The sequence below is a fragment of the Trachurus japonicus genome, chromosome 4 (genome assembly GCF_045865225.1).
Source record: "Trachurus japonicus isolate A0001 chromosome 4, Traja_1.0".
Taxonomy (NCBI): Eukaryota; Metazoa; Chordata; class Actinopteri; order Carangiformes; family Carangidae; genus Trachurus; species Trachurus japonicus.
This window is the reverse complement of record NC_140910.1, coordinates 12,126,452-12,414,809: the sequence shown is the minus strand read 5'-3', so window position 1 is coordinate 12,414,809 and position 288,358 is coordinate 12,126,452. Positions and strand designations below refer to the sequence as shown.

Genomic DNA, 288,358 nt, shown 5'->3' with positions numbered 1-288,358 from the left:
AAAGCATTGCAGACTCATTTTATTTTAGATATTAAAAATATTATGACGTGTTGCGTGTACCAACGTCGATGACGAGTGAGGTCAGAGGTCAGGTGGCCATGGTGACCAATTTAGCGCGAAATACGGCTCTGTACAAAAAACAAAGGAAAACGTCGGAGCGACCGCCGGAAAACAACAAGAAGGAGAAGAAAGAGAAGAAGGAGAAGGTCTGAGCGGCGGCGCAGCGAAGAGAAAGGCTGTTCAACCGACCCACCCTAAACTCAGCCTGAGTAGGATGATTAGTTTAGCAGTAGCCTACTGTTATACTTTATTTCCAACCTGTTTCCCCACATTGCGAAAATTGAGGAGGCTTGCAGAAGGAATTGACTTGAACTCTCGCAACAGAGTGGGAACTCCTCTGGGACTTGAAGGTGAAGGAGAAGGAATGCTCTGGAGGACAAAGGACAGATGGAAGACCTACAAATTAGGTACATTTTCTCATGTTGTTGTACACACAGGAGCGGTAATAGTAGTATTCATGTTTCCATTGTGTTGTAGTTGTACCATTGTGTAGGCCTATTTATGATGAATCAAAATCATAACTGTAATGGTGGAGATCATGGGACAAATAGTCTTGATTATGCTATTCAGTAAAAACACGTGATTATTTTGTTGCTGCAAGCAGGGGAAAGTATTATTTTGATCATATTGTTAATCATGTAGGTGTTGACAGTGTCCTTCACGTTGTGATAATAGGCTGTAGACTGTCAGTGTAAATCCTGTACTAGCTACAGGTGTTTCCAAAAGATAGTAGCTTTCACTGAGAGCCCATAATAATTCAAAACCTTGAGTTGTAGAGTGTGAGGAGACTTGCTGGGAGATGGGTTAGGGTTTTGTGCCCAACATCCTCCTGCATTCTTAATCCCGGCCTTGATGGAGATGTGCAGAAGCTGTGGGAGTGTGTGTTGTATAACTGGAACAGAAGAATGAATATGTCAGGTTGTTGACACAGGATCAGTATGAAGTATATCTCTTTAGGAGTCTGCTTTTACTGTTTTAAAGAGCTGAGCTAAAGAAGGGTTGCGCTCATTGCAGACAGCTCTGATATATAGTGGGTAAGGTTTACTTTAGCACTTCATTATGCCCACTCTCTTTCTTTTAAGTAGCTCTGGCTGTGCAGTTCTGGTGAGAGCAATAATGAGTCAGATGTACTTGTGACTGTAGCTACCTATTAAAGGGATAGTTCACCCTAGAATGATATTTCGCTCATTATCTACTCACCCTCATGTTGACTAAGGGCTGGAAGAAGTTTCAGATTCCTCCGTGGCTTCTCTGAGTTACAGGGGGTCTCGGCATAGCAGTGCATGTCCATATAACGGTTGCAAAGGGACACCGGAGCTCTTCGTAAAAAAACACACACAAAAAAACATCCAAATACCTCCATGATGCTCGTATGTAATGTCCGTCTTGTGCTGAAGCCCCAAATTGCGTAATTGTCCCGAAAAAAATTAAATAAGTCTATATTTTAAGCTTGTTTGTAGCGGAAGCTTCTCGAAGCTCCTCTTCCTGGTCCGTCCAAATCTCGCGTGATTCGCAGTAACCGCACTGACGCATGCTGACGCCGGCGCGAATCACGCGAGATTTGGACGGACCAGGAAGAGGAGCTTCGAGAAGCTTCCGCTACAAACAAGCTTAAAATATAGACTTATTTAATTTTTTTCGGGACAATTACGCAATTTGGGGCTTCAGCACAAGACGGACATTACATACGAGCATCATGGAGGTATTTGGATGTTTTTTTGTGTGTGTTTTTTTACGAAGAGCTCCGGTGTCCCTTTGCAACCGTTATATGGACATGCACTGCTATGCCGAGACCCCCTGTAACTCAGAGAAGCCACGGAGGAATCTGAAACTTCTTCCAGCCCTTAGTCAACATGAGGGTGAGTAGATAATGAGCGAAATATCATTCTAGGGTGAACTATCCCTTTAACAACATCCTTATACTTTGGACATACACATTTGTAGCACAGACCCAGTCTGACCTGGGAGGGGAGAGCACCGTTCTTTCACTTTCCCCCTCCATGATTCTCTCACCAGTCAAGGGAACAAATAGTTAAACCTCAGACTGCGAGCCAGTTTGTCTAACTTAAAGGTACATTGTGTAGGAATTACTCCCATCTAGCATTGCGGTTGTATATCGCAAGCAACTCAATCGTATTTTTCATGCTGCATTCACATGAAATTGGGCAGACAGCAGACGGACGACAGCCGCTGCACGTAACGGCATAAACAATAAGCCTCTATGTAAACAAGTGGTCCGCCAGCATGAGGCAAAACAATACACGTGACAATATGTTGTCATCGTGATGTCGTATTGTTTCAAAGGGGAGTGCGAGGTCTCAGCACACCTGAAGATACAGGTGCGTAGGAGGAGGGCATAACCCAAAATAGAAAATCAGAAGAAGCTCCCGCACACTGTCTGGCTCTTACAGTTTTATTCAGGCAATGTTTCGGTCAGTCAGTGACCTTCATCAGGCATATGGAAAACATCTCAACAATGGTATATGTATATATATTCCCGGTGGGCACAACTGGCCAATCAGGGGACTGGGGGGCTCAACCCCTGATGAGCATCACCTGTCGGAGGGTGACAACATTCAATTAACATACAAACGCATCATAAAGTATTACATGATATGAGAAAAAAAATGTATAAAGAAATTTTTAAGGAGAAATTGTCTCAAGTCATATATATTATAAGTATATAAATAGGGGCAACTATGCTAATTATTAAAAAATTCTATTTATTTGTTTTCTAGTATATCAACAACAGTTCTAGAGTAGAGGCTACGGTATCAAACGTAAATAGCCAGCATTCTATACTAAAAAGGAGGGGGGGGTATCCAGAGCTGAAGCAAAGGAGCGTATTTTTAAAAAAGTATCTCCAGCGGCCCCTGGATGCACCAACAGAGGCAGGAGGAAAGACTGCAAAAAAGACGCTCCCTACAGATGCTCTTCTGCCACAGTGAATACTACAATCAGGACAGACCAAAACCAACATTTACAGCATTATGTTCAGCAACAATTCATCATTAAGTCCCTTTGGTGACAATGTCTGTAAAGCAAAAATCCAGAACGCTTCCCCTCTTTTTAAAAGCAAGTTGTGGTCTCCACCCCTAGGTGGCAACATAGCCTGTTCAATTCCACAGAAGTGGAGGGAGGCCACGTCATGTCTCATTTTGTTAAAGTGGACTGCAACTGGATAGTCCTCATCGGTGTATCGCACTCTTGTGTTCGCTGATTCGCTATTTGAGTTTCCGAGAGGTCTTGTCATAGGCGAAGCCGCCCTTGTTTGTCTATAAAAGAGGACAAAACATAAAAGATCGTTTGGTTCATGCAAATTTTGTTAAAAAAAAGCATAACCAACTACAACAAACCACTCCCAAATGGAAACTATAGATGTGGGAATTGCGCACAATGCAACAACACCTGTAAATCTGCCTACTTCTGTCATCCTCTCACTGGAAAAAAGTTTCCTATCAAGTCCATCATCACCTGTGCGTCCACTCATGTAGTTTATATGATTCGCTGTCCGTGTGGCCTCGCCTATGTAGGCAAGACCTCTTGAAACTCAAACAGCGAATCAGCGCTCCATTCCTCCTCACTGCATTACCGCGGTGACTTTTCACAGCCACCTCAACCTGAGCCGACAGCTCCGGTGTCTCCGCTGAGTTTCCGTGGTTTCCTGCCACTGAACGTAAAAACATGGCGACACGACATGGCAGCTTACCCGCTCGATACGTATATGAATGATATGAACGGCAAATTCAGAGCTAACCGGGACACTTAAGTTTGTTGATGGGGGTGATTACTGATTAATGAAAAACAGACTTTTAAACGAAATAATCGATTTTCGTGAATAGATAACAGGAGAAGTTACACAATGTACCTTTAAAATGGAAATGTAACTTGATTTAGACTCAACATTTATTCGTGGGTGTTTGATTGGGAATGGAAATAGCCTAAGTGCTGCTATAATTCAAGATACTGATTGGTACATGTTTAGTTGAGCTCATAAAAAGTCTTCATGGAAAAAAGGTTAAGCTATTGGGCACTTAGTTTTGAAATACCAGTAACCATCCAAACATAAAGCCTTCAATCATAAAACCTGCGAGATCAAGGTCAGAAAAGATCATCTCCATGGCTGAGAGAGCCATGATGGACCTTTGGGCTGCACAGATGCCTATCCATTCACCCCAAGTTCCCACTCAAAACGCTTACCGGCAACTTGATTGAACAATGAAAAAACCCTCTCCTTTTTATCTAGAGAGGACAGTCATTATTCACACAGCCACAAGAGGATACTTGTCAGGGTAATGTAAACACGGGCTGCTCTACTCTGTTTGAACAACAAAGCTGTTTATGCAACGGACTAGGGGACTGTTTTTACAGTTTTTGAAAGATAATTCTGCGTGACTATGTCTTTGTTTTGTTTGACATTTCAGAAAACAGTTCAATCATTCCTAGTCCCTGCTGAATTCCCCCGACTCCTCATCCAACTCTTTAGCAGCTCACTCTGTCGTAACTGAAATGCTGTAGACTAGGGGTCAATGTGATGATCACCAGCAGCTGTTCGAGTTGAGCATCGCAGCTCGCTTGAGTTATATCAGCTGTGAATGCAAAATTATATGTCTACATGCATTTTGATTTTACTGCAGTCAAGGCTTCATAAAACTCACTTTGAATTCAGAATCACTTTTAAAATGTCAGAATTAGAGTATACCAGCATTAGCCTGGCACTGGAGGGTGGTTTATTCTCACCCCATATTAATGTAACCATGCCTCCAGTTAGTCCATCTCATCATGCTCCATGTTAAAGGACAATTCCAGGCGAATTCAACTCAGGGGTGTATTTTCATATCATTTTAGGTCTAAAAGAATGAATCTGAAGATTTTCAGTTTAATCGCTCCTGTTTTGCGGTAGTTGCGTCTGTCCCCGCATCGCCACGGCAGCAATGAATGGGAGTGGATGTAAGTTCAGCTGTTTAGGCTGTTTCCAGCCCTCAAAGCCGCAATTTTTTTCCACAGACAGCATCAGATGGCTACTCAAACATGCACCGAGAAGTTTATTTACTTCAAGCAAGCCGACATGTTTGTAAAACTAGATCTAATTCAAAGTCTCCCGGAGTCTCGCGCGAGCCCGAAGTTGCAGTGCTGGTGTATTCAGGCGCAGTAGGAGCTACCGCTTGTGTCATAAACACAGGAATATCAACTCTTTACTTGCTTGAAGTGTACATTTTTTTCCACAGACAGCGTCAGATGGCTACTCAAAGATGCGCCGAGAAGTTTTTTTTACTTGAAGCAAGTAAAGAGTTGATATTCCTGTGTTTATGACACAAACGGTAGCTTTTCCCACTGCACCTGAACACACCGAGCACGGCAACTGGGTCTCGCGCGAGACTCCGGGAGACTTTGAATTAGATCTAGTTTTACAAACATGTCGGCTTGCTTGAAGTAAATAAACTTCTCGGTGCATGTTTGAGTCTCCATCTGATGCTGTCTGTGGAAAAAAATTGCGGCTTTGAGGGCTGGAAACAGCCTAAACAGCGGAACTTACATCCACTCCCATTCATTGCTGCCGTGGCGATGCGCGGACAGACGCAACTACCGCAAAACAGGAGCGATTAAACTGAAAATCTTCAGATTCATTCTTTTAGACCTAAAATGATATGAGAATACACCCCTGAGTTGAATTCGCCTGGAATTGTCCTTTAATTATATCTGAACTATATTGACTAAGCCTGTTTTGGCCTGGATGACCATAAAGTTTTCTTTTTTCGTGTACTGTGTTTAATTATCTGGCAGATATGTATTGAACCATGCCTATGCATCCTGGAAATTTATTATATTGAAAGATAAGCTGTTTGCTTGGAGCAATTCCCGAGGTGGTTTTCTTGAATGTGTATTTAGGCGTCATCCAGGCAGTCACACCAAGAAGCTTTCCTTTCAGAGATAGGTCGCCGTAATCTTTCATGCTCCAGTATTGTTGATCTTAAATCTCAAATAGAGAGGGACCTTATCTCTCTTTTCTTCCCCTTTCTTATTTCTCACTCCCTGTATAAAGTCCCTGTCAGTAAGCTCTGTGGCCGATGTGTGTAAATGTGAACTCATCTGGATTTTTGACTGAACAGGTTAACATGTTGTGCAAATTTGTTTGGCCGAAAAGTCTTCTCAGCTTTAGAGTCAGAAGGCCTCCTGGGATTTGCTGTGCAGATGAGGTCATAGAAGGTGTGTATCACATTTATCTGTGTGTGTAAACAAGAAACTAAATGAGATTTCCAAGGTCCCGAGTGAACTTTATACCACTGGGCACCTCCATCCAGATTATGGGAACCAGGGCAGTTTACTTTGATAAAAATACAAAAACAGACAAACAAACATTAGCAGACTTTCATTACAACACCCACATTTCCCAACACCATCAGTCCAATGGCATTTAGACTATTTCACCCACCATCAGTGATGATGTCCATGGAAATAATACATTACACACATTTAACCAGAAAATATTATTTGTGTTTTGACATGATGTAGTTGAACTGTGGAGATGTCCAGGTGTGCAATCTCTGGTTGAATGAATGAATGATTGTTTGTAAAGCCATCTTTTTAGAAGGTGTGACACCAGCTAACATGAGATGCCTATCAACATCAGTTGGCTCTATAGAGGAGGTGTCATTAAGTAATAGCAGACACTGAGCATGGTAGGGATAGCTACTGGTAATATTAGTTATTCCAGACATTTTTAAATCTGTCAACCTACTGAATCTGGTAAGGAGCAAAGGTTCGTATGTGGCCTTGGTAATTAGGGATGCACATGATTAACCGTTTAACCGTTAACCGATAACAAGAACTTTGACCGATTAATACTTGTTGTCAACTCATGGGGGCGTGTCGACACGTGCAGAGTTCACGTGCCTTCAGTGATATTTCCCAGCAAAAAGTTATACAGGACACATACAGGAGTATGTGCAGCAGCAGCCCCAGTGAAGGAAGATCAGACAATAAATGTAGCCTACATGGACATAGAAAAAAAGAGGACGTCGCTACTCTCCAGCCTGTTCACCTGCAGCTCTCCTGCAGCTCCACAGAGGAGCTGTCAGAGAAGCTCTGCTGTTCCTTCAGCCTGGTGTTTGGCTGCACTTTATAAAAACATTCTTCATTGGACAATCTAACCTCCATATGAGCGCGATCAGCTGAGACAGAGCGCACTGATCAGCTGTCGCGGCGCACGTGTTTATTTAACGGCAAAAAAAAAAAAAAAATTGGAGCGATACATTTTTATTTTATTTTTTGGCCGTGCGCCGCAAGTGTCTTAATCTTATCGGTTAACGGTTAATAATCGGTTAACGAGCGCCGGTTATCGGTCAGAAAAAAAATTCAAAATGTGCATCCCTATTGGTAATGTATTATAGAAGTTAGAGAGACAATACTGCAAATATCTGTTACAATATTATTTGTTTGAACAGATCAACACATCTGTGTGTAAATTTGTAATCTGTAAATATAAATCCAGAAACACACAAATATATCTTAATATAGAAATCAAATGTAAAATTGATGTGCAAATAAACAAATTCCACAAATAATTCTATTTTTAGTTTATACTTTCAGTTCATCTACAGATAAATGAAAAGCATTTGTATGTAACCTACAAACAATTTTCCACGGGTCTTGTAACACTTGTATTGATCTGCCATTCTTAGAAAGCATGTGATGCCCTGATGATAACCAAATTTCTGCTTTCCAAAATAAAAACATTCAGTCTGTTATTGCACCACATTAACAGTTGTTAGATTTGACAAGTGACAGCACCATTGTTAAGGGGTTTCTTTGTATGCCTTTTGGTGTTATGGGACTGGCTTATGGACTTTGCTTGTAAAACTGATCTTTGTCCCCTTGATGTCATATATAATAGACTGCAGATTTATTCTAACATGCTCTTTGTTATACACAAGTGCACAATGTCAGACTAAGATGGATCCCTCCAGATGTAAGATGTCACTTTCCCAAGAGCTAGAATGGTGTTGGCATGGGGGAAAGTTGGGGGAATAGTTAGTACAAAGTTGTAATTCTGTACAATACCAGCCATGATAAATTAGGTGAGAGAGGACAAACTGACGACTGCTTTTAAAGATAAGTAGAATGTGGTAGTGAATGATGTTTTCTTTTATCCCACTGTTTTTGTTTGTGGGCATAAGGTTTGTGAATGCAAATAAGCTTTAAAAGGCAATACCAATTTGAAAAAGAGCCCAAAAACTAAAATTGAGTCATGACCCAGTTCTGGCAGAACACCCTTTTTTCTCTTTTAGACAGAGACATCGGCAGAGAGGCTTTATTGAAAATGCAGCAATGTTATCTATTCTCTCATTTACTCATATGCAAATTGTTTATACATCTTCTTGTATCTCACTCAAACAGCTACATCCTTTGTTGCCAAAGCACACATTTGCAAATTTTAATTAAGAAACAGAAGTCATGGGTGTTGATTTCATTATTTTGAGTATTAGGCTGTAAACGTATCAAGATGTGTAACCCAGCTTGGGGCAAGCCCCATGGCGGCTTATTGGAGTGTTGGGGGTTAACCATTCACACAGAACTGAAAGCTGCTGACATGCCGACTTTAAGCCACCTTTTGTAGATATTGAAAGCGGCTTTGGTGTTATATTATGCTGTGTCAGTTGACAGTAAACCAGCCACACCCATCACATTTTGCTGATCTGAATTTTTACAGGTCCCCATGTTGGTATCCACTCCTCGTATTGATACGAGCTGTTGTGTCCCATTTTACCTGTTTTAGTCCCAGTATTTTTCTTTGTACCCTGGAGGGTCTTAATTTCCAAGTTAATTGCCATTGAGGGATTATTTGCAATGTTGTCTGCGTGTTGTATGAAGTTGGTGTGTAGTCCATGCTGTTGTGCGTCATTACTTCTGGGAGATTACCCAAGATTATAGCTGGACAGCCAAGGAAAAAAATGCATTTCCATTTCAATTTGCAGTATCTGCATAAACCCATAACATGAGTAATTCCAGACTGGGAGATATTCAAGGAACAAGGACAAATTAATCTGGTGCAGGGTCTTGCCTCACTGCAATTACACTTTCTCTGTAGCCAGCCACACAAACTGAATAAACAGTACCCTGCCTACACAAGGTTCCTCAGTGTCTCTTAATATAATAATATATAATATATAATATAACCTAATGAAACAATTAGTGTTTGTTTGACTAATGATTCATCAAAACAAGCATGTAGCACAGTAACTAGTATATGTTTTGTTATTATGCGTAGGATACCACTGCTGTGAACTATGAAAATTTAGGGCACAGTCACAAACATAACAGCACTATCAAGTAAGCAATATGTCTGTGATAGTTGGATGTTAACCCGAGGCCGTGCAATGTGACAACAAAGCTTATTCTTTTTTTTTTGGGGGGGGGGGGGGCTTTTTCGCCTTTATTTGATAGCACAGTGAGATAGACAGGAAAGGGGGAGGCAGAGAGAGGGGGAATTACATGCAGGAAAGGTCTGCCCGGGTCTGCATTTTAAGTCAATTTTATTTTAGTGGTAAAGGAAAAAAGTGTGGAATGGAAAACTTGTGGACTGTGGGTGAATGGCTACTTTATTGGCAATCATTCCCAGTTAAGTTAGTGGAAAGTGACTAAAGCAGCTTAGCTCTGGTGAAGGTCTGCACTTAAAGTCCATTGTTTCATCTAAACTCAAGTGTATGAACGCTTCTCTGACTGCCATGAAGATTATTTTGTGCAACACTGTTATGTCTAAAATATCAAGTTTAAGGAAAATTGCTTCTTTTATGGCCTATATTCGATGCCTGATAAAAAAATCATTTGAAACATTGATTAATACCAAGTAGATAAGGAAAAAAACAGATGGAATCACCACAAAGCAGAGTACCAATGTTATCACTCTGCTGCCATGAGAATAAATTGATTTCTGTGTCAGCCAGTCAGATATCTGAACAAGGTGGAACATTATGCCCCGTGGCATTTTCTCTCTTCTTCACTTGGCCACTATATTGAAAACTGTGGCTGGAAAAAATTACTGATTATTATCTGCCTGCCAATAGACATTTTACTGTCCCTTTTTCTAATGGCAGCAAAATCAATTAATATACAGATATATTATGCAAACATGGAGACTACACTATTGAGCCAGCCTGATCCTTTATTTAGTAGAGTGTTGCTGTTGATAAATGCAGGACAACTGCCATTTGCTCCTCTGTTCATCAATGCACTCAGAGTTGTTACTGTATGGTTCATTGTTTTTGGAGAAAAGGAAAGCAATCAGTTGAGAGCAGACTGAATAATCATGTAACTGTAGCAACAGTTTGCCTGCTTGTTCGTTGGATGTAACTGCATTTTATGTTGTAACAACCTAATTAATACATACATTTACACATAAGTGTTGATCTTTTTAAAGGTGTACAGAAACGGCCGTTTGTCCCGTTTGTCGCGCCGAGTTGTCCCGAGCTGCAACACGAGTTTACCCGAGTAAGGAAAATGAATTTGATTGGTCGTTATCGAGCAGGCGGGATATTCAAAGTTTGGGGCGAGCCCGAGCTCCGTGTGTGTGTGCGTGTCTCAGACGTTTGAATGACGGATTACGGATCCAATATCAGTGGCTAGTGAATCGTGTGCAGGCTGACGTATAATCCGTGCGCCTGCATTATCCAATACGAAAAAAAAAAAACTACACTAAAATACACACTTTCATCACGGATTTACTCAAAAATAGAATTTTGCACAAAGTTTGGGCTACATCGTCTGATAGATGAGTTATTACACTAATTTTATGACCCAGAGTGGGCTCAAATTCAATTTTCTTTTCTGTACACCTTTAATGTCTCTCATTAAAAAATATTTACTACAAGCAATAATGTTGCATTAATGTGAAGCATTAATGCTAGTTTAGTTAATGAGAAAATTTAATTAAAGTAGGATCCGAGTTTAGAAGACAAGGAGCAGGGCTTGATGGACATGAATAAAAAATTAAATGGCTTCTGCCAATATTATTTTATGTTGGACATGAGGGAGGAGGATATTAAAAATTGCTTTATTTAGCTTTATTCTGGAGAAAAGGTATTTGCTAAGTCATGCCTCATACTCCTTGCCTTAGTCGTCATCCTATTTCTGACAATATCCAAGCATTTTATTTTAAATATTTTTTATTTAAATTCTAAAATCAACATCCGTTTTCGGTAACACTTTACTTGAAGGTACCATCATAAAGGGCCTTTCACACCGAACACGGCAGGCGGCGGAAGGCGGCAGCAAACCCATTCATTGTGTACGTGCTACCGCGGCGCACCGGCGAACGGCTCTGCGCCGAGCTGAGCGGCACGCGAGGTGGGCGCATGCCGCGGCGGCGCGCTGCGCCCGAATTAAAAAATGTTTAATCCGGGCGCAGCGCGCTGTGACGACATCTCGGCGCGTCCAATAGGAGAGGATGTAGTGGAGTCTGAAAAAAAATCAGCCGCTTGCAGAGAGAAAACAAACGACCAGACGTTCAGTTAAAGTGACGGGATGCATGAAGCGAGTTGTCATCCTCCTGAGGATCAGACCAACTCTCTCTAACAGGCTGTTAAACTGCTCCCTGCTCAGCCTGACGCTAAAGTTCACCTGGAAGTGGTCGTTTTGCAGCTCCTGGCGAACATATCTTTGCATATACCCCCCCCCAAATCCTGTCTTGTTTGTTCGGTTGCTCAGCAACTCGCGCCATATGTGTACGCGCTGCCGCCCTGCTCTGCGCCTGTCTGCGCTGTACCTCGCGGTGGGCGCAGCGCATACCGCGTTCGGTGTGAAAGGCCCTTAAGAGTGACATGACACTGTCATAAGTGTCATGTCACAGTCATAAACGTGTCATAAACATTATGTCAATGTCACACGTTCACACCAGGGTTTCCGTTGTCCGGTAATTACCGGACTTTGGCCGGTAAAAACTGCCGAAGTCCGGAATTTTCTAACCCCGCCGGTCAAAATGTCCGGTGAAAATATTCCCTCCGAGTCCGAGCACAATTTGAATTTTATTTTAAAAAACAAACAAAAACGAAATTGGAGATTTCAGCGACATCTACCCTGAGTGGAGAGAGGCTTCACTCTGCAGATTCGCATCAAAACAGCACAGTGAAGTCGCCTGGCGGAGAGCAAGCTGCGCGGAGACACTGCACACATTAGATTTTAAAACAGCTGCAGCACATTTCACACATGCGAAAATGCGTAAAAAGTAAAAGAAAAAAAGAGAACTTGTCAAGGGATTTTTTTTTCAGTTTATTTGTTGAGTTTTTATTGCAAAGCAGCGGACTTTTTATTATTATTAGCCCATGTCAAGCGCACGAGCACCCACTGACCAGGTTGAGCACCAACTGGGGTCACGCCACCAGATGCGCATTTCTCCGTGCCGCCTCGGCCCCTCAGCTGTGTGTCTGTGGGTAGGATATGTGTAGCCCGTATGTGTGTGTAGCCTGTTTGAATGTGTGTATCAATCTCTCGCGCGCTCTGTGATGAATAAACACAAATCGCGGCAGAGCGCGTGCCTGGCACAGAGGCGCGCGCTCTGGCGCATCTGACACAATCGGTTAACGGGACAGAAAGGAAACTGCTCCGCTCCGCGACTATTTCGCGTCCGACGTCTATGTTAAGCACACGTTCTTATTGATATTGTAGGGTCCAACCCGACGTACAACAACATAACACAAACTTATCTGACAGCTCTCACATCCTCCTCTGCTCCTCCTCACTCACTCACCGACACACAGACACACACACACAGCTGTCTTCCTCACATTCACCCCGGCCCCTCAGCTTCTCATCCAACCTGCCTGGCCCGTACCGTAGGCCTACACATTCACAGTCAGTCAGATATCACGGAACTTAAACACCATAACAACAACATTACTACGGGGTTGCTACAATATTTTCAGTTGTGCAGTCGGCTATTATTTATTAATAATGACCGGAATTTCAAACATTTGTCCGGTAAATTGAAAACCTGCCGGTCACGTTGTCCGGTGACATTTTTTTCTAGCGGAAACGCTGGTTCACACCGCAGTTACAAGTGACCTGAATCTGATTTTTTCGCTCATATGTGATCCATATCTGATCCATATCTGATTTGCTTTTGACAGTGTGAACAGCACAAGTCGCATTGAATCTGACTTTTTCAAATCAGATTCAGGCCACTTTTAAATGTGGTAGTGAATCGGATACGTATCAGATTTTTTTGAATGCGACCGCAATCTGAACAGCCAGGTCGCATTTAATGTGACTTTGACGTCATTCTGACCCGCGCTGCACTGTTTTGTAAATGAATGACGAATAAAGTTGATTGAAAAACAAAAAAAGTGCCACAGGCGCTTGTTGGGAGAGTCAGGGGATGAGACTCACACTTATCAATGACCGATTTGATACGGGATTACCTCAAATAATAGCCGGTATTCATTTGTTTACACAAACAAATAAAGGCCGGCCCTAAATACAAGCCGGGTCAAAAAAAACCAAACTCTGTCGCCTGGAAAAAACTGACAACATATGATCAGAAACTCTTTCAACTTTGTGGACTGTCTGCATGTGAAGACTGACTGGAGTAAAGCTTACCTCATCCTCTGCTTCAGAGAGGGACAAGTTGCACTGTTGGACCTGGGTCTCTGCTCCGTCTCCGGTCCCGAACGGGCTCCGGACACGGAGCAAAGGGCGGGGGGGGGGGGTGAATCGCTACAGCACAACGGTGACAGAGACCCATGCAGGTCCGACAGTGCAGCGAGGACAGTAGGAAGAGGAAGATGAACTAATGAACGATGAGCTTGGTCGCTAATGTGTAAAAATAGACTGGGGGATTTAGAAATAAAGGCCGTTGGCCGTAGCGTCACACTGAGCTGTCAGATGATGAGCCAGGCAGGCAGGCTGCATATCACATCAAAAGTCGGTGAGTTTAAATTCAGACTCTTTTTTTTTTTTTTTAAGCGTAATGCTGTGGGTATAGGGGGGCTGATGGAGTGCGGGACGGGGGGTGGGTTCGAATCACACGTGATCTTTTTTTTTTTTTTAGCATTAAAGGGATAGTTCACCCTAGAATGATATTTCGCTCATTATCTACTCACCCTCATGTTGACTAAGGGCTGGAAGAAGTTTCAGATTCCTCCGTGGCTTCTCTGAGTTACAGGGGGTCTCGGCATAGCAGTGCATGTCCATATAACGGTTGCAAAGGGACACCGGAGCTCTTCGTAAAAAAACACACACAAAAAAACATCCAAATACCTCCATGCTGCTCGTATGTAATGTCCGTCTTGTGCTGAAGCCCCAAATTGCGTAATTGTCCCGAAAAAAATTAAATAAGTCTATATTTTAAGCTTGTTTGTAGCGGAAGCTTCTCGAAGCTCCTCTTCCTGGTCCGTCCAAATCTCGCGTGATTTGCGCCGGCGTCAGCATGCGTCAGTGCGGTTACTGCGAATCACGCGAGATTTGGACGGACCAGGAAGAGGAGCTTCGAGATTCCGCAGTCCTTAGTCAACATGAGGGTGAGTAGATAATGAGCGAAATATCATTCTAGGGTGAACTATCCCTTTAAGCCATAAAGTCCTACAATACCGTTTGCCGTTGCCATGGTTGCTTCCGTAAACACCGTTGTGGCGTGATGTCATCAATGATCAACTGTGCATGCGGGTCACTTCAGGAGCTTGAGCTGTTCACACAGCAATCCATAGACAGGCAACATTTAAAGGCGTAATGTGAACAGCCAAACAAAAAATCGGATTGGAGCAATAAATCGGAATTGAGCATTAAGACCTGCGGTCTGAACGTAGTGTCATTCGTTTTTGTAATGACAAGTTGACATTATTTCGGTTGTCTTGATTATGACACCTTGATATTAATCAAGGTGACATAACCAGAAGTCGTCTTTGTCATGACAACTTGACATTAAATTTGTTTGGGATGTCCTTATTATGACAACTTGACATTACTCAAAGTGACATTACCAGAAAAGGGCCTTGTCATGACAACTTGACATTAATGAAATATTTTCTGTTTAGTTGACATAATGATTATTAATTAGATGTGCAAGGTTACGGAACAAATCTAGCACTTGGTCATTGTTGTTTTTTTTGTTTTTTTTTAAACATATCTTTATTACTTTTTCAATTTATACAGGAAAGGCTTTGTACAAAAGCATAAAAGTGCCTTATACTACACAGAACATGGTGAACAGACAAACAAACAACCACAACAACAACAAAAACCCACACTGTGAAAGAAAGAATAAATAAATAATAATGATAATAATTACCAAAAATAAAAAAACAGGAGACCCTGTAAGAATATATTCACATAAGATAAATGTAAAGTACAGACATGTAAGAGAGAAAACTTAAAAAAATTAATAAATAAATAAAATAAAAATAAAAAAAGGGGGGGGAAAAAAAGAAAAGAAAAGGGGGAGAACCAAAACAAAGCAAAATCATATAACAACATTAAAGGTCAAATTTGTTCATGAGTTAAAGGGATACGTAAGCAGATATTCAGGTATTACAGCATTACTATGGTGTTTGGTTGATTTCACAACTTAAGTGTGGCTCCCTCTAGGGATGTCCGACCAGATAAGTCCATAAAGGCCCTTCTGTAGAGTCTGCGCACTCTCCATACCGATATAGTCTAAAAATGGATTCCAAGTCTTGTAAAATAACAGAGGTTTGTCCTTAAGCCAGTAGGTCATTGCTTCCAGGGGAATAAGTTCCCTTATACTCTGCAGCCACTGTGAAAGCTTAGGAGGTTTGTCAGAGATCCACTGAAGTAGGATACATCGTCTGGCACCAAACAGAAGAACATCAAGCAGTCTCAGCATACAAGAATTAAGGTTCAGTGCAGGATGTAAACCAAGGATACAAGACAGTGGGGTTAGGTCCAGGTCTTTACCAAATATGTCAGAAATTTCTTTACAGACCTTTCTCCAGAAATTTTTAATAAAAGGGCAGTCAAAGAAGCAATGGTAGTATGATCCCTCTGAGATCTTGCATTTATTACAGTATTTGGAGAGTGTGGGATTAAATTTGTTCCTTAGCACTGGTGTAATCTGGAGCCTGTGGGTGATTTTGAATTGAAATTCCTTAACTTTGTTAGTGGACAAACAGCCGAGAGAGCTCAACCACACATCACCCCACTCATCATCTGAGATTGATACCCCCAGATCAGCCTCCCAGAGCAATTTAAGATGACCCGTGCTCTCAACTGGGGGAAACAGAGCACTATATAACCTGGTTATCAGTTTTCGAGGCTCAGGGTCTTGTAGTATCTCTTCTATAGAAGAGCGAGAGAACCCACCAGGACATAACCTTGTTTTTGAGGAGATAAAACTACGGACCTGCAGGTATCTAAATAAATGTCTGGAGGGAAGGTCATATTGTTCGATTAGCTGGTTAAAGGATTTGACCGTGCCATCAGCTACCAAGTCTCCTATAGTACAAATACCCTTTTCAGACCATAAATGAAATGCATTGTCTTCAAGGCCAGGAGGAAACTCTGGGTTAAAATGAATGGGGGTGGAAAGAGAGAGACAATCCTCCTGAGACCCTATTTTATTGAAAATTCTCCAAACCTTTAATGTATTTTGGAGGAGGTAATTCCCCCTTACTTTGTTCGACACCCATTTTTTAGAGACATATAAAATATTACGAAGAGGAATTGGATCAAGAGGGGCAGCCTCAATGCTAAGCCAAGTGGATCGGGGATCATTTCTAAACCATAGACTGTAAAAAGAATGGACGTAGCGTCCGTGACGTCACCCACTGGTTTTGGGGAAACGTTTTTGTGACTCAAATATGGCGGCCTGAACAGCGCCATGTTGGATTGGCCGGCCGAGAACCCGCCCACTGGCCTCGAAGCAGCGGTCCACGGAGCTGCTCGGACCTGTCACTCAACGTTTCCGCGCCCTAATTGGCCAGAGTTTTAACCTAATAACAGTAAAACGGTAGAGTTAAAAAAAAATTCACCCCCCTCAGAGTGTGTGCGGGGGTAGAAACTATCGATTGAGACGAAAAAACGTTCTGACACCAGGCTTTTAACATGTTTACTGAGGATGTAAAGTCGGCGATTTTAACATGGGGGTCTATGGGGAATGCTCCCTTCTGACACCAGCCCCCAGAGGAATCCGAGGGGATTGCAGTTTTTTGAACGCGGAAGTGAGCTTCACTTCTCAGACCGTCAACTGCCCCCTTGTTCTAAACCATTCCCAGAGATAGCGGCCGAGGCAAGCTAGTTGATAATATTTAATATTCGGCAAGGATAACCCTCCTTCTCCTAGGCGAAGTTGTAGCTTTTGTAATTTCAGTCTGGCACGTTTGTTCCTCCACAAAAAGGAAGATAAAGAACTATTCAGGATAGAGAGTGACTTTCTAGTCAGAAGAACTGGGACCATTTGGAACACGTAAAGCAGACGAGGAAGTATGTTCATCTTAAAAAGGTTTACCCTGCCTATAAGAGATAATGGGAGACTGGTCCAGCGTGCCAGATCCTCTTTAATTTTACGGATTAAAGGTACAAAATTGGCTTTATAAAGACCAGAGAGGGAGGGGGTTATATGAATACCAAGATAAGTAAACCCAGAAGGTGACCATCGAAAAGGTGCTGCACTAGAGGAGGACCAGGGGGTGTCGAGGGTTAGGGGCATAGCCTCTGACTTTGAATAATTAATCTTGTAGCCCGAAAACTGGCCGAAGGTTCCAATAATTTCAACAATTCTGACAATAGAAATCTCAGGGTTACTTAGAAAGAGCAGCACGTCATCTGCATAAAGGGAGATGGTGTGTTTCTGGGGACCTATGTTAATACCAGCCACCTGAGGATCGCTCCTGATCGCCTCTGCCAAGGGCTCAATGGCGAGCGCAAACAGAAGAGGAGAGATTGGGCAGCCCTGGCGTGTGCCACGCGCAACTGAAAACGTGGGAGATTTCCAACCATTTGAAATGACGGAAGCACGAGGGGAATCATATAAGAGAGAAATCCATTTAATGAAGCTATCTCCTAAATTAAATTTAGAGAGGACATTCAGTAAATATGACCATTCGACTCTGTCGAAAGCCTTCTCGGCATCGAGAGAGACTACGACAGCTTTAGCTTTCAAATTTGTGCCAAATTGAATAATATTCAGCAGTCTCCTGATGTTATTGCAGGAATTACGTCCTTGAATAAAACCGGTCTGGTCCATCGAGATAAGGTCTGGAAGGACATGCTCTAATCTTCTAGCTAAAATTTTTGCGATAAGTTTTCTATCAACATCAAGCAAAGCAATTGGTCTGTATGAGGAGCAATCCTCTGATGGTCTGCCCTTCTTCAGGATCAGCGAAATGTTGGTATCCATCATTGTATTCGGAAGGTGGCCAGAATTAAACGAATGGGATAACATTTTAAGCAGAGGGTCGACTAGCAGGTTCTGAAAAGATTTAAAAAACTCAGGAGTCAGGCCATCAGGGCCCGGGGCTTTGTTATTTTGTAGTTCATTAATAGCAGCAATGACTTCTTCTCGTGAGATGGGGCTGTTTAACAGATCTTTCTGGGTCTGAGAAGCCTGAGGTAGAGTGATGGCTGACAGAAAATTTTGCATCAGGGCCTCAGACTGAGGCTCAGTTTCAGATTTATATAAAGATTCATAAAACCCTTGAAAGCAACTATTAATATCCTTACCATAATGGACTATTTTACCTGTCTCATCTTTTATTGCAGAAATAGCTTGTGAGTTAGATCTGGTCTTAACTAAGTTTGCCAAGTATTTACCAGACTTATTCCCAAACTCATACATTCTGTGTTTAGAAAAAAACAGGGATTTCTGAGCCTCTGCTGACATAAGTGTATCCAGAGCTGCTGTTGTGGTATCAATTTGAGATCTCAAGTCAATGGAAGGGTTGATATCAAATTCTCTCTGGAGCTTCTCTAATTGTTGTTCCAAATTCTGCCGTTCTGCCTCCTTATTGCGCTTGAGATGGGCAGAAAAAGATATTGTAATGCCCCTAGAAACAGCTTTAGAAGTCTCCCAAAGCACATTAGGAGAGACATCGGGGGTATCGTTCTCAGCCAAAAAGAGCTTGAACTGCTCAGTAAAGTATTTTATAAAATCTGGGTTTTTAAGCAGGAAGTTTTTAAAACGCCACTGAGGTGGTGGACGCTGCTCTTTACTAGACATAACCAGAAACAATGGGGCGTGATCTGAAATAACAATATTACCCATTGAGCATGAGAGCACTTTTGAGAGAGCATGGCTGGGAGTGAAAAAATAATCAATCCTCGAGGAGGATTTGTGTACCTTAGAATAGAATGAATATTGTTTGTCTGTAGGGTGGAGTGCCCTCCAGGTGTCAATGAGATTTAAATCTTTACAGCAACCTAGAAGTGACTGACTAGAACTAACATTAGATCTCGAGCCAATATGGGATTTATCTAGGCGGGGGTTGAGACAGCAATTAAAATCACCCGCAATTACAGAGGATGCAACAATCCAATCAGAAAACAGGGAAAATGCTTTGGTGTAGAAGTCAGGAGGACATATTGGTGGAGCATAGACATTTAAATAAGAAACAGTGTCACCATATAGAGACCCCGAGATCATTACATAACGTCCAAGTTTATCACTCTTGACCTTCACTTCAGTAAGAGGCAAGGCTTTATGGATCAGAATTGCAACCCCTCTGCTCCTAGATGTAAAGGAGGAATAAAATATCTGGCCAACCCAATCTCTCTTTAATCTCTGGTGTTCCTCATTACTCAGGTGGGTCTCTTGGATGAAAGCTATTTGTACCTTTTCCCTCTTTAAAAAGTTAAGAACTTTCTTCTGTTTAACAGGGCTTTGCATCCCGTGTATGTTCCATGAGCAAAGTTTAATTGTTGAGCTATCAACCATAATCGAGCAAGTTTTGAATAGCTGAAAGCATGCCTGAGATATCAAGAAACAAAAAGACAAGGGAAAAAAAACACATGTGTGGGAGATAAAAACCATATAAAAATAGTAATAAAACCCGCCCCGCCCCCCCAGTACTTCCCCAAACGAAGCACCAGAATCCTAAACTACTGTGCATCTAAACTGTGCACTAGACCAGTACTCCAGGTGTATATATGCATTAGCAAAACTACCATCAGAGGAGAAATTTCACACATGAAATTAAACTGTAATAATAATATTAACAGATTAGAGAAACAATATCCCAACCAGCCACCTTGGTGGCACCTCAAACATCTTGGGAAAACAAGTTTCAAGCATCTTAAATTGTCGAGTCAGGCTTAATGAAAGAAAAAAAAGGGAGGGAGAGAGAAAAAGAAAAAAAAAAGTAGGCTGTTTTGTAACAGCCGCCACAGTCCCGAACATCATATGGCATAGTAAATAGTTTGTGGAGCCAGATCAAGCCATTATCAAACAGTTCAATTCACATAGTCTGTGACTCACCCTGAAATAGGACACTGTGGCGTTAAGAACTCAGTCCCAAACGATAAGTCCATAGATTTCTGCCTGGTCGACCGTGTGCATAAACCCTGAGTGTAGAGATGAGACCCGAAGAAAACTTAACCATTCGGGGCAGGAGATGCAGGACCCGTCCGCGGTGGCCGGGTTGGAGCAATCTTTTCCTCGTAGTATTTTTCGGCGGTCCCTGGGGTGTTGAATATGTGCTTCTCATTGTTGAACGTGAGCTGCAGCCGTGCGGGAAACAGGAGGCCATATCTGACCTCGGCAGCTCGGAGCTTCTGCTTGATGCTGGTGAATGCAGCTCTCTGCTTAGCGACGTCCACGGTGAAATCCGGGAAGATGCGCACCTGATGTCCGCGGAACATCAGCGGGGCTCTCTCCCTCGCAAGCCGGAGGATCCGTTGTTTAACCTGAAAGTGATGGACTTTAACAATTATCGGGCGCGAGGGAGCTCCTGGTTGGGGCTTGGGAGCCAGCGAGCGGTGGGCTATATCTAGCAATGGGAAGGCTCCGGAGTTGTCGATGCCCAGCAGCTCAGCAAAAAAGTCTGACATGAATGAAGTTGCCTGAGGCCCCTCGGTGTTTTCGGGGATTCCCAAAACCCTCAAATTGAAGCGTCTGCTTCTGGACTCCAAGTCTTCAGTTTTGGACACAAGCACCGTGTTGCTTTTGCTCAGCGCCTCACATTTCGCCTCGAGCTCGGCGACCCTGCCGTCAATATCTTGAAGTGAAGATTCAACATCTGTGAGACGAGAGGCGTATGAATCAATTGTGGACTGAAGATTACCAATGGAGTTGCGGGATTCGTTCCGGAAGGATTCGATCAGCCTGACCACGGAGGAGAGGGAAGGCTCATCGTCCAACGAGTCGTCGTCGTCGTCATCATGTGCTCGCGGGTTAGCAACAGCGTTAGCAATAGCATCAGTCGTATTCCGCGTCTGGCGGCCTCTCTCGGCCCGTTCCTGACGAGAACTGCCTTTCCCTGTCATCTTGCGGATCTTATTGACAGAAATTTGGCCGTGTAGGAGAGCAAAAGAGTAGTTTGCCAAGTTATTTTAACAAAATGTGCAGGAGCTGGTCAGGACGCGTCTACTCCCTATCCATGCTCCACAGCGCCGCCTGGTCATTGTTGTTTGACAGGATGTGGACAGGATACCCAAAACTGACTGTCATGACACCATTATGACAGTGTAATGAAGAAATCCTCTGACCTCAAGTAAAGTGGTAGCATTTGTATTTGTTATTAACATATCATGAAGGATAAACTGACTGTCATGACACAATTATGACAATGTAATAATTTTTTCACATCACGTAAAACAGAGATCAAACATTTTTGAAAGCTTGAAATTATAAAAACAATTATACTGACAATAAATAAAAAACAAATATATAATAACAGTGTCTAAAAACCATAAAAAAACCATAAATAAATAATTCAATTTCCAGGTGGAATTTTGCCTTGACCTCAGCTGCAGCGCTGCAGTTGTAGCCGGGACGGTCTGCAGGCCCCGGCTACACTGGTTGTGTTCTGACCCAGGGGTGGGTTCACACTCAGGTTTATTCCTGTATGATGGCGACATAAAACAAAATGGATGTGAGTGAATCTTCTCCTACCACAAAATAAATAAAATACATTTAGCAAGTAGACTAGTACATGGAGGACGCACTACCACATGCACACCACACACACACTCACTCACGCACACACACATACACACACATACAGGGAGAAATCGCGGCAAAATAACTTTCTCTCTCCTGCTCAAAACGGTTCTTAACATTCTTTCGATAAATTCGCATTAAAACTCATCAAATATAACTTTTTCGTCCCGGAGCCTACTACATTACCTCAACCTCTGTGTGTGTGTGTGTGTGTGTGTGTGTGTGTGTGTGTGTGTGTGTGTGTGTGTGTGTGTGTGTGTGTGTGTGTGTGTGTGTGTGTGTGTGTGTGTGTGTGTGTGTGTGTGTGTGTGTGTGTGTGTGTGTGTGTGTGTGTGTGTGTGTGTGTGTGTGTGTGTGTGTGTGGTAGTGCGTCCTCCATGCACTAGTCTACTTGCTCAATGTATTTCATTTATTTTGTGATAGGACTTTTATGGAGAAGATTCACTCACATCCATTTTGTTTTATGTCGCCATCATACAGGAATAAACCTGAGTGTGAACCCACCCCTGGGTCAGAACACAACCAGTGTAGCCGGGGCCTAGTGCAGACCATCCCGGCTACAACTGCAGCGCTGCAGCTGAGGTCAATCATGATGCATGCATGACTTTGGTGGAATGTCATGTCTTGACATAAAATTCCACCTGGAAATTGAATTATTTATTTATGTTTTTTGTATGGTTTTTAGACACTGTTATTATATATTTGTTTTTTATTTATTGTCAGTATAATTGTTTTTATAATTTCAAGCTTTCAAAAATGTTGATCTCTGTTTTACGTGATGTGAAAAAATTATTACATTGTCATAATTGTGTCATGACAGTCAGTTTATCCTTCATGATATGTTAATAACAAATACAAATGCTACCACTTTACTTGAGGTCAGAGAATTTCTTCATTACACTGTCATAATGTCATGACAGTCAGTTTTGGGTATCCTGTCCACATCCTGTCAAACAACAATGACCAAGTGCTAGATTTGTTCTGTAACCTTGCACATCTAATTAATAATCATTATGTCAACTAAACAGAAAATATTTCATTAATGTCAAGTTGTCATGACAAGGCCCTTTTCTGGTAATGTCACTTTGAGTAATGTCAAGTTGTCATAATAAGGACATCCCAAACAAATTTAATGTCAAGTTGTCATGACAAAGACGACTTCTGGTTATGTCACCTTGATTAATATCAAGGTGTCATAATCAAGACAACCGAAATAATGTCAACTTGAAGTTGTCATTACAAAAACGAATGACACTTAATGACAACAGTCATAAATGTTTAATGACATTGACATAATGTTTATGACACGTTTATGACTGTGACATGACACTGTTATGACAGTGTCATGCCACTCTTATGACGGTACCTTCAAGTAAAGTGTTACCCAGTTTTCTTTTGAAGTGAATGTCTAACTGGGCTTTTTTTTTTTTTAAGTATATTTTTTGGGCTTTTTGCCTTTTATTTGATAGCACAGTGAGATAGACAGGAAAGGGGGAGGCAGAGAGAGGGGGAATGACATGCAGGAAATGTCTGCCCGACGCGGGATTCGAACTGGGGACGCCTGCGTTGAGGACTGTAGCCTCTACATGGGGCGGCCGCTTTAACCACTGTGCCACGCACCGCCCCTAATATTTCCTCATCTGTTGGTAACAATGGGCCTCATTCACCAATATCTTCTTAAGAACCTTCTTAGATTCCTTAAAGCAGAACTATGCAGGTCGGCCGGAAATAGCTCGCTCCTTCGTTGGTTTCTCTTTTTTTCCCTCTCCGGAGCTCCCCCACAGTTCTGGGAGGCACATGTCACTGTCGTAAAAAAAAAAAAAAAAAAAAAAACTCGCCGCTGCCACCTCCTCCACCCCCCCTACACGTGCTTGTGTTTACTGCTGTTTGCTAAGCCCTGCTAACACTGAGCTAACGCTAACACGGAGCTAACGCTAATACAGCCACACACAGGCACAAAGACACAGACATACACACACAGGAATAAAGGTTCCAAAACGCGAAGGTGTGTGTGTGTGTGTCATGATGTTTTACATTATCTTATAAAAGACCCATGGTGTGTGTATCTGTGTTAGCATTAGCTCCCCGTTAGCCACAAGCTGAACTTCATCAGTAAACATTTCATGTTTCCATGGTTTCCTCCGACTTTCCGAACTCAAACCAATCACGATTCGTGACATGCATGACGTCATATGCGTTCTTATCTCGTACTGCCGTAAGGCAGTTTCTCGCGATAGTTCTATCCATTGACGAGATTTGTAACACCGAGACGGACGACTGATCTTGCAAGTGCGGTTTTCAGCCAGTGGGGGGGTGAGCGCATTGGCCTAGACCCCATTCACTTCATAACAGGTCACTCAACCATCACAGTGACTCTGAGCCACAATAATTACAGCCCAAATCCTGCATAGTTCTGCTTTAAGAAAACCCTACGTCAGATTCATCAACGCGTTCTTAAGCCTCAGAATTGTTCGCAGCTGTGTTCCTACTTGATGAATGCCATCTCCTCGTAAGTTGAGGGCGTGTGCCAGGTGAGTCTAATTAACATAGGATTAGCATAGGTAACGGCCCCATCAATGCCCGTAAAAGGGCATGAGACTGCAGGGCCGTGTGCACAGAACCCACAGGCACTGAGCAGAGAAGGTGAAGTGAGAAAGAAAGTTGAAATGCTCAAATGAAAATCTGGGAGGGAGCACCAGACTCCAAACGTAAAAAGAACTTTAGTAGTGAAGTGGCGCTACTGCGGCAGGAATGAAACAAAGAAACAAACAAAAAGCTTATATTTAGTTTATATTTTTATATTTATATTTAGGCTATATTTAGTAGCGTCAGCAGTGGATGCAGCTCTTTGGTTGTTATCAGAGAGACCACACTCTCATGCGTGCCATCATAAATATCATCATATTATCACATATGAAAAAAAAAAACAGTTGTGTGTAGCGTGAACACTTACAGTAAGTGCACTGTTGCAGCCCGCAATTAGGAAAAATAAATCATATCGGCAGCTGCCCCCCCCCTCAAAAAAACAAAAACTGATATGAATTAAGTGTCTATAATGTTTTATAAGAGACTGCAATGATTTGTCAATTATTATTATTAATATATATGATTATTAAAAACATCAGAAAAGAAAAAAAAAATTCTTATTCAAATCATATAATATCATACAACTGCAGAACAAAAGAAAACGCTATAATCGGTTATTTTTGCAGAAGTCTCAGCACTTAAAAGTGCGTAAGTATACTCCTGACTGTTCGTAGATTTTGTTCTTAGTTAAAGCTCCAGTTGGTAAGTTGACGAAAGTGAAAGTAAACTCCGCGACTTTGTCGGAAATTTCAAGACAATACTCCATCAGGTCCCTTTATGAACCTCTGCCAAAGAGTTTATAAACCGTCTTTGCCTCTGCCAAGCGCCCCACACACACACAGACACACACAAAGTAGCCATAAACGCACCCACAGAAGATGTACCGTATCCATAGCACGACGTGTAGGAGCGGCGATTGGCTGCTCCTCCTGCTCCCTCTACCTGACTGGTGGAGAATCGTCGGGCGCGGTGGATTTTGGCAAATACGATTACAGGCTGTAGGTGGAGCCAGAGGAGTTGGATTTTGTCCTAAATTACTCATTTAATGTCTGACCATCAGAATATAGTGACAGTTCCAGCAAATATGACTGAATAATTGTTACCAACTGAAGCTTTAAGAACAAATTCTGGATAAGAAAACATTCATGAATGCCACAATCTTCGTAAAAACTTCCTAAGTAGGACTTAAGAACAAATTTGTTCTTAAGAACGGTTCGTGAATGAGGCCCATTGTCTTTGACCTTTGAGGTTGCTATCGCACTACACTTGATAGAAGTGAGGCCTCTCATACAGGCAGTGTTTTGGGAAAAATGCACTATTCCTCTTTAGTCAAATAGTCCAGCTAATACTGTATAACATCATGATATATTTCTAGTCCAACTCCCTTTCACTGGATTTTAAGAGCAGATCATTTCCGTACTATTTGAAACGTCTCACTAGAAAATATCACGTTGTCAGTCCTCAAAGATTGGCTTATTGCAAGACTCGCCATTGTGCCTTGGTGTTCAACAATCACCATGGCAACAATCCACTGTGCAGGCAATAGAGATAACAGTGTCTTTATTGACAATACTCTGAATAGACTATAGGCTGAGGGGAAGTGAGTACACAACAACATGTAGCAAGGTAACAAGTGTTGAAAGCTCAGATTCCCTGCATGTTACAATCTGGTGGTCTATAAGGATGAAAACATGCTTTATGCAACAAAAGCAGTGATCTTTCCCTGCATCTAACCCCAGTAAAGATCATTATTAGCTATGTAATATAGGCCTACAGTTATTATTAGGGCTGTCAAAGGATTAAAAAAACTAGAAACAGCATTTCCTAACGGAACATGCGTGTGAATGCTGAAACCCAATGCTGAACCATGCTGAATTAGCAGAATAAATTGACAAAGACATGCGGAATGGCATACAAGAAACATGTCCATGGAAGGAATTGAACCCACAACTCCATGAGTGGTAACCTAACACACTAACCATACGGCCACAGAGGACCTGAGTTACAATGAGCTTTATACTATGAGGAATCAAAGACTGTCCAATGACAGCTGAATAATTGGAATCAAAACTCAAGCAATGATGTGAAATGCTTGAGGCAGGAATCGAACCTATGACCTTATGATCATAAAGCCTTCACTCTGCCACTCGGCTACAGAGAGCACACTGCTTTCAAGACTGTTGTCATTCATTGTAATGTGATGATGTGCTGCAAACTGGTATGAGTAATCAAGCAGATAACAAACACCTGTAACCAATTGAAGGCGGTGGAGGAGAGCAGAATTCAACATAACATAACAAGAGTTCTTCCCTTGGATTCGAACCAGTGACCTTGGGGTTGGTAAACGGCCACCCTACCCCCTACACTACAGTGGTATTGTGCAAAAGAGGTTGAGACTTTGATGAATGTGAGATTTTTCAATGATGCTTAAAAAAAAAGTAAGGAAAGTGCAGAAATTAGCCACACCAAGCAAGAAGAGGACTTTTTTGTGACCTGTGACTATTTTTTGGTGAATTAAAATGAATTAAAAAGCACTTAACAGCAAGTTACAAAGCTGAGCTCCTTCTCCTGCTGCAGAGCAGAGAGCTCCCTGGCTGCATTTAAAAAATATTTTAAATTATTATCAAAGAATGGAAGAATGAAGAATGGAATGGAATTGTTTGTTTGTGTATGCGTGCATGTGTGACTGTGTGTGAGTGTCTGTGTGTGTCTGTGTGTGAGTGTGATACCTGTGTTTGTGCGTGGACATCCTCTGTCAGTCTGGTTTATCATGTGTGTGTGTGGGGCTGTGTTTAAAAACATCTTAACGAGCGGCCAGGCTGCACCTGCACTTGTTCTATTTATAGACTTTGATAACGAGCTGGCCGCTACAGCTGGACCAACTGCACACAGAGCAGAGCAGAGCAGAGAGATTTGAGCTCTGAGCAGCTTCCGAAAACAGCCCAGAAAAAGAGAACCGTAACTCTTATCAGAATGTGGCCATGTGACTACTGGGGCAAGGAGACCTTCCTGAGCACATTGATGTGCATTAAATGTTTGTAGGGCAAAAACTTTTCTCAGGGTCGCAAGGTAGAAAAGGGGGGCATTTCTGCTTTTCTAAAAAAATCAGCTCCTACTTTTCTATTGAAGTGGATGAGCCACTGGAGCGGGTCTAGCTGGACAATTAGGCTCATAGAGACAATTCTGTAAGTGTGTCTGCTGTTTTGAGCACATCAGATGAGACACGACAAATCCTGAATGTTTTTTCGATCCCTCTCACTCTAACGATGATGTCACTCACTCTGACCCAACCCCATACACACTCATTGAAAAGTGTGAAATTTGTCAGAAATCCTCATGTGCTTTTAAAGGATTTATCTCAAAAACGGTACAAGCTATGAAAAAGTTGTAAATACAGGATGAATACATTAGAAGTTTGTCTACAGCTCAGGATTTGAATGAAGTCTCTAGCTGAAAGTATGTGGACGCTTTAAAGGCTGAAAGAAGTAAGAAGATTTGAAGAGTTTCAAGACTGTTCCAATGCATTCTCTATGGGGAAAAAAAAATCAGAAATAGTTGAATATTGCAAAAAGTATGAATAGTTGAAAAGAGAAAAGACATAGCACACCTGTCCCGAAAAGGCTGAACATTTTGATATTTGAATTGTTGAAATAGCACAAAGTATGAAGGACTAGTTACATGACGAAGAAAGGCAGAAAATGGCCGAACCGAATAACAATAGTGTGAATGCTGGAAGCATTCACACTATTGTTATTGTTATTCATGAACTCAATTGCAATACTACGCTGTGATTAATCGCGATTAAGTTACTAAATATTATACATACTACTACTTGTATTTTCCTTTATTTCTTATATAGTATTTAGTAACATTGCGGAGTTTTTCGGCCTTAAAATAATGTTTCCAGACTCATTGCAATGGTAGAAAAATGGTTAATAGGATGAATGGTGCTGCCACTGCAGCCTGAGCCGGGTCGCGTCGGCTGAAACTGCACTATGTAACTTCCCTGCACGGGTACGAATCACCCCCTCCTCCCCTCTGCGTCGAGGGAGAGACGTGGTGGGTAAAAGCGAAACTTACGGTCGTCGTCGTCGTCACCACCGCTCCCCCCTCCACCCACCACACAGTCTCCTTGCAAACATGTGGGAAATACTGTTGTTTATTAATGGGAATAAACACTGGATGCGCTGGCTGATAAGTTTTGTTTTCGTTAAGTTTCGTTTTTCCCCCCAGACGATAGCGCTTCTCAACCAGATGGTGGAAGCACTGAGCTGAAACTCTGCAATGTTGCTTTAAGGATGCAATTTATGTATTGTAAATTGCATCTTTAAATGTATTATTGTATTATTTTTGAAAAAATATAGCTTTTAATAAGCATTCTCCAATCTTCAACATGCGTCAACAATGCGTTAACTTTTACAGCTCTACTCATTTGTTTGTGTTTGGATGCACTTTACCGGTACTTGCTCTTGAAACTGAGCTTTCAGAGTGACGACAAAATAACCATTTACTTCAATTCCATGTGACTTGGCCTCCATATGATATGAGAGAGACTTGGTCAGATTTGGATATTCCACTCCAGCGATTTTACTGGCCACATTTGGACGGTTGGCTTCTGCTATTGGCACCTGTGTTGTGCTCCCCATTTTGGTTTTCTGATATACTTCTTATCAAAGCTCTGCAGTATGCCGCAGCACAAGCCATCAGAGGTGTTGTTGCTAGGGAAAGATGTGGGATGAAGTTTGTTTCCTGAACAAAACAAAACAAAATCCCTTACTGCCTTTACTTTTTTACAATATGCTAGCATGTAGCCTAGTTACAGACATCTGCTAATAAATCACCTGTGTGTTGGAATATCCTAAACCAATCGTGTCTACTATAAATTATGCATATACACATCTAATAATATTCAACAGCAAGTTCATTTTCTAGGAAACATAACTGCAACTGGATGATGAGTTATTTATTTTCTACCAAAAATATCTTCTAGTACAATAAGGAATCCCACACCAACCAGAACATGTACACAAAGATGATTCTGTAAATATCTGCTCGTACTGACAATGGCATTATAAAACATTTTATGGTTATTCTTAGGGGGTGGGATTACCGTACTTGGTTCACAGTGTCACATACAACCTGTGTCTTAGCAATTAACCAAATGACACTTGGTACACCTGCCACCCACTCCAACACCACCTGACTCTGTTTTATTTGATTAATCTTCATTGATTAAAAAAAAAAAGTCTAATAATCCATGTGGGATTACATCCCATTGACTAGTTAAGTAGCTTCCATTTAGCAAGATGGAAGGAAGCGGGAGGGTAAAGAAGCAAGACTGAAGGAGGTGGATAACTGAGTGGTGAACATGGCGGTGTAATTGGCTGGTAGGCAGGGACAGGAGAGCAGGCTGGAAGATGGTTTCGGTTTTAGTAGCATTCTAGCGAGCGGCTAGGTACCAAATGTGGGGGCTCTGGGCTGCTAAAACGTTTTGACTAAATCTGATGTTTGTTTCAAATGTATGTTTGTTTCTATAAAACAAATTATTGAACAAACATTACTATTTCTGTGTGCACGTTTTTGTAATTAGTCATGATTATCGTAGTTGACAGCTAAATTAACAGCAGCAGCAAACTAACATCAGGACGTCAGCTGTCAAAACCCTCCTGTGGTCGGACACGACATTAAACTACTCCAGTTAGCTCAGTCATGTTGGAACTAGGATATCCGCTGGAAAAAATATTTTTTTCATGGGCCGTTTATTGAGTTATTGTTTATTGACACTGCTAACGGCTAACAGCTAATGGTTAGCCCAGCTAATCTAAAATGTTTGTTCAACAATTCGTTTTAGACTTTATAAACATCAGAGTAGTCCCAACGGTGATATAGTGACGTGAAAATGTGACATAAAGCTAAAACCTCGTCCGTATTGTTCTCATTAAAATTAGGTGATGATTATAAATAAAGTCATCACGGCCAATGTCTATCAACCAGTCTATGCTATCAACAATACAGTAACGGTGGAATGGAGTGTCATGGCGACACCCAGCGTCATTCTCCGGAAAGTGGTGGATACATCTACCAGTTGCAACTATACAGACAGTGCAACTGCAGGTATAAATGAATGTATGGGAAACACTCCCTGGATGTTCAAAGGTGAGAGAAGAGAGTCTTTGCGCCGGTGAAAGTCCACTACCAGCTCTTTTTGTTTTTCCAGCATTAATCCGGAGGCGGTTCTGCTGGCACCAGGCCACAGAGTTCTGGTTCAGCTCTCGGTACTCCTTTTCGTCTCCATTGTTGATGAGACCGACAATGGCTGAGTTGTCCAAGAACTGCATAAGGTCATGAATGCATTTCTTGCTGCCCTTTCAATTTGGTAGTATTTCCAGTTGCACCTGTCCTGTGCTCAGGGACGGACTGGCCGTAGGCCAATATGGGCAAATGCCACGACCGAGGCAGCCGTGTGAAGATGCAGCTGTGCTGATGTGACCGCAAAAAAACAAAAACAAAAGTCGGTCGGGGTCAGCTGTTTTACAGCAATAACATCAATAACAGCAGTAATACAAGTGAGGTATAGCTCACCTAGTAGAGCAGCTCTCACTGTAAGCAAGGATTTTATTTCAGTCTGGGATCGAATCCCAATGTGCAGTTTTAGTGAACAATGCATTTTCTCTTCTCATCATCATTATGATCACTGATATAGCCTATATGTGCGTATATATATATATGTGTGTGTGTGTGTTTGTGTAATGTGTGGCCTCTGTCAAAAATGCCCGGGCCTCTTCTTGGTGCCAGTTCGCCACTGCCTGTGCTTATTCATCACTTGGAGGCTATGTGGCCGTTATGCAGCCGTCCCCGTGAAGGATGGTCAGACAACAAACACACACACGTCTGCATGTGCGTGTGAAGGATGGTGCGCTAAAAAAAAGAAAAAAAAAGACGGCACAGCAAAAAACAAACAAACAAAAAACATAATCATTCTCTTAGGATGCCGCGTTGCCGATCGGCATAAGCCTGGTCACATTTATTTCTGTTAACAGTTATTAATCGGATAACGACTTTCTGTTATCAGTTAAAAAAAAATATGAAGAATGTGCATCCTTAACGGCGACGGGTGCGTCCTCTCCAGCATCTGATAAATGTTTTCCACTGACCAAATATCAAGGAGGCAGCGTGTCTATCTGTGCTCCATGTTGACCCACGGCTCATTGTTGATCATTTCCACATTTTCTGACAACAACAGAAGCCTGTTGAATCCAAAAAGGCGCTTGGATTTTGCATTTGGTTCGGGAAAGGTTCGGTTTGCATTCACACCGTACGCAAATCGCACCAGGGTTCGTTTGGGACTCTGGTGCAGACCAAACAAGTGAACCGAGTCTGGTAGTTCGTATTCACACCTCCCCCAAAAGGTCAGCACCAGAGGAAATGTCCGTTTCAAGCAGACCAAACCAGCCTGGTGTGAATGAATCTAACCCTAGTGGTTGGGTGAAAATTGTAGCCTGTAGGTTCAATTTTCACCCAACCACTAGCCGGCCAGCTGAATGCTGCACCCTTGACAGGCTAAATAGTATTTCTACAAGAGACTTAACGAGGGCTGTAGATTTCTATGAATAGCAAATAACATCCAATACAAGGCTGTACTTGCATAAAAATTGCAATTTTGTCATGCCTGGCACTCCGCAAAATGATATCAGACTGTCACATTCACAGGCGTCTTCCTTGCCAGTGTTTCCATTCAGATAATAGAAGCTGCTAACACGAGGGATGAATTACATTCCTTATTTTTGCTGGTCATCATGCTCTCTCATTCCTTTCTCTAATGATTCCATTATGCATATTACCCCTTTGCATTTAGCAAAAATAGTCATTCTCAAAGTGCAGGAAATACAGGGTTGTGAGAAATGATCATGTAGGGTGCCTTTCCAGGTTTGACCCATTGGAAATGTACAAACTGCTTTTGATAAATGGTAATATCTTTGATCCCTGGACACCATGACAGCCGTTGATTAGGTCTCTCTACTAAAAGTGTATCAGTCAAACATGGCAGCACTCTGATGTTGTCAGTTTAAGCAGGCTTTAATTAACACCCTCTCTCAGAATCACAGCAAGTGTTCACCACACAGCCAGCTATGGGAAGAGGTTAAAATGTTTCCTCTGTGGGTGATATGTTAGAGGCTATGGAAATGGCTATGAAAATGGACATATGTTATTTCTCAACAGAGATGAAAGCAAGGACTTTAGACTCCACTATAATCATATATTTTTTTTATTTATTCTGCTGATTCCTAGAGGCGGTTACCATGGTACAAAAAAAGCCAGTTATTAGTTCTTGACTTCTAGTCATAAGAATGTATTTGTATTTGATGTACACAAAGACATCAGTTTGTATTGTGCAGAGATATCAAGATGGATGATAAAGACTTTTGTGTGTTTTCATCCAATGCAATTGTGTGTTTTGTTAATCTTATGATAAAGACACATACCGGACTTGAGACTGGAATAGTTTACTATGTGTGTAATTAATATAGAGTATGTAAAAAGTTTCTTTTTTGGGGGGAATTTGATTCGAAAAATTAGATAACTTTTCCACAAAATTGTAATAACATGAGATTCACCTGTAGAGTGGTATCATATAGTGCAACTGAGATAAAGCTCCTTATTATTCAAAGGTTTACATGGTTAAACATTGAACCGAAATTGGGACCTGAGAGAATATTCAGAATTCACATGGAATTTACTGTAAAGCAAATTACTGAATGGCTAAAGATTAATGGATAAAATAGTGACTGTTTACTTTTAACATAAAGAAAAAATGCCAATTAGTCACATCCCTAGTGCTTGTTTTGTTCCTTCAGTGGAGAAGTAATACATCTCTTCAGTCCGATAATACGCTCATTATACCACAGCTAAGGGGTGTTCTCTCTCGGCCCGACGCAAACAGAGGGACGAGAAACCCCTGTGGTATAATGAGCGTTTATCAAGGACTGAAGATGTATTGTTTTTTATATAGCAATTACCAATAATGGCAATATGAAAGAGGAATACGTCATCAATTTTAGTTTATTATCTAATAAACTAGCCCCGCTGTGTAAAAAAAAAAGAAGAAAAAAGTCCCACCTCTCTGGATGATGCATGTCGTCTTTTCCTCTGCTTTTTTTCAAGAAAAAGTCAATGCTCAATCCACTCATCCATTGTTGACCCTTGTTCAACCAATTTAGTCTATTTGTTTATTTATTTTATTTTATTTAAAAAGGACAATGTACATAATGTCAACTTTTTTTTTTTAAGAAGGGAAAAAAAAGCCCAACATAAATGTACTGGAGTTAGCAAATAGCTAATTTTCACCCGCTGTCCTCTGGCAGTTTACATGGAAAAGATTTCATCACAATGACACAAAACACAGATAAGCAGAGACAAACATAAAAGCAGACACAATATTGACAGATGACAGAATGTAGGTGCCATGTGGTGTTTTTTGTGTGTCACATCCTGTGAGGAGTCAGGTGGTACGTCAGTAGTAAAATCAGCTGTTCTTCACCTGTTGATGAATGAATTAACTGAGAGGGTGAGGGGGGAAAGCCCTACTTTGCTGACCTCTGAAGTACACTGTTTTTGGATGTTTTTTAAGTTTTGTGAGGTTGTTTCTTTGTTTTTTTAGCCTTAATAAATTTGATTCGGCATTCCTCTGGAGCTTAGTTTTTATTATTCAGAAGCGTGTCCGGCAAGTTATGTGTTTCCCTCACTTAGCCTCTCGGTGACCACTATTGTTCCATCCATAGTCCTCTAACAAGTACCATGCCTTTCAGAAGCTGAACGCCATCCAACACATTAGACAGGATAATTGAATCTTTAAACATTACACACAGAACAAATTAGCTTTCTGTTTGTTTGTGCTTTATTGTGTTGAAGTTTGAGTGATTTCCCTCATCAGTCATGCAGCCCTCCTCCCCCCACCCACCTACCCGCTCTTTCCTGCTGAATCTTTTTCTTTTTCCCTTTCTTTCTCACAACTTTTTATGCTGCTTCAATCTTCTGAAATCTAATTTGCATAGAAAAGTAATTTCCCGCAGTCCAGGTCGGAGGGTGGAGGGGGCTCTGTCATGGTTTGTTATGTTGCTCTAACAGTGAATGCTATCAGAAGAACCATGCTGAGATCTTGGATGTTTACACTCACAAACTCATTGGGTAGTTTAATTCAAAGCACTTCCACTGGATCGGAACAGAGTTTACTTTCTCTAACAGAATACAAAACAGTTTTTAATTACACTTGGTCAGACCTTTTTTGTTTGTATTATTAAGCACACAAAAACAGCCCATACAACTTTCTGAATAGTCCTGTTTTGATATAGATGTTTAGACTAAGATTTACTGAAACTGCTGGTCTTTAATTCATCAGTTGAATGAATAGCCAAAAATGACCTGGTTCTTGTCTCTCCAATTTTCTTCTTATTCTTTTTTTTTTATGTTGGCTTAGGTCAGACAAAGTACTGTAACCACTTTTGCCCCTCGGGGACAAATAAAGTGTTTTGAATTGAATTGAATCGAACATGTGTAACTTGTATAATTATTAAACTTTTTGCTGACATTTTATGATCAAGTGATTGTAATTGAGACCAAGATCAATAAGTTCATTGAAATCAACATTTACTGGTTTGTTGCTCTTGCATATACATGAGATATTATAATCATGTAGAGAGCAGTGCTAAGTGAAACACTGTCAGTAACTGACACATTTCCTATCTCAGTCTCAGTCCAGATCATTATAAAATCATTTTCCCTCTCAATGACTTTGTTTAATCGCTCCATCAAGTCAGAGTGGAATTTCCCTCGTTATGAGGCAACATGTTAGTTCTCCCTGACTGAGTTGACTTATTGTGCTCACTAAACATTGATTAGCTTTTTTTTTTATCTATATTTTTCCTAATTTCAATGGTCTTATTAATTTTCAATAGTGAGCAGTGGTCTCTATTCTATTTAACTTTTTATTTGACACTCATATCTGCCATTTATCTGCTTGGTAACGTAAGACAAATATTCCCAAGCCTGCTGAGCTGACAAACGGATCATCGCTGCAGTACGGCTGTTATTAAGAGAGAGATGGACAGATATTGCTGGATTTCATGAGGATCACAATATCAAATATAAATTTTATTCACCCCAGGAAAATGTCTGACCTATACTGCAAGGCCTTTAGTCTCTGGAGGCATCTGACTTGTGAATTGTTCTTCATTTGTGAAGCCACATGAAAAACCTTATGGAGCTAAAAAGCAGTATAAGGGCAAAGGCAAGAAAGCTCAGTATTATCTCAATATAAATCAACCAGCAGCAGCAGCAGCAACAACCCACTTGCCTTTCTGTTTCAAAGATCAGAGCTACATGATGATGCCGCTGCTGCATGTGCATGATAAGAGGGAGAATGTGCTAATTCTATTAATAATTAAAATTCTAGAGTCTGGCGATGAGCAATAAATCTGAACCGTGTAATATGCAACAATAAAAAAACAAACAACCTGTATGCTTCCTTAAATCATTACCACAATCATCTGTTTTATCTCAGGGCTTACAGAAGCAGTGATATTCTTTATTATTTTGTCATTGTGTAAATATAAATGTATACATATATGTTGAGAGTGGCAAGAACATGCTGTATGTTTATTATATCTAACCTGTAATCTGTCAACCAGTGGCTGTTAATCTCAGTGTACAAAATTCAGATTGAGTGTGAGTCAGCTAAATACCGGTAGGTCAACATCTTTGAAACATGTTGGCACCAAATAACATGCTTTTCTGAAGGACTGAAAATAACCTTCAAACGTTCAGTATTTTAGCTTTCTCTCAACATGCCAAGAGAGAGCTGAAGCGCTGTACTTGTACACACACGGTATGCTTGTTTGTTTGTCCCTTTATACATGCACCCAGTATCAAAGTCAGGTTTTAGCAACTGAACCTTCACATCTTATACACTTTGCATCAGAGTCCTGCACGGGTCCAATTTTGGAAACCCGCGCCCGACCCACCCGTGGGTTTTTAAGTCCGTGTCCTGACCCGTCACCCGTGATTATTTCTGACTTCAACCCGGATCCGACCCGCGCGTCAATATTAAGACCCGCTGCCCGTGAGATCGCCGTCATCACCGGCGATAACGGGGGTATCCGTACTCTTTAGAAAAAAGAAAAAAAAAAGAGAGAGAGGGGAAAAAAAGCCGTACTCTTTCGCGGCTATTTCCGGAACGGAGAATGACAGCGACGTAATTCTTTTTTTAATGAAAGCAGGACACTTCAGCCTTTACATTGATCCCATCGGTGTGTTTGTAGCTTACCCAGAAGCTGAGCAGTGAAGCCATGACAGGCTAAACTCCAACGGGAAAGCTGTGAGCGGTCACACGTGCGGCCAAATATTGTTTATTTACATCAAGATGCTGCTCTGTTGTTGCCGCTACGCTGGTTCGTGCAGCTGTGCCTGAGTTTTTCTCTGTAGACCTACACACATTTACCCGCGTACCCACTCGCGTTCATTTGAGTTCCGCCCGTGCCCGACCCGAATTTTCACAAGACAGTTGATCCACCCGTTGAACACCGTTTTTGCGGGGTACCCGTCGGATACCCGCAGGGATCCGACCCGATGCAGGACTCTGCTTTGCATTACATCCAGTATTTGTCAACCACACTATAAAAAGTCAGTTATTTTATTTGATCAATAAACTAACATAATTTGACTTGATAGGAGCGACACCTTGATAGGATCTACACCTAATTACACTTACTGCACATCATTAAAATACTCAGGTAGCCGTGCTGCTGCTGACCTCTTGAATGTCGTCTCTGTGGTCTTAGTCTGGCCTGACAGAAGTGCGTTGCAATTAGCCTCTGATTGGTTGGAACAAGCCACCCGGCGGAAGTCCCGCCTCCGTGCTGCAGCTTTCACAGTCCGCCTGGTAAAGGGAAACATTAACAAACCACCACAGGAACCGAACCATGGATCTATTATACATCCGTGTCTTGAACTGAACAGAAGAAGAAATATCTGTCAGCGGTTCCCAACCGCCGTTAAACCGAACAAAAGAATAAATATCTGTCAACGGTTGCCGACCGTCGTTACACCCGGTTACACCGCGGTCCCAAATCCAGTTTCCAACCGGCAATATTTTGCAAGCGCACCGTTACTACGGTGCCGACCACAACGATTGTGACTGGTTGAAAGAATTCCAATCTAATCGCAGAATCATAGGTGGACCAGCCAGACCCTAACCCTCTCTGGAGGAGGGTCTGGCGAGCGAGACTACTTTGGTCTTAAAGTGTGTCTAAGACTGTTAAAGCAGAAGTAAGCGGAATATTTGTGTTAATATAAGTCTTAAATAGTTATATCTTCCGACGGCAATCACTTACATAGAGTGTTTGGTCTGAAACACGGGTCTGTCAGTCACTCTGCTCTGCTGTAAGCCGAGGAGAAAACTTCTTGTATACTTCCTTGTATCGTACAAGCTTTATCCAATGAGGAGAGAGAACGGCATGAAGGGCTGTGTGTGCAGCCAAGGGATGCGCGTCAATGTGGTGACGTAGGGACGAGGACCAATAGATCCATGACGAGGGCGGGGGCTGCTAAATCCATCGGCTGACAAGACGACCGCATCGCTTACTTCTGCTTTAACTGTAGTTTCACAGATTATTTTATTTTATTTTATGCTTTTATCAAATGAGATGTAATTCCAGACCCTGGTGGATTTGAGTTCTTGAAATAGATAAGAGCCCCGAGGAATATGACGGTGGTGCAGTTACTTAACAAAAGTTTTTAATTATGTAGCATCAGCTTGTCATTTTCACTTGTAGGTGAAGCCACCCTGTCATTATATCTCTGAGAGGTAGCTGTGACCCGTGGTGCATCATCATCGACTGGCGATGATGGTGCCAGATGACGATGATGTTTATAATGGTGATGGTAGTTATCATCAGCAGCATTATCAGCAGCAGGAACAGCACATCAGTTAATTGTGATCCATTGTTCTCATATTGAAGACTTTGAGCCGCAAGAAGATTTAATGACCATCTCACTAAGCGTAAAAAACTTTGCTCTTAAAAAGCTGCTCCATCTTTTAAATAATGAGACCAAGAGTGTACCATAATGTGCTGGGAAACTTTGCTGATTTTAAGCATAATGTTTATCTTGTTCATCCAACTTAGTTTAAAGTGTTAAGATGTTAGCAAGTACAACTGAGGCTGAGAGTGCCATCAGCTTTGCATGTTTGGTCATATACCAAAGGACTAATTAAAATGTTGACCTGAAGGTGGCACTGGAGGAAAAGTCAGTGGATTACTGAACCTGTTGCAATTCATTCTCAGGAGGGACATGGAGGTAACAAATTAAATGTCTGTCTTGTGTATTCAACAGAACAGACATTTGACTCAAACCCAGAAATGTCATTGTGATTATGGTGCCTGGGGAAAAATCAGGAGATCAAAAATGTCATTAGGATTCATCCTCTGGGGTCCACAAACGACAATATGAAATTTCATGGGAACCCAACAAGTGTTTGTTTAGCCTAAATATTTCAGGCCAAGACAAAGTGCTCTGGACAGATTAAATATATAAATCTAAGTATCTCTTCACCATAAGCACTTTCACCATCTGTTGATGATTATTTACTGTGACAAACGAGATGACAGAAGGTGGCAAAAAATGAACTATAGTTGTTTCATACCTGTCAACCATCCCTCCAACCATACAGGATTGGTTTGCACTCACTCCACCTGCCTCCCCAGCTTGGCCTGGTGTGTGTGATAGCTAATAATGGCCCCAGACATGGATGACAGGATCTGTCCCTTTTTGTCTTGGTCTATCTAATGCTTTCTTTGTCTTGACCTGGGCTTCATTACATGGCAAGAGAGAACAGATAAAGCTTGAAACACTGGCTGGTATTTTAGCCAATGTATTGTTCCGCTCAAGGCTGGGCAAGATCATCATCAGCAGGGAAAGGTCAGGAAGACTGTCGTAGCCAGTGAGGTTGACTTACTGCCCAAAGCTGTTGCAAGTGACCACAGACTCTTCATGAAATCAAAGCAGGTCACTGGAATTTTGCAAATACATCTGATCTGATAAAAAAAATGAAGCGTCAACCCATTTTATCTTTAAGCAGTAGCAGGGTTCTTACGGATCCTTAAAAAGTCTTAAAAGGCATTGAATTCATTAATCTAAAGACAAAGCTTTAATTGGCATTAAAATGTCTTAAATCAATAATTCAAAGGTCTTAAAAATGTTAACGTCTATTTCGGGTTTCATGATTATAATTAGGCTCAAATCTCAAAATAATTGATAACATTCTGACATAAGCCGTTTTCCCACTAAAATTAGCGAGTCGACACAGGTTTTTTAAACGCGGGTCGACCCACTAACAATCGGCTTTTGGCCCCTTTCCCATTGACCAAAATGAGCCGAGTCTGACCCCCTGCTGAGGGATCAGACAGAGCATAAACCAGTCGCCCCGATCTCATCCGCGGTGCAAGAGACACACACAGTGTCATGCCACAGCCGCCCGCCGCGGAGCGTCCGTCCGCCAAGGCAGACGAGGCGTCTGGCCGACCTGTGGAGCACCAGGACCACGGAGGACAACGAGTCTGCCGCGGCCATATGACAGACGTCCGCGGCACAACACGTCAGTTAAACAGACTGTCGTTTCTTTTCTTTTCTTTTTTTCAATCATTTTTGGTCAGTGTTGTTTGATCTTTTGATCCCAGTCTTGAATGAGAGCGGAGCTTTGTTTTGGTACGTGATATGAGACGCGACCGGCGCGATGACGTGGTGTCACGTAACGCTCAGCGTCATCACGTACATTAGCGGGTTGACCCGGGTCTGGCGTTACCACTGCAAGCCGTTCGGAGCCGAGCCGATTAAAGGCGATTTTAACCCGCGTCGCTTGCCGAGTCGTTTGACCCGCGTCGACACGGCTTGGTGCACCTTTCCCACTGCCACCAAAAGCCGATTGTTAGCGGGTTTAAACGGGTTTTTTAACCAGTGGGAAAGGGGTAATAGAGAAGTTAGTGGCGGCCGTCACCGCTAAATTTCCCACCGCCACCAGCTCCCAAGTCAGTGGGGTTTTTTTTCCCGGACTTTTTATGCATTTATTTTTAAAGGACAGCTGGAAAGAGACACAATCCAACCCAGGGTCGCTGTAGCGGGCGTGCTCTACCAAGTGAGATACACAGTGCTCATGGCTCAGCGTATTTTATCGGAGCTTCTTCGATCGATGCGTCATTAATTCCACCGCTGCTTTGGAGTCGGGGCAGACACACATGTTATGATGGAAACGCCATAATTCGAACTAAAATCCCCTGATTCGAACTAAAATATGCTTGCTAGAGCCAGGTTTTGGTAGATTTGAAAGGGATGGAAACAGTTATGTTCAAATTAAGTGTGACGTAGCGCACTTTCACCCCAACTGCTCCCGTGTTTGCAGTTCACTCCCAAAGCAACAACATCAGCATGTAATTGATTGTGATACACAGCAAAATAAAAGCCCCCACACCTTTAGAATAATGTTTTCTTTTCTTTTATATGTTAAAGGCCCCATATTATACTCTTTTTAATCAATTTCACTCAGCTGTCAGACGTCCAACTAAACTGTATTTGAAATGTATTGCCCCAAACTGATCCGTGGTCCTGAATGTCAGCTGTCTAAAAATCGCTCGAATGAGCTCTGCTGAGAACAAGCTGTTTCTGTGCCTGCACCTTTAAATGTTAATGAGCTCCGTCTGTCACAGCCTTGCCTGCCCCTCTCAGCCAATCAGAGGCCTAGTAAGGCGGGTCTTGGCGTGGCCATAGACACAGACGGCAAGCAAGGAAACGTCACTTCCGGTTAGGGCTGTGGGGGAAAACAAACCGTTTTCCCCATACACACTCATGCAAAAAGGCGGTATTTTAAACCTTTGTCAAACGCTTGTCCGCTGTCATTTCTTGGTTTGAATCACTTGTATATGCTGTCAAAGGGCTATATATTAAAAAACTTATCATGATCGGGTCGATTGTTGTCCGTATATTTTTGAAAAAAATAAAAGTTGTCCTCCCTCTTTATGGCTTGCAACCATTGTGTTCTCCTTTCTGGATCCGTCACACGGTTTGGCAAGATATAAAAGCTCAGGTTGTGATTTTTAAATTTATTTGCGGTGCAAAATGGTACACAACAACTCTTCGGCATTGTCTCTCCGAGTGTCTACAGCCGGCGACCAAGGGAACACCCACCTAGACTCAACGCTGTGGGGGAAGACCAACTGTGAAAGATCCACTTTTTAAAAAATATACGGACAACAATCGACCCGATCATGATAAGTTTTTTAATATATAGCCCTTTGACAGCATATACAAGTGATTCAAACCAAGAAATGACAGCGGACAAGCGTTTGACAAAGGTTTAAAATACCGCCTTTTTGCATGTGTGTGTATGGGGAAAACGGTTTGTTTTCCCCCACAGCCCTAACCGGAAGTGACGTTTCCTTGCTTGCCGTCTGTGTCTATAGTAGGAAAGATTCTGCCTCAGGGACAGGATGTGGCTAACGGTAGCATGGGCTAATGTTTATGGGTGGATGTATCACTATAGTGATTGATATAACAGAGTGGCGACAGCTCTTGACGTCGCCGCCAGTGCGGTCTCGTGGTTCATGTAGCTCCCAAAAGTCCCAAACTAGGCTTGAAACAACGTTCAAAACACACACAGCCAGTATCACAACTAAGCATAAAGTCCGCTTAGCTTAATGCTAACGTATAATGTGAAACCTCATAGACGGGCTAACAGAAGTTAGCATCGGCTGTCGCCGTTTCGCGGCAAACGAACAGCCATATAAGCTGCTAAAAACTTATTTTAATTCTGGCTTTAGCATTGTTAACACGTCACAGTTTTAATATTTTTTCATGCAAGAAAGTTTAATCCAGAGTCTGTGGTCAGTTTGCTCCGATGTCTGTCCTGGGAGAAGTGCAGAGTCTGTGTGAGCCCCGACCGGGGACCGTGGCACAGCGGCTGTCACAGCAGCAGCAGCCGCTCTACTGAGCTGATCTGCCGGCACGGAAAACGAGCCAAGTAACGTATCCGCATGCTTTTAGAGGTTTACCGCTGGCTGGTTCAATTCTTTTTAGGAGATTAATGTTGGTCTCATTGATGAAATTTAACAACTGTGGCAGGTTTGTTTGAATGAAAAGTGAGGAGGAGCTGGGCTATGTACTGAAATCACCACATTTACGTAAATAAAGGGGAGGGGGGCGACAGCGGAAAAGCGACCAGACTTGCATAGTTTGTTCATTTTAAAACATTTATTGATTGAAATGTGGTGATATCTGATGACTTTGGCGCTCGTGTGTGCAGCCAACAACAGAGCAACTGCTTCTTCCAGGTCGTACATTCGCCATTGTTTAACCAGAGCTATGTTAACAAGTGGGGAAAAAATTGGCAGGGTTTAGAAAATTTCTTCAGGTGTGGCAAACCTTCACCTGGGGCGGTGCCACCAACCTAGGGGGTGGCGTCGAGTTTGTCGGTGACGTGACGTCACCGACAGACTATCTTCAACTGGCCTGTATAATACACATTTTCTAAAGACAGAGAAAGCAAAAAAGGGAGAGGATGAACTTTTTTCATACCAGGGGGGGTTGTAGACAGGCCGGGGATGCATATTATTGATAGAAAACCGCTCTAAAGTGCATTTTGCATAATATGGGACCTTTCAAACAATGTAAAGCAGGGTTTCCATTACCAGTTACCATTACTTTGCACCCCTTTCCACTACACAGTTACAGCTCGACTCTGATCAGGTGCTTTTCCATCACAGCTGAGTTCACTACATAGTTCCTCCTCAGCAGGGCTGTAGACAGGTTTTTTAATTGGTGAGGAGGTCCGGGGGGTGGGGGTATGCGAACATGGAAAATGTTCACATTATTGACAAAAAACTATGCAGCACTTTGGACCCCTCTAGCTAGTAGTTATGACCCACAATTATATAAAGTAGGCTGAGACTTTTTATTCTCATAATTATAGACCCATTAGATATGAAAGGAGAAATGTCCTGTGGTTTTCAGCCTTTTGATTATATTTAGCCTACCAATTACAGCTGAGAACATCAGGTATTGTTCGCTCTCCATATAAAGTGCTCTGAAAAAGTATTTGCTCCCTTCCAGATTTCTTACTTTCTTGCAGATTTGTCACACTTAAATGTTCATTTTATTCTATTAAAAAAAATGACCCACAATTATATAAAGTAGACTTGGACTTTTTATTCTTATAATTAATACCAATTAGGTATGAAAGAAAGCTACCACATGCTTGACCTTTAGGACAAATGGTCTGTGGTTTGGGGGGTTGCATTTGTGTTTATTGTGAAGCCGGTCTTAAATTTAATTTCAAGTGGCATTAAAAACATCTTAAAAAGTCTTAAATTTAACTTGGCTTAAGCTGTAGGAACCCTGAGTAGGCTATATTGGCTTGGTTCGTCAGTTCATCACTGAAATTTCTCAACAACTATTTCATGGATTAGCATGAAATTTGGTACAGATATTTATGATCCACTGAATATATCAATTTGGTATCAAGTGTTGGACTTCTGGCACTCTGTCTGCCCCCTCAATGAGAACGACTGAAATGAAATTAGGTAAAAACAATTAATTCTGTAGACCAGTGATTCCCAACCAGGGGTACCCATACCCCTAGTGGTTACGCAAACACATCGCAGGGGGTACGTGGAAACATTCATTCATTTATTTCCAAGATAAATAAAATTGATCTTCATTTCATAATCACTTGTGTTACATTATGACCACTTTTATAGAATCAACACATATGAGTGAGGGGTACTCATGGCAAGGCAAAAAGGCTCAAGACAAAAAAAGGTTGTGAACCACTGCTGTAGATGAACATTGTTCTTCCCCTGACTCTTCACCTAATAGTGCCGTCATCTCGTCAAAGTTTTAGTCTGTCCAATACCTCCATTATTGCTTTCTCAAAATGAAAGGTTATAATATGCCTCTTTGTTATACCTTGCCACTGATGGGCCAGAGGTGACTGGTCTGTCTGCTGACTTAAGTAGAAAAAAAGTTGAGTCAACTTTGGCATTGCTTTTTACTGCTGGAGACAGTTGTTGGCAAATAAAGAAATCAATTTTGATGGTAAAATTGCAGCTTTTTTGTGATTTGTGAGTATACAGCTGTTATGCTTAGGCTATATAATAAGGCGAGATAGCATTAACATGTTAGTGTTGTCATAGTGATCATATAGGCATTATGGATGTAGTTAGCATGCAGAGTTTAACATTTAGCTCAAAGAAGGCTCTAGTCTCTTGACTTGTTTTATGGTATACCACCGCTGTAAACTTAATTTTCTGTTTTATTTTTCCAGACTCTTTCATGCATGCGTTATTTTTGCATGTTTTTGTCTGCCACATTGATTTTCATTCGGAACCTAAGACGTTGTGGTGTATATAATGTAACCTCCAGTATTTCCTTATCTATTTTCAGGATGCTCGCTGAACAACACCATAATCTACAGGGATTTCAGGTTCACAGAGCAGTTACTTGACATTGACTTATTTCCCCTGGTTGACAATGAAAAGAGTCAGGATTCTTGAGGCTTATTCTGTCTGGTGCCTGCAGCATATAAGCATAATGCAGGGCACAAAGCCTCGAAGACATTGAGTTATTCCGACAAGCAAAGAGTTAGACAAGTGCAGAGACAAGAGAAGAATTTACTGACAAGTATCAGCAGGATTAAAGAATTCTGCAACAAATATATCCTTAGTCACATTTAGCAAAGACCAATGTGTCACAAGTTAACCGCATCACAAGCTTTTTATGTGGGCAGCAGCAAATGAGTAACCAAAATTTAAAAATGGTAAGTGTCCTCTCGAATAGATGACAGCCAATATCACAGACAATGCATGTGGGGTGAAGAAGCCTCAGGCAGAAAATCTGGCAGAGTGTGAATCATGACATGTAATAAGCAAGTAGTGAGTGTCTCCCTCAACCTCTGGAGAACATATTCAGAGGTTATTCAATACTTAATTCGCAAGGGAAAACAGCAGGAGCATGAATGAGGCCAAAGGGCAGGACCCTGCATTCCTAAACACCTTTGGATCCCCATCCTCAGTGCAAGGAGGCCCTTGCAACTTCCAGATATTCTAGGGGGAAATCTGAAGATTTAAGATTGAGGAGGGTGAAGTTAGCCTCGTAAACCAGCCGCTCCTTGAAATGCAATTCATTTCATTTCTGAGGGAGAGTCTGGCCTCATCCCCGTTGTAAGCGTTTGGCCTGAAACCCTCAGAAGACCGAGCCAATCAGCGTCGCCGCTGTGATTGACACAGCACGTTGGCCAATCAGGGACCGACTGGTGCAAAGCCCCGTCACTACACCAACTTGCTGATTGGCTGAATGGGGTTGTCTGTCAACGCTACTACGCCCGCCCAGCTCCTGCCCACCCCAAACGCTTACAGGGGGAATGAGGCCAGACTCTCCCGAGAAATGAAATGAATTTCCGCGAGAGGCTGGTTTACGAGGCTAGGGTGAAGTAGCAGACTGATTGAAAACCCCATAGGTTCAGTTAACACAAGGGTTAATATTGACGTAACCAGGGGTGCCCAAGAATCAGCAGTTACCGTAGAAAATCAATGACATAAAGGTTACCATGCTGGTGTCCAAGACAACCTTGGGATGGGCAAAGGTAGAGCTTGTAGCCAGTGACCTTAACCGTGAAGGTTGGTCGCCCTTATTTTTGCAGTCAGGCAGGTAGTAAAAAACAAATAAATAGGCACAACATGTAAGAAAGCACAATAAACAATCAAGCAAGGGATGACTGGAAACAGCACAGTTTATATGAAGTATAAGGATAAGTATAACTAATAAAGTAGTATTAAAAGGAGAAACAATGACAAAACCTGGCTGGACCAGCCTGGACTCAAACTTTGGCGACAGGGGCAAAGCGCCCAAAACATGCATAGCATGGGCACAGACTCAATTTCTCACAATACTGAGTCTCACCTCCACTGTGTTTCCGTTCCTTCAGTCTCCCTGGACCAATGCAGGAACCTGGAAAGAGAGTGAGAGTGAATGATTTTGTCGTTCTGCCAAGATAATAATAACTTCTTGCTAAGGGGAGTGCATTCAATTCAGTAATGGACCTCTAAAGATATAGTTGTTAACAAATGAATATGAGCAGAAAAATAAACACAAGTTCTTTCAAAAACGTCAAAATTTTCCCTTATGAAGAAAATATATCTGGGCAATAAAATAAACTTCCCGGGAGATAAAACATGCTGCTTTGAATGATAAATTATAAATGACAAGTAAATCATGGCTTGGTGAGTTTGTCAAAAGGAGATAAGTGTTTCATCTCAATAATAAGATTCCCACTTTAAAATGCTCATGACGTAAATGCCCATGAGTAGTAGATTCAATTGAAAGAGTGTATTCATTTTAAACCAACAGATAAGGGAACTGTATTACAATAATTGAGAGACAAGACGCCACAAAGAAACAGCAAATGATTAAAGAGAAATGAGGGAAGTCTAAAGTAAAAGTTTCTTTAATAAATTGTGGGTGTGGTTTCATTTGTTTAGGCGACTTTGTGCTCTATTATAGGAGCTGTAATGCTCAACTGCAGCCCTGTATTTTCATTCTTGCACTCCATGACAAGGCTCCAGACTTACCTTTTCACTGGTTGCACTGGGACGACCTTTTTCCAGTATGGCTCTGAGGCTTCCTCTTCTTTAATTAGGATAAACAAAAATGTAATATTAAAGCAGTAGATTTAATTCAAGACTACGTATGTTGCTCATATACTCTTAGTTTTACTGGGAGATTTTAAAAATACTTGTGTGATATATAATGATTATATTTAAAGACAGCTGAATTTGATACAGAACAAGTTGTCTGCAATAAACGAGCTACTTTGTTCACACTACGACAACCACTTAGCATCGCCACGGGTAGTGAGGGAGCAAAGTGTCTCTGTCTGTCCCTGTCTGCACTCACTTGCACTCTAATGAATGAACAGTAGACTGCCTGAGCCAGTGAAGAAAAACAAACAAACTAAACTACAACACAGCACATGAAGGGCACCAAAACAGCCTAATGATGCCTTTCACTCTTCAAAATAGTTGCATCGGCAACCCTTCTGATCACAGTTTGAAGCTGTGCACAAGGATAATTTTGCATATTTCACAGTTCAAAAAATACAATTTCATTTATCTGATTCTGCTTGTTCTGTAAACCCTCTGGCTGAAACAGGAGATTTTAGCCCCAGGCCCTGAAACCTTAAAACCCAGGTGTTTTTGATATGGCCGAGGGGCGGCTCCCAGTGCTTGTGAGCCAAGCTTCATCCTCTTATCCTCTCATCCTCGTTTGGAGGCACTGAAGGCAAACTGTAAAACTACGGTACAAGGTAAAATACCACAATTCATTAGAAATGTCAAATTCTTTAAAACATGTCAAGCCTGAATCTGATCTGAAATTTGAGAATGAATAGCACAAACCTCTGCAGCAACAAAGCTAGCCCGCTTGTTGTGTGTGACACAGTGGTGAATTTAGTCTTTCAAACACAATCTTTATATAAGTATTGTCAGTTGGTTATTTACAGGAATATATTAAATACCTACAATATTTCAGAGGACCGTTTAAAGAAGTGTGATGTGATGAGCTCATATGATCTTTTCACAAAAGTTGGAAACTGGATTTTCAGTGGCTTTTGTCTCACAAGGTTTACTTGTAATTACATTTACCTTATTATGGTGTGTATGTATGTGTTTTGTGTGTGTGTGTGGTTTGAGAATAAAATGAGAAAAAGATCAACCACTCCCCTTTAACTAATGAGGAGCCTGAATCTGCTACAGATATAATGCCCCTACCTCCCAGGTCTTTCATGAGCTGCCCAGTTTGTTGCCTTACATGTAGATAATCAGTTTAGCTGTATGGAGTCTCTCTCACCTCAGGAGCCTTTGATGAAAACAACGTGGCATTAACACGCTATGTGTTTCACCCACTTCTAAATAATCCCACCCGAGTTTGTGCACATGTATCACTAATGAGGGGCAATTACATATTCTGCAGCTGCAACTGTCATTAGGATCATTAGACCTTAAAGAAAGGTCAACACCAAGGGTGTTGTGCAACCTTCTACTACTACTTCCTGTCCCAGGGGGAACTTAGATGAGTATTGATCAAGCAGCCTTACATGAATGGTGGGTAAGTACATATTGATAAGTCTATTAGCTCACTCTCAAAACTCAATGTAGAGCAGTACACCTCTCTGTATTAGATTGTAACTCTCATAAGCTATGAAGAGAGAGAAATGAGAAAAAATATTGCTTTAAGATTTTTATGGGCCTTTTAGCTGTTATCTCATGAGCTCAGATGTGACTGCATTCTGAGCGTGTGAAAGACAATCACCCAGTACTTTGAATTACAGCCAAAGCATAGCGTAAAGTAAGAGATAAACCTGACAGTGCTGTAATATAGTTTGAGCTCAAAGTCTCTCTGCTGTCTTGACATCTGTGAGTCAACCAGCCCTCTATGTCCTGCCCTACAGGTATGTCTTCCCCCTTTATTGCGAGACTGTCTTTGCTGTAATTCCTCTTAGAGTAGGTGTTGAATTTTATTGTTTTAGTCGACTTCATGACACACCAATCTAAATCTACTCTTGCTCGGGCTACTTTTCTGCCTCAGGCTGTTAGTCAGTAAACCTTTTTGGTATGACACAAACAAACACTTCTTTCTACATGACATGCAGCTGTATTATATTGACTTTTACATGCTAAATTGTCACCCATTTAGCTGTAAGCAAGGAGGCCATCTAATTGTTACTGGAGCAAGGCTAACCTTTGGCAGAAATGATGCATGCACTGGGGCTATAAATCTCAGTCATGCAGCTATTGGTAAAAAAAAAAAAGTGGTCCTCCACAGCTGAGAGTGAAAGCAATGGAACAAGCATATTAAAACTAAACCCCTGGTTTAACAACCAGTGATGGAAAATCACTGGTGTTGTCAGGCTTTCTCATTTAAAAAATCTCCACATATCATAGAGAAACTTGTCTCTCAGACTTTACATCAGACTGAATGAAATAAAACCAACTGGCGGTGCTCTCTATACTTTTCGGAAAGGTGCAACATAATTAAAGAAAACTATATGTTTACTGGGGATTTTGGTCATTAATTTCTTTTGCACAATATTGCATTAATGTATGTCCCTGAGGTTTAAACTAACACAAGATTATACAAATCACTAATTCTGGTCTTTTCTAAAAATAATTCTGTTCCCAGCATGTCCAGATTAACCCACTAGGGGCCCTTGAGTCTGTGTGTATTGTGAATGCAGCAGCTTGCCTTCAAGTACAGTGCTCACAGCAGACTAACCATGGCAGCTAAATTGTTTTTTTTCCCTAGTACCACGTAAACCAAGCAAAGCATTTTAGCTGGAAAATATAAACTGTGTGCCAGTTAGTTTATGGCATATGATGTAAAATCATTTATAAATATGAAACATATCAATGATTTAAATGGTTAATGTCTTATAGGTTTTGACACACAGCCAGTATATTTGCAACGGTTAGTTTATAATACAGGACCGTTATCATTTCAGAAGTGGGCTGTGTTCCCAGACAGATTATCAGTTTTTTCAAATTAAATTGAATTACTGCAAACCATTGGTGACGGTGAGTCTAGGGCTTTTTTGGCTCACTTTGCTCAGTCAAGCCTTTGGATTTTTGAGGTGTATGAACTTTCCTGGTGTATTTTAAAGGTTACTTACCTTGTGCCCATTGATGCCCCACTGTATGCCTTTGATGTATGCCTTTTATTAGCAGTTTTTGTATCACCTGTGCTGGCAACTAGTTTGTAGTCCTGCCCTCCTTAGAGCTTCCAGGTTGTCTTTGTATTACCCATGAGTCAAACTTTCAAGCAATCCAGTTTCCTGTGGATTGGTTTGTATGACCTCTCGCCAGTTCTGGACTCTCGTCTCTCTTTTTTTTTTTCAGCAGCGACTGATTTCCTGTGTACAGTATGACCACTGGCTTTCAAATAAAAACTCTTTTTGAGCTTTTACTTGATCTCCTCTGTGATCCCTGCTCTCGAGTCTCTGGGTTGAAACCAAACCCTGCAAGGTGAGAGTAGGACACACCCTGGCCTGGACAGGTTGCTTCTCTATCACAGAGATAAACAAGCTCTGACGCTCACATTCACACCTACAGCCAATTTCCGGTGGTCAGTTAACCTAATGTGCATGTCATTATTTTTGAGGAGGAAGTGTGATTACCTGCAGGCACAGGGAGAACATGCAAACAAAACCCAGGCTCTTCATGGTACTGGGTGACGGTGCTTGCCACTGCACTAATGATATTATAACAATTATAGTATGACTATCCCATTGGTTACTTTATGTAAAGGTGATATTAACCAGGTGCTTTATGCTACTGATTTTTAAGAGCATGTCTAACCAAATAAACAGCACCCCACCAAGCTAACCTACAGTATTCTCAGTTACTTGTTCTGAAGTCAGTCCCTGTCATTGGGATTTTGCACTAGTGTGAAAATCAAGTTGTAATTTCATCCTAGCTCATCAGAGAACAAAGAAAAGCATTTCCACTGTCTGATTAGAATTCTTGTTAACAGCACTTTTGTCTGTAACAAAATATTACTCATCATAGATTATTTGTGCAGTGTAGAGGAGGCACAGCCCAAACACTGAATCACAAAATTAAACCCCATTCATAAAAGAACAGAGGCGTGAGTGAGTAAGTGCTATGTATCTAAGTCCTTCTTCCAGTATGGGATTGTTCAACAGCAGCATTAGTGCCTATTCAGTCTCAGCTGCCAAGTTCATCTTCCTATGTATATATGTGCTATTTATTCTAATTTGGCCTTGAGTGGTTGTTGCAAATAGGTGAAATTCAGGGTTTTTAATTGAATTTTTACTTCATTTACATAGTCCACTCCATACATTTCCATTGAAACACCAAATCAATAAATGTCCTTCAGAAAGATCAGAATTACAGCCATGACAGAATACAGAGGCAATATATTCACAGCAGATCACAGTACCACATCAGTTTCACATGGTTATATGCTCCTGTAACACACACAACTTGAACAGCTGGTATAAATGGACTGTCCTGTTGTCGAGAAATACTTAACTTTCATGAATGAATGGCCTGATTTCAAGTTGCCGCAAAGACATGGGAATCTGCAAATTTAATGCAAGATCTAAATGATTAACCATGTTGTTCATTGAGAAACATCATGTACATGACGTGCGTGCAGTGTGTGTGTGTACTGTCAGCGAGAGGAATAGGAAGAGAAATAGTGAGTGTATATTTTCCTGTCAGCGTGTAGACACGACAGTATATGTGGGCAGTTAATTTTAGTGGGAGCAGTGCAGTGCATATGGCACATTGCATTTGAATCCCCTCAACTCATCATAAGGTTTCATAAGGACAGCATTGATCCCCCCGACTCTACACACATTATACTGAACCCTTTGATAAATTACTTCATGTTGCCTTATCTTAAAAAAAGGACGGAAATTGTATTTAACTTCTCCTACCCTCTGCTTATAGGGATTGTAGCCATTGTCACAATTTGAGGCATGAATCTTTTGATCATTTTATCATTTTTAATCCTTTATAAGTTGTTGTGCAGCACCTCTGTCTGTCTTAATATAGTAGTGGGGTTTTCATTTATTTTGCTCTTTTATTGTCTTTCAGATGGAAGATATCTATATTCAATACACTGTTTACCCACATTTTAAAATTGTTCAGGTTTAATTTTCTTAGATATATTTTGCTTCTACTATATTAAGCAATATACACAACTGCACCACAAACACAGTGATTAGCCAGCACACTGGGAAATCTATTTCTCATTCTCTCACTCTGTGTTTCTCTTTCATCTTGATTGTGATCTACGCTTGTGTTTTTACCCAAAGTAAATCCCTCAGCCAGGAGACTTTCATCAGTGAGGTGCTCAAGCACTGTCAATAGTGTCGGTAGCTTTCAGCCTGCGTGAGTGATGCCCATGATGTGGCAAATGTTAATTGAGGTTTACAATTAGATTGAACTGAGCTGGTGTCAGGCGCGTCTTAGAGCTGCTACTGTTTAAATCTCATTCATGACTGACATCTATACATATTCATGACTGTTTACTAGAGAGCGATACTTGCCTGTCAGAGGCAGAGAGAGGCAGAGAGACACAGAGAGACGGACAGCAACAGCTGCTGTGTAACAAGTAAAAACATTTACGGCAGAGCGAATCGCGGAGCGCACAGTGAAAGTGGGGCACATCCCACTGGGTAGTCCATCATGAGAACGTTGTTTTCAGAAGCCATGGAGATACTCGAATCTCTGTGTTCATGCTGGAGATGAAGGCATCCTGATGACACACAGCACATCAGTAGTGTTAACAAGCAGCTTTCACTTTTTTTACTTAGTGTGTCAGCCACTGTAAGGAGGCTCTTCTCTCAGACGTCCATCTGGACCAGCACCAGACCAGGCGGGGCCTCGGCCACTTTGGCCTTGCGATGCAGCAGATGAGTGAGGCTCCTGAAGGACGGAGTGGCGTGGAGGAGAAGTTCTTTGAGTCCTGCCCGAAACTCCCTGCGCACCAGGCAGTAGAGCACGGGGTTGAGGCAGCTGTTGGTGTGCGCCAGACACACAGTCAGTGGGAAGGCGTAAGCCTGTACGTTGTAGAAAGCCTTGCTAAAGGGCACAAGGTCAAACTTTATGAGCACTCCCCACAGAGTCAGCGCCTGATTGGGAAGCCAGCACAGAAAGAAGGACAGAACCACGATAACAATGGATTTGGTGACTTTGGAGCGACGATTTTGCCGGCCCTGCTCAATCTCTGGCCCTGCTACACCCGCTATACGTCTGGTGAGGATCAAGCGCAGAAGCAGTAGATAGCAGACAGTGATTATGATCAGAGGAATGAGGAAACCCAGCAGAACCTTCTGGAGCTGGTATAGACCCAAGAGAAGCTGTGGATCCAAACTGCCCGAGTCTGGAAAGCGCACCAGGCACAGCTCCTCATCTGACACCTGTGCGCTGGTGGAGTAGATGGCGTGGGGCAAGGTGGCCAGCAGGGAGACGGCCCAGATGCCCAGGCTGGTCCACTTTGCTCTGGCGGCCGCCGCCCGCCGGCTGTGCATCTTCAGCGCAGAGGATATGGAGTAATAGCGTGCCACACTCATAGCGGTGAGGAAGAACACACTTGCATACATGTTCATTGTGGTAACAGAACTGATGATTTTGCACATCACACGGCCAAAGGGCCAGCGGAAGTCCAGGGCTGTGTCCACTGCCCAGAAAGGTAAAGTGAGAACAAACTGGAGGTCTGTGATGGCCAGACCCATCACAAAGCAGTTGATGGACGACTGCTTCTGCCTGTAACGTGAGTGCAGCAGGTAGAGAGCCAGAGAGTTACCCACCAGCCCGAGCGCACAAACTATGGAGTAGACGCACGCTATCATCACACGCACCACCAGACTGGAGCTGTCTCCTTGAAATTCCATGATAGATTCCCTGGTGAGGAGCTGCAGCCAGCAGTGCAGCGACAGGTTGCTGCTGGGACCTCCGCTACAGTTTCCATGGTTGTTGTCCTCCTGGAGGATTTGCTGCTCACATGGCTCTGGAGCCAGTGTCTGAACTCCAGTCTCATTCAGCTGCATGGCTGGACTCTCTTGCTCACATATCACCTTGGACAGAGTTGGACAGCTGTGTGTTAGGGAAAAAGAGAGGAAAGAGTTTGAGATAATGTCATGGTGAGCATCCCTCGCCTCAGCGCTGACAGATGTTGTCTTCCACCACGGTTATCCTCCCCTGCTCTCCTCAAGACTACTCACACGTTTGGCGCGCACGTCCGCTTATAGGTTCCACGTGAACGCGCGCAGCTCAGTCGCGCGGTCGACGCCGCTCTCCTCCCCGGCAGGATGATTGGACCAGAGCGAGGGCACGCGCTGATATCCGCAGCCACATCAAAGTGTCCCTGCAGGTCCGACAGGGGTGAAGCTTAATGCATTCTGACAGGACACACACACCTTCTAAATAATCAGGTTTGCGCCGGATTGAAAAAAAAGACGAGTTTCCGAGGACACGGAGACAATGGTGCGCTAAAATATTCATAAATGTGGGGGTCGGGTGGTGTGGTGGGTCGTTTGTGCTAAACTCCGACTGTACATTTAAGAAAGTCAGTATTTGATCTTGTCAACATCAGATCAGCAGAAGAAGGCTCGAGGACACAACATCAAAACACAGTGAACCTCGTTGGTGGTTGTTTGCCATGGCAGTCTGACTTTACAATAAATGTCAATATGTGTGTGTGATATCTGCAGCCACATCTGCTGTGATATGAACATAATTACATATAGTTCATTTGCAAAATCAGATACCTCCGTTAAAATATTTGAACATTTTTAATTATTATTTACACCAGGCGATATCAGTCAAACCAAACTTGAGTGGCTTTGACCAAGCAGAGACGTGCAAAAACAGATGTAACTCAAAAAAAATAAAGCTTTATTGAAAACAACACTGTAAAGAATAATTCAAAAGCATCAGCTCATTTTTTTCAAAATGGCATTTATCTGCTTTTGCAAACTCTCTCTCTCTCTCTCTCTCTCTCTCTCTCTCTCTCTCTCTCTCTCTCTCTCTCTCTCTCTCTCTCTCTCTCTATATATATATATATATATATATATATATATATATATATATATATATATATATATATATATATATTCTTTTTTTTTTGTTTGTTTGTTTTTAAATACAAAATACAAAAAATTATGTTCATATCACAAAGACTCCCATTCCCGCATCCCATTCAAATTCCATTCGGTTATCAGGCTATAAATATTAAAAAATGAGATCATAACAGAGGATTTGTGTTTTCCCCAAATAATCAAGTTGCTTTATGCATTCAGGACAGTGGATGGAGCTTTTGCACAAACTCTAATCAGCAAATGTGAATATAGTAGGGATAAAATCGTAAGGGAGTTAATTACAAACAGAACATTTAACTGAATTCTAAGTATAAAATCCCACCTGAATATGAAATGTTTTCTGGCTGTATATATTTACCTTGCATCCATGCACCACCTTGTTTTCACAAATTGTAATAACATGCTTCCAGTTCCACGTTTTGATTATCAAAAGTCACTTTCCTTCAGTAGGCTACTTGTCGTCTGCCAGCTGGTACCTAGTTTGTGAATGTGCTGGGCCACCTGTTGCAGCTGCTGCCATGTTTTCCAACAGCAATGCCCAAAATAAGGGTAGAAACTAATTCAATCAAATGCTGTTGTCAACAGACCATAAACGAGCCCTATCTCAAACATAGCTGATCAATAAACATCCCTTGTCTGTCGGTAACACTCCCTGTAAGTTTCTGAGCAAATTCAAAAGACATGACTGGATGAAAGAAAAAAATAATCTGTGCTGTTTTAATCCGCTGTGACCCAGTTCTTGTCATCCTAACAATCCCTAAACCTCCAAATGCGCAAGGACTGACAGTATGCTGGGTTTAATGTTCTAAGCATTCAAATCTGCAATGTAGAATACGTCTCAGGCTGCTGACATTTCACAGGTTGCATACTAAACCACTTTTCACTGAGTTAATATGCAGCTGTGAATGCGGATAAAGCCATCACTAATTGCCGGAGCCGATGAAAAATAGCACACTGTAAACACACTGTGGTCCGTTTTCGTCCCTTACATGTGTGTATTAAAGGTTTTCCAGCGTTACCCCAGTTCTCTGAGCCCTCTGTCAGACCCTAGAGTCTTGCTAGGTTACCCCACATATTTCACAGTGAAATGCGATGGACTCCATATTCCCTGAGGTGCTTGTTTGTATTCTATGAATGGCTCTTTGCCCACAGCTGGCAGCACTGAAGTCAGCGTAGCACCAGCTGGACTCAGATGACAAGGGGTGTAATGTGAGAGAAGCAGCTTGGGATACCAGGTGAAGTGGAGTTGAGTTGACCAGAAATGTGATAAATTGAGTGAGAGTGAAATTCACCAGCTTTGCAGCGATTTGCTGCAAGTAAAGGTAGTGCTGCTGCGGGTGGTCAGGAATTTTAGTGGCATGTGAATAATTGTCTGTAGGGAGGAAGATAATTATTGTTGTTTTGGGGGATTTTTTTGTAAAAAAAAAAATAAACATGGCACAGAGGTATTTCAATTTCTCAGAGTCACAGTTTGCCTGATTACATAATACATCACAGATGAGAAACTAACTTGACACATCAACAATGACAACTGAAAAATGAGCGGTGGGATTTCAGTGGCACGCTGTCTGTCCTTAAACACTATGTGCACAAGCGTGACTAAAGGCACTCTGCATGGTGGACTACTCTGGTAGCAAACACACAGGTTCAGCAGTTTTCTTTGAAGTCTCCCTGTGTGTCGCTAGAAAAGCCAGCTAGCTTTTTAAAAATCCAGTTTGTACCATGTGGTGTTAGGGAAGCAACAATTGAAGACAAAGTGAAAGGCCTGCTGTCTTGAGAGGGGGAGATATGAAGTTGTTAACTGTGCACACTCTTCAGCGGCCTCTCTTAGAAGACGTTCACAGTGTTGCACTTGGTTGTCAACATGAAAGTGACATGAAATTGCTTGTAAAAAGAGCTGGAGAGAGGAGTTCAAACTATGCTTACTTTCTCATTTCTTCACAAAGACGTTCAATTTGGAAGTGGCTGTCAGATTGTGGAGAGGTGCTGAATTGCCACATGCAGCCCCTCTGATGAGGTCACTGCTGGGCAAACTTAAACGTTAGAAATATCTCACAGGTACAAAAATAGCAACGTATTTTGTCGATAAAGTAGTTACAACAAGCATTCAGAGAGAACAAAAAGCTTAACTCACCTCATAAGTGTGCAAATCTCCATGACACAAGTGTTTTATTTTATGTGGGATTACGCCACAGTGACCCATATCCTCCCAACACAGGACACAACTGGTCTTTCGTTGCATCTGACTGGTTTATTGAACCATGAGAACATGATTAGATGGGCATGATTCAATGCCAGTGTCCCTGGGGTTCTTACTGCCTAAATAAACATCTTGTCCCAGAGGGGGCACAGATAATGCTAGCTGTTTTCTGATGGAATAAAAATGTCATGTTGGAGCATATGGCTACCAGTTCTCTGAGCTGGCCTCAGGCATGCACCCAGGAATTATTATTTCAAGAGTAATATTGGATTCTCATCTATTAGGCTAATAATCAGTGTAGGCCTGACTCTGAGGACGCAGTTCTGCTGTTAAACATTCATCTGCGACCAGAAAGTGCCACATGAATTCAGAGTGCTTTTAGGACAATGTAAATGCACAAAGGCCTTGTCTGTAATTCTGACTTGCATTTGTTTCTGTCCTTGGTTCAGAACATACAGGTCTATGATGGCTTGTATTTATTCTCCGATCTCACTACATAATGCTCTGGACCTTACTGAAAGCCTTGTTTTTGAGCCTCTTGGTATCTCTCTGCACTGATATTTGTACCTGTAGCATTTGTAAAGACAGAGGTAAAAAGTATGTCAGAGTTGTTTGTGGAGCTTTTTTTTTATTTATTTTTTTAGGTTGACTTTAGCAGTAAGCGTAGCCATCAGCTCCGAGGTGACACCGTGCCAGGTTAAGGAAACCTTCATTTGTTTGCACTTTGTCTGTTTGTGTGTAGGCGTGTGTTGACTCACCCCCACCACCACCACATCCCACACCTCCATCCAAATGTGCATCTATTATCATGTGCCACCTTGGCTGGATTGAGGTGTTTTGTTAGGGAGGAATCATTTGCATATTGAAAACCTATTTGTCTATTCCGCTCTGCAGATCACCTCATAGTGGGCCAAAAAATATCTCACATTCCTACAGAAAACAGGTGTATTGATAAGTATTTACCTTACCTAAATTAAGAAGCAGAAGATCCAAGAACGGATTTGCGAGTTTTTCCAATTCATTAACTCGTCTAGATCTAATGACACACTGGGCATTACAATTAATTTGTTAGAAGCTACAGATAGACTTGATATAGTTTTGATATGTTAATGCAAAACGCTAAGAACAGAACTTTACGCAAGAGTCTCATTTATTTATTCCGCTAACCAGTCAAAATGTGTGTTACTCTTCTTAGTTGTTTTTGTGTTAGATTAGCTAAGTCTAGGAGTATGCTGATAACACATTAAAATGCCCAAATCCTTAATAAGCAGACTGGATCCAAAGCTGATTTAAAATGCTTCCTACTCACAGCGAGGTGTCTGCTACAGTATGTTAGCATTTTACAGTATTCGTCCTTCCCACAGTTCTGACATAGTGATCAGAGGCTGGTGTAATTGTAGTGACTTAGAGTCATTTCACCGTCTCTGCCTTCAGAATCTATTTACGTTTCTCCAGTGTGAGCTTTTACAGCAACACCGTTGTTTTTTAGGGCTACAACCCACATTTTCATCAAAAATGTGCTGTTAGGGGGTAGGCTTATCTGCATGGTCCAAATATGAACCAAAAACAGCTGCACTAACTCTGTGGAGACAACAATTGCTGTTGCGATTTTATTTGTTTGATTATCATTTGTTTTTGGACGAGTGTCTGTACTGAAAGTTAATGTGTCGTTCCGTCATCAAAGCCAGTCTGGCCAAGGCCAGCGTGTTTACAGAGCAAAATTGTGTCACAGTAATTTTAACGGACAAACAATTTAAAACTGCATATTTTGCTTTTCACAGTACACCCTCTCATTTTTCTCTTTAGCTCTGGGTAAAAATCGGACTCACGCAGTGCTGTTTATTCTCTTTTCCAAATATATAAACTAATTAGGCTATATAAATAAATTATACAGCTGCCAACTCATTAATGAGCATGAATTAAGTGCACAAATGACATTTCAAGAGCCCTATCCTATTAATTTACTGACACAAAAACAATTAACTTGTTTGTAGTGGTCTTGATTTAAAGCAGATATCAGTGGAATGTTTTTGTTAATATAAGTCCTAAATAGTCCTATTTTCCGTCAGCAATCACTTACATGAAGTATTTCAGCCTAAACACGAGTCTCTCCGTCACTCTGCTCTGCTGTAACCCGAGGAGAAAATTTTCCTTGTGGGATACAAGTGTTATCCAATGAGGGGAGAGAACGGCATGAAGGGCTGTGTGTGCAGCCAAGGGATGCGCGTGAATGTGGTGACGTAGCACGAGGACCAATTGATGCCTGACAAGGGCGGGGGCTGCTAACTCATGGTGCGTTCAAGGAAACTCGTACTTTGTGTTTTTCCTTCCTGTGAAGTCATACCAGTTCGATCTGGTACGAGTTCACGGGTCGGAAGTTACGAGTGGCCGTTATAGGGAACTTTCACAGACAACAGGACGGTAAAAACACGAGCTACGGGTTACCTGGAACGCTACCAAGTCGTAGTTGTGACTTGAAGCTGTAACTTACGGTTTCAAAAGCCTGCCTTGAACACAGCATTAGCCGAAACGGCCGATGATATCTGCTTTAACTAAAGCCATGGATTTAGATGAGCCCACAAATTGGCTCTTTGGTTGTTTGCCCCTTTACCCTTAATTAAGTTACAGACAACAGCAGTGTAACTGGTCTGCAGTTTTCAGGCAAATACCTGAGTGTGCATCAAGAAAATAAAAGGTTGCAGTCCTGTAGTTGGTGTTATGTTTTTTATGTTAACAATTACCTCAAAGATTAAGTAGTTTAATATAAATCTACACTGTAAAGCCCCGCTGACTTATCCCTTGTTCCTTGAAAACTGCACTCCTGCACCCATAAATCCTGCCATTGCACTCAACTGTACTTTAATTAAATGTTCTCGTTTGTGTGGTAAATTATTGGACAATCATTATGGGCAAAGATATTAAGTCATGACAATAAACTAATGGCAGCCAGACTGTGAGTCATACCCTTATTCATGTGGCGCTGCGCCAATTATGTCTGATATACGTATATTATATTAACTAATTCTATGTAATAATATAAGAGTCGTTTATTCTCATTCACAAATTCCTCAGTCATGCTGAGTAAGTTTCCCCTACTATAAACTGGTGTAAACATTTTATGTTAACCACATGTATTAGAAGATCATTTATTAAAAATCTATGTAGCAGAAAACCTCTGTGGTGTCGGTGTAACCAGTAAATGTCATTCAGTGAGACCTTCATTATCAGGCAGTTAATCTATTCCAGGGCAACGTCACTGATAATTTCCTGTGCTGATGTTTGCCTTGGGTTGAGAGTCAGAGGTTGCCCACAGCTGATATTTGGACAGCTTAGTTTATAGTAATGATGGAAATAAGTGGCATTAAGAGGCTGCAAAAAATTGGGAGCAGTTAATACCAGCTCTACAGTAATGTGATTAGAAAGCTTAATTTAAAGGGATAGTTCACCCTAGAATGATATTTCGCTCATTATCTACTCACCCTCATGTTGACTAAGGGCTGGAAGAAGTTTCAGAGTCCACCGTCCCTTCTCTGAGTTACAGGGGGTCTTGTCGTAGCAGTGCATGTCCATATAACGGTTGCAACGGGACACCAGAGCTCTTCGTAAAAAAACACACACAAAAAAACATCCAAATACCTCCATGATGCTCGTATGTAATGTCCGTCTTGTGCTGAAGCCCCAAATTGCGTAATTGTCCCGAAAAAAATTAAATAAGTCTATATTTTAAGCTTGTTTGTAGCGGAAGCTTCTCGAAGCTCCTCTTCCTGGTCCGTCCAAATCTCGCGTGATTTGCGCCGGCGTCAGTGCGGTTACTGCGAATCACGCGAATCTGCGAATTTGCCTTGATATCTCAGAAATTGGAAAAACAATTTTGTAAATAAGAAAGTTAGGAGCTGCCAGGAATTCTCCACAAAAGAGGTGACATAACGAGTTTGTCTGCGTCGGCCTCCCACCTTGAAAGAGGAAGCCCATTTGTAGATTAAAGAAGAAGATGAGGGCATTCTTTGATTCACTCACTCAGTCTTGCCATCGTTCCCTGATGGTTTACCCAGACTCAGCAGGTACAGGTCTATGTGTAGAGGCCACCTGGCTCCACAGGGACTTGGTTAATCAAAGGCAGAGGTTAAGGTGCTGATTGGAGACAAAGGTCAAAAGACTTTCACCCTGATTAAAGACAAAACAAGATGGAGTCTAATGAAAGAGGACAGAGGACACATGGAGATCAGAGACAGAGAGATGATGAGTCCATTAGTTCATTTATCACAAGTGTGTGTTTATAAAGGCACATAAACTGTCCTTTTTACTTTAGTATATCATACTGTATCTGCCTGTTATCTTCATACTGAGATTTAAATATTATTTTGCTTGAATTTATAGTTTGTACACACAGTCCCTCCCCATCCTCGGATGTTGATACACAATATGTAAATAATACAGACACTGGTGGAAAGGAAGCCTCTAGCTAATAATCCATTATTCATCATACACATGTGTAAAGATATGTCACAGTGTCCAGATGTGAACAGAATCTCAGTTCAGTTATACAGACTTGCCATCCACACATTACTGCTGCATCTCTTCAATGGATGTATTATTGAACGAAGAATTAGTGGCGTTTAAAGTCATTTGCGTTCACTCGTTATTATTGCGTTAACTTTGGCAGCCCTGTTATTTATGCTGTATAATAACTGGATGGAACCACAGTGGTGGTTTGTGCTTGTTTTCTTGTTATTCAGTTCAGTCAGATAATGAAAAGTGAGTTTCTATGGGGGTCAGTAAATCACAGATCTGAATCTCAGGGTCTGCCTTGAAGTAAAGTTTGACTAACTACAGAAAATGTCACTCGGAACAAGTCAAACTTTAAATGTTAGATGGATGGATCACATGGGTGAAAGGTGATGGAGAAAATTAATCCACAGTGTTTTGATCTCATTTTGACATTTTTTTTATTTATCACAGTTTTATCCATGAATAAATCCAAACATTTGCAATCATTTCTACAGTGAAAACAAGCTGTTAAAACCCTTTAGCAATTTACAAATTAAACTTGGAGATCAAAACTATACAGCCCTATTTCCCATCTTTTGACAGTCTCAAACATACTAATTTACACTTGCATTTTTATCAAAGGCAAAGGAGACAAAGTTTATCTTGACAAGCAATGTCAGTGTAATATTCAAATCCATATACTGATAGAAAACAGTATCACAAAAAAGGCAAAGACATACAGACTGAATATATATTAAAGGCCAAACAGGAATGATTAAAACCTAATTTCCCTGTCTGTGTAAACAGCAGCCCCAGATGATTCCCCGCTCTAGCATTGGGAGGAGAGAAATATAGGAATTTCATGTGGGAATAATTTGTCAATTCTCTTACATGTCATCAGCATGTGGTCGCAGCTTGGCAGAGCGGTGAGGATCCAAGGTCACAGTGGCTATGTGACCAGTAATTGGGTCTACATGGAAATGGCCCATTCTCTCCTCCTGACTGCTGTTTAGAGACACGGTGTCCAGACTGGACTGCTCTTGGTTGACTTGTAGCTTTCCCATCAGTGCGGTAATATCGTCCAGTACCCGCTCTCCTGGGAAGCGCCGCTGCAGAGGCTCTGCTTCATCCTCCATGGAGAACGGGGCGTCCGTGACGTGCAGCACACGGGAAGCCTGGAGGTTCTGCAGGGACCGTGACTGGACTGTGTGAGAAAGAGACATTGGGAAAAGACAAGCAATTTCACACCCTGTGGACACGCAGCAGCACATTTTACAACTGTGCCTTGCATATGCATCTTAAAGGGATAGTTCAACATTTTGGCAAATTGGTGCATTGCCATAATCCCTATAGTTTTAGCAGTAGATTCGTTACCTTTAATTGTTGGTGCAAGCTATTTTTAGAACGGCAGAGCAGAGCCGCGAGCTGCTCAGAGCTACGCTACAGAGGCGGATGGGATTTCTTGGTTTCCCTCATCAAACTCATCAAATACACAATCCAACAACTCCACAACGCCTCCGTAGTGTAGCTCTGAGCAGCTCGCGGCTCTGCTCCGCCGTTCTAAAAATAGTTTGCACCGACAAATAAAAGTAATGAACCTACTGCTATGACTATAGGGATTATGGCAATGAGCCAATTTGCCAAAATGTTGAACTATCCCTTTAATGCATTTAAGACAAACCCTTGAGCAATGAAGTGGAGAATTGATGGATTTTGTCAAGCAGCTCATGAAAAAAAATCCGACCCTTCCTGCTCTGCTCATTTTGCCTCGCGCCTAAAATTTGACACTGATTTTAATTATAAAGTGATAATTAACAGTAAACACACACTGCTCTATGATAACGCATGAGTCTTTGTGTTCTGAGTCTACAAATCCTCAGAGAGGCAAAGCAGGCTGTCAGGCTCTGCAGGTGAGAAGTGCTCCAGCTGTGCATGAGACTGCAGTTCTGACAAGCTGCTCCGCTGTGACACAGGTTCGGGATTAGTTAGTAGGTGGGCACACACAAATCTTTTTGGTGCTGCAGAATACTCACTTCTGACTGGACTGAAGTCTCCTTGGCTGACCTTGGTGTCAGAGAAAGGCTTGAGGCTTGGAAACAGGATTAGGGAGAAAGACAGCAGGAGCACCTAAAAATGTGATAAAAACATCAAATGCAACAGACAGAGAGTTAGAAGGGGATGATGGAAATAGGTGGAAAATGTAGATTCAAGTTGGATTCAAGTCAAAGAAAGTTGGTACTTTAAAATTTGTACTATTCTGGCCACTGGCTCATATTTCTTCTCTGAGTATGCTTTTACAGTACAATGCTCAGGATAATGAAGCAAAGTATTCTGGGACTGGGAATTGCAACTTCTCCATATTCACGGATTTAAAATTCAATTTTTATGATTCTCGTCCACTCGTGTTGCCTTGGGTTTCACATTTTATTCCATTGTACTTTTCAAAGCCAATAAATGGGTTCTGTTCAAATTGTACATTCCTCTCTCTGGGGACTGTGCCTTTCTGTGTCCTTTTGCGATGTCTCGTTCCATTGTGTACGCCTCTAGATAGGCTGTTCTTGAAGGCTAATCCAGCTGTCGTTGCTGTTTGGCTCGCTATCTATTTTTAACGATGAAGCATTTGGAGGGTCTGGGTTTGTTTATCTGTCTGGCACACAGAGGACGTCCGTACCAGTACACATGTTCCAGTCTGAGCTGGCTTGTTGGTTGTATTCATGACCAGAGCCTGCAGTCTACGCAACTGCTCCATTAGCGACCTGTGGAGAGGAAGGAGAAAAAAGGATAGACAAAGATAAGAGAGTATAAAAATTCGAAATGGAAAGAAAAAGACAAAATAAGTGGATTAACAAGGGTCTGTGGGAGCAAGAGGACAAGGCCAAATGCTGAAGGCAATTTCTGAGTGAGCAAACACTGCCAGGAGATTACAGAGGGATGAAAAGGGAAGAGGGAGGTTCTATTTTGAAATCACTCACATGTTGCATTTTTCCAGCTGTGACACTTTCCTCTGAAGCTCCTGGTTGTGTGCATTGCAGGCGGCCATCCTGGATGAGATAAGGAGGCGAGGAGGAAGAGAGGGACAAAGTGAAGTCCTTCACTGAGAAATCCTTATTTGTGATTGTGAAAGTTAAATGGAACTTATCATTAAAGTCCCAATAAGCAGTTTGAATCCAAGACAACGCTGCCTCTTGAGATAGTTTTAAAACTCCCTCTCTGATTGAACAAGGGATTTAAAAGAGGCATACAGGAGATTTTACATGGGACACAGATTTTCCAAAACATTACCATTACATTAATTTACCACCTCAGCAGATTGATGAAGATTTATTATTATTTAACAAGTTTCACATTGTGGTTTTGAAGGAGCTATTCACATAGACAGCTAAAGACAGGTTTTTCCACATTTCTCCCCAATTCATACTGGCAGTGGTGGTGGTGAAAGAAATGAGAAGGATTCTGGCTGGTTGGTTTTAGCTTGTGATAGAGTCATTTTTGAAAATGGAGCCCTTTTTCAATCTCTGTTTCCAGATGGTTCTGTGTATCAAACCTCCTGGGGCATCATGTTAAATGACATGTGGCAAAGGATATAATCAAACATAGATGTCAGAGCTCTACGGCACGGCTGGGCCATCAGGATGTCACAAGGTGACTTTCATAATGAACTGAAATAAAGTGGCCAAGGGCTGCTTTAAGGCCATAGTAGGAAATTAAATCAGTAGTCATTTCATTTGTTAAGTAAAGAACAAATTAGATTCTTACCTGCTCTCAAGTCCGTCGATATACTCCTTCTTCTTCTTCCGGCTCTCCTGGGCAGACTGCTTATTGCGAATCTTTCGCCGTATTTTCTTCAGGATTCTTTCTTCGTACTGATTGACACAGAAAGGGACGTTTTCATTTCGAGCCTCTGCGGGGAAAACTCAGGGAGATGTTAATTGTTTTCATTGTCAAAGTATTGATAGCAATTTACCTTTGTTAGAGGTAGTTGGCCAGGTAGAGTCACCCCCTCCTTCGCTAAAAGCTTCTTCTCATCTTCATTCAGAATCAGCTCTTGAATAGATGGTTGGGATGGCTGTGGGGGCTGGTGGTGAGATATGAATACTAATATTTAAAACATCACCACTGCAGCTTGATTAAATTCTCTCTCTGGCCCCACAGCTCTTCCTCCACCTCCACCTCCCTCTCCCCAGCCCCCACCCTCTCTCCCTAGAGCCTCACAGGAGCTAGTTACATGAGGGCCGACTATCAGGCCGTCTTCATCACTCTCATTTCTTGGCTACCTTAAAGCAATCATGGTGTTATAGAACCTATGTTGCAGTCTGTCACTGTCTCCTCCATCTTATTAAACTGGGCACTGAACATGGAGTCAACACTATGAGGGTGCTGAAGTCCACCCAACTTTATACCCTCAAGTTTCAGAAGCACACATTATTCAGCCTGTGGTGATTTGGACCTTACATGTAGCGTTTAGGTGTTTTTTTTTGAGAATTAAACAATAATGAAAAAACCTAATTACTAATTGTATGCATAGAACCTTTTCTCCCCATAATGCAATTTGGTTATCATAAATATTTATAAATTACCCACATTTTGAATTTGTCAGATGTCAACAATCATAAAATAACTTACACAATATGGGCAACCAAATACAGAATTTAATATTTGTACTATTCTTATTCCCTCTCTCCCAGTGAGAAACTAATGTGGAGTGCTGCAGCTGATCATTTGCATTTTCCAAAAGCCCCACCCCCTTGGTGTGTCCATGATTTCACCAAGTGTTATCAGCCACTTGTTTTTTATGGAAGCACGCATGCACACTCCCACACAAACCCACACAAAAGGTAAACAACAAATTCTGTGCATGAGTCAGGCAGCCAGAAAAAGATACACAAACACTTCGAAGACTCTGCTCGTCTCCCTCCATGTTGCTTCTGCCCCACCCCCCCTCACTGACTGCCATCACAACCAGAATACACTCACTGGCTCGGGAGTGCCAGACAGGAGCAGGTCTTTGACAGTTAGCGGGAAGCCAGAGGACAGCTGTGGCCTGTGTACATCAGAAGGATATTGTGTAATCCTCATCCTGTCCATTGGGAAGCCAGGGTCCCAGCCATCTGCACCCACACAGACACAAGGACACGCATAGAGCACTTGCAAACAAACACTAATTAGACAAGCTAGTGCCATTGTTTTTATTCTGTGAGAAATTATTATAAATTAACAAGACATGACATTTGGAGCTTGGAGGTTGCCTGGATACCAATTACTTGGTTTGGCTCTCATCATGTGTACTTGGATTTTTCATCAGCAGTAACATCTGTGCCCTGGATAGTTTACACTTGTAGATGATTTCAAGAAATGTGTGATATACCACTTCATCCTCTGAGATTCTTGGGGTTCGTATGCAGGAAAGCAGCCAGAAAAAACTACAGTATGAGTGAAATTCAAAATTCACAGTTTTCTCTAGAATCATTCCCTGCCCACCACCATGATGACTGTGTTATTTTATTCTATCAGAGTGAGGTGATGATGTTATCAGAGCTCCGTCAATCTGGACAATAACGACAATATTTCTAATCAAAAATGGCAACATTTCACAGGTTTCTGTTTTTCTTTCTATTCTATGATGAAAAATGTAATATTTTTGGGGCGTGTGGGTTTGGTGGTAAAACAATACAAGACGTCTGAAAACATTTCTTTGAACTAAGTCACTCACAGCATTAAATATTTTAGGATTCCCCTTCTGAATGTTTTTCTTGTGGACTTACTGAGATTAACGGAGACGTTGGCTTCCAGGTCTGCCTTTGTTTGCGGCCTCTTACTGATGTAGCGAGTGTCCCCTGGAGGGCTCTCTGGGCGCTGTGGACTGTCCATGTGGTCTGAGGTCGGGTCCTCACTGATGCCACTGTCACTGTGAGACGGGGACCAGAGTGGTGAGCCTGACACAGAGTCACTTCCACTCAGGAGGGCATTGAGGAAATCTTGGTCTGCCTGTCCCTGTCCTGGTGGTGGCAGCATCTGCTGGGTGACAACACTGATTGCTATCATTAGTCTGTCTGTGTGACATGAGAACATGACAAGAAAGGGAGCAGCCTCTCAAAAAACATACAAACACCAACAAAGTATCCCGAGGATGGATTATACACTTGCTGGAAAGTTAACTGGTATTTGCAGCATTCTTGAGTGACATTAGAGATCCCACAGTCTCACGCACATTTGGGTCCTGCATTGGCCAAGTGTGATGTTTGCCATGGTCTTCTGCCTCCTCATGACGGAGAATTCCATCGTTTTGATCAAACAGCCAGTCGAGCAGCTCAATGCCATCACAACCCTGTGATGAGATCATGACATTAGGATTTTTTTGTCATGTCAAAGACAAAAAGCCATTGAAGGTTTCATATTCTACCACAGCCGGGGAATTCACCACAATCCTTCCTGATCACTCTGTACTGTACAATATGTCCCTCCTAATCTGCGCAGACATCTGTTATCGATAAGACAGTTTCTACAGTAAAGATGAAACCTGATTGTATTCATCTTTTAATTCCTTTCTAAAACATTTTTTTTAAACTGTAGGTTTATTCAGATTTAACATCTAGATTTAAGTTTTTAATTTCCTCTTAAGTCTGAACTTTGCTTTGTGGGATTGTCCCAGTAACCTACAGTATAACTGGCAAACTACATTGCAATAAAAAGAAGATATTTAGTTATTTACCTGATCGGGGTAGTGCTCCATAGTTTCTCTGTTGTTGTGTGGTACAGCAGAGAAGCTCCCCAGAGAACAAAGATATCGGATTTACCGTGCTGTCCTGTAGCTTTGTTCTAGTTCCTAAAGAGTCTTTACTGTATCTCTCAGCTCTTCTTCTCAGGTCCAAAGTTTAAACTCCAACTCAACACACCCAGCCAGCTAGCATGCTTTGCTCCCATTGGCTGTGAGGAAGCACAATCTGATTGGTAGCCAGGAGTACACAGCTGAGGGACTGAATAAATTGGTCTGTCTGGAGGCAGAGGACAAGAAGTCTCCACTTAGGTGTAAAACATCAAAGAGGTCAAAGTCTGTTGTTTCTTTTCCTTTTATTTTTTGATAGCATATTGACGGAAGGATAGCGCTGACCTTTGGCATATATTTAAAACATACAGTGGTCAGGTTCTCGACAACACAAGTCAACAACACTGTTTTTTAAAAAGTAAGTGCAATATATTTTTGTAGCATTTGATACAGATACAAAATCACAAAGTCCTTAAAAAAAAGTTAAAACATATCAAACCCAGAAGAGGAAATTGGCAATGAAATGAAAATGTTGGACCTATTCATACATAACCAATACTATAACCAAAAGGCTGTCTGAATAAAAACCTTTTCAGTTGTCTCAGACGGAGCCAAAAATGTCTATGGATTTCAGCGATAGGAGCAGACCATTTCATAAATTGGATGCAACAGCAGATAAACACGATCAGCTCAACTTGTAGAGCCAGTTTGAGGGACAGTGGACCTAAGAGAGGACTGATTGTATAATGGAAGAGGAGGTCAGCAATACATTTGGGTTTGGGTGTTTGTCCATGCAAGGCCCCAAAGGTTGAAATAGATGTGGATTTAATTGGGAGCCACTGCAGAGAGGATAAAGTTGGTATTATACTGTATGTGATATCTGGTTATTTTTTTGGAAAAAAAAAACAAGAAGTTGGGCTATGGACAGTTTGGAGAAGTTTGATTAAAGGACAGATTAAAGGGAAAAAAAGAAGAAAAAACTAAATGAGAGGAATCATTTTCATCCTTGGTCGTCACATGTCAATGATGCTCTATTGGAAATAAACATGATCACTTAGACTGTCTAATTTGATTCTAAATGTACGGAAATTGGTGTTAGTGTTTGCCTTAAAACTTCTGTCTTATTGTGCTGTATGTAACTGAAACCATCTGCCATCTTTATGGCATCCAAACATTCATTTAAAGACTCAAATAAAAAACAATTTTATCAGTTAATTTTTTTTTTTTTTGTAATGTTGTGCATAGGAAGCAGGGGTAAAGGAGTTCAGTTGTGGTGCAGGAGTCCAGTTATGGTTTGATGATGATGTGTGACTGCAGTTACTAGACCTCAAATACTAACCATCTTGATCCACATTGCTCCTATAGTGCAAAGCAGCAGTTGTGCGCCTGGCATGAGGCCCGAGTGAGAATTAGTCAATAAGGACACAAGTGTATGTGTACCCAAAACAGAATATTAATTATAGCAGATGTTTATAGGCTACTTAAAATGTGTTTTAAACCTCTCATCAGGTTTAAAAGAGCAAGACAACAGAATAATAACCAGTCCAGGGGACAGCAAATGTAAAGAGAGCTGAGTCCTTTGGGACATGGAGGTGTGGACTGACCCACAGAGACTGAGAAACCCCAGTCAGCAAGTTAGGATGAGAACCAATTCAGAACAAGACCTGGAAATACTCATAATCTTTCGCCCATTTGATAGCACACCATGATGAATAGAATTAGAAACTGAGCTAAGGTCAAGCAGCACCAGTGATGAGCTTTTCCCATCATCTATTGTCGTTGTAATGCAGTTTTTGCTGAGTGCAGTTAATGAAAATCTGATTGAAAGGAGTCATACAGGCCAAGTGTTCCTAAAACAGCTATAAGCTACTCAGTCAGGACACAAGAGGCATCTTGGATATTGGCCTTTAATTCATTGGAGCGGAGGTAGATTTGTTCTCAGCAAAGGCTGAACTGTGGTGTGTTTGAAGTGGCTATAGGGACGGAGCCAGCTGAAAGGGAGAGATTGATCATGGTTACAATAGAGGAATAGACTGAATTAAAAACAATTAAAAGCAAGGCTGAGGCAAAAATGTCAAGGGATCCAGATGAGGATTTTGTTTTGTGCAGGAATTTGATGATGTCAAAGGGGTTCAGGATTGTGGAGCAGAAAACTCCAGTGCTATAATGGTTTGATGAAGTGGGGCTATTTGTGCTGATCCTTGGTCCACAACACTTTTTAGAAGGTTATTACTGTACAGTGTTGGAAATGATTGACACTTGTGTAGAGGCAGTGGTGTTAATAATGTGAGACCATTGTAGTAAATCTCTTTTTATTAGATGAAATGAGGTCGGCAAAATAAGAAGTTTTAGCACCCCTCATCATTTCATCCAAACTTATTAAAAGGTGAAGCTGCTGGACCTCCACCATAATTGCTTGTCCTACAGTTCTGCCTTAAACTAGAGAGGAAAAAAATGAAGAAGAGCATTTCAATCAATACACATAGTTTGCATGTTGGTGTGTTATAACAGTTTGAGGAAAGTGGATTATTAAGAGAAACATTTATTTGTAGAACAAGTGGAAAGCTGCCTGGGGCCTCCGAAAGCGCTATTTAAGATAAGGAGGCTTAAAAAACGTGAATGTACTTAAAAACATAAGCACACAGACAATGTGCACAGTTTTTTTAGATAATTTTTTATTGTAAAGTAATTTTTTTTTTCAACCAAGCTTTAGAAATTCTAATTCTCTGTTCTTCTATCCTATCTCATTTCATATCTCCTTTTGACCTTCCACATTGTTTTTGTATTGTAATTGTGTGGTTATTCTACAATCTACATTGTTTCTGTATTTTATTTTATATTATTTTTATGTAAGCGTCTTTGAGCACCTGTAAAAGTGTGTTATAAATAAAATGTATTATTATTATTTATTAATCATGAGATTTAGAGGTTAATTTTCAGATAGAGCTAGGCTATCCATAGCTGTTTTTAGTCTTTATGCTAGGCTGAGATAACCAGCTGCCAGTTCTAGTTACATATTTACTGTATTACGGAGGTGAAAGTGGCACAGCTCTTTTCAACTAACTCTCAACAACAAAGTCAGTAAGCATTTCTCCAAATCTCAAACTATTTCTTTGAATGTCATCGCTTCTCAGCAGAATATGAAACTCCCTCCGTGTGACCACCACAAATGAGTTCTTGGGAGAGTTGCTGTAATAGTCAAAATTTCAGTGGAAAAAAAAAAGAAATATCTTCATGATCTTGCCTTAGAGGCAAAAAGATATTCCACAACCACCACTTTTCTCCGTTCCACCAAAATCACACCCTCACATCCCCTCTGATCTCACGTCCAGGTGGGAAGGTAGAATGAGGCCACTGCCAGCAACCATTATAAACTCTGAGTCACTCATGTCATGTAGTACAGCTGGAGATGGAAATATACTTGAATTGGTGGTAGGGAAGGTGCTGTTGGGAAGATTCAACAAACAAAATGCTAAAGAAGACTGTGAATGATGTACTGTATTAAAGGAATACCCACCCAAAATTCAAATTTCACTCATTATCTACTCACCCTCATGTCGACTAAGAGCTGTGAGAATTTTCAGAGTCCTCCGTCCCTTCTCTGAGTTACGGGGGGTCCACGCAGCAGTATTTGTCCTTATAATGGTTGTGAATGGTGCTCACTTTTCTTCGTCCAAAAAGACACACCAAAAAACATCCAAATACCTCCATGCTGCTCGTCTGTAATGTCCCTCTTCTATTGAAGCCCCAACATGAGAAATTGTTCCGAAAAAAAATTAAATAAGTCTATATTTTAAGCTTGTTTGTAGCGGAAGCTCCCAGTGTCTCGGTTCACTGCTCTTCCTGTGATTTGCACTGACCGGGCGGGCTTCAATACCAGAGGGACATTACATACGAGCAGTATGGAGGTATTTGGATGTTTTTTGGTGTGTCTTTTTGGACGAAGAAAAGTGAGCACCATTCACAACCATTATAAGGACAAATACTGCTGCGCGGACCCCCCCGTAACTCAGAGAAGGCACGGAGGACTCTGAAAATTCTCACAGCCCTTAGTCGACATTGGGGTGAGTAGATAATGAGTGCAATTTGAATTTTGGGTGAACTATCCCTTTAAGTAAAGGGATCATAACAAACAATCGTCCTGTATTAAACAAACCTGTAGGGGATCTGGTGAGGGAAGTTTCTGTGAATCAGCAGTAGCAGGACAGCGGGACAATGAAAATGAGTGAGAGGGTCTTTAGTTTCACATCAACATCTGAAGGCCATGCAGCCACACAATATATAATAGAAGTCAGGAATCCCCACTGACACAATATATCTTAGAAACACAGAAATTATGACACATGATTTTTCATTTCATACAACATACTTTATTTTTACAACACACTTTGCTTCTTGGCCAGTATGTGGTAAAACGTTGGCACCAGGAAGCAGTGGATGTGCTACTGCTTAGAGTTTGATATACTGATACATTTGGCTTAATAGGATTTTTAATTCAATTATTAACTCGTCTGTTTAATTCGCAGTTCAGTTTCTTGTCTCTGCCCTATGTCCCCCTTTGCCCTGTATCTGTTAGTTTAGTTGGTTTGTTAGGTTACCTTGTTAATGTGACCTGAGATGAGTTCTGTTTGTTGCAGCTCTTTTGATTTATTTTTCTCACTTGTCAGTGAATGAAACCCTTCTTAAAAATCATCTGTGATTCCTCCTGTCTCTCAGCGTTGTCCCTCGTGGTGTGATAAGCTAGCTGACAGCTGACACATCACAGAGTTGGAGTTAGCGTGTCTTGCCAGGACTAGTCTATTGGGTTTTCATAAAAGAAGCATTACGTAATCATTATTGCATCGTTATCTAATGGAGGAAGGTTCCAAAGGACAAAAGCTCTGTAGGCCTAATTACTTCACTTCACAGGCTTTCCAGCATGGAAGAAAAACTCCATAAAAAGAAGTATGAAGAAAAGATGCAGGTTTTTACAGTAAGAAACAGTGAGGGTTGAGTGTCATGGTTTCACCTTCATCTTCAATCAGCAGCACTGACAGATAGAAACAAATCTATTTCATGTGCCACCAGTGTGTCTAGCTCTTCTCACTTATCTCTCCTTATGTGTGTGTGTGTTTGACATGGCTCCTAGTGTTTTGACTCTAGGAATTTATATCCTCCACTGTGATAGACACACTACCAAAGGGGGATGGGGCATTTCTTTCACTTTTAACTTTGTGTTTAGAGGCAAACGTTTTTTGTTGTAATTTTAAAAACACAACAGTATTACTCAGTTGATGGGTTGGCCGATTTAACGGGTGAATCTTGGACCCTCTCATCCAAAGCTGATTTAGTGAACAGGACAAACAGCAGAAAGTGACGGTGTGTAGTGCGTGGAGGGGCTCTTTCCTGCCATTGTAATTGTGTTTTTGAATAGTGGGGTGGGGGTGGGGGGTTTATCTGATAAGACTAATAAGAATAAATGGTAGTAGAGTTTTACAGACAGCAGGCAATACACAGGTTCAGGTAGTAGAAGATGGTGCGCAGTAGATTCAGACTGTAGGCTAGCTCTGGAGATGGAGGGACCTTAGATACTACAGGAGCAGAGAGAGAGAGAGAGAAAACAACTGGATGATGCAGTGATTTATTAAAAGTTTAATTGTCTTGTCAGCAGCACAACCTGAGGTTGGATTAGAAGTACAAAGCCAGGACTGTAGAAACGAATGGCTAATTAAAGGTTAAAGTACATTTTATGAACCAAGCAGGAGGTAAATAAATAGATAAAGATAATAAAAAACAGGCCACTCCCTCCCCAGCAGTATTATGTTGAATAACAGAACAAACTCCCTTTTAGTCGTGTGAATGTCTAATTTGTGGGTGTGAAGTGGTCGATGGGCTGGGATGTAGTAATGCCAAGAGCATACTGTGCTGCCATGAACAAGCCTTCACCTGTGCCTCAGGAGACACTGCCTTCAAATCATAAGGTCAGCAGGCTGACAGCACTGTGAAATATTAATTTGAAGGTGTGGAGGATGCAGTCAGCCACTTGGCTCACTAAAATTGCCATGTCTTGTCTTTTTTTTTTTTTTTTTTTTAAATTACTCTATGTCTTATCATTTCTTTTTTTTTAATCTGAGGGGGTGTGTTTGAGATGGATAGTTGCCATGACGAAAGCTCTGCAGCGGAAGTAGAAGCTAACTGTGCATAATGAATGAATTGAATTGGATAGAGTAGCACTCAGATAGAGTTGTTGATGAGCTGATATGACATTTGACATAGGACGATTAATTCCCCATTTGAATGCTCTTGTTGTGTTTCCTATTCTGAAATTGGGGTCAGATGACAACATATTCCTATAGTTGCAAGCCTCTGAAGACAACACCACAGAGTGATGCTGAAGGCCAAATGCCAATCATTACTGTAAATGCCAATCTGTCAAGAGTTGTCGCACTGTGAGACCTCTCAGGCAGCATGCATAATTTGAAATAAAGATGCCAGTAAACATTAATTTCCCGCACAAAAATCATAAAGCTTCATTCTGTAATGAATAGTATGGAACATGATGGACAGCTCGTTATGATACTGTTGTGTTGTGTATCATGAAGCAGGACAATTCTTTAGCACAGAGGAAGCTCCAGGTTTGACACTGTAGAGACTATAGTGGTATGTCAGGGCAGAGATGTGTGGGATTGCTTGCACTGACTGTCTTGTGTCTTGACTGTCTTGCTTGATGAAGTCGTGACAAACAAGAGCAGAAAGAAGCACTGAAAACTTTTAATTCTTAAAGTCAATGATGAACAACACAAACAGAGCTTCTGCTACACACACATACACGTTATTTTGTTAGAATGAATGAGTTCATTTATTGAGTCAAACCTACAAAAGCTGTGTGCCGCTAGAGTTACAGGTATTGAATGAATCTGTAATTTGTTCATTTCGATAAAATGATGCATTAAGGTTTAGCAACTGGAGTGTGAATAGATGTTGAAGAAGAAAATATAAGAATCTTCTTTGTATGAAAGGTTTTGAAGCACATACTTCCACCAAGGCCAAACACCTATCACACACAAGATCCACATAATTGTGTGTATACTGTCTGATTTCTTACATCAAGATCAATTCATTAATTTACTTAGGAGTTAGGGAAAATATTTTTAAAAAATGCCCTGTCTCACAATGTTTAGGAAAACAATAAACTTCAATAGGCCCCTCCCCCACGTTTGGTACACACTGGTTAGATATTTTCTGTGCAGTCCTGCTTACAAAGAGTACAAGGAAACAGGCTGACGAACACAGGTGATTCACGTTCTTCTAGGTGTGTTACAGTGGTGTGGTGACAGTTACTTTGCTTCCCAGAAAGAAGGTTCTGGGTTCCATTCCCTCTCTCAGTGGATTTTGCATGTGGTCTGCGTGGGTTCTCTCTGGCTACTAGGTTGATTGGTGACTAAACTGACTGTGTGAGTGTGTGTGTTGTTTGTGTCTATCTGTGTCCCTGAGATAGACAAATGAATGGATAGGTGCAGGTTAATATATGCAAGCCAATATTACATAGACAATGATACGATGAGGTGTGTACGAGTTTAAATTGAATAATTTGGCTTTCACTGGATAGTGGTGGATGGCATCCACTTATTTGAATGGAAACAGTAATAGCTAGCCAAAACAGTTCTCTGCTCCAGTCATCATTTTACCTTCTGTAGTTTTACCATGCCTAAAGTGAGAGTTAGATTTTGTGACACTAGCTCCTGTCTCAGTTCTCTTCTACCATCTCTCTCTGGATGCTGCCCAGCTGAGCCTGGCCTTGCTCTAGGCGGACTGACAGAATACAGACACTGGAGGACAAACAGGAACATTACCACACAGCTGTTTCCTGTGGCGACCAATTGTCATTTTACCACATTCACTGCGGTCTCTGCATTTGACCTTTACCCGGCTGTGCACTAGGAAAACACAAATTTGATGGAGATGACAATCCTGCATCACAGCTACACCACTGTTTCCCATTTGTTTGATAAGAAATCAATCACATGGAGGAGACGCACTATCTTGTCTTGCTGAGTAGCACGGACGGCTGTTACTAATACACCGGGGAAGACGAGCACAACACATTCAATGGGGAATGAACACGTTGCAGGCCGACATTAAACTCTAGACTTTTCAGTGAATCATGGCTGCTCTCTAGTGGCTACAATTCGCCCTGAGAAAAGTGGCAGAAATACTGTTTACTTGAAGTAGCTTCTCTTAAAGCTGCTATGACTAAGACGATCCACCCTGTTATCAGCATTGTTGCAATTTAATTTTCTTTTTAGATTGACAAATCAATTATTTGATTCAGAACCTGTTTCATTTCCAGGTCTGGTAAGAGAACGTCATTTTAAACTTACTTTACACTTTAAGTAAATGTTACTGCATTACATGTATGTGTATGTGTGTGTATTATAAAACCATTAAATTAAAAAATGTCTTTAGGCGACCAGGCATTAGTATTTCATTGCTGTTCCCAGATCAGTCAGTTTCCAGTCTGTGTCTGCAACTGATAATTAGAAATATGGACTTATTTGGCATTAGGAACTCAGGTGTTAGGAGCACTAATGTAGTCTAGCACATCTGTCCTCAAATGTTAATGTGATCATAATTGTTGTAGAGAGCTGTTGATAGGATCATTTTGGAGGATGTGCTGTGTGCTGCTGTTGAGCTGTAGGCTACTAAATGTGCAGAAAGGTCTTGTTGGTATGAAGCTTCTCTATGAAATAAAGTGTGGGAGTCAAACATTAACATACATGTTATCTTAAGGGATGTGGATTCTTTATTTGTATTGTATGTTTTAAATTTAAATCCAGAGCACTTCTTACTCCAGTTTCCTCAGGATTGCCAGTTTGTGACTATAAGAATTTTACTGGTAAGGCAAATGTACATTTTGCCTTAGGGACAATACATATCTTCTCTTCCCATGGTTTTTAAATGTCAGAGTTATAGTTCACATGGAAACGTTTCAAGAATATATTAAAGTTTCTCAAATATTTATGACACCTCTTTAATTATTGCTGTCAGAACAAACAAACAAACAAAAACTTTTTTGGATTGTTATTTTAGACACAGATGGACAGAGGAAGACTTAAAGAAAGATGACTCAAGTTCTTACAGTAGGAGGATAAATAATTAAGTACATCATACACATGACATGGTGATGTCATACTCAATGGGGTGGATATGGACTGGTTTTGCAAACAAACCTATCCTGCTCAGCTGCCAAAGAGACTGATCCATCCCTGTGGATTCTCCTTCCACTGGCAATTTAAGCTGATATAATTGGACAGTCATGGAATAAGGGTTGAACAAAGAAATAAACAACGAAGACATTATTGCTTTGCTGGCAGTATATGTTTACATTTATTATCTTCTCCTGCTCAAATCTCACTGTGAGGTTGTTACAGTATCTTCGGTTTGAGGATTGTTTACATTGTGGTCATTTGCCTGTGTGTGTCTGTTAAGACTCCACATCTTTGTTCCATTCGTACCAGGTTGAGCTCCTTTTTTATTGCTGGCTTTGTTGTATTTGTATTATTTTTTTCAGAAAGAAACAATCCAACAAAGATCAAAGGCTAATTATAATTGGGTAGAGTTTTTCCTCAGAGGTAGCTTGTAAAAGTTCAAATAGAAACTACTGCCAGGAGCAGACAATGAGTCCTTTCAAGTTGATGTTGCATTTTAAGCCATGTTTAGATTTGATGGTCGTCCTGTTTTAAGTGAAGAAAAATGTCTGATTTGTCTTTATTATGAACTATACTTATACGGTATGTTTTTATTAGAACTGATAAACTGACAAGGCCTTATACACACAAGGGAGGATTGGCCCCAAGTAAAACCCATTAGGATGGAGTTAATAGTTGTGCTTTACACCTCAGGAGCAATACTTGTCACAAACGTACTCCGTTGAATGACCCACAGATTGTATAAAAACAAGGAAGGCTGAAAAACATGCTTGGATATTGACATCTGTGTGGGAGGAGAGTTTGTGGCACCTGCCACCAATATCTCCTACGGGGTCGCAAAAACAGCAGCTGTTCGCTGATCCTGAAACAGCCCCATCTCACTTCACCTAAACTCAATAGAGCCAAACACATTTCCCCACTATCACTTGCATAAACACCAACATTTCCACATGCTACCATTATAACGCCAGCCTTCAGTACAACAAAGTTTCCCACGACAGCTGCTCTTAATACCACAGTTGTGCAGCAGCCTCATCTGCATACACTGTGCCAACGCACAGAGATAACCAGCCGACTGAGAAGGCCAAATATTCAGAGCTAATTTCTAAGCTCTGTTTGTTTGGCTGGCAGTTTGATTTCTGCAGATATGGATTAGTAACAGCAAATGTGATATTTAAGACACAGCCTGAGGGGAACTGGCAATAATTCATTAAAGGTTAGTCATTATTTAGACTCGGGTGTCCTTACGTGACTGGTATTACTGGTGAGGAAAATCACAACGGAGGCAAGGCAAGGCAAGGCAATTTTATTTGTATAGCCCGTTTTTACAAACAGTTTGTCTCAAAGGGCTTTACATGGCATCGTAACAACATCCTCAACGGAGCAAAGCTTCCATCCGGTGGTAACAAACTGTAAGTATAAATCGATTTGGAGTCAGTGATTTCTTGTTGATGTGCTGCATTGCTGAATCCTACAATAGAGTGGCCATGTTATTCAGATAATCAACAAACATCAGGAAACCACTTTATCCTAATCTCTGTGACACACTCTGGATATACATACTATACTTCAAAAATAGACGCAGATTCCTGTGTAAGAACCTGGATTATTGTCATTTCCACACATCGTCCAAGTCTTCTGCATCTTCTGTTTCAAGACTGCACTTAACTTTTCGGTGACATTCCCTGCCTTTTTTTCCCTTCTATTTGTAAAGACAAATTTACTCTCAGTAAATTGGCTAGAGTTGAGTACATGAATGAGTGAAAGGCAACCCACCTTGCAGTCTCTCTGAAATTATGTGTTTTCTGGTGATAATTGTATTACTGTAATAAGAAAACAGCAGTGACATAGACAATCATATAATGGGGACAGTTGTAAAGGCTTCCCAAATTACAGCAAAAAACAGAAAAAGATTGCTCTGGAGGCTGGCCATTTCTCCCTCATACAGTATAGCAAAGCAACAACCACACTGGATAATAGGGTTCTTGGTTTTGGATGATAAAATTAATCTTCAAAATGTATTTTAAAAAATCGTTTTCAGTGATATCTGCCCTTCTCTAATCATGCAAGTCCTATAATATGCAGTAAGAGACGTGGTGCAGGAAATGAGAGTCTGCTTCAGGTTCTTCTGTGGACTGAGAACAACCTGTTCAGTAGGAGGAAGGCAGGAGAGGAGCTGTGGCTGAATCTAGCAGCTGCCAGGAACTAACCAAAATTAGTTAATATTTAAAAAAAGAAAAGGCTGGGATGATGTGAGAAACATTTAAAGCAGAAGTTTGCAGAATATTTGTGTTAATATTAGTCTTAAATAGTTCTATCTTCCGACAGCAATCACATCTATAGAGTGTTTGGTCTGAAACACGGGTCTGTCAGTCACTCTGCTCTGCTGTAAGCCGAGGAGAAAACTTTCCTTGTATCCTACAACCTTTATCCAATGAGGAGAGAGAACGGCATAAAGGGGCGGTCCTCTCTGTGTGTGCAGCCAAGGGATGCGCGTGAATGTGGTGACGTAGGGACGAGGGCGGGGACTGCTAACTCCATCTGCTGACAGGAAGTTAGACAAAACCACCGGATCGCTTACTTCTGCTTTAAACATTCAAATCTGTATTGGTAAAAGATTATCGAAATATTTGACTATATTTGGGTTAATTGAAGACAGAGTCCCTGTTTAAATTCCCCTGATACAGTTCAAATCTGATGTTTTCATAAACAACATTTTGCCAATGAATTGCGGTATAGGGCTGACCGATTAATCTTATTTTCATCATCATCGCAATAAACACATTGCAAAAGGTTGCCTGAAATGCGATGAGTACGTGTTATTTTCTGGTGCCATGCCTTCACACTCACTTGTAAAAACGTAACGTAACCCATAATCCGTAATCCCTTGGATAGTGATGGTCCTCTGACACCTGAGGCTCTGACACATGCTTGGCAGCTCAAGCAGTTGTATTGAACCTACTGTGCTGAGGTGTGGTTTGGTCACATGACTAGTTGAGTATTGCAGTGAGTGCTGCAGACATCTTGCGACAATGTAGCATATGTTCGATTCCTGACAGAACTGAGTGTTATTTAGCTCATCTATTAAACATTTAGAAATGAGATTGCATTTGCCTATATAGCCTACACTATTTAACATCTTTACTATTTAGATTACATTTTATAGTAAGGGCATTTTAGCAGACATTTGACCAATCTGGGAACTAAATCCTTACCAAGAAATTTCTTCACAATTGTCTTTAGGAACATGCGTAATATGATGTCTTAAAATGTTGAAATTCAACTCCCGTGGGAAACCCCCTAAAAAACTACTCAAAGTTGGGGTACCCGTAACTGGATTTTTGAACATTCCGTAATGTTAAATTTGGCCTTAAGTAACTTCTGAGGGGTCAAACTAGGGGTTTTTCATGATCCTAAGTTGATCGCAAACATTAGTTTTACACCCAAAACACTCCTTGGTGGAGAAAAAAACAACCACACCCACTTTTCTTGTTCATCGGAACCCCCATCACCACCACCAATAGAATGTATTGCAGAGAAGCCATTCCTTAGCATTGCAGAGGTTGTGTCACTACTAAATACTCAATATAATATAACTTATATTCTATAGCCTTTTTTCTATAGGACATACACACCCTCCAGGATTTTGTGGTGTCGCTAAATTTATTAAAAAAGTTATTATAAATGTAATTTATTATGCGGACCGGTAGCAAGCAGCGAGAGAGAAAATACAGTGGACATGCACCAGATTTCACATACCAGCAACAACTGAAACAAGTTTGTTCGAAATGAAGATAGGAAAAGCACAAAAAATACACAGTGGTGCTACATTGATTGCAAACATGATCATGTTAATCTGCACACACACTGAGCATCAATCTCCATCGAGCATCCAGGCTCTTTTTGAAGAATGGAAAAAGATAGATGTTGCAGTGTGTCACAAACTTGTTCATTCCAGCTTGGGCCTATTGCTTGGTCATGACCGTATGGTAGCTGTTGTAGTGTATTATGGGATTTGTAATGTGAGTAATGTGAATGCTATATTGGTGGGCCATTATTAACATAATATTTTTCTTGAAGGCCATATAAAAGTGTATCGCAGGACAGATCTCCCCCAGGTTTTTGACATGACATTGACGTGTGTGCTAGATGTCCAACAATGTAAAAAGGTAGAATATAAGTTATATTAAGTATTCAGTAGTAATAGTAGATGCTTTTTTGTGACATTAAAGAAAACCTCTGTCATGCACAGGAATAGCTGATCTCTAATGTATTCTATTGAGTACAGTAGATCACCTTTATTATAATAGCCTAAACCTAACTGCAAAAATTCTCGCGATGACAATTAGGCCTACACCATGTTTTCCTAGCTTGATAGCTAATGGAGCAGTCAGCTAGCATTTAGGAAAATAAAATGGTCAGATGGTCATCAGATTCAGTCGTACATAGGAGTTGGCTAACTAACCATATTATTTACTGTTAGCCAACTAACAACCATTTTTGTAAGACTTTGATGCCTATCTCTATAATGCATTATAACTATACTTATAATGAGTTATAATGTGGTTATAGCATTGTATAACTATAATTATAAACATTAATAAAATATCATAAGGCTTATCATCATAACACACTATAAAGCATTTTATGATGACTTATAAGGTCAGATATTATAATACGTTATAACTCGCTGTGATCATAATGCTTTATAACAATAATCATAACACACTATAAAGCATTTTATCTTGACTTATAAGGTCAGGTATTAATAACTATTAGGAACTCGCTGACAAAGCTCACATCGATAATGCATTAAAAATATAGTTATAATGCATTACAATTGGCTCATAGTCGTGTATAACTATCATTATAAATACTCATAAATTATCATAAGGCATTATAACAATTAGCATAACACATTATAGAGCATTATAACTCTATTATAATACTTGACCTTAAGCCATTATAAAATGCTCTATGTTCAAAAATCCAGTTACGGGTACCCCAACTTTGAGTAGTTTTTTAGGGGGTTTCCCACGGGAGTTGAATTTCAACATTTTAAGACATCATATTGCGCATGTTCCTAAAGACAATTGTGAAGAAATTTCTTGGTAAGGATTTAGTTCCCAGATTTTCATATATTGCCCTTACTATTAGGATAGAATCTGATTCATAGCACCAAATATCAGGCTAAGCATAGAGCTAGCCTACTGCCAAATAAGAAACATGGTCTTCAACATGAGTTGGAGTTTGTTTACAACGCACAAGCTTTCCACTCTTCTCTGTTTTTGATGTATTTGTGTGGCAGTGTTACAGTGCCACCACAGGCCTGGCATAATACTACAGCATATAGAGTCGTTTTCAGAAAGACACAGGAACTGTATAGTTAATATGTGTGTGTGTGTGTGTGTGTGTGTGTGTATACAATAATATGCACTGGATATTTGCTGATTTATTACAAGTCTTATTGTCTTCACAATATTGAACAGTGTCATTACACATTTTGCTGATATTGTACAGGCCTAATTATGGGCGAAGCAAAGTTGGTATAATCATAGTTTAGTGCACGATTATTAAGACAGCTAGTTACATCGAGCCCAAGAGCAAGAGCCAGTTCTCTGCCCCCTTTCCACTAATGACTACATTCACGCTGCTTCCTAATTGGAATTAAAGGCATGACATTGAGTTGCACAAATGTTTGTATAGTCGGTGTGCTTTTGAATTCTTCTCTTGTCTTTCAATTATTTACACTTAACAGACAGGAACAGGGAATTTATAGGATGTACAGACATTTCTCGGTGCTGTTCTTTCCAGTTTTGACAGCTCAGTATGTGGGGGTCTCATTAGAATGAAATAAACTGGAAAAGGACTTTTTATATATTTTAGGCTGAAAAATTCTGGCCGACAATCTTTCAGCTATTAAAGCGCAAGTTTATTTTCTTAATCATATTCAGCACTTTCAATGGCGGCAACGGGGCCAACATGCTGTTCTTTATAGGAAAAGGTTCTGATCGATATCAAACAGGTCCACTCTACTTTTAGACCAGGGACTAAAGGCCTGGAGAGAAAGGTGCAGCACACTGAGGCCACAGTTCAGTCCGCTCTTATCACATCCCATCAGCCTGTTAAGTCACTGGTCCATAAAACTGTCTCCAGAGTGATATGCCATCATCACATCACACCCTAATTTTCTTGAACAACACCTTACACTTGAACAAGCATGCTTTGCAATGCCTAACCAGAGTGAAATGGTGAATTAGGCACCAGGGGACACCTCCAACTCTGGCCGCTTGTTAAACAACCACCATCACCACTGCACTCTCAAAACTTTACCATGCCAGCCCAAGCAGAGAAGAAGCTTTCATTTAACAGCAAAAATGCTGCTGCACGATTAGTATTGTCAAGTTCCTCATTGTCTTCGGCTCATAACAAGACGGCATATGGCAAGTTAAGCTGTGTGGATGCTTTTTCTGCTGATGAGCATCGCTGTGTTTGCACAATATGCAAGTGAGGTACTGGATGTGGGAGAATAATGTTGAATTTGAGTAATTAGGAAGTGAGTGTGTCTGTCGGACTGTCTTAACTGTATTGCTCCAAGTGCACACAGAATGCAAAATGACTCCCCTAGCTGTCTTTGTATCCCTCTGGGCCCTCCGGACTTCCCAAGCTGAACAGATCGAGCCGGGCTGCCTCCCTCTCAGGGTCCAGACTGGTTAACAAGCAGCAGAATAAACGCCAGCCAGTTAAATTGTATGTAACTTTTTAGTTCGCACTAATAGTGTGACCTTTATTGATTTCTTGTCTCTGCCTTCAGCTTGGCAAAACACTAATGGCATTGGTCAATAAAGAACCATGAAGTGGAAGTTCTCAATACCCTTCCCCCTGCGCTGACCACATCCCTAAAAATAGCCTCTCAGCCTCCCTCAGAGGCGGCTGAGCCAGTGCCATGACAGCTCAGTGCTCTTATTCAATATGAGCTGCACTGTTTGTTTCCTCACTGCAGATGTAAGCAGGCTAACATGCTGAGCCATCCGCCAAACACATCCACTTCGACCCCTGTCCCTGCCAACTCCCATTCAGATGGCCAGCCACATTCAGTGAGTACCCTGCCTCTTTTAATCAATACATTTATAACACGATGAACTGGGCATAAAATAACACTGCGACTTGGGCGCGCAAATCGAAATCAAACAGCAGTTTCAGCAGCTGTATCTTACTCTGCACTCTGGGACCCACTGCTTCACAGAATTACATTCACATTTCAAAAGAACAAGTTTACAATAAAAAACGTCTGTGTAGCTCCCACCCACTGTTTTATTGACTGGTAATGTCAATGTGTACCCCTGCCTGCTCATGTCTATCCCTCTACACTTGCACTTATTGAACTTTGCAGAAAGAAATATTATGAGCACAGTTCAATAGAGCTGAAATTATCCCCCACTTCTGCTCCAAAGAAAACAACCATCTGCTCTGGACAACTTCTCAGCACTGAACTTTGTTGACCAATCTGTTCTCCCTGCAAAGCGTGGCTCTTTGGATGTGAGCCTATCCTCACTAGTGTATGAGTTTACTGGTGAATCCAGAGCAGCACAGCCAGGAGAGGCAAAGTCTCTGGCAAGGCAGTGTAGCCGTTTGTAAGTGGGAGCCTGAGTTCTGGGAGGGGGACCCCTGCAGTGCTGCTTCTCCACAGTAAGAGAAGCAGCAGTGGTATTATTGATTCACCTTGCAGGCTTGAGCCTGCTGTCACAGACAGTATATCACTTTATTTAATCCACTGTTAAATGGGCTGCAATTAGAGATCTGTCCAGCAGATGTGTTTTAGCTAAAGGGTGCTTTGCGGCTGCATGGCTTGTTGAATGTTTGTTTTGTCAATGTTGGTCTAATTTCAGCATTTTATTTAGATGATGGATTTGGGTCTGAGTACTTAGAAGGCAAATGATACAAATAAACCCTCTCTTGGGGGATTAGTCTTCTTGCTATTTGAAAATGACTTACAGTAAGTCTCCTAATTGTGGTTAATATTTACTGGTCCCTTGCCTCAATCTAATGAATGACTGCTGATTACAATACCACCTTATTCATGTAGGGCACTTGTGACTGGAAGCATTGATCAGTGAGTATTACTTACCTTCTATCATTTAGGAGACGTACTTGCCACCTTGTATTCATACTTTTAATTGAGATGTATATGTCAGCACAATGACTGTGTTTTATGATTCAAAACTTTAGATAAAATATTTTAAATGATGAAGCAATTGTCATATTTCATGTCATTCACTGAAAAAAAAGTAAAGTAGTAAAACCTTTACAACATTATTTTATTGTACTCTAAAACTTTTGAACATATCCTATCCTTTCTACAAATCTAGAAATTAATAAAAGAATACAAAAGAACCTGTACTGAGTACCATCTTTTCATAGCTACAGTATTGGTGAGAAACTGAAGTCAGATCAGCCCTCTTCCTATACAACTGTCACATGCAGAACAATTTCCGGGTCTTGTAAACATGACCAATTGTATATCAAAATCAAATTCGGTCCTGGGTCCTGTGGCCTGTTTTTCCATTTTATATTGATCGGAACCTCAAATTGAAAATATTAAAAATGTTTTTAGTATTATATTTTTTAAAAAATAACAACAACAAAAAAAAAAACAGTCACTTTTTAATTTTTCTGATTTTTGATTGTCAATTGAAAATGGAAAGAACGAATGGATACACTGTTTTTGACCTTTTCATGGAAAATACTTTGACATTTAAACTAGTAGACTCCACATAATGGCAAAACATAATGTTTCTTCTTTCCTGTCACATTAATCATCTAACAACAGCTCAGATTTATCTTAGGAACCTTTGTAGGGGTTCAAGCTACGTATTGGGAACCAGTGGATCAAACTGCTTAAATGTGTAGTTCCACCTCCAGCAGCAACAACAACAGCACAACAACAAAATACAGCTAAAACAATGCGAAAACAATCTAATAAACAGGAGTTTAAATGCTGGATGATCAGCCTGAGCAAATGTACAGGAGTAGCCTACTTTTTAAAATAAAAGATGGCTGTCCTGCCTGACCTGGATGCAGGAACAGAAAAGAGACATCATGACCCCTGCACTTTTCCTCAAATGTTAAAAAGCTCCATGAAGGATTGTGCTCCACAAACATGGTCAGTCCTGCTCTAAAAGCTGCTCCGAGCCCACATGTCAGTTTACACTGAGCCAACTGATGAGCCTCCATGAGTTGAAGTACCCGCAGAGTGACACTGGGTGGCGCTCCAGAGCGTCTAATGTCGCTGCTGTGCGTTTTATTCCGCCTCTATCACTCCCTTTCTGCCTTGTACTGTGTGTGCGTGTGTGTTGTGTGTCGGATAGAAAGTCAGCCTGGTTTCCAGCTGAGTGCTTGCTCTCTCACAGTGTGTGTGTGTGTGTTGTCATTATTATCCACTCTGCTCCCAGCTCAGAATGGCCAGATTCACTCAGACTGAAACAAGAAGGCAGCACCATCCACAGCAGCCCCAGCCCGCTCACTCCAGCCTGGTTTTCACCGGACCGGGGGCATCGCCGACCCAACAACCACTACTTCTTATCCCACATCAGCACCAGTACCCTCAGATCACATTTCCGAAACCCATGAACGGGTCAGAACCCATTTCAATTCATCCGGAGAGCGGCAACATGAAAGACCAAGATGCCATTAAGCTGTTTATCGGGCAGATACCGCGGAACTTGGAAGAAAAAGACCTGAAACCCCTGTTTGAACAGTTTGGGAAAATCCACGAACTGACAGTTCTCAAGGACCGATACACCGGCATGCACAAAGGTAACGTGTCGCCCCTCGAATGGCTACGAGGCCCATTTAAAGCTTAATAACTGCTTATTATTACGTCTGCCTTGAGAGCGGATTTCAGTTAAATAGTTTTTTAAGGAAAATGTGTATATCTGTCACTTTTTTTTTTTTTTTTTTTAAACACGTTATCAGGCTTCATCCAGAAATGATCAGTCTAGTAGCTCTTCCCAAAATATTCATCAGTGTCATCATGTGCATCATTGCCTACATATTGTCATCTAACATTCATGAGGCTTGGCATTTTGACCTCATTCTGGTTGTTTGGTTTGTTATTTTAAGTTCTGACATGTGAAGGCGGTTGAATATTTCCCTGAGCCTTTTGTATTCCCATCTTGATAATTCCACTTTTGCGTGCAGCCAGATTGGCATTTTATTTTTTTTTAAAATATATATTGTGAATTCCTTCCTTATGAGGAATGATAGGGTGACAGTGTGTTGTCCGCGGTTTTATTTGATTTTATTGCTATCGGAGAGTATTTTCTTAACGCGCTCTTAAGTGGGGCAGAGGCGCTCGGAGAGGATGCATTTTTAAAGAGCCTTCCCTTGCCAGTCCCATCTCTTGCGGAGGGACGGCATCATTTATTCATCCAACATCTCCCGTGGAGCCGGGGCTGGGTGCAAAACCCGACACACAGGCGAAATCAGTTCAGTACCACGGTGTCTCCAAAGGGCGCAAGAACTGTCACAAGATGACGGACGTGGCCACGGAGAGTGGAGTGGGCAGGGATGCTGCGCTGCTTCTCGCTGAAATGGAAGACAGAGGGAGGCAGAGAGAGAGAGGGTGGAAATCCACCAAATACACGCTGACAACTTCCACCTTCCATAATGAAGTTGGTTATCAAGGATATACGGGGGGGGGGGGGGGGGGGGGCAGAGATCACACAGCCATGGGTGGGAGAGAGAGAGAGAGAGAAAAAAAGCATTTCACAATACGTGCACGCACTCCCCCCCCCCCCCCCCCCCTCTTCACAGTAGATAGTGTAGACGTCATCATCATCATCATTCATCGTCATCCATCATTCATCAGCACAGCACTTTGATACAACAAACTTTATTTTTATTAATTAGGCTCCATTTTTATGTGTCTGTGTGTTGGTTGAAATAATGACACAGTGACATTAGGAGACATTCATGATACCATCAGAATTATTGGTTTCACTGTAATCATATTTTCAACAAACTGGGCCAATACACTGTTGCTATTGTTTGCAAATCTTTATTAATGATTCAGAGAGAGGGAAAAAAAGAAAGAAAAGACTGAATTGTGACACACTTCAATTCTTTTTTTTTTTGCATAACATTTATGGTTTAATGTCTGAATCTAAAACTGCCCCACAGATGTCAGAGACCAGAGACATAACCCCGACTGTCATTTTGTCACAGTGCTGCTCTCTCTGAATGCCATTTTAGATTCTTCATCTTTCACTCCTGCAGAGCTGATGTGGATATGTGAAGGATGTTAGTACAGGAGATAACCCCCCCTTTTTTGCAGTGACATTTAGAAAAGACAAATAACCATCTGTGACAGTAATGTAAATGCCATTTGCAAACATTGCAAACAATGTCATGTCTTCTGTGACATATAGAACCACCATCAGAAAATATGCAATTTGTTACCATTACACAGAGGTTTAATAAAGCCCATGTAGCCTGTTGAGTCCTCCCCAAACGACAGAGGACACAGTATTTCAACAGAGATAAACAAACTACAGTTAGAATAACACCAATGGAATTGAAGTGATACAAATGAATAAGACAAATATACGAATATAGCTCTTATTTATTATTTTTTTCATATGCATGCCCATGCTTAAATTCAACGGAGAGCTAAAATATTTCCTGCAATGTGTCATCACATGTGGATCACGAAACGTTAAACTTAATGAAGGTTTCAGATCAGATAGAGCGAGCATTACATTGTCACATATTTCATGAAGCCAGATGCCTGGATGGTAATCGCTCTTGTCTGATCCTAAAGTTGATATTGTCAGCTTGTAGGCAGGAAGACAGTTTTTTCAGTATAGCACTCATTTGGCATTCATCGGTATGTGCTAGCGTGTGCATGTGTGTGCATACATAGACCATCACGCCATTACCCTATGTTGCATAATGATTGCAGTTTTTAGCTCTTGAGTGACTGTCGCTTCATCACGGTGTCAGGGCAAAGAGAATTTAGGCTCCTAGATGGAGAGACAATAGAGCTTTGATGGATCTGTGTTAAATTCAGGTTTAATTGCAGCTATATGATTAAAAAAAAAGTGGAATTTGTAATATTATTAGTTATTTTGCTTTTTTTATGATTTACATGTGGCTTTTATATATTGCATCAGTAAAGTAAAAAAGAAGAGAAAATATTTTTATAGAAACTGAAATTGAGATGTACTGACTGCATTCAGTGAAAGTCTCCATGAGTCCCTGCTCAGGTCCCTTGTCAGTTTGAAATGCATTTTGCTAAAGACAACTTGTAACAAAGTGAAGTCTCCCTTTATAGGGCATACAATAGAAAAATAAATCCCCTCAGCAACATGTATAAGAACTGTATGTGAATCTTACGTGGGGTTGTCATTTACTGAGTTCGATAAATAGATATATAAATTGAAACAAACAAACAAACCAACCAACATGTATGTAGTTATGGGATTATCTCTCTCAAGTGGACAAATATGAGAAACATTGATTGTGATTGTACTTCTCAAAGTGAATTTTTTTTACAAACAACTAATTAATTTTTAGAAAAGTCAGTGAAATTAAATGGCTTAGAGTGTAATGAATCCTGACCACGCAATTAACAATACAGAATCAAACCCTAATATGTCAATGATCTCTGATGAGGTTATTTTATAGTTAATCGTGTTATTAAGCAGAAAGGATTATGAATATGGATCCCGATGGAAACAGACATATTCAGACTGACAAATACACTGATGGACAGAGGGATAAACACGCGCACACACTCGCATACCCACCCACACAGACACACACACACACACATACACAAGCGCGCGCTATTTTCATCATACTAAGTGTCGTGCATTTGTAGTCATTGCACTTATTCTGTCATTTTCATTTCATCCACATTGTGCTTTGTGCGTTTATTATTTCCTCTTTTGTTATGCAACTGTTTTTTTCTCCCTTGGTAATCCATGAGGGAAAACATGGAATTAGTTTGTAAAGCGTGATAATAATGCATGGCCATAATAACTTGACTCAAGAGGATTAGCAAATGTGCATTGTCTGAAGCAGCAGTCTCTTGGGTGATCAGCTGGTTGCCTCCCTAAACAGTGGCTGCCTCTGCCAATTAAAAATTCAGTCTAGTCTGCCTCTTCAAATGATTAATTCTGCCCACGCTGTCGATGGCCTGCCAATTATTGTCGCCCAATTGGTATTAATAGGTAGAGGATTTCCTGATGTTGAATTTATCACAGTCTGTGAAAACTTCTCCCCTTGGCTCTAATTAGCTTCCACTTATAGCACATGCAGAATACACACTTTAATGTTTATGCACATGCATGATGTCTGAGGAACCAAGGCTAATCGCATAGTCTTATTTTTTTCATGTGTTTAGGCTGCTCTTTTACTGATTCTTTTTTTTTTCCGGCTCTATTTTCAAATCGGCAGTTCTCCTTTGAAAAACCGAATGTGCTGTCAGATGCTGAATCTTTTTCAGGGCAGAGTTTTGTTGACTTTCTCTAATTGTCATGACAGATTATATTTTATGAGTTTGGTCGGGATCGACTAATCTTCCTTCATACAGTTGAGTAACATGCGCTCAATGGTGACAGATGGAGAAGGAAGAAAAGTTTGTGTTTTTTCCTGCAGGTGTGATTCAGCACACACAAACAAAACAATCCCTACACTGCTCCAATCTGCCGGCAAAAGGCAGCCCAGTATCAATATTAAGCTAGTGTCGGGTATCATTGTGTTAATGCCTTTATAAATGGACCAGAGATATTGCCGTAGACCTCAGCCAAGCAGAAGCACAGTAAATCACAGAATAATCTAATGAAATATTTATTCAAGTTTTTATTTTTTTTCTCCCTCTGAGTCAGTCTGATGGATAGCATTCCTCCGTGGGTTGTCCTCCCAATAAAAAGGAGACAAGGAAGGAAATAGAAATAGTTTAAAGGCAGCATATGCATCAAACCAATGACATGGTATTAATATCAGACTGAAGTTTTCCTATATATAATTAAACCCGAAAGGCATTAGCATTGATTAAAGCAAGCGCAGGCTTGTTGAGTCCTCTCTCTCCTCTTTGATATGATGAAGTGTGAGTGCATCTACACGTCTCCATATTGCGGGTTCCTTATGGGAAGTCAAAGATCACTGCACTGCTGTAGGACAGCATTCCCCCTGAGGAAACAGATGGAGTAAATTCACTTACAGACCATAAACAGAGCTGTAGAAGTGACATGGATAACACACACACACACACACACACACACACACACACACACACACACACACACACACACACACACACACACACACACACACACAGACACACCGTTATTTTATTCATTTAATAGACATCAGTGAGGCACAGGGCTCTCTGCCCATATGACCGTTGTGTGGTTGCTAAAGAAACGAAGCAATTTCATAGAGGTTTTAAGAAGAGTTAAATTCCATTCCACCTGCGTACGGGAACGCTGAGTGGCAGGGAAAACAATTATCAGTCTCCTTGCAGTTTTGTGCAGTGATTCGATTTAACAAATCTGGAATAAAATCTTCTGTCAGGGCTAGTGAGCGAAGGCCACCGAGCCAAGCTAATGCAGCAACAGCACTCGCATCGCAATCTTTAAACGTCTGTAAATATTGTAATAAGCAACAGGGCTTTCCTCATAAAAGATGCAGCAGCTCAACTGGTACTGACAGGCGCTATGGGCCTTGACTTCAGGATGAGGAGTGCTGCCTCTTTCTCTCTCTCTCTTCTCCTCCTTTTCTGTTGGTTTTCCAAGGAGATTACCAATCTCTGGATGCCGACAAGGCCGCGCTCTGCTGGAGGTTAGTGTCCGCACACCAAACTCACCTGGCTTTTATTCTGTCTCCGTTTCTTTCCCCTTAATCCCTGCCCAAGAGAGCCTTTCAGATGGATTGATTTCCTGCACCAATGCAACATTCATTATGGCTTGCAGTATATTTTGCTTTCAGTATATTGGAAGTGCCTTTACTCCCTGACCTTTGTGGAATATGTTTGCTGTTAATGGGTGTCTGGAGCATGGATAGACATGGGAGGATGTACTGTGAGGTTTCAGGGAAAACATGGACCGATGCAGAGTTCCTGCTTGGTGAAACCTGCAGTACTTGTGTATTTATGTAGAAGCTCTGTAGTGGTTGTGGATTGATTGTGGGCTTAGTGAACAGTGTCATGTTTGGACACATTATGTTAATTGCTTGTGTTTGTTCTGAAAGACAAGGCATTCAGCTATCTGATCAATTCACTCTTATACTTTCTTGACGTGGTATTTCCATATAGAATTGATGTTTTAGGGGCACCAAGTGGTGCAGGAGGTTAAGCAGGCACCCCATGTGTAGAGGCTTAAGTCCTCACTGCAGACGGCCCTGTTCGAATCCTGCATGCCTCCCCTTTTCCTGTCTCTCTCAACTGCATTATCTAGTAAAGGCATGAAAAGCCAAAAAATATATGTAAAAAAAAAGAATTAACGTGTTAATGATGTTGCTGCTGTTACCAGTATGTAGCCTGAAAAATAGCACTATACTATTAATTAATGACCAAAAAATCTTTTTGCATGTTTATTTATTTTGGCTCTCTAATATTAATTAATGTTCGAAACATCATTGACGTTGTTAATGTAACAAGAAAGGAATTCAATTTGACTTCATTAAAAAGTTCTTAGTGTATTCTCCTCTTTCTGTGCTGACAGGATTTGTAGATTCTACTGAGAGGATGTTTGGTTGAATTATTTTCGGTTTGTTTCAGGTCACATTTCTCTCGCAAAGGTAGAGTCGCTGGAAGAGTGCCGCCTTCTTGTTCATACACAAAGGTCACAGCTATTTCCTTAGTCTAAATAGAGGGATAGAAGCCTATCTATTTTGTATGGGCAGCTTAGCAGAGAGTGCCATTGCCTACAGAGCAGAGTGTACTCTTTTGAGGGGGGGTTATAAAGGCACAGAGGGGGAAAAAAAGAGGGAAGGAGGGAGGGAGGGAGGAGGGGGCTGGTGGTTTCTGTTAGAATAGCATGAGCTCTTTAATGTTGTGTTTGAGCCTGACTGGGCACAGATTCATTTTAGAAGGAAAATGAAATAACAAGGGAGAGGGGAGAGAGGAGATTTTAATGCAATGTTTTGTGATAATCCCTCTCCATTTTGGAATGGTTCAGGAGAACTCATGCGATAAAGCCTTGTACAAGCCTGGAAAATAATAAGTTATTTGTCTTGCCTTATAGTACTGTGCCCTTGGAGGGCTCGCTAACCCCCATGTTTTGGCCAAAAAACAATCACAGATTAGTCAAGCTGTCACATCTCTCTGATTGCCAAATGGTTGAGCCCTTGATGCTGGTGTGAATGAACAATGCATAAATGTCGTACATGTATCTCCCTGAGAGTGCACGTGAACACAAAGCCGAGCGGGTATGACTTAGCAGTGTCACTCGATCCCTCTCTGTCACACGGCCCACTGTGACAGAGAGGAATTGGACAGGGAGGATGGCACATGTATGCAGCGGGGCCTGCAAGGCCAGTGACAGACAGACACATGGGCACAGAACAATGGATGTATGGACAGATGGATAAGTGGAGGGGAAAAGATGAAGTGTTTGTCAGAGATGCAGAAACAAATGGTTGCTTTTATCCCAAGGCAGTGGGAGAATAGAGTGATGGCTCAGCTTGGGACATGGAGGATCCCTCTGACAGGTTGAGAGCTGTTTGGGCAGCGGGGAGGGGGGGGGGTGGAGGAGGACGTGTGGAGCAGAGGCCAAGTTTGGCAGATGTATAAAATAATCACCTAAAAGCTGTTTTCATGAGAAAATCCCTCCGGTAGCACTAGTAGTAGTTATTTCATTATTATGTCTAGTGCTGCTTATGCTAATACTGCTACTTCTATCAGTGGTCTTAGAGGTGATTTACTGTTAGTGTTCCTCAAATACAACACACAATAATTAAAATGATCTTATTAGTTCAGGCAACAAAATATAAGATGCTAGAAATGTCACTTTTTAAAAAACAACAACGTGATAATTCTCCACATTACCTCCCTAAATGGCAATTATGACAACAGTAAACAGCACCATCCACATTAGGACCTGTTTTCTCCTAGACATTAAGGTACCCCCCCCCCCCCTTTCTTGTGAGGAAGACACATTTTAGATTGGAAAACGTCTATGAATGCTCAGGTCCGTGAGGGATGTGTGAAGATACATGCTGCTCAGCACAGTTATAAATAGAAATTCTGTGGTATTTCCGAAAATAGGTTAAGCTGCCATCGCTGCACTGCTGGCATGACATCACTGATTGCCTGCCAGCCTCCCCCAAAAGACTGCTCCCATACTGCGCTCATAAGGAGGGAGAGGATGAGGGAGAGACAGAGGGAGCATCTGTGGGCGACTGTAGGGCCACGTCCCCCTCATCCCCAGCACCGACCCTCCCATCACATAGACACCCCCCACAGCCCCCCACTCCTTCCATCTATCTTCCCCACTGAAGGAGCAGCGCTGTAGCTAACAGTCTCTGTGCTTTATTGCCAGAGACACAAACTGGTCAGGGGCTTTGTACTGGAGATGCATCGGGGTCCACTTCCTGTTAGTGTGATAGGAACAAATTGAAAGCCAAATGGTGAAGAAGAGACGGATGAAAGACGGAATTTGTGTTTCTTTTTTGATGATCAAATGGTAATTTGGTTGAATGAGCAGAGCATGTGGACTTTATGCGAGTTCCAACATGGCACCCGATCTGTGGTTCACTATTCAACGGTAGATCTGGCTTAATTAAAAAAGACTACTCAGATTAATTAATGGCTGATGGGTTTTCATATCATTTTGCCTGCTCTTTGGATTCATTTCAGAGTCATCTATCTATCTATCTATCTATCTATCTATCTATCTATCTATCTATCTATCTATCTATCTATCTATCTATCTATCTATCTATCTATCTATCTATCTATCTATCTATCTATCTATCTATCTATCTATCTATCTATCTATCTATCTATCTATCTATCTATCCATCCTGGAGGCTGAATGTGGTTACAAGGAAATATACGTCAATTCAATTACGTAACAGCCTGGTGCCTGCTTGTTAGTCAGATCATTAGTGTTAATTATTACTCTTCTCCAGCTCAGTGGTGACATGAGGCAAATAAAGGAAGAAATAAAGAAAGAAAGCAGAGACAAGGACACAAAGTCGTATTTTTCTCCATGCAAAACATAATTGAAAATATGTGTTAGTGCTTCCTCTCAAGGTGTATAGCAGCATAATGAAGAGGAATGTGAGTGTGTGTGTGTGTGTGTGTGTGTGTGTGTGGTACAGCCGGGTAATGGCTTCTCTCCTCCTCACATGTCTTTCTTCCTTATTCCTCCTTCAATCACTCCATCCAGACAACCTCTGGGCCTTTGAAGCTCCGTCTTTAAAGGTATCTTTCAATTTGTAAAATCAAAGTGACTGAAAACCTGATCCATCTCTCAGTCCACAGTCAGTTTGCAGCTGCCAGTCATCTATGATTGTGGCTTTGCATGATCAATTGATCTGTCTCAAAGGTTTAAATGCTTTTCACCTTTAGAACGAGGGCAAGCATTGTTAGGAGCGCTGCGCCGAATATGCCAGTCAGGTGCCTGACATGAAGACTTGGCGTCAGTGAAACGGTGCACTGTATTGTGCTCTAAAGCAGTAGGGAAATGGGTGTGACCCAAGTGAAAGTAATTTTATTATTTCCTTTTGCCTGGACTTGTTTGTTTTTCTAAGAGGTTGCTCCAGCACATGAAGAGGAGGAGATGCAGTTTTCTGACTTTCTCGTTGGGGGTGCTCAGAGATGCTTTTATTGATTTCTGAGAGAATCCCTTGGCCCAAGCAGACTTGGCTGAAGGAGGAGGGACAATGGGCTGGAGAGAGAGACGGGACTTGGCAGGTAAACTCTCGTTGGCCTTCCTTCCAGAAGTAACAAAGCAGGACGCAGCGAGTGTGAATCTACACATTATTTACACCTCTGCAAAACCCCATCCATTAACAGTGTCAATTAGCTTGCTCATCGGGGGTTTCCGGCCTCTAGATGTACTTATAGATTTGGCTCTGGCTTTACATTAAGAGCCGAAGGAGTACCCAAATAGTCTACAAAAGCCAAGGCTGGCCTTAAGGGCTGTAGCACAGTGGAAGGTGCCAAAGTGCTGTAAGTGTTACCCAGAGTCGCACACTGACAGAGTTCAGACCAATAGGAGTGGGCGGTCAGTTGCAGTCGATCACATCCTCTCCCAAAACTGCGCCTACTGCCAAAAAGCATTATCTTAGAACTTCATCAGGAAGTTGTTGCAACTGTGTTACTGTTTTCAGTCGTCTTTACACTTCTCCGCCTACACTGCATTGTCACAAGTGTATATATGTGAGCTTTTGAGAGAAATGCTCTACAGTTGGATTATATATGGAGCACCACTTATGCCTTGAGAGAACTGTTTAACCTCAGTGCCACGCAATAGATGGTGAAGTGTGAAGTTGTCAGACATGCGTCTTCCTGCATTGTTACAGTATGATGGCTCCCGTGCCCTAGTATTGATCCTGAAACATGGACCGAGCATTTCAAGAAAGAATTTATTGCATTTGTCACACTCATTAGGCGACGCACACCGCACAGTAACATGCGCATGTATAGGCTACATTTGTGTAAATACACACCAGTGTTGACGCTGGTGCGCGGGCAGTCCTTGGGGACGCGCTGCCTATGGATCTGTTTGACTGCTACTCGGAGGCTAGTGGAGTCTATGTGAGCGAGGAGCAACAAATCAATGCCTGAGGTCTCCTACTCAGGAGGTCAGAGAGGATACCAGGGAGGGTCCGGGGGACTATTTTTCGCCCTCATGATGGACACTGATGCTCCCCGGTGCTCTGCGACGTTCATCCTCCCCCCAGCCATTGCTCAAGGTGAAGGGATTATGGGAGGGGTAGTGAAAGGAGAAATGGAGGAGGATTTGAAGCCGGACGCAGCAGAGATGAAAGGATGGAGTGATTGATGAAGGAGTGATGGAGGAGTGTAGTTAGCTTCAGGATCAGGAGATTGTGACTGAGCGCAGTCGCTGGCTCACTTTAAGGTGGCTGTCTGACTTAATTAAGGTTTACAGGTTACGCTAGGCTACTGCTTATATTACAGCGTTCATTACAAGCCCATTAGCCCTGGGCAGAGAAAATATTGTTGTCAGAACAATGAGTGAGAGGATTTTGGAAAGTCCCTGCCAACTCCGTGCACCAGCTCTTCTTCTTTATTATACATCTCTGTCTGTTCCACCCCCCGTCTCCCTGAACATGGGCGTGATTGTTTGAGTGTGTGAACAGATCGGGGGTCTTTTTTTTTCTTCCAAAGGTGAGGGAGTGATTATATGAGTTAAAAGCTTCTCCGAGACCAGACTGATTACCCCCCTCACGGTCAATCTGCGCCACTGAGCCTCCTGCCTCCCTGGCTGGCAATGATTCAGGTCATAATCACATTGTATCAGTGCTGATGATGTGTGTTTCAGCTTCCGACCCCGCTGAAAAAAAAAAAGGCTATCAGTTTCCCCGGAGCCCCACATGGCAGTAAATGAAGTAAGCAAGTAATCTACCCACAGTGATAGCATTTTCCAAAGAGTGCAAATGATGTGTGAGGGAGCAGGCGAGACCGGTGCCAGGACTGGCTCGGTTTCTGCTACCATCACACTTTCTGGCCAAGGAAATGCCACATCGAGAGCAAGTTCACACTTTTCCATTACACCGGGGCAGCTTGGCTCCTCTGGGGCAAGGAGTTGGAGAAAAGGGAGCAAAGAGGGTATGAAGGGAGAGGGGGTGGGGGGTGGGGGGGTGAAAAGAGAGAGGTTGTGGTTTAAAGCAGCCAGGTCTCCTAGGCATTGCATTCATATTTGACGATTCTGCAGTACATGATTTATGCCCAATGCCAATGAAGAAGTAGGACGTTCACATTGAGCCCCTGCTTGACGTCACAGCTTGTGGCAGTCAGACGCCATAGTGGCAGGCACGAATGAATCTATTCACGGCCTTGTTTGGATGGATCAGTTTCATTACCTGCTGAGGCAGAAGGCTGTTGTGTGAAAAGGTATTAAAGAACATTTCCACCATGTGGGACACTGCATATAAAAAAATACAGACAAACAAATCAATAAAAAATGAAACAAGCAAATAAATATAACAAGTGCCAAACAAAAAGTTACATTATGTTGCCTCTCTGCCACCTTATTTATGGATATTTGGAAAAAAGAAGTGCAGTGAATTTGTTAGCCCACAGAGGTTCGAGTGGCCATTTTGAAAAATAATTACTTTCAGAAAAGCTGCTTGGATTTCACACAGTGAGTTTGGAGACAGAAGTTACTCAGTGAAGTAACCAAAGATTTAGTGATTTTACTAGGTAGTGAATTAACAGTACAACTTTCAAGACCTCTAGTAACTGTGTTTAAACTCTAAACATTTAGTAATTGCTCTGCTGGGTTAACTTTGTTAGCCACAGCCTTACAGCACTCTTACATTGCACCCTAATAGGTAAGAGAGGAACAAAATTGCCTTAACCTGAAGTGTTATCTGTTATTCTATAATGATCCATTTTGATCAATGCTTTACTTTTCTTTTTAGAATGGAATTACTCCGCATTCCGCAATATGCAGTCCAGCATTTCTGGCCAGGACACTGATGCCCATAGAGCTAATTTGAGTGGGCCAATGAGGTGACAGCAGTGTTTGATCGTTACATGTGCCACTGTGGAGTTTTCTTTGTGCTTAGCTGTAACTTCAACAAGCTGCTAAATAAATACACAGTATAAAACACTACGATAAAACAGTGAATAGATGGCAGAACATGTCACGGAGACTGATCTTTTTCTCCTCTCATTATTTTTTTAATTAAAGCTATTCATTTGATTGATGTGCTGTGTATTTGTATTTCCCAAGTGAGTGTGTTCAATGCTTTTATTATCAAAAGTTCTGAAAGTTAATTGATTAAGGGTAATGCGTTCTGGCCTTCCGTTAAATGCCATTTAGGTCCAGCAATGTTTTGTTTCAAATTAATCCACAAACTAGATTATTTATAGGAATGAATGAGAGACAGAATGTTTTTGGCTTTGGGGGCAAAGTATCAGTAGCTTAAACACTGATTTTCATAAATCATTGTTTAATGGCTCGTGTGCCAAATCAGGGGTAGCTGCACTGTGGGCAAATGATCAGAGTATGATGTGGTACTGATTGCTTTTCCTAGAGGAACAACACCGTGGCAGGTTTCACTTACCTTGGTAATGCGTCCCCATGAAGCGCCCATGTCACATTATTGATGCCAGTCTCAAGGAGCAGTGTGTGGATGTATTTTGAAGAAATTGATCTCTTGGAGCTGAGTTGCGTTTTCATCTCCGTGACTGTGTCCTAACAGTATTTGCAGGAGAAACCTGCAGAACTGTTCATTATTGACACTCTGGTCTTCAATAGCGATGGCCTTTGCCAAAGCTAATGGAGATCTAAATAAATGAATGAAATGAATGAATGAACAGAGGTGACAGGACTGTAGTCGCTGTTCCATTAGTGTTGTAGACTGATGAGGATGACATGAGTTAAACATGTAGCAGCAGCTGGAGTGCACTCATATTTTTTTGAATGCATCTGCCCTGTGTTTATGTGTCTGGTCGGCGTCTGGTGCATACTAATTTTAAGCAGGTTTTCAAGTGTGAATGCACTAAGTGCATGAAAAAATAAAATGCAATCAAAGATGTCAGCTTGCCTTGAAAATCAGCTTGACTTTCTGACGCTGACTGACGTTAATGTCCCACAGAGCACTGCTCAAAGGAAATTAAGGAGCTGCTCACAGCTGCAGAAAAACAAATTGTGTATGGTAGGGATACTGCTCCAGGAGCACGCTGCAAAACAAAATTAAGTATTAAATCTAAACATATTTAAAATCTAAGTAAATACTTTCTCCTCATGAAATTCAAATCTGCAGTGGAGAAGCGATGTTCAGATCATTTCCTTTAAGTGCAGAGAAGTGCATTCTTTTGTGAGGCACTAACTGTGCGCGTATTACATACAGTAGTACATTGCGTATGCGGTATGGATTTGAGTTCAGTCACTGTGTTAATTGTGTGCCTAAAACAAGTGGTAAGAGGATCAGATGTGCGTGTTTTGATATATAAGACCTGTAAACTTGACACACATACTAGAAACAGATCCACATAGTTCAGGTAATGGAGAGCCTGGGCCACTGTGAATCTAAATGGCTTCTGTCACCGGAGCTATACAGTAGTTCCTACTGCACACTCTGCCTCACTCACTCTCTCTCTCTCTCTGCCATGTAAGACTCTTTAATTACATGCCAATTCAACACAGAGGAGATGGAGAGCCTCAGTCCTATTTCCTAGTGCACACACTTTCCACACGTAGAAATTATCACTAAGAAATTGGAGATGAGTGGAGCGGAGTCGGCGTTGGTGAAGAGAAAGAAATCGTGGAGGGAGAGGAGAAATGAACGAAGGGGGAGCAAAGGGGAAAAAGCAGGAATTTCTCCTCTTTGGAGCTGGAATCATGTGAGATCAGGCTGTTTTAGGTTTCTATCAGATGATGCAGAGGATCATCTCCTCACAGTGGGAAGGCTTCCCCCACTGCTGTGTCAGCAGGCTCCGATTACAGTGGCTTTTTGTTGTGTTTCAAACAATTTCATCATCCCCCCCCCACCACCACTCACAATTTTGCACTTGGTATGCAATGCAGCAGTGGCAATTTGTACGTGTTTGGATTCCTATTATGGAGTTGTTAAAGCTTTTTCGCCTGTGGCCTGCAAATTCTTTTTAAGCCATACATTAAAGAGCGCAGAATCACATTTAAATGGAGTTCATGTTTCTCTTTTGTTTGCCAGTGTTGTGTTTGTTATTAATTTATTCTCAATGCCCAGTGCATTGCACATTAACAAATAAATCGTGTTTGTGATTGTAATGCAAAATGCTTGTTTCTTATTCAGAGATGGGGGCCCAGCATTTGTCAAGAAAACCAACAACAACGAGCCCAGAGAGAGAGAAAAAGGGAGAAAAACAAGCAGGAAAATGCAGCCATTCCCTCCTATTACCCTCACCCGCTTTGAGAAACAAACTAATAGACAAACAATCACAAAACAACAACAACATTTGTGCATTCATGGTATTTCTTAAGCTGACGGAGAATGGAGAAAGGAAATTAGACAGCGGTGTGAGTGATTGAGTGATTTGCCTGGTGGCCATTAGAAATCATTAGGGTTAGAGGGGCTTGGACAAGGGAGGCTACGGGAGGGCTATGTCCTACGACCTTGGACAGACCTCATCACTGTTTGTCTTTCCCATACTGGAAAGGCAAGACAGGATTGACAGGACACTATCCTGAACGTCAGGAGGAGCTTAAGGAAACGGAACAACGATAATTGTTCTTTTGATAAGAATGGTGAGATATTAGTTGTATGTATGTAAATGTGCGGGCGTGAAAGTACTTACACATGTGTGCAGACAGGTTTAGAGCTGCAAGACAGGTTACAGGTCAATCAATGGATCAATGACTGACATGGCATTTTAACCCTGCTTTTTGATGCAGCCCTGTGGGGGTTACAGTGGAGACATATCTAAAGTGCAAGGGTTATTGGCATTGCAAAAAAAGACACACACACACACACACACACACACACACACACACACACACACACACACACACACACACACACACACACACACACACACACACACACACACACACACACACACACACACACACAGGCACATGATTATCTATCTAAAAATGGATGGTGAATGTTTCTGGATAAAAGCGATCTCACACACACACAAAAAAGGAAATGGATAGAAATATTGTCCACAAAAAAGCACTTAATACATCACCACCCACTGAATACATGTGGCTGTTGAAATGAGATCCAAAATGCAGCGGCTGCTAATAAACCATCTTCAGAGTGGCAGAAATATGATGCATGGCAACCCATATGAACCTCATTAATAGAACACAAGCAAATCTATTTATTCAGACAGTCAGGGGGAAAATGATTGCCTCTATACTCCATCTGGTTTCTCTTCTCTTCTCTTCTCTTCTCTTCTCTTCTCTTCTCTTCTCTTCTCTTCTCTTCTCTTCTCTTCTCTTCTCTTCTCTTCTCTTCTCTTCTCTTCTCTTCTCTTCTCTTCCTCAGTGAATTTGACAGATGTATGTGTGTATATACGTATGTGCATGCATGGAGGCACACTTGTACCTCGCAGTAATGCCATCGCTCTGGAGAGTTTTAACATTTTAACACTAGGCCCTGTCTTTACTTCTTCTCTATGAATACCTCCCTTCTCCTTCCATCTCTACACTGATACCCCCCCCCCCCCCAGGCTGCTCTGAGCTGTGGACAGGACATGTTACTGGGGATGGGGAGGATGGACAGGCCTGGCAATTCATCCAAAGAATTCTATATTCATTCGGTGTTGTTTTTTTTCTCTCCTCTCTCTGGTGCCACCATAGAAAACAATCCACATGTAGCTTGGTGTATTGCAAGCTCGCCTGTTTTCATTCACTTGCTCTGTTTTTTTTCCAAGATATGTTTGCAAAGAGATTTGTGGTTTTTCAGTAATTCACGAGTCCCTCTATACAGATCTGGTATCTTACAGTAGTCGAAAGCTTCTCTCATTTTCTCTAAACTGTGAACACAAACCCCAATTTTCAAGCTACATTCACAAAACCTCAGACTCTTCTTGCAAAACCAAACTTTCACCTCAAAACAGTTCAATCTGTGCCCAAAACTGAACTATGTTGTCAAATCGTGCCCCGAGTCAATCAAAATTAAAAACACTACTGAGCAGTCACTAAACACTACATAGAAAAATAGAAAACACAACGCTCAGCACATGAAGCTGTAGAAATAAATGTTTATCGTTCACTGTAGGCTAAATGCATGTTGCAAAACAAAAAACATGTGCATTTACACTGTAGCACTTCTCTCCTTCCCTTTCTTTCACCCTCCTCCCTCCCTCCCCACGTCCATTTCATCCCCTTTTCCTTCCTTCTTCTTTTTTCTTCCCAGTTCATCCCTCCCTCCCTCATCCTCTCTTCTCTCATCTTCTCCTCTTGCAAAACAAAAAACCTTTGCATTTAGCACTTGTACATAGTACTGTAAAAAAAAAAAAAAAAGGAGTACAAAAAACAGAAATCTTGTGCATTTACACGTAGCACTTGTACAGTACAAAAACAAACAGAAATCTTGTGCATTTAGCACTTGTATACAGTAAGCCTACGTAAAAATAAAGTACAAAAATATAGAAATGAGAAGTGCATAACTCAGCCACAGCATCATTTCTCTGTACTGGGTCAGGCCACACTTCATCCTGAACTGGCTTACAGTATACTGTATGTGCCCTCACATCATTGGACACAAGTGTTATCAATTTTGAGTTGTTGTGTTCAACCGGTGAAACTTGTGATTTACTTGTGTTTGACTTTTGCCACCTGTGCTCAGCATTTTGCAACACAGGTGCATCACAATGAAAATGTGTTGGTGAGATGTGTCTAAACAGGTGAAAAGTGCTGATGGTTTTGCCAAAAGAGTGACTGTTTCAATCAGTGGGTTCAGGCAACTGAGAATTTGGTTCAGACAACAGGGTTTAGTGTTTTAGCAATTGAGAACAACTGTAAATGTTTTTGATGTCCAATTTCTTTGGAATTTTAATAATTACTGTTGATATTTCTCTTAAAGCAGTACATGATTTCCTAAATGTTATACAGTATGTATCATTGATGTTTACTTAATCCTCATAATGTATCCGATTTCTATGAGATTCATAATGTTTTGTATCTCTGTTGCAGGTTGTGCATTCCTCACCTACTGCGCCCGAGAGTCGGCCATCAAAGCCCAGAATGCCCTCCATGAACAGAAAACACTGCCAGGGGTAAGAGTCTGTCTCTCTCTCTCTCTCTCTCTTTCACTCTCTCGCTACCCTCTCTCATCCCTCCTCCTTTCACTCTCTCCCTCTCTTTTCTCTCTATGGTGGTCAGCCATGCCATCTGCACCCGGCTGCACACCAGCCGGCATTCTCCTTGTATAGTCCCAGAGATGAAAAACACTTTGGAAAGCAATTCAATCAATAGCTCAGCCTTTTGAAGGCCTGGTTTCAACTTTTCCATGTGCCTGTCCTCTAGGGGATATTGCCAGCATTGATCCGACCCACTCTGCCTCATACTTTCGAAGCAATAGCATAGAATGACAGTTTTTTTTTTTTTTCGGGGGGCAAAGCTCTGTATTTCTGGAAAGCTGATGTCAGCACACAATATTTTAGATGGAGTTTTGATTCATTAAGTTAATCTGATGAAGAGAAACTCACCCTATTGCTCTTTAATTAGTGCTTATTAAGCTAGTCTTCACCTGCGTTTTTGCATATTTATGTCATTGTGTACACCTCTGTGCATAGTTGTGTGTGTATGAGATCTGATTAGTGTCAGGACAATGACAGAGGGAAGGCAGCAGAGTGGGTAGAAGTGGCTCCCCATGGAGGCAGTGTGGCTTAACATTGTCAGACCAAGTCTCCACCAGGGAGAAACATCAGTAAAGATTAAGTCACCCACCACCCCTCACCCACCAGACTCCCTCTGAGGGAAGACAAAGAGCTGAGAAACCCGGCCCACATGCTTCAGATTAAACATGCAAATGCAACTACCGCCACCAACATCTTTTTTTTTTTTTCTTCTGGTGGCTTTCTTGAGAAACAAGTTGTTTCGTTTATCCTGCAAATTAGCCAAGCGTTAGGCTGGGGGACATTATTTTCCTCTTTTTCCTCTGCATTTGAATAATAAGATGGAAGAAAGAGGGAACGGAGGGGGAAAAAGTTATTGCACATAATGCCAGAGGATGTGTTCATGAGAGGTTAGCAATGTGTTAAAACAAACGAGGGATTGATTTGTTTTTCTGTTTTTTGCGTGTGGTCTGGCTTTCTAGTAAGTTTCTCATTCACATCTTTAATATCAGCACTGAATATATAAATTAGGGGCAATGATGGCACAGACACAGACGCTAACTAGTCTCATGCTCCTTCCTGCTCCCCCTCCTTTTCCTGGTCTGTTCTGACGGAAGAGCAGATCTCCAAACCATCTGGGCTCGTGACGGTTTAACAATCATCTGAATAGAGCAATAACAGAAACTATAAGAATTACTGATCGTGCAGCCATGATGCACAGAGTACGTATAGAGTGATCGAATCCATCCTTGTTGCAGAGAGCTTCGTCACACACATCCAGTGATTCTGAGCGTTGCCGTTTTACCACTCGTGAGAAATAAAAACCCTTTTCCTTGTACAGTACCTTTCAGTCCTGCTTTAGCCCTTCTGTCGACTTCCCCCTCTTCCACCCCACCCGGCGCTGTCCACCCCACTTCTGCCTGTCTCCCCTCTCTCCCACTGCTCCACTGCCACTGCTCTTCCTGAGACAGAGCGTGTCATAGAAATGTAACAGGCAGACATTGACGGGTGTCAGGCCTCACAGACGAGGCTGCTCCGCCGTTCCCCTCACTTCAACTTCACTCACACGCGCAAACACCACTGGTCCGGGGGAAACGCATGCAGGCATGGTGTGCTGCGATGCTTTAACCACTCATAGCACAGGCAGGTACGACATTAGCTTCGCCTCATCACTGTTAGTCTGCTGGCTTTCCCTAAACATCCCAGACCTGATGGACCGACCGCTGAGGAGGAACTTCTAAATAAAAAATCGTCAGTTTTAGGATGCATGTTAGGACGCAGCATAATGTAGAAATGTAATGCTACATTGTGTGTTTTTCTGCCCGACCGCCTGCCGTTGCTCCCCTGTCCTTCCCTCTTGAGCCTCCCTGCTCCTAAATCTTTTGCGATATGACCCCTGTTGCCTCACTGCTTGATGGTAACTAGATATGCCAGTTGTTTGTTTGCAGAATCCTGCTTGATATGCAGTTTGCCAGGGGCTATGGTGTAATTAATGTAAACTACGAATTCTCCAGAGATGAGTTATGAGTTTTTAATGTCTGCGTTTTGTCATTAACCCCTGCCTTGCTGCTCTTGAGCTGAAGAGCCTTGGCGGGTGTGGCTACTCATCGACATACAGTACGATATTTCACATTTTTGAATCGGAATTAATGACAAAGCACCACACAATCCTAGAATCATGTTGGGAAACTGTACCAACAAGCTCCGAGCACAAAGAAAACAAGCCCCCCGCTCCACATTAACACATGCCTGTGTACACATTGATACCAGCGTGCAGACACTCATTACTGCATACAGTACAGTACACAGAAACACGCTTGAATTTATGAGATTGACTGTTAGGATTTCAGTCTCCAGCTGGAGGCCTTAGGTCTGCACCCTGCTGTAATGTCCCTGGGCAAAACATCCAACCCCCGAGTACTGCCTTGTTAAGGCGGACAAGGGAAAATAACTTCAAATTTAAAACCTTTAATTTCAGGTTGATTTGGCATCAGCCTGTGGTTACCGGTGGTAACAGCAGCTAAAGATGACAGTTGAACTGGCCCCTAGAGCAGCAAACAAGTTACTTTGTCAGATATTCAGAGGAAGACAAACAGCTTGTTCATCTGCTTTGTGCAAAATGTGGGTTGTAGAAATTCATGTTTTAATATATTGAAGAACACAGTGTGCTGTGTAATCTGTCGCTCTACTGCTGCACCCATGATTGAATGTTGTTGGCTTTTGACTACCACATCACTTTCAGTGTGTGTGTGTGTGTGTATCCTCACTTCCTTTGGTTTACTCATGTGTGTAGATGCACATCCTGTGTAGGAAAAAAATTACAATGACAAAGACTTGAAGCAGCTGTAAAATACCAATAGTAATATATACATTGTTAAAGACATTCTGGCTACATGTTGAAGCAAAAAATGTGGTATATAAGGTATATATTATTTTAATGTTTTGTTTGGTTATGGATACTGTTACTCCATAACAGTATCCAAATTAAGTGTTATATGGAGTTATGGGTACTGCCTGCATGAACTCAGATACCTGCATTGGGACGGTGTTTGCTGCACACACAGCCCAGCATCCCCTTATTATTAGAAAGAAGTGCCGGTATTCTTGGATGTTATTATCTGTGTCCCCCTGTTACACATTAGCTGCTGAAGGGAACAGTATGGCCTAATGGAAGTGTACTGGACTGGAATATAGATTCCTGTGGTGAAGTGTGATGGGAGCCTTGGGGACACGGGTACCTGACATAAGTTTGGCCACTGAATAGGAGAAGCTCTGACAGTTTACCAGGTGTGCATGGCTTGGCTCTATTAGCCGTGTGCGTGTGTTTGTGCATGTGTGGCAAGCTGGCTTTACATTTACGAGCCAGTCCTATGTACATACAGTACAGATAGCAGAGCATAACGGTGGGAAGAAAAACATGTGCACATGGAAGCTCGCCGTGATCACACAGCGAGGCATGAATATATTATTTGCGCGCTGCTTCGTGCTTGTTTTGCTGCTGATGGAGATGCACTACTTTTTATGTTATGTAACTATACGAGTGCCTCTGTGTATGTGAGTATGCTGCCGTTGTCTGTGCGTCTTTTTCTCCCACCATGTAGAAATCTTAGCATCCTCTGATGACTGTGGATGCTAAAATATTTTCCCGATGATCCCTTTATGACACACTTCCTCTTGAAAAACACACAAGGAGAGAGCGAGTGACAGCTGAGGCCCACGGTGGCTGTCTCTCTCTCTCTCTACAGCAGTTGGTGTGTGCGCTCGGCTCGCCTGCGAGTGTCACAGCTCTCTACACAAGTCCGCAGGAGATTTACTCCACCCAGCTCAGCATCATGACAAAATCCTGCATCCTTCACACTATCCACCCAACCATCCCCCCCTCCCTCAATCCCCTTCCTCCACCACCACCACCTCCTCTTCCTCCTCAAACTCTCTGTCCTCTCACTGCCACTCCTCAAATCCAGCAGATCCAAGAAATAATCTGCTGCAGCAAGTCTATTTGCTGTAGCACGCCGACCCACCCTCCCCCTTTTTTTTTGTTGTCATGCTAGCATTGTGTACAACAGTGATTGTCTTGGAGAGGCATTGGTGGAAATGTGTTTGCTGCATGCATTTACTCCTAGTATTAGTACAGCTCGACCTGGGGGGAGTGTAAGAGGCTGGCAGTGATTCAGGAGGCAGGTTTATGGAAATAGCACCCGCATTAAAAACCCAATGAGAGCGGGGAGAAGATTATGCTCCGGCACACACATGTGGGCTCCTGCAATGTCAACACTCTAAGTAGATCCCCTCCCTCTCAATTGCCTCCGTCTCCCTCTGTCTCCATTTCTGTCTCTCCTGCTCTCTCACTCTTGCGCTGTGGCCTTTTGCTGCTACACACACACACACACACACACACACGCACGCACACACCTGACGCGCAAGTGCACACATGGCTGCTTGTGTGTGTTTGTGCAATGTTTTCTCTTGGATTTTTTTTTCTAGGCGTAGTCGACGTGTGCACATGCTCAGCCATAATAAGATGTATGAGGAGCGAGAAGCAGAGCTGTTGTGGCTGTGTTGTGGAGAGTTGCCGACCTTGTGCTGTGAAAATGAGGCTGCCGCGCCACGGAGTCGCTCCTCCACCTCGCCGAAAAAACCACCCCAGCCTTTTTCTCCATTGGGCTTTTTGTGCACGAACAACACACAAATACACACACAAAACATAAAGCACAGGAGATGCAAACAAAACATATACGGCCATATAGTACTTTTGCGTGCATGCATCCTTCCTTACCCACCTGTTTATCAACCACAGCCTAGCTTTCCAGTGCCGGCCGAGCTGCCGCAAAGGCTGAATAATTCAATGCTACACTCTGTGAAGGTTGGTTGTGTGTGTGTAGTGTACTGTATGATTGTGTCTGTGTATGTGTGCGTGTGTGTGTGTACTGTATGTGCCTGTGCTGTGGGGGCGGGAGAGGAGCGGACCGGTCAGCATGAAGCCAATCGGTACTGGCAGGATTGGAGGCCTTGTAGTCAGGGAGAGGGGACTCGTTAGAATTTAGCCTATGGGTAACACAAGTGTGAGTGTGTGTGTGTGTGTTTTCTCAGGAAGAAGATCACAGTGAAGTGGAAGTTGAAACAGGAATGATCAAGGTCTCCTTTCTTTTATTTTTTTTTCTTCTGCTGTTTGAATTATACAGGCAAATGTGTAGTGAGTTTTACATTCCAGTTGAAAGTAAAATGTGTGCTGCATCTCTGCTGCCCGACCTATTCTACATTCTTCCTCCTTCTTTTATATCAGCCTTGGGTGCTCAGATGTTTTATTTGGGTTTCACTCTTATAAGATCTCTGTGCCTCTGTGATGAACAAACACATCTGTAAGGGGCCCAGATGTGTGTTTGAACATCGCAACACCCTCCACGGTGAAAATGTTCTCTGAGGAAAGATACCACCAGCCGACCTCAGCACTACAATATATAAATAAGTGAATGGCTGCAGCCGAAACTCGGAGGCTGCCGAAGTCTGCCTCTGATGTCTGTGTTTTATAACCTTTGTTGATACGCTGAGATGAGAATAAAGAGGACTTTGTAGATCCTGGTACTCAAATGGTTTTATGTCTGTAACCTGGCCTGTCTCTGAACTTATTACCCGAGTCAAATCACACCGATGAACTGAAGGAACAGCGGTGTCATAAAACGTCTGGAGACTTTATTTTTTTTACTGATTCCTGCTTACTATAGGTTGCCACAGGTACTACTACAGTGTGAGCTCCAGTACAAAACTAGTTTTCCCCTTATAGTTTGTGCGTGTGTGTGTGTATTTGTGTGTCTTCTGTAATGGCATATTGGTGTAATGTACACACAGTAAAGAAATGCTGTAGCGGAGTGCTCCTAAGGGAACCAAATCCCCACACCCTTACACATGCACTATTGCTCACACCCACATTGACACACACACACACACACACACTTTGTTCGGCTCGTTCCTCTGTGTGGTAGATTAGCCACATATTTAGAGAAGCCTTCTTCTCTCCGGGGGATTGGCTTCCAAGGGTATTTGGAAAAAAAAGAGCAGGCTCTGCACTCTGCACCTGCCTTTGGAGAATAAACAACCACTGAAACAATGAAAAAAGGGTTTCATCATGAAATTTCATTTAATTTCATATATGCATAGTTTCTACATTCACATGCAAGAATAACAAACACAGTAAAAAAAAAACAAAAAACAACCCTGCCATGTAGAAGTCTACCAACATTTCAAAGGGTGTAGACAGAGCTCGCTTTGAGTTACACATGACCATATTTTGACCCCGACTGTGACATTAGCTCTGACGACATCACAATGCTGCTCCCCCTCCCACCGCTCTGGGTTTCTCACTAACCTACTCTTCGGGGGGAGACGTCGCTTGAAATACCAAAATAATCCACTGCACACCCCGCCCATTAAGCCACTTCACAGTGAGAAGTGTGCTATTTTTTTCTGAGGTACAGGTTAGCAAAAAAGCTGAATTATTAATGTTTTTGATATTTTTAGCCTGTTTAACCTATTTCTGGTTGTGGCTGGAGACTGGCTCGCCCGTCTGTCTGCGAGATTCAATCATGTGACACGCCTGTGATCTGGGTTAGGGAGCTGGGTGTTTGTGTGTAACGGGGGGGAAGCTGTCTAAGGGTGTAGGTAAGCTTGTTTTTTTGACTTTGATTGTCATTGCCTGTATACCAGACTAACAGTTCAGATGATGTGATGGCAGCTTGGCACTGCGAAGCATCACCTGCACCGGTGGGGCCGAAGCAGATGAGTCTGGTTTTATTCCAGCCCGGCGGGCACGGCTGTGCAGAGGCCCAGATACCGACTGACAATCCATCTGTGGGTCCCTGTACAGACTTGTACAGGTGTGCCACTGCCCGCAGACACAAAGAGAGTGAGAGTGGGAGTGAGCAGTGGGGTGTGTGCACATGGATGATAAACTATGGCCCTGAATATAGGCGTGTGTAAATGTCTCAGACAGTGTGAATGTGTGTCCTTGTGCGTGCCGTGCGTGGAAAGAGAGAGGAGAGAAAAGATTAGCTATACAAAAATCTGGATATTCCAAATAGACAAAACAACAATTTAGGACACACAGGCAAACGCAGCTGAGAACATGTCACTTTACTCAGTAATGAAGGACAGACTTAAAACGCATCTACCAATGTGGCTAATCGGAGCTGACATCTGACTGGCTGGACCCTGTGCCTTTGGGAGAGAGAGGGGGATGAGTAAGGATTGTGCGAGAGATTAGAGGGAGATGAAGTGACAGAAGAGTTGAAATGTAGAGAAAAGAGGAAAGGAGGGGAGAGGGTGGCACAGGGTCATGTTGACAGCCTCAAGTTATACCTTCACAGTGAGAACAACCCCTCCCACGTCCACTTGTGTGTGCATGCACGTATACACACACACAGCATGTGCTGTATATCTGTGCTTGACTGAAATGGCACACTTGTGTGGTGGAACCAGAGGGAGCTCATTTGTAAGGCAGATGTAGCCGTGCTTTGGTGTAGTGTCCACAGAGAGGGGGTACGGGGCTGCACAGCATGACAGCCAACATTTGTCAGCAAAAATCAGGACTAATGAAATACAGTACACATGGCTGGAGGGCAAGGAGAGGAGTGTGACTGACAGGAGGCATGAGTGGAAATAGCCTGTGGTAGCCCTCCATCATGCCTTCCAACACATCAGCCCGGCAAACTGATTTGTTTTCAAGCCCCGGCCCCTCCCTCCTCCCCATCCGGGATAAGGGCAGCAGCATGAGGCATAGGGTAGAGGAGAGGAACAGTGTGTGTGTGTGTGTGTGTGTGTGTGTGTGTGTGTGTGAGGGTCCCTGGGGGTAATGACATGGAATACAAGTGTATGGGGAGTGCTAGTGATGGGCCTGCTCATGTGGAAGTGGCTATTTGCATTGCAGAGCAGCGCTGACAGTGGAGCTGGCTCAGAGCGCCAGTGTCAGGGTGATCGCTAGCGGTGAAATCTTCTGTCGTCTGCCCCGCAGACACTGGATATAGCTGAACTAGCACCGGCAAAGATCAAACATATTGGCACATTGAACACTCCTTTGTGTTAGGATTCTGCCAGTGTTCAGAGAAAGCTTTTTTTGTGTTTTTCCATTTTCGTCAAACTAAAATTTTACCTGACACTTCATTTGAGTGGTTGGGTTTTTTTTTTTTTTTGTCCATCATGGCAGACTTAAAGCGGCCTTTCATATCCACAAGTTTCTGAACGTCATCTATGGTCAAAACCGGCTTCCGGTTTTGCCGGTTTGGTGGAATTGTACGGTTACGTTTCCATGGTTTTCAGTCGTTGTCATAGTTGCAGTAAGCGCATGGATCTATTAACGCTGGCTTTTAACACGGATGTCAATTTGTGTGATATCCATTGTTAAAAGCTGGATGGGGTGGTGCGTGGCGCAGTGGTTAAGGCGGCCGCCCCATGTAGAGGCTACAGTCCTCAACGCAGGCGTCCCCGGTTCGAATCCCGCGTTGGGCAGACCTGCATGTCATTCCCCCTCTCTCTGCCTCTCCCTTTCCTGTCTGTACTGATACTGTGCTATCAACTACAGGCAAAAAAGCCAAAAAATATACAAAAAAAAAAAAAAAAGCTGGTTTGATGATCCATGCGTTTTACAGATTTTCATAAAAAAAAAGAAAAAAAAAGAAATCCATGCATTTACTGCGACTACCGAAACCATGGAAACATAAACATAAAATTCCACCGGAAGAGCAAAACCGGCAAAACAGGCTTACGTTTTTGACATTCGGTGGATAGAAAATGACAATAAGCTGTGTGGCTTCAATAGCTGGAAATATAAATTTTATAGTTATTGCCAACAGCTATAGTCCGTGGCCTCTAAACCATTTCAGTCTGAGCTGCAATGAGAGGCAGCTTTTAATAATTCAAAGTAAAACAGTATACTAGATGTCCTCTAGGCAGCGAGCTCACATATAGGTGAAACACTAAAATTCCCCTCTACCCCAACACAACTCCAAAACCACGGCAGGGCTGAATCCTGTTCCTGTGAAGGGGCTGCTAGGGACACACACATCACTGAGTTGTTGCTTGCAACAGAGTTTTTAGGCACTGTGCAGAGCTTTGGATTTCTGTGTTTTATGTGAGAGAGTGCCAGTGAAACAGAGTGAGCACACAGCAAACAGAGACTGGATGGTCGTTCACTCTTGTCAGGCCTTGAGGCTCCCTCCCTGCACAGCGGTGGCACAGATACACACGTGTACTACGTGTACATGTACATGAACGTGAGTTTAGAGTCACGCTGCTCTGCGGGATTCGCCAAGTGTGCATCCCTTAATGTGCTTTCTGCAGGTTCTCAGACAGAAGGTGGTTCTGTGAAGTCAGTTTTGAGATGGAAAAGAGAAAATGAAAAAGATGAAGATATGTGGATTAGAGAGAGACAGAGAGAGAGAGGGGGGGGGGGGAGTGATGGGAGAAAGCATGGGGATGGGTCAAAAAGAAGACAGGGAGACTGAAATGAGAAGGAAGAGGAAAGATACTTGAATCACTGAGTTGTGAAGATTAAGAAATGAGATGGAGGGAGTGCGATGGAGGGAAATGGAGAGTGGGAGGTACTGATGGAGGGGCCTTGCTGCCTGATCAGGACTGCTGGCTTTTAAACAGGAGCAGGAGAAAAGCAGCACAGCTCTGTTGTTTCTTTTGTTCAGCCCCATGACGGAGACCAAATGGCTCCGAGAGGCAATCTTTAGGTTGACAGTGTGGTGCTCATTTGCTGAATAATATAGAGGTATGTATGTATTTATTCAAAATGATATACTATATACATATCTTAATATATATATGTATATTCTGTAGGCCTACATCTATGTACTTTATGGATTTGATGAAAGAAAAAGGAGAGAAATACAGGCAGGAGAATCAAAATAAACAAAATACTTAAGGACCAAAGCAATCATCCAGCTTTGATCCCAGCACATCCCCAGGATAATCCATGTTTTTCTTATGGAGTCATAGCCCATTGTTTGCTCTGTTTTGTCAATATATTAATATATGATATTGACGGGGCCCATAAAACCTCTTGCAGCAATTCTCTCAATAAAGCACAGAGCTGAAGCACTTACTCCTGTGCCTCTGCCTCTGTTTTTTCTTCCTTGTGTACTAAATTTATGACAGCATATTTACCCACCAAGTAACTGTGGTAACTCGGGAATCAGTCTTGCACTACAATACAAACTGGTAGTGGTTATACAAAGTTTACTATTTTTATGCTGGCATATTTAATTATACAGCTTACGTGTTTAATGATGAAAGGTGGTGGTCTTAGCGCACAGTAACAACTCATAGAAGATACAGTGTTATGTGGTGTATGTTGTCTTTCTGCACATGTTGTGCACGTGTCTTTTCCATCGATGCCTGTTGTCAGGGAATCATTCAACCTTATAGATATAACAGTAGGAGGTTTAATGCACAAATATAATTCTTCCAGGCTTGTTTGTTTGTTGCTGTGTTGTCTGTGTTCTCCCAAAATTACTGTTTTACTGTTATTTAGTCAAGTGGCTGTATAAGTATGTTAAAAATATGCATCTCTGATACAAGAATTACATTTTCTTATTCAACAAAACATATTTTATCAGTCTGCTGTCTGGTACAGTAAATCTTCCAAATTGCAAACACCAAATTTGAGTAGGTCCATGGTTTCACTGTTTCCAGTGTGTCTCAATCAGCTGTGCTGTCTGCTGAAGAGCAGGCTGCGAATGAAAATGTTGGTGGATTGGGATTCAGACAAATACGTGCAGCTTTAAACTGTTTCCTTCTCATGAGCAGTGCAAGACAGATGGGATATACCATCGTCCACAGCAGATTGATGTCCTCCCACTGATAATTACAAATCATGACAAAACAGTAGCGTTTCATGCCACTTCTTATCTTTCCACTGAAAAAAAAAACACCCAAAAAACCCTGAAACGTAGGAAGTTAAGGAAATATATTTGAAATATGAGGAAACAGGTACTTCATTTTCTAATTTAGTTTGCTTTAATAAGGGAGTGCCAGGCTTGCTCAAATTACCTACTGGGAAATAGCCTAAGTGTTTACACACGTCTGCAGTTTGTTTGATTGTGCGCAGCTGTTGAAGGAGATTAAGCTCAGTCTGAATATAAAATGGCAATACCTGGACTTTTTTAGAGGTGAATGATCTTGAACATGCCTTGTCATTTTATACAGTACCAAGCTCCTTATATGTGTGTGTGTAAACATACTGTCCATTAGGACTGAACATACTCCTTTTGTTTTATGACATTCACTGCATAACATGTCACTAAATGCGGCTGAATATTTGAATAATAATAGATTTCTAATGACTATGAGTGTATGGTATAAGCTCTCTGACAGACATGCATAAGATGCACACGCTGTTGTAAGTGTTTCTATGAGGTACGTAAAAGCTGTCTCTCATCATCATCACAAAACATCAGTAAAAGGGCTCTGGCAAATGATTGCCATGGCAGCAAGGGGCCGCCTCGCTGCTTAAATGAGTGCACACGCACAGAGACACACACATACACACCCACAGGATCACACATAAATGTAGACTGAAGATGTGCACAGGCACAATCCATTAGGCGCCGGGGCAGAAGAGGAGACAACACATTTATTTACAGAGTTTATTTTACCTGTTTTTCTTGATTCATTATTTATGAATCTATCAATCTGGACGACGCTACAGCAGCATATAGAGTTTGGCTGCTTTCCCGCCTATTCTCCCATCTGCCAGTTTCTATGTGTCTGCCTGCCTATCTGGCCTTGCAAGGCCTCTGCTTCGCCCATCAAACTCTCTCCCTCTGCTTTTCTCACTTTCTTTCTCTTCTATTCTGCCTCTCATCTCTTTCTATCGTACATCTTTGTCATCAGACTAGTTCCTTCTATTCTTTGATCTTTTATTCCGTCTCTAAAACATTTTAAATTATGATGATGACTTGCAAATTTATCTCAGATTAATTTGATGGGTTCAGCTTGTACCCATGGGTGTGCTTTACTGCAGTGTTATTAATATATTCCTGAAAGACTACTCTTCAGTGCCCCTCTTTTAAGACTGGAAAAGGACAGAGCATGGCGTCCAGCCCACGTCTTCCATTGCTGTGACTCTAACGACCTCTCTCTCCACTATAGCTCCTCCCACATCGTCTCTTGTCCGAACATTTGACAGACTTAAAAGCTACTTTCTGACCAGCAGTGGTGCTCTGAGGCAAAGGTTCGATGACACCTTCCTCTCAGATGTTCATAAATGATACGTTCAAGGTTACACATGCCATGCTATGAGTATGGGGTGAAATGACACACATTCCTGCTGCCTGTGGAGGGTGCTGAAAGTTGGGGTTTGGTAGTAGCTCATGAGTTTGCAAATACAAAAGAAGAAGTAGTGAACAGTGAAGGTTGTAGAAAACATGAAGTACTTTGCAAAGTAGGAAGTAATATGTTTTGGTGCCATACATAAAGAAATCCAGAATTGTAAACATTTAAAGCTCAGTGGGGAACTGTTAACTAACTTTACACTGGATGAAAGTCATCAGTGGGGCAGTGAAAGTCTGTCATGTCCACTTACACATCTAAAAGCACTTAGGCTGTGTCTGCTGTATGAGCACGATCTGATAATGCCAGATTTATTATAGTGTCGGTACATAGTGAGAGCCCTGTGGGTATAGGCTGGCCAGCTATAGTTGCACTGCCAGAGTATATTTCAGGTTGCAGCAAAGAAGAGAAAATAAAAGCCTTTTCTTTCTCCTCCACTCTCTCTTTCATTCCTTTTTTTCTCTCTCTCTCTCTCTCTCTCTCTCTCTCTCTCTCTCTCTCTCGCACTTTCTCCCTCTGTCAACACTGCTATCTTTTGCAGTCCTGCCCCCTTTATTGAAGATGCTTGATAGTGGTCTGGCTATAGCTTACAGAAATAGGACATACAGTAATAAAGGCAGAAGAGATGGCAGGTTATCTAAGGATCAGCATTGAGCGCAGCTAAAGAGAAAATAAGAAATTACAAATATCAAAAAAATGTCGGCCCACCTTAGACCCAGCCTATCAAAAGGCAGGATCACTGAGCTGTAAATCCTGGCTTGTTTTTTTTTTTTTTTTTGGAGCAAACCAAATAGGCAGAAAGATCTATCCCCTCTTGCAATAAATGAAAACAATGACATGTTGCCTCTGTGATTATGTGAATGGAGCAATGATGGTTGAGTGTGTGTGTGTTTGAGAGCAGGGTGTGGGTCTGTCGGTCAGACGTCAGATATGTTTCTACAGGTGTAATTTGTGCTGGCAGATCAGCAAGGTCTTATTTTGAAATTAGAGAAAAAAGATGGAACTGCTCAACAACACACCTACTAACGTGTTTTTCTTTTTCTTCCAAATTTTGTTTTATTTCTTTTTTTCAGAGTGGCAGGCAGCACACTGAGCTTGTAAGACAAATCCTCTCTAATAGGAAGCCTCTAGGGCTGCAGAGGAGCGTGGTCGATACAGAGAAGATACAGAGGGCTTTGAAGATGGCCTATCTCTCTGCCTCCATCCAAATGAAAAGGCAAGAGAGGGGCCCACAGGGACAGAGCCGGGCTAAGTTTCTATTAACACTATCTACATAACACCTAAGATGTCCCTGTGTTTGATGTGACAGTGTCCAGATTAACTCACATTAGGGAGAACAACAAAGCCCTGGGCGCTGCATCCTCTCTTATTGCTTGGGAGACAGGAAGAGACAGGACTGACTCAGACACAAGGGCATTCAAAAACACCAATTTAAACATCTAAATAGAAATACGTTGATGGTTTGCTTGTGTTTCACGTGTTGTCAGAAACATTTTAGCGTAGTCACAGATGTGACATCCCTGAATGCGTTTCCTCTTACTTTTTTCAAAATGATTACTTTTTGAATAAAAACAAGATCTTGTTTTGTGGCTGCAGTCTCGCTCACAAAAGCCCACAGTGAGTGATGCACACAGGAATCAGCACCAAAGGCATAAACTGTTCCTGCGATTTAAGACAACACAATCATTTAAATATCCCCCCTCTGGTGATTTCAGATGGTGCGTTTTTCTACAGTATAAGCACCAATTATTCACCAGTCACCATTTGGAGCTATCACACTGTCGTGAAACAAATTATGTGTTGCTTGTTGTGTTTGACACACTAAGTGTGAGTGTTTGGTTTGATTTCTTCCTGCAGAGAGGTGGGTGGGCTCTTTCAGTGTCACCTCATCAATTGCAAACACGTTGAACAAAATGGAGATGCCTGAGTATTATAAGGGTGGGTACTGGCTATTAGAGGTTTTTTTTTGTATGTCTTCATGTTGTTGTGATGTCCCAGTGTCACATATGGGAGACAAATATCATTCGGGTGATCTTCAGAAATGCTCAACCTCATACTTTGACTGAGGAATAAACATATGAAATCAACCTTATTGGTTTTCAAATGCATGTTTGATGTTTGGGCTGACACCCACTCAAAGCATCGTTCAAGTTTGGTGTGTTTACTGTGTGTAACTGTGTAACATACTGATTGACAGTCAGTGGGAGGGGATTTTTTCTTCAGTAATATCATAACATTTGATAATTTACATTATCCTGTTGTCCAGATAGATAATCCCAAACAATCATTGTAATTCATAACAGTAGAGGACAGGTAGTTGAATTTTGTGTTGATGTCCTCTCATCTCCTGGGATATATTAGTCATACCTGGATATACAGATTGAATAATGATGTTGATATAATGAAATTCCACTATGTTGTTCTTCATCCTTGAAACGGTTTGACACCACTTAGAAAAGGTTGAACCTGAGACATTAAAGTAAACAAACTTGTACGGTGTGTACTTGGGGTTTTGTGTCCTCATGTACATGTGTGCAAGTGTTTGTGTGGAGCAGCCACAAAGGCAAATTCAACCCTGTGTCCTTTGTGTGTCTCTGAGCCTGGACAGTTAAACCTTAAGGCTCTCGGCCCTCTAAATGAAAACCATTGGTTCAGACTAAATCAAATTAACGTCATTTGTTTGACTGTTGCTCACAGTAGTCGGGTTATTTAGGATTGCCATGGGTTACAGGATGAAGGCAGCTTCACTCTCCTGTTGAGAAACTGTAGAAATGGCTTCTCCCCTTGAGCCAAAATGGGCTCTAATGCATTGCCTCTTCCCTTTGATGTTGACTATAAATATGAATGGACTGGGGGCTGTGGTTATTATTGTATAGAATTTTTTTTTTCTGAAGTGTTTGTGGATGTTTATGGAGACAACTGGGGAACGCTGAGTATCAGGAGACTTAAGCACATCAAATCAGAGGCTTCGTTGTACATAAATCTCATCGAAATCTGTTTCAACAAAGCTATTAGAAAATTAATTACATCACCGATGGCAGCGTATTCCCATTGTTTCTCTCAAAACATTGTCAGATGAATGTATTCTACAAAACCAGGTTACGTGTTGTGGGAATGTGATCCGTGTTCAGAGTAAGGAGAAATGATAAGAGGTACGGCTGTCTTAATATTGCAGATCTGTGTTGAAGTAAAGCATTGCATCTTGAGCTTTCACCAGCCCACACGCTCCCACGTCAAGCCCATATATTTAGCAGGGGGAGAAGCTTTTTTCTTCTCCGTGCGCTGTGGTGCGAGAGGTGCACGGGGGTTCTGAAATGTTTGTCTTTGTTCTCCTGGCAGAGTTTTCTGTGTGTGGGCGTTCACAGTTTCTAGGAGCACCTCGGGAATTCATTTCAACAGATGGAGGTTTTAACTGGAGTGCTGGCTTCCAAAAAATCAGGCCTATATGCTTTTGTAGCCTGCTATTTTAATTTGTTTGTTTGCTTGTTTGTTTGTTTGCTTATGTGTTGTTTTGCAGAGGGATAATCACAGGGTGCAGACGAGTGGTGGAGTTGCAATTCCATTGTCATGTAGCTATAGGTCTAAGCTGCTAATCAGATAGCTGTGGTATCTGACACATGGTTGGTGCTGTTCTTTTCTATTTACGTTACGTACATTTCAGTATAGCGCATATTATGACATTAAGTAGTGAATCCTGCTAACAGTGTAATGTTACATTGAAGGTCCATTGCATCAAGACAGAACTAAACTCAGCCGCCTGTGGTGCTGTCCGTGGTGCTGAAATATCCAGCAGCACAGGCACCAGCTCTGCATGTGGGCTTGTCTGTTTCTCTTAAGTGAGAATTATATGAACTTAGCTCTTTTTATCCGTCCGATCTCCATCTGGCCTTTAGCAGTAATAATAGAGAGACACAATGCGTATAGCAACAGCGCAGCACAGTCCACAGTTCAATACGTGTGACCTGAATGCAATGTGTGTGTTTTGAGCCATAGAACATTTGCCGTGAAAAATGCACATAAAAGAAAATATTTTTTTGCAAGGCAAAACAATTCTTACCACCTCAGGGCAAAACTGCAGCGTGTTATGACACCCATCTAGTCGACTGCTTTCCGTCTTTTGTCTAAAACACATTTCTTATTCGATTTGACAGCCTCAGAAAAGAGTAATTGCTTTTCTGACCTGTAATTTTAGCTCAGCCTTTGTATAAACCAAAATGCATACCTTTTGATTTATGTCTTTTGTCATGCTGCCGAACTCCTTTGAATTACTTGAACCCATGTGGGCCTGGCTGTAACAGTATTTTTTAACGCTCCCTGAGCTGTTGAGGGATTAAACGTTTTGGATTAACATTTTTGCCCACGTTGTAATTTTTTTTTCTTTTGTTTTATGTTGTTAGATTAATGAATGAGTGATATGATAACAAACCCTTTGAACACTGTCAGTCACAGTGATATCCGCTGCCATTGTATATGTCTATCATTTATGTCTTTATCTTTAGGACAAATATATTAAGGGCCTTTCTGATTCAGATTCCTATCTTCTGTTCATTATCCTCTTTTGTTTTGCTCTACAACAGTTTTTTCTTAGCCTTTCCTCCTCCCTCTGTGTCTCCCTCTCTCTCTTTCTCTCTCTCTCTTTACCTCTTTTCTGCATATTTCCATCTCTGTGTCTCAAAGCCATTTTTCTCCTCACTCAGCGGTGGTGGCACTCTTCTTGGGGATCGTGGGTGCGAGAGCGCCGCGGGCTCCCCTGGAGCCAGAACGTAGCCTACAAACACTCTGTCTAAGACCAGACAGGACTCCTTTGTATTAGTCCTGCTTAAATAAAGTACAGCCGTCCAATATCGGGATTCTGTATCAATAGGCAGCGGACAAAGGATTTCAGTTTTCCCATATAGTCCAAGACAGCAGTCAGCAGTATACCAGTCTGACTAAGATATGTATTTTTATAACAAACTAATGCATGTAAAGGTAAAATCCTCATGCCCCTCATGATGCAGTGTCTAATTCAATCTACATCTATAAAATGTAGCTCAAACCGTTTAGAAACCAAACAAATAGGTCACTGTTATGGTAATTTGCTATAAATAGTTTGTGTGTGTGTGTGTGTGTGTGTGTAGGCTAGGGTGTTGCTGTGACTGTGTGTGTGTGTGTGTGTGTGTGTGTGTGTGTGTGTGTGTGTGTGTGTGTGTGTGTGTGTGTGTCAGGGATGTTCTGTCTAATTTTAGGCTCTTGGGAGAAGAGAGCAGTGAGGAGATCAGGAGAGTGAAGGAGGAGTGAGCCCCAGCTCCGCCAGTTAATGGTTTAGTGTTTTTAATAACTTGCTTCGGAGGTATCCCCCGCTGTAATATATCTCTTCAGCAGCAGCTAGCCCTTCCATACATTACCAGTGTGTGTGAGCATTATAAGCAGCTGAATACGGCGCTGGCTCTCCAATAAACCAATAATATTAAAACGTCTATGTCTAATAAATAAAGAGGGATTTAATCTGCTCCACCTTCCTGTTTAGACCTTACTCTAAGCTGGAATGAAGGCATAGAATCAGCAGGGGCAAAGTACATCCTGACAAGAATGAATACAGACAGGATGGGTAATTTATTAATGCACTTTTCCTAACCTATTCTCCATCAGACTGGCTTGCTCTCTGTGCATAATTTTTAAGAGAGGCTCATTAAAACTTAGATCTGCATAAGTAGAGCAGATAGAAAAAATAGACAAAAATGCATTCACTGGATTATGGATATGAAATAACCGTTTTGGTTTCCAATTAAGCTTATGCTTTATAATTAGCCAAAAGGGTTCCATGCCTTAATTTCAATTCGTTTTTGCCTCTCATTTGCCCCTGAACCCTTATTTTACTCAATCCACCACGTTGCATGAGAAATTAAGTCACTTTGTGCCCACTCATTCACGTGGAAAGCCCCCTATACTAGTACATTTTGTTTTAACGCAGAGAGACAGCTCTGTCCTTTATAGTCATGACCCCGAGCTCCACACAGCCAGTTGCCATGTGCATAAGCTTTGTGGTATAAAAAAAAAATGTCACTACCTTTAGTAAGTTTGGATTCTTTGTACTCTAATACCACTAAAGATGGACTCTGAATGGATATGAATTCTGACAGAGAGGGGAATGCATAATGCTGACACTGGTGATACACTGTATGATTCAATGCACAGTAACACAAAATCTTAGGATTCAATTGATTTTATTACTTATCTTATTAATATTCTGCATTGTCAGCATCACATTCTGCTTTACTTGAGCGTTCTGATACTTGCTAAGCATTACTCTCTAAGCTTTATCATCTTATATAGTGTCAGGGCTCATTCACGGCTCCATGAAGAACAGGATTCTGCTCATGTAAAGTGCAGCTGAGGCTTGCTAGCTGCACTCTTGCTGTAGAAAACCATCCCTCTTGTGACCCAGCAGAGACAAACAGCACACATAGTGGTCATTTTTTATTCTCCTTTGATATACCTGCTCAGTTGCCTTGAGAAAAAAGAGCAGATTGTTTGTTTTGCCGAGCCCTCCTTCATTTCGCACCGGAGAAAGAGACCATTAATATTGTCTTGCCATACATCTTACACACTGATAATGATGGCATTGCTTGAAGATGAAAAGAAATAGTGCATTACTGTCACCCTTGCAGATGACACATGAAGCTTTCACCGCGTGCCTGCTTTGAATAACCTTGATGCGTTAGGGGTAGCAGAGGCGTGGAAAGAAAAAGACAGGAAAATAGAGGAAGAAATGTGGAAAGAGGAGAGAGATGAGGAATTGGGTTTGATCAAAGAAAATTTAGAGAAGAAAAAGGAGTAAAGCAAAAGTAAAGACGAACAAAAAGGAAGCAGCATAGTACAAAAACAAAGAAAGCCACAAAGGAGAGGCAGAAAAAGCACAGTATTTATTATATCCTGTAGAGCAACTGCTTGCTTGTCCATAGCTTCTCCTTGAGAGAGTTTGTAAACAAATCAGTACAGAAAGATTGGTTTCTGCTGCAGTCAAGAAGTATTAAATCAGAGATTGTGCTTGAAAGCAGCACCGCTCTATGAACACAGACACTGTAAGTAAATGCACATTTGTCCTGGTAGAAAACTACATTTTGCAAACCAGAAGTTTGAAAAGGAATAAAAGTACATTCTGCAAAAGATTTGAATTTAAAACATTTGAAAATTGTGTCCTAAATATTTGCAGCTATTGAATATTGGATTATATCAGTTTGTATATGCAGCAGATGTTAGAGAGAGGTTCTGCTGAAAAGAATGCATGCAAATCCCTCCAACTCGTTTACAGGCCTATAGTCCTCTTTCTATCATAGCAACATATCATCGTCATAATAATCATTTTTCACATGCATCTGGTTGACTAACAGACATTTAGACTCCTGTTGTTAGCATTTGCTTTGCATTCATACTTAATCTGTAATATTCTACTGCAGGGGTTCCCAGACTTTTCCATGCCACGGCCCCAAGTAGCTTTATCTTCTGGCTGGGGACCCTCTTTGCAAACCCACTGAGTTTGAGGCTTGATGTCAGATGCAAACCCACCAGGTCAACACTAACAGGTTATGATTCTACTGTAAAACTGATATCAGTAAATAAAGTATTTACAGAGGACTGTGTGAACCCAGTAGAAGCCCTGCGATAGACTGGCGACCTGTCCAGGGTGTACCCCGCCTCTCGCCCGAAGTCAGCTGAGATAGGCTCCAGCTCACCCGTGACCCTAGTGCAAGATAAGCGGTATAGAAAATGAATGAATGTGTGAACCCCTGCACCAATTAATCCTGTTAAACTGTGGATTCTGTCTGGTCATGGTCTGGGTGTATTCATCACATATTTGGGCTTTTCTCTTTGCTAATAAACAGTTTTTTTAAAAGGAAAAATGGAAGTAAGAAAAGTTTTTTCTTTAACGCTACTCACAAAATGTTAAAGAAAGTCTTTTTGAGTGACAAATCCCATAAAATGAATGATTGAGTTGCCATATAAAAACCCAGTTTGACTTGTGTGACACTGTATGGCGGCTTCCATTTTGAAATGTGCTGTACCTCCCACAGCACCATCTGGGTTAATACAGGGAAATGGGATGTAATGACAAAAATGCCAAATGTGTGGACGGCCATGTGAACTATTTTATTATGAAACAGAAAGTCACACTTATCTGTGTGTGGGAAGGCTTAGACCAGGAAGAGTTCTATTTATGAAGTAGTTTGGCAAGCTCAGTATAAAAACCAAGAGCAGTGTCTGTCCCCACAGCGTTTCACTGCCTCAGAATCTGTCCACGGTTATCGTCATCCTCCATCTTTGCTCTGAGTTGCTGCTCTCTCTCTCTCTTTCCGGTTGCACTCTCCAGCTGTCTCTCTCTCTCTCTCTCTCTGTGGACATGTGACCCAGCAGCAGACTTGTGGGAACTGTAGTGATGCTGTCAAAGCTGAAAGCCTCCCCAGAGTCTCAGAGGAAACAACAGTAGGAAACATTAGAACAACCTCAAAATGTCGACACAAACCTGTGTATTTGTCAGGCTGACCTGGATTTACTCAAAACAGCGTTCAGTCTTACCACAGAGAACTGTCACCACACGACATATTGCTTTTTGAGAGATAGAAAAGCAGATGGGTTTGACATTGTTCCCCTCTTCAGACGCTGTCGTGCCTGCTCACATGTCTGCTGAAAGACCCTTGTCAAGGCTAGACTTTATTAAGAGCGAGAGCAGCTCGCTGCCGCAACAGCCCAGGCTTTGCTGTTTAAAAGGAGGGAGAGGAGAAAGAAGGAGCTACTTAGATTTAAAGTGGGAATAGGAATCAGTCTCAATCATAAAGCCATGAGCACCATAGCGGGTTCGCCACACGCAAAAGCACATTCACACTGGCACACACTGTTGTGCATAGACTCGCTCATGTGTACTCAATCAAACTTCCATTTCTGCCAGAAACTTAAAGTGAGAATAGAAAAACACAAAGAGCACAGCAGGGAAAGATTTCCCAAGTAAAATACCCCCTCCAGTTCTCTACCATTTCACTTTTCACCCTCTTACACCCACAGCACTTAGATTCCCAAACCCACCCCCCCCCCCCCCCCCCCCCCCCCCCCCCCCGCATCCATACTTTGCCTCAGTGACAAACTGAGGTTTATTTCCCTGGTGGAAATATTGGACTGTCAGTCGGATCAATTGCCAGTGTCCAGGGCACTTCATGGTTCCTCTAATTATAATCCTGTGCAGCTGGCGTGGGCCCACGTAGCTCTGGGGCAGCCATTGTAATAGAGGCATCACAGGGCTATAGATGGATAGAGCCAAGCGTCGGCCAAAGCCTCGCAGTCATTGCTTGTGTCGGTGGAGAGGCTTTACTCCAGCAGTCAGAGCAGGGGCCAGGGTGTCTTATCTGGCTCCTCCATGCGGCTCGTTGTATGCTGGGGGAGTGCATTACCAATTCTCTACCCCTCTCTCTCTCCTCTTTGTCCCCCCACGCCGCTCCTCGCTCCTCAGATCCTTATGAGAAGTCTAGGCACTTTGCCATGTTTGCGTGTAGAGACAGAGGTGCCCTATTCTCAGCAATACTGCATCCTGGATGGCAGCAAATCGTGCCTTTTGTAAGAGTATGTGAAGTGTGTGTGTGTGCAACTTTGAATTTAAGGATGGGAAACTAGTTTGTCAATAGCTCAAATGTAATTTTATTTGCACACGTGAATATTCTTGAGTTATATCAGTGTGGACCAGCAGCTCTGAAATAACCTTCGCTTGTGTCTAATATTGCCACATATTTTCTCTCTCCTCCCAAACATTGCAGCTCTGTCTCTCTTGTGCGCCTCCTCACCAGCAGAAGTGCGAATACTATGTAGAAATGGCACCCTTTTCTCCTCACTGGCGTGGTGCGATTCCCATCTCAACATGCCGAAAGAGGTGTGAGAGGAGGAGAGCATGTGAAAGAGGGAGGGGTGGGGGGAAAAGAAAAAAACAGACAGAAAGGAAAGAAAAGGGGAAAGAGAGGAGAGAGTGTGTGACAAGGAGGGGAGAGCAAGAGTGGAGATGAACAAGAGAGAATGAAAATGAGTGCAGACAGCAAATGGGTGGGGGCAGAGAGAGCGGGGGAAGCGAGGCTAAGAGATGTGGTGAAGGGCAGAAAAAGAGACAATGGTAATACAAATAGACATTAAAATGAGAAGGTGTTAAAGGGGAACACAGGTGGAGATGAATGTGGAGTGGTGGGAATGTCTGAGACGGGGGGGGGAGGCAGGAGACAAAGAACAACAAAGAGAGAGACATGAGGGGGTTACAGGAGCAAACCGCCAACTGAAATGCACAAGCTAACCGAGTTATATAAGCAGATGCTGCTCCTAGGGAACTGTGGGAGATGAGGAAGGCTCTCTGTCACCGGAAGGAGGGAAAGGGGACAGACAGAAGGGAGACAGACAAGACATAAGAAGAAGAAAAAAAGAAAAAGAAACAGACAGAAATACTGAGAGAGGCATAAAGATATACAGAAGAAAACATTAGAGCGAGTGTGTCAAGGACCGGAGGTTTCTGAAAAGACTCGCTGGAAGGTCTTGTGTGGCTGGCAACAGAGACAAGGCTGGAGAGAGAGAGAGAGGAGAGAGACGAGTCAAAGGCGGTGATGCATTTGAGAAGAGAATATAGTACAGTATACGTGCAACAGAGAGTCAGAAAGTCCCAGAATGCGAGTCGGTCGATAAGGGATTAAATGGTTTAGAAGGAAAACTGGGAAAGTGTGTCCACATTGGTCCGATTGTGTATGCGTGCGCGCATGCGTGCGTGTGTGTGTGTGTACTGTATGTACGTTTTTTTATGTCTTAAGTGTAACCTTGTGTGAAAGCATGTTCCAAACCACTCAGGACACAGTGAGCGTCACTCTAGTGTTTTATTAATAATTTAGTTATCTTGTAATACTCTGAAGCATTAAATGTCTGTGTCGCGAAGTGGCGGATGTGTGCGCATGTCACACTCATGCATCTGTGTGTGTGTGTGTGTGTTTACATGAGTGACGCTGCATCTACTGTCTATATAAATTTTGCACTGCTGCCGGTGACGGAGGGAGGAGGAGGAGGAGGAGGAAGGGGGGGGGGGGTATTTAAGCTGCATGGTCTGGCAGACCAAATAGACCATGAAAGGGAAAAATAACAAAAATCGGACCCCCCCCCTCAAAAGGAAAAAAAAAAAAATCGCCCCCCTCCTCCTCTCCATTTCCCACTCCCCAATTCCCAGCGGTTCACAGACTGCAGCTCCAGCTCGCTTCTTCACTCCTCTCCTTTGTGTTTCAAACCACTGGCTCCCTGTGCTTCCCTTTATCTTTTATTTCGTTTCATACATTTTTTTGAGTTGGGGGGGGGGGGGGGGTAATGTTTTCCTTCACTGCCTCACTCTCTCTACTCCCCTCTTTCCTCACGGCATCCTCCCTCCCTCCCTCTTTCCTCTGCTTCCCCCCCCCCCCACCCCTCCCATCCTGACCCCTGGTCTGTCAGGAGTGTGACAGGTGTGTCACGGCTCTCTCCGCCACTCTCTCAACTTGTTGACCTTTGTCTTTGAGATTACTCCGCTCACAGCTCTCTCCTTGCCAGCTCGGACTGACAAGATTGCCTGGCAACAAAAGCTGCGGCTGATGCGCTGTGACCATGCCACCCCTGTCGGCTTCCAGTCAGCTGCCCCTATCTCAACCTGCCACCGAGCTGAGATTTGGCTGCGAGTTGTGCGTGCGTGCGTGTGTGTGGGCAAGTTCATAATAATTTGTGTGGATGTGTGTGTGTGTGTGGGAGTGTATTCACCCAAATAACCTTTTACACTTTTCTGTGTTAATTGTATACGCAAGTTGGATAAAGTGAAAAAGAGAAAAGAGGGAGGGCAAAACAAGTCGAAATACAGGCATGGTAAAGCATATAGCGAGAAAGAAAGGAAAAAAGTGAGAACAGAAAGGTGATGGGAGTGAAAAAGAGAGGGAGGGAGCGTGTGTCAGGAAAGATGCCTATAGAACTCTCAACTATTGTTTCTCCCAGTGTGAGCGGTGTATAATCACTCAGCCCAACCACAGTAATGACACCATCTGGGCCCGGGGAAGACGGCAGCTTCTCTCCAGCTGAAAAATGGATCGCATAGATCCAGGGCGATTAGAGCATCAGCTGTACCACGACCTACCCTTAGAATGAATTCTAGCAGCTAATAACTGCAATAGGTAACGACGGAGAGTCTCAACCACCGCGCCCGTAACAAAAGTTTGGCTGCTGGTGATGTTTATTAAAAATGTCTTGAAGGCGTTTTATATGCAGATTTCTGTGGGTATATGCAATTGGTTCTGAGGTGTAAACGATGTGTGCGGTGCTGGAAGGAGGTAAGAGTGATGTGTGTTTTTGTGTTTATGTATAGTTTAGCTGTCAGTGTCTGAGGTGTGATTACTGCATTCAGAAATTCCCTCTTAAACCTGCAGAGGAGGCCTTTTTAGTCTGATTGGACATTGTTCAACCTAATCCATCCACCTATTCGTTTACCAACAGCAATCCCACTTTAAGCCCAGACACATTGTTACCAGAAAATAGCTCCTAGTCCTGCAATCAAACATACTCAAATAAATGTCTGTCATGCCAAGCTTTGTGTAGCCATTGTATCTGTGTTGCAGCATCCATCTCAGATTTCTTTTTCTTTTTTCTTTTTTTTCATTTTAAAATGACATCTCTCGTTTAGATTTTGTTTTTACGTGATTTCTTTTGTGAAAATGCAGCTGATAAAAAAAAAAAAGGAGAAAAAAGAAACATGACAATGATGGTTCTCAATGACCTGTTGCCATAGCAACACTTCTCTATTGATCTAGCCAACCCTCATCTCCTTTTACATTCGCCTTCACTCTCACTTCGCTCTCACTTTTTCCTCCCTCTATCAGTCTCTCCGTAGTTACTCTCTCCATCCCGGTCCCACTTGCTTTCCATCTGTCTGTCGTGTTGTGTCATGGAGATTGATGCCTTGTTGGGCTATGCTAACCTTCACCTGGTTCCAGCATACATTCTGCTCCTCTGTTCCAATCTGTCAGATTAGATCCACCGCTACCTGCCTCATCCATAAACACATTTATTCAGAATTTAAATCCTAACCCTGGGCAATGAGTCAGTAAATACTTTGAAGTGCAACTGCGTGACGTGATTGCATTATTAAATGTTCTTATGCCCAAATATAGACAAACTGCGGGCTAGGAACAAAAATGTACTTCATGCTCATTTCAGCTCATTTTAATTCATTCTGTAATCTACGCTGCATGTGCCCCCTGACATTCTGTTGATAACATGCCAAGCACACCCCCCCCCCCTTTTTTTATTTTATTTGTAGAGCAGCTCTTGCATCAACTTGTAGAATATTCCACTCAGAGAACTATGAAATGAATAAGTTGTCAAAGGTTTGCAACCACTCTTCACAACAGGTTTGGCTCTGCTAAGTCTCCCAATAAGCAGAGATGCATGAATGCCAGCACACTGTGAGGTGAAATAAGAGTAAATAATAGAACTTTACAGCAGCATAACATTATGATAAAATATATGTTGTTATTCTCAGAAATGAGCTTCAGTGTGACATGATATACCTGTATATTATTCTGCCGTGTTAAATTAATTCAGAGGTTAATAATTTGACGCAGACAGAAATCAATTTATTTTGTAATTAAGGCATGTACACACATCCAACTTTTCATTTGCAATCAGCCGAGCTCAGATCATGATGAGGGGGGATTCACCCAAGACTGCCGAGCATGTTCAGTTATATTACTGCACATCTCAATGCACACAGTCTTTTTCAAGGCCAGTGTAATTGTGTTTTGTATTTCTTTTGCACAAATTAACCTTAAAATTCAAACCCATCTCTGTGCCCCGAGGGCTTCTCCCTAACTTATTAGAATTTATCAATGTGTGTTTATTTAATTTTCCTATTCAAAGGGCTTCTTTTTTTTCTCTTTCACTCTTAAATGAATTATTTAACCAAACAATGAGGACAGAACGGCTTGTTCTGTATGGTGAGTACAGTGGCAGAGTGACACACATATGCAAACGCATGCACATTTCATACACGTCTCTGTGAGATGTCACAAACATACACAGTCATGCAGTACATGTGGCATTTACATTGCCACCCTATGTGGTTTTCTCATCCCTTTCTTTCAGATGGGACCATGACTAATGCTAGGAAAATGGCAGGGAATATTTTCAGCATGGAGGAGACAATTTTTTATGGTCCAAGGAAGAATACATTCTAAAATGGAAACTGCACAGGCAGCTCGCAGAACCTCCTACACAAGAGCACGCTTGTGAAGCCCGAGTGTGTACGTATACGTGCACATGTGTTGCGTGGGTGCATGTGTATCTGCTGCTCCAGGCCCCCAGTAGGTGGCTGATACATCATATTATGACTGATAATGGACATCAGGCAACATTTTGACTTAATGCAGCTGATCTCCTGCTGTAAATGTTGTGTACACACAACTGTTGTGTGGATGCGCATATGTATTATAGGAAAGGTATCCACACACTATCTGTCATTCTTTAGTTTTACACAACCTGTGTGTTGTTGGTAGCAGTAGCATTGTCCTCACCATGTTGATTGATTCACTATAAAGTCAATATAAAATCACATAACAGGCAAGTAAAAAAAAAAAAAAGCCAGATTTGGTAGTGATAATGAACTCAACTATAAATTATCACCCCTGGTGCATCTTTACTTCCAAATAAAGTGACTTAGATCATCTTTGGTCATCATCATCTCGAGTATTAAATGACATAAATTGGATTCTAACTTAGCTGTGAAATTCCCACAGGCCCATCTTCTGTCTTTTTGGCATATTAACAGGTAGAGATTAAATTCCATTGTCGGCCTCCGTGAGATTACTGTATTGTTCAGGTTGAGTCATTTGTGACATGTTGCTCTTGTTCAGATATTATGAACTATAGGCCTGACATCATCCTGCCCATAGTCTATCCTGCCTCCGTTTGTGCCTGCAGACCTGCTCCCAAGGCTGTCTGTCTGCCTGGCTTCCTCTTCCTGCCGGTCTTCCTTCCTTACCTGCATGACTCCACACTCCTCTAACAGCCTGTCTGCCTGTTCCCTCTCTCTGTGTGTGTCTCTCTCTCCCCTGCCTGCCTGCTCTCCTGCTTTACTCTGTGGCTGCCTTCACAGTGTGACAGCCCACTAATGAAAGCAAGATAAGCATGCCAAGCAAACTGTTCATTTCAAATTAGAAAAAAAAAAAAGAAAATCTCCTCACACATAAAAAAATACAAGTCGTCATCCCCCCCAACCACCACCACCACCACCACCACCCCTACCCACCTTATCATTGCTGTATTCCTCCCCCCTCTGCCTGTCCCTAGCTAGCTGGAGCAAATTTGATTGGGTCTGGATAGGGAGAGAATGGCAGCAGATAAGGCACCCGAAACTGTCGCCAAACGAGGCCGGATGCAGCTGAGGATAAGGGCCGAAATGCAATTATGCTGGCAGAATTCTTATATTAAACCCCAAACACCAGTATAACACTGCTGCCACCTCCATCGCCATTCCTCCACCCCTCATCCCTCTATCCTTCCATCCCTACCTTTCTCTGAATGAAGAGTGTCTAATCTCTGTGGGTACAGATCTCTCTCTCTCAGGTCTTAACATGGCTGTAATCACACCCCATGTAGACCCCCCCCCTCCCTCCACACACACACACACCTTCTCCCCAACCCCCCCACCCCCAGTCAGATGTACTGTTCCTGATAACAGCATCGCTGAAGAAACATTTTTTCCCCTCCATGGACTAGGCCAGCGCTCCTGTCAGCCTGCCGATAGTTACAGCTGTTTTCCTCTTTCTTTCTTAATGCGTTTCACACTTTACTCTGAGCATCTTTGGGGTCGTAATGGGGGAATACATGTCACAGTTAACAGCGGCGCGCATTATTCTGAGTCTTCCATTTCCTTGCCCACCAAGAATATAGAATACAGTGTCATATCCCATTTTCTTCTGTATAGATTATATTTATATTCCCTTACCTTCTGCCTTATTCATTAGAAATTGCTTAAGGGATGCTTTGGAAATTCCGGACAGTTGTTCTTTCAGCTACTTAGTCACGACCCTTTCAGGAGGCAGTTACCAGGGCTGGAACATTTTCTGCTAATGAGAGAGGGGCATTCTTCTTTCCCAAAGCTCTCTGTCAAGGAAAATGGACTCTAATTATAATAGAAAAGCCTGCCATTACCCTAAACATGGCAATATCAATGTCAGGGAACAAATCACTTTTATTTTGTTTGTCTTTAATGTCAGGCAGCTTTTCAAAAGGTTCATAGACAAAAAGAAACAACAAAAAAAAACAACAACATCTGAAGAGGTACAAACCAAATCCCTAATTGTTAATTGATAGACCAGTCAGTATGTTCTGAAATCAAACAAAGCGGGACTGGGGTACAGATGGCATTGATGACATTATTATGCAGGAAGAAGATGTCTTTAGTTGCAGGGATTGCATCACAGTGAATAGGGGTGATGATGGGGTGTTGCTGGTGATATATAGGGGGTAGTAGTTTGGAGAGGCATGCAGTAAGAGTGGGGGTGGGTGGGCTGGCTAACATGCAGTATTCTGCTGTTTCCTGTCCTCCAGCTGTGAGGGCCGTGGCTGCCACAGCACTATTAGGGGGTCCGGGTCACCGCCTGCCGAGCGCTCCATTGTCAGCTGCCCGCTTAACAGACACAGAGGGGAGAGAGAGGTCCAACCTCTATTGTGGCACCGTTGCAAAACAGCAGAGGAGATGGGAAAAAAAAACATCTGATGACTGTATAATTACACAGTGAATGCAGGCCCTCCCCCCAACAGCATTTTTCTCTTTTTTTTGTATTCATTCCCTTTCTTCCCCCTGTCTCTTTCTTTTTTTTTCCGGTAGAGTGTCTGCTAATTAAGCGCTTCCATTAGGCAGTCTGTAATTGGTTTGAAAAGTAATGACAAGCAAGTTTATTTACAAGGTAATTAGAATAAAGGCAGGCTTTGTGCTGATAATAATCATTTACAACTGCAGTAAAAGAGAGAAAAAAATCCAGAATCGCTATTATTTGACGGACAGGCAGTTCAGCACTCTATATATGTAGTTATCAATGTTTCATCCTGTCTGTAAACACACTGCTCTCTAGACATGGACAGCCCTGTTTTCATCTTGCTGCTGTTTTGTTCAGTGTGCAAATACAGGCCTTTGGCTGATAAATGGGTGAGCCTGAGCTAAATTAAAGAAGACATACTGGGCAGCTTTCTTCATCTCTCCCCTCCCTGCCTTCATGCCATCATTATGCTAAATGTACAGAACTGGTCTGTCAGCTGAAAGCTGAAGACTCTGCTTAGTTGGTGTGATGGCTTGAAGGGAAGAGTCAGACATTGTGTTATTCCAATAATGTACAATTTTCCTCTCACAGCGGATTGGTAGGTGGATGCAACAGAGATGGCAGGCGTACGGTGGGAGGGTTGACGGAGAAGGAGTGAGAGGGACAGAGACAGACAGAGTGAGAGAGAGGGGGGTGGGGGGGTAATACCCATACACTTGGACATCTCTGCCCTTCACTTTCCAGGCAACAGATGGAAACAGTGTATTAAGGCACCCAGGGGCAACCCTGGGCACCCTGGCATATCCGAGGCATGGCCAGGTTCAGGGGGAGCAGGTGGGCATCTGTTCCATGCCCTTAATCGCTTGCCGCACCCGCCATCCCTGTGGTGAGCTTGGCTTTTTGTGTGTATGTGTATGAGTGTGTGTGGGTGTGTGGAGAGATGTATTTATATCTGTGCAGAGTTTAGGTGTCTTGGTGTGTCGCCTCTCTGCTGCCTTCAGTCAGGGGTAAGGGGGATTTATTCTGATTGCAGGCTGCTTTCACAGGCTGAGGCTCTCTACAGGCACGCTTGCTGCACTAGGAGCTCAGCCATTGGTCGACACCTTTTCTTCACAGCAATGCAATGAAGTCAAAAACATCTTTCATCCTAACCGAAGGAAGATGTAAGACTTTTAACAAAATCAGACGATCTCTTATACATATGGTTCTTATAGTATTATTTATTTTACACCTCTTACGCTGCTGCCTATGTGCATTTAATTGCCTCCCAGGGAATAAATTAAGTTTTTTTTAACTTGAATTGAATAAGCAAACATCAGCTTAGATTAACGTCTGCAATTATTCTCACGGGGATGGGTGCGTTTGTGTTCTTGAGGACGTTATATACTCTTCTACTTCCCTGTTATACAGCAAACAGGACAATGTTGTTGATGCTCTTCCATCACAGGTAAGTGACTGCAGACAGTCGCTGCCGCGTTAAAGCACCGGCAAAAAATGTGTTCCTCCTGTTGTCAGCTTGGACAAGTTTCCATGCTTAGCTTTTAAATATTGAGCCAGACTCTATAGCAAACATAAACAGCCTTCAGTAAATATGATTGGCAGTCATGTTTCAAAGCCAGGCTAATTCCATTAAGCTATTGATCTCCCTCTGCCTCGGTTTTGGCCCTGCACTAGCTTTGAATACCTGTTTACTTTGCTCAGGCCCTGGGCTCACGCTGTCTGTCCGTCTGCCTGTCTATCCGCCGCTCTTACGGCAGGAGAATAACTTTTCAGACGATTCTCAACATGGTGCAAGTGCACGGTGGATAAACAAAGAGGAGCAGCTTGCACACTGCACAACAAAGCAGAGATGCTGACTGAGCTGGATGCTGAAAAAAGGGGTTTCTGATACAGCTAGGATATATGGTCGTTTTCTGAATGTGATTGTCTATCGCCCATAGTCCAGAGTGCTAAATCAAACCTGCATGCTTACAGTATAACCTTGTACTAATACTGTTTAAAGGATTTCATCCGATGGTGTGTACGTCTCCTGTTTTCCATCTGTCTTTGTCTTTCTCTGTAGTTTGTGACTCATTCCTTGTCGTGGTTTTTGTATACTATATTAATCTTCTGACTTCTGGCTATATCGCAGTTCAGAATGATCTGTATGAAAAAAGTATATTACTAGCTCTCCCTGCCTGAGCAGCACACTTTATTGCTGTCAAACCAAGCTTGAGATTTGGGGGGAATCGGGAGCAAAGGGGGGTGGGAGGGGGGAGATGATGGCTCAGGCTTGACTGGAGAGTTAGCTGCTGTTCCACTTGAGTTTTACTTTACTGAGCAAATCATTTGGTTGACTGGCGTGGTGTGTGTGTGTACTGTATGTGTGTGTGTGTGTGCACCCCCCCTCCCCATCACACTTCCTCCACCTTTTGTCTACTCGTCATCTCCTGTCCCACTCTGCCCTCTGCCGCTCTCATATCCATATTGGGGAAGAGCGAGTGTGTGTTTGTATGTGTGTATGTGTTTGTGGGGGTGGAGACCGTTTACCCCCACATGTCCTGCTGGTCATGAGCAGGGGTATAAGCAATGATAACTCACCACCACTTCCAGATCACTGAGCTGTGTGGGTGCAGATAGGGTACATTTGTGGCCCCACTCCATAAGCAGCATAATCCAAATGAAGTGTGTCTGTGAGCGTTGCTGTTTGTGTGCGTGCGCATGTGTGTGTTGAAATCGTCCTACTTTACAGTCAATGAAGAGCTTATGAAATTTTAAAGTTAGTCCCAGTAACTTTTCCGCCCACTTCTACTTGCAGACCACACACACACACACACACACACACACACACACACACACACACATGCACACGCAGACGTATAAATGGCACACTGTACTGTACTGTAAGTGTCCGGTTTATTGTCTTTGCCCTTAGGTCTGCTCTGTGAGCACTGCCTGGCATATTATGGACTAAGGAATGGAGTACTACTTAGGAACGCAAGACCACATCCCAATCTTATTTCTCCTCCGCACACATAAGCGCACTTAACTACACAGGCAGACAAAAGACACACATCCTCAGGAACGCACACGCGCATAGTAGCTGAGCTTTGAGGAGTAACGAAGCAAACAATGAGTTTCCCCAGTGCATTGTGGCTCGGCTGCCCTGCTTTAAATGTGAGGAGAGTCATCAGCACTTAAATGCTTGATTGATGGCACAGAAGTGAGGATGATTGTGGGATATGCCAGCTCCAAATGACAAGCAATTACTCATTTTGTGTAATGAAAACCTTAACACCAATCATTGAGACTTTACACCGTGCTAACGCTTTATGTAATATTATATGCTCCCTTCATCCACCCCCCCACTCCCACCCCCGCTGCCATCCCTCGGGTGTCGCAGCAGACGTTTACTAAATAACATAATTTGTAATGGCTGAAGTGATGGCACAACATGCCTGCTAAGTGAGTGAGCAGAGGTAAGTGTTTTATGGCTGAGGGTTGTTTTTTTTATTTATTATTATTTTATTAAAGCAGATCTATTGCGGAGAGCTGAGAGCCCTGGCAGGTCTACTTACAGTAGCCCCGCAGACATCAGTGCCATTAGGTCTTCTGATTACCATTCTAAATGTTTGCGCTGCTTTAGCCTCACACTATCATCCGTCCAGCAAAGGGTTGCTATGGCAACTAAGCCTTAATTATGGTTTTTATATGTGTTTGTATGTCAGTGCGCGTGCACCGTGCACGTGGCCCTGAGCTTTAGCCAGCGTTATATATCTGTGGGTGTGCGTGCGTGCGCATGCGCGTGCGTGTTTGAATGCTCACACGCACACGAGCGGGTGTGTTCGTCAACAGCTCTGTGGCGTGAGATAATGAAAGTGCTGTCCTCCTTTCTCTCCCTCTCCCTTTGCTCTGCCAAGACTACAATTACCCCTGCACTCCTCTCCCCCACAAAATCACTGTAATTATCTGTAGCCTGCATGGGCACACTAGCTGGCAACAGGTGCCATGTGAATGCTAATCCCCTCCCTCTGGCCGCATGCTATTCTTCTGCCTGGCCTCTGACAAACCAACTGTCACTGGCAGAAGGAAAGACACTCCAAAGCTGTGCGCTCCTTCAGAGCTGCATGCGTGTGGACAATAATTAGACTGCCCAGAGATGTTAAGTTGTGGGATGTCAAGTGTAGTTAAAATGTAGAGCTTTTGTTGGACACGTACGGTGGGGTGTGTATGTGTATATGTGGGCATATGTGTGAATTATGGCATGGCATCCTTTCCTCCTTATGGTGATGTTTGTGCATGCGCTTAGTCTGCATACACAGAAGTGGGAGAGCAGACACATACACATGAACACAACCACACACACACACACACACACACACACACAGATTTGACATCAATCCATGGCATTAAATGAAGTGTGAAAAACAGGTCAGAGAGGACTTCCTGTCTTTATAAACAGCCTAAACGCTATCCAGATGTTCCATGCCTCTCCTGTCCCTACGAAATCTGCTCACGTCAGCACTAAATGGCAAAATATAGCCTCTTTAAAGTGATATACACTAACTGAGGCAAGGACATCAGTGCGTACTACCTTGGCTGCTGCACTTTGACTATGGTTGGGAGTAAAAATGTCAGGTCCTCTACCCGTATTTATAGCGCATTTCACTGTCTTTGCTTGAGTGCCATCCCAACGAAAATGAGCAATATCTCTTTATTTCTACTTTTGCCTGGCCATCTGTGCCAGGGATCAGCTGTGCTTTTAATAGACCTCATCTGACATGACAGGGATACGCGGAGGATACACACCGGTCTACGCACTCTTATGTAAATATGGAGCTGAAGAATGTGAGCGCAAGGTGGGAAAGGAGACACGGAAGAATCTGGAAAAGCCCCAAGCACCAATGGCACTTGCTTTTTAGGAAAGAGTCGACTGTCTTCTTAACACAGCCAGTGCAAGACAGTAGAAGTACTCTGAGTTAGTGTGGTGTAGTCTGAAGTGGTGGATCAGGTGTCTCCTGTCTCCACATGGTTGACTTTTATCCAGGCTGTTTGAGCCATAGTGTCCTGACTGGCTCCGCTCTCGCTCTGCCTGGTACATGAAAGCTCTACGAGTGCATGTTAATACGGGGGGGGGGGGTATCGAGTGTAAAACATTTAGCTGGCTATTATTTTGAATGCAGTACATTAAGAGGAACAATACAACGGTGGGGACAGATCAAATCAATAAATGAATAAATGATGATGGCTCTTTACTTTCAAGGAACCCCTGAATACGCACACATGTACACACACCCATACGCTCACTCACAAGTACAACACGGTGCTCTTCCCCGGCCTCCTCTCTAATGATCGTTAGGCGTACTGGCTTGACCTTTCCATCCGCAAAGAGGCAGAAATATCCAGGACGACTGATTGTCGTCTCTCTTTTCATTCCGCCCCTTCTTCCCTGTCAACTCGCCCATTATTCTGGACACAATCCCTTTGACATGGAGGCCACGTTCAATGTTTAATGCTGTTTGTTTTATATTCCTGCCTCATTTCCTTATATAAAAATTTATGATGACATTCTCTACCTTCCATAAAATATTCATAAATGTCATTATTAATAACTTTCATAGATCATCTAAATTGATCCTTCTGCCTGCTTTTATCTACGCTGCCCACCATGGATCCATTAGTTTGGAGTGGGAGACAAGTTCTTTTTGTGTTCGGTTTTGTATAGACAGGGTGGTACAGGTGTTCCTGAATATTTGTGTGTATTTGTGTCTTTGAGATTATGTGTGTCGGGCGTGGAGGCTATCTCAGAGAAGTATTGGTTCTTTGTGAACTGGGCTCTGATCAGCTGCATTTTCATCACACCACTGATAGATCTAAAGTAGAGGCTCCCATTCATAGAAGTTACACTTGAATAATTTGCATTTTAAGCTAATTGTGCATAAATGAATGTATAACCTGTTTGGTAACAGCTATAGATCCAGGTGTGAATCTTCCTTGCCCTCATCCCTCTAATATATAATGGATTCCTCCCTCTCGTAATGCTTAGTGTTCCCTATGAACATGTCAAAATGTCCCATTAATCATTCATGGTCTAATTTCACCTACATGACACAATGCATTATAGGACATGCAAAACATATATATGACTAATTTTGCCTAAGATAACAAGTCATGAGAAGTCATACATTTTCCTTCACCTCTCGCTCCTCTTTATTTTTCTTTCTTTGTCTCTTTACTTCCTATTTCTCATTTCTGTCTCTCTCTGCCTCCCTCCACTGATCCTTTATTGTATTGAGTGCAAATGAAATATTCAATTGCATGTTTTTTTTTATTGACATAAACACAATTTGAAACCAGAGGCTTTGATTTGATAGATCACACCAAGATGTTGTCTGTGTCACTGCAAGGTTTCCCATATCACAGCTGAAGAATGCTGAAGTATAACTCTCTAAAGCACCTGAAGTTTACCTATGTTAGCGGTTATGTTATTGTAGTATTTATTTATTTATTTTGACATGTTTCTATGAATGTTGGATGTAATTTATCACCATGAATTTCTCTATGTGAAGCGAATGCTACCATAATCTTTCAATGAATGCTATTCTACTGTCATGAAGGCAGACCGTTTCACTGTGAATGTTGATGCTGAAGGGAGGACCTATAAGTGAGCCTTATTGAAACGACAACAATTTCTTGTATTGTTCTCCATGTCCCTTCCTCTGGATTTGCTGGTTGTCTGTTTTAATGATAGGCCTGAGCCTCAGAGTGTCCTTCTGTCTCCTGTCCGCCACCCTGACACAGAGATGAATGATGAAATAGAGATTGTGACTGATGCAATTACGGCGCTGCTGATTGAAGGAGAGGCCAAATTATCACCGCCCTGATTGGGCTTTGTCTGGACTGAGAGCATGCCACGCTCTGATTAAAGTGTCGCAGAAATGTGTGTGTGTGTGTGTCTTGGACAGTAGGAAGGCTTTGGATTGGAGAAAAGAAAAAAGACACTTTGTCGTCTTTGACCTTCCCATGAGAGTCCTCCTTAACAAGAACAGAATCAATGCACAATCTACTGAATCAAATATAATGTTATTGCTATGTGATTGGCTTCTTTTTGAATTAAAAAAAAAAAAGAGAAGAAATTTTTAGAAATGATAATAATGGCTTTAAGAGATTACGCTACCTCTCTCTGACTTCAATTTCTTTATTCACTTCTCTTATCAAATTTTATATCAGCTGAGTTTGAATCTGTGCTGCAGCATCCACCTTGTACCACTGGAGGCCTCCTTTCTTTCTGTTTGCGTCTCTGTTCTTGTAACCTCGTGCACTTTCCATATTTTCTTCCCGTACTGTCCAGTATGTTTTTCTCATGGATGCTTCTCCTGCTCCCTTCCCAACCCCCCTTTCACTCTCCCTCCTTCTGGCCCCTCTCTCATCTCCTGCTCCACTCTTGCATCAGTCTTTTTCAAACAGCTTGTGTTCAGCTGAGCTCCAACTTCAAACATACATTTTAAAAGAACCGAAACTATCTCATGTTAGAAAAAAAAGCCCCTGAGTCTTATTTGCCCAGCGCTGCCACACTCTCTCTCCCTCCCTCTCTTCTTCTCTCCATCCAGCCCTACATCCGTCCCTCCCCATCCAAAATGTTGTTTGTTTATCATCATTGGAGCATTCTAGCTGCAGGTTGTTGCATCAGAATAAGCAGCCCCGACCAGCGCCGATGCATGCGGGGTGTGTGTGCCGCGCATGCGTGTGCAGTGGTGCTGTTGGTTCATTTCTAATTTCAGAGGGAGTTAGTTCATCCCTGTGGCTGCTCCCAGGAGCCAGCTTTTGGCTGTAGACTATTGCAGCCTCACAGCATGGCAACATGGAGGTAACACATCACATAACTCACCCCCACCCTATTTCTGCATAGGACCAACTTGAAAGGCTTTACTCTCTCTCAGCATGCGCCTGATCCCTCCCCTTATCTCTCCATCCATACTGTCTTCTGCCGTTCCCTCTCTCCTCTTGTAGACTGTAATACAAGGCCTTTAAATAATTACACACAGAAGTCCTCTAGAGCAAGCGAATGGGAACCGGGGGCTCAGTGAAATTGAACCCCTTCACCGTGCAGCAGTTTATACCATCTTAAAGCAGGATACTGATAGGCAAAGCTGTGATCATCTTGTGTGTCTCTGTGTCGGTTTGCCTGGCTGTTTAAAACCAAGCCTGATGTAATCTGTGGGAAAAACAGCTTTCTAGTGACAGAGTATCTGGTTGGAGATCCCCAGGCTTTATCTGTAAAGGGAATCTGTCAGCTGGGAGAGCCCTGAGTGACAGGGTCTGAAAAAAAGAGGATGATCCGTACTTAAGACTTTAGGCAGATCAGAGGTTAGGTCTCTCTGTGACTGGGTGTTACTTGAAAAAAATCACGTGATTTCTAATTTCTAATTTCTATACCTTTCTTTAGGTAAAGGTGAACTTTTTTTCCCACAGGTCTTCTATCACTTTCCTAACTAACATTTAATGAATCCTCGCAGCCTTGACTTTCACATGAGACCCAGTAGTCAAAGATGCATTGTGAGAATAGTAACAGAGCCCTCTGCTTCTGTGTGCTATGTGCTAAGATACTGACGTGTACTCAATGTTAGGTGAAGCAGGGGGAGAAACAGAACAGAAGAACTGACAGGAACAGATTTAACACTATAGATAATAATTGCTCCTTGTTTTTATAGTTTGCCAACAAGCAGCAAAGCACAAAACCCAAACACCAAACACTATAGTCTTCAAACTACAGCTTCTTCGTGTGGAGGCATTTCAAAAAAACTAGCATGAAAGTAACAATCGCCCACTAAACACTCCAAACTAAGATCATGTGAACAGCTATATATGGTGGAGGGCTACCTTCAGCAGTTGAGCTTTACTTTTCACCACATCACCTGCCAAGTGTAGGTTGCTTTGGGATTGGGTGCTGGGATTTGGCTTTACCCAGGCTCCCACTGATGTCTATACGTATATGAAGGAGGTTGGTGGATGGAGCTGAGCTCACAGCTTGAGTCCTGTTAATGCAGATGGCTGTTTCTGCTGGCGTAGGGGTAGGGGTTTATGTGCAATGCCAATGAATATTTATGTGTTTAAAGCACATTTGTGGTGGGAGGCTCCTGTGGATATGAGAACAAGACTTTGACTCAGAGCCTTAGTGAGTGTCAGGGGGTGTAAGGGGCATTGGAGTGTGGCTTAGGGGGATGAGGGTTTCTATTCAGTTGGCTTTATGGCTTAAAATGTCTTTGTATTTATCAATGGCACCGGGACATGAATATACAATAAAAATGTTCTGTAAAAGGGAGTGGACTGTCCACCTTTCTCTCAGACTGTTTTAAAAAGATTATTTATAATACTGTGAAGAACACTGGCACAAGTAGATCACAATGTTAGTGATGGGACATATAGTCTTGTGACACTGATTTAAAAAAAAAAAAAATCATTATACAGTTGTTGTTGTTGTTGTTGTTTATATATTGGATCTCCATTAGCACCAGCACATTAGCTTGGCTATTCTTCCTGGAGTCCAAACATTCAGTCAAAGTTGACCACTATTCCTCCAGGTACATCAAGGATAAAGTAGAACAAAACAACTAACACAATCCCAACACACGGATACAATCACACAGTAGACACAAACATACGTATAACACAAGACACGATACACCACCTGTACAATACAATCAGAAATCAATAAATATATATACATACAAGGGGAAGGCAACACAATAAAACATACAAAAACCGAGATAGTAATCTCATAGGGCAGGGAAGAGAACAGGCACCTCATCATATATCATATACCAACTACTGCTGCTGCAACATTAGAAGAAACTGTTTGAGGAAGAATTTATACCTCTCTTTAGAATCTGTTAACACAATATAAAGTGGCAACGAATTCCACTCTAAGATGGCTCTGAACAAAACAGATTTCTTCATCACATTAGTACTCGCTTTAGGCAAAATAAACATACAGTAAATAAAATACAGTAATTCACACTAATATGCAAATAACTTTATACACAGACTCATGCTGTGGTGGCTCTCCACTCAAGTAAACAAGAGCTAGTCTTACAGATCTTTTAAATAAAAGTGTCCAATCTGCACTCATGGTGGTTTTTGTTTCACTGCACATGGAAAAAACCATAGTAGGATTGTTGAATTGATTTTCAGGGTGGAGTTTGCAGACTTTGATTGCCATAGTGTAATGATGAAGTGTCCTCGGCCCCCTTAGTACTTCCCTACCGAGCATGTACAGTATACACGGTACAAGGCCACCACTAATCAACTTCTCTCTCTTTCTCTCCCCCATGCCTTCGCCTCTGGTGCATCTCCAACATCAGGTAAGAAATTGTTCTATCATTCCACCAATCAATAGCAATATGGCCTGTAGCTAGCTACACACTGACACTGTCTACACTCAAAGATTTAGATGTGTGCAAATGGCAGCGGTGATATTTTACTCCAGACACCAACAATATTATCAGAGCCCAGGTGGAGCAGCACAGTAAATCCACCTCCCCTCCTTTGTTTAGATCTTTTATCAAGACCGATACTTCCCGTGTAATGAAAGCTATTTGGCAAGAGCTGTCGCTCTGTGGCGTCCTGGGAGGGGGTTCAGTGCTGAGAGCGGCTCAGTGCTTAGTTCTGGTACTGCTCCTGCCGACGTCTGCTGTGTCTCCTCAGTCAGCTCTCCACCCCCCCAGTTTGTGACAAATGGTGGGGTACTAAGCAGGCTAAGGGGGGGGGGTTGGTTCATTAGTAGGCCAGGTCACTGTTGGCTCAGGACCAAACGTACGCTGCTCTGCACTCTTTGCTTTGGGTAGATGGACAGAAATGCCAACCTCTTACATTATATATGTGCAAATAACACTGGATATAAACATACAAAAAGAAATATGCTTTCATCCATGCGCACACAAATACAAAATGAAATCACACAACAGATTTCTTGTATTTCCTCTCCCTGAAAACTCACCTAATACCATCTATTGATGTTTGAATGCTCTTTTAATGATGAAGTAATGTAGATTCCCCCACCAAAACAACACCTCTGACCTCTGACCGAACGGCCTTGCCAAAAGGAGTGAGATTAAATGTGTCTCTGGTGATTAGCTGACATTAGAGAGTTGATAATGCCATCACTTTTTAATCAAAATATTCTTTATTGACAGCTGGGAACACCCTAACATCTGTTATAGCTCATCCTTGCAATCAATAAGCAGGCTCCGCACGATCCTCGCGGTCCGTTCTGTCCTTCATTTGCACAGTAGCAGCCCCGCCATCCCATCCCATCCCATCCCGAACTCTTTCTCTTTATCTCTTAGTCACTCACGCACTCTCTCCATCCTGACTAAAGGCTCTCAGAGGGCCACAGCCCAAACTGCTGGCCCTGTCTGTCTATTAATAAATGGCATTAACCACCTGGCCCTTCAGGGACTATTCATTTTAAAGATGAACTACCTTAAAGTACAACACAATGCCATCTCATTTTTACTGCTTCCTCATTAATGCTCAGGGCAACACTAGACTCATCACGACCCTCCTCCACCTCCTCCTCCTCCTCCACCCCCTTATCCTACCATCCCTCTATCTTTTCCTCCTCCTGCCTTAACCACTCCCTTTTTCTCACTGTCCTTGTGAGAAGGCGACCAGAGCATCCATAGCTAAATCAATAGCAGAACAAGAAAAATGATTATGATCACAATGGTAAGAAAGTTTCCTTTTCTCCAGATGGATTTCTAATTATGCTAAACTCCCATCAACCCAGTGGTTTGGCCTTTGACTATAGCCAGAGTCCCAATTCCCATCTCTGTAAATGCACTTACTGTACAGCAATTGTGATGATGAATCTGGGTCCTCATGTTAAAGCGTTTTATACTTATATAATTACCATGATAATCAAGTTTATTGTGGAGTGGCATGCCATGCACTAGCATGGGTGTTTCAGTTATAGCAATTACTTTTATAAACGTGTGTATCTGCACAATAAGCAGCCCAGGCCAGTTTACTGCTGGCATGCTTAATCATTTACAGTACAACATATAGATCCTCTTCTCAACTTTAATTACCTTCACTCTCAATAAGCTCCAGTATCATGCTTACTAATTTCACAGTGGACAGCTAATATCAGGATCAAAGAGATTGCTTCAGTTTAAAAAAAAAAGAAGAACATCAGCATTTGATTGGCCTCTCCTTCCCATATACTTTACAGTATTTTAAAGGGTTTTTCTCCCTATTACTTTTTTTGTTTTAGTAGAAGATGAATCAGAATGCTTGGAATCGTTGCACACGTCTACTCTTGTGTCTGAATGTCAAAATATTTGTTCCGGGTTTGTTTTAGAACCCTGGCAAACGGGCGAAGGGAAGGTTTGAAGTTGTAGAGGAACAGCCTCATTATACTCACCAAGCTGCACAGTTATTCTGTATGAAGTGGAGATGAAAGCAAAAGAAAAGCTGAGAGCAAGAAGAAATAAAGAACATGGGAAAAAAGAATGTAGGGGAAAAAAAGATGAAGCTTGAAGGAAGAGAAATGTGGAAAGAAAAGGGGGCTGGATCAAACAGATAAGGGGGAGGAAGGAAGGAAGGAAGGAAAGAAGGAAGGAAGGAAGGAAAGCACCATGTGTTTCTAAAAAAGAAGCAAAATACAAAGTGAAAGAGATCAAATTATAGCAAGACGTGGTGACTCCACCGGTATGACTGGTTTATCAGCTGAGCTTAATGGTTTAAAGTCACTGTCTCTCACTCTTTCTCTCTGAAGTCCTAAAGACAATTTCAAATTACTCCATGCTGATATGGCTAATGTTAATTAAAAGCTGAATGCTTCAACCCTTATTGTGTTCTTATGTTTAAAGCATCAGAGCCTTTTCTTTTATTTCTTTCTTCCTTTATCCATTTCCTTCTGATTTAATATGGCCCTAACATAGGCCATATATATATACTGTATATATATACACTGTATTTGTGTGTGTGTGTGTGTGTCAATGTGTGTGTCAATGTGTGTGTCTGTGCATATATACACACACACATACTCTATATATTAACAGAGGAGCATGGTGATTCAGGGTACAACCAGTTTTGTTTTTCTCTGTGTTCATATGTTTTAGGATGGGATTTCAGTGCAGACAGAGTTTATGCTGTGAATCGCCTTTGGCCTGTGAGCAATGGGTTTAATTCTAGCCGTGACAGCAGTGTCCACACTAAGTTCTGTGTAGCCCATATTTTAATCCATCATGTGCCCCACTAACATCTGACTTTTGACCTTTGACTTCCTTCACTTTTTCTTTTAAAGAAAAAGTACATATATGATACTGAATTATAAATAAAACTTCATAAAGAATATTGTACATTGCTGCACATTTTAATGTCTGACAAGCTGATAGGGGAATATTGTTGCACCACATCCTCTTCAAGTCTGCATTTTAATCATAAACAGAATTAAACATATAGATTTGTCTTCAGCATATAGGCTATGACATAGCTTGACAGTACTGTAGCACAAACGCAACACTATTAATGCTCTCAGTAGGATTTCCCATACACTTTAATGCTTTAAATCTTTTCTATCAAATGCTCTTATCTCTGCCTACTGTATGTACTTTATGTCTGTGTGTTCATATTATAGTGAAGGACTGCCATTCACACACTTCAGGGTTACAGTCATGGCCCAGTGTGCAGTGCAATTAAAGCAGCTGCCAAATGTGCTTTTAAAGACTAGTTCAGAAGCAGCAGCACACACACACACACACACACACACACACACACATGTGCTTCCAGCTCACTATCGTAAATTCCTCCACCTGACTCTACACAAACATTGTGCCCACGCGCTGAGATTCATGCAAACCAAGCATAGAGACTACACACAGACAACTAATTCACATGCAGATACACACAGACGTACGCATGGAAACACGCAAACACCGGCTTCCCCGCAGGTAGGTGGTTCCAATCAAGACACAGCCCTGACACTTCAAAGATGAGGCTCCACTGGCTCTGTTTCATTCTTACCTGTCTGTTCAGAGACAAATGTACTGTATAGTTCGGTTGAAGTACTGAGTCACAGAAAAGCACTGTTTTTGTACAAGGATGCACCAGTCACAGTCTCTCAATAAGCCACCTGGCATCTTCTTGGCAACAGCTAATATCTAGGGATGGCCAAATCATATTAAGATTGCATGATTGTGTATTTGTCAGGGAAATAAGCAGTCTCACGAAGTTTCACCTACCATAGTGTCCTACTTGTCCAAAGCTATTCTAGCAGGCTAACAGCGAGCAATGTGAAAACCACAGAACCTGGTGTCAAACAGGAAAATCAAGATACTGAACCCAGAGTCTATTAGACGGCGCGGAAATTGCTGTTACGGTGTTATAATAGCATGTTTTCACAAATAAGACCATGTGTGCGTGACCACATGAGAATCATATTTAAACCTTCCACCATAGATAAAAAGGGATAATTTGACACCTCCAAAAGCTATTTCGACACACCGGGGTGACTGTAGCTACTGTAGCTGCCTGGCTTGACATTCTATCTTGTTTGTATCCTCCCACATTGAATATGCAATCAAATCGCTCCCCTAGCAGATGAAATGGCATCCAGTTGACTCTCATATCCTCCACATGCATGATGTGAAGGCTCCTCATAGTGAGTGTGTATGTGTGATGAGGGGGTTGTACCAACCCCTGGGATCTGGTCTGTGATGAAACATTCAAGAGGAGTTGCCAGAGGAGTGTATTCAACAACCGGCTGTAAAATGAAGCTCTGGAAAAGCAATCTCCACTCACAGAGACCTATTGCTTTCATTACCACTGAAGCTCTGTGCATCAAAGGCTATATTTTACCAAGATAAACGTTACGTCGGGATTCTTCGACGGTGGGAGGGTCTGCATGGCCATTTGCATACCTTATATAGGCGCGCTGCGTACACAAAGCACCGGATAAAAACATTACTTGGATGTTTTTAGTTCATTGCGGACCTATCATACATTATAAAGCACAGAGCTTGTACAGTATGCCCATCCCACACATATTAAATGAAGATAAATAGATTGCATTAATTGTATAGTGTCTGTGCGAAAGCCACTGATTAATGCCACTGTTTGCTGATTCACAGCCTGTGTGGTGATTTATGAGCACTTTTACAGCTGATAATTTTCATCATGCACATTGTTCATTCCAAAGTGCTGCACGTGGATATATGTGAGCGAACATGTGTGCGCACATGCTGCGGGCACAGACAGCGAACAGGGAGCAGAGGTCCACCAATGTTTATGGAGGTGAGCGAGGTGTAGCAGTCAGCGTTTGTTTAGCTAATCAGGCAAATGAGCATCATAAAGCCAGCCGGAGGCAGGAGGAACGCAGAGGAAACCCCACTGAGGAATAGAGTCCCCCCCCCCCCCCCCCCCCCACCTCCCACTGGGAATAGACCCACCTAACCGGGCCACGACCCACACACAAACACAAACATTTCAGCAATTAAACATTGACTGATGTCCTGACTGATCAAGGTTACTGGGCCAAGGTGAAGCTCAAATGAAGAGTGTCACATTGCTTTATGGTCTCTGTCCCATAGGTCTCCCTCTGCATGGACCACGCAGCCCACTAATACACCACACACTGAAGCTGTTCTCACAGATGAAGTCAACAGTATTGCTGTTTAAATTAGTCTTTTCTTGGCATGCAGTGTCTTGCGGTCACAGAGACTCTGGCTGTTGTCACAGCATTGGTTGTTTTTTGGGAAAGAAAAACATGTTTATATTCAGTAGTATAAAGGAAAGTTGTGTTGGATGAATGAATAGATGTACCAAGGAAGATTTCAAACCCCTGTCTTATAGCAGCCAGACAATTCCTGGCTTTGTTCTGTAGTAGGAAAGATGTGCCAAAACACAGATACACAGAATTTATAATTAAAAAAGATCTTTTATCTTTTTGTATCCTTATTAAAGCCCTTCTGTTAGTAAGTGTAGCATACTTCAGTCCAATGGGCAGCAAATCAGAGAAGGCTCATATGGCCATGGCATATTTATATTGGTCATTTTTTGAAAGCACTGATCTGAGCATCTACTTTGGCATTTAGCTGAGGACTTGTGTAGAGTTGTGAAGTGGACTATTTTCAGTGTCTCTTTTTCTGGAAGCAAAAGTCCCATTGATTACCTTTTCGGACAATGTTAGGAAAAAGCTGTTTCATGGCACAGAGGAGCATGAAACTCTGGTTGAATCCTCTGTAAGAGATACCAACAACTATATTAGAATAAATGTGAGCTATTAGATAAAAGGTCAAAGGTTCAAACATAAAAAAAAACATTAAAAAGTGGAAGAAATATCTTTCAAGGAGTATTTCAGTAAAAAGAAACATCCCATCACTGATCTTAAAATCTCGTTAATGTGGCTGGCGGACGGTGAGCAGAAAGAGAAGCTGAAGATTACGCTGTGGAGGAAACTGATAATACAATCTGCAGCTTGAATCAATTCAGGGTCATTTTTGGATGAATTCAACTGTGCCGTGTTTTGTTCGCAGCTGCAATGATAAAGTGCTTTAATTTTCACACTTCTGTCATTTTCTCCATAGCAACTGTGGCCGATGATCGTGGATATTGTAGTTTTTAGAGCCATCTGGCGTAGCAACCTGGTGGGAGAAAAAAAAAGCCATGAATTGTTAAAAACAAAGTTGAAATAATTATAAGATCATCACATTATCCAAGAGAGCCTTGTGTTTCTACTGTATGTGGAGTGAGACTGAGGATGTCACTGATCGAGGAATTTGAAATGGGAATTCAGAGTGGGCAGCAATAGCAGAAGCTCCTACTTCTACTGTGGCTCTACCAGGCCAAAGTAGAGCAACACTATATGAACAGTCAGGACATGGAGAGTACAGAGTTAGTGAACATAAGCGTGTCTTTCTGTCCCTCTTGGAGCTTGTGTGTCTGTGTGCTCTGTCTTCTGCCAGGCTCACAGACCAGATCCCAGAGGAGAGATGCAGGTTAATCAGACACGTTGCTCTGAATTAGAGTTCCACAACCCGTCACCGCCGCCGCCCTCACTGATTTCCTCAGCCTGCCATCCTCCATTCCAAGCCTCCTCCAGACCAAGTTGCTCAGCAGTAATGGAGATAACTGCCGTGTAATAGACTTTTTTTTTTTGTCGTATCCACAGTGTCAAAGCAGCATGGGTTCCCCGTGACATGGCTATTGATTCCTGATTGGGCCTGCTCACTAGAGAGGTTAGAGAACTGGGGAGAGAGAGATGGAAGGCCAGCCCCAGGGCTAATGGGCCAAGGGGGCAAGGCTGAAGGTTTGGTGCAGGCCAGGATAAAGCTCTTCAATAACAGTTCTTGGAGCTATACTGTCCTTTAGGTAAATGACTCATTTCATTATAATGATTTACTGGAAACCCTCTCCTGTCCTGCCTGTCACTGCCTGACTTTTTAGCCGCCTATTGCTCTCTCTTGTGCTCTCCCGTGCTGTTTTATTTTCTCTTCTTCCCTCCACCACACGTCTTCCATCCCTCCCTCCCTCCCTCCCTCCATCCTTCTCTCCTGGCCTATCAGCGAGAGGATCATAACTCAGGTCAGCTCTATAAAAACATCAGAATGACAGTATGCATGGACCTTGCATTATAGGGTCAGCCTGGACTTCATTACCACAATTAGACAGAGGTGCTGCTGGTGACTGGCTTAATGGCTGACCGCTCAACCCATTTGCTACCATGTATTTTACCACCTAACCACTGGAAACCACAAAAAGCTGCGAGCTTCCATTAGACGGCCTATTCTAAAACACTCTGTTTGTGCTGCCATGTTCACCGGCAACAGCCAGCACCAAAGAACGATTTCAGTATCATACACAGGAGCCAGACTGATCTGTAACAGAACGATGCTGCTGGAAAAGAGAAACAAGCTGAAAATTATAGGCAGCGGATTTTTCCTTTTCTTTTTTGTGTGTGTGTTATTTTGGAGAATTCGGGTTGCCAAATGTTGCAGAGACAATAGTTTTGACTAAATAAATAAATAAACAAATAAACAAAGCAAAAGCTAATGTAATATGTGAAAAGCCTGTCAGAGGAATGGGGGCTCAGGGGGGAATATTGTGCATGGGAAGCCATCGGAGGATTAGAGTGAAAGGCCAGAGAGAGAGAGGGTGAGAGCGCAACATAATAAAGGGAGAGCAGCTGTTCAAAAGAGGACAAGAGTGGAGGAGAAAAGAGAAAGAAAGAGTGGGAGAGCAGGCCTGAGAAAGAGAGAGAGAGAGATTGCGGGAAGACTGGAGACTGTATTTTTAGGAATTAAAGATTTATTGAGTGGTGAAAGAGCAGAAGTGAACAGAGAGAGAGAGAGAGGGAGAGAAAGAGGGAGGAGGGTTAGATTGGAGAAGAGAATGGACATGGCTAATCATTTCAAAAGGCCTGAGAGAAAGCCTTTTCGCCCTTGTCATTTTAATCTGGGGTTGGACAGCAATGTCTCAATGAAGACGATGGAGAGAGAGAATGAGCTGGCCGGCAACACTCACTCACACACACACACACACACACACACACACACACACACACACACACACACACACACACACACACACACACACACACACAGAACACACACACACACACACAGAACACACACTCACACCCACCTGGTGTTTGACACATTTGTAAGGTTTCCCATACCTGGTCCGAGGTCTGTGAATGAGTAGCTGGAGTCGGAGGCTGCTGGGATCCTTCATTAATTCATGGAGCGGTGGACCCGGTGCTTTCAGTGCACCAGGTGTGGCCTTGAACGATGCCTGTTAAAAAAAGACCTCATTTCCATTCTGGGGACTTTAAGCACTTAGGCTTGTTATGCCCAGGAGGGCAGTATGGTGTGGTATAGAGTAGAGCAAGCAAATCAGAGTGTGAACCAAGCCACTGTGACTCACACTGCTGAAAATTGAACGGGAGCACGGGCGCCGTGTTCTCCCTCCCTCTTGTTGTTACTCCGACTATAGGTGACCGGGGTAACAGATTTGTTGGCTTCATCAAGTCGGTCCGGCACAAAGAGCGGGACCCTGTTGACCCCACCCCCTCTGTCTACAGTAAATTGGTGGCATTAATATGCACCACAAGTATTTCCCCTATCCTCTTTAGAACCTAATCAGACTTTATTCAGATTTGCACAGCTGTAGTTCATGTATTATGCAGCATTAACTGCTACTTCAATAGTCATTAATAAAGAGTCGGCTGGCCTTTGAATAAACGATGATGCCACAGGATGATGAGGTGTGTGTGAGTGGCGGGGGGCAGGGGAACACGGCCTGTCAGCTCCTACAATCTACGTCCTTCAAATAGATATTTATTCCCGTATTGTGTGCCATATTATGATGTCAATGAGGACGGCGACGTCAAATATAATTATAGCAGCGTTGGCTTTGGGAGAGCTGACTTTGAGTTTAAAAAGTTTTCCAGGTTTGCAGGGGGTGGGGGTGTTGGGGGGGGACCTGAGTGCCCTTTGTTGAAAATTCTATTGAAATATTTGTTTGCACGGCTCAGTGGCATTTAATCTCCTGTTGTTCATCAGTTTCCGCTTGATTTATTTCTTCACCTTCGCCTATTTATTGAATTTAATTACACCTCAAATCCCAATGCAAACCTGCTGCTGTTAAGGGCGGAGAGAGGTGGGGATGGAAGGAGGAAAGGGGAGGAGGTTGGGGAGCGGTGTAGAGTATAAAACGTGACTCAGACAAATAGCCTGCTCCTTCCAAAGACATACAGTACGTGCCCTCTTTTTATTTAAGCAAACTCACATGTAGACAAACACACACACACACACACACACACGCAGACATAGACACTTAGACACACACATACATTAGCAGTAGGGGTCAGTAAATCACCCGAAGAGTGGCCCAGTAAGACACACATCCTCTAAAACCCTGGCAAATGATCTGCAGTCTGTCTGCGGCCTCACCGACCACATAAAATATCGGCCAGTTAATTAGCCAGTAATTGTGCAATGTGCTCTTCTTTTTATGTGCCATGCATTGGGCCATAAAGAGGCCAGTGTGAGGATGGCTGGGAGAGCAGGACGCTGAGGTGTGCGCTACAGCATCGGCCCATTTCAGGGCTACAATATGGCCAGAGGTCACATATATTTCTTTTTTGAAGGGGAGAGGAAGTGGCCCAACCCCCCTGCTGTATTTCTCTGAAAGAGCTAATGAAAGAGGCTGGCTGCATGCCTTCAACTCCTACTGCTGTACATCCTGATAATAAGTCACAGTTTACTAGGTTACAATGTCAACGTGGCTCACTGCTAATATCAAATTTGCATCTGGTGCTTTGTAGTTTCTCTCGTCATCTGTTTATGGTGGAACAATAATCAAGATATCCAGGAGAGATGCATTTTTCGACACGAGGACAGCGTGTCACAACATGACATGACACAACATTGTCATTATATCTATTTCAGTGAAAATAAAATGCAAAAAATAATTTATGACTTACAATATTTTCTGCATATCTTTCAGCCATAGATCTGTTTGAACTTGTTGACAAAGTGTCTAAGGTAGACTTATTAGAGAGGACATTGAAAACGTTTTCCTTTAAATTCCTCAAAGAAAAGCAAGAAAACTACAGAATTGAAATCTATAAAGTTTAGTTCATGTGATGGAAGCTCAAAACCTACAGTACATACCAGACTCTTTGTACATATTTGCTGAATACAGCAGAGAGCAAGGCTGAGACTAGACACTACAGAGCACGCTGCTGGATTAATTGTGCTCTCCTCACTGGTGATTGAATGAGTGTGGACAAGGTCTTCAGGTTCACATATTAGAGAGGGGACATGCTTTATGCTTGATCCATCTCTGGAATATAAAAGGAGTGTTTTCAAGATGTGTGTCTGTGTGTAGATGTGTGTCCTCACATATTGTTGCTAAAGTTGCTATGAATGAGCATGTGCAATAAGTGCTCATATGACATCTTACTCTTGTGCGTCTCCATGTGCTTATGTATCCTGGGGATGATTTATGTGGTGTGTGTGTGTGTGTGTGTGTGTGTGTGTGTGTGTGTGTGTGTGTGTGTGTGTGTGAGTGCTGAAAGCCACAGGGCTGTGTGTGTCTGTGTGTGTGAGTCAGTGTGCTGCCGTACTGCAGGGCCGGCAGCACAAAGCAGCGAGACAGAGATGTGACAGTGATGGCTCCTTAGCCCCGGGCCACAGCTGGGAGGCCTGAGACACACCCACTCCACTGACCTTCACTGTCACCACTGCAGCAAACACACACACACACACACACACACACACACACACACACACACACACACAGACACGCACACAGACACACACCAAAGAGCCATCTACTCACATGGGTCCGTGATCTTGCAGCCGTAGCAAAGAGTTTGTACAGTATGTGGCTCAAAACAGCACATGTGGTGGTGGACACAGGGAACAGACACATGTGCGCACACACACTCTCCGCTCGTTTTCCACCTACACTCTTTTTGCTTTTTTCTCGTCTGTTCTCCCCTTTTCTCTCAGTGAGTCAGAGCTTATCATGCAGGGCGCAATGATTCACCACCAGTTTGAGTAAGCTGGTTTCTGCATCCAGCTCCGTCTCTCAGACCAACTCTATACACTCATACTTCATTATCATCGTCACTCACCCCGCTCACCCCGACCGTTTCATCTCACACCCCCACACTTGCTGTTGCTCCAAGTGTGGCTCCCTCCGCCCTCGCTCCCATCCTAAGCCTCTTCTCCCGCAATCGAGGCTGTTTCTGATTTTCCATTGCTCTTCTTTCAGTTTACAATTTACTAATGATGCCAGCAGAAGTAACCATTATCCAAAGAAGATGAAAAGCTAGATTTCTGACTCGTTGGATTGCTGTATATCCAGGCCCCGCGCAAGGTTATAATGACTCTCCTTGGCCTCCTGGCTTCTCTATAAATATTTATGCTTGGGGTAGTGAGCCTACAGGTCATCACGTTCTGTGCCTGGTTCCTCTGTCAAATCAGTTGTCAGGCTGAAGCATGATGTGCATAAGTAAGCATCAGGCAGATGGGGAAAATTATAAATTTAACTTGGACAGCTATACAGCCATGCACTTGTGAACCTGCAAGCTTTAACATCACCAAGTGTCACAGTTCTTGTCTACCTCCTCTCTTTGCCTTTTATCTGTGTTGTCGTGAATGGCGCTCGTCATGTATCTCCTTCGTCCGTACCACGGGAACCGACGCGGCTTGAACCCAGATCAGTGGGAGTGTTGCTCACACCGTGAAACCCTAATTTGGTTAGCACATGTAAAATTTATCATTAGCCCAATTTACATTGAAAATCAGTCAATATGCTTAATTCTGCATTAAACCACAGCACTCAATAGTTCAGCCTAAGCTTTTCTGGGGGCATTCCATAATCCACTTCAAAATCCTGTGCCTTCATGCTCATCCTTATTCTGGCTGTATATATTGCCAAATGTTGTGTTACAGCATACTGTAGTATAGCCCACTCTCCATAGCACTGCATTGCATTGCACTCCATTGCACATCCGTTTCACTCTGTGCTGTTAGTGTGTTGTGGTAGTGTCACCAAACACTAAGAAGTATACTAACAAGTGTATTTTTTATGGTTAGTTAGTCTATTATGCACTGCAGGGAAATATCTTTGATGGTACACAGAAGAACAGAGGAGGATTGGCGATAATAGGGCACAGGAGAGGAGAGCAGGTTTTAATGGGGCAGAAAGGAGCAGATATGTTTGTGTATCTTAACCACAACAGCAACATCAGCGGCTCCTGCGCTTTCCTTGATCTACCGTAACAAAACTGTACACACAAACATGGAAGAAAATTATGTTTCTTCTCTCTCTCTCTCTGTCTCTCTTTTTGAATCTATATTCATATGTGTACTTGCAGATCCTCCGTGTGCACACGGGTACATGTGGGACATCTATTTTAATAAGACATGTTTTAGTCTTCTGCTAATCCTCACATCTTTTTTTTCTTTCTTAAGTAAGTAAGAATGGTGTGAAATAATTGCACTCATTTCAGTGCAAATCAACTTGTTCCAGGATATTCTTGAATCGAATGGTAATCTTGATTGCACTGACCTTCCCTTTTGCATGTTCTTGCTAATTATCTCAAGAGGATCCTTGAACAAGGGGAAACTGCAGAGAAAATACAAATGAATTACCTCACTTTAGTGTAGTGTTTTCCTTGCACAGAAAATAAGCTGAAAGGGAATTCTGAAATATTTTGTAGAGAATCGAGCTGGACATATTTCATATTTAGGAAAAGTAAATTCATCCTTCGTGTGTGTTTGTGTGTGTGTTCTTGTACTTAGTACGTTGTGAGGACCGGAAAGAGTTTTTAACCAACAGAGTGACATTTTTGGGAAGTGAGGACATTTTGGCCGGTCCTCACTTTTTCCAAGGGCTGTTTGAGGGTTAAGACTTGTGTTAAGACTTTAGGTTATAATTAGGTTTAAATTAGGATAAGAGTAATGGTTAAGGTTAGGCATTTGTTTTGGATGGTTAAGGTTAGGGTAAGGGGCTATAGGGAATACATTATGTCAATGAGTGTCCTCACAAAGATAGCATTACAAGGGTGTGTGTGTGTGTGTGTACACCTTTGTGTGTGACTTCAGAGTGTTGTGTGTGAGACACATTCAGTTGAGTCAAGGGGACGTACGGCCATTGTACTGCTGAGCAAGGCCAACTGTCAGTCACATTAAAGCCACACGTTATGTACTGCATTAGCGTAGCCTATACGTGCCGGCTGTGTGTGCGCCTGTGTTGGTGTGTAAATGTGTGTACGTGCACACACAGTACATGCAACTGTCAGCACACTACAGCACTGTATATCAGGTCCATGCAGCACCATTAGATCTTTCTATGACATTTGATTTACACAGGCCGTCAAGAGCCCTGTGGGCCTGTCTTCTCTTCCTGGAATAACCTACACCTCCACTGAAACAAAGACCTGAGGGTGGAGATGCTACATGTGTGTGTGTGTGTGTTTGTGTGTGTGTGCGTATGTATGTATGTGGACGCAGAGCCCGGGGGGATTTGAGAGTTCCTGCAACACTCATGATGAAGTCAATGCTGAAGGAAGGAATTAGATAATTAGCTATACTGAAAATATCTGTGTGCATATGTGTGTGTGTATGTTTGTTAGTGGGGGGGGGGTGGTGCACGGTTACACAAGACCAAGGGGGCAGTTGTCGGTCTGAGAAGTGAAGCTCACTTCCGCATTCAAAAAACTGCAATCCCCTTGGCTTCCTCTGGGGGCTGGCTCCAGAAGGGAGCAACTCTCCATTGACCGCCATGTTAAAATAGCCAACTTTACAGCTGTAAAAAACATATTTACAGCCTGGTACCATTTATTCTTTTGGTCTCAACCGATAGTTTCTACCCCCGCACACACTCTGAGGGGGGTGAATTTTTTTTAAACTCTACCGTTTTATTATTATTAGGTTTAAAATTCTGGCCAATTAGGGCGCGGAAACGTTGAGTGACAGGTCCGGAGACCGCTGCTTCGAGGCCAGTGGGCGGGTTCTCGGCCGGCTAACCGCCGCACCTCTCCAAATATGGCAAGTAAAATCCAACATCGCGCAGTTCAAACCCCCGTATAGCGGCACAAAATAGACTCCCCCAAACCAATGGCTGACGTCACGGGTGCTACGTCCATTCTTTTTACAGTCTATGCACAAGACCTAAGATTGATGCTTGTCCATCCTCACTCTAGTGGCTGCAGTGAGCTGAAAAGGTGAGCCCTGGTGGATTAGGGGTACGCTGTGTTTGGCGTAAAGCTCCAGCCATTCACAGAGCGCTGAGCAGCGAGGGTTGGTGGTGCTGAGGTGGGGGGGTGGGGGTGGGAGTGAGCTTGTTGTTTGTGTATCCTTGCTGTAAGGATAATGATGTGATGAATGGAGAGAGGGAGAGAGTGGAGAAAGAGAGGGAGAGAGAGATTTCAAGGCTAATGCCTGGGGGGATGTCAGACAAACCTGTGTATGTGTAATAACCACGGAGGTTAAAATGCTACACCGGCACTAGAGATGGCTGCCAAATATTTTGACATCCACTCTACCTCCTCCGCACAGCTGCTGCTGAGGTTGAGGAAGAGAGGGATGATTTACAGCAGAGAGAGAGAGAGAGAGAGAGAGAGAGAGAGAGAGAGATGGATTAATGTGAGTGAGAGGAGGGAGAGACTAGAATGTGAAAAGAGTGTGGGCAACAGAGGTGTTGATGTACAGTCAGGGAGAGAGATAGGGAGGGAAAGAAAGAGAAAGCTACCTGTTTGCCTGTCTGTCTGTCTCCCTTGATTTCTTTCTCCCAGTGTGCCCGGGGATGCGTCCATACTGCTATTTGTTTCAAGGTTGTTCTTAATGTGACTGATGTGTACGGCCCAACACGCTGTTTGCTTTGCTTTCTTTCCCTATGCAGCCGCACGCAAAAAAAAAAAAAAAATGAGATGAAAAAGAATGTTGTACCGTATTAAATGTGGCAGAAAAACACGCGGCACAAATGATGTCGATGGGTGGTTTCAAACAGGGTTATCTCTGACCTAACCTCATACAGGGGGTGAGAGTTTAATGGCGTATTCACATTTTTTCTCATCCTCGTGAGCTGTTGAACGGAGCTGCAACAAAAAAAAAACAAAAAAAAAACAACTCGGTTATGGGCTATGAGATCGGTCACTTGATGCACAGTGTTTATTACCAATTGAAATAGAGGGGAAATTACTTTGCAGCAGATAGGATGCTTTGTTTGTGTGTGTGTGTGCGATGGCTCCATAACCCCCCCAGGGGCTGTATATATAGTTTGTGTCTCTCATCTTCTTTTTATTCCGGTGTGTATGGATAAATAACTCCTGTTCCCTTTAGATTAGCCATGACCTTTCCACCCCTTCTATGCACCTACCAGGCCCTTACAACCCTTATCCCGTGATTGCATTGTGAATCCTTCACAGTAACAAATGCCAGCTTCATTGATTGGTCATCTTAGGCCAAAATAACAGACGTCTAAAATGAGGGGGGCAGCCGTGGCGCGGCCGCGGGGTCCCCGGGCTGTGCTGAGAACGTATGTCGTGAGAGATTGCAGAGAAAATAGAAAACCTTACTCATTAACTTCAAGTCCACAGCCCCAAGATTTCATGGATTAATCAATGCTAACCTACTTTATCAAAGACACTTATCTTCCACATACAGAAATCTATGCATGTCCCTGGCCAAGAGGTCGATAGCAGGAAATATTTCACATTGCCCACCCTTTTTCCATCACTAATTCTCCCTCTCTCTCCGTCTCTTTCCTTCTCTCTCTCTCGCTCTCTCTCTCTCTGTCTCTGTCTCTGTCTCTCCGTCTTTCCCAGTCACTGCATCTGTGTCTCTTCTTTTGCCTAAATGTCCTTGGGATCGGAGCGTGCGTAGAGAAGGGAGACCCATATCAGATAACTTATTGGTTCATTTTGCCCATCTCTTTCCAATAATGTGTAACATTACCAGTGTTATTAGATAGGAGATTAATGGTGCTTGGCCCTGCTCCTCCTCTTCAGGATGGGACATAGAGGAGAAAAGATAAAGGGGAGAGAAAGAGGGGGGGGGGGGGTGAGGAGATGAGGTGAACACAGAGAGGGGGGAATGAGAATGAGTGAATCCTCTTTGACTCCGGAGGCCTTAATGTCCGACTTAGCCCCGTAGTTAAGGGGTCATTTGGTGGAGCTGACTGACAGACAGCAGGGCCCTGAACTTCTCTATCCGTTCCCCCCGTTTCCCTCCGCCATCCCTCCTCCGCCTCCCTTCCTCCCTCCCTCTCTATCTCTCCATCTTCCTGAGTACTACCGTTCAGCAGCCTTTGATCCTCCTCCTTCACATCAATCAATGCAGACAGCAGCGAGAAGAGAAAGAGGGAGAGGGATGACTCGTCTTCCAGCGCTTCAGGTGCTGTCTCTGCCATGTCAGGCAGAGGTCTGATGCTCTGTTTATTTATGCACTTATTTATGTATTTATTAGGCAGCACTGCTCCCCTTCTGTGCTCCAGTTTCCCCCCCCCCTCCACTCCCTCCGAGGGCCAAATAGGCAGTAGGCAGAGGTGCTGTCAAGTTATTTGATTTTACCAGGGTCGTAATGCTGTAAACACTGCTGATCTTAACAACCAAACCGAACAGGGATGCCTCCTTATCGTTTCACCTTTTAAATCTGAGCGGATTGTCCGCATTTCAGCTCTCTTTACATTTGCTCACTTTCTTTCCTTCCTCCTCCCTCCTGCCGTCTCTCCTTTTCCCCCCTGCTCCCCTCTCTGCTCCCTCTCTCTGTTGTATGGAGTAATAACTTGCTCATTATTGGATGTAAGAAATATCTACTAAGAGATTATGCCAGATATAAAAAGCTCACAGGTGATGGGAGTCAGAACCTCTCTGCATCCCTAATGAGGCCTGGGGATTGCAAAGCACGCTCCGCGGGGACCGAGCATCCTCCACTAGCCCTGCGCTGAGGCCTAACTCAGCTTAGTGAGAGACAACTCGGCCCAGCTCAGCCCGGCTCAGCCCCGGCTCAGCTCAACTCAGCTCGGCTCAGTTCAGCTCTGCCTGACCTTGGTCTGTGTAATTAATGTATTTACTGCAAGCTCATCTGCTCTCGCTCTGTCAGTCATTAGGGCTCGGGAGTTTTGTGCTGCTGTTTGCCCCGTTGCACCCTTGGTCTCCCCTCGTCTGCTCACCTCCGCTGCTTAGTTCTGGGGAATGAACGACTTACCTCCCCGGAGCTCCGTCAACTGAGCGCAGTACATTTCTCCTCTCATTTTTAGTCCAACGTCGTGCCTGCCAAGAACTGAGAAAAGTCTGCCAATTATATCCAAATACATTTCACTCTCTTCCAAGCTTTGGGTTCAGGATGTCGGTTATTATTGTTTCAGCTTTATTAGACTATGGTCTTGCTTTATTTGCTACAGTCTGCCGTTAGTCTGTTAGTGTGTGGCCAATTTTATATTGTATCAAACATTAAATAAGCTTTTGTGCTCATGGAACTTGTTGTACTTGGTGTACTGTATACGTATATGCATATGAATGTTAATTAGATGGTGCATCCAGCAACAACTAACTGCAGTGGAATCATTAAATTCTATTGGACACGAAAAATCAACTTATTGAGCCTTTGTTTTGAAATTCATGTGCTCAACCTCAAAACCTCAAGCAGCACTGCTGGGGCTCTAGCAGCGGAACAAAGCATAAAGATATAGTATATAGGAAAAATACTACAACAACAAAAAGTGAAAGTAGCACATTTTCTAAGCCATGAGTTGCAAATGCAGCCTGATTGACTGAGTGACAATAAAGAGGAAAGAGGGAGGAAGAGGAGTCAGAGGGGGAGCAGGGGAGGAGAAGAAGAACATCTTTGCGCACCACAGGAACAGCGAAGGGCAAATGTTTGAATCATTTAAAACTCCAGAGACGGGGATCTGTAACAGTGACCAATGGCAACAGAGTCTGTCTGGTGGAGCGCATGGCACGCCTTGGGCCATCACTCCTCCTTCCTCTCCCTCCATCTCCCCACCTCTCCATTGCTTACACTTAATTGCAACGGAACAGGGGCTGGACAGATACAGTATGGTGGCATAAAAGAAAAAAAAGTTTTGGGGTTAACAAGAGAGAAAAAAAAGTGTGCATAGTAATCAGAGAAAGTGAGAAGAGGAAGAATTTAGGAGGAGAGAAAATCCACCACAAGGTAGTTCGGTGGAGTGTGAGAGTATTTTTTGAATGGCTTGCCTACATTGTAATATGTTAAAAAGGCACAGGCAGCCATTCACTCAACTAGACTTTTTTTTTTTTTTACACGTTAGGCAGCTTTTGTTTGTTACCCTCTTTGACCTTTGGGGACTATTAAATGTCACTCCCCTTTAAGTGAAGAAGAAAGACAACTTTAAAACTTCGGAACAAGGTTAAAGGTCAGACTTCTCTGTGGTGACAACTACCGCTCCCAACACACACACACACACACACACACACACACGCTCTGCAGAGAGAAAAACATGCAGGTGCAAACTCAAACTAACATTTAGCTCTCACACATACCTGACCCTTTCACTCCTTACGCTCTCTCCTTCCTTCATAGTTTCTCTCTCTCTCTCTCTCTCTCTTTCTCTTTCTTTTGTGTGATTCACTGCAAAAACTCAAAATCTTACCAAGAATATTTGTCTTATTTCTAGTCAAAATGTAATTTGTAGTCAAAACAAATCTCATTATAACTAAAATAAGACTCATCACATTAAAAAGTAGCTTGTTTTTAGACACTTCTTACTTCTTTCAAGCCTATTTTCACTTGAAATAAGTAGAAAAATCTGATAGTGGATCAAGTTTTTCTTCCTTATTACAAGCACAAAAAAACTGCTTTCATTGGCAGATTTTTCTACTTACAGTATTTCAAGTGAAAATTTGTTTGAAATAAATGTAAATTGTTTCAAAACAAGTTCATTTTTAGGTGATGAGACTTATTTTAAGTGAAAAAAGTTCAGTTTTGACTAGAAATGAGACATTTTGACAAGAAATAAGACAAATATTCTTGGAAAAATTTTGAGTTTTTGCAGTGTTCTGAAGACTTCCTCTATTTTCTCTGGAGTAAGGTTGGATGAAGATTTGCTGGTGGGTGGGTGTGTGTTTATTCTTAAACGTTTCACTTGGGATATCAGATATCGATTGTGATGTTTTTAGTGAAGGAGTGTGTTTGGAGCAGCTGAGGAACAGGAGGCATTCACAGGAAACACCGTCACATCCACTCTTCCTCTCGAACTGATGAGAATTAATGCACTGTCTAATATTCAATGAATACGGTGGGCACCTGTGTGTATGTGCTAGCATATTTTTTGTTTTTATTTGTTGTCTGGCATTTGTGCATTCCTATATTCATGTGTGTGTGTGTGTGTGTGTGTACGTGTGTTAGTGTGTGCGCTGGAACGGCTACTTCTCAGTCACAGCATGGCAATTTATTAGAATTTGTTTGCCTGGCCCTGAAGTCTTCATTAGGCAGTCACGAAACATGCAGAGACAGGGCTGCAAGGTCGCCATCCGGCAGGCCAAATGAAGATGCGGCCCCTCAATTTACCAACTCTTGGGGGATCACCACACACACACACACACACACACACACACACACACACACACACACACACACACACACACACACACACACACAGAGCATACGTCTCCTTCTTGTACTCTCAATCAGCTCTCAGTTTCCACGTACGGACAAGACAGTACAAGTGAAGCAGCAGTCAAGCACAAAACTAAATGAAAATGCTAAGGGACAACACAATCTTTCATCAGCTGTGCATTTTTACGATGGATAAATGATGAAGAATGAGTTTTCCAGTTGATCTGCGTGTCCCTGGATGCTGCACCGGTGGCAGAATGATGCTCCAATTTACTGAAGATGAACCTGCTTTCATATACATCAGCTCACCTGCTGATCATCATAACTATTCATGCTAAGGATATCATTGCGGAGTGTATTTGATCACTTGACTACAAACAGTCCTCCCAGACGGCTTTGTTGTATCTTTCTTTGCCCATTAAGTCGTTCATTAAAGAATGGCCTTGTCTGGGCCTACAGGGTGTCTGTGTGTGTGCATGTACATTAATGTGTGTACAGTATGAGTGTGTGGGGGGTACCCACGAGAATATTTTTGTGTGTATAGGTGTAAATGTGTATGCGCGTTGGTGCGCGCACTTACTTCCAAGGCTTTGTGTGGATGCGGGAGGGAGTGTGTTGTATGTTTGCACACTCGGCCCATTATCCACGCTTTGTGGCGCTGCGAGTGAGGATGCAGATTTGTTTCTGTCAAGGTTAATAAATGAAGAAATCAAGGTGAGCGTGTCTCAATCCAGACACAAGGACACTGGGGGTGTGGGTGGTGGTGGGTTGGAGGGGGGGGATCAGACACCCAGCTGGTACCTCTGAAATTTTAATTAGGCCCTCTCTTTATTTCCCCTCCACAGCCAGACATTGTGGTTGAGTGTTCAGACATCAGTGGAACTATTTTCTCCCTCAATATTACCTCAGCCAGTGATGGGATACTGGGGAGCTGTGGTTTGAGTTTAAAGGCAGCCCCCCCTCCCCCCTCTCCCCACACCCCCCCCCCCTCCCCTCCCACACCTTCTTTCCGTCCATCTCCCCCTCACTCTGTCTCTATCCTCTTTGAAGCACACGGTTTATTGTGTTAATAGCACTGTGTGGTGTCATTATGGTGTATGTGCAGTGTGCAGACTCCACAGTCTTGTCCTGTATTCAGCTTCGTGGAAGCACATGAACACTCGCACAGAAAACTGGCATTAGCAGCATCCACTGAAAGTGAAACCGTGTGGTGAGGTGATGCTGATGCTGAATATTAATATTGTGAGTTCACATTGTAAGTGCTGCACACATGTTTCTTGATGACATGCTACAAGCTTCATTTAGCATCTGGCTTCAAGAGAAGTATTCACACATTAATTTGTCCTTTACCTGAGGCAGATGAGTCTGTTGACAGTCAAGCTCATGTTTCTAACCTCTTTTCATCTTAGCTCAATTTTTGGATTTCAAGTATTCAAACATTTTGGTTTTTCCTGGATCAAACAGTGAGAGTGTGCAGTGTGCACCATCCTGATCATGTGCATGTGATCTGCACCTCCAGTAAACACTTTACAAGGAACATATTATTAGCGCTCTGGTGAGCTGTGAGGAATTTGCAAATTTAGGAGATGTTACCTTGTGCGTTTTTCATCAAAAGAAATCAACAAATCAATCAAGGATAAATATTACAGTTTTCTTTCAGCCCCGCTTTTGTGTCAGATTTACATTTATTTCTCTCTTAGTGTCTGTGGAATTTCAAATCTGTACGATATTTGGCTGAATGAGAACAATTTCTGAATTTATTTTGCTTTTCCAAAATTCTAATTATTTTACAGTAGGGCAGGGGTGTCAAACGTGTGGCCCGCGGCCAAAACCACCCCAGCAGAAATTGCACATATTTTTATGAAGAAATTTCATGTTGTTCATAATATATTTCATAAAAGGATAGTTCATTAAGTGTAAACATCTTATAATGTATTAAAACAAAGGGAAAAATTCACATTTCTTTTTATGTATAGGCTTTCATGCGATTATTTTACTGGTCTGGCTCACTTGAGATCAAATTGCACTGTTTGTGGCCCCTGAACTAAAATGAGTTTGACACCCCTGCGTAGGGCAGGACAAACACTGAACCAGTGTCCACTACAGTGACTCGTCATGATCGACCTCCTGGTGAACTCGTCTTAAAGTGACTGCAGTTTGGGTTTGAGAAACATTTCTTTTGGATGCAACAGCAATATACTCAGCTGTTTGAACAGCCATGAAATATCAGGGCGATGCTGCCTGACACTCTCCTGCTGTAGGGAATAAACAGAAGCTCTGTGGAGGAAATTCCTTGAGCAATGGGAGGCGGTAGAAAAATCGAGGGAGGCAGCCACTTCAAAACTCTACTGTACACAGAAAAATACCCTGGATCGCTTTATTATGGAGTGAATACTCTCATGGAGACTGTGTGTTCGATGTTAAACTTTAATTAAGCTGTTCTTTGCTCTTGGATGTGACCGATGTCCATTTTAAGAACAGCTGCTGTATCACATGACATCTTAGCCATTAGCATGTTAGCACACGCTTTTCAACTTTAGCTATTCACAATAGCTTCTTGGATGATGGCTACATGCAAATGTTTATTTGTAGATTGTGTGTTCAAATGCTAACAAACTTGATTTAAACAAATGTATTAGCCACTATTATAGTGTGATGTGATTTTTATGACACTCCTGCACTGACAACAGCAAGGGCCAGAGGTGTTGTGTTTTCAGGTTGTTTGTCTGTCCGCCTGTCCTCCAGCTCCATTCTGGTGTGTGAATGTGATATCTCACTAACAGCTTGAGTGAATGTCTTCAAATTTGGCAAAAACATCCATTTGGACTCAAGGTTTAACTCATTCAAATTCTATGAGAAAAGGTCAAACACCACTGACTCACTGATTCATAGGATGGAAATATGACGCCATTTTATATCCAAATTATCAACAGTCAGTGTCACTGCGACATCGTGATCTTGTGCAAAAACATGTGTGGACATTATTCAGTGTTGTAATTCAGCAAATGAAGATTGTGACCATATCTCCTGCTACCTTGCTGGTTGGTGAATATAACTGAGAGGAAAGTATGACAATGGAAATGTAGTTTTGTGTGTTTTTGTGTGTCTGTCCATAACACTCTTGGGGGTATTTTCACTACCTGCAGAATGTTTTGGCTCATCACCACAAATAGTAAATCTGGTAAATCTTCCCATAATAACCCTGAAAAGTCTTTAGTCCTCATTGATAATTTGATATAAATGCACACACACACACACACACACACACACACACACACACACACACACACACACACACACACACAGAGACGGACGGTACAACCTTAGATCTGGCAGGGACAGATAAAGTTTTTGAAAGTTGTCTTTGAAACATCTTCTATGGGATTATCACCACTCTTTGAACAGATCTTGGATCAGCCTGTGGGGCATGTTAAGATCTCTCACTTAAAAGGGCCAAGTTTATTAAAAGGTATCTCATTTTCACAACAGAGATGCAAAGACTCTCCTCTGTATGTTTGCCATTCTTCTTATGTATACCAGATGGAACTATTTCAACACATGAATTATTTACTCATCTTTAATCCCAAACAGTTTGGTCCAGGGAGCCAAATTAGATCTTCCCACATATTTCTGCTTCCAAGACTAGACATAAATAAAAGACGCACCCTAGATGAAAGATAACTTAAAGATTTTGATAATGAAATCAACGTATCATCAAAGGCATCTCTTTCATGAATTAGTTATGACAAATAAACATGACTCACAGGCAATGCAAAATATAAAAGCTTAATGCAGAAAAGCACATACAAGCTCACTTTAATGTGTCCAGGACTGTCCATTAGAGAGCTAATAAGTAATTTTTGACGATGCAGGTGGTAACTGTGTACCACTCCTCTCTGTCATTACCATTTATTACCATTTATTTAAAAGTAAATGTTATACCCTATCGAATACTGTACATACTGCATTGCATCATATAGTTCATAGACATTACTGAAGATGGATACATCTCCCTTTTGGAGATAGATTTTTTTATTTGATTTTGTTTTTCGGTGCTCGGTCAGGAGTGAAGGAGTCTGGGAAATAATCTTTTGTGCTTTTATTCTCAGGGAATGACACCAAAATCTGCAGATCATCATTGATGTTTTTTGAAAACTGAAAACTTTTCTCCCATTAAACATCATTGTTGCTTCACTGAAGAAAACACAAACAGTGTGATGTTGCACAGCCAACATTTGGCCAATTATCCTCAAGAGTAGAAGAAAAAGAAGAAGAAAGAAAGAATCCATCACCACACAGTAAAATACAGGAGAGTGGTGGCTTGAATTTCAAGAAGTAGTGGTGATTGTCTGGAGAGAAACCTGATCAAAGACTTACCTGGTCAAACAGATTTACAGTAGAGGCCCAGCTTTACCCTGACGCTTTAACTGCTTCAAACTACCTCTAGCCTAGGATAACCTTTTAACACCAGGAAAAGATGCAAATAACGTGTCCTTATTGTGCTCTTCTCACATAATCCAATTTGTGGTGGAGGAGATTGCACTGAAACTGCCTTGGGAGTGGATAATACAGCGTCAGTAACTGTTTGTAACATTGTCAATTTTTTAGGGTGGATTATTCCTTTAACTGGAAGAAAAAAAAACATTTAAGATTTACCTGCCAAGTGTTTTCAGCTGCCCCCTGTATATTAATCTCATTAGGAGAGTTCTATAGGAAGTGGGCAAGGCACACTCCATTATTTATGGAAGTGTAATTATCTATGGTGTCACAAGCAGGCAGGAATTTACAGGACCCCGGTTCTGCATCAGCACAATGGCTAGCTAGGTAATGAAGCGAACACACCTCCAGGCCCTACACTACACTGTCTGATCTGCTCCACTCTTTTCACTGTTGCTTTTTTGCTCCATTATTATACACGACTGCAGCACATAGGACAGATAGATGAAAGACTCACAATTAACAACCAACAACTTTGATTTACATTTAATTAATCAAGTAAAAATGTCCAACATTCTTTATAATTGTGAAGTTTTGCTTCATTTCTGTTTTACTGTATTGAATATTTTTTATATTATAGCTATTTTTTTAACACCACCTTGAGCTTTAGTAAATTGTGATTGAACCGATGAAGCGATTGGGGAAATAATCAGGAGTTGTAGCGCTGCACTTCTTGTTCTGACAACAGGACAATTTGCAAACAGAATTTCTGCTCATATTGTTCATTTTGTATAACAAGCACAGAAAACTCAGAAGTTGGGAAACTTGTTTCCAACGATGCATTTGCATATTCTGACACAACAGCTAATTAAATATGCAATCTGTGAAAAAAAAAGAAAAAGAATCTTTCCCTCAGACCAAATCAGAGAAGCCTGTCATCTTGTTTTTGTGGCATGAACTTGTTACTGACAAAACATGACTTTTCTGTCATTAAACCAAATGGTTAATTACACATGACTATTGAACATATAGATATATAAATGCGGGTGATCATATGATAAGCCATGACTTTATTGATAATCTGCATTCAGGTTTCACTTTATTTGTTGTAAAATACTTTAAGTTTGGATTTGTAGCTTTTTTCCTGCTTTGACGATTCTCAGATGCTTTGATTGCGTCATCTGTTTACAACCATTCACGAATAGTATCTTTTGGATAATGCAGTTATGTATGTATAAGGAGCTGTATATATAAGTGGTTTAGAAAGTTCAGCCACTACTGTACTAACCAGCTAGCCAGTTTCCCTACCTGCAGGCAGGTCTTTCATCCTCTGACACTAACTCCTCCGTCTTGGACTGCAGCTGGTGACGGTGGTTCTTGTTTTGCTCAGGTAATGATCTGGTACATGTGGTGCTACACCAAGCTGGACAAGCCTGCATAGCAAAACAAGGACTGCTGTCGCCAGCTGTTGTTAGATGGCTAGCTGTGCTCCCATACCCAGCATGCATTAGACGCAATGCAACCCACAGGCCAGTGGGTCCCACAGTTAACAATGAGATAGGTAGCAACTAATGAACTTTTGAATTTAATTGAATATCTAAATATAGCATCTTTTTATGAAGCGTTATATTGTCCATGATATAAGATCGTAAGATCGGCCACCCTACAAACATAATAGGGTTTCCCGGCCGTCAAGCCTTTTTGGCATGGACGATAGAAAAAGGCTGATTTATTAACACTGAAAGGGGAGAAGAGTTAGGAAGTATTCACAGTTTGTGCATGGATTATTGTGGCTATAGTGTGTAGAGAAACTAAGGGAAATAAAAGGAGCAACAAAGACTGAGAGAGAGAAAGGAAGAAGCAGAAGCAGAGACAGGACTCAGCCAGGCTGGCCCACTCTCTCTCTCCGGTCCAGCATTTCAGTGTGTGCACAGACTTAGCAGCAGCTTCCACAGCAGCTGCTGCAGCAACGATGGGGTCATTTACATATAAATGAAAGTTGCCGATCACACGCTGCTGACCCCATTTATTTCAGCGGACAGACAGACAGGCAGGCAAGGCAAGCGCCAGCGAGTTGCCGAATTACTCCAAATTACCGCATTTCCATCTCCACATCAGGCCTGTCAGGCCCGCAACCATCGTCCCAGCAGTTTTTCCCACTTCCCCTCCTCCACGCACCCACCAGCAGGTCTGGAGTGACTCTAATTGGCAGTGGTGAATTTAAAGGACCTGTCAGTGGCTGAGGCTGTCACCACCCAGGACAGCACAGCAAAGAAACAACATAGCCAGCTTATCACAGCGCAGCACAGCATTGCGCAACATAGCATAGAAACAGCACAGTCAGGTTAGCATAGCACACAAACAGCAGAGCAAACTCTGGCCGTCACAGTGAGGGAATAACACAGCTCAGCACAGCACTGTGCAGCATGATATAAGCAACAACCCAGCTCATCATCAGGGCCACAGATTTATGTTGCATGCAGCATCCTGCACCACACCGAAGTTCATCTTTCACCTCCCTCTCATCTCTCTGTCAGTTTTTTTGTTTCTCTTCATTTCTGTTCTATCTCTTATTTAAAACCTCATCTTCTGATCTAATATTCATCCTCCCACATTATGCATCTCTTCCTCCAATCGTGCTTTTCTCCCATACAACATTCTCACGCCATCACTTTGCGTGAGCATCTGGATCTGGATCCTGAGCCATATGCCCTACTACCATCTTCATCTAACTCCTTTCCTTACACATGCAACCACTCACATGTTCATACACACACACACACACACACACACACACACACACACACACACACACACACTACACTACACACCACTATAGCCCTAAGTACTACAGTACTCCAGGTTTCAAGGATTTACAAGACAGATTAATGCTACAGGCCTGCATGATCTTAACATGACAGCTGTGTCCTTTTCCAGGCGGCCACACACACACACACACACACACACACACACACACACACACACACACACACACACACACACACACACACACACACACACACACACACACACACACAACTGGGCATCTCCACACAAAGTACAGTATTACTCTCCTTTTTTAAAATTGGACAGCAATGGACCCACATAGATGAAGGCAGCAGAGCTAGCGCTTGTAGCAGCTTTATTTAGCTGGTAAAGCCACCTCTCTCTTCCTGCTTATTTGTCTCTTTCCTGTCTCATTCTTGGTTAGCCAAGCACGCACCCTTATTAGTTCATTAAAAGGAGTCTGCCGCTGCTGCCCGACTTTGGTATAAGAGAGGGAAAGAGCCAAAGAAAAGAGGGAAAGAAAAGGGGAGAGAGTCAAAACACCACTCTCTAATTACTCAAGATTGATGCATCCAGTGAACATCCTGGTAATCAGTGTTGTTTTTATTTGTTTAATGGTAGGACAGGGATCACAGGCAGGCTGACCCTCTGTGATCATTAACAGAATTAATGCAGGCAGAAGCACACACTACTCCTCTCTGCTTGCCTGGTCCGGAAGCAAGTGTCAGAGTGTTGGTTTGTGAATGCATATGTCTGTGTGTGTGCGCGCACGTGTTGGTTTGCATTTGAATTTGTTTACATCACTGAGCACTGAAATTAACCAACCATCCGTACCCATCTGGATTTATTTACCGATGGATATTATTCTGTATGTGATGACTCCAGTGCGGAGCTCCAGTGCGGAGCTCCTGTGCTCGCTGCTGTCATCACCGATGCCGGTTTTGTTTTTTGTTTTTTTTGCAAACAGCATGATGATGAAGATGTTTGAAATGTCAGGATTGAAGACACACACAATGCAGCCATTTATAAGTCATTTTATTGTAGCGTTTGTTGGCACTTGTTCACAGTACACACAGTAATATTCATTATTTCCATTCAACAAATTGACAGCAGCAGAGCTAAATATGCATATGCTCACATACAACTGTAACACATTAACAGGGAAGGGGGTTATTCAGTCTCATTATGTATGCATGCTGTATTCCACTGTAGTTGTTATATGTAATGTAAATATTACTTTGAAGATTTTAAATGTAAAGGACAGGTGTTTCTGTTCTGTAGAACATTTATTTGTTTATATCTTTGTGTTTCTGTAGCCAGTGGATTTTTGAGGTCTATAACAATTCTTTTTTCTTTTTTTGGACTTTTTGACTGATTTAACAGTTAAAAAATTAACTAGTCAGTGCTCACCGGTGGACTAGTTCTTTTTAAAATATTAACATTATAATGTTCCTTTTTTTTGCTAGTTCTCTAGCTTCTGGTTTGTATTTCTTTAAACATTTGTTATAGTCAAAGTGAGAGAGATGGGAGGGTGGGGGGCTATGCAGCAAAGAAACACGTGCTGGCAATAAGTGGGACTGAGGCTTAATTGATATGCTCTCCAGCATGTGAGCCACAGAGGCGACCCCAGTAGTCAGTATTGATGAATATAAAATAAACCAATATTGGCTGATATATTGGCCTAGCTCATGTACTGTATAGGTTTGGCTTCACTGTTTATTATATCATTTTATTATTCTAATGTATTGATATTGGCCTCTAAAATCCAGCATCACTCAGGCTGTAGTGTGTTTTCTTTTTCTAGACGGTGCGTCTGAGTGCGATCTCTTGATCTCTGTGTCCTGAATGGGGGTGACAGAGCACACATGAGATTCTGCTGTTGAGGTGTACAGTACTGTAAAGAACATATGGGTTTGTGTGAAGTCATGGAGAAATGGAGGGCAGAGTGTAATGGAGGCAGCCATTTGAAAAGACGGTACTCTAATTTCATGGTAATTAATTAACGTACAGTAGCTGTTTGCTGGGGACCTCAAAGCTGCCCCCGGGGGCTGACATGCTACGCAACTGGCAAATGTCATGACTCCCACTGACAGGAGGAAGACGGTAGGCTTAGATGGGTCAATGGCTAATTAAAATTGGTGGAGAAAATGGACTGGAGTGTTAGCAGTTGATTTGTACAGCAGTCTGTACACTATTATATTACATGGCCCAGTATTGACTATCGCACATGTCAGAAATAGCTGTTACACCTAGGGCCCGACCGATATGGATTTTTTGGGGCCGATGCCGATTACGATTATTAGGGGGAAAAAAAACCCGATAACCGATTAATCGGCCGATTATTATTATTTTTTTAATTAAGTTTTAAAATTGTATTACTATAATAATATATCTATATATATTATATAATATATGAATTAGCCGACTAAAATTTCATTGGTCGATTGGTTGCATGAAAAAAAACAAACATTTGAAGCCCTGTCTTGTCAAAATGGGTTAGGGTTAATGTAATTCACAACCCGACCGCGGTAAAAAAAAAAAAAAAAAAAAGGGAAACAGAAAGCCAGTGGCAACACTGGTTTTGAGACAGATCAGTCACTCTGCTGTGTGCTGTGACTGAGGTGGTAGCCTAGTGGATGGAGTTTGTCATGAGGTCGGTGCCGGTGCGGGGGAATCTTTTCAAAGTAAAACCAAGTGTTATTCCCTGCATTTTATTCCTGAAAATATCGGCGACAATCGGCGAGTTTTGGCCGATTACCGATTAGTTTCAAACGGGCTATAATCGGCCGATTAAATCGGCTCACCGATAAATCGGTCGGGCCCTAGTTACACCACAGGCCAGGACCTGTGACAGCAGATGTGATATTGAGCTTCAGCCCCACTGCAAAGTTTCTGCAAAACTTTAGTTGTGGGTGTTGAAGAGAAAATCCAGTAAAAGAAGAACAGCAGAGAAGTCTCTAAAGTCCTCTACGATATGCTGGTGCTGGGTGTGTGTGACACACACAGTAGAAGAGAGAGAGATAGAGTAAAAGTAGGAGTAAAATATGCAAAGGTCTAAATCCTCTCTTCATCTTCATCAGGAGCTCTTAAGACTCTCTGAGACAAGTTTCCTCTGGTGACCAAGATTTCCCCTGCATTCATCGCTCACTCATACATCCGCGTGTGTGTGTGTGAGTGTGCGTATAGGTGTTTATAGTGGCTTAACAGCCACTGCAGCCTGCCTGTAAGTGGAACATATGAAATGATTTGTGCTATGAATCATGGGTTTCGCTGCTCTGCACAGTGGTGGGATGTCTGGGATGTTAATGAAGGCCTAAAATTGCCACTGTATCTTTGAACTGAGAGGGAGAAGAGGGGAATTTAAAAAATGCAAAAGGAGAGAAGCCGAGAGCCTGAATTTAGCTTAAGAGGGAGGCAGAGACTGCAAGGGACTGGAGTCTGTGCAGGGAGGGGGAAGAACTTGCGCAGACAGCTTTGCTTTCTTTGCAGCATCATATAATGAACTTGTGACAACTGGTTTCTTTTACATGTTGCACACACACACACACACACACACACACACACACACACACACACACACACGTACACATGTGCTTGCGCGCGGTAGAGGAACGTGAAACACGGAGACCTTGGAGGCATTTTAAACTGTGGCTGTCCTACCCCGGGCTAACCTCCAGCAGCCCTGGCGATGTAGTGTCAGCAATGACATTGGGATTCTATTAGCAGGTTGTGCGAGTCGCTGGCCCCCTGCCCTGTGGTGAGACCCACCATTGATCTGTCATGGGAGATGGCTGCTCCCTGCTACTCGCTCCCATAGGGCTCAATTTGAACCTTTCCAAAAAAACCAGGGCCGAACCCTCTGCTTGAAATCCACCTGGGGAGCAGAGAGGGAGGAGAGCTCAAGGTCAGGAGTGACACCGGCGTGCAGATAAAGACAACTGGGCATGGTCGACACCCACCGTAATGGCCAGTGAAAAGTGAGGTTATTTGTTATCGATTCCCAATGAGGGAAATCACCGGGTCTATATAGTGCTGTTTATGGCTGGGCAAGGGGTGTGTGTGTGTGTGTGTGTGTGTGTGTGTGTGTGTGAGTGTGTGAGTGTGTGTCACTGTGTGTGTGTATGTATGTACCAGCCGGTCGATCCGAGACTGAGAGAATCCTCTGAAGGACGGAGAAAAGAAAAGAAAGTCCCTCCCTCTCCCTCTCTGTCTCTCTCCTTCTATTTTGAATGAGTGCATAGTGATCTGTTTTCCCCGCCAGCCTCATTTGTATTTTTACTGAATTACCCCGGATGCGCAACCTGAACCCACTTAAGCATGTCACTTAGCGTTTGTTGAAGTTTGCCGAGACAGGGCCCTCATCAGGTTTCAATGAGGAAGGCTGTGGCTAAGTGGCCACTTGTCATGTTTATTTATTTCATTTTTATCCGATTCCCACATGATGCCTATGTTTGCTGTCCAAGTTGTTTAGAGAGAAATGCAAGACTGGAAGTGGGGAGACAATGGCTTGCGATGGCTGTATCAGTATCTTATATAATCTATTCTCTATTGTCTTTAATAAACTTTTGAGTCTTTAACTTTTTCCAAAATTGGATTGCTTGTTAACCTATTTTTAGGTTGCTGGAAATAGAGCGTGTTCTCTTTAAGAGCCAAGCTAGGTTAAACACACACAAAAAAAACAACCTCTCGCGTTGTGGAGGTATTTGAATAATCTTGAATAAAATGTGTTTACATATAGTCATGGAGTCTTTTAATCCTTTTTGACTTACACAGTATGAAGCAACGCTAAGGAACACATGGGTATATATGAATTAACAGTATGAAAGTACAAACAGAACAGAATATTGAAATTGCCCCCACGGGCGATCCTCGGCTGTGCCGTGGCAGCGAGACACTTCCTGGTGCTGCTCCATTTTATATGTATGAAAATCTCTCACGGATCCATGATATACATTATAGATGAGGGCTCCCGTTCTGCACTCCAGTCACTGGAGCAGAATTTTCCATGATACGCACCCCCCACCGCCACCGCCACCGCCACTGCCGCCCACTCCTCTCCTCTCTTTCTCTCATCCCTCTCTCCATTCATTCCTCCTTCCATATGCCCTCCCATTGGAGTGTTGTTTCATCCCTCACCAGCTCCCTTTCATCCCTCTCCAGCCCTTTGGTCTCTTATCATTTCATCCTTCCATAAGTCAAACCTTACATCTCTACTTCCACCCATCCACCCCTACCTTCCTTCACTTATTCCGCCCCTCCCCCCACACCGCGGACTGAGCGAGCGAGCGGGAGAGGAGAGGAGAGGAGCATGCGAGCAGAGAGATGGGAGCCTGCTGGGCCTCCCCCTGCAGTGCCACCGTACGTTGATTTGTCTCCTCCGGTTCCATATTGATTTTGTTTTAAACAAGGGAAAAATACAAGAAGAATGAGGTGCCGGAGGTGACATGAAATAATAAAAAAAAGGAGGTAAAGGAGGGAGGGAGTGAGGGGGGAGGTAAGAGGAAAAAAATGGGGAAAAGCGCTTGTATCAAATCTATGAGTTGAATCCCGGGTGGGTTCAGGGTATTGTCAGGAGGTTAGAGTACAGTGGTTGAACTCTGAAAGGAGGGAACAGAGATGGAGAGGGTGAGGGTGAGAGAGCCTTTATTTAAAATCTCTCTCTCTCTCTCTTTTTTTTTTTTTTTTTCAAATTCCCACCCTTTACTTTGTGCTTGCTAAATGAGTCCTGGGGTTGGCTATGTGGCAAACGCATCTCATTCTATGTCATGGTACAGCTCCTGCCTTAAAATGATTCTCTGCTTAGTTCAGTTTAAGTTGTGTGCAGAATAATCGATCCCCCCATTAATTCTACTTAGCTGAGCTTCACAGTACAAGCCTGGGCTTGACTGGTCCACCAAGGCCAGCGCTGCTGAATGGCTGACCTTTACACGGCTCCGACTGCCATTGATTTTCAGCAGGACTTATTTCATGAACTGGGGTTTGGGACAGGGCACCCAGATGAAGATGAACTATGAGGCAAAATCAGTTTCTGCGGCCCTTTTCCATTTTCTTTACACTCTTCTCTCTTATTTCTCTCTTTTTCTCAGTCCTCTTTACTTTGGAATAAGAGCACTGTACGCCATATTGGCTGCGCTCTGTGGGTGGCATAGTGTGAGAGCAAATAAAGTGTCCCCTGTGTGACCCCCTCCCTCCTTGAGTTAAGAGCCCCCCCACTGCCCCCAGTGTCCGAGTGTTGATGTGTGTGTGTGAGTGTGTGCGCTTTCTGTGCTTGCTTTAGTGTCTCTGTATGCGTGTTCCTGTCCATGCTGGAGTGTATGTAGGTTACATTGGTAAGTGCTTTAGGAGAGCTCTTTCTGTGACATGGCCCCTTGGTATTTGCAGTTAGGAAATAATGCAAAGCAGAGAGTGTGAACAAGCCATTAGAGCACCCAGGACTGGCCCTCAGAGCCAGAGAATCGAAGAAAACAATCCTGACCTCATGGAACAACAGGCACAACATCCACCTCACGAGGAGGAGGGAGAAGAAAGAGAGAGAGAGTGCATCTCAAATCCCAAATGCAATTTCTGTAGGTTTTAAGGTCCTATATCACAACCTTATTGTTAGACGAATGTGCTTAAGATGAACATCGTTAAAATGAATAAATTAATAAATAATGAAAGCTAAGACAAGGAAGGGGTGGAAGTGTGGGAGGCTTCAGAGTGTGATTTAGCTTGAGTTCATGCAGAGTGCATGGAGTGTCTCCTTCGCTCCGTCTCTCTTCTTGGCCTGCATTAGCTGTGTATCAGTGACTGTAAAAAAAAAAAAAAAAAAAATCTCTAAATTTGATGCCGCCTCATGAATACATGCATGCATACAAATGTTCCTGGATGGTGCGAGGCGTGAGGTGCAGGTGGGTTCAGGGGCTGTCAAGGCTGCAGCTCCAGTATGAGGCTGGTGGTAGAGATGGCAGAGTGAACAATGTGTGTAATCATTTAGTTTGATCCCAGGACTGAAACAGACCCGGGTGAACCTTTTCTCATTCGAGGCTTTGGTTTGAATCCACGGTGATCAAATAGGAACCTGGACCAAGCTGGACCTTGGTCACGGGTCCAACTCAATCAGTTGTGATAGGATTTATCTATCTGTACCTCTAAAGAACCTATTTCTCTTGTCCAATAAGGAACAAACCCCTCCCTTACAGTCACACACTACACATCAGAGTGCAGCACCTGCATCTCCACATCTTTTATATATACAGTGCATGACACAGCTTCTTTTATTCCCCCAAATTTTTATGAAATGAACACACACAAGCACACATACAAAACACCGCCCCGAACCATATTCACTCACCCACTCCTCCAAACCCCCTACCAATGAAATAAGCCACCCTAGGCCTTAGGGGGGGTGGAGTTGGGGGCAGTGGGAGTTGGCAGAGACACTTCCAATGTGTTTTCCGCTCCAGTGCTTCTTGTTCTCACTTCGTCAGAGTGTGTTTGCTGCAGATTGGGAGAAATGGCGAGAGGTCAGGCTGGTGTGCCGCTTGTCTGGCCCTCAGGTTCTGTGCAGTTCAAGGTTGAAGCAGTCACAATGAGAGGGCTTTTGTGTTTATTTAGCAAACAATTTCAGTGTGTTGCAGCGTCAGACTTAAGAGGAGGAGGAGGAGGAGGAGGAGACGAGAGACGGGGCTAGAAGACAGGCCTGTCCCTTTTGTTTGGTGCTGAATGCGCTTATAGACAAGCAGGGATTTTCTCTAAGTGTCAGGATGAAACATAAGCAGGCTTCACAGCCAAGAGCTGGAGTGGTGGGAGAGTGATGGAACCAGCAGAAGTCGCTGGTGACAGAATGCTGTCTGTGTGTGTGTGTGTGTGTGTGTGTGTGTGTGTGTGTGTGTGTGTGTGTGTGTGTGTGTGTGTGTGTGGACATGGGGTATTGATATGCTGGGAATGAAGCTCAGAGCAGATGGACAGAGCAGGCTGGCCCTGTGTCGATCCTGTGAGCTCTGGCTCCTTCTCGCAATCCCCCTTTGATGGACACAGACACACACACACAGACACACACACACACACACACCAATATACACATGGCCCAGGCAACTGTGCCAAGCTCACATTTTACCAACTTGATAAAAGTCCTATAGGATAACAAATGGTCGATCATCCTGTCATTAATAACCATTCTGTCATACTGATCTGTAGCTGTGGCAGATGTGGCTGTTGAATGAGACCGAATGGAGAAGTTCTCCAGTGGCATATCAGAGCAGACAGCCAGATTTGGGCAAGCGGATGTGGAGACGGAAAGCAAAACGGGAGGAACATGAAGAGTTAAGGGAGACAAACCATTACCATACTGAAATTATGCAGGAGGTTGAGGGTGTATTGTTTTACTATCTACGTTTCTGTCTGCGTTTTTCTCCGTCTCTCTCTTTCTGGCACCCCTCAGACCTCTCTCCAATCTAGTGCCAACATGCTTGGCTGCATCCCTATCTTCCTCACTCCTTCCGTCTATCTCTATCCTCCTCTGGCTCCTTCTCCTCCTGGTTCCTCTCCCCTCCTCAGAGGTTTGGCACGGGGAGTGGAGGGGTAGAAAAGTGCAAGTGCTGGTGAATTGCTAATAGGCAATCATAGTGCTCAGGACAAGGATGCCTACCGGAGGTCTAGGGACCATTAAAGAAACGTCAACTCGGCATAGGTATGCCAAGAATTATGAGTCAGTGGGCAGGCAACACTTCTTGGCTCCTATTGGTCAGGGCAGCAGGCCGTAATCTGTCACAATCCTGGAGTTGCTGTGACAGCAGCAGGAGCATTCTGGGCTCAACACAGAGGGTAAAGGAAACATGCAGCTATGGGTGTGTGTGTGTGTGTCCGTGTGTAAGCCAGTATGAGTGTGGCTGAGTGCATGTAAGGCTGTGCATTAAGTGGAAAATCTACCAAAGCCAACATTATGCTTGTAACGACTCAAGATTTAATTTAAGTCATGTTCAGTAAATTGATTCTGTTAGAAAAACTGTAATATGAAAATGCAGCATAGCCCCTTTAATGCTCCTCAATATACAACAATGAATCACATATAATCTCTGTGTTTCTCCTATTGCAGGATATAGTCAGTCACAGATTAGGAGCACTGCTGCTGAAATTTCACACAATCATTAATATCAACGGGCTGCTAATGATTTTCACTCACACTGTGAGCACGACAACACCCAGTGTTATCTTGGAATTGTTTTGAGTTATCCACTTGTGCATGAAAACCCCCAGACCCTCTCCTCATTTCTCAAAGAGCATCTACACAAAAGGTATTGTTAATGTCAGAGCAGTGTACTGTATAGCTCCTCTAAGGATTAGGGCAGCGTTTACCACAGAGCAACAGAAAAGTGATGGTGAAGTGGTAAACGTGAAGGTTGTTGTTATTACAATCTATGTGTAGCTAGAGCGCATTATGTTAAGGCAAACTACTTTGCTTTGCTGCAATGATATTACTACCACACTCACTTAACCAAAAACTGAATGTCAGGTACAAGCTTGATAATACAAGCTCTTCAGAGTTAAAACTATATGTTTGAAATGTTCAGAGGAGTCTATTAAACTGGTTGGTAAGGAAGGGAAAGAAGGAGCTGAGGTTAGCAAGGCAAATTAGAGATGCAAACTACTCACCTTTAAAGCTAATATAATATGTATCTCCACTGTTGCACAGCTTTTATTTTTCAGTAAATGGTAAATTAACTTCTACTCGTAAAGGTCGAAAGCTGTAAATTAAGACAAACATGAATAATCCTATCTATAATGATCCCAAGGTCATTTGAAGCGATTCTGACTCGCATTAATAAGGTCCGCCATGGCATCTTCAATACCACCACCACCACTACTGAAACTAATTCTAGAGGAAACACTGAATCCTAAATGCAAACAACTTATCACTGTGCTTGCATCAGGTCTTTGGGTTTAATCCAAACTTGGGAAGTCAAGTCAGCATTGTTCTATCGCACAGTTTAAAGCAATTTTAAAGAACCGTGTGTGCCCAGTGTGGCAAAGTAGTCCTGCTTTCCAGAGGGAGCACCAGCAATTTGTTTCATAAACAGAAACACAACAATTTCAAACAGAACTTGGTAGCGTCGCTGTCCTAGAGTGTATCACAGATAAGAATAACTTATTGTATTACTTATCATAAATAACTGTTCTTATTACTTGGTACAAAAAATATGTTTCTGATGAGTGATATGGGCTTCAACCTACAGTAAGCGTATGAGCTGTAGCTTGCTTGCTTGTGCTCATGTTGTGATGTTGTACTACATCATTACCATAGCTGCAACTCACTTACAGCCCGGCTGGACATAATCTTCAAAGCAAATATCAAGGCAGCAGCCAGATAGGGAACATGGAGTCGCTGCGTAAGGGCACCTTTAAGCATTAAAGCCTCACACAACTCTAGATCTGTAACTCTGTCACAGGACACATCCTCTGCCATTTCCTTACTTCCTGCTCACTCCGGACGCTGGCTGTGGCGCGTGCTGGGATTGGCATGTCGCTGCCCTTCTGAAGCCACTGGGTTGGGTCCGTCTTCATGATCTTATCTGTCTAAGGACAGTTCCTCAAAATGAACTGAAGAGCGTAAACCACATCAAACAGCGAGCAGAATAAGAAAGAGAAAGGGAGAGAGAGAGTGTGTCTGTGTGTGTGGGAGAGATGTGAGCCCACCAAAAGCTTAAGCCTCCAGTGTGCCGTGCAGATAAGATTCATTAGATAGGTTGGTAAATGCAAGAGAGAGGCAAAGCAAGGCAGACACGGAGAGAGAGAGAGGGAGAGATTGAGCTCGCTGCTGCTCCAGCATTTGTTGACACAGATTTACAATGAGTCTCCCACTGCTTCACGCATTACAGTAACACGCCATGTCAATAGCTCTCTGGGCTTGAAAAGCAGCCGTGCCAAAGATGTCTGGGAGTGATGCCCTTCCCCTGATAACCAAAGTGTGGCTCATAAGTCAGGAAGTGGAGGATAAGGAGGGGCAGGAAAGGGGTGGATCTTTTTTTTTATTTTGTCTTTTTGTTTCTTTTTTTTCCAATTAATAAATCCCCACCCACTTCTTACTCTCAATCTTTTCTTGAGCATCTTTTCATTAGTTTTCCCTTTTCTGTCACTTCTCTCTAAGACCCCCCCCCCCCCGTCTCTCTTCCATCTCTCTTAGTCTCTTACTCCTCTCTCCCTCTGTTTCTCTTTATCTCTTGGACGCCCTGCTACAGGCTCAGTAGGACAGGATTTAGGCATTAGCTCAATCCCCCTATCTACTCCCCCTCATGATTGCACACTGTTTCTGTCACCCACATACCCTAGTCTACTGCATGAGTCTTGCAGGACTCTGAGTCTCTTATACAAATACTGGTAGAGAGCTTATACTCCACAAGACAGGAAGACATAATCAACCAGACAGACACGCACTGGTGTGTGAGCGAGTGACAGCGTCTGTGCTGAGGGTTGGGGCAGCGATAAGCAAACCCAAAGGTGGAGGGTGAGCTTTTTCTACAGTGTTTTTCAGTTAAACAGACTCTACAAAAGTAATAAAGAGTTTGATGAGAACCAGCGCAGGCTCGCGCCACGCAACTCTGCTGAGTCACGGGGCGCCACAAATGAGGTGGTTTTGATGTGTGACATTCACCTTCATGAAATCTTGATGAGAGCCGAGTTCTGCTGTCTGTATAATGAGGGCTGTAGCAGTCAGACAGCTGGCCAACCACTCCAGCTAGTAAAGCTATGATAATAGAGAGGGCTGGAAAGGCTTTTGGAAAGCGTTGGGTAGATGGACTTAAGGCCGTCTGCGAGGCAGTTAGTGTTTTGGGGGAAGAGATAAACAGGAACTTGGATGGCATCAGACAACAGAAGGTCTAATGGTCTTAATCAGAGATGTTGTAGTGGTACTGGTAGTAATGGTACTACAGATCGCACATGTTTGTGAGTTAGTTGCAGCCTCATTGCTAATTGGTGCATTACAGCAGGCATTCAGTGTAGCAGATGGATATCAACAGTTTTGTTCCAAAAGGAGCTATTCAGCCTTTGAAAAAAAGTAACACTCACTTATGCAAAACTACTATAAAGCAAAAACTAATTGCACTCTCTAAATAAGAGAACACATTTGTGTCTACGACTGCCAAAACCCACCTTTACAGAATGCATACTTCTTAGGAAACCATAAATCATAGGTTCATGTTTATTTCTCAGTCGAAATGGATAGAGCATTATGGAGAGCAACTTTTCATTCACATACAAATGTGATACCGACTAGCTGAGGTCTGCAGGTGTCTCTCAGTCCATGTCAGCGCCTCCAGCTCTAAATCCTCTTGCTTCTGATAGGAATCCCAAAGCTTATAGTGCCTGCCATCTCCTCAGCACTGACTGATGCTTCTTATCAGGACCACCACACTGCTGCCGCCAGCACATTTTCACATATGGGTAAATTATAAATCACTTGCACAAACATTCTCCCACATGCAGCCATACAGAAACCTGGTAACATAGATTCAATACATTTACACAGGGCAGGCCTGATATACGTAGCATGAGACTATTCATTCAGAAATGCACCTGCACGTACCCACTTGTTTGTTTGAGCATATCTTGAATTTCAGGCATCTTCATCTGACATTTGGCTGAGGTACAAATATTTCATACAAAACATACAACAGATTTTTTTTAGCTTTTAATGCAGCGTAATCTGTACAGCCTGGTTTTTGGAAATACTGTGAAGCTTTGAGTGTTGAAATAGTTGATTCATTGATGTGCACATTCTTAAAACTTGAATAGATTTGACCATTACTGTATCTGTCGGAAGGTTGTTTACAGTAGAAAAAGAAAGAATCCAATTTAACATCACTTTATGGCATATAAACCAATAACAAAAATGATGCAGTTTGCAGAACTCCAAAATAATCTCTGTTCATAAGTCATCGATCAGACATATAACATTATGACCACTGACAGGCGAAGTGAATAACACTGAATAACACTTCATATGCAGTATTAGTGGGATATATTAGGGGTCAGAGCATCTAAAAACTGCAGCTCTAGTGGTGTGTTTCCGGTCTGCAGTGGTCAGTCTATCAAAAGTGTAGGGCTGACCCGATTATCATATTTTGATAATCGAAGCTTCGCGGCCGGGGGTGCGCGATCGTAACGTCTGACCGGGGGTGGGGGGGGATTGTAGCGGAAATAATGAAAGTAATGGCAAACAAACACTGCATATCTCCAAAATCAGGCAGGTTTCCTGGATGCCAAGTTGCCTACTCATTTTAATGTAACAATTGCCGATGAGAACCGGTGTCAAAAAGGAAGAAAAAAAAAAACAATCGATCACGGACTTTATGATCGATTATCATGGCAACGAACGAGGCTTCAAAGCTTCGATTTTTCTGGGTCAGCCCTACAAAAGTGGTCCAAGGAAGGAACAGTGGTGAACCAACGACAGAGTCGTGGGAAACCAAGGCCTGTGTAGTCCGATCCAACAGATGAGCCACTCAAATTGCTGAAGAAGTTAATGCTGATTTTGATAGAAAGGTGTCAGAATACACAGTACATCACAGTTTGTTGTATATTTGGACGCAAAAGGGACCAACACAATATTAGGCGGATGGTTGTAATGTTATTCCTGATTGCTGTATGTAGCATTGTATCTGTGGGGACAGTGAGAAAATTGAGAGAAAAATAAAGTACTCAAAAAAATGTAATGTATAGAGTTCACACAGGGGAGTTATGCAGATGATGCTGAGTGTAGTTTACTGTCTGGCCATAAATGCAGAACTTGTTCATCACAGAGACTCTTAGCATTGTCACAGTGTTTTATTATCTGACTAAAATTGTGCATTGTTTTGAAAAACGCACTGGGATGATATCATTCACTGCGAAGCTGCACGCTCATAATGCCGTCACATTTAGATGTGAAAGTGGTGAGATGTCTTTTCATATCCAGTTAAATTTACAATATTAAGAAATCGCTCATTGCCAGCTTGAGTAAGCCTTTTAAATGTGATCTTTATTTGTGATTTTATTGTTAATGAACAATAATTGTGACTGCAGTGAAGCACTTCATAACTGTAAATCATTCCACCATGCCCTTAGCTCTCTGTCTCTCACTCTAACGCTCTCTCTCTCCCACTATCTCTTGTGTCCCTCTTACTGTATACAGTACAGATTTATTATCTGAAGCTGGGGCCCCCGGACAGTTACCACTCAGCACTCCTTCAGATCAATAATTGGAAATATTAATTATATCAGCATAGATGGCCCAGTCAGGAGGGGGCTGTTTATGCTGCTGTTACTGAGCAGTGCAGCAATATGCGCTTTGATGGCCCGCTAATACGTATTAATGATCCCAGGACAAACATTACTCTATATTAAATCTGAGTGAAAGTTAGGAGACACCACACATAGTGAATGACTATTAGAGTTATTTTATTGCCAGCACTGTAAGTAAGTGCTGTTGCATAACTGAAAAAAAAGACTTTTACTGAGAGACGAGCTTCTGTGAAACCAGGACAAGATTTACTGCAGTTTTATCTCTTTTTACTGCATTCCTGTGTATTTGGAGGTTCATCTTTTTTAGATAATATGGACGTTAAAGACCAGCAAATATTGGGGCTTGGAACAAAACCAGGTCTTTGAAAGTATTTCCAGAGCAGAATCATTGTCTTGCTACTGGCCGTCTCTGTGGAGTTTAAGCAGTGTGGATTCTGGGACTCTGTACTGCTCCATCCTGCTAAAGTCTACTAGTCATGAACTCATTAGTGTCATAGATAGTGCCAGCAGTAGACTCTAAATCCTCCCTACTACGAACAGGCCAAGTCCTGATACAGTTCCTTGACTAGCTCGGTGTAATTTGAAATCAGACAGTCGGATGTGTCTTTTGTGGTCAGAGCCCAGGGCCTTTGGTCCTTTTTGTGGCCAATAATAGTTTCAGTAAAAAGATGTTTGCTACCCAGCCAGGCCAAACTTTACCAGACAACTGGAGCTACTGCATGATCAAATCAGATAAATGGTACATCTGTGGAGTGTTCATGTGTCGGTCTACAGTGTTCATGTTGTGGTGTATCATTTTGTAGCCCAGACCATCAGTTTTAAAGGATGAGCCAACAAAAAGCAGAAACAAACCAGTGGACTATGTGTGCGTATTCCAGACCTATTACACACCACATTATGTACTGTAGGCCTCTGGGTTTCTGTTCACCCTCCATATAAAACAGCAGCATGCTATGGCTAAGAGCTTTAATTCAACTGACTGGAGGCTTAACCGGGTAGATGAAGTGGCTCACGAAAAGCATATGGAACTATAGATTTGCCAAAGCCCTTAGAGCAGCAAAGCTCATGGAGTGAGGAGAAGAGAAAGGCAGGGGTAGTTGAGCTAAAAAAGGAAAAGCACATTTTCTACTAGAGGAGCAAAATGAAGAGCAGTAACTAATTTAAAGGCCATTGAGATGTTGTGAGTCATCAGATAAGCTCGTTTATTCAGAGTAATCAAAAACATTCAGCTCGCATTCAATTAAACCTGATGACAGACCTAATGAAAAGCTGTAGAAAATGTCACCGATGTCCTCAGGAAAGTGTCCATCATGTCCACACTGTTTCCTTAACATAGACCGTACAGTCTGTTACAGCCTGTCATCAACATGTAAAGACCACTCGTGGAAACACACACACACATTCCCATTCAAGTCAAGGTATCCTGACTTTAGAAACACACAGTATGGGATTTGTTGTGCTGAAACATGCACCGTCTTTAAAGAGAGTGTGATTCACTGGACTACATCTGTGTTTTCCTCATGGGTATTGAAATGCAAATTCAGAGACAACAAATATTTGGAGACACATCCTCACCAAATATCGCATTTGGATCGGAAACACCCCCACTATTCAAATGCATTTCTATGATAGTAAGAGGAATGTCGTTCCTTGTTTGGAAAACCTTGTTGAATAAATCAAGGTATTTAAGTCACACGCCCCTGGGTAGATTAATGTGGAAAGGAAACAAAACAGAATATCAGGCCAGTTGAATAAAAGTTTCTCTACAAATCATTGTTAAACATTTTCCTCATTTGGTCGATTTATAATTAATATCCCACAAACTGTGTTGTGTTTTTTGCTGTGGTGCGACAGGGAGGCAGGTGGTTGATTAGTAAATATGCAGTGTTTGCAGAGAGCAGTTGTGTTGTCTTTTTCAGTGTGTGTTTGAAAGTGAAAGGCGGCAGGGTGGAGTCAGAGCTGTAGAAACGCCACTCACCAGAAGAAGCAATCTTATCTAGGAGTTGCAGGCTCTCTCCCTTTGCTTTCTCCCTGTATGTACTGTATCTCCCTTACCCCTCCCTCCATCTCTTGTCTACAATCTCTCCCTCTCTCCTCCTCCGTTCCCCCAACTCACCTAAACACAACCGTAGCAAAAAAAAAAAAAAAAAAAAATCCCAATCAAAACTTGTGTTATTTGTCCTTGTGGTCCGTGTTGAGAAGCCACCAGCTCCAGCCCACAAAGGACATAGTAAAACATACCCCACAGTAGCCAAAGTTAATGAATGGTCTCCCTGGTAACGGCCACGCTTGATAAATTTGACTTAAAATCACTATGTGTGAGCGTGCCTTGCAACGTGCATTTAATTTATGATGCGATTTTTTTCACATGTGTTTAAGGGGGGAAAGGAACAAACAGAGAGAAATCAGTAGTGACTGCTCAGGACCATAATGCATTGCTTGCAGGCAAATAAGTAGACCATTAAGTTGGCATGTTGGAGGCTGAACAGTAACTAGCTTTAGAGAGAGCTGCCGCCCACACACTGGCACCCTGAAGAGACGGCTGAGATCATAGCATGGTGGAGGAGCCTCAGCTGTGGATTTGGCCTCCTCCATCGTGCGTGCAAAAACAAAAATCAGCTGGCAGGATGGAGGCATCTTTTGTCCGTTTGACATGTCAAAGGCAAATTCAAAGATTTCCTGTGTTGTGAAGAAGCAGAGGTTTGCAAAGTTATCTGGGAATTTGTTTCGCGGATGATTTCTTTTTTTTTTTTCTCACCCCACCCCCCTTTTGGAGGTGTTTCTGTCTCAGAGGTTGCTTTGAACACGTGTGCGATAGCGTTGCGGTTGATTCTGTAATCTATCCGTACATGCTGTGGAGCAGAGTGCCCTGTGGCTTGGCATTAGCATACTGTAGGGTTACTTTGCTCGTGTTGTACAAGGAAAAGAAAGCACTTGTAGATGGGGAGGGAGAGGGATGGGGAGCGAGCCAAGAAACAAGAAGCTAAAACCTCAACCTTCACAAGCATAATATCCTCCCTGTTTTCCTACAAAGACTTAGCCGCTGCTAGTTATTATTTACGATGGGTAAATTTATGGAATAATTTCAGTGAAGGAAGGTTACTCAGTTCCTCAAGGTGAAAATGGATACGTTTAGCACTTAACGAATCAGGCCCGGGCTTCTCCCCCATATATCAGCATGTTATTAAGACATTTTAAAATCCCATTATGGTGTTTCTCCTTGAACATGTCATGCTTTTATTGGACTGCCCTGTCTTTAAATCTGACCTTTTCAGCCCTGCTCTGGAATTGAACTGAGAAAAAAAGATACATGACAGGACGATGGAGCAAAATATACATATGAAGGTGTAAAAATATCAGCGCTGAATGGTTCAGTGATTTGACTGAGATGCCAGGTAATGGCAAATAGTTTCAAGCCATAAAAAGATGTTTCAATTGAAGCTACAAATGGGTTACTGTAAATAGCTGAGTCTGGTCTAAAAGGTTGCTTTTATGTTCCCGTAATCTTGTTATAAATTTGTGCTACTTTTGGCCCCAGATGTGTTCAAATGTGTGTGTTTTTACCATGAAATCCATTTGTTTCGGGCTAAATCAAAGGGGAGGGCAGAGATCTGCCAACAGGAATTATTTTGTAAGCATTATGTACACCTATAGTACATATACGTTTTATATGCATGTGTGGGTGGGGATATATCCAGTATGTGTGTGAAGAGGTTGCATGCACGCGTTCAATAAGATGAAGAAATGGTGCTGCAGCATTATAAAATAGAAGAGAAGAAAAAAACATGTTGTAAATCACAGCTGCATCTTTCAAACTTTTTACTCCAAACAAATCAGGCCAGAGTCTGGTAAAATTGTTCAGCTTGAACAACAATAATGAAAAAAGAAGGAGGTAAAATTGGGGAAGGAGGAGAGCGTGACACAAAAACTGTGATGACAGAGGCATCTAATCCAGGCAATGCCATTCTTATCAGGGTCCAGTGGATTAGAGTGAGCCTCCTAACCAGAGAATCCTTCCCAGCCAGACACTCTCCACAGCCCAAGGGCCTGGATCAATAGGCCTGCATTGATCTCTCTCCTCCTGTGGCTGGATTCACTTTTATTAGGACTGCCTCTGCGTTTCTCCCTTAGACACACATCTTCAGCCCTTCAACCTCTCCATGCACCTGCCTTGAAAAACCACAGATACAAATGCACACACACACAAACACACACACACACACATACGCACACACCGTATTTTATGTGTGACCAAGAGCTGAGGTTGTTTTGTTTACACTGAATAACAGACAGCAGAAACACTATAGTGACAAGTCAGCTTAGCTGCATGATGGCGTTTTGATTTCCTCTCCAGCCAAGGCGTTTTGATCAGTATCGCAGAACCAGCATTAGTATGGGAGAGAGGACCTTGGCACCTTTGGTTTGTGGCCTCTTGTTGTATCGACGACAGCCTGAGTCACCGGCGCTAACTTCTCTGTTGCCCTTTCTTCTCTCTGCTCCAGATGACTCGCCCCATCCAGGTGAAACCAGCTGACAGCGAGAGCCGTGGAGGTAGTTGTCTTCTTTTCTTCATCATTTATTCATCTCTCCTTTCCATCTGTCTTATCTAGGTTAATTCTTTTCATTCTTTCATTTCTTCTGATGTCATCTGCTCCACTGCTCCCAATGCAATATTTAATTCTCTCTTTCCTTCAAGTCCTTTTCATTCCTCCATTGCCACACTGTATAAATATGTCATTTATACACTGTAGCAGCATGATCATTGCAAAAGAGGTTTAACAAATGCTTTAAAGCAAACCATGCTTCTGAATGTATATCAAACACATCAAGTGACATCTGACACAAAGAGGTTTGGTGTCAAAGTTTAAGACAAATGTTAGTGGAGAGGCCTGTAATCTGGTCTCATACTTACTGGAACATTTATTTCATTTGTTACTGGTTCAAATCCATTGGGGTTTATGGAATAATCTCAGTTTTTTGTTCTCCTCATCCTGCTTGTGCCCTTGTTCTGTTTGTAATTGATTAAAGAGTCTGTGTTATTGAAAGGATGTAGGGCTCTGATGGGCTTTCCTGCTGCCGCTCTCTCTCTTTTCTTGTTTCCTATGCCAAGCACATTATCATTGCACTGTAAATTAGATGGTGTTTGGGCTCAATTCTGGAGCCATAGCCACGCAAAGGCCCTGTTAAAGCCCACACTGCTTGATCTGTGTGCATTTGAAACACGAGAGTAAATGGTATAGAGAGAGGGAAAATGGAGCAGGAGCACGTACAGCTTGCCAAACAATCAATAAATTTGCAGGGTTCTTGCCAAGATCCTCATTACTTGGCCTTAATTCTGTTGTCTTTGATCTCTTCCGTTTTTGGAGGCTTTCATTTACTCACTGCCTATCTGCATATATGTTAATGAGATGAGGAGGCATCCTTCAAGTCAGTGGCAGAAACAATGAACCTTGCTGTTATTTTTTTTATTTCTTTTTTTGGTGTGCATCTCATGTGTCACCCCCTGAAACAACGCAAGTGGCTTTTTTGTTATTTAAAGGTGGAATTCTGTTTTGAGCCGTTCTCATCTTTGTGGAGGGAGACACAGATAGCGATTTGAAAGTGAAGAACAGGCGGGCGGGGGGAGAAAATGCATAAAAATGATGCCAACTGCATGCAGCTGCTGTGCTGTACTTCTGAGGCTTTACCTAAAAACCTTTGTCTGTTTTTGGGTGAATTAGAATGGCTGGCCACTTGGCTGCCTGTCAAATGCACACAGTCTTCAAAGGACAGCATAACCCCTTGAGATGGATGGAGGAAAGGCCAATAAAGATCACGTTCTTTCTTTCTTTCTTTCTTTCTTTCTTTCTTTCTTTCTTTCTTTCTTTCTTTCTTTCTTTCTTTCTTTCTTTCTTTCTTTCTTTCTTTCTTTCTTTCTTTCTTTCTTTCTTTCTTTCTTTCTTCTCTCAACCATTCATTCGTAGCTTTAGAGGAGTGGTGAGACAAGCAGAAGGGTCTTGTGTTTGTCAAGATTGATGTCTCCTATAGCTCCATTGATTTTGCCATTGTGGTGCTGTGTGTCCACATTAACAATGACACTCAGCTGTCTCTTTACTTGGTTGTGAGTGGCCAGTTTTAGAGCTCCCAGGGCACTTTGGTCAGTATGGGGTCCTCTTATTGGCCAGCCACAGGGACCCCGCTGAGGAACAAATGAGTGCAGCAGCAGACCTGAGAGTTGCACATCATCTTAAATGAACAGGTCAGAGTGGCGCCGCAGGGGCAATCAAACACTAGCGTGACTTTAACGGGTTAGGAAGTAGAAATGGAAGAGTTAGATGGGGAATGTGTGAAGGGGAATGGATCTGATCTCCCTTTTTTTTCAGATCTCCCATTCTTATTCCGCCTCTAATCTGCTGGCCTTAATTCTCTCTGTGATAATCACTGGCAAAGATAATTTTGGTTTTCTCCATATCTACTTCCGTCTTCAGCTGCTCTTGCGACTGTTAGCTGACGGACTCTGCTGCTGCTGCTGCTGCTGCTGCTGCTGCTGCTGATGCTCCTCCATGGCCTACTTAGACAAGCCTTTGCTTCTTATTTGCTGTAAAAGACTGAAGAGGATTTCATTTCATTACTCTTCTTATTTCACACTGTCAAAACTGCCAAGATTAAATTTTTGTTATTTTGATTCCTATTTGCCTGCTGTTGCCAGAATCCCGATCAATACGTTCAGGACTGTAACTCTGCGTGGTGTAAAGGAACTGGAGGAGGAAAAAAATATTAATTAGCCTCACGGAGGGAAGGACACCGGAGACAGACCTAGTTCTTAGACCTGCTCTCTCAGGGGCCACTTTTAGTCCAATAGGGGACATATATTCCTCAGTGCACAAAGTCACACTAGAACACACAGTCATAATAATTAGTCCCTTAATCTCATTATGGGGGAGACAGTTCAGGTCACCTGAGCCAAGTGGGCCATCCACAAGGGAAAGACCTGTTTCTATGGTTGTATACCTGCTGGACCTCGGCTCCTCCAGGAGCCTCTCTCTGGTGTTATTAAGACCAGACAGGTCCAGACCAGACCGGCGTGCTTTCACTGGTTGTTGCAGTGAGAGAAAGCTCCCGCACACTGTCATCACTTGCAAAGATTTTATTAAGCTGAACAACGTTTCGGTCCTGAGACCTTCATCAGGTTCTGAAGGTGTGTGTGAGGGAGGGGACGGTATAAATAACCTCGCAACCAATCAGCGTCCTCACGTGACAACACCACAGAGGAAAAGTTACATATTGTATCAACAAAATATACACATTGTATCAGAATACACATTGTATCAGAATACACATTGTATCGAAAAAATATATAAATAAACAATGAGTAATTCATCACTGGACAGTCAAATAAATAAAGTCCAGCACTAGGCTAAGCTGCCACAGGTGTAGTACACAGTATACAGGGAAAACATACCAAACCGAACAATAGATTAGATCGAAGCAAATCACATACGTTAAAGAAAAACTTCAGAATGGTTAAAAGTTTTTTAAGATTTTTAAGACCCTGAGGGGCACTCGGGGAAACAAAGAATATAGAAAAACATATTACTGACAAAATGCAAAGTCATCCAACGATTGAAGTACATATCTGAAATAGGCCTACATGTCAAAGATACTGAATAAAACATCATTTCATATCGAAAAAAACATCATATCATATCGAAAATATCGAAAATACAGACAATAATCATTATCTGCAAGCATAAACATTTTTACAAGTTTCATAACATTTTTTTTTTACATTTTTAAAGCCAAAAGTTGCAGCAAAATACGAACCTGCTGCCTCTGGCCATCAAGCAGGAAAACAGTAGAACATATTCTTCTCACTAATTCACCTATATATTTGATGACTTGGACATTTGAGCAAAACTGTGCAGTTTTCTAGTGGAGATCTGTTATGGTGTTGGAACAAACTGATAAAAAATAAGTAAACCCACCCAACCGCCAGGTAACTGGACTGAGGCCATACAGGTAAACCACCTTGCCTACAGAAATTACAGGGAAATACCATACCATACCATACCAACTTTATTTATAAAGTACTTTAAAAACCCAGTGGACCAAAGTGCTGTACAAAATCACACACAAAATATACAATTGGCATAAGACACAAAAAGTACATAAAACACAACAGAAAATAATAAAGAATAAAATAAAGTGCATTTAAAATAACACTATACAAAACCAATAAAACAATTAAAACATAGCGCATAGGTGAGTCAAACAATAAATAACTAACAGCAGAATAAAAGACATCAGTTTAAAACGGGGTCAAAGGCTATGGAGAACAGGTGAGTTTTGAGGCGCTTTTTAAAAACATGCAGCGATGGAGCTTGTCTGATATCAAGAGGCAGGTCGTTCCATAACTTTGGTGCCACAACTGAAAAAGCGCGGTCCCCTTTAAGTTTGGTTGTCATTTTCGGGACTTTCAGGAGCAGCTGGTCAGCTGACCTGAGGGGGCGTGTAGGAGCGTAAGGTTCTAACATATATATGGTAGAGTAAATCCATCCAAACACTCTGTCAGCCCCTGCTGCCGCCTAGCAAAGACACACTGTGAAATGAATATTAATGGCCAATCACCTACCTAATCTAGCAGAACAGCAGCCGTTACACATTGAGCCACCAGCACCTCGAATGTCTCCGTCACTGTTGACGCAGACCATTCTGGGATGTTTGTGTTTTGGGGATGGGGATAGGGGGGTGTGGGGGCGGCATTCAAAAGAGGTGCAGTGTGGAAGCAGCAGGGACCTGTCTCTCTTGTTTTCTCCTCACAGGTCTCTGATATGAAAAAGATTGATTTTCCATCACATGTGGCACTGATGACTGGCACTGACTGCTGCTGATATTTCATTTGTGAAGGAGCGTTCAGTGCCTCCTTAGAGGGCTTGGCGTTCTTACACGGGATAAATCAGCTTTAACCACTTTGATTTCATCTTAAACCCTTTACCAGCAGCCCCCCCACTCCCCCCATAGCGGTCCACCATTACTATCTGCCCATTTTCGTTTCCTGTTGTTTTGAAGGCTGCCCTTTCATTTGATTTTCTCCTTTGTATCATCTTTTATTTAGCTCATCTTAAAAGACCTGTCATGCTCACAGGCTAAATTGTTGGGGGTTTTTTTGGTGCATTTTCCCATCTCCTTCACGACTCCTCTCATTTCCAAGCTTAAAGGGATAGTTCACCCAAAATTGAAATTTCACTCATTATCTACTCACCCTCATGTCCACTAAGGGCTGGGAGAAGTTTCAGAGTCCTCCGTGGCTTCTCTGAGTTACAGGGGGTCTCGGCGTAGCAGTGCATGTCCATATAACGGTTGCAAATGTATACCAACCATCTTCGTAACAAAAAGACACACCAAAAAACATCCAAATACCTCCATGCTGCTCGTATGTAATGTCCATCTTGTATTAAATAAGTCTATACCACCCTAACCCTAAAAGACCTGTCATGCTCACAGGCTAAATTGTTTTGGTTTTTTTGGTGCATTTTCCCATCTCCTTCACGACTCCTCTCATTTCCAAGCTTAACCCCATTCCTAAAGTTCTGAGCTGAGAGAGGAGCAGGCTCGCTGTCAGCTGGGGCTCTGTTGGTGTTGCAGCAGGGCCGGCCTGGCACAGCCAGAGCTGCAGCCCACTGAGGAGGCCTGGATTAGAAACAGGCTCTGGCATTATCAAGGCAGGCCTGCCGCCCACGCACACACCCACACAGAGAGGACAAACAGGCGAACACATACATCCCATAAGGCTCTGACACACACACACACACACACACATACACACTCCCTCTCTCCCTCTCTTGTGCAAACACATGTACGCAGTGGGAAATTGTATGTACATGATATTAGGAACACACTGGGCCATGTCCAGTATGCTACATATTTACATACAGGCATTCACACAGTGTATACATATATGCTGAATGGAAGGGGTCAGTTTTCTTTTCAAGAGCTGTGTTTCATGTTACGGGCCAACCAGCAACATTGCATCGTGTTTGTGTGTTTACTCCAACTGAAGGACAATGAAAAGGTTTGCTCCAGTTCACTGAGACGTGACGGAACAAAGCGAGAGAGAGAGAGAGAGGGAGGTGGGGGAGAGATTGAGAGAGAGAGACAGAGAGAAAGGCAATGAGTTAAATGGAGAGTGAGGGCGAAAAGAAAGAGAGGAAGATTGGGAATCTAGATTGAGAGAACAGGGCTACATGCTCTGTTGCTGTTCTGTGCTCAGTTTTTGATGATGAATTTATCTGGCGTAAAAGACAACAGAGTGGTCCATGTATTAAACATCAGTGGCATTCTCCTTTTCTTTCTAGAGAGACGTGCTCCCATGTCGGAGCAGCTCAGTAATGAACCAAGCAGGAAGGCCTCTAAGCTCCACTGATCCCCTTTAGAAAAGAGAGGAGGAATGCAGGGGAAGAGGGGTAGTTAGAGGGAGAGGAATGAGGGGAGTAAAGACGGATGGCAAGAGTGGAGAGGTGAATGAGGAGAATTTGTTCTGACACTAAAAGTGGGGAGAGAAGTGCAAAATAAACAGAGAAAAGTGTGGATAAACCGGCGAGAGGGAGGGGCAGCGGGGGCAGAGCAAAAAGCTGAACAGTATATCTTCTCCCTTTGGAGAGAAGAAAACTATAGATTACTGGTCACAATGTGCTTGGCTGGGCATAAATGGAGAGATCTTGAAATAGTAGGTAGCATGTTCAGAGGTTGCGAGGATCAGGGTGAGCTAATCCAATGGTAAGGCCAGCTGTGGGTCACACATTCAGAGCTCACACTCCTTGTCCAAATCCCCTCTGGTGCTCTTACACAAACAATACTGATACACAGGCCTTTGCCCGCCCAGAGTTCAGTCAGCTAACTCCACCAAGCCGGTCTGGGATGTTCGGGTCACTCTGCCTGTAAGCTCTTAAATTTACCCTCACATCAGCACAAACTAGTTTGTTATTTTGAAAGTGGGAGGGGCAGGGTGAGTTGGGTTTATGGAAGACAGACAAGAGGAGAGGAAGCAGAGCAACAGACAAACAGAGGCAGAGGAGGAGATGATGAAATCATCTCTGTGGGGATGCGCTTTGCTCCCGGGGGTCAGATTGTGCTGAGGCTGTAGCAGTTATGCAGAGTCAGTGGAAGAAGTAGATCACAACAATTCGCTAATACACAGGGTAGGTGGAGATCAATTAGCCTTATCTAACAAACTACTGATGATAATACCAATGCAAAACTTGCTGACGCGGCATAGAGCGGGAGGAGAACGCAGAGTGATGATGTAATGAATTCAGCTTGTTGAAAGATGCAGTATTTCTGCAAACACAGTGTCTCATACGAACACAAAATTCACTATTGTTGCAACTTCTCTGGTTCACTCAGTCTGCACATGCACATATGCAAGCAGCAGCAACCAAACGGGACAGATACAACAACACAAACGACATCACAAACTCAAAAATGACAAGCACCAACTGCAAAATCTGGACACTGTGGCTCGGTCATTGTTGCATGATTTTTCTGATGAGGGTTGCAGTCATCGCATCTGCTCCCATACTCGCCTGTGCGTATATGCACACACACACAAATTCAGGTGAACACACAGTCATTCTCACTCGCTTTCTTTCTCTCCCTTTTTTGTTTAAAAAAAAAGAGAAAAAAAAGAAGAAAACACACACACATCCACTGCGTCCCTTGCTCGTTGCGATGGTCTCGTAGCGTAGGCGGATAAGCAAAGGTTACTGTTGAACACAGAAAGGAAAGGTCAGAAATCATGTTTAGTTTTCCTGAGGCCGGGAGGTAATTCCAGCCAGCAGATTGTGTTCAGACGAGCAAGCAGGCAAGGCAGGCCAGTGGTGGAGATGCTCATGCAGAAGGAAGCGAGGCGGGGATGGCGACAAGGTTATCCAGTCAGCCACTGCCTCTCAGCCCCTCCGCTGTCACCCTTAATAACACCCTCTCCCTTATCACCGCAACAATCACCTTGAGAAACAAACTTGTCTTCTTTCAGAGAGGGACGGAGATGGGGAAGAGACGGCCCCTCTATGCATCTGGTCTGCCATTCTCATTACAGCACCTCAGCCTCTCTTTGGGGACAGACAGACTACAGATCAATTTAGTGCTCAATTCTCCGCACTTTATAATTCTTTCTCTCGCTCTCGCTCGCTTTGTTCCCCTTTTGTTCTCTTGCCGATTTTCTCTGTAGCCTTTAAACACATCAAAACATGTTGTTTAGTTGTTGTCTAAATTGCTCTGACAATAAGGGGCCCTGCATTCTGCACCACATAAATGAGGCACTTTGAAGTTTAAGTTGTCAGTTGTAGGGCCACAACACATATATAATCTCATGTCTCAATGTGTCTAGGAAGAATGAACATTTATATCACTGATACTAGATATTCTGGCAAAGACTAAATGATTCTGTTAAAGCAGATATCATCGGCACGGCCGTTTCGGCTAATGCTGTGTTCAAGGCAGGCTTTTGAAACCGTAAGTTACAGCTTCAAGTCACAACTACAACTTGGTAGCGTTCCAGGTAACCCGTAGCTCGTGTTTTTACCGTCCTGTTGTCTGTGAAAGTTCCCTATAACGGCCACTCGTAACTTCCGACCCGTGAACTCGTACCAGATCGAACTGGTATGACTTCACAGGAAGGAAAAACACAAAGTACGAGTTTCCTTGAACGCACCATGAGTTAGCAGCCCCCGCCCTTGTCAGGCATCAATTGGTCCTCGTGCTACGTCACCACATTCACGCGCATCCCTTGGCTGCACACACAGCCCTTCATGCCGTTCTCTCCCCTCATTGGATAACACTTGTATCCCACAAGGAAAATTTTCTCCTCGGGTTACAGCAGAGCAGAGTGACGGAGAGACTCGTGTTTAGGCTGAAATACTTCATGTAAGTGATTGCTGACGGAAAATAGGACTATTTAGGACTTATATTAACAAAAACATTCCACTGATATCTGCTTTAACATAATAGGCCATTATTAGCATTGCGAGATGTCCTTGGGTATGATTTTTTTAGTTTATGCAACATATGTTGAGTGTAGCACAGTGGACAGTTAAAGTAAACCACTTGTGGACATGAACTCTGTCAATCACATTTTCCTGAACAAGTTCCTTGTGGACAAATAATGAATTTAAATGAATAATCTTTCAATGCGTCTAGTTACAGATTCCAGCGGCTTTCATGCTAACCTGCTTTGAATGTAAGAAAAAGCTGAGCATTATAAAACTTGCATTATTTACATTTTGTTTTGTGAACCTCTTCATCTTTTTTGGCCGTGTCCACTCACTTTGAATAACCTGTGTGCAGTGCGTTAGATAAACAACAGCAGCAGCAGCAGCAGCAGCAGCAGCAGCAGGGTTTATTACTGCCACATCTTCTTCTTTCCTCTTCTCCTTTGGTTGAAATGTAGCATTCCTGCAGATTTATGAGTGCTGACACAAAGAATTCACCATACAATATGATTAATTGTGCAAGTAATCATTAAATTTGTGCAGTTCATTTTAGTTTGGGAAAATACAGCCTGTTAGAAGTTCATGATGACCTGCTGATGTGTATTCACAGTGTAAGCAGATAATGGCAATGACAAGCCCATACCTGGGCTGTGTCAGTGTGTGTGTAAGTGTGTGTGTGTATATACGCTCTCTGTGGACTTGGTGCTCTGTGATTGCAGTGGAGCTGGAGAGGCCAGACGAAGGCTCTGATTGGAGGACGGAGTCTATGCAACCTCTGCCAAATCACTGCAATCACCCGTTTGCTCCTTCTCTCTGCTTTAATGACACCACTTCATAAGGAACCAGGCTCATCAAGCAAACCCACCACACACACATACACACATAATACGCACACACTCACACGGACGCACACACACACACACACATATATGCTCAGTGAGGTCAGGCTCAGCAGATCGGGCGGGGCATGGCAGGCCTCAGAACTGGGAGTGGAGGTCCACCAGCAGATGGAAGGAGATTAAAGCAGACTGGAGACACATGCAGACAAGCAAATGAACACACACACACACACACACACACACACACTCAGGAGCAGGATAGACAAGGGCGATTAATTTCAGTATTTGGTTTCTAAAGCCTGTAATTACAGCTTTCCCGTTCATACAGGTTATAGAGTGTTGGTGATATTTTTCAGAGGGTTTGATCATCCTCAGACCCAACAATAGACTTTAGAGTTTGCCCTCCTCTCCTCACTGTCTGGCCTCCTCCCAGCGCTGAATTCTCTGCCCTAATTTTGCAAAGACCTTTGCTCCCTCCGCTCCATGTGGAATAAAAAATGTCCTGTTTGTTCACTGAGAGAGGCCAAATACTATTTGGAGCTTTGGTGTGTACAAAAACTGACAAGAGGGAAACAGAAGTGATTGTTGCTCAGGCACTCACGCCGGCACATTTGAATATACACAAACACGCTCATGCAGACTCTAATAATCAGATATGCATTCGTGAGCAGAAGCCATACTGAAGTTTACAGCTGTTAGTTGTTGAGAGCTAAAAGCTGTTTGTATGTAATGATTGGTTTTGCAGTATTTACAAGGTGTGACTGTGTTTACACATTCATATTGTGTTTCAGTCTGTTTAATAAGAAGATCACATGCATTATCAGGTTGTCCGTCTGCTCTGTTCTCCAGGACATTACATCTCGGGGTTTTTCAAATTTGATATAAACATTCACTTTCTGCATCCTGCAGATGAACTGATTAGGATTTTGTGGTTGAGTTTTTTAGCCATAACATAAATGAAAACACTGGATGAAGACATTTTGTGTCCAAATGGGAGAAGGTCATGTTCATTGTGACATCATCATTTTGTGCAAAAACTATTCTGCTCATTATTCAGTGCTGTAACTCAGGAACAGAATGGGAAGTTGTGACCATATTTCCTGCGACTTGGCTGGCTGGCTGGCAGAGGCACACAACCATGAGGCAGAAATTCTGGTTTTCTGTGGATGCTATTGTGTGAAAATGACCTTGAATCTCTCATGAGCAAGGGACATGAAAAGAGCATGAGTGACAAATAGAAAACGAGGGACAGAGCGAACACAAGAGATAGAATAGCGAGGCAAATAAGTGATGACAAAGAAAGAGACAGGGAAGAAGAAAACAAGAGCCAGAGAGTAAGACAGAAAGAAAATGCCTTTCCAGACAGTATAAAAGAGAACTCAAAATAAATTCAATGCAGTCACTTTTTTTCTTTTTTTTTTGTTTACACAATACAACGCAGCACAACTTCACTATGAAAATGTTGGTGGTGATCCTAAGTAAGAATTGAAAATAAATAATTATAACAATAAACCACCTCCAGATAAATTAAAAATGCCAGCTCATATTTGAATAGATATTTTTTTAAATACAAAATCAAATTTTTTTACGCATTAAGTGCTGGCACGACGATCAACAGATCCTTGAGAGCATTTACGCTCTGAGGGTGTAAACCAGTTTTGGCAGCAGAAAGTTAAAGACACAAGAAACAACGTTAGGAGAAAACGTGTGTAAAATTAGATCCGCGTACAGATTTCAGTATCTGTAACTCGGGTAGCTCTCCATGTCTGTCTCTCCAATCTAACCTCTCCTTCCCTCTATCTCTCCATCTCAGCATATTAACTCCATTAGCCTCTCATATCACCCTCTGTCCCTCTCACTGTCAGTCCACGCCATTCACTTAAATCACTGTGTCATGCTACCATTGGACTGGAAAAGGACACCTGCTCCAAGCACACAGCTGTTGAGCCAGTGTGCTGTACTGAGATCAGTACTCCAGCAGGCCGCACGCACATATATATACAGCACTTAGTCAGATATTGAATCTGTTAGAAATTTGGTTATGAATTGTCGTGCGTATTTTGTCTGCGACTTAAGCTGTGGCGGCTATTAAAGCAATGACAACAGACAAGGACACAGGACATGGGGATGGCGAGGAACAGCGCGGGAACGAGGCGTCTGTGATGCACCATTAGGGAATGCCAACGTTGGTTCAGTGGGCACCGTAAAGAGGCTTTTAAATTAGGGGCCCAGCCACGTCTCACCTGCCTTTTTTTCCGTCTCACCTGCTGAGACGACAAATAGTGCTGCAAACGCGCACGCACTGTGACACACGGCCCTGTGATTACCCACCCGCCCACTCTCCATCCACCGTCTTTCCACCCATCTGCCAGTCAAACGAGTGCAGAGGTAATGGAGAGAGAAGCAGTCATTCTGGGGCTGTAAAACTGCAGCAGCCGAAAAGATGATTGGGGTAACCTTTGCTTTGGTGCATGAAGGAAGGAGGAGTGGTTCAACATTATTCATAAGTATTCGTGCATGTGTGCGTTGTGTGTATTCCTGACTGAGTCATTATTACAGCACTGCCACCTGAAGTACGAGTGCTGATGCGGTCATGCTTTGACTGCCCTGGCCTTGCAGTGGTTCATGGTAACTTGTGATGGGAATTTTTTTATTTTCATTTTTTTCGTTCTTTTACCTTGACTAGATCCCTTAGAGCTTGCACTGATATTGGTTTCAGTTTTATCCTATATTCTCTAATGTGCGCTTTGTTTGCCTTTGCTGTTCTGTATTCTGTTTTTTTTTCTGTAATCTCTTGACTTTTCCCCTGGCCCCCCCTCTCATTGATGAGTCTATCAGGCACGCTGGCATTGTCAAGGATGATTGGGGAATGGGTCTCTGTACAAAGAAGTTAATAAGCGTATCCCCAGACAATTCAGTTCTTAGGGGCTTTCGGGTCCAAACACAGGCCATCCTGATTGTCTCTTTGCAAAAAACATGAAGAGGGTCTGTGATAAAGAATACAAAGGCAGCCAAAGTAGCATCGGGGAATAATAGAAAGAAGAACGAGGGCTTCAAATAGCTGCTGTACCTTCAGCTGCAGGAACTCTGACCTGACACTTGAGCCAGTTTTATAGAACATGAACTTCAAAGAAGACTTTGATAGTGCAGGCTGTTATTGGGTGAGATCTGAGGGTCCGAACTGTCTTGTCGTTCTAGATTAGCTACAGAGTCAGACTCGGAAAAATGACAGCGGTGGAGCAGCTGCTCGCTAAAGAAAAGATCTGGAGCACTTGTTATTTGCTGTGGTACGGCAACAGCTGATGCACTTCCAAAGTCGTGTTTTATTTCTTTCTTTTATTATATCGCACACCTTCTTTCTCGCATCCTCAGTTCCCCCCTACAGCAATAAACTTGTCACAAAACCCAAAACATGACACATCATCGCTTGAAATATAAATAAGCCCATTCGTTACCTATTGATTTTCCTACCATTAGGGAAGCGAATAGCTCGGCTGCTGTTGATGTGGAAGATATTGTGGGTCAATACTGTGTTGCTCTTAAAAGCCACAGGAGATTTTTTCAAGGAATTTGGTGGGGACAAAGAAAGGAGGCCAGTCGAACATCTCTAATATTAAGAAAATGCCTGGGCTGTTTCAGGGACATGTGCCTGGCATTAATGTTATCAGGGAGTCGGGGAGCTGCGCAGGCACAATGTGCTTTAGGGAAACGTACAGCCCTCGACAGCTGCCTGCCCGGACTGCTGGCACACATCAACCTAATACGCAGGATTGGAAGCGGGGATGGATTCTTGAATGTTAAAGTGAAACCTTGAAGCACTGCTGCAACAACCGTCCCATTCTGATGTGGGAGTGAGGGCTGCTATTGCGAGGCGATTTGGCATCCTAATCTGATCAGGCCTCTTAATCTATAGCAGCTCAGTTTAACAAGACCGGTCTGACAGCAGGGGCAGCAGCCAATGACAGGGGGAACATGTTAAATCTGGGCCTATCAGGCGTAAGACAGGAGAGCGGCGTCTTTTGGCCGCGCGGTGGGTGTAATGATAGCAGCGGTATCGGGAGATGCTCCCTCTCCCGGGTCAAGGAGAGACCGGAGAGTTTGAGATGCTGAAGGATGACGAAATCCCCGGCTCGCTGGCTGTCAGCCCTGTCGGATAGTTGTCGTTGTCTTTCCTCCTGTCCCCTCCATCCTCCTGTTATTTTAAGAATCTATTCTTGGCCTCCCAGCATGTACAATCTGAATTATTTATCTGGAGAAATGGGATCCCTGCACGACAGAGAAACAGAATTTTATTTGTACCATTTGATTCCATTAAAATAAACAACGTACAGACCCAGCCATGACAATTTTACCGTATCCCCACTTGGCACAAGGTAATAGTGCTCCATTACCATTTATGTAGTTTAATCTGAATCATATCTTTATTATAATTGCATCGTTATAGTTCTACACATTCTTTGTGTCCTGCTTCTGAGGAGGCTGTTATAAACATCAGAATAAGTGTTTTTTGGTTTTACACAGGTAACATATAACATTTATTTATTTGAGATTTTGCATGCATTTGATGTTAAGTGACAGCCATTGTTATCAGGCATTCTCATATTATACTTCACCTCCTTGTTATCACACAACATATAGTGTGTGAGAGTATGTGTGATCTTTAGAAATCCATTTAATATGTCCTTACTGTCTTTATTGCACATGATGACGACTAATTGCTTCTCTCAGCTCTCATTACGTGAGCCCACAAACAGAAGATGAGAAGCTGAAAACAGTCAGACAGACAGACAGACAGACGGAAAGCTCCGTCTTGGTATGAAACGAATGTGACCTACAACGAGAGAGAAGCGATGTACAGCAACAGTACGGAGGAAACAAAGGCTTCTGTCAGAATCCTGCACTATCTCACCCCGCGTGTCTGCGAAATCCTTTCTTCGCTTGTGTGTGCATGTCAAGCTGCCTTGCCTTCTATCTGGATGACATTAATGAAAGGTGAAAGAGGGAATAATCAAAGATCACAATATTTTACCCTTGATACTGATGCATGTTCGTACGCTGCTGGCAGGAGAGATCTCCTTGCCGCTCAGCTCAGCTCTGATCTGACATTAGAATTCACTGCTACATTTCTCTCTCCAGCTCACTCGTCTCGCTTTCTCTCGTTCCCCCAGTGCCCCCCCAACCCAACCCACCCCCCCCACCCCCAGTCCCCAGCCCCCCCACCTACCTCTGTCCACTCGGCCTGCCTGCCTGCCTGACTGCAGCTAAAGGGTAAATGTAGCTCAGGGGAAGTGCACTTGCCTCCACCACAAGGTCCTGAGGCCCACCATGTGACCTGGACCTCCCAACATCTTGCTCTTGCACTTCTCCTCCTCCTCCTCCTCCTCTCCTTTTTCTCCGCAACACATCTCTTGATCTCTGTCCACTCCACTGACCTCATCTCAGAGAGAATGATAGAACAAACCTCTGCGAGCGAACAGCTTCTCTGCCAAATATGGCTCAGTTCAAAAGTTCACCTGTTTTGCAGAACAATAGCGTTGACAATGCAAAGCACCAATATGGCCTTTTTCTAACCACACACACACACACACACACACACACACACAACACGGCGTGTTTCAATTATATAACTGAAGGGACCAAATATCACAGTTACAATTACATTTTACCTCGTGGCATTTATAGTTAAAGTTGAAAGAAAAAGGAAAAATCTAAATAAATTCAAAATCAGCACAGCGCTGGTTTATGCACAATATAAAATCATGCTCAAGCAGAAGAATGTAATACATTTGGACTAGTATTTTTTTCATCAAAGAAAGTCAGTTTTGTTTATGTACCAGTGGGATTATAATCAGTGCAATGTAAAACAGAAGGAAGGAAAGAAAAATCTGCTGTAACTGGATGAAAACAGTCAGAAACCCCAGTAAGAGAAACAGACATTTTGCAGAGCATGTGGCCATAGTAAAATTATAATATGGAGATCTCAGTTTATTCAGTAATTAAAGATCCGTCATTTATAACAATGTATTTAATGCAAAGTGTATTCATACAATGAAATATTTACAAGGAACATCATGAGATAGACATTTACTAGCAGTTCATGTGAGGTCTGTTTAATAACTCATCACTGATGTAATCACTGACATTGGATGAAGTCTATATTTTAGATTTGAACTGTTGTGAGTGAGGGACTCAGCTGAGCAGATCAGTTTGTTGTGTGTGGGCAGCACAAGTTTGAGTATTTCTCTGTGGGGCGTTGGTGCCCAGCATACTGTGTCTGCTAGCATGTGTCCATGTGTGTGTCTAGCTGTGTGTGGCTGAATGGCACCTTTCAGAGTTGGGGTGAGACCATGTGGTCTGCACTGACTGCTTTGGAGGGGGGCAGAAGGGCCCAGCTGGTTCAGGGACAGGAGCTCTCTGACTGGCCAAGGCCGCCTCAGAGCCTGCCAACCAACCTGACACACACACATGCACCAATACACAAACACACACAATCACACACTGTATGGTTAAGAAGGTTGTACACAAAAAATTGCTGAGAATCACACACTACTCTCGATGCAATTAAAAAGATTTATTTTACCGTCAGTGTGTTTTGGCTGTGACTTCTACAAGGTGCAGTTTGTCTGTGTGTGTGTCTCAGCTGAGCTCGTGCATGGAGATAAACCTAACAGGCAAAGAAGTGTGAAGAACACATTCAGGCCTCCCTGTTTACATGAGGACAGTGCAACCCACAGAGCTGACAGAGATTCAATCATTTCAGCTGACCTGCAGCCAGAATTTGGTGAAGATAGCTGCCGTATACCTCCAACAAAATTGTCCAATATCCTTGAATGCAACATGCAGGAAAGGGGGAAAAAAATCTTTATTTGTTGGCAGCCAGGTGCTGGCCCTGCAAATTATACATGACCACAGGTCCTATTGATTCTCTCTTGTTTTTCTCTGTCTGATAACGCATTGTTAGAGTAAAGTTGGTCGAGCGGACTCCCACCAATTGTTTTGTAAACACAGAGGGGAAAGAAGAACAGTCCAGAAGCTGTCACATGTAACAAAACAAATTTTCCCAGCCTGTGATTTTATATTTGTCTCGCATTCCATTTGTTTTGCTCCTGTCTTGTGAAAAATGTCATTTCTTTAATGAGAAGACTTAATTAGATGTACGTTTCTTGTGTTGGTTAAGTGGCGGAGAAGAACTATTCCCATTTTACTGTATTTACAAACAGCAGCTCAACTGTATTTGACGGAACAGTTATGTTGATTGCCACTTCAACAGCTTTCACGGAGAACAATGGTGAATGCTGAAACAATACATATTTTAAATTTTATTTCTCCTGGGTTTGGAGCAGCTCTATTTATTCTGACCTCCATCCTGCCATACGGTCCACTGGGTCTCTAGTGAAATCTGAAGTGTATCTCTAAATGGTGTGCAAGTGCTGCAAGACTTGCACAAATTAGCTGTGTTAAAGTATATGTATGCCGTCGATGGAGGGAAGGCTCACTGGAGGCACTGTGCTGCTTATCTGAACAGCAGGAACGTGAATGGAATGATTAGGTGGTCTAACCATCGGCGTCCGCCCCCTCCAGCCCCGGCCCTTTTCACTACTTTTCTTATACAGCAGTTTCTCTCTCTGCAAATAGTCTAAAGGGTAAGCCTAACCAGGGGCTATGTGTGAGTGGACGGACGACAGAGAGAAACAAGAGCTCTATAAGGAATTTGTCATTTTAAACAAATTGGTTTGGAGAGAATCAAACTGAGCTTTTCTCCCCATTTAGTCCTAACTGTCAGAACGGACGGGGAAAAAATGCGCGACCTGAAGTGGGAGTGTTACTGCTTACCTGTAAAAAGCTGTAAACCTGGGAGAGGACCGAACAGCGTGCGCTCCCCAGTTTCTCCATTAGAGAGCCGGCTTGGCATTCGGAGGGAGTAATTGGCTGGATGGGCTTTCAGCAGGCTTAGCCACCCTGCTGGCACAACGAGCCTGTCTGTCCCCATCCCTGAGTTGCTGCTCTGCTAGGCGTGAGCATGGCCAGCTCCGACTGCTGCCACGTCCCCTTCAAAGCCTGCAGAGAAGCTGGAGATGGCAGCAGCTGTTGTCCCAGGGGAGCCGCAGGAATTCAGGGCCTCTGGTCATTAGTGAGAACCAGTGTGCTGGGACGAGCCCGGGTCTTAGACAGCTGGGAGACCTCTATCACCCCTCATCCCCTCATTCCTCCGTCCTTTTCCATTCCCACATCCCTGCCAAGAAGGATTCTGTATTCTCAACCTCCTTGGCTCTCATGCAAGACTAAGAAAGGCTCGGTCCCATGTGGCAGGTACGGAAGGAGAGAGAGAAGACAGTGTGGGCTGTGAGCTTTGGAGAAGTAGTTTTCACAGAGGGGAGTTTTTTGTTGGGTATATGTTGTTGGGAAAGTTTGGAATAGAATAAAAGGGTGGGGGTGGATGGTTTCTATCTAATTGACATGGATGAAGATGGTGAAACTTTTTCTCATGTGAAGAAAGAGATCTCCACACACTTAGGTCTATGCAATCTCACTTTATCAAAGGCTAAGCTTTCGGTCTCAGACGACCTTCATTCTTCAGTTTGGACACTTTTGATGCCTCCAGCACCTTAGCAAAGAACCAGCCAGGTGAAGCAGCAGCCCCTTTTTGCAGAATCTTTTTCTCATGAAATTAAAAATGTATTTTCCCAGCTTTAATCCTGTATCGCTATGTTAATTGTTCATTTATCTGTTGCTATTTGTCACATTCATCCCAAAAAGTTATTTGTACATCAGAATCAGTGCGTCCCTTCTCCTGTTAAAGGTATTCAGAAAAGAAAATTTAATTTGATCCCACTATGGGCCCCCAAACAGGGCCCCACTCTGGCTTTGTTCAAAAAACAACTGAAAAAAATCATTTTTCAAGATTTGTAGCATTTCTGGATGTGTCAATTTGTAATTTAAAGCAGAAGTAAGCGATCCGGTCGTTTTGGTTAATGCTGCGTTCCACGCAGGCTTTTGAAACCGTAAATTACAAGTCACGACTTACGACTTTGTAGCGTTCCAGGCAACCCACTCGTGCTTTTCCGACCTGTTTTACCTGTGAAAGTCACTATAACGGCCACTCGTAACTTCCGACCCGTGAACTCGTACCAGATCGAACTGGTACAACTTCACAGGTCGGAAAAACACGAGTTACGAGTTGCCTTGAACGCACCATAACAGTCCTCGTCCCTGCGTCACCGCATTCATGCGCATCCCTTGGCTGCACACACAGCCCTTCATGCCGTTCTCTCTCCTCATTGGATAAAAATTGTAGGATACGAGAAAAGTTTTCTCCTGGGCTCAGAGCAGAGCAGAGTGACTGACAGACCCGTGTTTCGGTCCAAACACTCTATGTAAGTGATTGCTGTCGGAAGATATAACTATTTAACACAAAAATATCGCTTACTTCTGCTTTAATTATTTTTTTTTTCCTTTTTCATTATGTTAACTGTTTTTTGTTTTTTTTAATTAATTCAGTATTTTTCATTTTTCTATGTTAACTTGCCTTTTCTTTTTTCCTTGTTTTTCTTTCTTTTCTGTTTTTTATGTTGTGAAGTTCTGTGTTGTCTTCCTACTCTGAAGACCACCACTGTTGTTGTTTTTTCATAGGGGAGGTATTTTTATAAGCCTTTTTTGGCTTCTACCTCTCCTGCACAATGTTTAATTTTACTATTTTCATTGTTTATACAGGTTTTATAATGTGCAAATAAAAAACTAAACTAAAACATTGAATATCCCGCCCGCTCGATAACGACCAATCAAATTTGTTTTCCTTACTCGGGTAAACTTGTGCAGCAACTCGTGGAAACTCGTGGAAGGAGGCGCGACTAAAAGGACAAACGGCCATTTCTGAACACACTTTAAAACAATTGATGACTCATTCTGCAGTCGAGGGCGTTCCTTGCATCCAATTATGCACTTTATTGTTATTATGTCTCTGATTATTGCTGCAATGGTTGTTATTATCATTAGTGTAAGCTTTTTTCTATTATTATTATTTGTATTTTTATTTTTAACTTTTCTTTACTTTTTATGTGATTTTACGGTGGACCCCAGGAAGATTAGTGGCTGCTGTGCAGCTGCTAATGGGGATCCAATTAAAATAAACAAATAAACAAAATTAGAATAGTTTCTGAGATTTGTGCGCCCCTCCCCCCAAACTGTAGCTCCTGCCAGTCATCAGCATCCTCCATGCTGTTGTGAGCTAGTTTGCGACTATACACCGAGTCTGTGTCTGCGATCGTTCTGATTCTGCAGGACATCAGCTCAGTCACTGGGCTGAGCCTGCGTCTCTCCCCCGCTAGAAAAACTGTTGCCTTTGGCTCAAACAGCCTGTATGGTCTCGCTCCCCAAAAAGTCTCACAGTTTTCATCCCCCCACCCCCCCTTGATTCCACCTCGACTCGTCAGTGAGGTCCACAGGGCTGCGTGGAGGTGAGGGAGAGAAGTCCACGGCAGCAGGTGAAGAGTGCAGCTGCCGACAGTCCCACGGCTGGTGCTTCGTGATTCTACCAGAAACACGTTATCATGCAAACTGAGCACTGCAACATCCATTTCAGAATGTCTTTAAAAGATTTACAGATGGTGCAAAAATATGTTATTTATGGGGGGAAAGGTAACTTATTGTTTAGCTAGTTGATACAAACATGAACTACTGTCTGACTCTGTTGATGTTGATTAAGCAGCCAGTCAAAAGTAGTGGAGCACTGTTATTACAATGCAGTTGCTGACAACAGCAGTGAAAAGGAATACGACTTTTTTTTTCCCCAGGTAACTGTGTGGCTGGTTGTTATATTTTGGGGTTGCTCTTGGGAAGAAGATTTATGAAGAATTTGCCAAGATCCACTTACAAACTTATCCACACTGTGGATTAGGATGTGCCGCGCCACCTTTTTTCCCTTTGTAAATATGAATCTGATACAATTTGTTTTCACAGCAAGTATGACCTTGGTGCAGTCAAAGTCGAAATCACAGGAATCATACCCAGAATCTTTTTTATTGCATTTGTGACTCGAATATTTTTTTGCTGAATGGACCCAGGTTGAAATATGGATTCATTCTTGGGTGCCAGGAAAAACTGAAAGATGAAATATACACCTGTTTATACACCGCATCGCTGTAAATAAGATAGAAATACATATTTAAACATAGACGCTGATGCTTGCTTTGTGTGTGTTTATGTACTGTACGTGGCTTCAGGCAGCTGAAACCTACAAGTATAAGGGTCAAGTGGTAGCATCAGGCTAATCATTTGTTTTGGGTTTAGTTGTGATGAATAAAGTCTGTGTAAGGGAGGGATGCTTTATGTCAGCGACACAGTCCCCCAAATATAGTAAAACAAGGGTATGTGTGTGTGTGTGTGTGTCGGCGCGTTTGCTTGCATGCACAAACTCTGAGCATGTTGTGATACCATCTGACTTATGAGTCACTGACATTTGGTGTGTGCTGAGACATAAGTCTCTGCTGAGTGGAGTGGGGAGAGCGGGCCCGTGTCTGTAGTGATACAGTGTGTGAACATCTGGAGGGGCCCGGCACCACATAGTTCTGGACCGCTGTCGGCCCTCATCATGATATGCTGTCCCTGGCTTTTATTATAGCTCTATGTCTATCTGGAAAATACATACATAATACATTTCCCCCCATCATTGTTTATGGATTAGGCAGAAAGGAGCCTGGTAGGGGAATACTCAGCTGTTGCAAGGATATACAAGGGGTGAAAAAAGTATCAAGGGCATTAACTTTAAAGTAACTAAATCATACTTCAAAAGACAGCTACAGAACAGTGAACAGTGTCTAAACTATAGAAGCACTATACAGATGTATTTGAAAGAGCATGAAATAAATAATAAGTAAATAAAGCATGATTTTATTTTATTTCTGAACTACAGTTGGATTGATCCCGCATATGGCATTATTAGATAATATACTGTAGATAATATGTGAATTTGTAAAACAATATGTTTTTAAAGTTGTTGCAGTGATCGCAGACTTATTGTAAGAAACAATAGAGCCTTAAGTGAGATACAGTGCTGATAAACAGTGACCGGAGCGAACAAACAGATGCTCGGTGGAGAGTCGGACTCGGCTTCAGGAGGGGGTTGGAGAAGTTTCTGTGGATGTTTTTGATGCATAGTTCCCCACTGTGAGTGGTAATGGCTGATAATTGTACATCAGCCTCCATGCAGGCCCACAAGCTCCCCGCTGTGCAAACACTGTCCCACCAGGGTATTCCTGTAGGATGACAATGTCTCTATACACACCGCCAGACAGTTTCAAAAGTGGTGAACACTAGGATGCTGTCAGACACCTTATTAATCTTAATTACTCAATAAAAACCAAACAGCCAAATGTGAAGTATGAGTTTCTTTAGTCCATTATTTATTTTTTCAGTGCAATTTCTGCTTCTGTCAAAAGAAATCAGGGGAAAACACAGATCTATATGGCTAGTGTATGCAATTAAACAGACAGGACAAGAGTGTAATGCTCCTGCTGCATTCACAGCACTATAGGCCCCGTGTGATAAACTGCTCCACGCAACTCAGCGCACATGCCCAGGAGAGAACATTTACTTTTTTCTCCCCCTGCATTTTCCTCTGTTGGCTTTGCATGCATTGTTAAATTGGACTGATGGAGGCACCCTGGCCATTACTCACCGCATTGCCTAGCTAATTTCTGTGCTCTTACAAGTACAAAGATGTCAAGCAGGAGCAGCAGGCTTACCTTGGCTTCCCCTGAGACCATTAATCCTTTGGCTGGTGTCGTCCCCGCCTGCACCGGATCACCTGGTTCACAGTGTTGCTAGCAAACTGCTGTTCCCAGCCTTTTCCCCATTCTGTCTATTTATTTTTTGGGTTGTGACTCGGCTCCCATCACCAAAAAAATCTGATTGCAGCGGAAGAGCCGAATAACTCTGTAGGCATATACTGTAGGCATTAAAATACAATTTGCAGTGAGTGTTCGGACTTTTTAAATTCTCAGCCCTCCGAAAGGGCTTGACAGAAGCACATGAAGGAATAACTCGTGCTTTCCCTTGATCTTCTTTATTTTTTGCAACAAATGATCACAGGTGACCACACAGGTCACAACACAGGTCATAAACCTGAAAGGAATAACCAAAAATACCAGGTTACATAGTATTCATGATATTATAACCTTTAAATAGCCTAGCTATTTTTACTTTTTTACATTCTTTTTTACTTCACATAAACATACACTTTTTAATATGAATTAACCAAGGGCGTCAGTTTACTTTGAAAAGTGGTGGGGACAATTAGGCCCAATCCCATTTCACCCCTTGGCCCTACCACTTCCCCCTACCCCTCCGTTTTGCGCGTTCACGTGTAGGGGTAGGGGTGTCCCAATTCCCGTTAGGACAGAGGGGTAGGGGGAAGTGGTAGGGCTACATACCCCTCCAAACGGAGATTTTTCAGAGGCACACTCCAAACGGAGGGGTATGAAAAGTTTCCCAGAATGCATCTTGCGGCAGCCAGCAGCGGTGGCTGTAAAACGAAAAGCTGTTTTATTTCTCACTGTAGCGCGGTTATTACGTCACTTTATTAAGTTTTAGTATTTTTTCTTGCGAGAAAGTAACTGTTTAGGTCCCAAATGTGCAGTTAGTTTACCCAAATGACGGCGGGTTAGAAGTTTGCTCCGACGATTTTTCGGAGAAGTGAAGCTCCAGGAGGAGCGGCTCCTCACAGAGACAGCAGCCGGCCTGCAGCGCTGCTCCGCCGGCCAAATTACGTCCTCGTCCCGGTCCCGCCGGGAGAGAAGGCGGTCGTTAATTAACTTATCCGCGGGTTTTTAGAGGTTTACCACCAGCACGTTAAATTATTTTCAGCATTTAAATGTTGGTCTCATTGATGAAATCTGACAATTGTGGCAGTAGCACTAGTTAATTATTTGGATGAAAAGTTATGCTTCATGTATCAGACAGAGGAGCAGGCAGCGCTGCCTCTGGGCTCTGTGTACAGAAATCACCACATTTACATCAGTAAATAAATGTTTTACAATGAACCGATCAGTCTGCATTAAGTTTTGTCTTATTTTATTAAGTTATATCGAACACGCTATTTGATTTCTGGCAAAAGCTCGCCGCATCAGCTTACGTAAAAGCCAGTGAGACTACGTGATGACGTATGTGATTGTTGAAGGGGTGTCCCAATTCGGAGGGGTTGACTTTCTACCCCTACCCCTTGTAGCTCCGTTTCAAGGGGCGAGGGGCAAGGGGTAGGGGAAGGGGTAGGGGTAAAAAAGAGAAATGGGATTGGGCCTTAGCCTACCATATGAAGGGACAGATTAGATGTTGATTTCGTTAACAGTGACTTTGCACCCAAACATTAAGCATATATCGGGTGCTGTCTCATTCGGTACAATCGAAACGAGTGGAGGCAGCGCTTCAGTTCGGCGTCTGTTCTATTTTTCATGCGAGCCGTGAGCGCCGTTGTCAAGCTGGATAGACGGATCGTACCAGACAGGAAGTCGGGCACAGAAAAGGCGAGAGAATCCGGTCAATTTTCAAAATAAAATGATGATTACCGGTAATGAAGTTGTTGCTTGTCCGTCTATAAATATTTGTCAGTTGCGTCTGCACACGAGACACACACACACACACATCCATACATACAGAGCTAGAGACAGACCTGTGTGTGTGGAAAACCAAGTAGGCCTACAGACGAGTGGAGTCGATGTTTTCCCGGCGCGGAGAGAGCAGGAGAAGCTGCTCCCTGTGTAATCAGCCAAGCTGCGAGGACGCGCGCAGCGCGCCGCTCCGGCTGTGAGAACTCTTCAATCGAAGCTACATTGTTGCGAGTTCGCTCCGGCAGAAGCTCTGCGCCGTGCACACTGTTTCAGCTGCCTATTTTGTCATAGTTTATCAACGTCATTCTTCATTAGGATAATGTTAAGTTAATTTTGTGGTGGGGACAAAATTGTTCTTGACAAAAAGTGGTGGGGACATGTCCCCAGCGTCCCCAGCGTAAATGACGCCTATGGAATTAACACAATAATTGTAATAAACACAGCGGACAAAATGATTAAATCTGTGTCAGTACCAGCCAGCAAACCACCAACCCAAAATGCTAACGGTGCTAGCATAAAAGCTAATCGGAAGCTAGCGGAAATGCTAATGCTAGCTAGCGGAAATGCTAACGCTAGCTAGCGGCGCTAATCGCGAGCGCTAAATAACACTTCCTTCCAGGACTGTCTAGCAACAAAACAAGCATCAACACTTTTTATTCTTATCGCTACTCATTTTTTAGCAGGCTATTTCGCTCACCAATGGGCCATGTGCCTCTGCCAGAATCCCGGACTCAACTACCGTGATCAGCAACACCGGAAGTCATGCTGACTTTTCAAAATAAAATGCAGAGGTATAAATCTTAAATAAAACACTGAGCTACAAATAATGATTGAATAATGAAAGTCTTGACACCTCCCACTTGGCCGATTGATCAGAGATCCAAAGAGGCCACAATTAACAGTCATTTGAGTCTCTCAGTAGGTATCTCAAACACAAAGTCCGGGCCTTTATAACCTTTCAAAATAAGTGTCCTTCAAGATTAGGTGTTCCTCATAGATCCAACACGAACACAAAGCTAACTAAGGAGGTAGGCACCACCACCTTGCCTCCTACTGAGTGTAGGTTTGCCCACTAATCACTCAGTTGCCTCCCAGGGTTACCTACTAACTAACAGAGTCCCTTGGGTACCCTTGGTGAGGACTTTTCTACTTCTGGTAGTCCTCAACTGGAATCAAAACCACCAGCCTTCGCACATCCCTGCGAAGAACGATGGTTGTAGGTAAGTCAGAGGTTTCTCTCCGTACCCTGGATACATGGGGGCCAGACAGTCCCATGCAGATTTTCAAGTCCACGTCCCGGACGATCCCTTTCCTATCGGGAAACGCAGCGATGACTCGGCCGAGTCGAAACTGTCCTCTCAAGGCATTTTGATCTGCTAACCAGACCACGTCCCCAACCTTGACACTTCTCTCTGCTCTATGCCACTTGTGCCGGATGAACAAGTTTGGGCCCGCCAACTCGCTCCACTTTGACCAGAACTTGTCCACTCCAGCCTGGACGGCCCTTAGCCTCCGCCAAGGATGGGTTTCCACGTCGATTCCGTGCATGTCTCCTCCTAGTCCTGTGCGTCCCAGGATAAGAGAGTTAGGAGTCAAGTACTCCACTGCATCTTCCTGCTCTTGCGCCTTGGCGTCAATGGGTCGATCGTTAGTCAAGTTAGCTGCTGAGTAAAGAAGGGTTTGGAACTCCCCCCAGGTGTAACAGCTAGTCGATCCACAAAGGCTGTGAAGGGCTCTTTTAATGAGTTTAACCGCTGCCTCAGCTGCTCCATTTCTGTGGGGCGCGTCCGCAGGGTGGAAGTCCCATTGCCATTCTGTGCCATTTGTGGCGGCCATGTCTTCAACAGAATCCTTTTGCAAGCAGGCGAGATGTCTGTGTAGCTCTCTTAGTGCAGGTTTAGCGCCTACGAAGTTTGAGCCTCTGTCCGACCACAACCTCTTCGGATGCCCCCTGAGCGCAGTGAATCGAGAGTAGGCCTGAAGAAAGCTTTCAGAAGATTGGTCATCGACGAGGTCGGCGTGGACGGCTCTAGAAGCCATGCAACAGTACACTACTCCCCAGACCTTTTTCTTGACCCTCTTCTTGACAGCATCTCTCACCTCAAAGGGGCCGAAGAGGTCTAGTGTGGCGTACTCAAATGGGTTTGCTCTGCTGGTACGTTCCCGAGGGAGGTCGCTCATCACCTGCTGGCACAATCTAGCTCTCTGCTTCCTGCAAGTGAGACACTCATTGATCACCTTCTTAACTATCCTCCGACCTTGCACCACCCAGGCCTTTTTCTTGTACGCAGCAGTGTGGCAGCAACGCCTTCATGATTCGACTCATGAGCCTCTCTTGCCAGTAAGGTTCCAAGCCACGACTGGAAGGGGATTAATGGTACAGCTGTTCCGTCTTCATTCCAAGACTGGACTCTACCACCACACAGCAATAGTCCTGTATTGTCGTCCTTGAACACAACCAGGCGGTTTAGAATCGTGTCATGAAATTCCACGCCGTCCTGGGCCGCAAGAGCCAGGTCTTGGAAGGCAGTTGCTCTTTCTTCTGCAGACAGCCTTGAATACTTTGCCTCCCACTTTGCGGGATCTGAGATTTGCCGTTCTTTATTTAACCAGAACTCCGCAGCTCGTCGAGTCCAGGCAACAGTCCCACACAACTTTGACAATGTACTGAACCGCTTTGGTTCAACAAGGCTCACAAGAGCTACACCGTTGAGTTTCCTCTTTGGTCTCTCTGCTGCTGAAGTTGGCTCTTGATCTTTTAGTGGCAGCTGCAGTGGAAGACGACTATGTTCATCCGATGAGACTCCCAAGTCTGCACTGACGTCAGCTTTGCTGCAGTTAGGCATTTTCTTCGACTGAGCCCTAGTGATCGCAGCTGAGAAGGCTTTCCTCTTGAGCCTTTTAACGTCATCCGCAACGGTGGCCACTATCTCACTGGCCGTCTTCACCGGCCACTCAGCTTCTGGCCACTTTAGGAATTCAGGTCCTCTTTGCCACTCCGACTCTTCACCGAGCTCCTCAGAAGATGCTCCCCTTGTAATGATGTCTGAAATGTTCAGGTTTCCCTCAACCCATCTCCAATTTTCAACCGGTCCAGCCTTCTGGATTTCCCCAATGCGATTCGCAAAGAAAGTCTGATAGCCATAACTATCCTTCTGGATCGCTCCCAGGATTGTTTGGCTATCTACGAAGTGGATCCAGTGTGTGACATCAATGCGACAATGCTTCTCAAAGTACCTTTTAAGACGAGTTGCGAAAACAGCGCCGCATAACTCTGCCTTAATCACGTCTCCCTTTTGGTTGAGAGGAGTAAGTTTGGCTTTTGACTCAACCAATCTCACGACGACTCCGTTCTGCGTTTCCCACCGAAGGTAGAGCACAGCTCCGTAGGACGCCTCACTTCCATCTGAAAACGTGACTCCCACTGGGCGGCCAATGGCTCCTGGTGGTATAAGGCTTCTCTCGAATCTGACGTGACCAAGTCTTACATACTCCTCGAAGAGTCTTATGGACGCCTCCCGAAGTTTTGGCGAAAGAGGGTCATCCCAAGTATCTTTAGTTGAGTTGTCTTTCCCCGCCTCTTGATAAGATTCCCTTACAAGCATAACCCCTTTCTGCTTAGCTGGTGAGGCTAGGCCAATGGGGTCGTAGAATGCTGCAATCTGACTTAACAACACTTGACGCGTTAAGGGATTTGGCGTGTTACTTCTGACTTCATCTTCTCGCAAGTCGAGTCCCGTTCTCATTTTGCCTCGCTTCTTTGAGAAGTTGATGGACATCATTATACGAAGTTTGTCGGTCTCTGGTTCGTAGCCGACTCCTAATGCTTTGCTCTCTTCGTCTTGCATTTGGTTAGGCAACACCAGAGTTTTGGGCGCAGACATGACTGTTTCGCTCTTACTGGAGTTCGCTGTGGCTCCTGACCTCCCACTTTGGCCAGAAAAGATCCATGGCTTAAGGGAGAAGCCTCCAGCTTTTAAGATCTCTTCCACTCCTCTGGTGATCTTTTCTAGTGCCTTGGTTTCATCGTGGGACGTCAAGATGTCGTCCACGTAGCTGTCTTCAACTAGAACCCGACGTTCTTCAATCATGGCAGCAAACTGGGGCAGATTTGCCGTTTCTCTCATAGCAACCTGGGCTATGCAGCCTGCAGGCTTGTCACCGATGTTGACCCTGATTACGGCAAAGACCTCAATATCATCTTCCGGGCGGTCCCTCCAAAGGAAACGGTGAAGATGCACTTCTTTGTCCTTTAGCCAAACGGAGTTGTACATTTTTTTCACATCTCCTAAGGCAGCGTACAATCCACTCCTAAACCTCAGAAGGACTCCTCTGATTGGATTGAGGACATCCGGACCCTTGTGCAGGAGGTCGTTCAAACTTACTCCCAAGAACTCTTGGCTACTGTTCCAAACAATCCTTACAGGCGTAGTGGTTGAATGAGGATTAGGAGCGACCAGATGACTGATGTACCACTTCGGTCCTTTCCAACTGTCGATTTCGTCTTTAGTGAGTTTAGCGGCAGCTCCCCTACCATCTCATGGATTTGCTCTCTGTACGCAGCCTTCCATTCTGGCTCCTTTTCGAGACGTTTCTCTGTGTTCAGAAAGGTTGCCTCAACTGCACGTCTATCAGGAAGCGTCGCAGGATCTCCTTTCCATGGGTAAGCTGCATCCCAGTGAGGAGTTCCGCAATGCTTGTCCGCTTGCACGTAGGTGAGGCACTCTTTGATTTTTTCTAGGTCCCTTTCCTCTCCTAGGGTCATTTCCTTGCCTCCAGGGGGACACCTACCACATTTGCAGCCACCACATTGAGGATCACAAGCTGCGCCAACACTGTCCCACTTGAACCACTCGAATACTTCTTTGTTGGTAGTTGCAGCACTCCGGATGATTGTCTCTCCGCTCTCCACTTGGGCTTCGCCAGGTCCTGCCGGGTCCACAAGGATCTCTCTGCATGCCCTTGACGCTGTTCTCATTGACCTCGCAAAGTGTGTGTCAGACCTATGCACTGCAAGGTCTACTTCTTCGAAAAGCTCAAGGTGAGTTCCACCGACAGTCTTACCCAGAGGTTCATCCCAGAGGACAAGGTCTCCCTCCACTTTGGTTGGCTGTGGGACCAGGCGACCTTCCCTGTGGCTTACTAGAAGGTCAATCTTCTTGGGGCGGATCAAGTCATTGGTTGTAACATCATGGAAGAACCTTTGTAGCTGCTCCGGTGTGACTGCTTGGTTCACCTTAGCAATGTTATCCAAGCCGTAGCAGAGGAGTTTGTGTTCCGTTACCGTACCCTTGGGGGTCTTTATTCTTAGCCTCAAGGTGTACCTTTTAGTAGAAACTGTCTTTTCCATTCCTCCAACTCCTTGGACAATCATTTTGATGCTTTCACCATTCAACTTGAGACGGAAATATAATTTGTGTCCGATGCAAGGTCAATCAAGGTGCCGATCAGCTGGCCTGAGTTTGTAGTCACTTCCAGTAGCATCATTATGACTGGGTACTCTTTCAGCTTATTGCTGCTGCTGGCGCATAGCGTTGTCGAAACCTTATTTGAGAAAGCTTCCTTGAACTCCGCCTTCAGCTCTGGTGAGAGTTTAGCAAGAAGCTCCTCCTGTTTGTCTGTTAGTCCAAGTCCTCTTCTCTCCTCTTTTGGATCACTCTGCACTCTGTTCGTCTTATCCCTCTGTTTGATCGGTGGCTTCGGACAGAGCAGGTAGTTGTGATCTGAGGACCCTCCTCTTCGACAGTCATCCTTTGAGCAGAGAAACTTCAGGTTGCAACCGCCATGGTGGCGCAAGCACTTGAAGCATGCTCCTGCTTTCTTTAGGTGAGTCTTTTTACTAGACAAGTTGAGCCTTTTGAAGACTTTGCAGGCAAACAGTCTGCCTGCATGCACATCGTCTCCACACACGATGCATGAAGTTGATGGAGAGTTTTGAGTGTTCCCCGATGTAGCCCTAGTGAATGCTTTCTTTTCCCTAAACCTCTCAGGTTTGTTCACTGGGCTGGACTGTATTTGCAGTTGATCTAACTCCTCGAGAACGCTAGCTAGCGGCGCTAATCGCGAGCGCTAAATAACACTTTCATCCTTCCAGGACTGTCTAGCAACAAAACAAGCATCAACACTTTTTATTCTTATCGCTACTCATTTTTTAGCAGGCTATTTCGCTCACCAATGGGCCATGTGCCTCTGCCAGAATCCCGGACTCAACTACCGTGATCAGCAACACCGGAAGTCATGCTGACTTTTCAAAATAAAATGCAGAGGTATAAATCTTAAATAAAACACTGAGCTACAAATAATGACTGAATAATGAAAGTCTTGACAGTGAGATTTTATTTTCTTATGTGTGTGTGTGTGTTTCAGGCAATGCAGAAAGTTTGTGGAGGTGGGAGGATAAAAGATGCTAAACTACTGAAGATAACACAGAGTGAAACTCTTGTATGAATGACATGCAGACCTTTAAAAAAGATATCATCAGTCGACAGCCAACCAAACCAAATCTCTCTGCCCTAAAATACCACATATCTACTGGTTTGAGAGAATATTTTTTTCCTCTCAATGAGGTATCCCTCATACTCATATTATGTGTGTGTGTGATCTTGGACAGAAGGTCTTCAGACATTGTTTGGTGATAATGACCTTTTACTGTCCACCCACGTTTTATAACTATAATTTTAGATTTCATGAGGGGAATCTAAGTAGGGCTGAGGAAATAAATGGAAAAGTATCAAAACCAATCAGAACTTCTCATTCTCTCGGTCAATTCGAAAAATTTACACAAAATGCACTAGTGAACTTAAAATAATACTAAATCTAAATACTGAAATGTCAGCCTGTGTTCAATTTCAGGTGCAGTACAGAGGCCATGAATGCAACACAGAGGGGCCATATCCCATTTTAGTCTAGTCATATTTATGATTAGTTTGAAAACTCGTAATGTGAATAGGCAGAGACTGTCTGTCTCATCTCCCACACAGTTGTAAACGCAACATGGAAAGCAAACTTGTTAAATAACTTGGAACACAATCCATTTGTTGAATATGAAGAGAGCATGCCTCAAAAAAAGAAAGAGATTGATGACTGCCAAAGTCCATAATCAAGATAAAAGTTCCAAAAAACCTGATCTTGACTTGCCATATTGTCTGTCCTATATCCAAGTGTCCAGAAACTACCACAGGACTTAATCTGATATACCTGACCTCAAATGGAAGTTTGCATGTTCTTCATTGTCAGTCAAACTGGTAGCTCTGCGACCACTGAAATGCCCGTCCTTGATTGCTTTGCCTGTGGCCTTGGGGGACGTGTTCCAAATCTACCTGTCATCTATATTATGCCCACATTTGGTAGATGGGAAGATTGTGAGACCAAAATGAATCAATTCCAGACAAATTGCAAAGAAATCCATCCTCTGAATCAGCTCCCTGAATGTCTAAGGACCAGGTTGTTGTTTTTCACATTTCACTCACACGCTGAGTACCTCAGCATCATCGAGATGCATGTGGTGTTTTCAGGTTCCTGTAAATACTCGGCTTACTATGGATATTATTCACCATATGTACCTGCATTTATGCATCTTTCAGACAGAGGATTATCATATGCATTGGCTTGGTTTAGCATTAAAGAACAATAGCAGAAAACGTGCAGTCAGTACTTAGCGCCTTACACTGGAGCCTTTTCTCTGAAGCCTCATCATCACACACCGACTTTGTTCATTTTTGTTCGGCTGTGTTGCTCTAATAGAAATAAGCACACATTTTTCTAAAGCGTCACTAATGCCACTTTGTGCATGCGCTCATTTTGCTTCATTTTATATATCAAAGTAAATTAAATTCTTGCAAATGACCTAACCTTTATCAACATCAAGATTGTTGAAGACCCATCAGCTGAGGGAGTGTTTTATCACTTTTCAGCAAAACATCTGGAAAACCAAAGCCTTTGTTTTCTTCTGAAAATGATGAAAGATTGTGTATCAAAGTAACTTGCTAATAGGACGTTGTCAGTCAGGTCAGCTGATCATCAGCACCAGGTACATAACCTCCCACATTACAGCATAGGGCTGTCTGACTTTATGAGGAAACTGCTTTAAACAGAGCCATTACATTTACCTGCCATAGTGTGAAACTATGATGAGAATGTGACAGTGTCATAATGACATGCAAACAGGCGAAAGAACCCATCACTGTGTAGTTTTTAACCTTTAACAAGATGAGATGACACTGAGCATCTCAATGTTAACCATATATTTCAGAGTCACTGCTCCCAGGATATCATGTCAAGCAGAATATATAGAAAAACCGTTGAAGTACAAGTGCAAACCTGATATTCAGCTTAACATTTGTTCAACAGCTCGCTGCACTGTAGTGTTTCCTCTGTCTTGCCAATTTCTCCCTCGTTCTAAATCCCTGTATCTTTTTCTTAAACAATTTCTCCTACTATTTCAGGATATAAGAACAGATCTTCATCCAGCAGCGGGGCGAGGAAAGTGAGCGAGGGGCTGATGTTGGGGGTAGAGGGAGATGGAGAAAAGCGGGAGGTGGACAGTAGATTACCTTTGCAATTTCAAGAGAGAATGCAGCTTATAATGATCCGGGATGTTCCCGGGAAAGGTCAGCTGAAATTGCAACAAGCGTAATTAGTAGCTTATCAATAATGCATCCAAGGGTTCAGTGGGTATGCAGTCTCAGTGTGTGTGTGTAACTGTGTGTGTGTGCGAGGGAGCATACACGCATGGCTGGGCAGCTGTGAGTGTGTATACTACCTACACACCTGTGTGTATGCAGGGATGACCAACGAGAGCTCTTCTCCTGACATTCATTAACATAAAAACACCTATATGTCACTCAGGGGAGCTGCTCCAACCATTAGCATGCAGATCCCCACTAACAAACCATACCGCCCTACAATGGTGTTGACACAACTTGACAGTATTAAAACTGATGGAAAACTTAAGGAGACATGTTGATCACTAATGCAATTACTATTGATCACCTTGTCAAAATGAGGCAGCGTGTGGGGGTGGGGGTTAGAAGATAAGGCTACATTTTGCATGAAACATGCGGAAAGTATTGGAATATTATGTAGAACTGGTATCAGCCCGCACGCAATCACCAGCTAATTATCTAGTAGTGGAATACATTCCCTCAAGCACCATCTACGTCCAGGCACTCTCTCTATCACTGGCTACTGCTGAATGTCAAGTTCTCTCTTAGAGGAACTACTTTATACTTTTTCTTACCTCTAAAACTTCCAGGAGATGTATAGACTGCAGCCTTGTCTGATAGATGAAGACGAGTACCGGTATACTTTTGCTGTTTATCTTTATTTCTAAAAAAAAAAATTGGACACTATCATCTAGCAAATCCCCACAATGCACAGATGACAGAAGTCTAAGGTTATACTCACTCACTTAACAGCCATCCGTGCTCATTTCATTTCATAGGATTGCATCAGAGACATGATCAAAAAAGATGCTCTTCATGCTTGTTTAACTTCTTTCTTGATCAACACTATTTCCATTTTCTTCCATCATATTGCACATCCACACAAGGTCTGATAACGTAGCCACTAACTTTCGCCCGGTGCATCTCTGAATGATTTCAGTCAGAATATACTGAACTGAAATATTAAGATAGAAAAAGGAAACCTGAGTATCTTACATAATTCATTAGGGATGTTCTTAGTCAGACCCCTGGCTAGCTGATAAGGAGATCAAGACTGAGGTAGATATTATCTCGCCCACAAAACCCTTTCCTTGCCTCCTTCTCCTCCTCCAGCAGGTGAAGTATGTGAGCTCTTCAGATCCAGCGTTGTGCTTGACGGAAGAGAGAAACCTGAGGTGCATGTTAGTGTTGGGGAACGGAGGGGCAGGGGATTGCAGGGGATCGAGTGGACCTCAGGGAATGTGTGTGTGTATATATGTGTGTGTGTGTGTTTGCAGGATTGTTGGTGTGTGTGATGTAATGATCTCAGGTTCTTTGGCCCCTGCCTGTTGATAAGTTGCTGCAGAACACATGAACGGGGGGGGGGGAAACGGGAAGCAAGCGAGATGAATGTGATTGGATTGCCGGCCGAGTGCAGCCTCTCCCATCTGTCTCAGAGTCTGCCATCCCATCTCACAGGCAGCAGGAGGTAATTGGGTTCATTGTTCTCACCACAGGATCCCCTGGATTGAAAGCTTCATTATCTGGATAACCATGAATGTAAATGAACCACACGTATGCAGTGGGGTAATGGGAAAAAATAGATCATTGCTCCGCACAACCACAACACACACAGCGCATCCCCAAACACGTACAGTGGTCGTGCAATTTTTTTTGTGCGGTCACATGCAAAAATACCTACTCGGCAAACCTCTCGGCAGAGTTTGTTTATTTTCTCTTTCTCTCTCTCTGATACACACACACTTTTTTGGAATCAGTACAGTTTTAGGTTGGCTCTCTAAAAGCTTTGTTGTGTTCTTCAATAGAGGGAGTTGTCTCTGTCTTCAGCAGCTGTGACTGCTGACGTAGTCAACCTTGATCAAGGAGGCCATGATTTAAACTTTCATGACTGAAGCTAACAGAACTTTATGACCATGCTGTGATGAGCTGCAAGCCACACTTTCTCCGTACGTGTTAAGGCACCTGTGCGCTCACTGGAGTTTATTCCATGAATGGCAAGAGAGAGTCCGAAGAAACAGTAAGCCTTATGTGCTTTGAATTATTCATGCAAAACCAATGTATTACCAGAAACCCGGGAACACGTTTCACTCTAATCAGGCAGAGTTGGTAGCTGAACGTTGGGGCTAAGCCTTCAGACGGTTGTGTCACAGCTGATGATGGGATGCTGCTAGCTCCAAGATGCACTGCAGCCAGGGAAGGGGTTAAAGCATATGCCTACTGAAAATAAACAGGAGCTCTCACTCTCAGATCCTTTGGCAAATCCATCAGTTAGCTGCAGATGTGATCTGCATTCAAGATTACTGCAATTTAAGCATGTCGGGAAAGCAGCCTAATCTGGTCTCTGATGGGCACTCTGGTTTTCAATTTGCTTTCCAGGAGGGTCTTGGGATCTGGTAGGACCTGGGATGGTAGACTACAGAGAAAACTAGACTAATACCCGCATGACTGATCCTCCCCCTCCCTCAGGATTCATGTATCTCATTTTTGATCTCAAGAGTTTAGTGTGAGTTAATAGTCATTACATCTACGTACACCACAGAAAAAAAACAACAACAAAGAATCAGCAATGGATTCAGCAATGAGGACTGATGTGTTATGGGTCATTGTAGAGACTGGAGGCTGGGAGGAAAGTAGATTCACGGGAGAGGAGAGCAAAGTGCTGTCCTTACTGACTGTGCCACGCTGTGCCTTTGCGTCTGTTGTAGGGCCCTGTCAGATTGTGTTTACTTTCCTGAAGGACGTTTCACCTCTGGAAGCCCGGGAATGAATGGAGAACTCATTTCTCCAACAGAGACTAGTCAATCACTCCGCATTTATTCTCCTCTCTTGCAGTGACCTCTCCCCAGCCAGGCGAACAATGGCACCCTCGAAAACTGCAGATGAGTTTGAGTCAAAGTAAGGCCTTAAATACTGGGCACATCAATACTTCTAAAAAGCTCAGTGAAATCAAAGAAAAACATCACATTAGACAGAGGCCATGGGGTTACTTTTTCTTTGTGAGTGCACAATATAATAAGCTTTAAAGCATGTTCTACAGTGTGCCGTACAGCCACAGTGTACCTATAACTTTCCTGCGAGTAGGTCTGCCTTTGTGCATCAGCACTCGACACAGGGCGGATGAGCGCTGCTTCATCTGAAAGAGGTTTGAAGCTTAGCATGGCTGCATAGTTAATGTCATGACTTGGGTCTGGCAGATGGCAGAAACAGTTAGGAATCTCATTAGATCAACCAAGCGTCGATGCCTCGTTGCAAAACCTTTCATTAAAGTTCCATTGCTGGAATACTGCTATCTCACAATATTGGTCAAAGTCAAGAGAGGGTAGAGCAAAGTGTTGAAATTTTACATCTGCGTGAAGCTGAGAGATTAAAAACGGCGCTTGTGTCTAATCAGGAGAGATATAAAACAATGTGCATGCGTGTGGCTCACACAAAACCTGTGTATGTGTTAACCGGAGTCTTCATATCTGTGTTTTCATTTATCTGTGCGTGTGCGAGTGTCTGTGTGGGTGTGATGAGTGATGCATCCTTGCTGAGCATAGCAAACAGGATTGTAATGGTCACAGAGCACATTTTGTACCTTTTGCCTTGTAATTAACTGGAATTTGTTCAGCACAAATACACTGCAGGCGTGGGAAACTAAAAAAAAAAAGAAAGAAAAAAAATCTGCTAGCGCAAATTATTGACAGTTGGTGAGCAGAGGCTTTTTTTTTTTTTCTTTTGGGGGAAGGATTCAAAGTGCCTCCATGTTTAACACTTATTTTATTTGTATTATCTTTAATGACACAGAGGCTAAATGGACCATAGAGGGAACTGATTAGCAGCACCCTACAGCATGGCAGCCCCAAGTCAATTTGGATGTTTTATGGGTTTTTAAAGGACATTTAAAATGAATTTCCATATATGGTTTAGGGCATCGGACTAATCACAGCAAGCAGTCTTCGTATGAATGATGCCATGCACTCGGAGGCATCAGAGTCGCTGGCTGGCAGCAGTCATTATTAAGGAGAAGGGCATCGCTGTGGAAGGGATGATCTCAGACAAAGCAATAGGCACAGTAGACGGAGACAGCTCTCTTTTAAGGCACATTTCCGCTACCAAGTGAAGGTACTATTATCTTTAATGTTGATTGATGCTGTTTGAAAGAGACAGCGAAGGCAGAGTTTCTGACATTCAAGTCTTGGCCCATTTTTTTTTTCTTCTATTCTTTCCAATAATTATACTCAGCCTGGTCAATTTCTGAGCTGAGCCGGATCCGACCAATTTTGGCAGGATCACAGAGGGGAGACATTGAGCAAAGTCACGTCACACATCACACTACAGTTGCTACCTTGTCCTTTTCTTTGTCACTTTTATAAATATATATTCATAGTATCCAGTCAGGTACAAATGAGAATATCCCTCGGACATTGAGTGCTCAATGATTGGCCAGAGAGTGTGTGTTCAAACCATTTAATGCACATGAAGCTATAATAAAGTTTGATTCTACCTCTTGTAGGAATATCTTGTAGGAAATCATTTATGCCTGTGTTTAAAAACTAATTTGAAGTATAATGGCACCTGACGTGAAATCCTTGTCGTGACCTATCCCTTACAGTACTGTAGTACAGTATGTTGTTTTCTAGCTCCTCACAAGATCACTTGATAAAAGAGACTCAGAATGCTCAGAAACTTCGAGCACATCACAGGGTTGCGCCATCAAACACACAACTAGAAGTTTAATCTTTCAAAGGCGAGGGGCACAACATACTCTGCACGCCTTTGCCCCGGCAGACTTAAGATGAGTTTAGTTGTTGTGAGCGTTACTGATCAACACCTTAGGAAAGCAATTGGCAGAACTATTATGCACAGTGATTTTTTTCCCGGTTACCCCTAGTGATAAGAGAGCACGGAGGCCCATGCCCACAGCTCTCTGGTAGATGGTGCTTTGCTGGGATCTGTGGAACAGAAAACCGAGCTATTTACAGGGAATACAGCGGCCTCAGAAGTAGCTCCTAGCCTCGGGGTGAAAAATACTTGAAAATAAGCTTCTGGTCTCTTTGATGTGTGTGTGTGCACCAAATCTAAAGGTATTTTAAGTGGTGCTGCCTTTGAGCCAAGGACGAGTCTAAATTGTCTCTTGGAGCTGAAGATGGGTGAGGTTGGGAAGAAGGTTAAGTAAGAATCAAGAAATATAATATTTTTTCTGATGGTTGCATTACCATAATGTACACTTCAGACGTCGGCTGACAGGAGTAATCTTAGTGGTGTTTTTTTAAGATGGTTTGTTGAACATCCACTGATGAGTGAAGACAATAGTCTTGGGAGGCTCTTGTGATGAGAAGATGAGTTTTTATGTAGGGGAGACATAACATTTCTGTGCAACGCTCTCTGTCCAGTTTAACAACCTTAATAAGATGGAGGTAAACTGCTCTGGAGCAAATTAAGTGAGTGGTTTATAACATCTGTCTCTTTACTGCTATTTCATTCTGCATTGCTGCCGCATCAAAGGCTCTGTTCTGTATCTGTATCTGCTGTGTTTTGTTGCTTCTCAACAGTTATTTGTCACTGCAGATAAAACATTGAGCAGCCTAAACACTCACTGTATGTCTCAAGAGCTTGGAAATGACCAACAAAGGCAACAGAACATACTCAACGACAGAGTTGAGGAAAGACATAAAAATACATACAACATGATATTGCCATACATGGAGAAATAACATCATGAATATCAATGTACAGCTGAATGTATCGGCTATGTATCAAAAAATATGATGAAAGGAGAAACCGAGTAAGAGGAGATAGTGGGATAGCGGATTCATTCATATGAGAAAAGATCAGACTTTAAGCGGCACTATAGACACTCTGCATGGTTCCAGCTTAAGCTATGGTTGGTAAAGAAGGAAAAAAGTGACGGTATAAAAAAGCTTTTCACTATTTCATCCCATCCGTAGACATGGCACAACTCATCCAGCAGACTACAGAGAATCCCAGGAGGTCTGAATGGCACACAACATCTAAAAAGACCTCAATTTTGAAATGGGATGGTTACTAAACTGCTGTAACCACAGCTTTTCAGGTCGCCTTGTGCGTCAAAAAAGGGAGATGAAAAGTAACATTTCACAATCTTTCGACCTCAAAAGCTTTTTTCTTCTTCTTCTTCTTCCTTTTTTGCTTCAAGAGGAAAGGGGAAAGAAATTTTTCAGACTTTCACGCTTCAACAGTTATTTGGCCTTTTTTCCCCTCCTGTTCTGTGGTCACCTTCCTCCATTTTCTTCCAGACACACTTTCAAAGTAAAGGTCCCTTTCTTGGCTGTGAAGACAGGTGTTGGTTTGTTGGCTGAAGATATGTGAAAAAGGAACCTTACCCAATAGTTTGACATGAGTTTAAGAACGAGCGTGGCCGAAAAACAAAGATTATCTGGACCTTGGCAAATTTAGAGAGTTACAGAGTTATAATGCCATCAGGGCCGTTTTCAGTCTTCTCAGATTGGGATCCTTTGTGTTCTTGCACTCCAAACTATTCACAATTACTGAGTAGTTTGTGGCTTTCACAGGCTTCATTTAATCAAAATCCATGTCACATGGAATATAAGTCAAATCACTCACCTTAATCTGCTGCCCACATCCTGATATTTGTGTCAAAATGTGTGTAATTACACTAGTTCTGTTTGTTGCAACAAAGTCAGCCAGTAAAATGTGTGGTGCTTGCTGGTGCGTACTGATTTTCTGTTAATCGACCATCTCCTGAATAATTGTTTCAATTGTTTCCTCTGCTGTGTGGTACCTTCATGTTTGACCACTTCATGTAAGGATGGTGCACTTGCATCTACTTTAAAGTTGCGATGTTAAAGAAAACAGGCCAATCACCTCTCTGCTGTAAGTGGTTGTGTGCACTTCTCTTGACATAACAGCTCACTCACTCACAGGCAAACAGTTACTCTGGAGAGTGTGATTGCAGCATGAATGTTTTCACACTTGTTTTACAGTGTATGAGTAAGTGTGACACATGCCAACCTTGGACTAATATTACCTTGTTTTGAATCAGTCACAATCGACCAGACTTTACAGCACTTTTCATACAAACACTTCACCATATAGTGAAGTTGTAGTAGTACAATTGTAAACCTAAGCAACATGATTGTTTGTTGTTTGTGTGGGATTGGTTGGAATAATATTTCATCTTGTGTGTCTATGAAATGGCATCTCATGTTAAACATCCCTTAAGATTGATAGATTAAACAGACTCAGTGATTACAGATAATTAAATCTGTCACATTAATTTGCACAAAGAAGTGCTGGATAAATCGATGCCATGTTCATCATTTGTGTTTGTTGTTTGTCATTTTACTCTATTGTTTCTCTAAATTTAGGACACGGTGCAGCTCTAAGCCTACTCGCTCATTGAAGAGGCCAGATGTGATGCTCTAACAGTCTCAGGGAGCAATGTGTCCAACACCGGCTGCCATGGAGACAGTACTTATTCTCTCCCTTTCTTTTCCCTATTACCTCTTCGTCTTTGATGTCTATAGAGAGAAGTTGTGGCTATAATTCTGAGCTGGATTTCTTGTCTAAGCCTCCCGTGTTCAATGGAGGCACCTGCATTAATCCCAGGTAACACCTCTGATCAAGGGTTTAATTTAAACCTGGAAAGGGTGTACACAGCACGATCCTACAGGCCAGATTGTTGTGTTGACAACACCGGTGATGGATGGGTTTTGCCTTAGGTGAAGAGAAAGGCAGAGATCTTTCAGTTTGCTTCCTTTTGCACGGACTATAAACACAAGGTGTGGCAGGAAATAGAGGGAAATAGCTGTTGGTTCTCTTTAATGACATTGGCACAAATTTTCTCTGTTGCATCAGCTTCTACTGAAACACTTGAGGTTAATTTGCTTCTTTTTGCTTGTTTGTATGCATGTGTAAGTGGAAATCCAGAATTTTTTTACACACTTGAAGAAGAGTGCGTATGTCTGGGTTAGTGTCTACTTCTGCAGACATCAAAAGTGCCGGTATTTTCCTCCTGAGTGATTTATTTTTCGCTGAGTGATCTTCCAAAACAAAGACAGTCTTTTGGTTTTTTTCTCAATTCAAAATGGTTTACTCCCTGCTGCATTGATTTCTCTTGTTACTGCAGGTCAGTGAGAGAAAATTGAATTGGAAATTGTGGAAACACTATTATTTCATTTTTCTGCTGTTTTTTTTATCTTGCCCCCCCCCCCATCTGCATTTTCATGAGTCCGCACTGAAACTAATAGGAAGAGCAGTTACTGTCAGGACAGTTAAATGACTGCTCTGACTTTGGCCTCTCTAATAATACCGTCCTCCAGTGCCAAAGGTTGCGTTCACCCCTGTGATTTTAGACCACATTGATTTGCATTGTACTTTGCTGTTTGCCCTCCCTCTGTGCACATGGGGCCAGCTCCGCTTTTACAAGGAGAACATTGGGTCAAATTTTGTTGGATTGCTTGCTGGGATATTTTACATTTGGCCAAGGGGGTGAGATATTAGAGGAACAGCAAAGTTAGTGAAGGTAGTTTGGCACGACACACTAATATTCAATGTACTGTTAGTCTGATATAATTCTTTGCACAGACATATCCGATATGTGGATGCTAGTGGTGGTGCTAACCTTACCTTTTTTCAGTGAAAGCCCCTAGGGATGTGAGTTGGTGGGATTTTATTGATACAAGTGCTATTATCGATTCTGCTTATTGGTCTGATTCTTTATTGATTCAAATCAATTTTGTACAGAGGAAAAGGCATGCACATGACTCAGGCTTGTAAAAGCTGCACTGTTTAATCACGGTGTTTCCCACAGGTTGAGAAGTTGTTGTGGTGGGTGGCACAGCATGTCACCAATGTGCATGCAGAGACTTATCCAGTGAGTGTTATTTCAGTAGCTACAATTTACAGATGTCCCTTTAACACCTCACATGCAGATGATAGCCTGACGGCTGCACACAGGGGGAAGCCTCTAGCTCCCACTCAGATCCTGTGGCTCATGCAACACAGCCAGGTGTGTGGCCAAAAAATAGTTTGAAAAGAGCAAAAAGAAAAAAGAAAAAACTTCTTATGTAAGATTTAAAGTTGAAGTTGAAGCTGAGTGATTTTTATCTACCTTTGCAGGCTGCAGCCCTTTTTGCAGAGATATTTCAGCATATTGCTGGCCTTGCCATCCTCACATGAAATTAACATTTTGCAGACATTAGATCTCTGGCTGTCGTGAAATGAAGTCACATTTTGGACTGTTTCTTCCTCTCTAACATGACTATCTAGCAGTGTTGACGCACAAGTTTGACGTCATTGTTCTGCAAGGACAAGGACCAGTTCCAGTTGAGCGCCGGTCCTCATCTCCGATTCTCATCCATAAAAGCAACCTAGTGTACGTAGCTCACTCTAATATTCATTTCCCCGTAATGGCTTTGAGCAAAGTGTCTGCATTGAAGTGACTTAGAAAACTCACTCACTACAATTTCACTCTCTTGAAGTGAAATGTAAAGGTAAAAAACCTTGAGTGGATGTGAAAGTCTGTTGTTGATTGCTACATACCTGAAGCCTGAGCTGTTCAGTATGAGATATTTAATGTTCAAAGTGTTTCTGCAAACAGAGCTGGTTCTCTATAAAATGTGTTATCTGTGGACAACTGGTGTCACACCTTTACTTGTCAGGTTTCAGTGCTGCAAAAATCCCATTTAACTTTGGAAACAGTGTTTTTCACTGCAGAGGATCTTTAACAGAAAGAAGAGGGACAGAGCATTAGTGAATGAGAGGTGGCAACTCCACGGCCCCAATAGGATTAAATGGGTAGCTTTTTCATTTTAAACACCTAATCAGGGACTGGTTCCCACCTGCAATGAAAGGTGAATGTAATTAACTTTATTCAACAAGCTGGTGGGATTAAGAAACAAGAGCAGTACAGAACAAGAACAACACTAACAACCACTGTTGAATGCAATATCAGTGAGTGCTGACAAAACATACAGTACATATTCATGGTATATTGTAAAGCATGAGTTTCAAAGCTTGCAGTCCTACTGAAGAACAAGAGAGATGATGAACTGAAGTGTTACTGGATCTGGTAGGTGTTACACCTACACATGTGGCACACACACTAACTAAAATTGTTTTGTTATTTTTGTTTAAAGATATAGTATTCTTGCTCAAAACCAGAGTCCTTTTTTCTCCCAAACATTTTGAACTTATAAATATCATGATGTTTGTTTTTCCCAGATAAAATTGGATTTTCCAAAAAATGTGTCTGTTGAACATGCAGGTTTGAAAAGGCCTATTTTTTTTGTCCAATAAGACTGTGTTTACTACATATCCTTGAATAAAATTGGCACATTGTCTCTCACTCTTCCCCATGGGTTGGTGGATTAACCAGAAACGCACTTTATGAATTAATTATGTGGAACAGAGAAATGCTTGTTCAGTGCTGAATAAACTAAAAGTAAAGTTTTTTTTGTAGTGTTTGGGCTGAGATATTTACCTCATAGTCAATTAAAAAAAAAAAAAAACTTCTTGGAGAAAATTGGAAATACATTCTTGTTTATAACCTATATAAATGCATTGAAGCCATGTTTAAATGAAAATTGATTATAAATGTTGGATTAAAACTATGAGCTTCAGCTGTAAACCTACCCATCCGTCTAAGAACACAGTGTGCACTTCTGTGCACGTTTGTTCTCTGACAGGTTTTTTGACCAGGGTTTCTCTATCTGGCCATTTATAGCATGGTGAGCTGAACCCTGTATCGTAGCAACAGTAACTATGGGAATAGAAACCTGTGGAGAGGTCAATGTGATGGCCTCCACTTGGCCTCTTTGTACAAAGGCTCGTACATTGATTTTTCTAATTCACAACATCTATAACCACCTCCGCCTCACAACACCCACCTCTGCACAGACACAGAGAAATATTTAATGCCTTCCCTTTAATTTAATCTGAGGCCGTGTCTAACTAATTGTAGCAAGACAAAATCATTTATTTCACATTGCACAACACAAATTTCAATATGAAACACATCAGGCTGTGCTAGAATCTATCCTGCGCCTCGTTTCCTTTTCCTTATTATTTTATTTTCCTCTATCTCTTCTGTGCTGCAGACCCTCTGTTGCTATTTGTCTCCTCTCCCTGTGTGTGCATTTGATGCGGGCTTCAATCCTCGTGGGGGAAACTCTCCAGGGATCCTTAATTGACAAGTGTGTACAATAACTAATCAGCGGCAAAGCAACTGCCCTTTAAAATGGTGAATTAACTAAACTAATTTCAGATAATCCCTCACCATACCAGACCACGCTGACAGCAGCAATTGATATTTGAAATGCAGACACCCCTTGTCGCTGATTTCTGCCAGTCATTTCAGCAACACACTCAAACCTCCCCGAGGTAAAGGTGGCGTGCCTGATAAAGTGCTGATGGAGCTCCGAGAAGATTAAAAACAATTTTCTAGCTCGACGTGACTATGTGCAAACACAACGCTTCATACCTACATTCAATTATATACACATAACACACACACAGTGACATTACTTAAAGCATTAACTGCAGTAAGTCGCCGGTGTATACAGTATACGGCATAATGCTTTGATTTAAAAGGACAGGGTGATGTCTAGTGGGCATTTGCTCACAAAAGTTCATGCCTTATAAGAGGTTTACCGATTTAAATTCTGTTTCTGTGTTGATGCCTAACCTTTCCCCCCTAAAGCTACATAATGTGTTCTGTCAACATGGTCCTCTCCTGCAGATTAACATTGTCAGACAGCTGTGGAGTGAAAAGGACAACATGCTGTTTTCATAGCAATGGGAGAAACTCTTTGACAGCTTGACCTGACACCAGCCATCAGAGTGTTTTCTGAAAACAAGAAATGAACTCAAAGTATCTGCAGTACAAAAACCCCTGCAAATACTGTATGACTGTTGATCGTGTGTACCTGCGGACATCTTGAGTGATTGAAATATGTTAAATGACAGTTGGACAGGAAGATTCAGGTTGTTGAAATTAATTGAGTTGTTCTGTAGGTGTCTAATTACCAGTGTTTCTCTATCGTTACATCACCTCTGCTGAGTGATTAAGGAGTCCTGTGGAGGTTGTTGGGGAGAATGGAGCAGAATACGGCCTCTTTGATTACAGCTAGCACCAAACTGAGAATTGATAGTCTACAGGTTTTTCAATCCACAAACTAAAAATATGTTTTCAGGAGCCCTTTTGAGCACTGGCTGCATTGGTTGCTTTGCTTTGCTTTGAAATAACATATTGATGATTTTTTATTTTTTTATTTTTGTTTGCGTGGTAAGTTTGGTATATATTAGAGGAAAGGATCTTCAAAATTATCATTTGTATATAATTTGATTTTAAAGATAATTTTTGTGTATTTCCCTAATAATAAATATAATCTAGCTAGCTCTGAGGGAACTGTTTGGGTTCGAGAGTTCACGGGCACAGTCCACTTTGACGAAATACAAGGCACTTCATAAGTGCACTGGAGGTTCATCTCATTATTCTACTTTCAGGGAACATTATATTATATCTCAGAACAGTGTCTCTCGTCCCATTAAGCTTCGGATGTTATGTTGCCTGTTTGCATTTATCTCATAACGTACTGCCCTCTTGTGGCCACAGCAAGCTATTATTTCTAGATGCTAGCTTCACTTCCAATTGTTGCATTCATGTCTCTGTTGTAGGAAAGCCGTGTCCTGTTGACAAAGTATTTCTCATTGTTTAACTTGAGTTCATGTAATTCTTCGTTGATGGGAGTTGAACTTTGTACAAGCCTCCTAGGCTTCGTTCCCTCCTTGCACTGTTTTAAAATTGTGCTAAATAAACTAAACTAAACTAAAGTCTGGAGCCTGTCAAGTGTATTGTGGATAACCTCATGGAATCTTTGACTGGCTGTAACTTAAATGTGCTTGTCAAACAGCCTTCAACTCAGCTTCCATTGTTCTGGCATCAGTTAGATATTGCATGCAGATGTGTGTAATGTGTGTTAGAAAGAAATTAGTAAACTAACTCAGCTGTCTTTTCTTTCTAGGCATCAAGAACTGGTAGCAAGTAAATGAACAAAATATATTATGACTTGTAATTATTCTTTACATCTAAGGTGGTTGCCATTAGTCATTGTAGGGTTTGTGCAGCTGAGTCCAGTCTGTGTGACTTTGTGAGTCTGTCATCTGTTTGCAGGTGTGTGGTCATAGTCAGTACAGCAGTACAGTTACAGTCGAGGCAACTGGATAAAAAGGAGAAGCACATCTGCAGGAGCTTCTTGGCCAACAACTGTGTAGAGGGAGCCACTGTCCCCTTCTCCCCTCCATGCATTTTTCATCACACGCTCCCTTTTTTATACTGTTTAGCTTCTCCCTCCTCTCTAAACTTCCATGTGGTGCGTGCTGACATGGCATTTCTCAGCCTTGCACACAAAGCCCTCTGGTGCTCAGTGTACAAGAGTTGGAGCATGGCCTTGTTGATGTGCCAGTGTGTTTATGTTTGTGTGTCTGTGCTCATGTGTGCATACATGTGGATATTGGCTATGCTATGCTCCCTCGCTCTCCCATCTTTCCCCTTCTCATACACTCACATCACACTGAATGTGATCCCAGAGCACCACAGGCAAGAGCTTATGGAAAGTCCAATTGGCAGCACCCAAACTACAAAATCGTTGAGACTCCCTGCATAGAAAGATCATCTTAAATTATTCTGAGCTGAAATTTAAATTTCATTTTGTTTTGGCTCGAAGCAACAGGCCAAACTGCCGGGGTGACGGGTAAAGGTAAAGGACAGGGGGAATTAAAATGCCTACTGTAAGGTTTGCCAGAGAGAGAGAGCAAGAACTAGGAGGAGATAGAGTGCCAGAGGAAAAGGCCATCTGCCTGATAGTTTAGTCTAAGTTGATGAGAGAATTAAGTCTGTCTTTTGCAGTACAATTCTATTAGGCGATGGTTTGACAGGTCTGAATTTCTGCACTCTCGCATACCTATCATATTCCAGGACACAGATTGTATTAAGCATGGAAAATCAAAAACCAGAAGAAGCTTTACAGCTCAGTGGTTTCATCAACAGATAACAGATGCCTTGTAATATGTGTCTTTGCTTGCCAGGCCACTGGATGATTTGCTATGACAATAAACAAAACCGATAAATCTGATGCACGAGGTAAAACAGCGACGTGAAAATGACTGACATCTGATGAGGAGAAGAGGAGCCCCCCCCCTCCACTCTTGATGATGTGTTCAATATATAGATATTTGTTTCATTAGATATCAAGCTAAAATATATTCTGGAAATTAAAACAAATGGGCTGACAAGGAGAGTGGGGCAGAGGAGAGAGACAAAGAGAGTGGCTGTGTGTGTGAGAGTGTGTGTGAGAGTGTGTGTGAGAGTTTTTATAGAGTAGATTTTGTGATTCATTCTTGCAACAATGCTGGCTTTTCTTATGTTTAATTTGTTCATCTTTATCCATTCTGTATTCATTTTGTTCTGTTCTATTATGTTCTACATTTAACATGAAGTGAGATGCTGCACTAACAGCAGACTTGTGTCACAGGATGGGCAGCCAGACAGTTTATGTCTCCATCCTCCTTCCCTTAATGTGCTGGTCTTTGGATCACTAGGTGTGGACAGACGTGTGCCACAGTGGTGACACTCTCTCCTGTAGAAGCTATTACTTTGCTCGCCTCTGGCTGCTGCATCTCTACAAATGCAGGTCTAAACTGCTGCTGCAGGTGCTTTTCTTGCCAACAGGTGGCACATAGTGGGCTGGAAATTTCAGCTCTGATATTTCTATCACTACAGCACTGCAGATGGATAAAGATTCACTTTGTTTGCTTTCTGTGAGATTCTTTGTGATTCTTTCACCTGCCAGTTTGATCATTGATGCTTCAGCTTCTCATAAAACTTTCCCTGCAAGAAAATTGAAATGTATTTACTGTATCCAGGAAGGGCATAAAAAATCAAAAAGGAAGATGAAAGCATGAGGTAATTTTTTTCTCCTCCTCTTCATTAGGGGTGGGCGATATGACAATATTAGATTGTGAAGGATTAGAACCTGTTGACGATCTGCCAACGCAGAGAGATCGTAGTATCATAGGACACCTTTCCATTGCTGATCTATGCTCTAGCAGTAGGGTTTTTTAGGCAAATGACATTTGGTAGTCCGCTTCGTGCCCGCCATTGAGACACAGTGATCAACTGATCATAGTGAATTGTCCGAGGAGCCAGAGGAGCTTTTGTCTGTACAACATCTTTCACTCTGCAGTTCTACAGACGTGTCAATTAATTAATGAAAGCACAACAACAAACGTAATGACTCACTGTTAGCTGGTTCGTTAGTTAGTTCATCTGACCTGCTGTTGCTGGTAACATGTGCAGCTGATCTCTCAATGAATCAGTCTCAAAAGTAGCACAGTGTTTTCTATGACTAACATTAACAATATTATTTTGTATTATTAATATTTTTTATTTGAGTTGCTGGTGTATTGGAGTTCATTTTCATTTCATTTTTTTTCTTGTACCTTTTAAATCCAATGGTAACTTTTGAGTTAAGGAAAACAGTCTGATGCTGAGTGTCCTGTCAGCGTTCTTGTTAAATGTCCATTATACTTGGCGCGAGTACAAGGCAAAATTGCACAAACTGATGAAAATCTGTTCAGAAAGGTTCTTTGGCCCAAATGCTCTATAGTTTTATTTTCCTCAAGGGTTATATTTTTACTTAGGGGATTGTTGGGTTGCACTGTTGAGTGACTTGCAAAATGATCAACAACCGATAGTTAGAAATCAATGTAAAAAATTATGATAAAATTATGATCGTGATTTTACTGTCAAAAATCACGATATGATATTTTTACCATATCTTCCTGCCATACTCTTAATACAGGATTATTGTTGAAAAAAGTTCTATAAAAGAACAACTTGCCTCTGCCTTGTTAGTCCACTTATAAGCGTTAATGATAATGACAGCTCATCTTTCTCTTCTCACACCGATAATTAAAGTTCTGAAAAACACTACACTTTACACCAAGAGACCAGGTCAAGTGCAGTGTATGTGTCAGGAAAGATGAGCAGTATATGATATTCATCGTTATAGCTATGGTGGTCTTTGACAGTGAAGCATACCTACAGTATATCATTCACATTTCCTTCCTCTCAGATGTAATATACAAGATGTTGTGGAAATCTTGGCAGCACTTCATTAGTCTAGCAGTGCACGGCTCTGTGGAAATATGTGATACAAGCAAATGTGATTATTCAGACAAGTAGGAACAAAAAAAAAAGTTAGAATAGAGAGTATAAGGGAGCCTTGTATGCGCACTTGCCTCAGGCTATAGCAAAACACTATGGCTGTCCCACATATGAAAAGCTTTCAGTAGAATCCCATCTTCTAAAAAAGTGCTGATTGACCTTCTAGCCTAATTAAAGTGCACCATCGCCAACAGACAGCAGATAAGACAGCCTGGCTGTCAGTGTGACTGACAGGGTTAGGCTCTCCCCCTGCAGTCACATCAGCACTACAGAGGCCATGCATACAAAAAGCACACGACAGCACAGAGAGTGGAAAAGCTCCAAGTTTAGCACCGTGCCTCCCATCAAGAATCAGTTCCAACTAATAATATGGAAATGGTAAAGTATAAAAGTACACCAGTGACACGCTTTAGGGCTTATGTATTTATTTATGTATTTGCAACTTTACCTCATGCAGCATTTCCCTCCATCTTATAACTGTTAACACTGCAGTTTTTTTTTCACAGTCAAGAGATGCTCTGTGCTAAAGTGTCTGAAAAATGAAGCTGCTGGCTGATGCCACACATACGTATACAGCAAATCTGAATCCACTTTTCACCCAGGTCGGTGTAGGTCTAGGCAGGTGAGGCCTGCAGTGCACCCTATATTCCCCTACAGCTCTCACACTTTGGGCCAGCAGAGAGCTGACATGCAGGGTGGTCTGTAAGCCTCTTTTGTCCATGTGCAGCAAAGTCATCTGCCAGCTCAGTTGCTCTTGCAGACAAAGCTTCAGAGAGATAGCCCATATTCTGGTACATCCTCACTCTCTCTTGAGCTGGAGTTGGGCATGGCCCCTTGCTCTCTGTCTCCTAAGCCTCCTCTCTTCCATTCTCTCTCTCTCTCCCTCATGCACCCTTTTCACATTTTCTCTTCGTCCTTACTTTTGTCATATCTACACCTTGATATTTCTGTTTTGCTGTCTGCAGTAATTGAGCAGTAATACCATAACCTTTAAGTATTATCTTATAGTTTTCTTCCATTCCGGCTTTGCCTGACTGTCAACCTTTCTATTGTCTTTTCTCAGATAGGGGCTTTTGTTCTAGCATGAGTTTATATTTCACAATATTGCAGTTGTCCAGAGGTGAGGAGGTGAGAGGATATTGGTATTGTACTCACAATACGATCATGGAGGGGTGAGGATATCACATAGGGCTTGGTTTGGCTCACTGTATAATGAAGTTTGTTGTCTCTTGCTGTAGTCAATTTTGTCCTTCCGTATGAGGAAAAAAGGTAATTACTTGAGAGCAGCCATGAAGTCTAATGAGTTACCATGAAGGTAACTCATTAACCATCCAAGATAATCACAAGGTAATATGAGAGAACGAAGAGAGATGGAGATAGTACGTACGGCAGAGGGAGATGGCACAAAAAAAAGGGCGAACAGACAAAGAAAGAAAAATATGTCAGAGCGATGATAGGAGGAGCAGCTACGTATGAGCAACTCCGCTGGAAGGAAGAGGAAGGGAAGAGAGAGAAACTGCATGGAGAAGAAGGCAGGTGGGGGTTGGTTAAGGGGGCTGGCCGAGGGGGTGTGTCCAACATTACCCTCATGAATCAGTGTCAGTGGAGCGATGAGAAAATAATTAAGAAACAGGCTAGCGCTGTGTTAAATACTGCCAAAGGTAAAAGGCCTATTCTACTGTATAGAAACACAATCTGGACGGAAGAAAAAGAATGGCAATAAATGGGATAGAGGAAAATGAGGAGGGGGGGTGGGGGGGAGAAAATCCATATCATAACGGATGCCAAAATGCCCTTCAGATGGCATTATGAAGGGAGAAAATATAAATAGCGCTGGCATATTGTAAATGTTTATATACAGTAGCTACATATACATGTTGCACAGCAGTTTCAGGATTTATGACTATAGCCGTAATACACTGAAGTCGACACAAGGCTGTGAGTAATATTTCACATTTGTTATCATATTGAGTGTAAATTTGCTGAGACGTATATGGTGGAGATAAAATATTTTAAGCAATTTCTCCTTATGTTCCCCCTCCTTTCCTTTCAGCTGTTCTCTGTCTGAGCTGGGGTGCAAGCTGTCGGCCGAGGGGCCGCGAGTCGGCTGTAACAGTACAGAAAGCGAGGTGAAAGGAACACACGGAACACACATGCGTGCCAGCGGTTACACACCTCAGAGGTTTTACGTGGAGCATTTAAGGAGGGGAGAACCAAGTCAGAAGCCTGTAATTGTATTTTCAAGGCTTCCAGCAGAGCCAAGATGCAGCTGAAATCCCCCTAGCCAGCAGCACATAGCAGAGCAGCCATTAGATTGCACCGGTGCATAAAATCTGCGGAGATCTTTGGAGAATATTGAGTGACAGACAGGGAGGTCCTGTGTGTTGTATGAACATTTTTACATGTTCATGCATTGGAACACATATGTGCACTTAACCGACGTGTGGGTGAGTTTTTCAGGTGTCATGCATAATATCCATCACCCTCTCTTCCAGCAGCCCAGAAAGTATTTCCCTCTGAGATGGAATGGGCCCAGTCGGTGTGCGAGGAGGAAATGTGTAGAAGCTCTTCTCCTGCGAGGCTGCTGTGAGGCATCATATTATAGTTTGATCTTAAGTTCTTTGGCCTTACTAACACGCTATAGGGCGTGTGATGCAACAGTTAACCAACCACAACCTCCCACTCACTCGGGAGATAGTTTGTTTGCAGAAAGTGTTTCAGTTGCCTCTCGATATTGTATGATTGTATATGGGCCTGCACGCTCTGTGTGTGTGTGCCTGTTCATTTAAGTTGTGTGTACTTTCAAGCTGCTTTATTTCCCAATGACAGACTGTATGTGTGCGTGTTTGTACAATTTTATGGTTGCTTTGCGTGCACTTGCCCGCATGTTTGCAGCGTGTGTGCATACATGAGCAGCCTTGTGGGAGTGTGTTTATGCATCTTTACATGTGTGTGAAAGCAGCGAGGCCTAATCCATCCCAGAGGAGTGCTTGGTGAGGGATGCGCTGTTTCTGCAGCATGGCTATCAAGGCCCTCCACGCACTGCTTCAATGGCATTTTTACTGATGGCTTTTATGGGTTGCTGGCCGAGCTGCCAATGAGTGGCCTTGACACCAAAATGATGAAACTATGACGTGAAAACACACCAGTGTCACTGTGTGTGCTGCTGGAGCCACGGAAGCAGGTGGCTGTTAACGGGAATGCGCGGAAACCGAATCACGGAGTGAATATGCACCTAAGATGTAGAACAAGCAACCTGGCAAGAGTCATAATGGAATATTGTATGTTTAACAATCATTCTTTATTTTGTCCTATATATGCTTCAATAGAAGTCCATAATGCTTCACTTTGGTGTTTGCATAAGTGGGTGTGATGGCTTTTCAGCGAGAACTACAGTATTGTTTTCTTTGCAGTGCTGTTTCCAAGCAACAGCTCCGAAGTTGTGAGGGAAACAGCGCTAATAAGCTACCTCATTAGGGCCGGTGCATGGTAGGCCTTACAATTTGTGCTGTCAACTCTGTGGGTTAGCATGCAAACTTCAAAAGACAGCTGCAAGATACAGCACACGCACACGCACACACACACACACACACACACACACACACACACACACACACACACACACACACACACACACACACACACACACACACACACACACACACAGGAGTCCTCATTTACTTTAGAAATTGGTAAACAAACTATTCTATCAACCCACATTTCTTCCTCAGATGAAGGTGTGCTGGTGGAACCTACTAACTGGGTTCTGTCTGAAGTGGCTCCAGCGTTATGACAAAATTCGTGGCCGTCCTCTCGCTGGTGATAACGCAGCACATGAAAGGCTCATTATTCAGGAGTTAATTTGGCAGGCTATTCTCACCCGGAGGCTGTGCCAAACCTCAGACTCCCTCCTTCCTCGGTCTCTGCCATTCCCACCGCTAATCCCTTACTGTACGCAGGGTGGGAACCATGACCTTAGCCCATCTATACACAACAGGGTGTAGCCTACTTCATATGCACTCCTGTGTGCCGTACATGCGCACGCACGCACGCATGCACCCCCCCTATACACATAATCTCATTAATGCAAACACAACCCTAGTTAGATCCCTATATGTAATAAATTGGATTAAATTCCACTGGCTAAGCACTGTGATCTCTTAAGGTTAATTAATTTCATTCCATTTTGTCTGTGTTTTTTATGCTTGAACACATGCTGACACTGTTATTGTGTGGCATCCTGCTCATTGGAGAAGTATAATAGGCTTGTGAAGGAGGGAGAGAAAGCCACAACGTATGTATGGTATTCCGGCTACAAAGTGATTTTGATTCTTTCTTTCCTTCTTTTGACAAGGAAGTACGCTACAGCAGCTAGCTCTAATATGGTGGATCCTTCCCCTCCTCACAGCCTCTCTCCGGCTCTTATCTTACCCTCCAAATGAGAAAACCTGGATGGCTTCTCAGGGCCCCTGTTTCTGCCTGGATGCTATCTCATTTGGTTTTAATATATTTATCCATTCATTATTGTTCCCTTTTATCGGCCAGCTAATATTGTTCATAATTTGTCCTTATCTCCAAGCCTGACAGTCAAATTTGCACTCCGGCTCAGCAGACAGATGGAGAAATGACCCTTTTCCAACCCCTCCTTCCCTAACTCCTCTCCTCCCTTCATTCCTCTCCTCCTCTCCAAACTCCAATGAAACATGACTGACAGCCTGCTGTATAAGTAGTTGTCATAGCAACCTCCCCCATCCTTGTGACAAGTGCTTTTTCTCTATAGCACTCTCGCGCCCTCTGTCACAATATCTCCCGCTCCCTCCATCTCTGCTCCCTTGCTGTTGCAACGACTGAGAAAGAGACAGGGAAGGAACATTTGAAAAACCAGAGAGCACCTAAGGCAGTTGGTATGCTTCTCTTCTAACCTTCACCCCCATTCTCCTCCCTTCCTCCTTCCCACCCACCCACCACCACAGCCCCTGACAATGATTTACCAACTCCTGTGGTGCACCTCTTCCATCCATCCTGGCTTATCAAGAGCTGCAGGACTGTATGCACAGTAACTTACAGTACGGGCACATCATTCTCACTCTCCAACATATTCACTCTTTCCTTCTCTCCTCCATTCTCTCCCTCTACGTCTCTGCTTCCCTTGGCTCTCTCTCTTCTTCTTCCTCTTTCTCTTGTTGCTTCAAAACTCCTACTCTGCCCCATTGCTATTCAGTAAGTCTCATTTCACTGTCAAAATCCTCAGCAGTCTGCAGCGTTATCATGGAACATACAGTAATAAGTCTCTAGTACACTGGACTGTGCTGCAGTGTGTGTATGGACAGGAGACCCTTCAAACTTGTAGTGGAATTAAACATTATGTAACAAAAGAGAGTGCTATAGAGATCTGGAGCATGTGCATAAGTAAAGAATTATGATGGTGCTGTCAGCCGTGCGTGTGCTGTAATAGTCAGACTACAGCATGAAGATCGGAGATATGAAATATTACTGATTTAATTTGCTTGTGCGCAGTGACTCAAAGACTTCACACAAGGCCAATGCGCTCATACTGAAAAGCTTATATTGATTTGAAAGGGTCCAAATGGACGCAGTAATCTTCAGTATGTATAACCAGGCAGCACACTGCCATTTCATTATTCTGAAGTTTAATTTCCAATGCATTTATTCCAAACAAGCATCTGTTTAATAACTCTGAGTAAATTAAACATGATGGGGGTGAATTGCAGGACAGCAGTGGTGTGTCACAATAAAGTTGGATACAGTACTCTAGCAGGGTGAGCTGTAAATGTATCTTAATGCCAGCAGGCTGCACAGTTATCACAGTTAACTTGCCGGTGGTTATTACACCCCTGAAATGTTTAGGTGATGACATTTCAGTGTAAATGCAAAAGCAGAGAGCCGCTCTAATTTGGGATGGTATTAATGTTGGCTCGGCTCTTGCTGTGATGTAAGTGCAAAAAAAAAAAAAAAACAGCCCATAATTTCTTATCTGATTTTGTATTCATCTATACCATTTACCACAGGTAGAGAGGCTGTAACAGAAAGATGATTCAGCCGCTCTTGAAAGCTGCAAAAGAGACACGGAAAACAGCCGTTGCATCACTGAATGTTTCAGAGTTGTATGAGAAAGACATACTTTTGTGATTGACTAATAGTTATGGAATAATTACGAAAATGTTGCTAATTATCCCCTTAAATGGAGCCAAGGCACCGCTGTTTTACCTGCGCATACACATGAAGACTAACACAGACAGCTGTAGTGCTCTGCAGAGTATGGAGATCTTTTCTCCCAGTGAGGGAGGGTAGTGGGGGGTCAGTTTCCATACATATGGAATATGTCACTGGACACAGATTTTATGCAGCATGTTCTGTACTGCATGGACGGGGCAGACTTACAGATTGAGGATGAGTGCCCTTGAACTATTGCAAAGGCTGAATTCATCTGAGCATTGAGGAGCCTAGGTTTCTGCAGAGACTATCTCTGACTGCCATCCTCAGATCAAAGAGGCCAGAACTCCAGTAAAGACACGTCAAGATAAATATCCGGATTTCGGAATGTGTGTAAAAATGTAGGTTGGTTAGGGAACCCCGCCGAGATGCAACAAATGCTCCTTTGTTTTCCCCCAGTTTTGACGAATATCGCACGCAGTATACTAAGCTTTGCTTTGCAGCAGGATAACAAACAGAAGAGGCAGGATTATTGATGGCGTGTTGCCTCCGCGGCCACCAGCAGTAGCAGTTAGCAGTGGCTACAGTAGAAAACCAGCAGCAGTTAAGCCATTAGTATAACGTTAATCTGATAAAAGAGTGACGGCTGAGGTGGTGAGATGCTTGTATAGCAGTGGATGGGAGATAGTAACAATACATCATGCGGGTGTCTGTGAGTCTCTACAGCTTTTTGTTCCGTAGTCTGAGCAACACAAGTTAGACAACATTAATCTAAAGAATAGCTGCCCCAAAGAAAAAGTCAATACACTATAGATACGAGATAGTTAACAGCGGGAGATGGAGCTTGTTTGTGTGTATGCTGTGTGTGGTAAGTGAGGGATCTGCCATATCCAACCCTCTGTGTCAGGGTGTGAAAGGGTATCCTAGTTTGTGCATGTGATTTCGACTGAAGGTGTTTAGCACCTTGTGTGTGTATATATGTGTGTGTGTGTGTGTTTGCACACTTGCCTGTGCTGCAGCGTTGTAGATAAATGAGATAATGTTACTGGCGATGAACAAGACCTGAATTCCCAAGGTAGCATTTGAGTTGAGAGCAGCCACAGCAGAATTGTAGACTGTGGAACAGATCTCATAGATGATCTGTTTTCATGCGTGGTTAGCTTGTTTTCAAAGCACACTCAGAACATGCACTCCATCTCCCTCTCCCTCTCCCAGCCACAGATGAAAAACTCAGACTAAATGCTACTGCTGTAAAAAAAATAATAAAAAAAAATCCATAAAAAGTCACATCATTCTTACGTTTCAGTTAAATCCAGCATGTGTGTTCAGATTTTCAGATATCCCCAAGAAATAAAAAAATAAAATAAACGCCCACGTATTGAACACAACTCCAGTGTCAGGCATGTGTGTAGCTCACTGTGAACCACGCAGGGATGTGATATATAGTGGCCAATGATCCTGTTATACTTGGAGTCCTATAAATATTATTCCATTCAGCTGGAGGTGACTTGCCAGTTTGCAGTCTTTCAGCTGAAGGATGGATGCAGTGTCGTATTTTAAAGCAGGCCACATGTGAGCCGCTCGCATTGTGATTGTCAGAGTGCCGCTCAAATGAAATTGATAAAGGTCATGCATTAATTCAAAACTTGTCAAGCCCCCATCATCTACTTGAGCAGGCGAGTTGGAGAAGTATAGGGGTAAGCAAAGGACGTGTGCGGTTGCATGGGTGGTCCTGTGTGCTGTGTGGCTGTGTGTGGCTGTGTACAGGAGGGAGCGTGTGCGAGATGTGGTCTGGCGGCACTCTGAGAAATTTGTGCAGGCCGGCCCCTCCCCCTCTTCTCGACTCATCTCCCCCATCCAACCTCAGAATTTATATTCTCCCTCCAGCGAAAGGAAGGACCATCTTGGCCTTTCATTTTCCAGTTCAGGGCTTTCCTTTTTTTGCAGATAAATGCTCTCCAATCCACCCTGACAGATGTCACATTGCATCACTTCCATTTTGATACATTGCCTCTGATCCTGCCACTTGCAATAAGGAGCCAGCACCAGGGACGCTCCTCCCTAGACAACGCTCTGACACGGGTGATTATTTTAAAGGTGCATCATTGGTGGTGCTGAGTGCTGAAACCCTAACTGGGCGCCGTGTTCATGTACACTCGGCCCGCTGCAGGAATGTAGGTATCGGCTTGTGTCTGGGTCAGGAAATTACAACAATGCGACATGCTCAGTAGTCAACACAAGTTATCCTGACACGGCCGCACGACTTCTGGCAGCGATTCATGCCGCTCTCCGACGCTTTGCAGCAGCCGCCGCCAACCCCGTCTCTCACTCAGTGGCTCCACCGTGACTTCACAGGTCAGAGTTGGAGAAACAATCTGTACAAAGGGAAGGTTTTAGTGCTTCTGCTGCCAGCAGAGACACACTGCACTGTAGCATTAATCATACAAGGCCAGAGTACATCAGTAAACACAGTGTGTCAGGTCAAGGTAAAGATCAGATCCCACAGCATTTAACAGGACTCAATAGCATACAGGCTATCTATTGAAAAGTCAGCGTTATTCATGGCATGTCTCCCAGCCTTTGTTGCTCGCAGGAGAGACACACACCATTGTTCGCCACGCCAGTGCACACTGAAATATTTCTCTGGCTACACAAAAAAACACTGGATCAGCAGCAATTAGTAGAGTAAGAGAGAGATAAAGAGAGGAAGGGAGGGAGGGAGGCAGTTGAAAAAAAAATGAGGGGGAAAAATGTAGAATCAGCGAGAGAAAAAGAGGAGCAGAAAAGAGAGAGTCGGGAGAGATGAATAGAGCGAGAGACCACGGGAGACAGTGAGTAAAAGAGAGGGAGAGAGCATGATTTTCTGGCCAGTTCAGTGCAGTGTATAGGAAGTTGGAGCTGCCTGGAGCCTCTGGTGCTTTTAAAGGACCAAAGACTTGCTCATTGTCTTGGGTCTCTGTGCCTGAGAGAGAGAGTGTGTGTGTGTGTGTGCGTGTGTGTGTCCCTGTCTGACTGTGTGTGTGTAACCTCTTCATTAGTCTTCCCTCTGCTCTTTCCCTCCAGCCCCTGACCACTCACTTACCCCCAGCAGCTACAGTATATGGGCCCATATGGGACTAAACCCACTTATACTAGAGATTAAAATGATCAGTCTTGGATAACAGATAATACAATGTGACTCCAGTTCCACCAGCGCTAAATAATCCAGACAGTTACTCGACTGTACCCAGGCTCTGCCAACATGTTGCTGTGTTTGTTTCTGTGGAAGAGAGACCTCTTCTTTCCATATTTCGCACATTCTGTGTCATAAACTGTAAACTGTTTTCTTGTCTGTAACAACATCTATTGCACGTCTGTCCGTCCTGGGTGAGGGATCCCTCCTCCGATTTTTCCCTGTTAAAAGGGTTTTCCATGGAGTTTTTCCTCAGTGGATGTGAGGGTCTAAGGACAGAGGATGTTGTTATGATGACATGTAAAGCCCTTTGAGACAACCCATGTGTAAAAACGGGCTATACAAATAAAATTGCCTTGCCTTGCTTTGCCTTCTTCAGTGCCTGTCCATGATGATGACGTCAACAAGGGTGGGGGGTCTGGGTGTGGTGGGGTTTGTGCTACATTTCTAATGTATGTTTAGTGTTTTAATGAAGTTTATTATTATTATTATTATTATTATTATTATTAACAATGATGAGATTTCACCCATGTATCCCCTCGAATTACTTTCATAAATTGCAGTCAAAGTTAAAATTTAACATTTTGTCTCTTTGTTTGTTCCAGAAGACAGGAAGTTGTTTGTGGGGATGCTGAACAAACAACAGACCGAGGAGGATGTTTACCGCCTCTTCGAACCCTACGGAGTCATCGAGGAGTGCACGGTCCTAAGAGGTCCTGACGGAAACAGCAAAGGTAGGAGCCATGATACAGCTGTCAGCATTATTTAGGTCACTGACAGAGAAGTGACAGTGTGTGTCAGTGTCAGTGACAGCTGGGGTATGTAAAATATATGTGACACATGCATCAGATCTGGGTCAAGATGCATTTTCACGTTATCACAAACATTTTTAACAATACACTGTTTGAAGTAGATGGCAGCAAGCTGTGACAAAAAAAAAGTGAAATCTAATATATCAAATGCTGCTCGGCTGATGTCTGACTTTCATAATTGGTAACTAAGAGACGTCAAGTGGGTAATTAGTCTTTTTGACTTGTTTTGGAGAGAAATTAGTGTCATTTTTTGTCGATGTAATTGCTCAAAATCCAAAAGGTTTTAAATCTTGTCATATTTCAACAGGATTTTTTTCTTTGTCTGAAGACAGGAGGGTTTCTGATAGATCTAAACCTTTGCACACTTACTGCGTATCACCAGCAAAACCGGATAGCCCACATTATCAGTAATTGCGATCCCATCATCTACAGCAATGATTCAAAATGCTGACTTTACCATCACAAACTCTTTTACAACATATTTCCTGTTTCTGGATTTAAAAAACAAAACAAACTCTTCTTCATTTCAAAGTCATGATTCCTGTTCTGTCGCTGTTGAAATGTTAATACAAAACATCTTTTCCTATGGATGTACTGCAGGCCGGTGCTGCAGCTCGGGTACTGTAGTGTTGCTATCTTGCAGGCTTTTTTCAGATAGCCCAAAACTTTTGAAGACATCACTTCCCTCTGACATGCAGCAAAGAGCAAAGAGACTAGTGGTTTTTCATGTCTCTAAAGCCTATTCCCCGTCCAGCGCTTATGGAAATTGTTGTGGAATTATATCTAAGGGGGTTTGAAGCCAGAGCGTTCTGACTGTGCAGTGGTTTGGAGGGGTAGAAGGGAAAGATGGATGTCAAAACAATTCAAGTGTCCCCACTGAGAGGATGGGGGCAGCCAAGGGAAGTTGCATTCCTCTTTGTGGCTCTGATATATTTTGCGCTCTTCCAAAGTGAAGTCTGTGGGTTGAAACACTGAAAACGTCAGCCTCCAAACATTACTGTTATATTTACTTTTGATCGCTTATGGTGCCTGTGTTAGTTTCAATATATATATATATATTTTTTTTCCAAAAACCCAAACAAATAAGACATATCTGTTCCTTTTAAAAAACAAATCTGTTGTATATCTAATATATTATATACGTTATGTGGATAATTAGAGCAAAAGTATAAGTTTGAGTGCAGAATATTTAACGCTCCTCTACTATATCCTATTCAGCAACCTTATTTCACTGATTTCAAAAAGTGCAGGCAGCGCATGACTTGCAAAGTACCAGTATGCCTAGAGTTAAATGCCTAATTATAGAGACATATAGTTTGTACCACTGTAGCAAAGTCCTTGTACAGGTCATGCCGAGCTCTAGCTCTTCTCTATCCATATCTCAATAGGGGGCAGTGGTTTGACAGCTGAATGGGCATCTTGACTGGCTAGTGTCCACAGGGGTAAGCCCATTAAGAGGGGAAGAATGGCAGGGCAGCTGGGTCAAGCAGGATAGATGATAAGCAGAATAAAGTGTGAAAGATTAAATAAGACCAGAAAAGGAACTTAAAATGAAATAAAATTAGGTGAAATAGGGTGTAATTATAAGAGGCCATGGCAGCTCAGTGGTAGTGTAGACTCCTGCCTCACTGCGACAAACCCAGGCTCGGTCCTCGTACATGTACGCTCCCAGTAAACAGTTAAGGTGCTGTCTTTGCCTTTGCGCTGCTGTATCATCTAAATGTGTGTTCATTAGTTAGCTGTGTAATGGACTGGTTGTGGTTCCCAGTGGTTTCCTGCTTCCACCCAGTGCATCCAGGAAGACACCTGGATGAAGACAGTGATCAATACTTAACATCAGCATTTACTGGTTATGAAATTATGTAATAAAATTGTGGTTAAGGTATAGGCATGTAGGGACACTATCCTAGTCTGGAGACATTTTTACATTATGTTTATGAGTGCATGGAAACTGAGTCTTTTCAAATAGGCAGAGACTGAAATTACAGTATATGTTTCAAATAAAATAATATCTGTTTTCCAGTTTTGAAATGAGGGCCGTACTTCGGTCTAATAATTGAATAATTAATGTGCAACAGTAAGGTGCACTTTATGGACCCACAAAAGCCATTTCCATCTCGTTTCTACTGTATCTACCTCTAGCAATATTCCTCCAGGACTTTAAAGCTGAGAATGTTGGTTCTGTGGGTTTCTGGCATTTGTGCTTCGTATTTACAAATACCGATCAGAACATCCTGTTGTTGGAACAAAAAACTTTCCTGAATTCTCAAATTGGGTTGTTTTCTATCTGAAAACATTACGAGATTAGTCAGATTAGCTAGTATTTAATATGCACAGACAGGCATGTGGTGCTAAATAGCATGCTTTTCTGCTTCATCAGTGCAATGTTTAGCCTGCAGCTCCTGCCGGCTTGTCTGCCTGCCTAATACCCGGAGTGGGGCAGCCTGCTGTGCAATGAGAGCCTCTCACTGCACAGTGATTTCTGTGGTGTCAAATGGAATTCAACATCCTTTATTAATATACCGTAGGCTTTTAAACTCACTCAATTGAATATATTTACTGTATTATGTATTCTGTGTGTGTATCTGTGTGTGTGTGTACCTGAATGTGTGTGGCATGCATCTGTTCTCTCTTCTAGGTTGCGCCTTCGTCAAGTTCTCCACACATACTGAGGCTCAGTCTGCAATCAGTGCCCTCCACGGCAGCCAGACCATGCCAGTGAGTACAGCTTTCTCCCACTGATACATAAACACACACAGGGAAACAGGAAAATACACACACCATGCAACTTCCTTTGGATGCACAACACAAACAAGTGAAATCCCACCATACGCACTCGTTAGCAGCTAACCACTGCTCTTGATTGTAAGTTTTAAATTTATCCCCGTCCTCAAGGTTTAGTCAACCTATAAAAGTACTACAATCATCCTCACAGGTATCCTACGTTTTTTTTTTAAGCAAACGGATACAACCAGAAATAGCCTTCTGTCTCTTTAATTAACATGCTACTTAAAAAAAAATTCCAAATCTAATTTCCAGATAAAACTGTTTAGAATGATAATTGAATTTTGGGTGAGTCATCAATCAGTAGTTCTGCTTGCATAATCAGTGAATATAACTCCAGTGTGAGATTACATTTGCTCGTTATGTAAGCACAGCGTGTCCTCTGAATTCTCTCTGTATTGGATTTACTATGAGCGCAGGAGCTGTATTGCTCATTTGTATGTGTCTCATGTTTTGGTTTGGTCGCTGTATACCTGATGGTGTCAAAATAAAAGCTACTTACTCTGCACTCCAAACCTGAATAGAGTTATTCTCCGTGACATCCGGTGAGCGGACAAGGAGTCACGTCCCATATTATTCAGTTGCCTGAAGTATATTCTGCTTTTATCCTCATTTTTGTTTTGGGAACCCACCGCCTCAGAGAAGCAGGGACCCTGAACTCTCGCCCACCCTATCTCACAGGTGTTGTGTTTCACTGTGTGATTTCATTATTAATGGTTGCCAATGTGTGGCTCAAGAGAGGAACGCAGAGAGAAACGCTCGGAACCAGCTGTGCCATTTTGGCACAACCTCCGAGTCAATCTAAGTGCAAATGACTGGAGGTCAGGAGGAAAGACTCTGGATGTCCATTCTTCATAGATACCCTCCTTCTCCATCGCTCCATCCCCCTATCTCTTCTAGCTCTCTGCCCCAGCTCGTCTCTTTTTGGCAGCCTCTCGGGATATTAGGCAATAGACTTGTTTACTCCACCTTTCACCACATTGGCTGCTGAATTATTCATCCAACTATAAGCAGGGGGCCAAAGGGAGGGGAGGAAGAGCTGGAGAGAGAGAGACTGAGAGACAGAGAGAGAAAGAGAGAGATGGTGGGGGGGCAGGAGCAGAGGGAGAATGAGTGAATGAACAGGATTTATACCTCCTGCTCTGGTAAATTGATTATAGAAATCTGATCAGCATCTCATATCCTGTGACTGCTGGAGGAGAGGGCACAGTGTGCCTGCCTCGCTGAGATTAGTGGACCACCGCTGGACCATTACGCCTCAGCAGGACAGTGCTATTCAGAGCAAAGTGTCCATCAGTGAAGCAAAAATCCTGGAAAAACCTTGGACCATACATCCTGTGTGTCTGTTTGAGTTCTTGTTGAATGTATTTGAGTCTCTGCTGCCAACAGTAGTCATTGATTAAATGAGTAAGTGAAAAATATTCTGTTTACAACACATTATGAAGAAGTAAATAAAGGAAGAGAGACCTTTGACAGCAGCGATACATTGTGAACTCTGATCAGCGGAGGCCTTCACTGCATCCAGTTTGTGCAGCCATTGCTGAGTTCCTACTTCTCTGAGCCTAATAGAAACCATTAATTGTTCTAATGAACTAAGACAAAGGGAGGTAGCCTGTATATGTGTGTGCATATTTGCTGCTCCACCAAGGCTGTGGCTAATGAGCAGAGTCAGAGAGATATAACTACTGTATGAATAAAGCCCAGCCAATAGCATCGCTAGCCGAGGTGTTGAACTGCACCGAATATTAACACAGCAACTAACTACAGCACTTTGATAGATCTACTGCCAGTCCCCCCAAAGCATGAACACTGGCTTCTTAGACTTTATGACACACACTCACACACACACAATTACATGCTTGTGCATACATACACATCTATAAACAGAAGCGCTTTATGTGCAGCACATTTGCATGAGCACTCACACTTTCTATATTGCTCCTCTCACTGTTTCACTGTCACACGCTCGTACAGCCACGGGCGAGGGTCAAAGGCTCCCTGACTGATCTTATTTTCCAGCTGGAGGACTTGAGCTGAATACATTTATGTTATTCATGTACAGGGGGAGTGGGCATTCTGTATGTATTGTATGTGTGAGTTGGTGAGGAGAGAGAAGAACTGCATGGAGAGTGCACATACTGTATGTACATCAATGGCGCTCAGTGCCTGTAGAGCAAACCATGAGTGGGGGTGCACATGCATCCATGTATTTGACTGTAGACTTGTGATGGACAACACATGAAAAAATAATAGCCAATAATAATAATAATGCCAATCACTAACTACCACATAATGTCAGTGTATGAACACTGATGTTAAGATAGTTTAAATGTATGAGTTACACAAGCACATCGGCAGGCATCATATTTCAAGCATGCAGACCTCCGCCTCTCACACACGCCACCGCCATCCCTCAGCCTCCTTCATCTACTGCACATGCACACACACACACACACACACACACACACACACACACACTGCTACAGTTCAGAATATGAGTGGCTCAATTAAACATTTAAACGCTAGAGCTGTAAAGCAAATTGCTGGGATTCAGCGGGGTCGTGTAGGAAGTAAGTCCCGGGACAGACTTCCACCGAGGCGAGGGGGGGATGCGGGTCAGGTTCGCAGAGCCGTGCAGATTTTTTCACTCCGTATCCGCGTCAGCTCAGCCTGAGTTTGAGGATGTTTCAGCTGACACAGCGAGTGAGATAGAAACACTGGAGCAGGATGATGGAAGGATAAGAGCAGAACAAAGGAAAGCAAATGAGGTAAAGTTTGCATAGAAGAGAGAGCTTCATGATTGAGAGTAAAGAGAAGAGTAAAGAGGGTTTAAAGAAAAAGCAGCCAAATGTGATTCCCCAGCTGCTCCGATTCTCTATTACTTCAGAGCAACATGCAAATACAAGGATGTGCCACTCAAGAAGACACATTGTCATAATGTGTAGGTCAGCATCCTGCTGCCTTAAACAACACAATGAAAGTGAAGAAAAAGCAGAAGATACTCTGTGTTTCAGTTATGATCTCATTTTGTATTCAATGAGATGCAGAGTTTTAATGTCAGTATTTCTCAAGGATGACAGATTGTTGTGTTTCTATTCATTAAACAATGTTCAGCCTTTATTTTTATATATTTCTTTGAATTTACATTCTAATAACCAAACAGATTACACTCATCCATTACTTTACTAGCCAAGCTTAAAGCGGATGTGTATTTACACAGTATGATTCCAGTGGGGAGCTGGGGTGGAGCAACGGGCGGTAATGGCTTATTAGAATACAGTAATAAGTATAGCATAGCTTCATGTAATGTACATGAATTATGGGCTTTATGCTGTGTGTATAAAGTATTATTATAGTTTCTAACAGAATATGCAGCAACAGGACATGGATTTTCCATTTGTTGCTGTGGGCACAATAAAACAGTCACAGATGTTTATATTTTGAATAAAAATCTGTCCTGTAGTGTATATGATGGTGACAGTCACCATAGCTTCAAATAAACAGATGAGCAGCACATGCTACTTGTTAATGTGGTGGAGAAACATTTTCATTTTCTAGGCAGTGAGTGAAATAGCATTTATCAGAAAGATGAGAAAGATGGTGTGTTATTTCTTGATTTTTGTGTTTGTAGCAGCACGAATCATAAAGACTGAGACAGATTTGTCATGTGACACTTGAAACCAGAATCAGAAACAGATTTATACAACTTAGTTAAAAAGCTACAAGGAATTTGCTTTGGTGATTGATGACAGACAAGGTGTGTGACATATAGTTGCACAAGAAAGCAATATTCACAAAGACATAAATATATGTCTAATGTAATATATTCTAATATCAGAATATAATGAAAAGTCACTCGTTCCTCTAGCTTCTCCTTTAACCAACGCAAGCTGTGGTACGGGATGAGTGGCCTTTCTCAATCTGTGTTCTTCTCTGTATTTGTGTTGTTGCAGACTTGTGGAATATCACAGCCCAAGAACTCACATTAAAGTCAGAGTCAAGCTGTGAACAACTGGAATATCCAGAATCCAATTAAAAAAAGAAACTGTTGAGATTTTGAATATGTGGTCAGTTTATCCAAATAAAGCCTGTGTGGTGTTTTTCAGAGAGATGAGTCTGGGGTCAGCCTAATGTGTGCTGTCATCCCAGGAGAACAATCTTATCCCAGCAGGCAGTTGGCTATTCACCGACTCTGGCTCTGTTTTTGTAACGCTCTGATATATGATAAAATTTCTTTTGGAAGATGAAATTTTTGTCTCAGAGTTGAAATGTAATATTTGTTGCTGCCTGTTAGTCTGAGAAGATGAAGCTGAATAGATAATAAATACACAGTTTGTTGGGCAGTGTAATAGCGCTGCCTCTGTGGTTTCTTATTTCTATAGACACTAAAAATAAAAATCAATCAATCAATTATTTAAATAGAAATATATATATAGCTAGCCTGGCTCTCACCAGACCCTTGTAGTTCCGCAAAGCTCCACCAGAGGCGCTACGCTCAGCTTCACACAAGGGTCTGGACTCGAGGCCAATGCAAACTTCTTCCCCGGAGCAAAAAATAATGAACCAATCAGGATCGCCGGGCGGGACTTTCTGAGGTGTGACGTAGCGCTGAAGCGACTGTTTGAGTCAAACAACAATGGCGGCTCGCAGTGAGTGGCTGAAGTAGCACGTCATTCAAGATAACGGACAAGTGGTTTATCCAATCACATACAAGATTTTTTTTACAAGGCCCCGCCTTCTGAAATGAATCGCCTATGGAGCAGTCCCAGACCCTTGTGTGGAGCTCAGCGTAGCTTTGCGGAACTACAAGGGTCTGGCGAGAGCCAGGCTAATATATAGCGGCATTTTGGGCTATATTACAATCTATTAGATAGGCCCTTTGAGTTTAGGTCATTTTGTCACTGTTCAGTCAGGTACAGTTGTGCAGAAGTATAATCACCAGCTGACCTTACATCAATGCAGATATCAGTGCAAATAGTCCATCCTGGCAAGTCTGGACTTCTTAGTTTAACTTGGCAAGTTCGAACTCCCCCGTACGGGAGACTGAACTTGGCTTGTATTGAGAATTCTGTCTTGAGTCAGGGATATATATGTTAAAGAAGTGGCTTTATTCACACGGGGGAGTGCAGTTTGGACACAAACCAACCATCGCTGGCAAACTGTAAAGAGGCAAATTCCCCTTTACGTGGTTTTGAATCTCTGTCGTCGCTATTTTATCCTCCCTGTTTAACTCCCATTCCTTCAGTGGCTCTCTAGGTAGCCGGGAGCCGCCCAGCAGGGGCTTCTGCTTATACTTGGCAGCTTAAAAATTTAATGAGACTTTTACTTCACACTTCATCCTCCTCCCTTTATAGCAATGGAGATTGTGCTCACTGATATTCTGACAAGCCTAACGGGGGGAACGGGGGAAACAAAACAAATGTGGCAATGGATGCTTAGCCAACAAGCCATTAGACTCAGGTGTACCGAGGAGAATCAGTGGGAGGGCAAACTCACTGTATAGAGACCTCCGTGAAAAAAAAAGCATCACAATGTGTACATGCAAGAGTATAAGAGGGAGTAGCACCAGGCCCTGATACAACCAGACAGGTCAGGTCACACTATACCATGTTTCTTCTCCAGTTTACTTCTAGATGAAAAATAAAAGATTAACTAGAAACTTTCTACTACTTTGATATCCTCAGGTTATTAAAAAAAAAAAATTAGAGAAGAAGGGCAGGAACAGTGAAAGGGAGTTAAAATATTCAACGTGCAGCAACACACCTCTTCTGTATTCTGCTCCTGCAACGCCCTGTCCTGGACTCTCTCAAAGTTAAACTGCATAATAAAGTTAATGATGCAGATAGTAAAAAGCTGGACAGACACAACAGACAAACCCTAAACCTGCAACTGTGCCAAAGTTAACCTCGAAGTGACTAAGTGTCCTCTACAGTAAATATACAGTAGTGTGTATGAGGTGATGCTCAAGAGAGTGGGATATAGAGAGCATCATATTTATCATATTTATTCTGACTGCAGTGTTATTGCAGTGTGCCAGCCAGGATGCTGCTTACAGTCAGAATCAAAACAATTAGTCACTCAGCTGGGCAGAGTACAGATGTCAGACATCTTCACAGTCTGACAATTAGTCTGTCAGCCAGTTAGCCAGCCATCATAGTCAGTCAATCACTCTCCTAACTAGACAATCAGCCGTTTAGTCAGTCAGCTGAACTAACTGGCCATTCACCTATAATCCTTCAACCCTGCGATTCCACAAGTGAGGAGTCCAGGAGAAGAAGGCCGGAGGGACTATTGGGAAAAGTTGCAGGGAGAAAGGAAGAGGATAAAATCTATATGCTACAGTCGAAAGGTTCAGTGCCTGTCTTTGAACATCTCTAGACATCTCTGTAGATGTCTTTATAAGCAGACATCCTCAGTTCCCAGTCAGGATGAAAAATACAAAGAAACAGAAAGAAAACCTATAATGCAATTTGTAATAATCATCATAACATTTGTCATTTATATAAAGCAAACCTTCAGCTCTGTCCCAAGCCCTGCCAGGTTACTTCCAGATCCAGGCCAACCAAGAAACCCCCCTTTAGACCTTTAAAGTGCCCAACCCCCAACCTTCAGTCCCAGCACTTCACAGGTCACCACTGTTATTGACAATCTTGCATCAATTTCAGGGAGCCTCTTATTGTGACTGACACACAACCTTTCTACACTGTCAGATCAGAGTAATATTTCGGCCTTTTATGTGGATCGATTGGCCAGTTTGGGGGCGCAGAGGGGAGGAGAGGCGGAGCACACAAAAGGTCAACTGTAGTGCTAAATCATTTGAAGATTCTTAATGAAGGGTGTGTGGCAGACACACCTGCTGGTTTCATTATTGGGCTGCAGAAAGGAGGTAATAGTGCTGATAGCCACAGAGAGAGGAAGAGGAAGGCTAAAACCAAAAGAGGACAGAATGAGCGAAATTGCCCCAAAAAAAGCAACATTTTCTTTGAAGAGCACTCTCACCAAGGTCAGCAGGAGCCACTGCCAATCATAGCTCTCATTTCAAGTCATTATATGTGGCAGATCTTTAGACATAACTGTGGGAAGGAGCACCAAGGTTACATATATGTTCTGTACAGGATGGAGAAAGCTGGGGGGGAAATTAAGTATTTATATCATGCAGGCTGCTTTCTTTGCCCTAAGTGACTTTGTACAGTTCTTAAACACTGATTAAGGGAATTGGGGGTTTCTGTCCAAACATCTGCCCACAGAGTTGCTCACGCAATACGTTCAATATTTGTATTTTTTATGTATTTATATAAGCTTGCTTTTGTCTATTTCTGTTAAAGTTTATGTTTATATCTACCAGCCATGAAATTAGGAGGCACAATTCTCTGCGATAATACAAATGTGCAATGATGTTGCATCTAGAATGCAAAAAAAAACTGACATGCAATTAGAGGAGCTCACTAGGTATTGATGTTAACAGCACTTGTTGTCACTAATGAACACAGCATACTAAGAGATCAGCAATGATAACGAAGAACATTCCTCATGCACTTTCTCAGCCTTTTGCGAGTGTCTGTCTCTAAATATGCAGGAAATCATAACAGTGACGTATGCAAATTATTCCCTGAAGTGGTTCAAATTCTGTTGGGAATAGAGGATGTATACAAGGATGAACAGAAAACTGTTCGCCCTGTTACTGTAGCTGACTGCATAACCGTCGGTGTGGAAGCAGGGTTAACTGTCTGTGCTGTCTGTCTCTCTCTTATTTCCTGTTCCCTCTGCCGCCCGCAGGGTGCTTCCTCCAGCTTGGTGGTCAAGTTTGCCGACACAGACAAGGAGCGCACCATCAGACGTATGCAGCAGATGGTTGGGCAGTTTGGCATCTTCAACCCAGCCATCGCCCTTCCCTTCAGCACCTACAGCTCTTACGCACATGCGGTGAGTTGGAAAAGCCATAGACATAGACACACAGCAAAATGTAAATAAAGTCTTTCTGTCCTATGGTATTATGTGTATATCAGCAGTATGTGTTTAAGAATGAATGCACAAGAGACATAAGAAACCATCCCAAAGGTTTCTTAAATCTCTTGTTGAAATTTTTAGGGCGTCAGTACAGTATATTGCTTTTTCATTTTTATCTCAGTTCTTCAAGCTGCTACAATCAAAATTATTCTATTAATAATGAATGTAATGACTGTATGTGAGTTAAAGTGTTATCTTATGAACTGCAGTTCCCCTTAAGACCAGAGTATGGTGTGTTTCAGTGTTTTTCAGCCCATTTTGTCTTTGGTTTCAAGCTCTCACTACGCCCCTTGCAGCTGCCTAAATCAACTCTATGCTATACTGTATGTTCAGCACCAAACAACAGACAGACAAAGTTAGACTATCTGGTGAACATAGTGACACATTTAGAAGATAAAGAGCCAGATATTTCCCTCAGGAGTTGGTGGAAAGTAAACCAGAGTGGATATTGGGCCTCATTTATCAGTGGCCAGAACCACAACTCAAAATGAATCCTAATGTTGCTTCATATCTGTTAGAAACAGAGCTTTGTGTCTAAAAGATATGGAGCTAATGTTGTGTTTGTGTTTACACCTTGTTTTTTCATATCTTTTATTCCACCAACCTTACCGATATATATATAAAAAAAAAAAGTCTTGGAAACTATATTTGATGTATCCAATATGCTTAAAGCTGTTATGTGCAGATTTTAAAAAGTTCCAACTTGGGAGCCGCCCAGTGGTGCAAACAAACCCCTGCTGTGGATCCAGTGATAAATGGAACTGAAGACACTCAGACTGTGTTCATTTCTGCTTGGATTTCCTCATTTCCCTTTAAGCAGAAATGTATGCCATTAGAATAAGATCACATAGATCACACTTTTGTTTCACCTGTAATCCCCATTGAGACGACCAGTGATGCGGACCACTTAGATCACTTCATGGGATAAACAACTGTGGATTTTTCACACTTGGGCTTTGCTGTAATTGGTCCAATTAAACTTCACATAGGTTAACGCGGGATATCTGCCACTTAAATCTGCAGTGTAGAAGTTTTCTGGTAATTCCACACAGAAAAAGTTTTCTGTTTTGAGTCCTAATTGGTAGATATTATCATAAGTGAAACTTTGCCCGCCAAACTCTCATCACCGCTCTCTGCTGCTCTCCTCTTAAGCACTGCTACATGTACCATGCCATTACATTCACTATCCTCAGCACGTAGGCACGTTGGCTTTTACCCTCCAACCCCTTCATCAGCTTCCCTCTGCCCTCCTACCCCCGCCTACTGTACCCCGCCCTCGGGGCATGGTAGCATACGCACGCAGCAGACCCCCGGCTCTTTGATGAGTTCAGACAGCCTATGCAGCCCCCTCTACCCTCTATCACTGATTCTCTACCCTTCCCCCCTCCCCCTCCCTGTCCCTCCCTCTAGGCCTACGAGATGCTTCAGGGGCCACAGTTGACTCAGAATATTCCACGGGCAAGTTATCTGCACACAAACTTTCTTCTTCCCTGCTGAGGCAGAGCACACACACACACACACATGCGCACAACCTACTCCAAGCAGGCTAAAATGAATTTAAGAAAAGCTTTGCATCCCGTGTTAAGATAAACCTGGGCCTCTGTCACAACACACTGCATAAATACTCAGACAGTAGTATTTATTTACAGAGAAAGGAAAACTCAAATTCCTCCTTTCCTGTATTTATTTGGATGTAAAAGTTACATATTTAGCTTCTTCTAAATGCCAGGATTAATTGTTGACGTTAGCCAGGTCTTGGGGGCTTATCCATTTCCCTCATTTTCATATCACAGCCATGGGACCCAGTGTGAAATGTGCAAATTGACCATCCCAGAGTAATTGCGAGGCCATCTCTTGTGCTCTCTCCAGTAAAACTCCCACCTTCATTATCATTCATGAAATGCAGCCCTTTCCCAGGAAATGTGGAGAAATGCAAATGTTTAAGGGGTGGTGGAGGCAGTGGCGGTCTGCGGGGAGACCATTGTGCCCCGCTCAGGTTGGCCATGACTCTTATTTACTGTGGCAGAGACCCGTGTCGACTCATACAGAAGCGCACAAGAGTGTACACACAGCGCACAGCAAATGTTCTTTCTTTCTCTCTTCCCCCCTCCCTCTTTCTCTCTCTCGCACACATATAATATGACAAAGAGCAGGATGATGCTAGGAAATTGAGTTCTGAGTGAAAGTAACAAGGGCATGCGGGATACTTCAACATTAGAGAGAATCAATTACCATTAAATCTGGAGGAGAAATTGCACGTATGTGGTTTCTCGACACAAAGATTATCCAGCATGAATGATGGTAGTGAAGGTGAAATTCTCCTTGTATTAATATTATGAATCACAGAGACTCTGGATGCCACACACCTGCATGTAATGAATTCAGCAAAATGAAGCAAGCAACTCTGAGGCAACGCAACCTTGGAGATAAACTAACCCCAACTATTGATAAAGTAATGAGTGCACAAGAGGCAGTAATGGATTATCAACAAGGGTCTTGTTTCCATATCACACTAAAGACTTATTTAATGAATCTAAATACTGGTTCAGACTGCAAGGTACGTAATAATGTGGAAGAAAGACAAATATTAGTTATCTTTAGTGTGGGTGTCCAGCTTGCAAGTGGTTATGATTACATTACAGTCATTGGCACCGGCTGCATGCGCATGGTGTGCAGCAGTGATTCCCCTGTAGCCACCGGGAATGTGCTGAAGTGATACGATGAATTTTTCTTTACGGCAAGATAAACTACACATATTCCCCCAAGACGAAAAACCTGCAGTGACAGAAAAAGGACTTTATCTCCAAAGACACACTACATGTTCGCCTACTCTTCATATACACTGGCCAAGAGAAGAGGAGTTGGCACAGTATAGGATACAGACGGGGGGAGAGATGGTATATATAGCTATAACCAGAGAGTACAGTAAATGGTAAATTCAAAGAGCCACCTCTCCGGTACAGCAGTGGATAGGATTATAGAGTTGAGCTGACAGCCAGTAAATTGGATTTTAGGAGAAGGAGGGGGCTCTGAACACAAATTTGAGAGGTACAACACTGACAACATATGCCAAAAATGAGAAATGTGCCATTTTCACGATAGACACAGATACTGGTGCGCTCTGACAGGAGACATCCTATTTGCAAAAAGGTGATTTCATAAAACACAAGCTGAAGGAGAACGAGAGAGTGAGATTCCATGTTTCATTCCAGTGTTCGTGGTAAGTGATAATAGTTCTCCCATGAATTGCTGAATGCAAGTAATAAAACCAGATTTTATTACCTTTTGGATTTCCCCTCCAAGACACAAACATCATATTTGTACATGATTAGATTTGATTCAAGTCACTTTTCTTCCCTCGCCTTCTAAAGTCGTGTCTCTTTGTGAAGACAGTCATTTTAGCTTCTCTTTAGGTGGAGGACTACATGCTGTGTCAGTGGACAGGAGAGAAGTTTCTCCGGTGCTGTGCCCCCTCTCTCGCCTCCCTCAAAGATTCTCCAGTGTGAGATAGATAAATGAGAGGAGAGAAAATGGTTTAACTTGGTGCTAATAGTGACACTGTGTGGGTGGATGAGGGGGAGGATGATGACAGTAAACTCACATTAGGAAACATCTCCCCCTGTTGGAGGGACTCGCTTTTGAAACTGGGCCTTTTACAACACAGCCCACATGAGGAATGGTGCTAACAGATTACTGCATCATTTGGCTGTACAGTAAACTGCCCGCACACACACACACACACACACACACACACACAGACTCACACAAGCATGTGTGACCTGGTTTAGCTGTATTATACTTGTGAGGACTCGCTCTTGACTTCTCCTGCATGTGTCTGTACACACACACACACACACACACACACACACACACACACGCAACAAAAAGTGCATCTGAGATGAAAAAACCTATTAAAACCTTTGTGCGGCGACACAGCCTGCTAGCATGAGGGTAACAAATGAGGCCCTTGAGCTTCTGTCTTCAGTCTTTTCAGTTCACCTCTATGACCCACTGCCTCCCCCTCTCTCCCATTTCTGCAACGCTTTTCACCCTCTCTCCCTCTCTTTACCTCTCTTTGCCCCCCCCCCACCCCCCGTCCCTCCATCCGTCCCCGCCTGGTTGGGCTACAAGGGGTCACATGTGACAGTGCTGAGAGTCAGCGAGTCACAGAGCAGCGCTACAGAGATAATTGCCATGTGATAAAGAGGTGATTGCCTGCTCTCACCAGGGGAGAGTAATGCCATCAGGTTGCAATAAAAAAGCAGATGTCTGACACTAAATGAATGCTACTGGAGCCCGGGCAACTTTCTTTGCTCCTTTTCATCTTGTGCGCTTCTCTTTTGTCCCCCTTGTTTCTGTCTGCCTTTTCTTCCCGCTCCCTTTCTTTTCAAGAGGAAGCAGAAAAGGTTGTGTCTGTGATGATGAAGACTCAGTTGTGCTCATTCTCCGCCAGAGACATTTGCTATCTGCTGGGTAGTGCATAAATAAAGAAATGGGAATGGCTTTTGAATATAATGCCTTTGAAAATTTGAAAAAGAAGGGGGGGAAAAAAGCATATGCATACAAAAAGTAAAATGGAATGACTTTGAATATCTCTGTCAACATAACCACTCTGCTTTTTTGTTCTTTATTTTATTTATTTTTTATTTTTTATCAGAGCCAGTTTGTATTAACCACTGAATTCCGACATAATTACATGCTTGAGTTTCCAATTTGCTGCATTTTAATTTGGAACGAAGCATCAATGAATGCCAGAGTTGTTATCCGTGACAATCTGACGGATGGCATTAAGGATTGCATTATCCAAGACATGCATTGGGAGAGAGGCTTGTATTCTAAAGTCACTAGTTATCACTCCCACTCCATTATTGCTCCATCCAGGCCTCCAGCTTTGTATAAGGCCACAGGGCCCACATTGAATACGCTGCAGGCAGTGAGAGCTGTGACAGTGTATTTACTCTGTAATACCAGCCCAGTCAGACCCGTCATCCTGAAGTCCAGCCCTGTTCACATCCTAATAGGGGGGCAGTCACAGCATTGCCAAAGCAAGGGAGCCCCAGATCCTCTAGACCTCTTTGTTTGTTTTTTATGTCATTGCTTTTGTTTCCTTTCTTGTTCCCTCACTGTCTTTTGTAGCCGTGCCCCCTTAAAGGCTCAATTCATCTTATTTGGAAAGGAATGGATGATCCCCATTTGTCACGTTGATAAAATTATGCAAATGACAAAAGGCGTTAATAGATAGCAATGGCAAAAGCTTGTGGCTAATGGATGAGATGCCAATGTTGGGCACTCTGCAGCGGGACACTTGCTTTCAGGTTACCTGACAGGAGCATTGAGCAAAAATAATTGGCTTTTTCGTTGCAGGGTCCCCATGCAAATACAAGCAGAGTGCCATTCTATACCTCCACTGTCGCACAATATCGTCATTAGCATTAGTGCCAGTGGCAGAGGAGTTTGATTTCTGCTTATACGAGTCAGTCTCAGCAGCTCCCCTGACACATAGTAGCTATGCAGTATTAAACAGATGCAGAGTCAGGGGCAAGAGGTTGGTCCATCTGTGTTTGTATTCCTACATCACACACGTCTGCATGCCTGATGGGCAGCTACACAACCTGCAAAAGATTATTGATTCCGCAGATAAACCCATTGGTTCACGAGCTGCAAAAAGGCATTGTACACTGATGGACTTTCTTCTGAATTAGGCATTCAGCGTTTGGTTTGCATAGGGAGAATTTAAGCTCAGCGTGGAAACTCAAATAGTCTCTACAGCTCTTAATGCATGTTGTGTGTACGTGTGTGTTTGTGAGCGAGCACATCGCAGGGCGACGGTGCATGTGAGCATGTCCTATGCATATGAATAAACACTCTGTGGGCTGCATTTGATGGAAAAGAGTTTCCACACTCACTTCTCACTTGATGCTAAGTAGAAATGCAGGCTGAGTGAAAACATATTGATTCTAATTTCATTGTGGGACTGTCCGATGGATGAAAAGGTGACTGCCGTTCAGATTTTTCAGACACGTAACATACTAACATGGCTTGGAATTGGAAGTTACCAGCTACGCCTGCTTTAAAGATAATGTTTACTCAGAGTTTGGATTCAATGGCTTTTCACACTATTGTTTTGGTAAAGTCCTGTTTCTAACAGAGCTTTTCACACCAGCAAAAACTGTGGTCATGCAATTAAGTTCCAACCCCAAATGTATTCTGTTTGCAAAATGACTTCTATTTTGGCAAAATTAGCCCAGAGACAAGCCGAGTGGCTTTCCGACTGAATTATAAAACAAAGCAAATTTTAAACTCTGGATGGATGTGGGGCTATAAGCAGCAATCATTACAAATACATCAGAAACATTAGAGATGAGTCCAGGGGAAAAAACAGAAAAAACAAACGAGAGTGGGAGATGTCTGTGGCATTTCTATGCAGCCAAACAGAATGGTGTGAAGTTTGACAATTGTAAGGAAAAAGCATTGCAACTCTTCTGCAAACTTTGCCTGTTCCCTAAGCACAGAGATAATGTGCACATGTCAATGCCTTGATTTGTATGAGCCCAACAGACAGCTATTAAATTGTTTCTGCAGCTGGTGACAGGCTTCCTGCTGGGAGAATAGACAGATTCACTAAACATAGGTTGACAGGCTTCTTTTTTCTCCCCTTTCTTTTATTCCGCTCTACTTTCTCTGTACTTCCCATGCACTATCCATCCATCAACCTCAACATACATCCCTCCCTCTGTTCTACCCTTGCAATGTTTCTCTCTCCTCTCTCGCTCCCCTTCTCCTGTCTTTGTCTGACTCCTTCTCAACTTACTATATTTTTCATTACCATCTGTCCTCCCCTCACCTCTGTCGCACCCTCTTCTCCCTCCTGCTCTCTCACACACCCCATCCAACCCTCCTATCCTCCACCCATCTCTCCGTGTCCCTCTTCTTTAGCTCATGCAGCAGCAGGCAGCCATCATGGCAGCAAGCCACGGAGGTTACCTCACGCCCAGTGTGGCTTTCCCCGCCACTCAGATCCACCAGATGGGGGCGCTCAACATCAACAGCCTCCCACCCACCCCCATGACCCCGGTGTCGGGTGAGTTTCATCAAACCCTGGGTGAGCACTTAGTTTCATTCCCTTTCCTCCTCTTGAATGTGTGTGTGTGTGTGTGTGTGTGTGTGTGTGTGTGTGTGTGTGTGTGTGTGTGTGTGTGCTTGTGTAAATGTATTACTGTAAGTGTGTAGGACTAGGTTTTGTGTATTTCTACACGCTGGTTATTTTCCTGAAGGAGGTCAGCTTGTGTTTTTTTTATAATGACTGTATGAATATATGAATAGTATGTTAGTATTTATATATGTACATGTGTTTGTTTGTGTGTGTGTCACAGCGTGAGAGTTAAAAAAAAAAAAAAAAAAAAAAAAAAGTAGAGCGGCACCAAGGCCAAAAGAAAGAGTGGCTGCTTACTGGTAATCCAAAATTATTCCACTGGAGAGAAAGTGAGTCTAAGATGAAAAAATACATTCAATGGGATTTGCATGTTTATGTTGTTTGTGGATGCAGAAAATATTTGGGGATAGTAGCAGTTGAAAAAGGAATATCAATAAGTAAGTCTACAGATAAGGCACTAATTTCCCCCTAGTATTTTGACCTTGTGCTTTGAACCACTTGCGCATGATCTGCATGCAGTTGGTTTTGTTTTCCATAACAAACACCTCCTATGCAGATAGATTACAGAGGAAAGAGGAGGACTTTGAAATACCTACCCACTGCATAACATTTGCTTACTCAGCGGTGTTTCATTTTCCTTGAGACAGAGGAAACAGAAGATTCTCCACTCAACAAAAGCATGAGCTGAAATAAATAATACAGGAGTATCCAAGTCTTTGTTGTGCTCTGCTCACCTACTTTGTCTACACTGCAGCATTGAGGTTTTAAGGTGATGACTTTGGTAACTTTAAACCAATCAGTGTGTGTGAGACATAGAGAGAGAACCCCCTCCCATCATTGCAACAAAGCCTGTTTTGGATTTTTATAGCCATCACAGGAAATTAGTGTCTTACTACAAATCCTGCTGGACTAAGTTATATTCTCTGTCTGTGCTGTGGTTTCTGTGGGGAGGAAAAATATTCCCTTAAGTTGGTGTTCTTCTCACTTGGGACAGTTTTATGGAACAATGTTTGGTCCGATTCATAAACAGTCTTATGAATTCAAACATACAGAACAGATAGCATACCTTTTAATCAAACATATCTGCACCTATAGTCCAAGGAATGTGTGTACATATGATGACAGAAGATGCCAGTGGACACATGCTGCATGTGTACAATGTATAATTCTCAACGTCGGGCAATACATCTAGAGAGAGGAGCCATTTGTCAAATATTCACGGTGATGTTCTCAGTGCAAAGTGTGCACTTTTGGGGCGGGCATAATCAATCAGACAGTGATTAAAAAGTGGCGTTCGGTATTGCTGTGAAGCTCTTATTTTGACGGGTAAAGCACTGACAGCAAGGCAATTCAGATCTTTGTTTTTCAGCGTGCATACCTGTATTTTGCAACACAATAGTGCTGATGAAAGACAGTGCAACTGTACTGCAAGGAACTCAATCTGAAAGTATGTGCGCGTATGTGAGTGTGAGTGTGTGTGTGTGTGTGTGTGTGTGTGTGTGTGAGAGAGACAGAGAGAGAGAGCTTTGTCTTCCAGTCTGATTGCATTGTTTGTGCTGCTTTGTATCTCTTTTGAACTGTAGGTTCCCCCGAAAGCCAACACCAGCGCTCTACTCGAAAGGAGACGTTGCTGAATTTTGTTGAATATTTTGTAAAAGCTAAATAAAATTACTCATGCATAGGGAACTTTAAGGCAATTTCATATCAGTTGGCAAAGCTAACAACTTGGCTTAGGCGGGGGGAGAAATATGTTTATGCTTGTGATTCAGAGACAGAGAGAGAGGTAAAGAGAAGAGAGCGTCTGTGAGTCTGTGAATCTGATGTGTGTGAACTGGTGCCATTTATCTGCTTTCGGACATGCCTCTGTGTAAACTACAGCAGACTGATTACCTTTTATTATTTAAAGTAATACATTATTAACCCTTGAGAGAAAGCGTGGCTTTGGTGAATATTCAAGGACTGTCATAAATATGAAATGTTTTATTTTGTCATTCATTAATTTGGGTGTAGCTGCCAGCAGCTGCAGGAGTCGTAGTCTGGCTTGCTGCTGCTTTGGTATACACAGCTATTTTCTCTCTTCTTTTCACACTTGTGGCTATGACTTATTTAGAGTTCATTGAAGGAATACATAACATTACTGGCAAGGCTGTCTGTATAAGTAGGCAAGAGACTATGACACTACAGAGAGACTGTAGGATCTCTGCCACGCAGTCAGTGGAATAATTAAATGTTATATCAGAATCTGTTTTTAGGATTTCCGACCAGAGTGCTTCTCTGCTTCGACAGAGGTTTAATTTATGCATTACTTTATTTCATCAACCAAATTACAGCTCAAAACAAATCTATAAATTCTGACATTTGACAGCTGTGTTAAATGTACAAAGGAATAAGAGGTAGAGAGGTTAATGTCCCCTTTCCCAAAATGAGGGCTATTGGCCATTGATAGCTACATTACCGCCTTCCTGAATCACACATTCTGCTCAGTATTAACACGAAGCTCCAATAGTAATTTAATAGATGGAAAGAAAAAAAACCGCTTCTGATCTTGAGGTAAATGTGGAACATTAATCTTTTATTTAAATGATCAGTATAACCTCTGCAACATAAAAAATCTTGTTTGTGACAGCGAGCAGAGGCACAAAGAGGCTCAGAGGTTAAGGGTGTTACTCTGAAAACAATGAGACATCCATTTGATCAACAGATGCAAAGCATTTAAGCTTGATGGTGCATAAGCCGTTTGCCAGATGGTTCAGCTGATTAGAGCATGTATCCTTACAATGATGCATGATGATGCTTTTTGAAAATAATGTTCACCAGGTGCCGCTCCCTGAGTGCTGCAGAAGAAATAAAAGTTAAACAAAACAAGGGAGAGAGAGGAAGAGCTGGAACAACAGAAAGAAAGAGAGAGGGGAGGGGGGGGGGGTAGGGGGGGTAAAGAGGGTGAGAAAGGGGAGGGGGGGAGAGATGCGGATCCCGCTGGGTATCTGTGGTGAGGAAGACGTAGTGTCAAGGATGCTTTGTTAGGATGTGAGGAGTGTGTAATCAAAGTCACTCTAATGTTCTGTTGCATGGCGCTGCTCTACACTGAAGACGTACACGCACAAGCCCGTATTACACAGAATATCCTGCAGATGCTCCACATCCACAGACAACCCACTCACAGGCAGCCTGGCTGGATGTGTCTTTACATCCTAGCTGGAGATGAGCGTGGTTACATCACTGATGCGGAACATTTCCATGGCGACAAACACCATGAAACTAATGAGCTGTTCGACAGCTCATTGTCAGTGCGTGCACCTGCCGTCCATGACGCATCGTACATATCATACAGGCCCTTTATATTCAATGTCTAACTGAAACAAATGCTGATGGCAGATGAGGCTGGATGTCAACTCACAGCGTTATATATATGTATGAAGAAACGCCAGCACTACGTGGCCGTGGATGTAGCAAATTATGAGAAGGAATGAGAATCACAAAGATTCATTGTTGGAGTTAAGCATCACATCCAAGCTGTTAGAATCTAAACCCACGTGTAGTCTCAGTAGAGAGCCAGATGAAACAGCTGGGAAATTAACACCTGCGTGTCTTAGTTGATGGTTCTGACCTCAGCCCATCTCCGTCAGCAAAAATGCATTCTCTGTAGGTACTTCCACGTGGCTTTACTCTTCTGAAAATGAATTTTACAATAATTTTATTTCCAAGAACTAAGATAACTAACTGAGAAACATGTTCAGTTCCACAAAGGCCCATTGTCCTTCGGATATAAACATCCTCTCTTTCAGTTTGAATCAGGCCTATTGCATCAGAAGCGTACCCAATCCCAGCAGCGGAGGTGAGCAGCTGTGTGACAGTGAAAGGTATCCCTGTTCATGGTGTGTGCAAGTGCTTTTCAGAGAGCTCAGGCACAGCGCTCAGCTCGCCTCCACCAAATCTGGTCTGTGTGAGTAAAACTGAGCTCCGCACGAGCAGCAGAGCTTCACGGGCCGCCCATCTGGTCTGCTCAGGGATCTGAAAGTCAGGCGCATCAGTATGGTCAGTGCATTGTATGTACATCAGCCTCAGGAGCAGAGCAGACAGCACTAGAGGCTTAGTAGTGTGGAAAGTTGCGTTGTGTTTAGCACTGAAGGTTGATGGCTGAAATTTCACCTTGTCTTTTAATTTTAGCTGAGAATAAATCACACACTATATTGTATTGCACTGTTGTGTTATTGTTTTTGTATGCTTTATTTAAATAGATTTGCATTTTTTATTGTGTGGTGTGGGTAGGTTTGATTATATGCCCGGAAACTATAGAGAGAGGCTTTTTTGCATTCTAACAGGAGTTTGAAGGTGTGGTGGTGGAAAACAAGCGATGTCCTGGCCCACTTACTACCACAAACAGATTTAAGAACAGTTTTTACCCCAAAGCACTGATTGCACTTAATGCTGAGTAATGATGAGTGGTTAATGTGTGTTTTATGCTTTTTTTTCTTTTTTTAAAATGTTTTTATGAATTTTTGCACTGCAGGAGATGCACTTTTAATTTCGTTGTTGTGGAAATCTATCTATCTATCTATCTATCTATCTATCTATCTATCTATCTATCTATCTATCTATCTATCTATCTATCTATCTATCTATCTATCTATCTATCTATCTATCTATCTATCTATCTATCTATCTATCTATCTATCTATCTATCTTCAACAGTTTTTAGGGTTTACAGTAACAGGCCAAAGGTGAGAATAAAGACCTGTGCTGATTAGGTCCACAGTGTTTTGTTTTCTGTTCAGAGTAACTCATAATTGACTTAAGGAAATAATGTTTAAAATATATTCTTATTTGCTTTCCTTGGTGTTTATTCATTACAGTACAGTCATTTGTACAGGCTTATATTACTTTCACTTCAGCCCAGATGTGTTACATGGCCGTACAAAGGTGCATCATCAGTGTAGAAGTGCGTCAGGGCAAACATTACTAACATTCATCAGCAGAAGTGACCAACATCATTTTTACTGTGGCTTCAATTTCTCAATAAACTTAAAAACAAAAAGTGAAAGACCTATAATGGGAATGACCTTATAGATCCAAACTGCTGCGTATGACATTATTAGTAAGATCTATCCTACAATGGAAATCATACACAAAACAAATTTTGCTTTATCGCCTTCAAAATTGTATTTTGATGTGCATTGAAAGTATTAATAGATTACTAAGAACTGGGCATAAAATTGAGAGGCACAAAGTTAATTTGGAATCTCATTTTCTGTCACGTTCTATTTGCTCAAATGCTCAAATATTTATCAGTGTTTATGAGTACTGTCTAAAGGACAGTATTCAAAGTGACTCGTTTTTTTTTTTTTTTTTTTTTTGGTATAGCAACTGGCTTTTGAAAAAGCCTCCCATCCCCATATTCAGATTTATTATTCACACTTTCAGAACCAGGCAGACATTTTTCTCTGAGTCTAAATGCATGACATTTTAAATCAGTTAGATGAAAGCATCTGTTTTGAGTGCTTATACTTGTTCCAGCAAAAGACAGTCCTTGTGCTGGTAATGACTGCACTCTCCAGTATGGGTATAGCATCCCTCGTTGATTTGAATGTATAATTAGCATAATAAATACATCTGTCGCATGTGAGGACTTCTTTCGCGAGGCAATCATCGCACAGGCAAATCAACAGTTTTCTCCTCTAAGAAGCAGCCTGCAAGAATATGAATGTAATTCTGCTTTCATAACATAAATTTACTGACATACACATATACATACTGTTTAGCAGTGCAGACTTCGTTCTTGCAGCAATGGTGGAGTGGAGAAGTGATAGTTAAGTGCTCGCTGTATAGAATATGTAATCTGCTGACCCATAGCTTCGCATTCAGCCGTGCCACAGCGAGGAACAACACGTCATTATTACAGGCCAGCACGCCACACACACACACTGACACCCACATGTATATCTGCGCTCTTGTGTGTGTATTGTAAACTGACTATGAATACAATTTCCCACAATGCAAGAACTATATGTCCACTGAGGTATAAAATGAAAATGTCTTGTTATTTTCTAGTTCAGGACAGTAGGAAATACTTCCCCATTTCAACTGAGGAGAACATTTTCAGGCTCTGCTCGTGTTGGATGTTGGCCCATTGTGGCGGTGAGATAGAGATGACGACCAGGCTACATAAATTGCTTTCTTGTGTAATCATTGTTTTATCAGGCATGGTGTTGCTTATTTTCTTCTCCTTGTATCATGACCCTATTCTCTGACCCAGTACATGTATAACTCAGCTACTGTAGCATTTTTCAGCATTCAGTTTAGTCTAGTTATTGGGTGTGAAATGTGTCAGAGCTTTCTACTATGGATGCTGCCTTATTACACTTGTGATTCCTATGCCTACCCCCTGCTGGGACATTTCCAAAATGGTAACCTGACTGGTCTTGGTGGCCCCAATCTGTTACTTGTGTCATGCGTTCTCCTTCACCGCAGACATCATGTCCAATTGCTGACCCTGGATCTTATGCAATTGCATGTAAGGGGTCCACACTACCACCTACTCCTACCGGTGCTATACTCCTACTACCACACATACATATAGACGAACGCTCCCACAGCACCGCTAAGCCTTGGAAAATGAATTTGCCTGATGATGGAGAGGGTGCATTATCTGGCGGTACAGTAGAGTGCGTGTGGCCCGGGCAGACTAGCTGTCTCTAGTCCTCAGAATAGGAGCGGCAGTCTCCTGGGTGCTGGTAGGAGAATGGGCTGAAGCTGCAGTCTAATTCATCACAGCTCCGCAGGAAACAAGCAATCGTGGGGAGGCTTCAAAAAAAAAAAAGAAAAGAAAAAAAAAGGAAACCAGTGCAAAAGACACAACAGCTCTCACTGGACCCAGGCAATTCCCCTGGTCACCACAGCAGTCGGTGCAACTGTCAGACTCTTCATGACTTAAATGCTGAGACAATGGGAGGAAGAAGGTGAAGAAAAGGGAGAGGAGAGGAAGAAAATAAATCCCATATGGCTATGTAGTTGATATTGCTCAGTGGTGGGAGGTTTCAGCATGTGTGATGTACAGCATATTTACCGTGGCATTAGCATAAATCTCCGAGCATGTTATGTGTATACTAGATGTGATTGTTTACCCTATCTGGACCACCTCTCACAGGGGGTTCTTTACTGAGGCACCAGATTGTTGGGATATGGCATGCTGGAGGGTTTCCGTGACAACCTGGGCTTTCTGTCCAATCAGGGCGAGGGTTTCCAGATTGAGAGGTGGTCCTCAGGGGAGCTGTACTTCAACAAGCTTGGATGCTTTGCCACGGAGCAGCCGTTTTAGAGAGACCATCACACAGTGAGATTCTGCTCAAAATGGGTACTTTGACGTTCCCGGCATAATTGGAAACACTTTTCAAGGAGGGTCCTTTTAAAATGCATTGAATGAGAGAGGACAGGGAGCATCCAATTTCGATTCCACTCATGAACCTTCCTGCAGCTGCCTTTCAGGCGTGTACCATATATGTTATGACCCACCCATTTGTCAAACTGCCAGCTGTTGTTATTTTGTCTTTTTTTTATGATGTATAAAAGTAAGAGGCATCTTTGTGTTTTTGCTACCTGCCCATTCAAGCAAATCTCCCTGTGTAATCGCCTTCTATCTAGTCCAGATCTTTTTCCTTTTTTTCCCTCTCTCAGAAGTTGCATAGTGGTTTCATCATCTTGAGCAGTAGGAGCCAGCAGGGTATCGCACAAACACTACAGACAGGCTCATTTTTCACAGGTTGACTTCCCAGCTATCCTGCAGGATGTGTCACGACAAGCGGCAGATATGTGACAGTCTCACGTCGCACGCGTGTCCTTGCATTAGAGGGGAGATGCACTGTAGCTTCTGGTCACGAGCTCTGTTTGTGTGTGCGTGTGTGTGTGTGTGCTCTCTTTACACAACGGGAAAGCACTTCTATCTGTACACTACTTGTTTATGTCTGAACGCGTTATTACTGTGTTGTAGTATCATGTAGAGCAGTGGTTCTCAACTGGTGGGTCGGGACCCAAAAGTGGGTCGCGGACCCGTTCTGGATGGGTCGTGGACAGCTGGTCAAAAAAGTAAATAATATTTAATGCACATCTGATGTTGATCATGTCTTTTATTTTGAAAAAAAACTTATATTGAAAGGCATGTGTCACGTGAACACATGCAGTTGTATGAATGAATGGATTTATATTTATTAACGTGTCGTGCACCAATTAAGGCGCCCAGCCTATAAGGGCTTACAAGACACATTATCATCATATTTAGACACCAAACAAAATCATCAGAGCACAGACAAAACCAAACAAAAAAACAAAAACCACATGGAATTCACATAAATAATTCACTTTTTCTTTTTGACCAGGCACTTTTTATAAAAGTAGCTATAGTAAAGACTTCTTTTCTGAAGAACCATTCCAACTTTACCTCATCATCAACCCAAAACAACTCAGATTTCACATTTTGCATTTTCTGAAACAAAAACTGCCTGGCTTCGTCATATAACGGACAATGAAACACAAAATGCAGTTCATCCTCAATTACATTTAAATTACATAATGTGCATAGTCTTTCATCCTCAGGTACTGAGTTAAACCTACCAACTTCTATTGCCAGAGGGAGAATCCCAGCCCTCAACTGGGCACATAATGGTCCTCCTCAGTTTCTTATTAATGTGGCCTGAATGCAGTGAAAATACCTTGTTTTGTGGGTCTTTATTTTGTGCAATTTGATATTTATTCACTTTTGTGAACATGTTCTGAATGCAGAGATGCATTAGAAGTCAAATATATCGTTTTGTTGGTCTCCATTTTGTGCAGTTTGATATTTTTTTATTCACTTCCGTACATGCAGTTGTCATGGTCTTCCTCTGTTTATTGAGTTTTTGCTCAATAAAGAGCAAAATGAGTTGTTAAAGGCTTTAAAAAATCTTGGTTTGAATTCTATTCAGTGGGTCGTGACTTAATGACCATGGGAAAATGTGGGTCCCAGGGTGAGACTAGTTGAGAACCCCTGATGTAGAGAGTCATGCAGATCATGGGAGTCCTTCCTGATCCAGTGACAGTGTAAGCTTTGTTTCCTCCCAGCAGGCCTCAGCTCTCCACCAGCCAACATCACCACCTCCGCCGTGCCCAGCATCGTCACGCCCATCGTCAACGGATTCACCGGCATCCCTCATCAGCCCAACGGACACCCCGCCGTGGAGACCATGTACACCAACGGCCTGCCCCCCTACTCCACCCAGAGCCCCACCGCTGCCGACACCCTCCAGCAAGCCTTCACTGGAGTACAGCAATACACGGGTATGAGCCAGGATTCAACGCATGTTTATTATATTGTGTTCCATAGTTTTTTTGTTTTTTTTAACAATCTGCTGTAAATGCTAAATGAGTAGCAGCAAGGAGACAATTACTCCAGGGTAACTACTAAGTGAGAGCGTTCGGCTGTATGTATTCAGATAATGTAGGACACCGCCTTAGAACATAACATCAGAGAGCCTTTGATTACACATGTTATGCTTGTGTGATCGACCTTAAGCATCCTTGACACCATTCTCTGTAGGATCCCCATTTTTACACTCCCCTCTCTCTCTCTCCTTTACAACCGTCTCCCTCCTTTCTCTCCCTCTCCCCGCCTCCCTGCAGCGATCTACCCAGCCACCACGCTGACTCCCATTGGTCAGACACTGCCCCAACCACCCCAGGTCATCCAGCAGCAGCAGCAGAGAGAAGGTGAGGGTGAGAGAACATTATTACTTTCACACTTCACACATCTCATCCTGTGTAATGGGTATATAAAGAAGATGAGTATGGGAGACCAATATTGCTTTTACACTACACACCTCATTCTGCGTAATACATATATAAAGAACATGAGGATGACAGAAGACTATTGCTTTAACCCTGGTGTCTGGGCCACATTTAGGTACACGTTTACCACTTGAGGACAAAAATGTCCACTGACAAAATGCCATAAAAATAGTATACCTTCATATTTTTTTCCAGTTTTTTTTGCATAGATCTTCTAGTCTACTTCTCCTCTGTTGATCCATACCAAATATTCAATTAATTTCAGACTTTTAACCCCTTAAATGCCAGTATATAGGGTCCTATGAAAAAAAATGGCTAAAAACGCACACAAAAAGGGGGGTATTTTCAAAATACTGAATGCAAACTGGATATGTTGGGTGGGGATTTTACCAGGCTTGGACATGTCATTGATTAGTAACACACTTGATTTGAATGGATTTTTAGTTTTTTGGCAATCTCATTTTCCACTTTTTACGCACACGTTTACCACATGTGGACAAAAATGTCCACTGACAAAACACCATAAAAATAGTATACCTTCATATTTTTTTCCAGTTTTTTTTGCATAGATCTTCTAGTCTACTTCTCCTCTGTTGATCCATACCAAATATTCAATTAATTTCAGACTTTTAACCCCTTAAATGCCAGTATATAGGGTCCTATGAAAAAAAATGGCTAAAAACGCACACAAAAAGGGGGGTATTTTCAAAATACTGAATGCAAACTGGATTTGTTGGGTGGGGATTTTACCAGGCTTGGACATGTCATTGATTAGTAACACACTTGATTTGAATGGATTTTTAGTTTTTTGGCAATCCTATTTTCCACTTTTTACGCACACGTTTACCACATGAGGACAAAAATGTCCACGGAAATAACGCCATAAAAATAATATACCTTAATATTTTTTTCCATTTTTTTTTGCATAGATCTTCTAGTCTACTTCTCCTCTGATGATCCATACCAAATATTCAATTGATTTCAGACTTTTAACCCCTTTAATGCCAGTATATAGGGTGCTTGGAAAAAAAATCACTAAAAATGCTCACAAAAAGGGGGGTATTTTCAAAATACTGAATGCAAGCTGGATTTGTTGGGTGGGGATTTTACCAGGCTTGGACATGTCATTGATTAGCAACAATATTGATTTGGTGGAATTTTTAGTTTTTTGGTAATGTCAGATTAAAAGAAAAGCTCCCATAGACTTCCATTATAATTTATTATAATGGAAGTCTATGGGAGTTTGACGACTATTTCCCCATTATCCTTTTAATGTGGAAATAGTGACATAGAAATACTATAAATCTCATATATATAGATAAGGTGGCCTCAGACACACAGTCACGCATGCACGCACGCGCGCGCACACACACACACACACACATGCACATACCCACACACACCCCTCAACAAGGCTGCTCCCGTGAGCGACTGTACGTTATTTCTAATTCACTCTGATCCAGGTGTCTGTTTGAAGTAGGGACCAAAGTAATAGTTTAAATGTCCTTGTTTACACAGAGACCAGTACAGATACCAACATGATACCCCCCCCCCCAACCCCCCAACCCCCCTGCTCCCATGACCTAACAACAATATGACCCGCAGCAGGGCAAAATGTAAACACACCACCACTGAGTTCATTCAGCTTATTCAGGGATGGCACACACACAGCCTTTTTGTTTGTGGACATTTTTGTCCGTGGACATTTTTGTCCTCAAGTGGTAAATGTGTACGTAAACTGAGGATGAGCTGGAGAATGGAGTCTGGAGTCCTCTCCTTCCTCCACCTCCCATGAAGAGATCTCCAGTGCTGAATGCCCTTCCCCCCAGGCCTGACAGCTCAGTCTGACAGCTCAGTGGTTAATGAAAAATGGAGGTGTATGAGTTGCAGGAAAACTGTGGTAGTATAGTTGAAGATGTTCAAAGTAAGCAATGTGATGGTTTTTCACCCACACCTGCTGCTGCAGGTTTGCAAAATAAATATGAATTTAGGCTGTGCAGACATTGTGTAATAAATGGATGAATTGGTAACAGCAGGTATTCAGTTTCCAAATATAGAAAAAACTGTGTCACGCAGGAAGTGTTAAAGTACGAAGTACGATGCAATGAAGCCCTCAGTTTTTACACATCATGTACAAGGATGTAGCCTCCGAGGGGGTGGGGAGAGTGAGAAAAATGGGACAAATAAATATATAAATGTACGAGTAATTGAAAAAATAATTTCTTTTGCAGGTCATAGATGACACTAGTAACCCTGGAAAGATTGTGATCATCATCTAGATTTAGTCGTTCATAGGCGCATCTAATCTAAAATGTTAAATGTAAATAGAAATTTTTAATGTGTTCTCAGTATCCATACAGTATCAGCAAATCAAGGCAAAACTTTTCAATTTATTCTCGTGTGTTTAAGAACAGTAATATTTTATCACTGATAATGTCACAGACATCCTGGAAATCTATTTCCACTTATCTTAATTTAGTCGACACGAGAGAGTGCGCAGATGAAAATAACAAATTCACAGCTGTGTCTCTCCTCCTCCCACCCCCCACCCCCTCGCTCTCTCTCTCTCTCTCTCTCTCTCTCTGTCTGTCTGTCACTGTCTCTCCTGCTCTCTCTCTCCAGGCCCGGAGGGCTGTAACCTGTTCATCTACCACCTGCCACAGGAGTTTGGAGACAATGAACTCATGCAGATGTTTTTGCCCTTCGGCACTGTCATCTCTTCTAAGGTCTTCATGGACCGGGCAACCAACCAGAGCAAGTGCTTCGGTGTGTTTTTCTCTGCCTCTCACTTTCACTTTTACCGTTTTATTTGTTTTAAGGGTAGTTGACTTTTTTGGGGGACATTTTGCCTTTCACATAAAGATTAAATGATGGCAGGTCTGCACACACAGGTCTCGACTGTGATTTATTATATTTAAAAAAAAGTAAAAGATAAAAACTCCACTTCCGAGTTTAATAAATACACTCAAAGTAAATGCAAAGTAGATGACAGGAAGATCCATTGTGAAAGTTTTCACAAAAACTGAAGCTTTTAATCATACACAGCTTTTATTTATTTATTCTTTTCTTTTTTTCGAACTTCACAGAATAAATTGATATTTGTGAAAAGAAAAAAGAGACAGTTTGGTCCAATATATACATACAAAATGTACACATATATAGATATATTATATAAGTATATGTGCAATTCAGTCCTAAATGTTGAGGAATGTGATGACATTTGAGCACATGGACACAGAGGACTGAGTGATCTTATGATCTTAGCCCTGACTGACTGACCTGAATTTACATCTTGATGACTGTTGTGTTTTGGCACCATGGAAAAAAATGTGCTGAGTACACTGTAGCCAAACTAGTCATGATGCAGTCAATCAGAGTCCATGTCCTTGTTTCTGTTTGGCAGCTGCATGACCTGGAAACCTTAAGGTGCTGCATCAGCATCCACGTTACCGTTCTGTAACCCCAATATCTGTCAATAGCCTCAGTGCTGAGGCTGATTCACACACCTCCACACCTCCTGTCCCATTTAGCTCTGTCAGCCCGCATATACCAACAAGCCCCGGGGCTTAGGAAAACTTTGAGGCGGCAGGCTGGGATGTTGGAGGGGGGCTGGGAGAGGCAAAGGACAGTTATGGATCAGCATTTGTTTTCACTTCAGGGAACCCAAGAACCCTGGGCAAAATTGATCGTCGGTCCCGTCTCCCTGGGGGGACTTAATAACATATAAATTCATGAAAGAAGAGCTATTTGCAGTATTGACTTGTACACTATGCATTTACAACATAATGTTAGGCCTGGGGAAGGATGGAGCACACCGGTGTAATTAATCTAGAAAAGAGAAAGAGGGGATAAACTTAGATTGATGGTGTGCAAAAGACTGGGAAACACAGAGAGAGAGCACACTCGTGTGACAAGACTGAGCTGAGGGCTTAGAGCTGTAAGCCTCTATCGCCTCTCCATCTCATCTCTGTTCCCTAGCTCCAATGTGTTAACCCAATGGTGGGTTAGGAGGTCACCTCCTTTCCCTGCCTCTATACTTGCTTCAGACTTCCATTCAGTCTTCCTCCTCCTAGCGGCCCAGTCCTCGCCCTAATGGGCCTACCAAGAGCCGAGCAGGCCGGCCAGACATCTCCCCCAGGTGGCTCTGGACGTGGAGAGGCTCCTGCTGTTTTTCATGGGTCATCGACTGTTCCTAATGACACCACAGACACAGGGGAGCGCATCAAGCGGAGACACACTCCACTGCAGTTTCTGGTCACTGGATTCTCAAGGCTTTATTTTTACACATGATGGAAACAGGATGTTCAGCATAGGTTTGAGGAGGGGTGTATTTTGGGGGAAATGCTCCGAGGGGTTTTAGTGTCTGCAGCAGACCTGTCTGTCCATGATGAACTATGTTTGCTCTTGTTTTGGTCGCACTACTTTGGGCATTGAGTCGTCCTCATTCAGTTATATATTTTGAACTTTATAGGAGTGTCACAATGCAGACTGAAAAGGACATTATCAAGTTAACAGCAGTAAATATTAAAGGGACAACGAGGAGTTTTGGAAAAGCGAAGTGTTTTCACACTACATTTATGAGCCTCCACGCACCGTGAAATTCTTTGACCGGTGCAAGACAGACTCATGTTTTCATTCATCAAGAATTAAAGTCAGAGGTTCAAAGACGATCACATACCGTCGTAGTTCCGACCATAAACGGCGATTCTGCGGCGTTATTCTCATGACTCGCCACGAAACCGAAAGTAAAGAAACGCTGGTCAGCTCGACCAGCATTTCCACCACCACTAATAATAACAAAATAACGATAGAGACAAAACGATATATTTATCTAAAATGGGCCCATTAACAAGTGTGGGTAACGTAGATTCATCCACATTAATATGAGACTTTTTTATTGTCGCGGAATCTTTCGTTCTGCGATGGAGAAACTCCTCATTGTCCCTTTAACAGGATGACCTGGTTACTATAATTATTAACAGTCGACTATATTGTGGCTGATGATGTGGCTACCAAATATTTTTTCTAGCAAGTAAAATTTAACAAAAAAAAGAGGCTCTCACGTCTGCAAAATAATGATAAATTATTTTTTCCTTCAGAATATTGAACTGAAATCAGTGATTTGTGACATCTTATATTATTTTTGTTTAATATCAGCAGCTGCATCCTTCTCTCTGAACAGAGTGTAGTTTGATATTAAACCTCTTCCAGACAAAACCTGTCAACCAGGAGACAACTTCAGACATTGATGCTTTTAGACATTAACCCCCCCCCCCCCGAGACACACACACACACACACACACACACACACACACAAACTTGTTGCATTTCGAGTCTCACCACTGTCTGTTATTGTAGCTTTAACTTGATGAAAAGAAGCAGCCGATCAAAATCCAATTCTAACACAGTGGCTTAGCCTATGCTTTTTAAACAAACAGTCTTGAAAGACTTTTTTTTTATTCAAACAACTTCATAGGATTTTGTCACGGCTACTGAGCACTTGCTAGACAGCTCTGAGGTTCTAGCTGCCTCACCAATGCCATCAACACTCCTTCAGGTGGGAGACAGACCATGATGATCAAGCAGGGAAAACACAGATGTTTGTTTACACTGGATGTCTCACTTGTTGTTTTCTTAAAAATATATATATACTGTATGTATTTGTTTCTGACTGTGAGTCAAGTCACTTGTAATAAATATCTGTAAATGGTGAATGAAACTGTCACCTTACAGACCACGTGTGACACTCATAATGACCTTGTTCTCATCAGAGATAATGACTTTGTGCTTCTTCGTAGGCTTCGTGAGCTTCGACAACCCTGCTAGTGCACAGGCAGCTATCCAAGCCATGAATGGCTTTCAGATTGGGATGAAGAGGTTGAAAGTCCAGCTAAAGAGACCGAAGGATGCCAGCCGCCCTTACTGACACAGCCTACCTTCAGTATTCATTGCAGCAGCACAGGTGAGCACACACAGACCGTCAAAGCACGGTCAATGTGACATGTTGATGGTAAGAGCCTATAGTTTTCCTGAATGTTAAATATACTTTATGTTCAGTAAATGTAAAGCCCAGTCCTTTACGTTTTTAGTATCTGTGCACATGTAGGAAGATTAGATTATATGCAGCACAGCAGGCGTATTAATTATGGAAAAATCTGTCATGATGGTGATTGACAAAGATTGATTGGTGTGCCAGTGTGGGTTAGCTCTCTCCAGACCATTACACTGATATAATAGAGCCATATTGAACTATCCAAAGTTTAAAGAAATGGATCTTTAAAAATGACAGTTTAATGAGCAGTCAGATCTGAAATTGCCTCTTTTTTTTCTTCTTCTATTTCCAGGTTTTAGAGGACACGTGAAGATATCTCGGAGGAGTTAAACTTTTTTTCTTTGAAAGCAAAATATGTTTTAAAAAAATCAACACATAAGGAATTTTTGAAGACATATCAGCATTTACTTATGAAGATATAGGTTACGGCAGAAAAAGAAGAAGAAGCGAAAGAGGAGGCGCTTCACCGGGGGACTTAACAGTAACAGATGGCACAGTGCAAGAAAGACGAAAAGAGAAAAAAAAAAGAAACTGACAAAAGATGTGATGAGACTGAACAACAGAACTTTTTCTTGTTGAGACTTGAATTGTTAATTAAGCAACAAACTAACAAACAAAAAAGCAGCAACAACAAATAGATTTCTATATACATATTATATACACATATATATAAGGAAAGAGGCGCTTGTGGCTTTTACTGTACTGGACAAATGAGGGTTAAAACTTGAAGATCAAGAAAAGCAGTGGAAAAAAAGAAGCTATTCTGTACATCCACTGACAGACTTTCATTATCTTTCCCTCTTTCTCTTATTCTCTCACCGTCTCTCTCAGCAAGCGCAGAACTATGACTCTTGGAGGTCACTGAGGTTTCCATTAGCAACAGTAGAACTGCAAATCTTTCACCCCTAAGGGACCAAAGGACCAAACATTTTTATTGTTCTGAACAGTAATATATAGTATTAATGATACTAATACTACAAACTACTACTAATAATATTACAAGTTAAACTTAAGAAGAAATACTAGCTTCAGGTTGAAAAAAAAGAGGAAAGGGGTTTTGGTTTCTTTTCCTTTTACATTTATAGCTACTGGGTTTGAGAATATTAAAGCAAAACAGAAAAAAATGTATAAAAAAATAAAGCTATACTATTTTAGTGGCGTAGAATATGTGGGTTAGACATTGTTTCGGGCATGTTCAGAAATGTTCTTTTGCCACTCATTGCTCCATCTTTTGGCAGTATTTCATCTCGGAGGTGTGATCTGTCGGCGTTATTGTGTCGGAAGAAGAAGAAAACAAGTTGTGTAGTGCCAAAAAGTGACACAATAACAGCAAACATCACGGATCCTGCAGTGCATTTTAGTCGTGTAGTGCTGTCCTCTGTTCTTGTCGGCGCATTGCAATTCCATAATTGAAACAAGAGTCATTCTGTGTCATCATTAAAACCTTGATATTACAGATAATCTGACCATAAAGCACTGTGGTAAAAGTGCCACCCGGCTGAGCTGGATACGCAGCAGTAAAACAGCGCAGCATCTGTAACTGCTTAATAAAATATACAAATGAGCCTGACAGCAGTTGTAAAAATTTCCATCGACGTGTCACAGTGGTCCCTGCCAGGTCGTGCCCTCTCCCGCTGCCAAGCTCCTCCAGCTGCTCTCAGCAGGCGAGAGTAGACTCCCCTCCTCCCCCCGTCCCCCCCATCCCCATCCTCTCTCCCCCCTTCTCTCCTCACCTCCAAGTGCCAGCATATCTCTCTCTTAATAGGGACCATCAGTTCACGGGGGCCCCAGAGCTAACCCACAGCATAATTAGGATAATGATAATATTGATCAGATGGGGAGCAGCACCGCGGGGCAAGAGATGCACAATCAATTACACATTGGCATTTTGAATGAATTGACTAAGTGACAGAGTTCATTTTTCTCTCAGTGGCTGGATGGGAGTCGTTTCTCTCTTTTACTATCATCCACAGTCTCAGAGGGGAGCGCCACACCTGAACGAGGCAGCACCTCCATGTGGGACGCATCCGCACCTCCTAAATCTACGTCACGATCGCAAAGATACGCAAAGGTTCAGAGGTTGAGGCTGCAAATCTGTGTGTAGAGTTTAGAGCAGATTGTACAAGTTCTTCAGTGAAGAGCAGCTGTATTTTTTCTTCTTTTTTTTTCTTCCAAAGGGTATAATAGCACAGTGAGAGCTTGTACACGGTGAGGAACAGCCTGGCATTACCAGCCTTAGGAGGTCAAATTAAGAGCAAAATGATCCATCAATTAGACAGCAGCAGCCCTGTAAGTGTGGCTGCTACAGCTGCTGCTGCTTCAACAAGATGACAGCTTACCATTAGCGCCGGTCACACATGGCTCCTATACAGTGTGGTCACGACACATCACGCCATTACAGATATGACTAATTAACTAAACTTGCATCATCCGTGGTGATGCTTTTAACAGAGAGACACGGGACGTCCGAGATGAAATCTGCTTTTCATGATTTATCATTTTCCAGAGTCACTTTTTTTTAAAGATAATATATAAATGTATCCATTTTAATTTCTGATTTGTTCACTCAACATTCTCTCAGTGGTCTTTTACTTTGACTTGTTTTTCCCAGCAACCAGTTCATGTGCTCAGTTTGCTCTCTGAAGCAGCTTTGCCCCTCAGGACTCAGTGAGACCTCAGTGCTCTGATCATCGCTCTAAACTTTAGACACATCAGTGCTTCAGTCATCAAATCACAATGCCGTCTCTATGGGCCCATCCACACAAGTAGAGTCTTCAGAAAAAAGGACTACTACGCCTGTGTAGTCTGCTACAACAAATGTTATCAGCAGAACGACTGCCCAGGTCCTGATGACTGTATCCCTGCTTTTATTCTCAGCCATTCCTTTGATTTTTCTGCTCCACTGGATCAGTATTATTAGAGAGGGGAAGTTTCATTTATCAGTGGACCTCTCACAAATGTTATCCTCATTCACTGTATGTTGTTCTGTTGCAGGAAATACTTAGATGTTGTTAAGAAGTAGAAAGTCTTTGAAAAATGCCTTTTCTCATCATGAATTGCCAAATTATGCAAAGCATATCCACTGCATCTCCTCATCAGACTTTAAATGTGCCAGATTCCTTGATATTTTATGATGACATATGATAAATGTGTTACTTTTCAGAAAAAATGTTCTTTGTAGAATGAAATATTTGATTTTGTGATATCATATAAAACAGTGTAGGCGGAGGAAGGGTCACTTCAGGCTGTTATGATTCACAATAGGTACAATAGACTTGAATAGGCCAGTGAAAAGGGTAGATTTCATATATATTTGCAGACGACAGCTTTTTTCCCCCCTGGTGAGTTACAGTTAGTTTCCTCTCTCCTGTCAGGGCCCAGCAGCTTTAGGAAGCTGTGATATATGCCCTCCTTTCCCCGGGCCATACAGGGCCTTATAAACCCGCTCAAAAATCTTTTCTTATGGGATTTCTACTGGAGAGTTTTTTAAATTATTAAAATCAAATTAAATTTGGCCTTCACAACAGCTTGGGTAATGCAAATTAAAGATGCCAGCTGTGGCTGAAATTTAATGAGTTTGAAAAGATGTTGAGTTAATTTCATTCTGCCAAGAAGAAGAAGAAGAAGGAGAAAAAAAAACTGAAAGTTGATTGAGCGCAATTAAAACAGTGAAGGTTTGTGGATGGAAACAGTTTCCAACCTGATTGAATTTGCAGTTGTGTATGTAGCGCATAAGCTTGGATATGAATATCTGCTATATGATTCAGAAGGAGGGAAGGAAAAGGCGAAAATGCAGGAAATGAACTGAGTTGTTGAGAAACGGCAGCGATGATTCCTTCAGTGTTATACATACTGTAAGCTGCATGCCGTCGAGCTGAAGTTTATCTTACTTTGTTTTCACTCTTGCATCCATTTTTTAAAAATCATTTCTTTTAAATATTTCTCATCCTACCATGGTGCCCTTTCAATCTCTGAGCATGCTCAATGGGGGACAGGGAGGGTTAAAGATTATGATTATGGTACTACTCGTATTAACAATATGATTCTTTAACTATGGTTTGAATGCTAAGGATAGTAGCTTATTATAAATATGAAATCTGTATATTATGGAAAATCAGCACAGGACCTTTCTTTGGGGAAACATAGGCTAGGGTTTGAAATGGAGGGTGGGGTCGGGGAAGGGGGGAGGGTTTCGCTTTATAAAGATCTTAACTTTCTGGTTTCTCAGCACAAAGCATACAAAAACATATAAACAGCAGTATGGAGTCTGTGAAGTAGACTTTACTGACATACAGGGCGCAAAAAGAGGAATCTCAGTACTATTCTTTAAACCTGGAGGAGAAAATGCTGTTTACAGGTTGTGTTGTTTTTCTTTCTTTTTTCTTTTTAAAGGAGAGCGCCACCTGTTTTTGTGGCAGCGTCAGTACAGCATGGATTAACTGACAGGGAAAGCAGTATCTTTTTATAAAAAAGAAAAAGCTAAAAAAAAACAAAAACAAAAGAAAACAAACAAGAAAACCTATGTGTTCTGTATTAGCCTGAGAAACCAAACTTTTTTCCCCCTGTTGAAATTTCTTAATACTTGCTGCTTAGATTACTTCATATTAATGATTAATGATTTAATAATTTTATATTTAATTATTGGCTCAAGTATGTAACTTGATGTTTATTTATTTATTTATTATTTTTATTTATTTATTTATTATTTATTTATTTAGCCAGTTTTTTTTCTTTTCTTTTATGGTTATGATAAGATAAAGATATGTATCAAAAGAAATGCTTATTGGGGCTTTTCTCTCTTTCTCTCCTTTTTTTCCAATTTTACAATAAAAATTCAAACTGGATGTTTTGTTTCTCACCCTAATATTGAATGAAAGTGTTGAACCACGGCGCAAAGAGAGGGGGAGTCGTTGCACAAGGCACCGCTCCCCTCCAGGACCTTGGACGCTGCACGGTGCAGATGTTGCAACCCCTCACAGCTCGTCACCTCCGAATCTGTTACTGACACCTTATCCGTGTCGAGTGATGAAACTGCGATATGAGGGTCACAGCCCTTTAAAGGATAACAAGGTCATGGCGACGCACCCTACACTCTCCTTCAGACGTTTTTTAAAGTGTTTCATATTTTATATTTCTCTGTGTGCAGCCTTTGAGCTCAGAATTCATCTTTAAATTCTTGAAGCTCCAGTGGTGAAAATGTTCCCATTTCATCATAATGTTGCTGTGTGTAGGATGATTTCAATGATCTGTTATTGTGGAAGGGTTTTCTAGTCACAGGTCACCTGATGCTGCTCTGCTGCACGGAGACAA

The 288,358-nt window shown here is 42.5% G+C and overlaps 3 protein-coding genes and 1 long non-coding RNA gene across 21 annotated transcripts; 2 read left to right on the top strand and 2 right to left on the bottom strand.

Annotated features, from left to right (window-relative positions):
- Positions 1-52,442: 52,442 nt before the first annotated feature.
- rxfp3.2b (relaxin family peptide receptor 3.2b) lies at positions 52,443-54,728 on the bottom strand. The gene has a single exon (XM_085775403.1). The coding sequence runs from the start codon at positions 54,411-54,413 to the stop codon at positions 53,208-53,210; it is 1,206 nt and encodes a 401-aa protein (XP_085631529.1). The 5' UTR covers positions 54,414-54,728; the 3' UTR covers positions 52,443-53,207.
- An 8,120-nt stretch (positions 54,729-62,848) lies between these two features.
- On the bottom strand, positions 62,849-68,999 carry creb3l3a (cAMP responsive element binding protein 3-like 3a). Of its 3 annotated transcripts, none has more exons than XM_085773966.1 (10): positions 68,861-68,999; positions 68,360-68,476; positions 67,914-68,179; positions 67,126-67,259; positions 66,116-66,226; positions 65,908-66,014; positions 65,124-65,192; positions 64,823-64,907; positions 64,185-64,278; positions 62,849-63,355 (listed from the first exon to the last, which is right to left on the bottom strand). In XM_085773966.1, the coding sequence occupies exons 2-10, from the start codon at positions 68,467-68,469 to the stop codon at positions 63,039-63,041; spliced, it is 1,293 nt and encodes a 430-aa protein (XP_085630092.1). In that variant the 5' UTR covers positions 68,470-68,476; positions 68,861-68,999; the 3' UTR covers positions 62,849-63,038. The 3 variants fall into 3 exon arrangements, with proteins under 3 accessions (XP_085630092.1, XP_085630090.1, XP_085630091.1); XM_085773964.1 differs by having other exon boundaries at positions 67,914-68,163; XM_085773965.1 differs by having other exon boundaries at positions 66,116-66,217; positions 67,914-68,163.
- Positions 69,000-87,440: 18,441 nt separating this feature from the next.
- On the top strand, positions 87,441-287,686 carry celf5a (cugbp, Elav-like family member 5a). Of its 16 annotated transcripts, none has more exons than XM_085773940.1 (12): positions 87,441-87,918; positions 104,937-105,019; positions 190,307-190,355; positions 249,033-249,161; positions 251,878-251,957; positions 259,800-259,946; positions 266,967-267,132; positions 276,274-276,489; positions 276,832-276,918; positions 279,619-279,762; positions 282,795-282,958; positions 283,341-287,686. In XM_085773940.1, the coding sequence occupies exons 1-11, from the start codon at positions 87,561-87,563 to the stop codon at positions 282,920-282,922; spliced, it is 1,587 nt and encodes a 528-aa protein (XP_085630066.1). In that variant the 5' UTR covers positions 87,441-87,560; the 3' UTR covers positions 282,923-282,958; positions 283,341-287,686. The 16 variants fall into 16 exon arrangements, with proteins under 16 accessions (XP_085630066.1, XP_085630065.1, XP_085630077.1 ...); XM_085773939.1 differs by having other exon boundaries at positions 87,460-87,918; positions 249,036-249,161; positions 276,832-276,924; XM_085773951.1 differs by having other exon boundaries at positions 87,460-87,918; positions 266,976-267,111; positions 276,832-276,924.
- On the top strand, positions 274,088-276,238 carry LOC146988539 (uncharacterized). Its single transcript, XR_015035705.1, has 3 exons — positions 274,088-275,080; positions 275,112-275,184; positions 276,221-276,238. It is a non-coding gene; the product is annotated as an uncharacterized LOC146988539 (long non-coding RNA).
- Positions 287,687-288,358: the final 672 nt, after the last annotated feature.

Excerpts from the sequence above, each read along its gene's own strand:
- creb3l3a (XM_085773964.1), bottom strand. The coding sequence starts at position 68,881 with ATGGAGCACTACCCCGATCAG. Across the intron at positions 67,260-67,913 it reads CAACGTCTCCGTTAATCTCA|ATGGCTGGGACCCTGGCTTC; the intron begins GTAAGTCCACAA and ends GTGTGGGTGCAG. Across the intron at positions 66,015-66,115 it reads GCCAACTACCTCTAACAAAG|TACGAAGAAAGAATCCTGAA; the intron begins GTAAATTGCTAT and ends TGTGTCAATCAG.
- celf5a (XM_085773937.1), top strand. The coding sequence starts at position 87,561 with ATGGCCAGATTCACTCAGACTGAAACAAGAAGGCAGCACCATCCACAG. Across the intron at positions 87,919-104,936 it reads ATACACCGGCATGCACAAAG|GTTGTGCATTCCTCACCTAC; the intron begins GTAACGTGTCGC and ends TCTCTGTTGCAG. Across the intron at positions 105,020-190,306 it reads AACAGAAAACACTGCCAGGG|ATGACTCGCCCCATCCAGGT; the intron begins GTAAGAGTCTGT and ends TCTCTGCTCCAG.
- rxfp3.2b (XM_085775403.1), bottom strand. The coding sequence starts at position 54,413 with ATGCAGCTGAATGAGACTGGAGTTCAGACACTGGCTCCAGAGCCATGT.